Source organism: Talpa europaea (genome assembly GCF_964194135.1).
Source record: "Talpa europaea genome assembly, chromosome: 13".
NCBI lineage: Eukaryota > Metazoa > Chordata > Mammalia > Eulipotyphla > Talpidae > Talpa > Talpa europaea.
Window position 1 is genome coordinate 79,363,530 of NC_140080.1, and position 247,920 is coordinate 79,611,449.

Sequence of the window (247,920 nt, forward strand, 5' to 3'; positions counted from 1 at the left end):
CACCTCGCCCGCTGCGCAGAGGGCGGGAGCTGGCCGGAGCAGGGGCGGGAGGGGGGCCCACGCTGCTGAGAATCCAGATGTGATCCTGAAGGTCCTAGCTGATCGACCGGCCCCTCAATCCTGTCCTTCGAAGGATTGTATATATACCTCTCGACCACGTAGAAACCATGTAGGGGTCTCTAGCTATTTCTGTGGATGGCAGCCGGAGCATGTTAGCTTAAGAAAAATGTCGTGTGTGGTGCTCTAGTCATCTTGTGGTGGACATGTCGCTATTACCGATTTGCACCAAATATTTCTCATTGAGTTTCTTGTTTTGGTGCCTGACTGAACCCAACCAACGACAGCCCAAATCTTCCCGTCTTTACGAGAGGAAAGGAAAAAGGAATCGAAGGTGAAAAAAAAAAAAAAAGCCAAATCCTGTTTACGGTGAAAAGGATGATTTTTTTTTTCACCCAGGTTGGGAGGCGGGAGGGGGGGTGTCTCGTTTTGTCCTTGGTTTTGTTTTCTCCTTAGCTTTTGTTTTTCTCATGTTTACAGTGCACGGAGCATGGAGGGGGCATCTGGGAGAGGGAAGGCCTGGAGAAGGAGCAGGCAGGGGTCTTAGACGGGCCTCTGAGGGGCTCAGTCAAGGTTAGGAAGAGTTTGGGTAGGTGAAGGGGGGCGTTCTGGTTTGAAAGGGGGGCTTCCCAGTTCCAGGGCTCATTTCCTTGTTTCCAGCCATTCCTCCCACCCCAATTCCACAAGGAACCAGGGAGAGGTCAGTCTTCGGTTAGAGTTGCCCCCTTGTTCCTTAAAGCCAGGATGCCCCTGGTCATGCCAACTTCTTCCTCTCAGCTCTGCTCATGCCCTGTCACTAAGAGGCAATTTGGCCACTGCCTCCTTATGCAAAAAATTAGCCGGATGATAAAGACACAATAGTATAAGTAGTAGACATTTAGTCTTGGCCACGGCGTTCTCAGTTATTACACAGGGGCTGACGTGAAGTCATGGGCCTTGAGAATGACCTTGACCTTCCTTTAGGATGTCTTGGATCCTGATGGAGTTGCTCAGAGATGACCCTGGCCCTGAGACCACCTTGGCTGGGTTTGGAGGCTCTGCGTCCCTTGCCTCTTGCTCTTTGATATTCGTGGGCAAGTCCCTTTCTTTCTCTGTGCCTCAGTTTCCTTCCCCTTAGAGTGGGGAGAAATGACAGTGCATCCCCATTTCCACTTGCTCTACCTCACCTAGACGTCGTGAGGATAAATACTATCTGCCTGATGCATCCTATGCTCTCTCCTGGGAAGATCCTTGGGGTTTAGGGATAGGGGCTGGCAGGAGAGACAGATGTGGAAGTTCCCAGTGGTATCACATTGTGTCTTTCTTCACCACCCCACATGTTCCTGAACCTTAAAGGGAACAGAGAGATGGGAGGACAGATGTATGGAGATGAGAAAAATCCACCAAATTCCAGCCCCAACCCAACTTCCTTTACCCACATGTGAAAACAGCAGCTCAACTGGAATTCTGGTCTCTTCCTTTGCTCCCCACTCCTGTGCCTCATTTGCACTGCCCTCAAAGCCTATGATCCCAGGCCCCCCGCCTCCATCTCAAGGCTCTTATAATAATAACAGAAGACTAAGGGGCATAGGATTCTTATCACCTATCTGAAAAAATTCCATAAGGTTAAGGAAAGCTGAGTTTGCATTGCTGCTACAAAAGGATAAAACCAAGAGCAGCAGGTAAAATGCGTGGGGAAGCAGATTTGAGCTGAGGTGGGGTCTTCTGACACAACCAGGGCTGTGAGGAGTGGGTGGGGCTGCTCTGGGCTTCTAGTGGGAGAACCACTGGAGGCTTCTATGCAGACGAAGGCCTCTGTCAGGACCAGCACCCTCGTGCTCTGTAACAGTGACTGAGAGCACGCTGCTGCAGGTGTTGGGAGAGGCCACAGCAAAAGCAACCCTCGAGGAGCTTCCCGTCTAGCTAAGGAACCCCAGGGAACAGAGTGGGATTTAAGCTCCTGGCAATGGGCACTGCTTTGTTCAATTCACTGATGCCAGGCTATGAACAGCATCGCCAGGGCCAAAGGCATCTCTTGCCAGTGGTGAAAATACATCTGAGCCTGGAGCTTCCTCGTAGCCTGGAGAGAAGCTGGGCATTTTCCCACCTCCCCCTGCTTTGCCCTGCAGGTAGCCAAGGTGGCTCAGGGAGGGTCACTCCCTCTTTGTCTCTAGTTTTTCTTCTCTATGAGGTTGTCTTAAAGGCTAGCAGGTAGAAGGGGGTCAGCAGGGAGGGCAGGCTGGAACAAGATCCGGTGTCTGGGGTGCTAGTCTTAGGTCTTCATGGAACGCGTGGGCCATGCTAGAACTCAGGTTCTGGGAGACCTGGTCTCTGGGCCTCAACACAAGGAGGTTGGGTTGGATGCTTGCTCAATTTCCCCCAACACCCACACTCTTTGATCCTCCCCAACATCAATATATCTTTCAAGTGGGTAGAGCTGTGTGCCCACTGAGCTGTTGAAAACGACCTTTTGTGGCACCAGCTTCTGTTTCAGGGGATGCAGTGGCTGCACACCCCTCCTCCTCCCAATTCTCTGCAGACTCCCTGGGTGCCCAGGCTTACAGACTGGGGCAGAGGGTCACCAGAGGCCACGGGATAGCCACCGACATTGGGGGTGGATCCTGAAGACCCCCCCCCCTCTGGAACCCTGTACTCCGCAGGTGGGCACAGGAGGTGAGCTGGACTAGGGCTCCTCTCAGCTCCTGACTTCCCCTGCAGGGCAGGCCCCTGGGTGAGAAGAGAGGGGAGGGGGGTCTCTGCTTCTGATCCCCTAAGGACCCCTCCCCACATTGGTCCAGGGCCTGGGAAGAGCAGAGAATAGGCAGGGTCTGGCCTCAGCATCTCACACCCACCATCTCCAGGAGGGGGGACCTGTTAGTTCTCCTTCTGCTCTACTCAAGGGACTCAGACCCTGTCTTGACTGAGACGCATGAGTGCCTTCTGGGGCGACAGCTGCCCCAGGATCCAAGTCGGGCCTCCTCCTAGCCGCTGCGCAGCCCTCACCGCCACGGGGCCCACCGAGGACGCCCATCCAGGAAACCCACGCCAGGACCCGCGTGGCGGGCAGAGGGCCCGGCGGGCGCGGGCCCCTCCCTCAGGCCCTGTCGCTCTTGCCCACCGCCTGTGGCAGGCCTCAAGAAATCAAGCTCCTCTCCCGCAAAGGCTCCCGGCCTCCGTGCAAGTATTCTTAACTCTTTACGCCTAATGAACAAGCACAGTTTTTTCAATGGTGAAGAAAAAGCACCAGATTTTTTTTTTTTTCCTGAAGAAATCCCCCAAGCCCGCCTGCCGGCGGGACAAACACTCCCCGCGTGGGGCTGTAGCAACGTCTGTCAGGTCCCCCCTCGTGTTTCATCTCCTGCGCGCGCGTAGAGCAAATGCTAGAGCGATTTCAGCTGATAGAAAAACAAAAATGAAAAAAAAAAAACACAAAAAACAAAAAACATGGCACGTTGCTAGTTTACAGGGTTTTGTGAGTTTAAATGCCTTATATTTAACAATCATAATTTATGACTAACTTGTAGATATTGTGGGTTCTTATTTAATTATTTTTATAGTTGTTTTGCATTTTTAATTATAATTTATTTATTTAGAAAGGATACTAATTTTTTTTATTACTCCTATTACCTCATTTTGGCGTTGTTTCTGGGAGTGGAATGCTTTGCATGCATTGGTACGATGACAAACAACTACGAATACAAAAAAAAATTTTAAATAAAATTCCGCGAACTTTATTTCGTCCAAACTATCAGGGTGTGTGATTGCAAGCTGTCCTACTGTGGTGCTGGCCTCTTTGGATACATTCCATACGAAATGCAAACCTTTGATTCTGTATGCTGTGATCTAGTGAAAAACTCCAATATAGTGACTGTATTTAGCACATATATAAATATAATTTGCACTCGTCAGCTGACTGGGGTAATCCTTTCACTTGCTACCCTGGCTTCCCCCAGCTCCTCATCATCAACCTGTTTTCCCTTCTTCCTGAGCCCTCCCCACAACCTTAGCCCACCTCCCTCCATCCTGAGGAAGCTCTGGGGGCACTAGAGGCCACTCTCTCCACCTGGGGCCCAACAGAATTGGGTCCTTTGCACATGACTGGCAGGAGCATCCAAGAGCCTAAAAGCCTGACTCGGCAGAGGCAGCTGGGACTGCTGTCAGGAAGCACAGGTTTTCGGGCCAGGCCTGCTGCAACTCCCATGAGACCTTGAGCAAGTCACCGGGTCTCCCCTAGTCTCCATTTTCTGGGTGAGGTTGAGAGAGATGAACTGGAGGATCTTCAGGGTCCCTCAGACTCAGAATGCAACAGATTTGGTGGAAGACCACCTGCTGTGCTAGCTCTCCTTGTGCGAGAAGTAAAGGCTGGACGGAAGGAAGGGGAGGAGAGGAAGAGAGAGAAAGCTGAGAATTCATCTGATGGGCTTGTGGGCAGGAGATATCCAGAGGGGCCTTTAACCCTTTGTGCGCAGCATCCTGCAGGTGGCAGGGAGGCAAGCCAGGTAGTGCACCCCTGGACACGGAGCGTGCTCTTTCACCAAGTCTCACGGGTATTTGAGAGTGAGCTGAAATCTGTAGCCTGTTCACTATGAGGATGGGGTAGCAGAACACAAACCCCAAGATGCAGTTTTTGGGATGGGCGCCCCTGTTCTTCCACCTTGACAACAGATTGGGACACAGGTCTTGGCCTCACGGTCTCTCATCCCCAGCATCTCATCCGTCACCCTCTGCCATTGCTCCCTGGGGGCTGTGGGCAGGACAGGGGCTGGGCTTCAGTTCCACAGCTCGAGAAGAGTGCGAGGGAGGGTCTGGGGCGGCAGCGGTGTCGAGGACTGGGAGCCATGAGTCCAGATGCCTTGAGCCAAAAAGGAGATAGAGGAGGTCCCCGAGGAGCCCCTGAGCATGCCGGGCCCCTGGTCAGAAGTGCCTGTGCTCTCTGCATGTCCCTCCTTCCTGCCTTTCCTTCCTTTCCAGCTCACCCTTCCCTCCTGCCTCTTGACATCACTGCCTTTGCCTGGTGGAGAAGTCCACCCTCCACATGAGGCCCCCTGGGATGGTGCTGATGGGGGAGGAAGCAGAGGCCCAATTCACTACACTGCCTGGCCAGGCTGGGTCGTGCATGGTCCCCACGCTGTGCAGGATCCCTAAGCCCCAACTTTGCTCTGGCTGGACAATGGGTCCTCTTCCCTGGGCTTTCCTGCCTGCTGCCTGCCCAGCTTCCCCTTCTGCCTCTGACCTGGAGTCTTGCTCTTCTACTTTCCTTGCAGATGGCCTGTGGAGTTGACCCCCGGGACACACGGCCACCACACTGGCAGACACTGCCCCTTGGCAGGGCTCCTGGACAGACATGCCTTATGCTGCTCTGCAGGGTCAGAGGGGGGAGGGGCCCTTTGCCCTTGCTGGCCTGTGCCCCCACCCCTCCTCACCCCAGCCTTCCTCTTCCCCAGCCCCACCCCTGGCCTTGGCTGTGGCTCATTTCTCAGCTATGGAGCCAGCTGCACAGGTCCTTCAGGGGGTAATTTGGTTGCCCCTGGTAAGTGAAAGGATTATCCTCAGTGTTGATTGTCCTTTTTTGTAATCCTCCTGCTGTTCTGTTCTGTTGTGCTGTGCAACATTTTGCTACATAGACTATTTTATAGCAGAAAGCTAGAAGAATATTTATTATGAATATTAAAGCAATAGTGCATCAATGAAAAGGCGGAGACATTAGGAATTGTGTAAATGCTTAGATTCACTTTTGGTGGATTTTTTGTACTTTATTTATAACTAATAAAAATGAACTGCATTGCTAACTACACCTCACTTGTGCAGGGTGCTTATTTCGATGCATACCCAAGACATGTCCAGAGAAACTCTGGCTTTGTCTGAGATGTGGGGTAACGTCAATTATCTTACCCACGTTCTTTATCCTCTCCCCATCTTTCACCTGTTTGTTTCCCTTCCCCCCACCCCTTCTCCAGTTCCTTGCCCCTTTGCTCCCCAACTCTTCTTCCAGCACCTCCTCCCTCTCTTCTGTTATTTTTTCGTTATCTAGCTCTCTCTTCTCTTATTTATTATTCTTTCTTATTTCTTTGTCTCTCAAAGTATCTGTTCAGTGCTGAGGATTAGCCATCTAAGTAAACTGTTTCCTAAACTTCAGTTTATGGCTCTTAAAGGGCAAAGTCCTCAGTTTTGACCCATTTTCCAATGTAACCTGTTGTGATTTGAACTGGAGGACTCCTCAGTTTCTCTGTAGGAGAGAAGGAATTTGATTTCCACAGCTGGTATGGATTTCTTGCCTAGAATCTGTTCTCAGGTTGTGGGTCAGTGAACTGAAAAATTGCTCTCTCCCATAAACTGCAAATAGAGCCCATGTTAATGAAATTTTAAAAAATAGTAATAAGCTTAATTACTAGAGCAGTTTCAGGTTTATAGAGAAGTAAACAGCAAGTACTGAAAATTCCTATTACTCTGGTATCACTACCCAGTTTCCCCTATTATTCCCATCTTGTCTTAGTGTGGTGCCTTTGTTATAATCATGAGCCAATATTGATGTATTATTATTAGCTAAAGTCCATAGTTTACATTAGGTTCATGAATATTTAAAGCCCCAGCTCTTAATGAAGTGAAATGACCTGAAATGCTAGGTGTAGCTTTCCACATATTTCTATTCATGTTTCTGGGACCAGGAACCAGGGGTCCTCATCCTTGCCCCGCCACTAGCCAGCATGTGGCTGTGGGGTGGACGCTTCCTTTGCTGATTTTGCCAACTGTAAAAATATGGATGTTAGGACTAGACCCCTCTCAGTTCTTAGATTCCAGAGGTCTTTGTTTACAGACCCTGCCTCCTGCTGTTATCCTTGTCTATTTAGTTGCTGCTTATACTTACAATGGAGGTGATTCTGGAGGAGAGGCCTGGGCTATTTTTGGGGTGGGGAGAAGGGTCTGGAGGAATAATTCTCTGCCTCCTTAACAACAGGCAACCTTCCTAATCGCCACCTGCCTCCCCACCTTTCTATTGCAGTGCCCAGAAGTAGAGGGATTTCTCAGCAAACATCTGGTTCACATTGTTTCAGGCTTGTGACTTCCTGGAACCATGACGATCCTTCAGGAGCCTAAGGAGGAACAGAGTTTGTTTGTGTTTGTCGGGGTTCTCGGGAAACAGAACCAATAAGGCATGTGCAAGTGTGTATACACACACACGTACATATACTTTCATACCGGCACACACACACACACAGAGCAGTAGATCCTCAAATCACCTCCTTCCATGATAATATCGAGAAAAGAACTCCCAGCTGATATTGAAGGAAACTAAGTTATCCAAGGACCTGCATAATTTACACATTTCCTCACTAAAGTTACAGTTTCTGAGAACCTATTAAGATTAAATGAGGACTCAAATATACATTTGTAGACATAGACGTATTGTGATATTGTGAAGAAAATTAGTCCACCTAATTATGGAAACTGAAGAGTCCCCCAGCCTTGTGTCTGCGAGCTAGAGACCAGGGAAGCCAGTGCTGAAGTTCCAGTCCAACTGTGGAGGCCTGACAACCAGGGTAGAAGACCAAGGTCCAGCTCAAGTGGGGGGAGGTGGGGCAGGAAGGGCATAAATTCTCCCTCCTCTGCTTCCTGTTCTATTTTGGCGCTGTAGGCATTCAATGGGGCCCGCCCACATCAGGGAGGGCCATCTACTAAGTCCATAGATTCGAATGCTGCTCTCATCAGGACATGCCCTCACAGATACACCCTGAAACAATTTTTAGTCAGCACACCCTGTGGCCTGATACATGAGGTTAGCCATCTACTCTTCTCACCTCTCCTCCAGGCCCTCAGGTGCCCCCCAGGGGAGTCATCCTCTTTGCAGCCTCAGTCCCACAACCTGGTCCCACATCCTGCAATAGGACACCACGCTGCTTCATCCTTCAGGAGCATCCATTTGTTTTCTCTGCATGCCACAAGTAAGTGAAATCATAGGGTGTTTGTCTTTGTCTGGCTTATTTCACTAAATATAATACCCTCTAGGTCTACGCATGTTGCAAAGGGCAGTATCCCACCCTATTTTTTTTAGCTGTATAATCTTCTCTCTCTCTCTCTCTCTCTCTCTCTGTCTCTCTCTCTCTATCATCTACCACATCTTTTTTTTTTTTTTACTCCATTTATCAGTTGATGGGCAATTAGGTTGTTTCCAATTCTTAACCATTGTAATTATTGCAACAGTAAACAAGGGGACCTCCCATTTCTTGCTTTCTCCCAGCACTCTCCAGTGCTCAGAGTCTTCTCTTCCTGGGAAATAGAGACAGGCGTCTTGGCTTGCCAGCGCATTTTCCTTTTCCCGCTCTCGGTTGCCCTCAGTGACTTGCCCTCCTCAGCAGGTGTAACCACAGCAAATAACACTCTTCTCCACACTTCCTTACACAAGCCTTCTGTCTTGAAACTTTCCCCAGATCCCTCCAAACAACCAGAGCAACCTTTCTTTCGTGTGTTTTAGAGGGGCATGGCCTTATTGCACTTTGTTGTATTGTACTTTGCAGACAATGCATTTCATTACATGTTAAAGGCTGCTGGCAACCCTGCCTGGAGCAATCCTATCAACACCATTTTTTCTAACACCTGTGTGCTCTGTTCGTGTTTCCATGTCACATTTAATTAAGCTATATACATTGTTTTATCAGACAAATTGCTGCTATTGTATTCTTAATAAACTACATCATAGTGTAAACATTACTTTAATATGCCCTGGAAAACCCCAAAACCCTTGTGATTCCCTTTTCTGTAACATGGCTTTATTGCTCTGTGACTCACATTATTGAAATAGCGATGATCTGGATCCAAACCCTCAATCTCGCCAGATGTGCCTGGTGCTGAGTTTCCATCTAGCATTTCACCCAGGGGCTTCCTGTGTCACCTGGTAGCCACACACCTTTGGGTAAGTTACCTAATCGCCTGACTTCAGTTACTGAGTCTATAAAATGGGGATAATAATAGAACCTACCTCATGGGTCTTTGTGAGGATTAAATGAGTTAATATGTGTAAAATACATGTATCTAGATAGCTTTAAAAACAAAATCCTGACTTCCATGGTCTTTCTCTTTGGCTCTCTCCTCCTTTATCGTCTGTCCAGCAGGAGGGCTGGTGACTTGAGGCTTTAAGAGCAAGATTCTTGGAGTCACACTCTGTCATAGTCTTTTAGACTTTAGAAGAAAAGCCACATTGAGCTCTCTAGACTAGAAGTAGAGACCCATCTTTGCCCCAGCTCATAAGCAATGCCTCTCCCACACCATTCAGGTACCCCTTCCCAAACACCCCCCCCTTTAAATTTTAGGGTTAAAACTCTTTTTTCCACTTAAATAGTCATTAACTCTCCAGGCCCATCTGTCCAAAACCTCCTGCTTTTCCTTGTAGACTCTGTCTGTAGGTAAAGTCTATAGACAGAGCATGTCCAAGGCTGTGGTTCTCCACCTGCTCCTAATAGCCCCCTCATTTAGCCCGCCCTGAGAGCACTCGGTTGATGCCTGGAGCCATCTTTGCCAAGGGGCTAGGACTAAGGGGCCTATTCTGGAAGGACACATAACACAAGGGGTCCTCAGGAAGTGAAGCACCCACAGTTCTCCTGACCCCATCTAGTTGAACCCCATGTAATCACAATTCAGATGGGGTATATCTGAACTATACTGAATTCATGTTTATGGAAATCTTGAAAGAAAAGGACTGTTCAGCTATAGAGCTGAACAAGCAAGTTGGAAAGGCTTTTGTTTAATTTACCTAAGAGCAAAAGTGTTTGTGAAACATCTATGCAACTGCTTGTATGTAAATAGCTTATGCTAAGTGCAAATGAATCTTATCTATTCTTTGATGTAGACCCCAGGGGTTATTTATTTGCAAATACTTTGCTAGAAGTAATTGGAAAGCAATACAATTCAGTTTCTCTCAAAGCAGACTTATCTCTAAATTAGGTGAGGAGAGATCAAGTTGATCTAAAACAATGTCACTCAAGAAACTAGCCTTATCAAGAACGCTTGGTTCCAGAAGGGCTTGGGGAGGGAAAGATCTGCTCCAGCAAGGACTTCTGGAAGTGGAAGGGAGGAACTGTGATATTCTACCACCACTTGGGGTGACTGGGTGGTGGGGAGACTTCAGGCAGGATGGTCCAAGCAGAGGCCTAACTGAGAGAACAGAGTGCCTGACACTGTAATGTGCTGGACATGGAGCTGTGGGCAACTTGCCCACCATGGACGAGGTCCACATCCTTGGAATCTGGGGAGCCAGGTGAGTGGTGGGAGGTGCCTGTGGTGACAAAGTGCCCCTGAGTGGACAAAGGTCCAACAGTTTTCTATGGGGCTTTCACAGCAAAAGTTTCCTCAGACCTTGGCAAGTCCTCTGTGAAGAAAGCAGAGAAGGCAGGGCAAGGGAAGGAAGGAAAATAGAGTAATATCATAGGGCATGTCCTCCAGCCAGGTCTGCCCTATTCTAATAGCCAACATTTATGGGTGGCAGTGCAACGTGATGGTAACAGGAGGCTCTTGCTGTACCCATTTGGCTGGATCAATAAGACTCCTCAAGAAGATCACCCATCACTTGCCAGAGCCTATGGCAAAAAACCCACATTGACCACTGAGCTGAACATCCCCCTCCAGGTTTTCTGGTGGAGAGGCTAAGAGGGGGCTGTGGAGGGGAGGGCTGGCCATTCAGAAAGTGGGTGGGCTGAGAGTACCCCTTTCCTTTTGGCTGCCTTTATCCCAAGGCTAGTGATTACAACTTCAACAGGCCTATTTGGAGAGGAAGATGTGCCCTCCTCATTGAAGATACAATATTCTGCTCCATCCAGAAAAATCATAGGGATGAGGGTCGGTTGGTGGCCACTAATGGCAGAGATGTGGCCTGAATGCCCCGAGTTTGTCCAAGTAAAAATGGCAGATGACCAGATCCAGAAGAAGAGAGAGTGAGGGGTGAAGGGACTGAGAAATGATCCACACAAGGGCTCCTGAGGAGAGGGCCCAAACACTAGCTGGTCCAGAAAGAAAGACAGCCACCTGGGCAGCACCCTCCGGGAGGAAGCAGTCTTCCCCCAGCACCTCCTCCCTGCCCCAGGAGTCAGAGCAGAGTCAGCAGGGGCAGAGAGGAGGTGTCCCATGGCGACAAGCATTGGAAAGGGGCGAGAGGGGCCAAGCGAGCCTGTGGCTATCGCACCGTTACAGGGAAACGGAAGCGCCCAGGGGCTAGGCAGTGAGGCTATAAATGGACCTCATGCACACATACACACACACCGTGTACACTCACACATGTGCACACATGTGCTCTTACACATGCACACCTCTCCCTCATTCTGGTTCCCACTGTAATAGGACAGAGCTGGGGGATGGGAGGAGACTCAATTTTAAGTTTGACATTTGGGTCTTTGTGTAGGAGGTGGACATTTACATTGTAGAATTGAAGTGGACATTGCGACTTAAAGTGGCTGGACATTTTATTCCCTGAGAGTCTAGATGAACTGTGAGATTGACCAAATACATTTTTTTTTTATCCAGAGATGGGGAAGAATTGGTTCCACAGAAAGAGATACAAATCAAGCTCTTTAATGATTACGCCCTGCCCCACCCCCTGAGTCTTGCTTGTTCAACATGATGGACTCAGTCACCCTTTGGAACCAGAACCGAAAACTGTACGCCTTATTTCATTTAGTTCTCACAATAACTGCAAGGTAGGTATTATTATTCTTCCTGTTTGACAGATGAGGAAACTGAGGCCTAGAGAGATGAAGGATGGTGCCCAAGATGTCCCAGTGGGTCAGAGGTAGCACTGGCACTCAGTCTAAAAACTGAAGTGTCTTTAAGTGGTTGCTTTTTCGGGGGCCCAGAAAGCTGGTTCTCGACCCTGGCTTAGGGTCAGGTTGGCCAGTGACTTAGTTGGCCTTTCTGTTCGTGGGAGGGTGATGCCTGTAACTTGGAGCAGTTGTGGGAGTCAGAATTGCAAAGCGCAGGCTGCCCATGGACCCTGTGCTTAGAACCCCTGCCTCCCTCCCAGGGCCTCCAGGAGTCCTGGAACTTGCCTCAGCATCATGAAATCTCACTGAGAGCATACCTGTGTGGGGCAGAGGGCACAGATGACGAGGCAGGGGCAGAGACAGTGGTACTGAGGAGTCATCCTACAGGAAGACTTGGGTCTTGCACCCTCTTGCAGGAAAGTCAGAAGTTTGGTGCTGAGTTACTGCGTTCTGCTGTGATTGTTCAGAGGGGTGTGTTGTGTGTGTGTGTGTGTTCATGTAAGCATCCCCTTTGAGGATGGAAGCCTCTTTTCTTTTTTAAAAAAGATTTATTTATTTATTTATGCATACAAGAGCTAGAGTACAGGCCAGAGATGTGGGGTGGGGGGGGGGGTTGAAAGGATTCACCAGAGACAGAGTGGGGAACAGAACAGGCAGATTGACCAAAGCACACTGCTGAGGGGAGCAGCGGGTGAGCCAGGAGAGGTCTGCTGCGCCATGTGGGTTTCTTCCTGGCCGGCCAGGGATCGAACTTGTGCTGCAGAGGCTGCGGACAGCTTCATAGTGCGGTGCTTAAACACTTGCGCCACCAGGGAGGCCCTCCATCTTTATTTTCTTTCCATCCCCATTCAGTTCTCAGTCCCCCTCGCCCAAGGAGAGCCACAGGCCATATGCAGTGCCAGTCCTCACGCTCCTCAGCCCCTCCCACCCTGAGCGCAGCAGCCAGGTTGACCCAGGCACCAGGCACCATCATCTTCTGCTCAGGTTTCCAGGTCTCAGCTGTGTTGTCGCAGGCTGGGGCTCCCAGTGGGCACTTGGCAACGCCTTCTCTGTAAAGTGTTGAAGAGAATCGTGTACCTTTTCACAGGCTTGTAAATCCCCTGGCTGAAACACTTCCTCCTGATGTATTGCTAAACAGAAATACCACTGGCTTTGTCAAAGCTGGGAAAAGGATGTATTTCTTAGTGAGCAGCTGTCACCATGAGTTCTTTGTGGGGTGTGGCTGGTAATAATCTAATTAGCCCAGCTTTTGGGGGGGAAATGTGTTAATTAGTTTTTGCTTAAAATACACCATCTTGATGGCCTCCTCTTCCCCACTTCTCTCCCCTGGGTGAAGCCCCAATTTCTCATCCACACTCGGCGGCAAGTCTCAGCCTGGTCACCGCTGTTATTGGAAAAGAAAATGCAAAAAGTGATTTTTGTGCAGTCACAGATTATGATACATGTTGACGGGTTCCTGCAAGTTGAGAAGGTGGGGCAGAGTAGGACTCACAGTGGCCTCCAAAGACCCATGGAGTTCTGGTCCACAGTACCGCACGCCATCCTCTGGGCCCCACTTCCAGCTCAGGGGGCTGGGAGAAGGACCCCTGAAAGCGCAGGTGGAGGGCAGCCAGGACCGGGCTGGGTGGGAGGTGGGAGGGCTCCTCCAGGCCCTCAGACGGAAGGGAAGAGGTCTCTCCAGGTGAGCCCGTCCCCCCGCTTCTTGTCCAGCCACCTGCCACAGCTGAAGATGGTGGCCACGCCGGTGCTGGTGTTGGTGACTTCCACCTTGTCCACCAGCCAGCCCGAGCAGTAGCCGCTGCTGTCATGCTCCACCCGCACCTTGCGCAGCTCGCCCAGCTCCAGCGTCTCCAGGAAGAAGCGGTCCGAGCTGCCCCGCTCAAAGAGGTTGCGCATTTTCTGCTTCAGCTCCCGCTTGCCCGTGTCTCCGTTGGCTCCAAAGATAGTCACGAAGACGTTGGCGTCGGTACCTGCTCCCGGCTCATAGCCCGTCGTCACGATGATCTCGTACTTGACTGGCACCAGGCTCTGGATCTTGCTGGCAAAAGTCTCTGTCGTCTTAGTGACCTCGAAGACCTTGAAGTACTTCCTCTTCCTTTTGAGGGGGATGAGGGAGTCGCAGTTGAAGAAGTACCTGGGGGAGGGAATAGAGGTGGCTCAGGGGACACCAGCCAAGGCTCATGCCCTCCCTGGGGCACCTGGTCAGGCATGAATTAGTCCTTCCCCAGGTGACAGGATATCAGGGCTGGAAAAGTCTGTGTTCAAATGTGAGGGTGGGGTCTTGCTTATCTTAAACTTCACAGTGAGTGGCATCTCCATCCTTCTAGTTGCTCCTTGATTGTCCTTTTATTCCTCCTCCCACCCCATATCCAATCCACCAGCAAATCCTATCGACCTTATCTTTGAAATAAATCCAGAATCAGGCCGCTTGAAAAATATGCAGTAATTTGCTAACTGCTCTGCCATCTCTCTGGTTCAAGGCCATGTGCTCTTCTATTTGGAATATATCAGCCTCCTAACAGGTATCCCTGCTTCTTGTTACCTATGATCAATTGTCTGCACAGCAGCCAAGTGTTCCTGCAGGGATGTAAGTCCAGGAATGTCATTCCTCTGCTCAGAACCCTCCAATGACTTCCCAGCGTAAGTGAAAGACACCTCCTTACAAAGACCTGTAAGACCCTACCTGATCTGACCCTCCTCCCAGGGTTTACCCTCTGCTCTTCTTACTTATGGGAACTTAGTTCACTTAGGGGAACACCAGTCATGATTGACTGTCTTCTTCCTCAAAGGGACTGATAAATGATTTACCTGGAGTTGTCACCTTCAGAGGCAGCTGCAGGATCCAGAGTAACAGTCCCAGATAGAGTCAAGTGGAAGCATGACTATAAAATATGTGCTCCCATAGTTGACATGTGAGAATCTCAACTCTCACCTGGCTCAGTTGAACTGTGTGTGTGTGTGTATACAAACGTGTATGTGTATGTGTGCACATCCTGTGCACACACTCATCAGCTTACAAACTGTGGACTACGAGGAGTAAGGGAAAGTCCTCTACTGAAGAAGTCACTACCTGAAGAAGCAAGTTCAGGACCAAAAAGTCCCTTCCTACTCCCCCTACCCAATCCCTAGTTTAGCCTCTGGGCAATGGCAGTGAGTCCAGTAATTACCAAGGAAGACAAGGTGTGGGAACACTGCATCTGGCATAAAGGGGCCTGGGGTTCTCCCACTTGTGTGATCTTGGGCAAGCATAGCCTCTGCGGGGGGCCTTGGTTTTCTCACTGGCAATGCTGGAAGTTTGGATTGCATACCTGCATACCTGCATAGCTGCTATTCCTTCCCGCTCCCCATTGCTGAAATGATGGCAGCTTTGGAGATCTGGCACTGGCTAATGACTTAAGGAAGGTAGGTCCAAAAGGCTGTGCCCAGTGGCGCAACATCAAGCTCAATGTTAGACAAAAACCCAGAACAACAAAGAGAACTTACTTTCCAGCGTGCCTCCTAATGACAGAGCTTTGCAATTCTGACTCCCACAACTGCTCCAAGTTACAGGCATCACCCTCCCACGAACAGAAAGGCCAACTAAGTCACTGGCCAACCTGACCCTAAGCCAGGGTCGAGAACCAGCTTTCTAGGCCCCCGAAAAAGCAACCTCTTAAAGACACTTCAGTTTTTAGCACTCTCTTCTTCCAATCTGTCACTTGAAAAATCTGGATAGTTGTGAACATACAACACTCTCTTCAAGGGGGATATACTTGCATCCTTTGTTTTAAAGTCTTATAAAATGTATTCCTTCATGCAACTGCCCACTCATAGACATAATTCTATAGAAACGCACAAGCCATGTGATCGGGGCATGTTTCGTAAATGCACACATTCTCTTTTCTGTTTGCTTGTTCCGACTGCTCTTTTCCTACCTTCTTGAACGTCAGCATCCCACCTTCACCTCATGTAACCCATGCAACAGCTTTGAGCGGGTCTTGCCAAAATTCCCTCCATTTCCCCCAGCCTTGCACATCCCCACAAAGATGTGGACATATGTGGGATGTCAGTGTTCCCTTTACAAAATGGCATCATAAAATATGAGTTTTCCCATATCTTGCTTTTCTCACACAACAATACTTCCTGGGAGTTGCTCCAAATCATTTGGTATCTATTTAATTCATTATTTTTAGTGGTTGAAAAATACTCCCCAGTGCAGCTATAAGGAAATGTTTTCTAATAGACATAATCACAAGAGCACCAAGCTTTTAGACCTGGGGGCTTTGTGAAGTCAGCTTCAGGGGTGGAAGGCCACTGTTCCCGGTGCAAATGGGGAAAGAGTCACCAGCAGAGCAAAGGCAAAAGCAGAGAATGGTGAACAAAAAGAAATGATACCAAATGCACGAATAGGATCACACTCTGAACAGCATGTGCCAGGGAGAGGGCATCCCCAAGGTTCCTGGTAGCCCACTCTGATGGGGTAGCGGGATTTTTACTTTCTTGGACATGCTTTTTTGCATCACTTGAATTTTTATAGTGATTATGTATAATAGGATATTGAGATAAAATAATAAGCTCCTTTTGTTTTTTAAAAAGAAATACAGGCCTGCCTGTGTGTCCTTCCACCGAAATCCTGAGGATACCGGTGCTATTGCAGAAGAGGGGTCAGAACCAGGACATGTTGGAAGACAAAATTTAAGATTCCTGTATTTATAAGACACTGAGATTGTGTTTGTTTGCATTTCATGGCGATGCAAACATTATGGATGATGTGGTGGTAGGGAAGGAACTGTGGGTGGCCTGTAGCATGCTGTGGTTTCTAGAACCATGGCGTGTTCATAACCACAATGATGAAACACACCTGCACCTCCTCCCTTCCAGATGGAGGTGAGACATCTGGGGAGAGACAGGTTCTCATCCATCAGAAGCCACAGGCATGAGGCAGGCTAGACCTCCTACATCCTTCCCCACAACTAGACCCTAGAAGCATCTGGCTCTCCCCCTCAAAGGAGACGATGGATAGAGTGGTGATGGGCTGCTGCCCACGGCCGCACAGCGGAGATGGAAACAGCCGTGGCATCTGGGGTCTGCATTCTCTGCACCCCCCTTCCATTTGGGAACAGTGCCCACTGTGCCTGCTCTCCTTCTTCTCCAGGCTTTCTAGTGAAAGGCCATCCTTGGAGGGTGTAGGAAAAGAAATGTTTCCTTGGACTGGAGGAGAAATTCTACAACTCAGCCCAGAATGACTATTCATGGGCTGTTCATTGGCCAGGAGACAGCACGTCCCCTTCCTCCTGAGACCCGAAGTTGCTGGGTGGTGTTGAGAACTTTAGTTTTCTCTCTTATAACAGACATTGTCTTTTTTTTTTTTAAAGATTTTATTATTTTTGCATAGAAGAACTGGGGTGCAGGCCAGAGGTACAGAGGGAGAGAGGATTCACCAGAGACAGAGTAGGAAACAGAACAGGCGGATTTACTGAAATACACTGCTGAGGGGAGCAGCAGGTGAAACAGGGGGGTCTGCTGCAACATGTGTGCTCCCTGACTGGGGATTGAGCTCAGGCCATTATTGCACTAGGCCTTCATTGTGGTAGCACTGAGACGTAAACCCTGGCCCACCAGGGAGGCCCCCAACATTGTGGGTTTAAAGCTAACCTCAAGGGGTGACTATTTCATTATCGTATTGTAAGATTTTGCTATGTTTATTTTGGGGGCGTGCACAGGAGCCATGGCTGGGAGGCAGGACCGGCTTGAAGAGGGGCTTTTTGCTGATCTGGGCTTATGGGTGGAGTCAGTAACCCTCTGTGTTCCAGCTTCCTTGTCCTCATCAGCCATGCTGGGAGCAGCCACACGTGGCAACTCCTACAGTATTTATTGCAGCCTGCTCTATTTTTCCTCTGAAAGAGTCACAAGTAACACGGCAGCCCAAGCGAAGCTGCTCTAGACTGAATGAATCACGTGCTGCCCAACCCCTGCATTGACACCGTAACCCTCAGTGGGATGGTATTTGGAGATGGGACCTTTGGGAGGTGCATATGATACTGGAATTGTCAGGCCTAGTCTCCCAGCCAGGAACAGATCCCAGGCTGCAGGGCAGCGCTGAGCCCCAGCCACTAGACCCCCACGGGTGGGTGTCTCACGAAGCTGCAGCAGGAACTTCGCAGACTCTCAGGCAAGCAAGCGAGAAGAGGCAGGTTTGTTTAGAGAAAGAAAAAGTTTACTGAGGAGAAAAGGAACAGAAATAAAGTGGGACTCCCAGGCCAGGGAACCAGGCCAGGGAGGGGCAAGGAAGCCCAAGTGGAGTCGTGTCTCAGGGAATATAGACCTTCTTTCCCTCATTATTCTAAAGCTCCTCCAGTCTCTCTGTGATTGGGTAGTTCTCGGCTGGCTCACTTCATCTGCTACAGAGCAGGGGATCTTCACATTCCTTATCTAACAGGTTTGTCTTTCCCCATTTGTTGCGTCTTCCCCCTTGTTTGATAGATTTGTCTTTGTGACCCGGTCTCCCAAATGAGCACCCCTGCATTTTAGGGAAGAGAAAGTCAAACATCAGCTATTGAAGAAAAACAGGCTGGCGCCCACCGGTCTCAGGGCTGACCCCTTCTCATCTCCCCCTTGCATAAACAAGTCTGCTGCCCTAATTAAACCACTCTCCGATTCCCAAACTCCACCATCCTTTATCACCTGAAGGAAACCAAGGCCAGCGTTAACACATTCCTCTTGCTGCTCTTATCTCTGAAGCCTTCCTTAATTCTCCTGAGGTCCCCACCTGCACTGTCCTTGCGGCTGCCTGATTCTCCCTAACTTGCCCTCGGATTCACTTAGGTTGGGGGGGGGGGGTCGTGAGGGTGGGGCCCGCACCATGTGATGAGCGCCCTTATAAGGAGAGGAAGAGATGCCAGTGCTCCCTCTCTCTGTCTGCCACATGAGGACACAGCAAACCATGAAAATGACCCTCAGCAGATCCCAACCAAGCGGGCACCCCGTTCTCGGACTTTCAGTCTCCAAGACAGTGCTTTGGAGGCCCCCACCCTGAACCATGTCTGTGGTATTTTGTTCTGGCAGCCTCAGATGACATGGAAGGACGTTCAAAAGTCAGAACCAGTTGCTGTCCAAGTCTCAAAGGGGAACCTTGGATGGAGGGAGCCAATTCTAGGGAGCCTGCACCTTGCAGGTTGCGCATACGCATACACAGACTTTGCTTGTAGAAGTTTGGGCTCCTGAGGTCTGGAGCCTGCAGCCTGGAGACCCTTCTGGGTTTGGCAGGCCTGTGCCTGGCTGTCACTTCTAGCTGGTCTGCACATGGTGAAAGGCATTGCCCTGGGAGGGGGCACGAGGAGATGGTGAGGTCTGGCAGATGTTGGGGGGCATGCCCCAGCAGGAGCTGCGCACCTGGGCTCTCACTCACTCCTCCAGCAGACACCTCTACCACCCCAGGCAAGCATTGCAGTCACCTCCCTCTTCCCCTCTGGTTCTTTCTCCAGGACTTTCCTGCCTTTCAGAGCCCCAGGCATTTTCTGGCTTCCAACTTGGTTACCAGGCGGTTTTAATTAGAAAAAAAAAAAAGGAATGGCTGTGGACTGTTACCCAGGTAACTAAAACCCTTAATCCTCCAGAACTGCCCGAGCCTCCAGAAGGCCCTGGTGAGGGAAATGCAAAGCTCTTTATCTGGGAACCTGGGAGGCAGATGGGCCTGGGATTACTCTAGCTGGTCTCTGCTCCCTACCCTGCCCACGTGGGCAGCAGGCCTTCACCACCACCATGGAAGCAGCAGACTTGAAAGCTGCCCTTCTTTGTCATTAGTCAGTGATGGGAGGGCATGGAAAGTCCCCTCCGTCTGACACTTCATCCAAGGAAGCGTCCCTGGATTAAAAGTCTGGAGCACCCAGGGTCACCGATAGTTCAGGTATCTCCAAACCAGTACAGTTGCTTCTTCCCATCTCACCTCATAAGCTCCTGAGTGAAGTGGCCCAGGCCTCTAAGGGTACACGGTCCTATGCCCTGCTGTCTTCCCCTCGGCCCGGACTCAGCCCTGCCCCATTGAGGGAGTGGTACTGTCCAGGGAGGGGGCCCAGTACCTACACGTTGCCATACTCCATCTCGGTGATGGTGATGGTCTTGACGTGCCAGACCAGTTCTCTCTTGGGAATAAACCGATCCTCTCTTGCGAGGTGGCCCACACAGAGGGAAGCAATGTCCCCCAGGAAGACACTGTCGAACTCAAACGTGTCTGTGGCCCCCCTGCAGGAAACAAAGGTGTGGCTGATGAGAGCTGTCACGCTGACCACGGAAGGAAGAAAGCATTTATTGAGTGCCTACTGCATTCCAGACGCTGGTCTAGGGAGGTAGGGATAGGATGGCAAGCAAGACCTTAAGTCAGTTGTCCATTCCTTGAGGGATCCGTCCTAGTTTTATAACAAGACTATCCCAACCAGTAAGTGACCTGCCACTGTATGGTCCCAGCACCAAAGAACAAGCCAGTGTCTTCGGGCCGATGGAATGGGGAGGAGGGTGAAGCCCTGGTGTTGGGCTGAGGAGCAGGATTTAGAGAAGAGTGGGGGGGTGGCACGGAGGAAGAGGAGAGTCCCCTCATGTGGATCTGACTTGGCAAAGCCATGGGTGAGAACGGTGGGGTGGGGAGGTGCAGACATTTCTGGGCTTGGATGGAGTGTGTGTTCAGTGGTCATGGCAAAGGAGGAGGGGGTGGGGCAGTCTGTCCCCGCCAGGCTGAGCTCAGACTTTATCCTGATGTTGAGGGATGGAGGTTAAGAGGAGTTGTGGGTTACGGGAGGAGGTGACTTTAAGCTGCTCTGGAGAGGCTGGGGAATGAAGTCGGTCTCTGAGCAGGTCACAGGCAGCTGTGATGTGAAGGGGGAGGTGAGATTCTCTGGGGTGTTTTCAGCAATTGATGGGGGGGAGAGGTGACTTTATAAGCAGCTCCAATTGTGATTTTCTATAAAGTATCTCAGGTTCTCTCTGCCTCCCCTCCTAACCAGACTTAGTCGGGTGTTGGCGTGATTCCTCTGCAGTTTTAGGGGTGACCGTCTAGCTTCTCAATTAGACTGCACCCTTCTCTTCACAGACCTGGGTTAATGTCGGCAGTGATTTTGGTGCTGCCATATAGTGGCCTCTCTTTAATTAATTTGTCAGTTAATTAATTGTTGCTATAGCTTTCTACTAACATTTTTAAATTGAAACAAATTTGACATACAACATTGTGTAAATTTAAGCTGTACAACATTAATTTGAAATATTTATATATTGCAATAAGATTGTCATTTTAGCAATAATTAGCACCTCTATCATGTTCTGTAATTCTTTACAGTGGTCAGAATCATTCAATTCTAACCCCTTGTGGGGGGGCTGTCTTTGAAAGGCGGTCCCCGCTCCCCCTTCGGAAACCTGCTTCATTCTCAAGAGCATGCACAGGGGTGGACACACAGTAGGTACTCTGTAAGCACTTGCTGACTGGGCCCATTGGTGGACTCGGTGCCACCCAGGATGGGTCTTGGGGTGGGGTCCCTTTCTAACTCGTCGTGCCCACCCCCCAACACCCCCCCCCCGTGGGCACCCTTGTCGTACTTCCTGAAGGCCCGCTCTCTAGAGGAATTTTCCACGAGAAACTCTTTGGATCGGTTCTTCCTGCCCTCCAGGATGAGCCAGACGTTCTCCCTGGTTTCGCCTCCATTGCCGGTTTCTATGACAATCTCATAGGCTGTGTAGAGAAGATGGGGGAGGGTCAGAGTGGAAGAAGCACCCCCTCTCCCTCAGGCAGGAGCACGGAGTCCTAGCTCACCAGGTCTTTGCCCTTACCACAGCCCGGGAGTTAAAGTCAGCACAACGGAAAAGCTATAAGTAGAATTTTCCCCACGGGACTAGCCCCACTGGAGAAGGGGCTCAGCAGCCACCATGCAAGTCATCAGCATGGGGGTTGTGGGGGAGGGACCAGCAAAGCTACTGTGAGCTCAGGGGCCTGGATGCAGGTCCGTGCAGGACAGGAGTGTGGAGAGCAGACCAGCCTTGATATGGTGCCCGTGCTCTGGGCAGCATCTGCAGAGCAAGCTGGCTGCGCCATCCAGGATGTACAGAGGGAAGCCAATACATCACATGAGCCTCTGCTGTATAAACAAGTGTTTGTCTTGAAGCCAGAGCTGCGGGGCATGAGATGCTGTGAAGTGTCAGAGGATGCTGGGCTTCTTGGGACATCTGGAAATTAGGTTCCAGATCACCTTCCCATCTCATGCTATCAGGACCCTCTTCACTGGGGGTGCTCCTACCACATGGTTTGGAGGGGGCTGAGCTTTTGGGCCTGGATGGTCAGACTCTCCCCCCAGAGAGGCTCTCCCCTTAAGCTAGAAGGCCGTGAGCTTGGGCCTAGCAGCGGCCATCTTCCTATGATGCAGAGAAACAGAGCTGAGAGGAGAAGGGGACAGAGACACATGGACGACTTGGACCCTGTGAAGACAGCCAAGTCTAAGCCAACTCCACCTGAGGCTCCAAGTTCTGGGAACCAGTACATTCCATTTTTGCTGGAACCAGCTCAGAGTTGGGGTTCATGCAAACTTGTGGTTCAACCAAGATCCTGATGATTTCTGAAATGCTCTGTTTAACCTCACCAGGACTTCCAAAGAATAGACGCTTCACGAACATGAATATAAAGATGGGTTTGCAAACAGAGCTGCCTGGTGAAGCAGTGAGTTCTCTGTCCCTGGGGAGACGGCCCTCGGGCTGGATGTGTTTGGGCCGGAAATGTAACTGATAAGGCTGAGTTTGCAGCCCTTAAAGGCTTCAAGGGGGTGGACGAATAGGAAGGCAGAGGGCTATAAAGAGGGAGACATTTGTCCCACCAGAGGATGTTCCAGCGAGACAGATCTTTTTTGTCCCCCCAGGTATGTGTGCACATGTGTGTGTGCATGTGCACACATGAGTGTGTGAGGCTGCTGTCTAGGACTTGCTCTGGCCCAATTACAACAAGAATCTCTGGGGTGGGACCCAGACATCAGCATCATTTGAAGATTGCTGATTTTTTTTTCTTTTCAGCTTTGGCTGCACGTTGGAATCATCTGCAGAGGCAGATGCTTGCAGAGGGTAGGGAGCAGCTTTTGGAACTGCTAACGAGAATTGGAGGTGAAGGCAGGGAACAGGAGGCTAAGTGAGGTGGGGAAGTCAACTTGTCTGGAGTGCCAGCTAGACCCAATAAAGACAAGACATCTTGTGCCAGGGCAGGCACACTCAAAGACTAATCAGAGGCAGAGCTTGATGTGAAGAGAGGATTTTTCAGCTTTAGCTCTTAAAGCAACACTAGCTGTAGTAAGAGATAAACCTTCACATCTCAGTTGCTTAGCCCAGCAAAATATATTTCTTATACATGAAATAAACAGTGTAGTGTACGGGTGTCAGGCAGGGGGTTCTCCCCTACCCCCCATTATCTGGCACCCCACCTCTTTTCATCTGGGCTCTACTAGCTTGGATATGCCACTTCACCCTTCTGGCTTTTTCTTGCCCTATCCATGTGCCAGAGTTGTGAATTTGTACCCCAACCAGCTCTTAGGGTGGGATTTAGTGGGATGGCAAAGATCTAATGAAAATCCTGGTTCTCTCATACATGAAGCAAGTATGAGAGTGTTTGTTCTCACAAGCTGAGTGCTCAGAGGTGGCCCTGGGGTCACAGAAGGTAAGCGCCATATGCGTAAGTTCTCTGCTTTATCATTGCTGTGTACACAGAAGTCAGAATAAGCATGTGGAAGGTGCTCAGTAAGTATTTGCCTAATGATAGTTGAGGGCTGGGATGTTTGGTTTAAGCTGTGTCCATGGGCATCCCCAGAGGGAGCCTCCATCTGAGGACACAGGTGTGACTGTCTATCCCCGGTAGGCTGTCTGTTTCCCTGTGGGCAGCCTAGAGGGCACTGCTCTGCCCTCTGAAGTCTCCTAATAAAGGCAGATCCATTCTTGCAGTCCCTGGGCTCTGCCCTCATGCTTCCCCTCTCTAACCTGGACACATCCTTCTAGGGAACTAGTGCAAGTGCCACCTCCCCTCCGCGATCTCCCTGCCAATACAAATCCCTCAGGTTTTAGCACTTGTTTGCAGAAAATCTGTGACAGAGACTCAGTGATCATGCACCAAGCCTCATACACCTCTCCTCCCCTGGATTATGTGAGTGGCTATTGCATCAGGGGCTTAGGCTCCGCCTTTTAATGAGATTGTGAAGATCTATGGAAAAGGATTACATCTCCTACCATCACTGAACACTAACTAATTGAGCAACTGTTGAGTCCAAAAACCTGCAGAGCTACCTACAAACATGGGTGATTCTGTCCCTGACCTCTGGTTGCCTGTAGTAGCGTAGGGAGTCTAATCCATGTGCAAAGGACCATGGATATGACTAAACTAGAGGTCACTACGCAGTGTGCATTACTCACAGCATCTCAGAGAAAACTGAGCACCCAGTAACTTCTAAGTAAATGCAATGACAAAGGCTGGGAGTTCATTCTCTGAATTAGGGCAGGAGTACAGAAAACTTGACAAATGAATGCTTAGCTCTTTTTTTGAACGCTTTCAGAGATATCAGTGCGCATTACCTCCCGAAGCAACTAGTTTCATTGTTGGGTGGTTTGGATGGCGTGGCAGAGATGGCTGGGTGGTGTTCCATCACAGATCCATGCTTCCCTTCAATGGTGTACAGTGTCTGCCCTGAAGAGCTGTCAAGGCAGGGACTACATTTCCCAGGTACTCTTGCATCTAAGTAGAGTCACATGACATGTTCTCACCAATAGAAAATGATATGCTTTAGCCAGTAGGGAGTGGGCCTACTCTGTGCTCTTTTTTCTTCTGCAAGAAATGTGGAAGACTCATATTGAAAATGGCAGAGACACAGATAAAAAGCTTGGGTGCCTGAACCACAGCGTGAGACCTCCTGCCTGACACCCACACTGCACTCTTTATTATATGAGTGAGTAATAAATGTTGTTGTGTTAAGCCTTTGAGATTTGGGGGTTCATCTCCTATTGCTGCCTGTGTTACCTTAAGAGCTCAGGTTGGACAGTCCTTTCTTTACTCAGGGCTTTGCCTTTGATAAGTCTTCAAATTTATTAGAACATGACTTTGGCATCTGTATTAAAGAAATACCTCCCTTGTCCCTAATGACCATCCCCCTTAGGGATCAATTACTCTTTTCCTTTAAATACCCTTAAGGAAGGAACTGAAGAGAAAGTGGCTGATGGAGATGTTGGCTCTCCTTGTACATTCTGTTTCCAGGAAGGCATGATTTGGCAGCTGTTGCCACAGGCATCCATTGGATGGAGCCCATGATGTAAAAGCAAAAAAGGGAGAGCTTTGCACCACATTGCTCAGCCCAGCTCAGCCCTCAGGTAAGCTTGTCCCCAGTGGATTTTGCTGTTACCCAGTTAGTTCCTGTGATTCATGCCAAGATCTGGTACATGTATCTTGGCTATTCCAGATTCACCAAGCAGTCTTTATGGTGCTTTCTGATGCACCTCCCCAATGTTGGGCACCTGATTCCCCTTCAACTCTAACAGTCTCCAACATCATTCCTCACCTTCCTCCCGAGCTAACTCTCATTTAACTCTGAAGATTCAGCCAAAGGGATCGGGGTTGGGGGAAGTAATTATAATAAATTAAAAATTAAAATCAACAGGCAACTATAAACCAGAGACACTCTATGGGGTGGGGGGAGAGGCGAATAGGATCAAAACAGGGGTGTGAAGAGCACAAGGGACTATGGTGATGGTGCCTGGGTGAATGGGTGGTGGGACTCTCATGGGGACTACACCTGAGAGGAGAAAGCATACATTGTGCAAAAATGAAGAATGATGTAAAATATATATAAAATAAAATTTTAAAAAAGCTATTAAGTCAGACTAGGGAAAAAAAAAAAAAAGATTCAGCCAAGGCATCACAGCTGGGCTGGGCCCACCGTCTCCCCACGTACTGGTCTCTTCCAGCTCATCCTGGATCTTGTTGTTGGCACAGGCAAAGTCACGGACTGTCTGCCTGTCTCCCTCACTCTTGGAGAGCCAGCAGTCACACTGGAAGCGAAAGGTCTCATCGCGTGAGTTATCCTTCACGTCGACATAGCTCAGGTGCCAGCCGGGAAACATGCCTGTGGGTAAAACATTGTGGGGACTGTGACTTAAACTAACTCTCCCACCCTTTTCAGACTTCCACTCCCCCCAGGCCAGGGGCTGTGTGGCCCTGGACAAGTTAGCTGTACTCTGGATCTTGGGCTCCTGGGTGATAAAATAAAGGGTTATAACAAATGATCTCTGGTGGCTCATTCATCCCAGAGGATAGAATTCATTTTGCAAAATCCTGAACTTGGGAATTCGTGTATGTTTATTAAGCCAGGTACAAGCCCTGAGAAATTGTACTATAACTATACAGGGATGTTTCACCTGGGAGAGGGCTCATGGTCAGAATCACAGTGGGGTCTTGAACTCAAGAAATCAACCTTTTGGAATACACAAAGCTGAAGCTTGAATCCTATTACTTCCTGACACCGGTGTTCACCGAGGTCACACCCATTATCCTTCCAGTTTTGGCATCAACTCCTCCAGGAAACCTCCCTAAATCACCTGCCAGTTCTCTGGTGGGTATCCTTCTACTTGACCCATAGCGTCCAGCACCTTCCTTGACCACATCCTGACAACGTTGTCATCCTTGTTTACATGTATCTCCTTCACCAGACTGTGAGCTTTTCAGGGCAGGGTCTTAATGTTGTTTCCCCAATGCTCACATAGCAGTGACCCATAGTGTTGCTAAATGAATTCTAGATGAGTACCTTGTGATTTTGAAGACCTTGGCATGCCTACTATCACAGAAGGAATCAGAAGTTGCTATTGCTTTAGGGTATATGCTAAACTTGACAACTCATGGCCTAATATTGGGGGTACAGCTACTTCTGTTGAATTGGCAGGGCTTCCTTCAGTAGTGTTCCTCCCAAATCACAGGGAGCAATTATGAATCGCTGTGCATTTCCTGAGACATGTTCTTGACACCATGCACTGGTTCAAGTACTTGCCTCCCTTAAAGTCCTCAAGAACCCTGAAAGCCAAAAGGGCCCCGGGGCAAATCCAGAGGTCTGACAGGTTATGGTGATAATCTGCTGTTCATATGACCTCAGACAAACCCACAAGGAACTGATGTGATGCTCTACTCTCACATTCTGTCCTCTCATTCTACCTGGAGTGATGGGGGGCAGTCCCACTGTCCCCACCAAAAGCCTTCTTGTCATTGGTTTCAAGGGTCTTATAAGCATGAAGAGACACACAAAGGTAGACACACACTCCCACCACCCAGACTGCAGGGGGTAGATGTTCAGGCTCATCAGCAGGGCACACACACTGGCAGTCCTAATTATTAAAAAGTACTTCATATTGTCTTGAAATAACATCTTGATTAAAGTGGAAAACTGAATGCTAAACAATTATTTTCAATTTAAAAACACTTCTGTTGAGTTAAACAGTAGTGAGTTATTTGATCAATATTTTTTTTTCCTCAACACATAGTTCTACTTTTCTGCATGAGAGCTAGTTGCACCTGTAAGTTTGTAAAATGGCTGCTTTCTGGGATAGTTCCTGATAGTATTGTGAAACTGATTAAACTGCTTAATAAGCCTCAGTGTGTTCAATCTGGAAATGATGCACAAAAGACCTATTGAAGCAACACTTGAAGGCTTCTAGAATGGAACTTAGAAAGGTAGAGACAAGTAAAGAGAAAGAGAGGACTATCCAGGGAATGGCATTCTTCGTCACCCCCACCATGGTGTCTGTGTGTATGTGTGTGTGTGTGTGTGTGTGTGTGTGTGTGTGAGAGAGAGAGAGAGAGAGAGAGAGAGAGAGAGAGAGAGAGAGAGAGATTAAGATTGATTCTACTATTCAGGTCTTACATCAATGTTATAACGGAATCCCAGGAGTGGTACCCAAGCATCACAGTGTTTACAGCAGTCCAAGTGATTCCAGTGTGTAGCTGAGGCTGAGAACTTGGACCTGCATTGTCATCACCCAGAAGGCTTGTGAAAATACAGATTACTGTCCCCTTTCCCCCTCTAGAGGTTCTGATTCAGTAGGTTTGCAGTAAAGTCTAAGAATTTCCATCTCTACATAGTTCCCGGGAGACGGAGCTGCTGGTGGTGTCAGAACCACACCAAGAGACTCTAACTTAATGCATTAGGACCAGAGCCCTTTCTGACTCTGGGACCATGATCTCTCTGACATCATGGCAGTAATGATCGTTGGGAATCCATGGGAATGTTTAGTGTGTGGGTGTGTGTGTGAGCGTGTGCATGAGTGTTCGTGGAAGGCGATGACATCAGCTGGAAAAGTGGGTCATTGTGAGATCATTTCTGTGGCTAGAATGAGTCACCCTGCTCTACACCCTGGGCAGCTTTTCACTCCTGAGTTATACTCTTGCGCTCCAGGCAGGGTGGTGAGAGAGGAAAGCAGTGAGCTGAGGAGAAGGGTGGATTCTGAGATGGCTTCTACTTCATCCACAGATAACCAGTGCCCAGGGGTGTGGGTGAAGACAACCAAGACAGAGCCTGCTGCCTGGGTTGCCCTGGTGCTCGGTGGCAGGTTGTCTTCTCTCCCGCTACCCCTCTTCCCCATCTCTGAAATCCTGGCATGGCCTCACCCCATCCACATGCTCTTTTCAAATTAGATTCTGCAAAGAAATGCCTTCTGTGGTAAATGGAGGCTAACCCTAGTCGTCTGAGATGAAAGAAGCTTCATCTTCAGCGTGGCACTCACTGTTTACTCAGTTGCCTTGTTTTGGAAAAGCTGGATGTGATTGACAGGGATCCTACCACAAATTTCCACAGTAGAGTCTATCAAACTGGAAACAGGCACTTCTGGGTAGGCTGATATCATGGTTTTTGCTGAGAAGACAACAAAGAAGCAAAGTAAGTCAGAAGGAAAAAGATAAATATCAGATGGTTTCACTTATATATGGAATAGAGAGAAACAGAACAAAGGGCCAGAAAGAAGACAAGACTTGCAGGCTGACTGTAGATCTGAGCCACAAAAGAAGGGTGGAGGAGGGAGGGGGATCAAAGCAGGGAAGAAAGAGCATAAGGGTCAGTGGCGCTGGATCACGGGTGCTAAGGTGGTGGGAGAATTATAGGGACTACACCTGAGGGGAGAAACCAGACACTGTACAAAAACAAGCAATGATGTGAGAAAATAAATAAATTAAATTAAAAAGAAATAAAAAGAGATATGGAGCCATCACAGAGCCCCAGCTATAAAAGAACACAGAATCTAGCTATTATCTTTTCCAAAACACTTTCTCATGAGCGTCACCCATGCTAGGATACCCAGGGCAACACTCTGGAATTTAGAAGACACGACTTCCATCCTTAGCACTCCCACCAAATGGAACACATTGTATTAGCTGCATGTCTGTTTCCTCACTTGAACCATGTTAGAAGGTTAAAACAGATGATTTCTGAGCTCTTTTATATTTCTAAAAATTTATATTATCCAAAGAAAACATTTTAATTTATTTTGTCATTAAAAAATGTCTTCATCTCACTAGAATTTTTCATTTCAGAAGAAGCAAGAAGAATTAGAAAATAAACACTTTGTGTAATAACTTGTTCACTAATACAAAAGCTATGTGGGTAATTAGAATTAAGGGGAGTAATTCATCATTTATCTTGATTTTCCTCTCTGAACTATATTTCATGGTAGTCAAATAGCCTGAGGGACAATTTTCTTACAGAAGAAGTCTAGCTAGTAAATGGATAAGAAATGACAGAACTAGAAAATCACCATTTGTAACTCTAATTGATCATCACTGGATGAAGTGATTAGATGAGGAGTTATGGGGGGAACTTCTTAATGAAATAATTGGCCCCTGGATGATAGTCTGTGAATTCGCTATTCAATGTCATCATCAGAAAGAGTGGAATTGCTGTGATGCAAGATGAAGTACACAGGCCCTATTTTAAAGTAGTTCTGCTACTACATAGAAGGAATTCTCACCAATATTTTAGAGTTGACTTCCAGATTGTAGAAAATATGGGAATAAAGAAACAATGACATCTTGAGGAAGTAAACAGATAGGTCCAAAATGTGGAAAATCTATAGATCTTTGGACTCAGTTCCTTCAACAGTCAAAGTTTGAAAAAATAAGGGAAATATGTACTATTCTCCATTAAAGGAGACTAAAAAGATCTAACAACTCAATGTGGTGTGTGAATCTTTTCGATTCAAGAAAATCAAAATATGCAAAAAATTTTTATGTTGTTGGGGAAATTTGCATATGAAGCAGAAATTGGATGACACACAGAAATCATTGTTAACTTCGATGATTTCATTGTGCTTTCATAAGAAAATGCCTATTTTTAAAAAAGAAGCATACAGACATGTTTGAGATGAAATGAGTTTTAATATTTGATTTTATCTCTTCCAGCATCCAAAAGAAATTTAAGAAAAAAAGGGATGAAGTAGGTATGACAAATCATAATTGTTGATTCTATGTGATGAGCATATGGAAGTTCATTCTACCATTCCCTTCACTTTTGTGCATATTAAGAATTCTTATAAAAAAGAACTATTGGATAAACAAAAAAATATGGAAAGGTAGCTTCAGGAAATGAGAAGATTAGTATACTATTATGTTAACTAAACATTTGTAACCTGACTTACATGGTATTTGTTCAGGGATCAGAGTCTTCTTGTGGAAGACTCTGAAAGGAAATATATTTGTCCTAATAAATTTCTATGTAAGGAAGTATACTGAATGTTTAAACTGAGAAAAATGAGAAAAAAAATGGCATAGAGAGACCTTAAGGACATGTTTAGCCCTCTTATCTTGTATTAACATTTAAATTATCAACTTAAATTAACATTTAAGTTACTATATAGAGGAATTTGCTTATAGCACCTAGACTTCCCTATCCCTATCCTGACCCTAGAAATCCAAAACTCTGGGCTCAATGAGAACACAGTCATCTTTCTTTCTCTGCTGGACCTCAAGAACTACTGCTTTCAGATCCAAAGTCTGGTTAGACAGAAGACTGTTTACAACGGGAAGTGAATCACACCAATGACTTAGTATTTTTGTAATTCCAAAAACCATTATGAGACCAAAAGATGAGCTCAGTCAGCTTTAGGCTAATCAAGGAAAGAACTCTTTGAAGAGACCTCAACCATGTAGCGGTAACGAGCCGTATAGTAGAGCTATATGACGCGCATAGAGCTGTCCACGGTGCTGAACCACCCCCCTTTTCTTTCAGGTTTTTTTTTTTTTTTTTTTGAAAACCATGAAATAAAGAATTGACTGCTAGGTTTTTACATAGAAGAAAAATGCATCAGGAAAACAGAGAAAGTCTAGATATATGCACAATCAAGTATATATATGTGCACAAGAAGTGTCTGGAAGAAGAGGCAACTATTATTGGAGGACTTAGTTACGACTTTGAGGTTCATACCAGGCCTCAATTTTTGGAAGTCCTAAGGCACAAGGAATAATGTAAATTCCAGAGACATATGGGTTTCTCATGACTGAAGCATGAAAATACAGAGGTGGGTCTAAGAGTCTGAAACACAGATGTAAATAAATTCTAATGAAATACAGTAAATTAAGTGCCTACCATATAATACAATCAGTGTGACAGGCATTAAGGAAAGAGCAATGAACAAGGTAATGGTGTTTGCACAACTGATAGTCAAGGAGACAAATAATAGCATGCAGTTACAAATAGGATGGCTGTTCTTGGAAGGGGTTCAAGTTGGGTAAGGCAATAGAAAGAATTTTCAGGAGGTAAGTACATAAGAGAGTTTGTTAATCATAAACAGGAAGATATAATCATGGTGGGGTGCTTGGTGGGAGTTAAGTCACAAGGTAGAGGTCCCAGTGACTGGAATTAAATGACAAGTCCAGAATGGGATCAGAAGCTTATATGTGATGACCTTTATCTCTAAATTACTCGCCTTTTTTTCCTGCTTAGAGGAATAGTCCCGGTTACCATGAAATTGTCTGCAGGACTATATAGACATCTCTAAAAGTTAAAAGCAATGAGTTTGTCAGCCAGATCATCACTTGACACAACCTTGAGAATTATTTCTCTGGACTCCCTGTCCTCACTGTACTTTAAGCTGTTGCAGTTAACCCACTGACATTGGGCTCTCTGATGGGTTTGCATCAGAGAGCAACGCAATGGCTTGGAATATTTTTCCCAACCAGCAACAAGTCCTCAGGCATATTCTCCACTGCTGAGAGATGAGTGATTTTTGGATCTCAGAAAGTCTTTACTATACCCTAGAAAGGCCTTCCCCACTGTGTTAATTTCTTAGGGCCACTATGTAACAAATGACCACAAACTTGGTTTTTAAGACAAAAGAAATTTCCCTCTCTCTCATCCCTGGAGACAAGTCTGACAGGGTCAGCAGAGCCATGATTCCTCTGAAGTTCCAGGGAAGAATCTCCCTGGCTCTCTCTCTAGCTCTGGGGGACTCCCAGCAATCCTTGGCATTCTTTAGCTTATAGTGGCCATCCCTAGCTACAATCTCTGTCTCTTTCCTTCATGGTCTTCTTTTCTGTGTGTTTCTCTGTAACCTCTTATCTTACAAGGACCTAAGTCACTGAATTTGGGGCAAACCCTAAATCCAGGATAATTTTATCTTGAATCTTTAATGACTATAACTGCAAATATCCTATTTATGAGGCTCTGAGCAGAAAAGAATTTGAGGGAACCCTATTACATGCACTAAACTTACAATTAGAAACAAAAATAGGGCCTCCCAGGTGGCACAGGGTTAAGCACCAAACTATGAAGCAATCCACAGCCTCTGCAGCATGAGTTAGATCCCCGGCCAGCCAGGGAGAAACCCACATGGTAGGCAGACCTGTCCTGTCTCGCCTGCTGCTCCCCTCAGCAGTGTGTTTTGGTCATTCTGCCTGTTCTGTTCCCCACTCTGTCTCTAGTGGATCCTCTCACCACCCCCCCCGCATTTCTGGCATGTACCCCAGCTCTTGTATGCATAAATAAACAAATCTTTAAAAAAAAGAAACAAAAATAACAAAATTTGATAAGGGTTGGTGATGTATGTGTTACATCTTAAGACCTTTCAAACACCTAGAGGGGAAAAAAGCTCTCTCCATAGAAATCTAAAAAAGGATGGCATTCTACAATCACTTGTTTAGGATCCAGAAGCTGTTACCACCTGATATTTGATATCAATTTATTCATTCATTCACACAATTATTAGATACTTACTAAGTGCAAGAGAATATGAAGATGAATCAAGCATCTCAACCTCTTTACCCTTGAGGCCCAAAGTCTGCTTATTGTCATTGACAAGACAATTACAATTCAGCATAGTATGAACAAAAAAAGTTTGGGAGGACAGAGCAGAGAGCAGCTAACTTTATTTGCTGCCATCAGGGAGCTTCATTATCATGCTCAGTGAAATAAGCCAGAAAGAAAAAGAAAAATACTGGATGGTCTCACTCATAGCAGTAATTTAGGATCAGGAAAAAGACTAATTATAATAAAGTGAAAATCAAAATCAACAAGCAACTATAAACCAGAGACATACTACAGGGGGGGAGAAGAGAGTAAGATCAAAACAAGGGTGGTGAGAATTTTATGGGGACTATAACCAAGATGAAAATGCATACATTGTACAAAAATGAGAAATGATGTAAAAAATTTAAAAAAAAGAATGTAACAGTTAATCTGGATTTTGATGGATGCTTAAGAATTCAGTAGGGGGAGGGAAGTTTGGATGCAGAGTCATCTTCTCCTTTATGAATGATTGTTAGCTTGGTCCAAAAGATGTAAGATACTTCATGCCAGGTGGAATTTAAATAAGGATTGTGGTTTTAGGGAGCTAGGAAAGAGAAGAGAGTGAAGAGAAAGCCATTTAAATGGAAAAATGTCATCATTGCTACAAATTCGGATGTGCCACACCATCGATTCCACATTACAAAACAGATTAAAAAGTAGGGAGGGTGAAAAGACATCCCTGACCTTTTCAGGCAGAGAGTGATATGGGGGGAGTATTTAGGATGCAATAAAGAACATTTTTATCTGATGAACATGACATAAAAGACATAATGACTTAAGTACAGAAGGCTGTTCATCTCCTCCTTTCTCTCTGTTAAAGTGATTTAAATGTTTGATTGTATAACAAAGTTTCTCATCAAGGGATTCTGGGAATTTACTAGGGATAAATAAACACGTAAAACATTTTCATTGCTTTGTTATTTCAAAACAACTGTAGTCTCTTGTTTCCTTTATTAAATTTATTTCCAGGAAACTATGGAGGAGGGAACCAATGCACCATATCTTAGGATTTCATGGCCAGAGAACAATCCTCAGCATTACAGAGTTCCCCAGACAGTGCTCATCTCCCCAAATATCTTCCATTTCAGAAGTAAAAACCCATGGACACAATTTCTGCTTCTCCTCTTTTCCTTCTCTCCCTTCTTTTCATTCCCTTCCATTACTCAACCACGAATGTTGGAATTTTCAGAAATCTGCTTAGTTTATCCTTGTTTTTCTCAATCTGCACTTCCTCCACAAAAACCTCATATTCACTCTCATGACCTCAATGCTGTTTCTGCTCTAGCAACTCCAAGGTCAGTATCTCCCAACTAGTCTTCTTCTTGAACTTCAGAACCCACTGTCACTGGACATCAGATCAAACCATCAAATTGAACATCAAATTAAACCATCAAATTAAACATCAAGATGAAGAAATTCTTCCAGCATCCTCATCATTTTTGTTTAAGTCTCCATTTCAATCACACCTTTAACAAGTCCTCTGCCTTAAACATTTAGCAAGTCACTCTCCTCTTCCTCCATTCCCCACTGTTGCCACGACTGTGCGAGACATCAGCATCTCCCACCATTTTTTAACCCATTTTTTTTTTAGTTTGTTTTCTTCTCTGTCTAACCTACTCCTCACAGATACCAGGATATCTTCCCTACATACCAAAATTCCTGAGGTTCTTTGATTAGGATACAGTCCCAGGCTTTGATCTAGCTTGTAGTAACTTTTTTAAAAAGTTTTATTTATTTATGCATACAAGAACTAGGGCAGAGGTGTGGGGGGTGAGAGGATTCACCAGAGATAGTGGGGAGCAGAACAGGCAGATCTACTGAAATACACTGCTGAGGGGAGCAGCAAGCGAGACCAGGAGAGGTCTGTTGTGCCATGTGGGTAGCTCCCTGGCTGGCCGGGGGATCGAACTCATATTGCAGTGGCTGCGGACAGCTTCATAGGTTGCGTCTTAACCCCTTGCACCACCAGGGAGGCCCCTAGCTTGTAATATCTTGCATCACCTTATTCTTATCTACTACCTGAATTGTATTACTGTATTGTATATGTAGAAGTTGCTAGGAAGTAGGTTTTAAAATTTCTCATCACAAGAAAGAAAATCCCAACTATGTGAGGTGATGAATGTTGACTGGACTGATTGTAACGATCACTTGGCAATGTAGACGAGTATTGAATCATTATGCCACATGCTCGAACCAGATATAATGTTAAATGTCAATTATGTCTCAATTGAAAAAGGCTTCTTCTCTCTTAGGGTTTCTATATTTGCTATTTTCTCTACTTAAAAGTGTTCCTTCAATTTTGGCAAACATCAAGCTTCACTTAATGTATATTCTTACTGGCGCTTCAGGTTTTAATTTAATTATTACTTCTTCAGGGAGGTCTTCTGTGAATCTTAGTGCTATCAACTTGTGGACTCCCTTTTAAAGAGACTTCAGTATTGAAATCAGTTGCTTGTTTAATAAACATACTTTTTTTGCTAGCAGGTCATTTTCAAGATGGAGGAGGACAGGAATCTTGTTCTTGTTCACTGTTCTAACCCCAGCCCTGAGGACAAGGCCAGACCATAGTGTCCACAGATGCAGCTGAATCTCATATTTGCTCATTCTGTATTATAAATTCACCTTTTGCTAAAATGTATTTATAGCCCTAAAATGAGCACTTATGCTTGATCACCATCACATAGGGACATATGTGGGTGGAGGAAAACTGGAGGGACTTGATGCACGTGTTGTCAGCTGAAGTGGAAGCAAATGACACTCTGCCTTCTTGCTTCGGCTCTCACATTATGGTCTACTGAGTGCCAGGATTTTCACTTTTTTTGTGCTTTTTGGTGGTGACTTCACTATTTGAAATACTCACAAGCTGTCTGGTGTTCCTAAGTGCAAGAAGGCTGTGATGTGCCTTATGGTGAGAACAGATGTGTTATGTAACTTTCCTTCATGCATGAGTTATGGTGCTGTTGGTCACGAGTTCACTGCTAACAAATCAATGATTGATATTAAATGAGGTGTCTTTAAACAAGAACATACACAAGGCAGGGTTATATATGTCATCAGTATGTGTGTTATCAGTAGAGAGCTCTGAGCAGTGGGCTATGCAGAGGTGGTTTCAAAGGCAGATATGAGGGGTGAGTGAGAATAACAGGAACTAAGAAAGCAGTAAGTTTCCGTGTGGTGAAATTTAGTATTTAACAAATCTCTATCTACATAAAGTAGAAAATAAAGGTCCAAAGCCAGACAAAATGGCTAAAGTGATTGAAAACAACTAAACATTGACCTAAGAAATCTTGAGCACACAAACTTCATCACAGTTGCAGACATGACAGTGTACCTTAGCTACTTTGAAGTTAAAAATACATCTCTCACTTGGCCTATATCCTATTCCATCATTTATATTTATAAGTGAATTTGACTAATTTTAGGCTTGTTACTGCAAGTAAACAAGCATATTCCACATAGAAAATCTATGGGAAGTAAGTTTGGTGATATAATTACCTTTTTGTATCTTAATTTTTATACCTGAATAAGAAGATCCTAACATCCCAGAAAATTAAGAAGCATCTCCCTGGGGAGAAAGCAGGAGGAACTGAGTTTCATCTCTAAACTTTGTCCAGGGTCATTGGCTCTGCTGATAGAACACCAAATGGTGCTAACTGACCACTGTCAGTTGCCTACTACCTGGGGCATAAGGGAGCATGTGCCAGGGAGCGTGACGGCACAAGCTTGGGCAGAGTGCTAAGCCTGCCTTTCCCACCTCCCTGATCTTGAGCCAGTACTACCTTTATTGTCGTGCCAGACCCTCAGCTTGCAGAGATGGCCAAGGCTCAGCATGTCAGAGAAGTTGAATGTGTCCGTGTTGTTGCGTTCAAACTTGTTCCAGTTGGCCGAATGCTTCAGGGCCAGGGTCCCGCTGTCCCCATTCTCCCCAAAGATGATGATGAACACATTGGCATCGGTGCCTGCTCCTGGGGGTGCAAAAGATGAGGCTCTGGGTGCTGGCGTCTCTAACACACGATTCTCTTGCTTTTCCCTCGATCATGGGAACCTCAGAGAAGCCAGCAGAGAGGACAAAGTCAGAGTTGATGAGGCCATCCTTAGGCCCAAGCTGAAGCTGACACAGAAGATGGTTGCTAAGCACATGGCTGAGGGGAGCAACCCAAGGGCCTCTGAGATGCATGTCCCTGGATGGATGCAGGATGGTGGGCAGCAGCAGGAACACAGAAAGCCTCTGAGTCAAGCTCCTATACTGCTTTTGAAAGTGCTGACCATACCTAATGAGTTTGTCCCCCACTTTCCAGAGGGAGAAGGGATGGAGCCAATTCAGTCACTGGAAAAAAACTTTATCCAAACGAAATGGGAAAAGTCCAAGTAGATGGAAAATCATCAATATCTTTAAGAAATAAGGTGAAAAGAACAAATAATGAAATATTGAAAGGGGCAAAGCAAAGAAGACTCAGAAAGGGAAGAGTGTTGGGCTTTGCCCCAGCAGGATAGAGATCTTTGGACGGCAACTAGGAAACAGGATGAATATAATGGACACTGATGGAGATAAAAGAAAGGTTTTAATATAGCGTTACCCAAGGTTGGGCAGGTCAGAGGACCTCCTCTTAGTCCCCCAACATTAGAAAGCCCCATACAAGTCTACTTATTTGGAGAAATTAAAAAAGCTGGAAAGTAGAGACGACAACAAGGAATCTGACCTGGAACTGCTGGCCCAGGCTACTCAGGCTGAGGACTGACAAAAGGGCCAGGGTCCCTTGGTTCAAAGTCTCATTAGGACTTTTTCCACAAAAGTGGATAAATGGTATTGGGTAGAAAACAGAAGTTTCTAGGCCTTCCAAGGAAACATGCCTAGGGCTTGAGGCAGAATTTGAGCAGGGGGAGGAGTGGGCAGTGGGGGTGGGGGCTGGAGAGGACCCCCAACTTACCCAGGATGTCACTCGTCTTCACTGAGACGGTGTAGGAAGTCCACTCCATCATCTCCTCTCCATCGATGACGGCACACATCTCACACACCAGGGTCTTCTTGCCTTTGCGCAGGGACAGCCAGTCTCCGTAGTAGAACATGGTCAGGTCTCCGGTGTTCATGTTCTTTAGGAGGATCTGGATGGGGGCAGCCAGAGCGGGCACGCCCTCCCTCACCTCCACCAGCACCCCCGCCTGCTCATGCAGCCCCCTTGGCTGAACCCCAAGGACACACTTTCCCAGACCTGGGATGAATTCTGACTTAGACAGGAGGTGGGTGGAAAGGGCCTGTCCAGGAAAAAGACCCCACCCTCTGTGCCGGGCACAGGCTCTGAACCCCCAAGTACGACTGCCCTAATTTGGAGATTCCAAACTTGGCAATCCATAGAAGCATATTTCTGAGAGGTGCCTATCATTGTATACAAGCAATGTTTGAATGACAGAAAACCAGAGCAACCAAAGCACTCTCAGCCACAAGCTCCTGGAGGCAAATCTGGAGTTTGCCAGCCTGTCCTTGACCTGGGCAGAAAATATGGTAATGGCTGAACAGGGGAGTAGGAGGTGTCTGAGGGGACTCCAGACAGATGCCTCTGGTAGACTGAGGAGCAGAGGATGGTCTCAGAGGGCAGCAGAGGCTCAACATGAAAAAAGAGGCCGCCGTCTAACTGTGTGATCACAAGGGCCCCGCAAGTCCCTTGCCATCTTCCATGGGTCCCACCGTTTAGAGCCTCTCGGGATCCCATTTCTTGCTGTTCCCCTCTTAATCCTCCCTAGCTCACTTCCTCCATGAAGCCCACAACAAGCCTCTGTCCACGCTACACTGACAGCCCATGAGACTCTTTGGAGTTGATTCAGTTTTGACTGAACACAAATAATTAGAACTAAATTCTCTGGTAAATTCATGCCAAGGGCCTACTGGACTCTACAGTCCAGGTTCATGTAATTTCCCTGTAGGGTGCCATCTGCCTGCTGACAGGACCCACCAGCACCCCACAAGAGCAGGATGAAGAAGTGGGCAGCGGGTGGAAAGGAAAGTGAAGGCCCAGATACTTTACCCTCTCCAGGAACCACTCGGGCCGGGAGCCCAAGCCATCAATTCGGATGCGCATCTTGGTGAAGGGAGCAATGTCCAGGATCTCCATGATGAAGGTGTCGTCCTGCTCCCGCTCAAATCTAGGGGTAGGGAGAAGAAGCAGGAAGAAGGGGAACTGACCTTGGTGAGGTGGCTAGGCCATACCAGAGACCAGATTCGGGTTATGTGGAGAAGTCTTTAGGTGGCCCCTTTCTCAGCTTTCAGTGACTTCCCATTAGCTTGTCTCTTGCACCCCAGATAGATTTCCAAAAGAACAGCTTGGCTGGTAGAAATGATCCCGAATCAACAGTGACTAGTTCTGGGTCGTAAGTCCTGCTCATCGCTAAGAACTGCTGCATCTCCGCTGTGGGCACGGTTTCCTCCTCTGTGCTCTAGGGAGAATGATGCTGGCCCCGCAGTCTCACAAAACTTTCATATGGACCAACTGGGATGGGACATCAACCTAAAATGTAAAAAGGGCTCCATACTGCCAAGTTTTCAGAGAGCTTCTATGAATGACAGGGCCTCTGTGAATGGAGGGGCAGTGCGTGCACTGCACAACTCTAGCAGTGCGTGCACTGCACTTCTCTCTACTCAGTCTACACACTGGGTACAGTGTACAAATGAAATTAGGCAAAATGTGTGAGCCCTGAGCTTGCAGCCAGAGAAATTTAGGTATTTTGACTCTCCTCACAAAATAAATCTTTATTCACAAGACATAATCCTTTACCCTAACAAGTTTCTTCAAAGCACTTACAGTATGGTTGTGTTTATAATATAACCTTCAAGCAACATTTTTGGAATTAATTTTTTTTTATTTTATTTTTTAAGGTTTATTTTATCTATACAAGAACCGGGGTACAGGCCAGATGTGCAGGAGGGTGAGAGGATTCACCAGAGACAGAGCAGGGAACAGAACAGGCAGACTGACAAAATACACTGCCAAGGGGAGAAGCGGGTGAGACAGGAGAGGTCCGCCGTGCCTTGTGGGACCTTTGCCGGCTGGCCGGGATCGAACTGGTGCTGCAGAGGCTGCAGACAGCTTCACAGCACGGCGCTCAACCGTCTGCACCACCAGGGGAGGCCCAGAATTTAGATACTACCAGAAAGGAAGTATCTATTTCTCCCACCAGCAATTAAACCATCAGTAAAGCAAGGGGGAAGGTAGGCATAGGACAGTTAGAAAATCCAGATATCTCAACTGGGGTGGAAATTAAGCTCAGAATAGAGGAGATGATTGTAAGAGATTGAAAATGTGACAATAGGGCCTCCCCTGGTGGTGCAGTGGTTGAGTGCTGGGTTGTGAAGCTGCCCGCAGCCTCTGCAGCGCTGGTTCGATCCCCGGCCACCGGGTGAGGGTCCCACATGGCTCCCAGACCTCTCCTGCCTCTTGCTGCTCCCCTGAGCAGTGTATTCTGTCAGTCTGCCTGCTCTGTTTCCCGTTCTGGCTCTGGTGAATTCTCTCACCCTCCCGCACTTCTGACTGTACCCAGTGCTTGTAAAAATAAATAAATAAATGTTTAAAAAAAAGTGACAATAGCTAGACTATACATGACAGTAGAGCTCCAAGCCACTCCCTCTGCAGCGACCATCCCAGAAAATCAGACCACAGTCTCGCCAGCAAAAGGCCATGAAAGTCAGGACATGGTGGGTGACCACCAGCTTCCCAGTTTTGCCCCTGCCCCTAAGGCAGAACCAACCAAGGAAATCAATGCATACCCTAATCCAATCACGGAAGAAGCCCGAATCTTGTTGCTCACCTCCGGCTCCACCATGCTAAAATGTTTCACTATGAAACTTACCCATGATCCTGGCAGCCTTTGATCTCTGCCAAACCAAGTGATGGTGGCTGAAGCCCTTGCTACAGAGCAAGCTCTAAAGAAATAGCCTCTGCTGTCCTTTGGTCTCTTTATTTCCTAGTAGCTGAGTTCAAATCCAGCTCTCCTACATATTCACTGTGTGACCTTGGGCAGATTACCTCAACTCTGTGTGTCAGCTACCTTATTTGTCAAGTGCATAAGCCAATTACACAGGTTTAATTGCTGGGGTGTTATAAGTTAATATATATTAAAAAGCACTTAGGGCATGTGCTCGATAAATGTTAGCCATTATTCTCGTCATTAATCCTAGTCACTCAGGGGAGAATGCCAGGAGGAAATGGGAGTTGCATAATGAGAGAAGCATTTAGAGAAGAAGGCAAGCAAAACTGATTTCATCAGCTGTCACATGCCCCTTCCAACCCAAGGATGAACTCATAGGATGGACAGAGCTCCTGTTCTCATGAACTGTGGTGTCCATGGGAAGAATCCTCTGCTTGGCCCCCAGGAGTTTCAGCGCCCCCACACCCCCATCCTCACTATCATCACCATCTTCCTCATCACCATATTTACCACCATCTCATCATCATCCTCACCATCATCTCCACCATCATCCCCACCATCACCCTCACTGTCATCTTACCATCCTGACCATCCTCCTTACTGTCCTCAGCATCCACACCATCCTGAAGGACTTACTGAGAGGGCACTAAGTGCTTGGCCAGACTAGGAGCCATGAGGACTCAGAAAGGAAGTCAGCCTGGATACTACTTTCCAGCCTAGGGGAGGTGGCAGAGTGAGTCAGAGGCAAGTGGCTGTAGGTAGATTTTAGAAATCCCAGGCCTGGACTTTGAGTCTCTCCCCTCTTATCCTTAAGATACTAGGGGTCAGGGATGGTTTGGGGACAACAGCTGAACATGGAAAACCAGCCATACCCAGGGCTAAGTTGGGCATCCAGCAAAAACGACAGATGATAAGTCCCACAGGGGGCACCTCTGTTGGCACGAGTAGTGACTATTTTCAGAGGCAGGAGAACCTGGGGACTGTCTAGGTACAGTTCCCATGGACACCCCTTACTGGCTTTGGGACCTTGAACAGGTAGACTTCACCATGCTGGGCTTCAGTGTTCTCATCTGTAAAATGGAGGTGATAATAATGACTCTCACAGAGTTCTGGGTGTGTCAATACCTGCAAAGGACTTAAGCCCGATCATGAATGTGTTCATGCTGTTGCTGTGGGTCCCTCTGGTGTTAAGCTCCATGAGAACTGTAACTAAGACAGTACCTGACATATTCTTTAATATTTAAAAAATTCTTTTAGGCTTTTACTTTGCAAACTTTTACATTTAAAAAAAGTTTCAAAAATAGAATTTCTGTGTACTTTTCACCCAGCCCTCCCAATATTAACATCCTACGTTGTCATAGTGCATGACGTGATGCTATGGACCAATCTACAGACCTCACGACAGACATTTTTGCGTGACAGGTGGAAGGAAGGAGAGAAACACAGAGACCACTCAGAGCAGGAAGGAAGAATGGAAGGGAGAAAGGACAAAGAAGGTAGGGTTATGGGCTGAGGAGATCCAGGAAGACTTCCTGGAAGAGGAAGATTTGAGCTTACCTTTGAAAGAGAAAGGTATGGGACAGACGACAGTGAATGAAGGGCATTCTGGAAGGAAGGAATCAAATGGACAAAGGTGTGGTGGCTGGAACATCCCAAAGTATGAGGAGAATGTGAGGGAAGCAGCCTGGTTGAAGGCAGGGTGGGACCAGAGTGTGGAGGATTGAATGGAATAGGGGTGAGGCCAGAGGCTGCCTCTGGATACCTGTCCTTCTTCTTGTCCAGCTGTACTTCCTCTGTGCTGCCATTGATGCCGTAGAGTGTCATAAAGATGTTGGAGTCGGTGCCACCCCCAACCACATCACCGGTCCACACTGTCATTTCGTAGAGCACCTGCGTGAGAAGGGGCCTGAGCCTTGGTGCCCACCAATCCTGTGCACTTGCCTCACCTCACTAGGCGCCCACTAGGGCAAGAAGATATGCTCTCCAAGACAAGGCTCTGAACAGAACCCTCCCCCTAATCATCTGCAAACATCTGAAAGGCAAGTCAGGCCTTTGCCCTCTCTGTGCCTGGCTATGTCCAGTTCAGAGCTAGAGAGGATTGTTTCTCATGGCGAACCCGAGTGCAATAGAAACATGATTAAAAACCCCAGCAGTAGGTGATTGTCAATCAAACTCCAACTGATGTCCATGCATTCTAGCTGGGCATGGTGGCAGGATGGTGAATTTTGGGACCATTCAAAGCATCATTTGGATCCTAGATCTGCCACCTGCTAGCTGTTGAACCTGGACAGACCCCCAAGCTCACCACCTCTGCCTGCTCTGCTGCGTAGTAGGGGTCAACGACTCTGCAGAGTTGTGAGAGGCACAGATGATTTGCCTTCCAGCAGCCGGCACACACTCTCAGCCCATGAGCAAGGCATGCGGGGTGGGTGGGGGGGTGACGTGAAATTTAAGGGAACTCCGCCTCTATTCATTTATGAAGCAGGATCATTGTCTATTCTGTGTGATATTCTACGTGATTGTGCCTTCCTCATGCCTGAGCTTTGCTCCAAAGATGTCTTCCCTTTGTCTGTGGGATGAGTGGGATGGAGCAGCCCGCTCTCCCCAGGATGGTGGCAAGGCCTTGGTTTTTCCTCTGAAAGGGGCCCCTTCATCTGGGCTCGGGGGTGTCCTCTGTCCTGGCTTCCTCCAAGCACTCTCATCAGGTGCCTGGCAAGTAGGTCTCAAAAGTTCAGGCAAGGCTGGCACACATGGCAGGGAAATGCCAGCTGCCATCTCCTTCATACAACCTTGGCCTTTCCCTGTTCCATGGCTCCATGTTGCATTTTCACCTGTGTAGGTGCTGGGTCCCCACAACACAGAAGCCTTCAAATTCAGAGCCCAAGTGATTCAGAGCAGTGGCCAGCCCCTGCCAGCGTGGCTGCCAGGCCCCAGTGCTTTCAGGCTGGCCCCAAGGAAAAGTCCAGGTCATGTTTGCTGAGAGAATGCATGGAGAACCTCTTGCTTTTCCAGAGAAATCCTCTTAGGCCACCTAACAAGGGCATGCGTGACAGGCAGCAGGAGCTATTAGGAACAAGGCTGACACTTCTTTGCTCTTACCCAGACAGGCCCACAAATCAGAATGATCAAAATGAACGCTTTGGTGGTCCTGCGGAGACTGGCCCCTCAGGGCTGGTCCCTCCAGATACCTATGTCCTTTGTGTCCATCTTTCCTTTACACAGACACATCTCCTTTTATGTAATAGGTGTGTTTCCAGAAAGAGACATGGAAAGAGTTTTGTAATTCTGGTCTGAGCGCAGACGTCCTGGGGAGATGGTTAGTCCAAGGAAACCTGTGGTTCTTTGTCAAGTGGCAAACCTGTGTTCCTTTGTAACATGAATAATGGGGTGTGGGCCTGGCTTTCCAGAGCCTAAAGAGCTCAGAGATGCAGCTGTACTGAGTTGAAGGGCAAGGGGTGGAGGGGGTGGGACACCTGGGAATTGGGTGAGGACAGGGTCCCTGGGTGGTTTCTGTGCTCAATCATCTGGCTGTGACCAAGTTGTCTGGTTTTGGGGGAGGGTGTCTATGCTGTAGAAGGGCCTGCTCCAACACTGCCAAGCAGCGGGGGGCGGACAGGTGTCCCCTGTTGTCTATCATGAACCCAAAGCCCAGACCTTCTCTGTTTCTGTCTACGGTCCAGCAGGGTGCACTCAGGTTCAGGATGGTTTCTTCTTATCTTTATGGGATGGCTTCGGACCTAAATCTAGTAGCCCAGTGGTTTTGGATTCAGGAACAGAGAAGGGCTAGAGTCTTCTGTGGACCCCAAAACTTGTCAGGAAGAAAGAGAAACCCATAGGATCAAATGAGCTGAAGTCCTCTGGGCCACCTCTGGTCATGGGTCCTGGGGTCCTTGCACCAACACTGACCTATGAGGCCACACAACTCGTTCCAGATCATTTGGTCAGTTAGAGGTGAAACCAGGACACAGAGCCCTGCCTTCTAGTCCTTTCCAGGAGGGTCTTATTCAGACAGTACTCACTGTACTGTGAGAGTCAGAGGCTCGCTGTCTCCCAAATGCCATCTGCCCCCTGTCCTGCTGGTGCTGGTGGAGAGTCCCTTGGAGAATAGCAACTGCTTGTCTACAGCAGTTACCTTGCAAAGCTCCTCATGCTCTCATTAGTTCTCACTGAGTTCTTACAAGGAACAAAATGGGAAGCGTTATTTCCCTGTACTCTCTGAGAAGACCAAGGCCCAGAGAGACCAGATCACTCACCCAAGGTCACACAGTAGCAGACTGGAAGATGCCTGAGTCACCAGGGTCTTAGCAAAGTGAGTCTGGCTGCCACAGCAAGCTGCAGACCTGTACCCCCCCAGGATGAAGCTCCCAATTCCGGGTCCCTCCTGCTCCCACACCCCCACCTGCACTGCCTGTGCCCTACCTACCTTCACCCCGATGTTCACCACATTCACCCTGATGTTCACCATGTTCACCTCCTACCTACCTTCACCCCGATGTTCACCACCATGGCATCCAGGAGGTCGAAGACACGGGAGGTGACGCCATCGCCCCGGTCCTTGGCCAGCCAGCAGTTGCAGCGCAGTGTGTACTTGGTACCCTGAGTGGGCACCGCCAAACACAGCTCCTCCACCAGCCAGCAGCTCTCAGGGGAGGCCCCATCATGGCCCAGCTGGGAGGAGGCACACCAGAGCCATAGGGATCTTGGCACCCCTGAGAAGGAAGCCCTCCCTGCCCACTGAACCTCTTTCTGCAGCCACCTCCCTCAGGAGGGCTCTGTGCTCTCGACTCCCATGTGCTTTGCACTCACTGACCCAAGTCCCTTTTGTGAAGGGAAAGAGATTTTGAGATATAATTAAGGCCTCTGCTCAGGAGATTTTGAGTTAATCAAGAGTATTGTGGGTGGGCCGGAGCTAGTCAGGTAAGCCATTCAAGGAGGGTCTAAATGTCAAAGAGGGAAGAAGTCAGGAGAGCTCTGAAGCAGAAGATGTCTTCTCTTATTGGCCTGGAAGAAACAAATCTGGAGAGGGAGGCCTGGGAACTGAAGACCGCAGTCCTACAACTTCAAGGAAACAGATTCCACAACCACCAGCAAGCCTGGAAGAGGACCCCCAGCCTCAGATGAGATTCCAGTCACTGCAACAACTTGGTTTCAGCCAGGAAGACCTTGGGGCAAGGACCCAGCTAACTCACATCTGGACTTCTGAGTCATGAAACTGTGAGAACACATTTGTGTGGCCTTAAGTTACTAAGTTAATGGTAATTTGCTGCACAGCAATAGAAAACTAATACACAGGGCATCCCCATTGGCAGGATGGAAAAACCAGACCTACAGGGCCCAGTGACGCTTCCAAGGTCACTTAGCTAGTTGATGGCAGAGTCCAGGAGGTCTTCCCCTGATACCTGCTCTGATGTGGGACTACCTCCTTCCCTCCCTTCCCCTCCCTGGGTGTGGTCACCATCCCAGACCCCAGGGCTACCAGCACCTCTATTTTCTTGATGACGCCCACATCCAAGCCTGCAACATAGAACTCCTCCACGGAGCCGCTGTTGAAGCCCTTCTTTCCTCGGGGGTAGTCCAGCCAGATGCGGTTACTGCGCTCATCATCCTCCCCAATGAGTAAGATGAAGGCCCGGCTGTCGGTGGCTGCATCCTTGTGCTTCCCGGTGGTGACTGACACGTAGTAGGGGATGACTGCAAGAGGTCATGGGGCCCCCACCTCGTAACCAGTCTGGTGGACCAGGACAGGCATGTCCTTGGACATGACCTCTGGAGGGCGCAGCTCTCAGTTTCCAGCCTCCCAGACAAGATGCAACAGAGCTTTCCAGAATGGAGGGTTCTCTATGGTGAAGTCTGCTCTCCAAGGAGTGAGGGAGTTGGTAACTCCCAAGTGAAGGCCAAAGAGAGCAACCTTGTCTCATCTAAAAGTCCTACCGACCAATTATCTTATTTGCCCCTGGCACTCCCATGTGAAGTATGGTAAGAACAATAATCTCTCTCCAAGTACAGGGGTTAAATACCTGAAAAACGTATCATAGCTAGCAAAAGCAAGGTCACATAGAAAGTAGGAATTTGGGGAAGAACAATAAAATATTATATATATAGATACATATGTAGTATGGCAAATGAAAATTCTAGAAGGGACTCATTTCCAAAAGATAACAATTAGTCGGCATAAAAACTTACTCAGGTAGTGTGACATAGTTCTAGTTGCTCACCCAGTATCCACTCTCCATATAGGTGTGGTTGTGATATGCAAGCAGATACTATTAGGTGGATTTCTGGGGAAATGTCTTTGAAAAGGTCTGACTCAACTGGGAGGGATATCCTTTTGCTCCTTATCTACCCATTCATTCTGCTTGGGATGTGATTGCAATGGCTGGAGCTCCAGCAGTCATCTTGTAACCATGGGCAACTTTTAGAAGCTACGCAAAAGGTTTGCCAAAGAGACCAGGTTGAAAGAGTCTAGGTACCTGACTTTACTGGAGTTGTTGTATCAGTCTCAGATGCCTACTATTGAATTTTTTGGCAGGGAAAAAGAAATTCCTAATTTGTTTAAGCCACTTTCTCCAGGTCTCTGTCACTCGGCTAATTGATACAGATTGGAAACCCTTCTAGTTTATCTTCTTCAATAGCCTGGGAGACACTGTCTTGGTGTAGTGGGTTTTGACTTATGCAATCTATATCTCTTTGAAAAGTTTCCAAACAGACCTTCCTGGCTGGAATTACCTACATTATTTTCTGCACTTGCCCATGAACTTCTTTCATCTTTATAAGGAGAGGCCCACTGGCCTTTCCACAATTGATCATAGCTCTTAATTAAGAAGAGACACTTTATTATGATTCCTGTCACTTATTCACACAGTAAGAAGGTAGAATATTAAAAAAATTGACTCTGCCAAATCCTACAGACCTACCACATGGTCCCCACGACAGAAATATAGTGGCTGTCTAATATTTAAAAGAACTGAACAGAAAAGCAGTGCATTTAAATTTCCAATAAACAAATATAGAACTGTCTTATCTCAAAAATTTGGTAGGACAAATGAATTGTCAAGAGATGACAATATTGCTTTCTGAAGAAGGGGAAAACTGAAGCCAAAAGAACGACTTGTCCAAGGCCATCCGTTTGATTGTCAGAACCATAAATGGAACTTAAATCCAGAAAAAACAGCTTGGGTCTTCTTCCTCCCACCCCACCAGTGTGAAGCTCAAGTGACATGCAAGGGATTCCCATTGTTGCTATTGGTTACCCTCTGATGAGAACAGCCCCAGAAACCCTGAGAACCTGGATGAGGGCAGATTTTGTGAGGCTACCTCCCTGGTGGTGGATCAGAGAATTAAAGACATCATCTTCCTAATTTCTCAAAGCCTTTGCTTCCCCATCTGTAAAGAGAGCTAATCACTGTCCTCTCACCTCACAGGGGTGTTGGAATGAAAACAGGCCATAGGTATGAGAACTGTGTGTAAATGGAGTCAGTTAACAGCAGGGCTCATGCATGGCCTAAGAACAGTCTTAACAATTTCCATGTGCCTGCTTCCCTTTTAAGTGGCCCTCTGCCTGGCTCACCTGTGCCCTCCTGAACGTAGTCGGCCATGGGCCCCGTCACTGTGGCAATGTCGATGTCGGCCATCTTAGAGCTCAGGGTGATCTCCCAGAAGTCAGCAGGGCTGCTGCAGTTGCTGCTCCGGTCCCCAGTGTACTCCTGTCCAGAAGAACACAGCCCAGGCCCATTATGGCTCTGGCATCTTCTACCCAGCGGGGCCACCCCCAAGCATAAGGACAATGACGGAGCCAAGCACTCAGCCACATACCTTCTCATAAAAAAGCCTCTCAATCCGCCCATCCTCCTTCTTCAGGGACAGCCAGCGCCCACACAGGAATAGGAACTCATCCTCGTTGGTGTCGTTCCAGATCTCCACCTTCTCCACATACCAGTCTGCACACCACTTGGTGTTGTCATGGCGGAGCTTGATCTTGTAGATGACGCCCAGGTCAGCAGCCTCGATGATGAAGGTATCAGCCTAGGGTGTCCAGATGTGACAACTTAGGTGGGGGAAAGCATCCCCCACTCCAACTCCACCCATCTGATACCTACCTCAATGTTGGGTGAACAGACTTTCCTAGACAGGGACCCTGAAGGCCCCAATCCCTAACACAGAGCGTTTGGTATTTAAGACCACACATCTACATTCACCCCACTTTAGAGTCTGGTTCCTCTGTGGATAAGCCCTGTGGGTGTGTGGAAGACAGCCTCTGAGGAGCTGGGTGGGGGTTGGGACAGAAGGGGGTGCTCAGTCTGGTGCTGGCAACTGGACATCATTAGTCTTGTTGTGTGTTGGCCTAAGTTCAGGAGGGAGGCTGGGGATAAAAGGGATGGAAGACGTGGAATGGTTCTGAGTAATCGGAGGGTGCTTTCAATTCCAGGTGAAGCTGGGAGGCAGTGCAGGAGTCAGTCAGCTGGTCTGCAGGAGAGGAGAGGCCCTGGCGAGGCAAGGCTGAGGGACCACATCTGGGATGGGGCCTCAAGGAGGGTTTTGTATGGGGTGGGACATTAAGACCCTTCTCTGTCCCTAAGTCTACCTTCAATGAAACGACATACACTCAGCCACTTGCATTCTTTTGGGCTTACTCACTCAGAAGTGGCGTTCTGGACCTTGAGGAAACAGGGTCAAAACTCAGGTTGAAGGTGGCAGGCAGGAGCCTGGACCAACATGAATTTGGTCTGTAAATTACTAGGATAATTACCCAATTTCTGTCCTCAGTATTAAGTTTGGGGACAGAGAGTGGGTGGTATCCCCCCACCATCATATCTTAAAGCCCCTTTAGCCTCTTTTTCCTCCTCCCTCCCTCTTTTTTTTAAGATTTTATTTATACATACAAGAACTAGAGTACAGGCCAGAGGTGTGGGGGGTGAGAGGGTTCACCAGAGACAGAGTGGGGAACAGAACAAGCAGACTGACTGAAATGTGCTGCTGAGGGGAGCAGCGGGCGAGGCAGGAGAGGTCTGCTGCGCCATGTGGGTAGCTCCCTGCCCAGAGATTGAACTCGTGCTGCAGTGGCTATGGCGGCTTCCTAGGTTGTCTTAACCCCTTGCACCACCAGGGAGGCCCTCCTCCCTCCCTCTTAACCTTAAAAATCTCAGTTTGGTTATCAATGTCCATTGGTTTACAATTCTTTTGCTCTGTGACTCTATCCTCTTTGTTTTTTTATTTTATTAATATGTGTGAAATTGTCCAATATTTGCCATTATCTTTCTGACTTACTTTGCCTTTTGCTCTAGTCCTTCTTATAAAAGCACAGTGTGTCAGAGCTGGAAGGGCTGTAGACACTGTCCAGTCATGTGGTTTTCAGCCTTTTTGCAGCCACAGAGCCTTTTGTTTGTTAGAGGGCTTGTGTGTTGTCGCCACAGATGGGCCATGCTAAGGTGAATCCACATGGTGGGTGGGCTCCCTCACAGTGTGGCTCTCGGGGGCCCCAGTGTCACCCAGATCTCTGCACAGCTCAATTCAGTGATTTACTTCAGACCCTCCCTTTTCCAGATGGGGAAACTGAAGCCAGAAAAATTCTAAGAGGTTGATGGCAGAACCAGGCCCCCAGACTTCCAGTTTAAACCTCTGAGGATGCAGCCTGGTCACTCTGGGAGGCTTGCCTCCAGGCTCACGAAGCTCCCTTGGTGAGCTGGGTTTTCTGCAGATCACCCACTCTCTCAAATAGCAGGCAACTTAGGGCACAAACAGTCCCCTTGCTCAAGCTCTGCCCTCTGTCAAGCCCCACCCATAGGCAGGACCCAGAACCCCTGCACAGGCTGAAAGAGAGGGGCAGCCTTCTGCAGCGGGGACCACAAGGGACAATGCCCCTGGGCAGGTGCATGAAGACCAGAAAGTTGCCAGATAGTCTCAGGGACCAAGAAGAGCTGGCCCCCAGATAACTGGACCTGGCAGGAGAAGAGAAGCAGGAGACTCAGCGCCCCTCCTACCATTCCTTTCTCGAACTTGTTGGTGCGGTTCTCTGACTTGCCGAGGTACCGCTCCCCGGTGTCCCCCAGGTCTCCGTAGATGGTGATGTAGACCCTGGCGTCCGTCCCTGCCCCAGGAACATTTCCGGTGAAGATTTGCACTGAGTACAGCACAACTGGGCAGGCAGTTGGACAGACAGGCAGATACACAAAGGGAAGAGAGGGAGGGCACAGCTTTAGGCTTGGGGAAGCTGAAGCTGAAGGTCTATTAAGCTTCTCATTTGAGGAGAACAAATGTTCTTCCTTTGATTTGCTCCAACAGCTACGTTTAACCACACGTCTGCAGTGGGAAATGGACGCTCTGATCTGGACACAGCTGGGCTCAAGAAACCCAGAGGATGGAGATATCTCTCAGCGCCCCTCAAACCATCTCCCCATCCAGCTTCTACAGCTTCTACAGCACCCAGGGGAAAGACTCAGGACACTCTGTCACTAGATCCAGCTGCCATGATGCCCTGGCCTTTCCACCCAAGAGTGATCTGCAACAATGCCAGATCTTTCTATGGAAAAATAATTGAGTATTTTTGAAAGAGTAGCTTCACCTCAGTGTCCATATCCTTATTTTCACTCATTCTTCAAGCCACTGCCGCCCAGGGCTGCAGGAAAAAACCCACGGCGTTGTCTCCCATGGCAAGGGAAAGATAGGAAGTATTGGTGTTACAGTTATTGAAAATTACTAAGGAGAGTGAAAATGAATGCTGTCTTGTTTTTGCTTTGCTGCTGTGGACTCGTGGAGGAAGCATAAAGTGTCTCTTTTCCCAGCCCCCACCCCACAGGGAAGGGGGAGTCTTGCAATTTTATGGAGGCTAAAAATTCTCTCCACACTCTTCTGTCCTAAGAGTTTTGGAGTTTCAGGCCAAAGATGAAGGCTAAGAATTCTTTGTTTCCTCTCCACATTCCTTTTTCCTAAGAGCTTTGGCATTTCAGGGCAAGGAGGAAGGAACATCACTGGATTAGCCCCAAGAAGAGGGATGGAGGTCATGGATTTGAGGTCAAGGGCAGCTGTGGTGCCCTTACCTGTGGGAGGAAGGTTAGTTTCCCCCAGCCTGGGAGCAGGTGTGAGTTGGGGTCTGCTCTGGTCGGAGGAACCCCTCCTCACACAATGACCCAACAGGGGGATATCTGTGGGTTCATCTGGGGACTCAAAGCAGGAGGTTAAAGAGAGGGTCTGGTGACAAAGCCAGGGCCTGCAGAGAAGAGTTTCTTAACACTGAGTCGCTGTGTGGTGGGGGCACAGATGGACGAAGGGCAGGCCCCTCAGTGAGCCTCACGACTCCTATGAAACCCCAGAAAAGGGGACTCCCACTCTCTTCAGTGACTGGTATGGAATTTTCTACCAACCCTTGCCAGTGGGCTCAGAACTAAATTAATTAGTTTAATTAATAAACTAATAAGATTTAGAAAAGTAAAGTGATATAGCTGCTCTGCCCATGGGTATGGAGCACTCGCACCTACAAGAAAGCGCCTCTCGACATCCCCTTGGATTGCACAGCACACTAGTCTCCTGCAGCCTTCTGCCTCTCTAGATGTTCCTCCTTGAGTAGCTTCATGGATTCCTAATTTTCTGCCAGCCCCTCAGATGTCAATGCTCCAGCCATGTCCCTCATCTCTCATGCTGCCTGTCTGGGGGTTGCCTTTGCAAGTTCCCTGCCGCTGTATCACCAACCCAGCTTCCTCCTGCACTCTAGGCCTGAGCTCCACTTATCAAATGGACATGTCTACATTGGGCCAAAGGTCACAAACTCACATCCAAACCTGATCTGCACCCATGTTTTCCAGAGGTCCTCCTCACGCATCTGCCCTGTCTCTGCAGCCCCAACACACACTTGGCCCACTCTGCTCGGTACCCCTATCACGCTGCGAAAATCGCCCTCAGAGGCTGCATTTCTCAAGGACAGGAAAATGCACTAGTCACGCTTGCCCCCCATCGCCACCTCTCTCAGCCAGGCAAGGGTTCAGCCAGCATTTCATGAGTTACGGTAAAACACACAATCTTCTCTGTTATTCGAGAGTCAACATTGCCCAGGCCTGCTTGGCTGACCCTGACATGACGTGACACCAGGAATCTTGTAAAAGTTTTGTCACAACAATCCGCTGGCACACTCTTTTCCACCCCTTTCCTGGCTGGGTATTCAGTCCTGCTGCACACTAAGACCTTTCCTAGGAGGCCTTGCCCCAGAATGGGGTGCCAGGTGACCAGGGGCTAGAGTGAAATGGCTGTCCTGCTCCCCCTCTGTACCCCCATTGCTCTCAAAGGAAAGCAATACTCTCTTTGGGAATTTGGAAAACTGGCTCAGCCGCTGGGTGCTGAGCAGTGCGGTTGTGCAGTCAAACCCGGCTATTTCTGGATCCTCCTCCCTCCCATCCCACCCTGGCCACACAGCTCTCAGAGGAAAGATGTTTCCCTAGAAACATTGCCAAGCGCAGAGTGGGTTTGCGGCATGTTATTAATACAGAACAGCCCAAGTGTGCCCCTGGGACCTTTCCAGGGGGTCCTCTGGGATCCAAGTGGAAAAGGGAATTATCCCCCCAGGTTTAATAGCAAAGAAAATTCAGAGAAAGAAATATGTGTAGGAAAAGTCATCACATTGTGGCAACACTTGCTTTTTTCTCCCAGCCAGTGGCGAATCAGAGCAAGGGGCTGTTACACAGGGAGCTGTTTTACTCCCCCCAGGCTCCACAGGGGGCCAGGACTCAGATTTTACTCCAGTTGTTTTTTGTTTTTGTTTTTCAAAAAGGCCATGCAATAAATATAAGCTCTCAGAACCTCTCTGATCCATGTTGACTGCCCCAGCAGAACCATGGAAAGACCCGTGGTACTCTTCGGTACATCATCAGTGGCAGAAAGTCTGTTTTTTTCTAAGTGGAGTAGATCTCCGGCATAGCCATAGCTCATTCAGAGCTGACTCTCTGGTGAATAACATGGGTCAAGTGCACCATGGCCTCACTGGCCTAAACAGAGGGGTGATTTCGCCCACGTGGGCCGGGAAGGATGCATGTGGGTGTGCGAGTGTGTGTGTGTGTGTGTGTGCGTGTGCTCATACACTCACATGTGCACATACACCCTGTGGAAAGAGAGAGGGCTGAAGACTGAGACTTGAGCAATAAAAACCACTTGGCATAAGAAAGGAAAGCAATACTCACTGAGCTAGTGACAGAGGTAGGAAGAGAACCAGAAAATGGTGACTCGAAAGCAAAGGAAGATGTGCAAGAAGCATGTGGTGAGGCTGATGCAAAGTCTGCAAAGAAAACCTGGTCAGTGAGGAATGGGTGAAGGTCACTGGCATGGAAAGAAAAGAAGCCTATGAGCGGGGACATCCCATCCGGTTGGGGGTGCATTCACATCCTCAGCTGCATCTAGTCCTTGGCCACAAATACACGGCAGCTTCAGTGAGGCACTAATTCAGGATGCTTCTGGATGCTTTCGTAGCAGGGCCAGCTAGAGCCAGCAAAAGCAGACAGGACCCTGCTTCACAGGTTAGTAGCCAAATAAATGAAGAGAAGGGAAAGAAGCAGCTCAATGCAGACACTGGAGAACACATATTTGGATGTCCCATCAGGCTGTGAGAAAGACCTCAAGAGGGAGAGAGCAAGACCTTGAAGAATGCTTTTGCCATTTATGAGCTGTGTGGACTTCGGGAGGTCATGCACCTCTGAGTCTCAGCTGCCCCCTCTATGGAATGGAATAGAGATAATAGCAGACGTGCCTCCTGGAGCAAAGGCTTTGCGGGTCACAGGGCAGGCACCCTGTGGGGAAAGCTGCCCGCAGTGACAAGGCTGATCACACCACACTTACTATCCAGAGGTTCCTCCACTTCCTTGTAGACTTGCCTCAAGGACCCATCTTTCATGTATTTCTCAGTGAAGATGTCATAAGGGACCAGTTCTCGAATGGTCTTCTTATCATCTTCGGAGGTGGCAAACCATCGATCGCAAGGGAATGTCAAGGTCTCTGTGCCCTGGGGTAAGGAAGAAAGTGGAAAAATATCCCTAATGTGGAGATTGTCAATTTCAGTGGTTCCTCAGCATCCACTACTTCTGTGGACAAGAACAAGGGTCATGGAGTCCCATAGATCATGCAAAAACCACTTCTACGGCCTCATCAGGGTTTGGCTCTTAAAGGCCAAGTTCTCAGGGCCACTTAAAATCCCAAAGTTTCAAACTCAGGGGGCAAGGGTGGGGCTCTATATATTTTCATTGCTCCCACACCATGACAGAGAATTATCACCAGGCTTGTTTTTTAATTAACTATTTCTTTCTTCATCTGAGTATTCTTTTTTGACATCACATTATATAAGTTTAAGGTTTTATAATGCCATCCTAGGTTTAGGATTTTGTGGTTTCAGAATTCTGTCCACATTGGGGGGGGGGGATTTCCTTCTGTAAGTTGACCTGGCACTGCAGGAAGGGCACCTTGGGTCACTGCTGAGAGTATGACCTTGGGGACAGAGGGCAGATTCGAGGCTGCCCAGACCCTCCTCCTTGATGCCAAGACCAGGTTTCAAAAGATTCTGCCTTGAACCTGAGCTACAATATTTCCTACATGTTGAATGAACTGGGTTAATTTTCCTCAGGTAACTGTATCTCAACTTCATGAGGCTTCAAGCTCTTAATGGAAATCTGTCTCAGTCTCTTCCAGAAAGGAGCACAGGGAACAGCAGCTCAGACCAGTCCCAAACTCACATCTTTGTCTGGGAGGAGCCTGCGGATGTCCACATGGGAGCAGTGCCAGCCAGGATTTATGCCTGTGTTATTATGGCCAATCCGAATTTTTTCAATGATCTCACCCACGTCTTCTAACTTCAGAAAGGAGAAAATGAATAAGACATCAGCTGACAGGTTCCAGAAAGCACAACCTCAGCAACATCCTGTCTCCCCAGGACATCTTCCCTTGAGTCCCTATAAACTTCCAGGAGTCACTTTCTCCAGTCAAGCCAGCCACCCCTCTCCACCATGTTTCCCTCATGCTCCCCTTACCATCTAGACTAGGTTCTAGAATTTAGTTCAGTCAACTTCTGGGAGGTTGTCCCTTCTCTTGCTCTTTCTTCCATTACTACTGTTGTAACAGTTCATCACCTGCCTGAGAACTGACTTGGTTGTCAGAAGATGGTCTCTGGCTCTGCCTGTGCCTTGTCTTGCTAGGATGACGTACTCCTCGGCCCCTCAGAGCCTCCCCTCTCCTCATCCACTCCTCTTCTATGCATCCTCAAATTCCAATCTAGTAACTTGACATACTCTATTCTTGCCCCAGGGCCTTTGCACTTGCCCTCCCTCTCTTTTCCTCTTTCAATCTCATCTTTCAGGTCTCAACTGCAGGATCACTTCTTCAGGCAAGCCCCCTGACCAGCTCAGAAAGTCAAATCTCCTCATGACAGCCTGACAGCATCCTCTGCCTCAGCCCCAGCATGTCTCAGAGTTTGTTTCTTTGGCACCCTCTCCTCCACCATTGGAAGTGACAAGGGGAGAAACTACCTGTTTTTACTCACTGTTGTATCCCCAAAACTTAGAACACATCCTAAGTTCCAGACCTAGGTACTCATTAAATATCGGTTGGAAGGACGAAAGACTGAACATTTCTTCATCTTCAAAATGGTGTGATGACGTTACCCAGGCTCTGACATACAGGGCTGAACTTTAACTACATGGCGTGTATGAAATCCCACTGACCAGAAGAGCTGAAAGGTGTGTCTCATAGTGAACCCCCAAACTGAAAGAGTGATAATCTCCTCTCATTCCTGCTCAGAGCCCATGAGCCACAGTACTCAGCTCGGCTCCTGCCCCCAACCCCAGTCCTTTCTCTCCCATATCCTACCTCCTCCCTAAGAGCATCTGGTCAATAACAGAAGATATAGATGGGGACATGGGGGCAAAGGGAGAAGATGGCAAAGACAGCAGGGAAATGTGGTCAGATGCAGCTGGCCGGGCACATGAATTCCATGGAATTCATGCCTTGGGGTTTGGTTCCTAAGCTGGGGGCACAGGGGGTGTGGGTAGACTTGGATTCCCTGCCCCTCTGTGGAGTTGGCTGTCAGGCCCCCTCCATCAAGCTCTCAGTGCTGCAGGAGGCGGCACAGTCAGCTGGGCGTGGAAGGGGCACTTCAAGAGTGAGTGGGATCTGAATGATGGAATCATTCATCATGTGTGAGGCTTCCTTAACCACAGATGGAAGAGCATGAACTGCAACTGCCTCCATCCAGAGGCTCCCTCCCTCCCTGCACAACCATCCAAGGGGAGGCCCATCTGCACAGCTGGAGGAACCTCCCCAGTCCCAGCCCACCCTCTCCCTTCCCAATCCTAGCCTTGGCTCTGCCACCCATGAGTTACATGACCTGAGGGGAGCCATACTCCAGGCCTCAACTGCCTCATCTATAAAATGGGGTGGGGGTGGGGATAATGTCTTGCTATGGGCAGCTATGGACAGGGTCAGCCCTTGAGGTCACTTCTAGGTCTAAAATCACAGACCTGGTTCTCCTTGTCAATTATTCTCTAGTCCCGAGTGACCGGCAGAGCACCACAGCGTGGAGACGGAATGAACAGGGATCAGCACACCCCAGCGCGTGGGGCCTGCTCATCCACACTTCCTGGAGAAGTGGCGTCCTGTGAGCCCTCCAGAAGCTTTCTGAATCATTAAGCAGAGACCATCAGACCACCAGTGGCTTCAGACTGATGTTAGTGTCAAGGGCATTTTTTTTAAAGATTTATTTATTTATGCATGTAAGTACTGGGGTATAGGCCAGAGGTACAGGGGGTGAGAGGATTCACCAGAGACATAGTAGGGAACAGAACAGGTGGATCTACTGAAATACACTGCTGAGGGGAGCAGCGGAGGTTCTCAGGTGAGACAGGAGAGGTCTGCTGTGCCATGTGGGTCAGCTCCCTGGCCTGGGATCAAACTCGTGTTGCAGTGGCTGCGATATCATGATAGTGCTGTGTCTTTAACCCCTGCGCCACCAGGGAGGCCCCTCACAGGCATTTTTATGAGACCTTATGCTTTCCCAAGAATGGAGAAAAATGTGAGTGCCCTGGGTGGAACCTGGGGCTCATGGGTTCTCCTCTTGAGGACATGAACCCCTGCACAAGCATGCAGTAGTGACTAGCCTGCCTTTCCCTCTGTCAGAGGCTTCTTTTTCTCCTCTCCAGCCCACCCCTGAGGCTCCAGATGTGTGGGCCTCAGCCTCGCTGGTGCTTAAGTAGCCTCCTCCGGCTGCTCAGTACAGCTGCTGTGCCAGGGAGGCCATCTCAACCGGGACCCTCAGAGAGCCAGGAGGACTTTAAGGGACCACTGGCCATGGATGGTGGGCCTCAGCAGTGGACCTGGAGGATGTCAGAATAAGAAACGACCCTAGAGTTCTCTGGAGAGGTGAAAGAGTTAAGCAGAGAAGGCTCTGGAACTGAACTGCTTGGCTCCAAAGCTTGGCCCCACTATTCATTAAAAATGACATCCCGAGCAAGTCACTCACTTTCCTGTGTCATGTCAGCTGTCAGAATCATACCAGCCAGCCCCTCGAGTGGTGGTGTGGGCCGAATGAGCCGACACACCTCAAGTGCACGACACGTGCCCAGCAACCCTCAGCTATGACTGCTGTTCCCAGCGAGGAGGACGAGGAGGACGAGGAGGACGAGGCCGCTCTGAGCGAGAGCAGCTGAGCCAGAACCAGGAAGGGTTATGGACTCGTAAACCAGCTCCATCTCCTCCCTGAAGATCAGTGAGCAAAGAGGAGTGGAAAGACAGGGGTACAAAGTCTTTGCAATTGTTTCCAAGCTCTCATAGTCCCCCAAGATCAGAAAAGAAAAAAATATTTTAAAAGTGGCAAATTATAGCTGCCAATTAGTGGGGACTTCACGGACAAAACGAGTCGGAAGTCACGCTGATGTGGAGTGACAGCCAGGCCACTGACGGCACACAGCCTAGCTGGCTCACGCCCCACGATGTCTTGGGTGGATGAGACGTGGCTTTGCGTGGATCAGTGAATCACCCTGGAATTTCCTTTGTGAAAAGACTACACCAAGGCGGCAGACCTTCCCAGAGGTGCTGGCAGCTGCCAGAGAAGGCGGAGGGAGCATGGAGTCACCTCCTGGCCACGCACGTACATATATACACACACCCGCACACACGTGCTGCCCCTAGAAGAAGGAAAACCCTCTGGATGTGGATTTTCACTAGAAAATACAGGACACATCTCCAAAGGCTCCAGCCAGACCAGCCCCCCGAGGCCCCCACCACTTGTCAGCCAGCCCCAAGGCATAAGTCCTCCCCAAGGTATGTCACTTTCCTCCTACTCTTCCTACCAAAATTCAAACTTCAAGCAGTGCTTACATCCACCTTGGGGCCTTGGCTGCACTGTTCGCTTCACTAGGAAAGCTTGTACCCACTTTCAGGCCCACCTCTTCTTTCAGAGCCACCATTTCTGGGGGCCTTCACCCTCTCCAACACCCACAGATGCTCAGTCAGCCCCGCCCAGCATCACCCGGGGCTAGTCTCCTGCAGTGGTTCAGAGCACAGCCCCTATCCCAGCCATGTGATTTTAGTTCAACTACTAAGCCCTCTGTGCCTCAGTCTCCCTACATATATAACAGGGACAGTTACGGCAGAGTCATTGTGAGGGTAAAGTGAGCTGTACCAGAACCTTCTCACCCAGAGATCAGTTGTTATGATGATCGCTTTGTGAGCCCCAGCTGGACTGCAAGCCTCCTGCAGGAAGAGTCAGCTTCATCCCCTTCCTTTGTCCCTCCCACCCAACCTAGCACACAGCAGGGAGCACAGAGGAGGCACTGAACTGCAGGATACAGGATGCCATGGTCTATGGCCTACACCCCTAGTAAACAACATAGCCCCATACCAGAGCAGCTGGGGAGCCAAGGAACATTCAGACGTTCCTCTGCCTCCGGCTGTTTGGCTGTGGCTTGGCAGATGAGTGGGAGACCCAGCAGCGTGATGAGCCGTCACACGCCAAGCTCTCCCTGCTGCCTGTTGTTGCTGGTGGGACTAGACTGGCCCCAGTGAACCTGGGATCATGCCTCCCATTTCCTCTGTCCACTCACTGTCACCTTTGATTCTGACATAGCCCTGGGAGGACAGGGTGAGGTTCACCGTCCTTCTGGTGCCTTGGGTGTCCTGAGGTCCAGAAAGGTTGGAAGAACTGCCCGTCAAGGTCACAGGTGGCATGTGTCTGCTTCTGGACACAAGATGCCCCTGCTACATTTTCTGCTCCAGCCTACCCCTTAGTCTGGCTCCCCAGCACTTTCCTGAGCCCAGGTACCTCCATAATGAAACGGGAGGAGGACTTTCTCTCAAAGAACACCTTCTGTTCCCTCTTGTTGGTGCACAGGTACTTCTCCTGGGTGCACACAGCATCACAGCCATAGATGACGATGAAGATGTTGGCGTCTGTCCCAGCAGCAAAGACATCGCTGGTGTAGAGGGTGATCTCATAAGGGACAACTGGAGGCGATGAACAGAGAGTAAAGTCAGAGGGGACAGGAGAACAGAAAACATCTAGACAAGTTCAAGTTCTTCACCAGCACGCTGTGCTGGAATGCTTTACCAGGGAGATACTGCCCTAGAGGCTGGGTGGTCACATGGTTGCTTAGCAACCAGGGAGGAGTAGAGCAGGGGGCTAGTGTCCCCTCATGTCCAGCATAGGAAGCCCCTGCTGCCTTAGACCCAGTATCCATGCTTCTCACATGGCAGAGCTAGTACTGCTGATGGGCTGAGAGCACAGGCTCCTCCCGACCACCTGGGCAAGACAGTCACGAGCCTCGGTTTCCGCATCTGTAAAGTGTCCTCAATGTGGCCCTGAGCTGTAGATGTTATAGACAGAAGCCTTGTATTTCAGGGTGCAAATGGCTAGTAAGTCCTCAGGGGTGAGAATCCTTTCTCTACTCCCCTACCCCTTGCTCCAGTCCCTCACTGCCTGGCCATTCCCAGGTCATCCTTGTCACATCTGGCCCCTGAATGGGTTGGACGCTGAGGGGGGCCTTCTAGGCCTCTTCTGCCAGATTTCCTCACTTTACAGAGGCTTGCTTCTGGGGAGGGGAGAGGATAAAAGGAGGGAGCACCAGTGTTTCCCCTGCTCCCCCAGGGACCATCTGTCTTTAGAGGAGAGGCTGGCCCTCGTGCTGTGGGCAAGCAGCTTCCCGGGGGGCAGCGCCCAGCCTGAGTGGAGGCCAGCACGATGCCAGGTATAGTCTGAGGACCCTTTGCTTCAGAAACTCTGTGGGGCTTGTTAAAAACACAGATTCCCAAGCGTTCCTCGGATTCTCTGCAGGGTGATTTTCGTGATCTAACTATTTAATTCAGACTTTACACTAAAATTCGAAGCCAATAATCTAAGAGTCTCAACCATAGTTGAGACCCATCAGCAGGTTATGAGATGAATTTAGTAGGTTGTCACCAGTATTTTAAAATATAAATGGAATGGAATAGAATCAAATAGAAAATATCACGATATGTCTCAAACACACAGTGAGAGTAAAGAATTCTTGTGACATTTTTATTTGTATATCAAGGTGTATTGTTATTCTGGGTTAGAATAATAAGAAAGATTGAACACCCAGAGAAATAGTTCAGTGGAAATCTGCCCTGTGGTCTTAGCCCTTGAATGGGCCGCATGCAAGGTCACCTTCTCTCGGGTGTCCCAGCCTTCCCAGAGGAGGGCCTTGCTTTTCTTTCTTATGCTCACTTGCTGCAGAACTGAACAGGGAGACTTGCAGTGGTAATAGCCCTCATTGACGCTTGCTGTCTGCCAGACTGCACACTGAGCATTCCAGTCCTTATCTCCTCCCCACAGAGGCAATGTTATTATACTCCATTTTACGAGTGAGCAAACCAAGACTTAGAGAGGTGAAACCAGCGGCGGAGCTTGAACTTGAAGCCAGGTTTGTTTGACCCCAAGTATTACATGGTCAGCCCCTAGAGGGGCTGCTGTTATGAAATGGAGGTTGATACTGCTGCTGACCCACAGGTCAGAGGCCTTTGGAGGTGGCCGCTGGTCCCTCAATGGCCTGAACTGGGAGGGCCACCAACAATGGGTTCAGGGAAAGCACAGCCTGACCCTGTCAGGTCCCCAGGCAGTAATGGAGGTGCCGTGTTTGCAGGTTGCTGTCCTTCCTCTAAGCCCTTTTGCCTAAGGCCTGGGATGCCTTGGGCTTTCCTGAGATTAGCTGGCAGTGGGAAAGCCCTAGAAATGTCCACACAGGAGCAGCCACCCGCACCCCTCATTGCTCTAGGCCTGGCTCAGATCTGCTCCTGATTTCTAGTTCTGCCTCTGCCATTGAGTAGCTGTGTGTCCTTGGGCAAATGACTATACGTCTCTGGACCTTGGTTTCCTTGTTTTTAAAGTGAAGGCATTTAACTAGATCTGTGGTATTCGGTTTAACTGTGGAATTCTTACAATGCACTTGTGGCGAATGTTCAGGGAAAAAACAGGATCCTGCCTCCCTCTCTCCTCCTCTTGGCAAATGTGAGTGCAAGACAAAGGGCAGATGGGCAAGCTTTAATATCAGGCTGAAAGTGAATATATTCAAAGTGAGATCATACAATTTTTTTTTTTTTTTCTGTGCAGAGACAGGCCTATCCTGGGGCCTGAGGGAGGAGGCATCAGTCAGGCCAGAGTCCCGTCCTAGGCTGCATGTGGCTCCTGGGGTAGGTGACTCTGGAGCTTTGCTTTGTAACTGCAGGGACTTGACCAGTGGAAATGTCACTTTACTTTGGCTTTGGACCAGGAGATATTTTGATGATCTGGTCATTTTCAGTTTAATAATTTTAGGCAAAAAAGAAAAAAATACTCATCGGTGATTCATTCTGTTTTAAGTAGGAGATGTTGGGAGCGGGGGGAATCTTTTGGTTTAGCTAATTACTTAGTTAGAAAAAAATTGTCTCTGGGTTTGGTTCAGATTTGGAAATATTCAGCCAGATTTTTATACTTTGCTTAATTTTTAGACCTAGGCTATACCTAAATGATTCCAAGATTAATGAACACTTTCTGATGATGAAAGTGGAAAGAGTCAAAACACCACCAACCTGCTCCCTGCGCCCCTTCCCTTTAGTTAGCAAAAGGAATTGCATTTATCTTCTTCTCAAGTTTTTCCCCAATCAAGATAAAATCTCACAATGGTGAGTTCTTTGGTGTGTTAATGGCTGGAATGAGGACTGGTAATGGAATTGGTATGATCTCTCACAGTTAGACCTTTATTTTTCTTTCTTTTAGGGCCTTACAACCCTTCTGCATTTTTCTCTGCCTTGCAGACAGAAAACTCAGCTGGAGAGCTTAAGCTCCAGGCCTGCTTTCACCAGCCAATTAGGAGTGGAGTTTGGAGTAAGTCCCAGATTTCCTTTCCCCGGGTTCAGGGCTCTCCACACAGCCCACACAGGGCCTGCAGAATTTGGGAAATGTGCAGGAGAGCCTAATATCCAAGGTGGGCAGGCTCAGAGAGGACCCTGGAGGAGGGCAGGGGACCGGGTGGCGGGAGCAGGGCCAGCCTTGCCGTGCTTGGTTCCTACATGGCGTGTACAGCCTCGTCTGAAGCTCCGCGTGGAAGAGGTCCCTGGTGATGGTCCCATCGTCTTCATTTTTGGCCAGCCAGCGGCCACAGGGGAACGTCATACACTTTCCAAGAGATGGGGCATCCACCTCCACCCAGTCTACAAACCAGCCTGGAGCCTTGCCTGGAGGAAGGAGACACAAAGCCAATCAAGACATGGTGTAGGCGGCTTCCTTGGCAACTTTAGGGACGTGAAACATCCTTCCCTACTCAACCACAGCGGCCTGTAGCTCCACCATGAACATGCCATTGCTTTTGCTCAGAGCATTAAGTGATTTCTCCTAAAATGTGCACCCAGCTGAGGCTTGATAACACTGCAGCCAGACTGGCAAGACTGAAGGAGCATGGGGAAGGAAAAATGATCCTCCCTGGGAAAAATGAGGTTTAAAGAAGGAAATGGAAGTCAGGATCTAGGAGAAGGGATTCCTTCCCTCGTCTTGGTAGACATGGTTTGAAGACCAAGAAATTGAACCCTGTTTTATGGAAAGAGAACAAACTTGAACAAGTCCTGTGGCTGTAGTGTCAGTGGCTCTAAGAAGGATTGACTAGACCAGTGTCCCTCATGGAGGGGGGTCCCCAGGTCTGCAGCCTCAGCATCACTTAAGAGAAATATAAATTTTCAGGCCCCACCCCAGACCTACTGAATCAAAAGCTATGGGGGGTGGGGCCCAGAAGTCTGTGTTTTAATAAGCTCCCATGTGACCCTGATGCACCCTCAGGTTTGAGAACCACTGAGCTACATCAAGGATTCTCAAATCTGGCTGCACATTAAAATTCCTAAGAGTTGGGGATGGGGAAAGGCTTTAAAAATGGCCAATGTCCAGGTCCCACTCAGAACGGTCTCTGTAACTAGAACTCCCTGGGGGGTGAAGGGCCTGAGGAAGAATTGTGATGGAAGGCAGATGACATCCAAATTTCTGACACCCAAGGGGCCCTCTGCATGGTCCTTTCTTAGTAGGAACAGAGCAGGGCAGGGAGCAGGTGGGAACCAGACCTGTGTTGTCATGCCCGATCCTGACTTTCCACAGATCTCCCAGGTCCAGGGCCTCCACTGTGAAGATTTCAATGCTATCCCTTTCAAACTTGTCACTGTTGGTCTTGGAGGATTTCAGGAGGGTCATTCCTGCCAACCAAATGACCCCCACATGATTGGCTGGGCTTAAGATCTTTTAAACCTGGTCTTTCAGCCCCTTTTATCCCATCTCAAGGCGACCACATTTCTGAGCTTTCATCAAGTTTAGATCATGCAACTGTAATCCACTGAACACCTTTGCACATTTGGCATTTGGGGAGGCATGTCCTTTTATTAAACTTTGCATATCCCTCTGAGGAGTGTTCATATCTAAAGGAAAGGAGACATGCCAAGAGGCTAAATGCTGAACCAGGACAAGAAGAAGGTTGTGGGGCCTGAGTCAACATATTCCCTCCCCCCACAGCCCTCACATTTCCCATTTGGGGAAGGAGCCAGTGACAGAGTCACCACCCCATGTTCCCTGGAGAAACAAGGGCTCCCTCTGTCAGGCCTCTCTGGATGGTAGGAGGAGGGATGGCATTAAATGCTCCCCACCTGACATCTCGCGTTGTTTCTCCTGGGACTCTGGCTGTGATGTCAGTCTGAAATTTGCAAGTCACCCTCCCTCAGCAAGAACTATGCTGCTTCCAAGCCCCCCTCACCCCTGTAAGACTGTTTTCTTGTGGATGCAGCCTCTTCAAATAACCAGCTGTGTGTTGACTCTTGATTTGAGCCCTTAATTGAGACCAGGTTGTGGGGTACCCTATTAACTGTTGATTTTATTTAACATTTTGAAAGTTGCACTGATCCTCTCAGTCTCCTTGTGGAGGGATGTGGTGACCCTAGACTCTACATTGTTTTCTTACCAGTGTCATCTTTCGTGCCAAAGAGCGTGATGAAGACATTGGCATCCGTGCCTGCATTCTTCTTGTCCCCAGTCTTTATGGTCACTGAGAATGTGGTCAATTTGTCTGTCAGAAAAGAAACGCGGAGGGTAAGTGTTAGCTTGCTCCCTCCTATGAAGGGCACCCTCATTGGATTACTTGGGGTGTCTGTGAGGGTCAGAGGCTCATCAGCTGGGATCCCTGGCCTGAGTCTGGGTTGGGAAGAGTTTCAAGGAACGGAGCACAAGTTTCAAGAATGCGAAGACAAGCGTCATAGAACTCCTTTGTCCTGATAATAAGTGTATGGAGAAACTATCATGTTCCTGAAGGAGAGGAGACAAGATCAAGTCTGAACAGCTGCAACTATCCCATCCCATCCCATCTCATCCCATCCCACCCTTCCATCCCATCCCATCCCATCCCACCCATCCCATCCCATCCCATCCCATCCCATCCCATCCCATCCCATCCCATCCCATCCCAGACAATAAATAGGTCTATGCAAAGTCTCATACTTTGTACCCAACCTTTTCTAGATATGTGGGGAATGTCCCCTCCCACTCTTGTTATGGGGAGATAAGAGGTGAGTACAGATACATAGGTCAGTACAGCCCAAGGAGAAAATGCCCAGAGTCCACAGGAGGAGGAAATATGGAGACCTCAGACGGGGGAGAAGCAGAAGACAGGGATGCTGGGGGAATATATCAGCTCCAATTTCGGAGACCTTTCTGCTCCAGGGCAAGGCTGTCAAGGGGGTTGTTGTTTGCACCTCCCTCCTCATCCTCTGAGGGCAGCACATAGGACTCATCCACAGGCAGCAGCTCCCGGGACAGCTGGCCGTCATCCTCCTCCACGGCCAGCCAGCGCTGGCACGGGAAGTAGTACCTGCGGACAGGTGTCATGAAGGAGCAGTCGTGGCTGAGGAGTCAGAGCCCCGGCACTCCCCTTGCCTCCCCCAGCCCCATCTGAGCATTGTCCTCCCATCCTACTGAGAAAAGAGGCTTCTTTCTGGAACAGTCTATTAGCCAGAGCTACTTTAGCAGAGAGCAGGTCTTCAATACATAAGTGCAGAACTGACCAATTTTAATAAAATGACCCAATGCTTCTGGGAGATACAAATAATGTGGCCAAGGAAGTGGCATAGCAGACAGCTGGGGCCATCTAGGAGGGAGGTCCAAGTGAGGGATGGACTTATGCTGAAACATTATTCATTGATAATCTGAACGGATGGAAGGAAAGGAGGGACGAGGCGTGAGAGAGGCAGCAGAGTGGGGTAATGAAGGGCTTGCCTCTGGAGCCAGACTCGGCTTGAATCCTGGCTCTGCTGCTTACAGTTATGTGACTTTGAACATATCTTTACCTTTTTGTATTAGAGTTGCCAGAATTAGCCAATAGAAGACTTCCTGTTAAACTTGAATTTTAGATAAGCAATGAGTAATGTTTTAGTATCAGTACATGTTATTCAATATCTGGGATATACTTATGCTAAAACATTATTCATTGATAATCTGAAATTCAAAATGAATGGGCCATTTTGTAATTTCTTCTGGCAGCCCTACTCTGTGCTTCAGGATGCTATTCTGTAAAATGAAGACAGTATTGCCTATTTCATAGGTTGCTGTGAGGATTATTCTTGTTGAACATTTTATTTATTTATTTTTAAAGAAGATTTATTTATTTATTTATACAAGCACTGGGTACAGTCAGAAGCACGGGAGGGTGAGAGAATTCACCAGAGCCAGAGTGGGGAACAAAACAGGCAGAAGGACCAAAGTACACTGCTGAGGGGAGCAGCGGGCATGGCAGAAGAGGTCTGCGCGCCATGTGGGACCCTAGCTGGCAGCCGGGGATTGAACAGGCACTGCAGAGGCTTTGGGCAGCCTCGCAGCCCAGTGCTCAACCGCTGCGCCACTGGGGAGGCCCTGTTGAATATTTTAAAGTGTATAAAAATGCCCAACTCTAAGTATCTCCTGGAAGAATCCATTATACTATTATTATAGTTACTATTATTATTACTGTGTTTGTTTCCCTTCTCCTCGGTCCAAGGCTAGGATCTCTGGGGCCTGGGGCAGGACTGTTCCCACAGTCCCTAAGTTTCCAGAATAACTCAGTGTCCAGACTGCAACCTAACCCTAAGTTGGGGCCATTTTACCCCATTTGCACCTCTTCTTCACCCCTGTTCAGATGCATAAGATGCATTCAGGAAGTGATTAAAGTCTGGGGAGCAGGGAGCAGTGTGTGCTGAGGGTTTCCTTTCTGTCTGAACCCCACATTCTCTTCCAGTACTTATTGACTTCAAGTGCCAACATGTTTGAGGAGCAGAACCAGAGAGCGTGTGCCCTCAGTCCATGAACTCGAAGAGGTGCAGAGGGGAGCAGTTTTATATTGATGGACATGTACTTAAAGGGTAGGAGGAGCTCAGTGTAGAGCTATAGAAACTAAATTGCAATTAAATTAGTGTTTAAGTGAAAAATTTATATTGTTCTACTTCTCAGTCTTTAAATGTATGAATGGGAAAGTTAAATTTTTATTCAACCAAATAACTTATGAATAATAGACTTTAGCTCTAAATTATGGCCAATTAAGGGAGAGAGACAGAAATAAAGAAAGAAGCAGAGGCGGAGACAATGAAAGTGTGGGAAGTTGGAGGGGAACAAGGACACAGCGAGACGCACAGAGAGTCAGGGAGACTTATTCAGGGAGAGAGAGGGAAAAATCAGAAAGATAGAAAGGGGAAGGCACCAGCCCTCCCACACCCAGGAGCGCGCCTGCGTCAGGCTTGCTGTCAGGGACCATCTCCGTTGTCCTGGGTCACTGCACCGCTGTGTTAAAGCCTCAGCAGCCACAGCTGCAGCATCGTCACCCAGCTCTCCTCTAGATTTCAGTTCCTTGGTGGGGGGGGGGGGGAGGAGGGGAGATCTGAGTGTTGAGTGTTTAGCCTCTGACCAAAGGACCAGCAAGCACCCACGGAAGGTTGTGGGGGGACCCAATGATCCCTGTCCCTTCCTCCCACAGAACTAAGTCCTGCACAACCAGATCTGGGCACTGGGGAGGGTGTAAGCAAGGATTTTAAGGAACAAAGAGGTATGTAGTTCTGACCAGATATGCCAACCACTCCTCTTAGAAAGGGCTATGGAAAGAAGAAGGAAGGGCTTGGGTGAGTAGAAGGTCTAAACTGGGTATCTAAATTATAAGTTTGGGACTACTTATGGTGCAAGTTTCAACTGAAAGTAAAAATCAAATGAACAGATTGCAAAATTGAATGTTGTAAAACATGTATGATTTTATGTGGACTTTCCCATTTTGTGCTGACAGTAAAGACTGTGCCACATCAAGTATAAGTCAACTGGTGATACTGGTAGAGTGTCTGGCAGCAAGAGTATAGGTGTAGAATTCAGGAACCTTGGGTTTGTGACAAGCTATGTGACCCCAAGAGTTTCATTCCCAAGATAACATCATCTGTAAGGACTTTTCTTTCTCAATATTCCATGAGCCCCAAGAACCCTGGAAGAGCAAGGAGCTCCAGAAAACATCTTGTTAAATGAAACTTAAGGGGAAAACCTGAACAAATTTTTTGTCCAAACTTCATTGTTGAAAGTTCACTCAACGTGCTTGCAACAGGTAATGGAATCCAATCTTTCAGTGCTTAAGGATCTAATGAGACCCCCAACTATTGATCAGAATAGGAACCTTTGTCTTGGAGACAAAAATGGAGGTGGAGAAAGCATACTCCTGAACTAAAGGATAAGCCTCCTGAAGACAGATCACCTAGGTAGGTGCATTATTTCCAGCTGAGGTTAATCGAGACGCTATAGGCTTTAAGAGAAACATTTACCATGTCCTGAATTACCCAGAGGAATGAAGATTGGGGCATCATCCAGGATTCAGGGTTATCTTCAGAAATAATCTTTTTGATCAAAGAAAACTAGCAACACGGCAGCACATCTAGTGACAGAGCACCTGGTTTTTGTCATACGTGAGCCCGTCCTCCTCCCTGGTGCCCCAGGCTCCTGTCCCATTCATTAACTCAGGGCAAAAAGGTTTGGTTTGTCCTGTTTACTCCAGAATATGCAGCCAGGTAGATTCTCCATATGCATGTAATTAAATTTGTTCTCTTTCTTCTACCGATGTGTCTGATGTTAATTTTATCAGTCAACCAGCCTGAGAAGCCGGAGGGGTAGGAGGAGATGTCCTCTCTGCCCCAAACACCACTCAGCGAGGGAAGAGGGGGAGACAAGGGAAGAGAAGAGTGGAGGAAGGAAGGAAAAAGAAAGAGGAAGAAGAGAGATGAGTCATGAGACAATTCCATTTACAAGAGGAATGCAAAAATGAAATAGCTGGGCATGAACTTAACAAGCATGTGCAGCAGCTCTGTGAAAGATTATCAAGCACGCCTTAGATGGCCAAGGGGACATTTGGAGAACAAGGCAGAAGACAAGATCAGGTCAGAACAGCCCCATCCCACCCCATCCCATCCCATTGCATCCCATCCCGTTGCATCCCATCCCTTCCCATTCTGGACAAAATGTCTATGCAAAGCCTTATACTTCATACCCAGCCTTTTGCTAGACATGTGGGGATACATCCCCCTCCCACTCTCGCCGTGGGGAAACAAGAGGTCAGTACAGCCAGAGGAGAAAATGGCCCTAATTGTTCCAGGGCTGTGGCCTCAGCTTCCTAGGCTGCTGTTCCTTCCTCTGTCAAGGACACTACCCCTTCCCAACCAAGCAGGGTCAGCACACTATGGCCTGTGGGCTAAATCTGATCTGCTACCTCTTTATGTGCACCCCATAAGCTAAGCATGGATTTCACATTTTTAAACGGTTGAAAAAATTCTAAAGAGCAATCAAAAATTATGTGAGATTCAAGTTTCAGTTTTTGTAAAGTGTTGCTGCAATGCAGCCACATCCATTCATTTAGGTGTAGCTGTGGCTGCTTTCCTGCTGCAAAAGTAGAGTAATTGTGACTGAGATTGAAAGGCCCCCTGAAACCTAAACTATTTACTCTGGTCTTTACAGAAAAGGTTTGTCTATCCCTGGTCTGGCACATTAAAACAATGTGCTGAAAATTGCTTTATTCATGGCAAGTCTTATGCAGGCAATTAAGTGTGGGCATGAAGTTAGGGCAAGTGAAGGTCTGCCAGGGAGAGAAATGCCGATCACTCTGAATTGATGTGCCTCAAAGCTGGATCAGACATCCAAATGTAACCTGTTAGGGTGAGTAGGCCCAGGGTTTGCCCGATGAGAAGAAGGAAGGGAGGGAGGCAGTGCCCCCAGGGCCAGCTACAAGGGCCACCTCACCTTCACCCTTGGTCATCACAACTACACCCCTGGGTCCAACCCTCTTTCCAGGACTCTCTCAGAGCAGGCATGATCCCTCCCTCCCCTGCACCCCAACTCACGTGATCTCATTGTTCACATCAGTGATGTCTATTCTGTCCAGGAACCAGCCCGGTTTGCTGCCTGAATTGTCATGGCGAACCCGAATCTTGGTTAGGGCCCCCAGGTCAATGGCGTAGATGGTAAAGGTATCTGTCTGGGGAAAACCAGGGTAGCACTCAGAGGAGTGGCATCTCTCTCAACCTCACCACCAGCGTCACCCTCCTGGGACCTGGGGCAGCCAGCCAGAGGCCAGGGTGGAAGCCACAGCTGGCTGTCTGGTGTTGGTTTGCACTACTGGTTTTTAACCTGGCCCTGCCAGAGGTTATTCACCCTCTCACTATGTCCCTGCCGGTAGAGAGAGGGGAAGAGGAGTAGCCAGGCTGGCTGGATGCTCACATTTGTGTTGCATGTTGTGTATATGCACACACCCACTGCCTGGGTGTGTGCTGCGCTGGATGCCATGAGAACATGTGTGCATAATCTCCTTCAATCACAAGTTGTAAGCACCTGCTACAAGCCAAAGTGCAAATGCACAGTGATTTACAGAATCCAATGTGTAAATCTAAAGTGATTTACAGGAACAGACTTGGACTTGCACCACTGGGTAGAAGACAGACTTATATCCTGCAAGTGTTGGCTGTGCACGGAGGAAGCTGGCAGCAGCAGGAACCAAGACACAACTGGGTCTTCTTGACCACCATATTTTTTAACTCTTTATATTAAAATAGATTTTCAAATTTACAGAAAACTAACAGAAATTGTGCATTGAAGCTGTGTGTGCCTTTCACCTAGATCCTCCTCTCATTTGCAACATTCGCTTTCCATCTCTCGTTTTTTTCCTGAATTATTCGAAAGTCAGTGGCGGATATCAAGTCCTTTCACCCCTAAATTCTTCAGCGTAATTTCCTAAGAACAGGTCATTCAGAGTACAACATATTCAGAGTACAATTACCACAGTCAGGAGATGACATTGACACAATATTATTATCTACTATCCAGTCCATATTCAAATTTTATCAATTGTACCAGTTATAGCCTACGGTAAATTCTCTTCCCACTTGGGATCACGGTGGCTCTAATTTTTATTGGAAATACGAAAGCACCAAAATAGACACCAGAGCTCTGGACTGACCACAGAGCATCCAGAAGACTCACTGTCCTTGAAATGAGCTCCACATCTTTGCTGATGCAGCCCAGGCTCTCAGAATACCTCTCGCGTGCACCATACTCACTGTCAAGACCCAGTTTCTGCTCTCCATCCCCCCACGCTTCCCCCAAAGCCCCATCTGACTGCTACCTCGCCTCCCTTATACTCCGCCACAGAGCACTGGCACTGACAGAGTAGGTGCTTCTGTTATACCTGGTTGGGAAGAAAAGAAAACCACAGGACACACAGCAGATGCTGTGCCGGGCGGGGCTGCCTTGGGAATCACCAGAAAGCTCCACAGCTCCCTTGGGGTACCAACCACCCGCCCAAGGCCAGAGAGCCCACACTCTACCTGCCCCTGCTCAAACTTGTTGGACTTGTCTGACTTCTTCAGGGGCCGCTCGCCCGTGTCTCCATGCTCCTCGCCATAGATGGTCAGGTAGACATTGGCATCGGTGCCAGCCTTAGGCACATTCCCTGTGATCACCTGGACCTCGTAGGTGTTGGCTAGGGCCAAGGAAAGATACAACTTTGAGGACACCTGGGCCTCAGCCTCTCAGGTCCAGCCAGATTGTGGGAGCAGGAGGAACCTGCAGCTACATCTGGGCCTATGTCACCTGGTAGCAGACCTGCCCCTCCTGCCCACCCAAGACTCCCTTCACAAGAAGGCCAGGAGACAGAGTCATGGCAATATTCGCCTTCAGCCACCCTCCTAACTATGTTCCCCACAGCTCCTAATAGTGAACATAGCAGGCTCCCACAAGGTGGTCCACCCCTCAGACAGCTTCAGAACCCCAGCAATCCTAATCCTAAACCCAGAGGGAGGGCATTTCCTCCATGGGAAAATTCCAGAGAGCTGTTTGGGAACACAGTGGGTACCCACCTATGGGGTCTCTGTGATAGACCCCCCTCTCCTTCCCTGGGCCCCCCTCAGGGGATGTGACCCCTCCCCAGGCTTACGCTCTGGTCCTGGCCGCCCTGACGGCACCAGTTCCACCACCAGTTCATTGTCCTCCTTGCCCCGGGCCAGCCAGCGGTGGGCCTCGAACTTGTATTCCTCGATAACCTCCTGCATCCCCGGCCCAAACTCATCCTCTGACTCCTCCTCCTCCGTCTCTTCCTCCTCCTCTTCAGAAGAGGACTCCTCCGAGGAGGACTCCTCCTCTGACTCTCCTTCGTCCTCCTCGTCGCTGCCTTTCTTTTTTTTCTTCTTTTTCTTCCTCTGCAGCTTGGCCTTCAGCCGCTCCTTCTTGAGTAGCTGCCGCAGCTTGTCCTTTTCCTTCTTCCTCCGGGCCTCCTCCTCGGGCGTGAGGTCCACCTCCTTTACCACCAGGTGCCGCAGCCACAGCGTGTCCACGTACCAGCTGGGCCCGAAGCCCTCGCCCGTGTGTCCCAGCCGGATCTTGAAGATCTCACCCACATCTGCTGCCTCCAGCTGCGCAAAGTGCAGGGCAGTGGCTGGGGGACCCTCACGACCTCCCGCCTCCCCTGCAGAGCTGGGGACCCTGCACAGTGGCCGGACCGAGCGGCTGGGAGCCTCCACACTCAGAAGCTTCCAGCAGCTCTTTCAGGCCTACCATTCCAGCCTGGTTTCCCTGCTGACCTTCAGGACCTCTTGCTGGGCTCACCATCTACCCAGACACTATTTCCCAAATGCTATGGTCAGGTTGGGTCCCGTTCCTCTCTGCCCCCCCACCCCCACCCAACACAACACCTGTGCACTCACACACATACACACTCATGCACACTCACACAAAGTAATCATCACATCATACTCATTTCCTATTATTCCTGTTTCCACATCTTGGCTCATGCAGGTCCTTCACCTGGAAAGTCTTCTTCCTCTACTCTGGCTCTACCTAAAACCCATTCATTCTGATTCCTAAGCCTTTTAACTACTTGGTTTTTTTTGTTTGTGTTTTTCTGTGATCCCTTCCCAAAATTGTTTTTCAGTATTAATCTGAAAAACTTTTAGATAAGTAAAAAATAATCAGGTTGTTTTTCAAAAACAAAAACCTCACCTGTATCCCCATTGGGCCCTGCTCACTTCTCCCAGTAGACAGCCTCGCCCTTCTCAAGAGCTCATAGGGGTTCAGAACTTGGCTGCCACCCTGGCCTGCCCTAGATGCCTGCTTTGTTCACACGAGCTGGTGTCTGCTCACCCAAGTGAGAATTCGGTGAAGGCAGAGCCCTTGTTTGTTACTTCTCTCCCCACTGGCCTAGCACACAGCTGGCCTAGAAGGTATTGACAGATTTAGTTCCACAGGTCCTTGGCCTTCAATCTAATATTCTGTTCTAAAGCGCACAGTGAGGTGAGGTGGGACCCTGAAGAGCTCAGGGGAGGGCTCAAGCAGGCTCCCTGCCAGTCAGGCCACTCCTCAAAGCCAGGTCCCAACAGTTCACCTACTTGAACGTGTAGAACTGAGGTTAAGACTGTCTCATGAGTTGTTCAATGCCCCACAATTGCAGTCCAGACCTAAGCAGGAAGTTGGGTCTTCTGATTCACTGTGCATGAAACTGCAATGCAGCTAAACCCACATTTGTGAAAAAAATAATAGCCAGGATGGAACCCAGGACCCCTAGGAAAGAGGAATTTATTCTTCCAGCTGTGTAGACATGGACTTGGGACCTGGTCAGTGCTTCTTCTGCACATTAGTTCTCTTTTTTGAGTTTTCCAGGTCATAGCATCCCTGCAATCGCTCGCCACCTCTGTCTGTGCAGCTGCGGGTGTACCCCACATCCAGCTGCACAGTCAGTCAGCATCCAGAAGATTCCCTGCTGTGTCCCATCTCTGCAGTAATTTTCCCAAGTATTTTCCTGACACGGTTAAAAAAAAAAAAAAAGAAAAGTATTTTCTTGATATTGTCTATTTTGACCCTTCTAGGGACTGTGAAACAAGTCAGGTAGTGATTGTGAAGCTTAGTTTGAATTGATGAAGAAGCTGAGGCTCAGAGAGGGAAAATGTCAGTGCTTCTGCCTCCTCAGTCAAGTACTGAGGGGCTGGACTCAATGAGGACATTCTGGCACTAATGTTTACATCATAAACCTGTAACCCAGGCCCACCTCAGCCAGGAACTTCTCTTCTGGGCACTGGGTTAGCTCTTTGCTTAGCAGCTGTGGCACACAGACAGGCACAGAATACCCGGTATGAATATCCTCCCTGTACACACATGTCTGCAGACACACACGTACACATGTATACATAGTCGTACATGCACATATACACCAGTATGCCATATAAAACATGTGGTCCTAAGGGGCACTCTCCAACAAACAACATGCTCACATTCTCATCTTTTCTTCTTCTCTACTTAAAGGGGAACTCAGAACACAGCAAACCACCCAATATCCTACTTAGAAGATATAACCCTGTCCTCAGGCCAAGAGAGCTATAGAATCAAGAGGCCACAGGGCTGGGAGTGGATGTGGTAGCTAAGGGCCTAGTGCTGCATTTCGCTAAGTTAGAACCATCTTTAGTGTCAGAGTTGGCAGCACGTTAGTATCACTGGTAGAACTCTTAGAAGCACAAGCAGAAAACATAATTCACCAAAGAGGCTAATTGAACTAATCCTGGTGTGAACTAGGCAAAACCCTTTTCTCAAGTTACCCAGGGATGAGAAACAATGATTTAGCCCAATCCCTTCATTTTCACTTGTCTGATGTGCCCTCTGCTGGCACCCCCGCTGCCTTATCCCCACACACCTGGAACGTGTCCTTGGAAGCTCGATCAAAGACTTTTGAGCGGCTGGAGAGGAAGAGCACTTCTGTCTTGCCCTCGTCACCATAGATCTGCACGTAGACTTTGGAAGTGGTGCCTGCACCGCCCACATCACCTGTCCAAATCTCAATTTCATAATGGACCACTGGGTGAGCACATGGAGGAGAAATGGGATATTTATAATTATTTTATAATTATTATCATTAAAAAGAAAGAATAATAACAACAATGGTAGAAACAAAACAAACATCTCCCATGTGTCTGGAGCTTCCTAGACATAACCTCATCAATATCATGGGTATGCCCGATCATTCCCATTTTGCAGGTAGACAAACTGAGGATCAGAGGAATTGAGCACGTGGTTGAAATGACAAACCCAAGCAATCAGACTCCGAAGCCTGACCATCCACTGAGACACATGTATCAGGAACCAGGAGTGAGAAGTCACTCCAACTGGCACTCCCTGCTGCGAGCATAACCTGGGAGACACTATGGGGGCAGAAAGAAGCAAAGGCTGTGTTTGCTTCTTTTCCTTATTTTCAGTAAAGTCCAAGGGGTTGAAATTATACTCTTCACTTAAACTTTCAAATGACATCCACAGATACATCTATACAGACAGTTCCCATGTTTTGAAGTAATATTTAATCACTAAGCTGTTAGAGGGTGGAGATGTGTTACATGTAAGCGCCTCTAGAGGGCACTTCCCAATGGAGAGAAAAAGGTCTTTAGAAGAGCTACAGGACCATATTTTTTCAAAGTGATATTTACAAGACTTGTCCTCTCAGCAATGCTTATAAGACAATATCATGATTTTGTTTTTCAAGTAAATACTATTACTGTCAACAAGACGGAGGACTATGGCAATGTGGGAAACTGAGGACTGAAAATAAGAGGACTCAGTTTCTAAGTCCCCGGAGAAGCTGAACCAGAAATACCAGGCTCAATTGGGAGTGAAGGTGGCCTAGCTCATAGATTATAAGAAGACTCAGTAAAAACTGGCATTTTAAATAGGGAGAAGCCCCAACTTCATTCCCTCCCTTGGTTCTCAGAGTAATAGGCAATGAGAATTATACAAAATTAGGATGGATAAAAATGAGCATTCAGAAAACAAGAACCAGTTATTATAAATGTAATAGCTTAAATAAATATTCAACAGTAAGGGTAAAGTCAAGGACAGTTCTCAAGAACAAAAAGGAAATTTCCCAAGAATAAAATTACAAATGACAGAGAAAAAGTAAGAAAATCAAAGGAGGTGGAATAGCTAAGAGTTCGGTTCTAAAGGAAATAGAGTTGGAAATTGTCAAAGAAATAATACAAGAAAATACTCCAGAATTAACAAATACTTCTAGGTTGAAGGAGCCCCTGAGTTCCTAGAGCAATTACTCAAGCTAAAATCACAAAAGGCAGTGAGACCATCTTGAAATTTCAGAAGGTCAGTGATAAACATAATTTTCTATAAGCTTCTGGAGAGGAAAAAAAACCCAAAGGTGGATAGTACAAAGGCACCTAACTTATCAGCTGCAACACTGGAAACCAGAAGATGGTAGAATAATTCCTTCTAATCTCTAAGGGGAAATGGGTTCTAACTCAGAATTCTGTTACATCAAGCCAAACTATTGATCATTTTTGAGAAAAGAGGGGCCTCCCTGGTGGCGCAAGGGGTTAAGCACCACACTATGAAGCAAACCTCAGCTTCTGCAACAAGAGTTCGATCCCCGGCTGGCCAGGGAGCAACCCACATGGTATAGCAGACCTCTTCTGCCTCGTCCGCTGCTCCCCTCAGCAGTGTGTTTCAGTCAGTCTGCTTGTTCTGTTTCCCACTCTGTCTCTGGTGAATCCTCTCACCCCCCACATCTCTGGCCTGTATACCAGCTCTTGTATGCATAAATAAATAAATCTTTAAAAAAAAAGACTAAAGGCATTTGCAGACATATTAAGTCTCAGCATATCTTTTTCCATGCACCTTTTCTTAAGAAGTTACTCATGGAGAAGGTACTCTACTAAATTGAGGGAATCTACCAAAAAAGAAAACATGAAATGAGGGAAATGGATGTTCCAACCTAGAAGAGTGGAGTTTCCAAAAGATGGGAAAAAGAAAAGGACAACTTCATGGAACCCAGAGCAGAAGAGCAGAGGTTCTTAAAGGCATCCCTTATGGTGGAGCATGTGGGAGAAAGAGGTTGAGAAGAAACCATAATTCTTTTTGGGTTTGAAAATAGGAAGAGAATTTTAGTTCTACTGGAGACATGGAAATTGGATGGTGTTATAGGTATGTCACCACTACTACCCCCCAAATTGGTATATTGAAGTCTCAACCCTAGCGTCCCAGGATGTGACTATTATCTCTGGAAACAGTGTGTCTAAAGAGATGATTACATTAATTAAGGTCATTAGAGTAGGCCCCAATCTAATATTACTGGTGTCCTAATAAGAAGAGGAGATTAGGACATAGACATGCACACACAGAGACCATACGAAGACACAGCAAGGAGGTAGTCTTCTACAAACAAAGAATTAATCCTCCTACAAAATCCAACCTGCTGATACCCTGATTTTGAAAATCATGCTCTGGAACTGTAAGCAAATAATTTTTTTGTTATTTAAATTAGCTAGTATATAGTATTTAATTATAGCAGTCCTAGCAGATAGGTGAGTAGAGAGGAGAGTATATAGCTATAAAGAGGTATATGAAAAACTATACAAATTAAAAACTGAGGCTATTATTAACTACAGAAAAAAACAAAAAGTTGCACAAAAATATGAAAGCCACAGGTGTTTCAGTAGTGAATACAATTTACGTAGTCATAATGTAGAAATTGAATGTTGATATAATCTTACTGAAAACTGCAAGGCGGTAAAGATGTTTGTGTGCATGCATGTGTATGTGTGTTAGAAGGACTAAATTCTACTCTTCTACATTACAAGGTCAATAGTTAACATCTATGACTTATAAAACTAAAAATATGGATGTAATTTTTAAAGGAAAAAAGCTAAAGTAACGAAAAAGTTGTTACCTCTGAAAAAGGAGGGTGGTGCTTTTGTTTTTCTGCCTTTTTCTTCTTATTTAGCACCTACGTTACACTGATGGAAATCAAGTTTTAATTTATAAAAAGGGGAAAGACTTGGGTGTTCACCCTGACAGGTACCATTACAAAGCAGGTGGATGTGACACAGACTCCAAGGAACTTACAGGTTATCTGGGGAGAGAAAATACACACACGAAGAGACACACAAGGTTCTGGAAGAGGAAGAGGCAAGTTGGCACTCGGGCTTTCTCTGGGGAAGTGAGTCTTGGCAGTTGCTTTCAAGGCAGATGTAGAAATGCAGGGGTGAGGAAGGAACATTCTCTGCCCAGTTTTAGTCCCTTGGCTTCCTAGCCTCCTAGATACCCACTTGTTTCTCTGCACCTGCCATCACTGATGCTTCTCACATCATGCAATGGGCGGCCAGATCTTTGAGATATGTCCATCCTATCCAAAAAGGTTCCCCATCCCCACACCACTGCTAACCCCTAACCCTGTTTCATTTTCTTCCTAGCTCTTACTTGGCATTTTTGTTTCTATTTACCGCTTTTCTTTGCCTGGTAGAATGTAAAGGCCATGAGGACAAGGATTAGGTCTGTTCTGTTCATGGCAGCTTCCACAGAGCCCAGGGCAGTGCAGGCACAGAAATATTTAATATGTGTTTATTGAATAAATGAATGAGTAAACAGCTTCTATCTCTTCTACCAGTCTTCCCAGGGGAAGACACCACTATGTTTCAAACTCCTCTTGCAGACTGGGCTGAGAATGTACATTTATTAATAAAACCATCTGATGATGTTATCCCAGGAAAAAAATGTTCCTTCCATCAAATCCTCAGTTTCCCCATCTGTAAAATGGGATCTTTTATTCTCCCAGAACCATGGTACCAGAGGCAAATGGAAGCCCCCTTTACCTCCCCATAGCTCCTCCCCCTTAGAGACAGACCCAGATTATCACTCCTCCTTCCCCCTAGCCCCATCCCTCAGGGGAAACAAAGCTAAAGGCCCCACCACATCTGCTTCCATACATTTCTGGATCTCCACCACCTCGCTGGGATAGAGCTCCACCTCCAGGCGCCTGTCTGCCTTGTTCTTGTCCAGCCAGCGGTTGGCCGGGAAAGTGTACTGCTTGCCTTGGCGGGGCACGCGGATCTGGACGCTGCCCAGGAACCAGCTGGCACGCATGCCAATGCTGTCATGCCCGATTAACAGCCGGTTGATCTGGAAGGAAACCCAGGGTGCAGGTGAGCAAGAAGCTGGCGCATAGAAACCTCCAGGCTTCCCTCCATAACTTTTCTGAAACTAGCACAAACTGCTGTCCTCCTGCTGGGTCTCCAGTTCCCAGGAAAGGTGGGTGTCCCAGTCCTGTTCCTGTCCATCATCAACCAGCTGAGGGATACCACCTCTCCTGCCTGCTGCCTCCAGGGGAATTGTGAGAAGCAGGTGGGATGCATTTAAGTGGCAACTGTGACTGCTCCAGGGGGTATTTAACCATGTTAGGAAGTGGCTGTGCAGGAAAGCTAACGTTCCAAATATCAGTGACTGCTTCTGCTAGCACGCTCGTGACTTGGTTTGGCTTGAAGCAGGACACAATTGCACACGTCTGCACTTCTTTGACGTACCCATCCTACAGGTAACAGACAGCGGGACAGCCCCTCAGGGCTTTGTGGGTTTTGTGCCTCGTTCCTCCTCTACTCTGGGGCCTGAAGAACGTTTTTTTCTTTCTAGAGTCCACTTGCTTTGCTATTTTAGCATCTCTGCCCCCAGGCAACCTAGATGATCTCACAGAGGATAGTGTCATCGTCCTATATACTTGACTTTTCAGTGTCTGAATGACTATAATGTTCTGTTGTTGTTTGTGGTGGTGGTGGTGGTGGTGGTGGTGGTGGTGGTGGTGGTGTGTGTGTGTGTGTCTGTGTGTGTGTGTGTTTTGGAATGCTACAAACAGGGCAATTGTAACCTCAGATGGAATTATCAAATAGCCTTCAAGATCCCGTCTAGCCCCTAGGTTCTCTTTGTGATGGCTTGGAAGGGTCACACCAGCCATGAGCCCTGTGCCAGAAGGCCAGATTTAGAAACTTGCCCACAGGAAGTCTGCTGCCGTGCTTGTGAGTACTAAGTGCCTCTTTGCAGCTGGTAATGGAAACTGCGTCATAGCTGAGTGCTCGGAGCCCCAGCCCCCTGGAATCTCCGGGAGAAAACCAGCAATGTTCACACGGCCTGAGAGCCTCTCTGGTGTGTGCCACGGGACTCTGGAGAGCTGGTTATCTTCCTGGAGACAGGTCTATGACAGTCCTGGGAGGATGAGCTGAGAGTGAAGGGACTTCTGAAGTCTGGGTCATATCAGAAGTCATATCAGAAGTCATATCAGAAGACACATTCTGATATGACTAGAAGCTCCTTAAAGGGCTGTTTCAACTGCACAATGCCAAGACAGACATAGAGCAATCGCTCAGTCAATATTAGGTTGTGTTTATTGAGCACTTACTGCATGCATTTGTGTGTTACTAACATAATTAATGCTAATAACAATCCCACTAGGATGCCCTGCTATTATGACTGAGAAAATCAAGACAAACAGAAGTAAGTTATGCACAGTGGGTAGGTGGAAATGTTGGGCCTCAAGCCCAGGCAGTCAGCAGACAGAGTCCCAGCCCAAGCTTTCAGCCTCTTGGTCACACTGCTTGTTGAGGGGTTTTCAGAATCACAGAAAGGCCCCAAACACCACCCCCTCCTCTCGGATGTCTCTTTAATCCATAAGGATCTGAATCCTTTGTAAAGGGAACAGTATTTCACTCTACAACTGCCAGTTTGGTTTAAAATGTACACACATTTTGATCAAGGAAAACTGTAATTTAAGCTCATTACTATCAGGGTAGAATGACTGACATGAGATCATCCCCTGAGTGCATTTGACAGTGCTCCTAGAATAGGGAGAGGCTCACAAGAGCAGAAGGGCCCAGAAGGCGAGGCTGCGGACAGCCAGTGCCAACTGCTCAGTTTTCACCAGCCACATCCTGTGGGCCTGGGCCTGCTCAGGCATCTGTAGAAATGTTCCCAACACTCAAGCACAAGGCTAGAGAGCCACGCTGCTCCAAGTCAAGGTCTCAACCCACCCAAGCAGGGCCAGCTGGCCCCTCACGGAGGGAGACTCCAGGGATATGCCTTCTGGGGCCGGGTTTCTATGTGTCCCAGGAGGGTGCCCTGCCCCTAACTTCCTGGGCACAGCTCTGATGCTGCACACTTGACTTTGGAATTAGAGAGCAATTGCAGCTCCTCTATGCATTTCTTCGTGTTCTTTCTCTTCCCCTTCTTCCATGTCTGGGACTGAGCTACATCGGTCCTGGCTCTTCAGATACAGGAAATGCTGGGACTTCAGTCAATAAAGTAATATTTCAACCCAGAGAGTCTCTGGAAGAGACTTCAGTCACTCTAGGTTGGAACCAGGAAGTAATGTAACCTAAAAGGAGCTATTTTTCCCTTCAAGATGGGTTCACCAATGTGTGTGTGTGTGTGTGTGTGTGTGTGTGTTTGGTGGGTGTGGTGGGTTGGGTGTGAACCTATGTGTGCATCTACCAGGGAGCTGGGCGAGATATCTCACCACCTTGGGAAAGAGACTTACAGTTCCAATGTTCAGAGTCTCGAGGGTGAACTCGTCCACCCGGCCACGTTCAAAATAGTCTTTCAGGTTGTTATCAGAGACAAGAAGAACTTGCTTGATGGTGTCAGATTTCTCCCCATAGAGCTTAATGTAGACTCTGGAATCTGTGCTGGCCCCAGGGACATCCCCAGTCTTCAGGCTGATGTGGTAGCGAAAGTCTGACCAGTATAGGCAGGAAGAAAGGAGAGAGAGGCAGGGTGAGCTCAGGGCAAGAGTGAGAGGCCGGAGCTGGAGGGGGTCTGCAGCCAGGGCTGGGACGCTGGCCTGGGCCTCAGGAGCCTGAGCTCCTGCTTTCTGCTAGGAGCCCTGAAGTTGGGACAGATCTGCCTGTATCTCTGTGCCGTCCCTTTACCTACAACAGTAGAATCCTTATACTTGTTTGGCTTCCCACAGGCTGTGAAGGGGCTGGTGCAATACTGTGACTTGTAAGATAAACACATTTGGTCATTGAAATGCCCAAATTGTATTTTCACATGCATTAGGTCATCACCCAGGGTTCCTAACACACAGCCCCAAAACCTTTGCAGTTGCCTTAATATTGAAAGTAACAAAGATATTTTTTTGGTGATGTGAATGAGATAGTTTTTAGAAGCATGTAAGGATAGAGCTAGTTGTCACGAGAACCCACCCTAGGATTAGAAAGTTGGAAATTTTAGTCCCACCCCGACCCTCAAACTCCAGGGAGGGGGAAGGGACTGGAAACTGAATGAATCACCAATGGTCAATGAGTTCATCAAATGTGCCTGTTAACAAACCTTAAAAACCCAGACAGGTAAGGACCAGAAGCTTCTGGTTGGGGACTATGTGGAGACATAGTCTGGGTGGGGGTGTTGGGGGAGGGGGGCTGGCAGCTCTGTGTCCTTTCTTTTGCCCTATGGGTCTCTTCTATCTGATGGTAAATCTTTTTGTAGTAAATCAGCAATCTAGTGAGTAAACAAGTTTCTTGAGCTCTGTGAGCCACTTTAGCAAATCAATCCAACTGGAAGAGGGGTGATATGGGAAGCTCGTCTGTAGCCAGTGGGTCAGAAACTCAGGTAAGAGCCTGGACTTATGACTTCCTTTGGAGGTGGAGGATGGGCTTGGGAAATGAAGCCCTTTGCCGGTGGAATCTGATGCTATCTTCAGGAATATAGTGTCAGAATTGAATTGAATCTCAGATACACTGCTGGAGTTTGAGAACTGCTTACTGGTGTGGGCAAGCCTTCAGGGACACACACATGGTAATTGGGTTCAAGATCCTATTCATCTGGGAATAAAAAAGCTTATGAACAATACTGAAATGTAAGAAACTTAATGAACCTAATGCACCTCATCCAATTTCGCATCTGATGGACAAGGAAACTGAAGCAAAGGGAGCATCAAGCTTGGCAGAAGGTGTTTAGATCATTACACACCTGCTGTGTTCACTAATCATTCTGATTTAGGTTTTGTAGGTGAGGAATCTGATCTTTACACAAGTTTGGGTGATGATGACAACAGTTAAGAAATAGCTAGTCAGAGGCCTCCCTGGTGGCACAGCGGTTCAGCGCTGGGTTGCGAAGCTGCCCGCAGCCTCTGCAGCGCCAGTTCGATCCCTGGCTGCTCCCCGGCCACTGGAGGAGGGTCCCACATGGCGAGCAGACCTCCCCTGGCGCCCACTGCTCCCCTCAGCAGTGTACTTCGGTCCTTCTGCCTACTCTGCTCCCCGCTCTGGCTCTGGTGAATTCTCTCACCCTCCTGCACTTCTGACTGTACCCAGTGCTCATATAAATAAATAAACAAACAAACAAATAAATAAATAAATAAATCTTAAAAAAAAAAAAAGAAATAGCTAGTCAGGAGTAAAATCCTAATATGGATCTAAAGTCCCTTTTCTCATCAATTCCAAAGAACACCTGCACCCTTATGTTTATAGCAGCACTATTTACAATAGCTAAGCTTTGGAAACAGCCCAAATGCCCAAAAATAGATGACTGGATCAAGAAGATGTGGTACATATATACCATGGAATATTACTCAGCATTCAAAAAAGATAAACACATGCAATTTGCAGCAACATGGATGGCGCTGGAAGGGATCATGCTCAGCGAAATAAGCCAGAAAGAAAAAGAAAAATACCGGATGGTCTCACTCATAGCAGGAATCTAGAAAACTTAAATAAGGGACCAGGAAAATGAATAACTATGAGAAAGTGAAAATCAAAATCAACAAAAAACTATGAACCAGAGACACTTTTGGGGGGGGGTGAGGGGCGGGAGGGGAGGGATTGGGGTCTGAATGTGGGGGTTGCAATTGTATGGGGATTATAAAAATAAAACTTATGATTTAAAAAAATAAATAAATATATTTATTTTCTGAAAAAAAAAAAATAAATTCCCTTTTCTTAACTGGGTGATGGGCACCTGTCACCAAGGGCAAACCACACCCAGTGGTTAGGACACTTACTCTTCAGTGTTGCGTTGCTATCACTGGGCAGCAGCTCTCGCACCAACTGCCCATCATCCTTATCTTTGTCCAGCCACCTGGTGGGCAAACAAGGGGAAGTGAGCTCTTCTCGGTGGGCAGGCAGACAAGCAACCTCCATGCATTTTATGCTGAGTCACCAGGGAGACCAGCACTCTGAACAAAGGCCCCCAATCCAAACTGGGGAAGGTGCTTGGCCCCGAGAGGGTGACATTTGGCTGAGATAGAAGGATGACAAGGACTTAACAAGAAGAAGAGGCGCATTCTAGAGCGACAACTTAGGCCGGGATGAGTTGATGAAGGCCAGTGTGGATGGAATGTTAAAATTAGAGAGGGCTGGCAGGTGAGGCTGCAGAGGTAGAAGGGTCATATGATATGGGAACTTGGCAATCATGTAAGAAGTTTATTCTCCAAAGTCATGAACACCTGTGTCATTGTCATTATCGACAACAACCACCTCTTTTTTCCAAGATCCTACCATGCAAGTGTGCAGTGTTAAGGACCCTGCAGTGAGGAAAAGGCAGAAAAGATACACTAAGGCAAATGAAACAAAGCCCAACCCTCCATGAGCCCACCATCTGGCTAGGAAGACAGGATAGATTGACAAAGCACTGAAAACCAAGACAAGGATGGATGTTGGACCAAAGTAAGGGCAACCAGAATTTTGTGAATGTTCGTAGCAAAGGGGCTTTGAACTGAGTCTAAGTGAGTTTTTTCAACCAAGAGAAGCTGTGACTCATGAGTCTACGGGAGTAGCCATGGCCCCAGCATGGTGCTGGCTGGCCCCAAGGGGAAAGACATTGGATTGATTGCCTGAAAATCACCTTTCCCTCTGGTCTTGGAGAGCCAGCCAGAGAAATTGCACAAGTGTACAAGCATGAGTTACAAAGGCCCCGGCACTGACCCTGATCTGTGATACAGGGCAAAGGCAGCAGAACAGACTCCCTTAGTGTTCTCCAGGGCAGTGGAGAACCCCAGATTCTTTCCTCTTGAGTAGATTGTCTATGTCTCCCCATTCATTGTCTTGGTGCATGTCTTTGAAGCCTACCCTCTTCATACTGCTGAGAGGGGGGCAATTCAAGGGCCACAGGACCTATCAATGAAACCCAAGGGCACCTCGTTTTATTTCCTCTTCTCTACACCCCCCTATATGCAGTCAGGTCTCCCTAAATGCTATCCTCTCTTCCAACACATTGCTTCACTCCTTGAGACTACTGCAGGCAACACCAGAGTGGTCCCCATCCCTTCTCGGGACACTCCTGCTCCAAGTACATGATATTATATTCCCAGAGTCCTTGCTGTCCACTGGCTCCTAGCCCCACTGAAATGCTAGCCAACAACTAACTTGTCACATTTCCCACAGGCTTTGGTGCTATGGATCTAGAGCACCAGAGAATGTTTGTTCTTTGAAGACATGAAGATGCAATTGTGGAATTATTGGCATTGATGACAGGGAAAGGGAAAGGTTTTTGGGAGAAGGAGACTGCTGGCTACAGCCCCTCACATCAACTCATTAGGAGCCTTCTCCCCCGCCAAGATCACTCCGACACCTCCCACAGACATGGAGACAGTGGGATGACCGTGGTCATGCAGACCCAGAGAAGTGAAGGAGGGGCGACTAGCTCTCACTGTGGGGAAACTCCATCTGCTCTCCCTTCACGCTTTCCACCTCTCACCCATTCCCAGGCCCTCCCCAGCAGTCAAAGAAAACCATGACTTGTCATTTCAGTTTTCACCTAAATACTGCAGAGTATTAATAGATGCTTCCAAATATAACTGTTTTCTTTCAGCTTCAAGCACTGCAGCCCGGTTTTAGAGTGAGATGTTGCTAAATGGATAAGCAAGTCTGCTGGTGATTTTGTTACTCTTTCCCTGCACTCACAAGGATGTGAGAAGATGCACATGTGTGTACACATGCACATACACACACACACACACACACACACTCAAACACCACTCCCTGACTTCCTGATCTTGGCAAAGAAAGTCTGATAAATACACAATCTAAAAGCCAAGGAATGCTTGGGCTATCCAAAGCTGGGAGAGAGGCCTGGAGCAGACCCTGTTCAGAGCTCCTTCACAGGGAGTATGACCCTGTCAACACCTTGATCTTGGACTTCTGGCCTCTGTAACTGAGAGACAATAATTCCATTGCTTTGTCCATGCAGTTACAGCAGCTCTCATAAACTAGCACATACTGTCATGGACTCCACGAAACCTCCTACCCAGCTCCCCTTGTCTGTATCTGTCCTCTACCTAAAAGCCAAAGAGAACCTTCTAAAATGAAAGAGTCCCACTGAGCTCTGCCTGGCTCGGTGGCTGTCCACCTCCCACCTCCCCTGGTGGCCCTCTCCTTTGTCCATCTGCTTTGGTCTGGCTGGAGTCCTAGAACCCTCAAGCTCATCCCCCTATACTTTCCTTTCCACCCCACAAGAAGCCTGCCTAAGTGTCCCCTCTGCAGACAAACCTTACTCACTAGCTCTGTCTCACACCCACTGCATCCCGGTATGGTCACTGCCATCAGCCAAGCACCACTGAGAGCATCCTTCCTCTCTCAGTTTGTAATTGTGGCCTTGTTCATTCACATGCTTATTGTTTAGTTCCCCTCTAGACTACAAACTTCTTGGGGACAGGAAACAAGTATACAGTAAGTGCTTAATAAATATCCTTTGAAACGGTGGGAAGAAAGCAATGAAAACTGTTTTACCCAGCATGCCCTCCAGGAAGCCTGTAAGTCCAAAAGGGGACAAGAGTCAGTGATTGACTAGAGAAGAGACCAGAACTCTCTCACCCCATCCTTTTCCAGGCCTAGGTCCAGTCCCATCTCTTCCTGGGAGCTTTCCTAGAAGGCTTCTATTAGTGACACTCATTTGGAACTTTTGCATCAGGACTTACGTTTTGTAATACTAGCAGTGCCTACATTTAGAAGACTGTAGAGACTTCTGTCACAGAAGAAGTATTTCACAATTATTGTCCCCCAGGATTGTCCCAGTGGCCATTCATGATGGGAAAACTACTCAAAAAGTGATTCAGCTACAGCAAGCGTGTGTGTGCATGTGTGTGCATGAATGTGTCAGTGTGCATGGGTAGAGAGAGGAAAGCGTGCACTGCTGGGTTGTTGGACAGCCTACCCCGTCCCTCCAAGGAGGGCTATCCTCACTGCAACCACCATCGAGACGCTGGGTCATCCCAGCGGATGAGCAGGTCCCCACACAAAGCTCAAGCTAATCCTACTGCACCTCCCAGACATTACCACAGGTGATTGTGACGGTCAGCTCAGCAGCTTGGAAATGGGGTTAAGACTCAGCACTATGCAGCTATCAGCAGCCACTGCTGTACAAGTTCTATCTCTGAGTAGGAGCTAACCCACAAGGCATAGCAGACCTCTCCTGTCTCGGCCGCTGCTCTCCTACCCTGTATTTCAGTCAATCTGCCTGTTCTGTTCCCCACTCTGTCTCTGGTGAATCCTCTTACTGCCCCCCCCCCTACATCTCTGGCTTGTACCCCAGCTCTTGTATGCATAAATAAATAAACCTTTAAAAAAAAGAGCTCAGAAGTACTGATAGTGCTCCTCGTTATGTAAACAATTGACAAAGTGATGAAATTTGAGAAAAAAATTAAAATATCTCTATGAGGAACCTCTAAAAGTCACTGGGAGCCCAAATTGGCTATGAGAGAAACCCAAATGCTGGCAGAGAGAGAGAGAGAGAGAGAGAGAGAGAGAGAGAGAGAGAGAGAGAGACTGATCTCACTAGGAAGCTGGGGACAGGGAATGAAAACAAAGTAAGATACCTTGAAAACTAATTCACAGGGCAGTAGATGTGGTTGGGAGTCTATCCAAATTTTAAAAAACGATAACAAAGCCCATTTGATTCAAAACTTTGGTCAGCATGAGACTACCTTCCTGAGGTAACTCTCAGTTAAATTGTCTTATTTTATCATTAAAAAGCACTGACACTTTGGAACACATATAGTCACAGCAGCGCCACACTGGGATGCAGCACCTGTGGTGTGACCTGGGGGACCACCTTTTTCTAGCACCAATTATCCCCCTGAGGCACTATTTTTCTCCCTGGTCCTGCTTGAAGAGCTGGGCCCAGGACCTAAGCTGGAGAAGATAAAAGCTGGCACAGGTGGGACTGTGCACCTGGGACACTCACCTGAGACACGGGAACTCCACATTGTCACTCTCCGGCTGCCCCTCTTCTCTCACCAGCACCCGCTCCAGGAACCAGCCGCTGCCCCCGCCCTTGCCATCGTGCCTGATCCGCACCCGCCGTACCTTCCGCATGGTCACTGACTCGATGGTGAACTCATCGGCCTTGGGAGGGAAAGGCAGCAAGGCCAGGGACAGCGACCCAGGCCCGGAAATCAGGAGAGCTGGAGCTGACAGGTAGGGGCTCCCTGTCTTTCACAGGTGGGCCCTGGGCTTCGGCTAACAGGTCATAGCCCTCCCCGATTCCTCCCACAGGAATATCTTTCACGGCAAGTTCCCAACAGTTGAGATCTGTATTTTTGGGGCTGAACAATAGCATCTCCTGTGATCTGGTCCTGAAAGATCCCACTGAAGCAAATATCAGTCATGAATTTATTATGAATTAATTTCTTGGTTAATCTTGGTTTCCTTGCAGGCTTCCGCTGGTGGCACAGCGGTTGAGTGCTGGGCTGTGAAGCTGCCTGCAGCCTCTGCAGCGCCGGTTCAATCCCCGGCCACCGGCGAGGGTCTCACATGGTGCGTAGACCTCTCCCGCCGCACCCGCTGCTCCCCTCAGCAGTGTACGTCATTGGTCTGCCTGTTCTGCTCCCCGCTCCGGCTCTGGTGAATTCTCTCACCCTCCCGTGCTTCTGACTGTACCCAGTGCTTGTATAAATAAATAAATCTTTTTTAAAAAAAAAACTTGGTTTCCTTGCCATACAAGGACAACAGCCCTGTTCAAGGAGGGGAAATGATTAGAATTGGTTGGGACTGTTGGTCGTGCTCGTTTCACAGTTTTGCCTGCTACGGAGGCCCCCGAACTGCAGTAGAGGGGAGGAGAGGTAGCACAGGGTTGCAACTCACATTGCCTTTTTCAAACAGATCCGTGTTATTCCTGCAGTTGTAGAGCAGCCGCTCTCCTGTGTCCCCTACATCACCAAAAAGGCAGAGATAGACGTTGGCGTCGGTCCCCGCACCTTCGAGTTCCCCTGTGCACACTGTCACGCGGTACCGGGCCACTGGCAGGAAGAGCAGGACACCAATGTCAGCCCCCAGGCCCCAAAGTGGCCCTGCCGCTCTCCACCTCTGGAGCTTTGTTTCTCCTCTCCCCCAGCCCTCCTCTGGGTTTTCACCTTGCTTCCGCCCCCTATTGTCCAAGTCCTACTGGCGGCACAGCAGTCAGAACACCTCATCTGCAAACCCCTTGTCCCAGACACCCCAGAGGATCCCAGTTCAGACCAACTAACAGAATCCCCTGGGAAACTTTTATAAGCAATCAGCTTCCTCAGCCTCACTGAAGACACCCCAAACCTTAATTCCCAGAGGCAGAGTTCCTAAAACTGCATGGTCTGAAAGCTCCCCCAGACCACTCAGCTGGAACCAGCAGTGGGAGGACCACAGGTCTAATTCAAACACTTCGGAACTTGATTCCATCTAACCCTGTGGACAGTTTTGCCTTAGGTTGTTCTCGAATTCATTTGCATCTGGCATTCCCAGCGAAGATGATTTTTCTTTGTGAGCCAGAACTGAGCCTCTCCTTCACTCAGAACTTTCCAGAGCTAAGGACATTCCAAGAAGAGCCTAGAAAAGGCAGCTGCAGTGGGAAGGGCAGGGGCTCCTTCCCCTTTGGAAAATGTACTGAGGAAGAGATGGACCCGGATCTCTGCACATCACAGCCTTATTTCTCAGTTACAATAAGCTGGCATGTGACACAGGGGACATCCACTCATTACTCGCTCATTGCCCCACATCTGTTTACTGCAGCCTCAAGGCGCAGGTGCTAGATACCATAGTAGGAGCAGGGACCCGCCAGTGAACAAGATGGACAGACTCTTGCTCTTATGATGTTTGCTTTAGAGTTGAGAGTGAAAGGATGGAGAGGAGAGATAGGCTGAATACACAAATTACAACTAGAACGATCTGAGTTCTATCGTAACAGAGCTCCTATCATGGAGTGAGGCATGAGTTTGATGGATGTGGGCAGGAATGCAGGGACAAGGCAAAGATGATTTAGAGGTACAGAAAAACTCACTGCAAGGTGGTAATGTTATGGCAGGAGCCAACCACCTGGGGCTCTAAGGGCGCATGCCTGGGGAATGTGAAGTCCCTGAGTGGGAAGCAGCAGCATGTGATGAGGAGCAGAGAGAAGGCCAGTCTGGCTGGAGTGGAGGGCGCGGGAAGGGGATGAGATGAAGCGCAGAGATGGATGGGGACCAGATGCGTGGTGTGTGATAGGTCAAGGTGAGAAGGGTGATTGTCTTTGTTTGCCTTATTTTTTGCTTCTTACCACAATGGGAAGACTTAGAAGGCTTTCAGCAAGGAAGTAACTTGCTCTGATTTGTTTCAAAGAGCACCCTGGCTGCCATGAGGAGAATTAATTATAGAGGAAGAAGGAGCGAATCAGAAAGGCAGGTCAGCAAAGTAATCACAGAAGAGGGCAGGGTGCTAGGGCAGGGGTGCAGTGGAGACGGACAGGAGTCAGCTGACGTTTTGTGGTAGATTCTCGGTGCTAGAGGCGTTATCCAAAAGAGGAGTGACGAGGTAAAGTCCATTCACTAGGGTTTGGAATGTGGAAGCACCAAAGGGGAGAACACTGAACACCAGCCTCCATCTGAACCTCGATGACAATCGGTTTTGTGTTTTGGCTGTAACTATTAGGCAATTTCCAGGAGGAAACTGATGAGAGAATTTAGAAATCCCTTTTCCTGGGAAATGCCAGTCCCCTCTGTTCAAAAACTCTAAGGTCCATTTGGCTGGAAGTTTTCAGGGGTCCTGATCCTCGTCATGAGGCCCTCCCAACCCATCCATCACAGAGGGCCCAAGCTCCTTCCCGGCAAGAAGTCTGTGGACAATTAACAATAATTCTATTGTTGGCTCTCAGCAGTGAATCACTTTTAACAGATGGGTAAGTAACAGAACCTCTTGTACTTTAATTTAAAAATTCCAGCTCAGCTCAGACTGATTAACAAGGAACTCTGGTGGTCGGCACTGGAGTCCAGTGGCCTCCTGCCCACTCATCGGGGTGGGTCATAGCTTCTGCTGGGCATGCAGGGGAGATCATTGATTTTACTGTCTCCCATGGCTCCCGAGAGAAAGGCAAGGTTGAAATATATTTGTGGGCTGGAGTGTGTTTTGTCTGTGTCTCCTAGTCTGTGTTCACCAGAACAATCACCCCAAAAGCCCCTCAGGTCTCAGACTTTTCATAAGTTGCTTACTCACTGGCTTTTATGTCTTAAGTAAACTATGCGCACATACTTCAAACTTAGAAAACTGGTTTTAGGTTGGTATCTACTCATTGACTCATTTTGCAAATTAGTCCAAGACCCTCCACTTAAGGGATTTCCAGGAAGCCCTGCATGTTATTCTCTGGTACCAGCTGGGGGAGGGGGCATTGCCACCAGCTCTGGTTACTGTTACAAAGGCGCTTCCTTACCAGAATAACAGAGCCTGGAGAAGTGAGTGAAGACATGGTTGTGTTCCCAGCACAAGAGAATTTTTTGTGGGTCAGAAAGAGTAGTTGGTGGAACTGGGAGAACATTTTTGCACACAACACTAATGATAAAGGACTGATCACAAAAATCTACAAAGAGCTGATGAGACTCAACAACAACAAAGAAAATAATCCAGTCAAAAAATGGGCAGAAGAGCTAAAAAGAAACTTCTCTGAAGAGGAAATGCAAACGGCCAACAGGCATATGAAAAAATGTTCAACATCACTTGTCATCAGGGAAATGCAAATCAAAGCTACCATGAGATACCATCTTACACCAGTGAGAATGGCACATATTAAAAAAACTAGCAACAACAAATGTTGGCGAGGGTGTGGAGAAAAAGGAACTCTCCCGCACTGCTGGTGGGAGTGCAAACTGGTCCCCTATGGAGAGACCATTGGAGAGCTGTGTGGAGATTTCTGGACCTACTAAACATAGAGCTTCCACATGATCCAGCAATTCCACTCCTAGGTATTTACCCAAAGGACACAGAAACATCAATTCCAAAGAACACCTGCACCCCTATGTTTATAGCAGCACTGTTTACAATAGCTAAGCTTTGGAAACAGCCCAAATGCCCAAAAATAGATGACTGGATCAAGAAGATGTGGTACATATACACCATGGAATATTACTCAGCATTCAAAAAAGATAAACACATGCCATTTGCAGCAACATGGATGGCGCTGGAAGGGATCATGCTCAGCGAAATAAGCCAAAAAGAAAAAGAAAAATACCAGATGGTCTCACTCATAGCAGGAATCTAGAAAACTTAAATAAGGGACCAGGAAAATGAATAACTATGAGAAAGTGAAAATCAAAATCAACAAAAAACTATGAAACAGAGACACTTTTGGGGGGGGTGGGGGTGGGAGGGGAGGGATTGGGATCAGAATGGGGGGGTTGCAATTGTATGGGGAATATAAAAATAAAATTTATTATTAAAAAAAAAAAGAGTAGTTGGTGGAAAGAACCCCAAGATGGTATGGACTCCAAAGTACTGTGAAGGACCCTCAGAAAGCATCTAATCACCTTTGTGCCAGGACAGACCACTCTTTGGAACACAGTAGTCTGCTGTCTTAGAACAATGGCAGTACCTGGGGTCTAGAGAGTGACCAGGTCACTTTCTACCACTGTCAGCAAAAGGGGTAAGTGGCCAGCAGGCAACAGAAGATGAAACTAAGCTAGGCCAGAGACAGTGCAGGGAGGTGGTGTGGTCCTCACTTCTGAAAGTGCTGAGGCTGTCAGGAGAACACCCCCACCCCACAGGCCCCACAGTTTTCCAAAAGGGAAAACGGGCCTTTGAGGTGGGGAGTCCAACATCAGTCAAAGTAAGGAAAAAGTGGAGGTAAAGGACATTCTAAAAATAATGGCAGATTTCCCTCTGGAAGAACCTTTCTAAACTGACAATATACAGGTTACTTTAAAGAGTTAATCAAGCATTAAAAGTTTCACCCATAAGGCTAGGGGAGAAGAATGAACATAGACAACAACATGATTTTTGAGGCTGGAGCACAGCAAGAGTGACTAAGACCTTAGCAACGTGGCCCCGCCACACAGCACAGCCATCACCTAGAATTGTGTTAGACCAAGGAATTCCTGGGCCCCACCCAGGCCTACTAGACTGAAAATTTGGCAGGTGGGGCCCAGAAATCTTTTTTAACAAGTCCTCCAGGTGATGGTGTGCCCTCAACTTTGAGGACCCCTGACTTAGCAGACCAGAGAGAAAAGTTCAGAGCTGTCAGTGGCAAAATTCCAAAAGCAACTCCCCCCCCCCAAAGGCTCAAGAATAACAGCACCAGTAGCTTGAGAAATAGGGAGTAAGGAGTTAAAATGAGAATCGCTTAGACAGCACATACACTAAAATTGGAACAACACGGAGATTAGCATGGCCCCGCCAAGGATGACATGCAAATCGTGAAGTGTTTCATTTAAAATAAAAGTCATGAGCAGTGGTGAGAAGCCCAGACCCCCCCCTAACTGCTCACATCTGCAAGCTCAATTCTGACACACAAGGGGGCAGATGAGACAAGAGCAGGTAGATCCCGCCTTGCTGGCTATGTATCTGTGCAGTCTCAACTCAACGGGGAATCGTGTGCTACCTGTCATATTTACAGGGCGATGATCATCTTATTTCCAAAGGATATATTCCTGAGTGTGAAAAGGCAGGGTGGAGTCACTGAGCCAGCTGGAGACCTTGTTCTTATTCTCACTCTCTCTAATTGTGTTATCGGGGCAAGAATTACCTTAATTTTCTTATTTGCATCGAGCTATTTTAAGGGTTTTTGAACATAAATATTTGATAGTCACATATTTTAATTAAAAATGAAGATGAACCATAAAATAGAAGATACATTTTGCTAACTGCAGTATTGCCTAATTAGACTAACAGACTGGGTAATCCCTTTTTAAATAGATACTTGATATTCGGGCTTTCTATGCTTTTTGTGTATTTAACTCTGTTCAAATCATTTCAATAAATATACACAGAACTTCTACTGGACGTGCAAATGCCTGTGAAGTGACACTATCCAAATATTTACAAGGGCTACTGGAACCACAGTTGAACATGATTTTCTATGTATTCTTAATTTTTATAATTTTATAGTATTGCTGTATTTAAAAAATAAATATACAAGTCAACAAATAGGTTAATTATCTTAAGTGCCAATTCAGATCAGTTGCTGGCAGTGCTATGTTGAGGTCTGTGATGCTCATCTCAGCCTCAATAGGAGAGAAGGTGGTGATAGCTCAGTAATATCTGCCAAGATAAAGGACAGGACATCTGCTAAGTATTTGCCAAACCTCCGCTACTATAAGCTAAAGGCAAAATGATATTTACCTTTACTTCTCTGAATGCAGGGCTGGGTTCCAGATTAAAAGTTTAGTCCCTCTTCCAGCCTCAAATAGAAACAGAGGGCTCATCGGGGAGCAACCAAGTGTGACTGCAAGAACCCAGACCCAGCTTTTCTTCTGGGGGAGCATCTCAGGCATAATTTGAAAATGTTTCCTTTAACCTTGGGGGCTCTGGAGAACTATTGTCCAGTGGAGGGTCTTCTCATCCCCTAAGAGCCAACCTGAAGACCCTTAAGTCCCCTCTCCCTCCCCCCCACACATATCACCATGGTCTTCTAGCATAATGCCCTAGAAATGGCTCCTTGAATCTGGGATCTTCTCAATCCACCTGGCACTCAGAGGGGGCTCTGACAATACACAGTGGACAGGACTGTCAACTCGTGGGCCTCCCCCAGGATCATGAGCTGCTCAGGACTTACTTCCCATGATCCTCCGCACGGTCGGGCCTTCTGCGGTCATCTCCCGCACAATCTCATTGTCGTCTTCATTGGCATCCAGCCAGCGATTACAGTTGAAATTGTACTTGTCCTTGGTCAGAGTATTCATCAGGGTCATCTGGAATGAAGTCCTGGGGTGAGCAAGTGGGTGTCCCAGAGATATTCATAGGTGCCCTGGGAATGCCATTCTGCTATCTCTTCTCAGAAAAGCCCAGGCCATCCCCTAGAGATGACCTTGTAGAAGGTAGAGTGCCGGGTTAATAGTCATCTCTCAGTTCCCAAGAGATCCACATTTGCCTAATAGCCAGGTGACTGGGATAGAAGCAGTCTCCTGAACAAATAAGTATGTTCTTAGTCAACCTGAAGTCCTATCCCCATCAGGAATTCCCTGTACCCCATGTTCAAATTCACATCTCAAGGTCACTCTGCCCCACCTCTACTCCCTGTAGACATAAAGCAACCTAGCATGGCAGACTCATTAGAAAGGAGCGCTCTGGTGCCTCTCCCATTCACCTCCATGTGCCAAGATGGTGCAACTTACCCTTTCTAAATGCCATCCAGAACCAGGACTCCTTTTATCATGCCATGCCCGGATCTTATAAAACCTTCCGAGATCTGGGAGCTCAATCTATGGGGAGAAATATCAAGGTCTAAGTGAGCACAGCCAAGGGGGATGTGTTTGTCTTCATAGCGGATCCCTGCCAGCAGGCCCTGCTTTTCAGCTGCTTCTTGAGCAGAGAGGATGGGTTTGCTTCCAGCCATCCTCGGGGATGCCACCCTCGCATGCTCCTGGTTGCTAGTAGCATGTGAAGGCGACAGCCATGGGGAGCTAGGGTGAAACTGAACAAAAATAACTGACCCACAGGAGGATCCAGGTTAAAGAAAATCTTCCAAGCAATACACTTCCTGTAACAATATCCACACGGCAGCCCTGTGAATTAGCACAGGCCCACAGCCCCCAGGATTCTGCCAGGCACTGAGACAGATAAAAAAGATCAATACAGCAGTCATGCCCTTCCCTAGGGGCTGGAAGTCTAGCCGGAAAGACAAATATCTAAAGCGCAATGAACTGAGTGTTATAATGGAAGCACCAACGGGAGAGCAGCAAATCACCAATGATTCTTTCCTAAAGGTCACAGCAGCTTTCTGTTGGCAAAATAAGCCTTGCTCTAGCTATGCACATACTGGAAATTCAAAACCTCGTTTCTTGTTCTAAAATGTATACTTTCCCTTCAATTTGCTCCTCGCTTTATAATTCAGTCCAGATTGGGCAAATGGACTAACTCTGCCGGGGCTCTCTGCTCTACAATGATTTCCCTCCAAGCTGCTTGATTCTTGGATGCCCAAGACCATTCCAGACTTGCTTCTTACCCCAGGCTTAGTTCTGGACTGTTTGACTCAGACCTACACTCCACCCACTCAATACACAATTTCTAGCTGGAACTCTGCCCTCCTCGCAGTTACAGATTCTCCATGGTAGCTTTGTGTCCTCCCATCTGATCCAAACCTGGCTTAGAAAACCAGAGCCCCATGAAATATGCCTTTTGTACTACTTCCTCCTGCCTCCTCCTGCCCCATCACGCTTGTCTCCTACCCTAAGCTTCTCAATCACGCCCGGTTTGAACCACTTGTTGTTGGGATTCAAGAGAATCTCATCCGTCCGCCCCTTCTGTCCATAAATCTGGATGAAGATGGGAGAGTTGGTACCGGCTTTCTTCAAGTCAGTCGTCCAGACCCACAGCGACCAAGGGAATTCTACAAAGATAGATCAAGTTGCATCGTGAACTTCAAAAAGTAAAGAGTTGTTTGTGTTACTGATGGGGAAGAGAAACAAAAAGTATCAGGACCTTAGGGCAGGTTATACACAAGTGTGTCCCACTCTCAGAAATCCATGATAACAAGTGTCAAATGTAGGAAGTCAAGGATTCCTTGCTATCTGAAGGAGAGTATCTGAATATTCCTTTTAATGGGCGAAAGTCTACCAGTGTGCTTTTAACTAATGGGAAGAGGGAGTTGACACCACCCACCCTGTGTCCAGTAAAATCCGAGTGCGCTGCTTTATACTATTCAGCTTAACAACTAGCCCACCATGGCAGTTTATTCAAACCTGGAGCCTCAGCCTCGCTGCCAGGTATGTGACTGTGTGGTCTGTACCTTGGAGAACTAAGCTCCCTGAGGGGCAGGGGTTGAGAGCTTCCCTGCCTTTCCAGAGGAGAATTGAGACACAGAAGTGAATGTGTCTTCCCCTTGAAGCTCGTGCCTAGTGGTCTGACATCCTGGCCTTTGTTCGCTCTGCTTCAAGACCACCAAGCTTTGTGCCCCCGACACCTACTTTTCAGCCTCTTCTTCCTGAGAGACACCATCTCATAGAGCTGCCTCTCGATCAGTCCATCCGCCTTCTTCTCATCCAGCCAGTTGCTGCAGGGGAAGGTCTGCTGGATGCCAGTGAAGGGGCACAGAACCACCACCTGGGGGAGCAAATCACGGTCTCCTGCAGCAAGACCCCTGTGGGATCCTCCTCAAAATGTTCAGCAGCCTCCTCAGCCTCCCATTAAGCACTATCTACATCAGGACCGCTAGGAAACGATGCTGCTCTTCCTTCGCCTTGTTAAATCCTCGATCAAGAAATGTCTCCTCCAAGAAGTCTTCCCCATCAAGATGACATAAAGCCAGCCAACTTACTAGCCCAAATCTCAAACCTCTATGTGCAACATTCTCTTTGAACAGCACACATCTTTACGCATTTTATAAAATTTCAGTCTGAATCAAATAAACTACAATATTAAATTAATAAGCTTTATTTATCTTGCAGGCAAAAGGTCAATCACATGAAAGGGAATTAATAACTGGAATTTAATATGAAACTGAACTGCCTTTTCTGGACTGGCACTCATTCAGCCTTCTCTCCTACTCCCCTCCATCTTGACCCACATTCTGAGCCCCCAGGTTTACAACATGGAAGTCAAATTAGCCAGTCATCTTACGGAAGTTCAAAGGAATACTCCTGGAACACTACAAAATCTTCTATCAGCAAAGAAATTCTCACCACTTAGATTGCTAGCTTCTCAACCTTAGCTTCTATTGAACTTGAAACTTATTTGACCACCCATGGTCAAGTTTTTTGCCTAACCTCTCTCTTACTGGGTCTCTGTTTGTTGTCAGGTGTTCCTGGCTAATACAACTGACAACTCTCTTAAGTTGAATTATTACTTTTAAATGTGCCCACTTATTGCTGAGAATTCACCTAATACTCGCTATCTGTCCATCATGGCTGTAAGAAGCCTTAACTTATAAGCACTGAGGGAAAGAAGAAAAAGATGGGGGGGGGTGGAGAACATAGGCACAGAACAGCCCCAGTTTTGGAACACCAGCAAAACAAGCCAGAAGCGCATATTTCCATCCAAAATGCCCATTGAATGGGATTGTCCATGTACCTTATAACTGGACCAAAAGAAGTAGGATTCAGATTATAGATTGCGTTTGCATGTTAAGGATGGGATCGGTGGTATCAGGGGAGGATCCCCGTGGGCATCCCTTACCTTCTCACAGTACCAGCCTCTGTTGACCCCCACATTGCCATGCCCGATGGAGACCCGACTCAGGGGGCTAAGGAGGACAGCCAGCTCGATGTGGAAGATGTCCGTGCGGCCTCGGTCAAACACGCCGCCCTCCAGGAAGATTTTCCCACTGTTCTTATTCCCTCTGGCCCCATACATGACTATGTAGATTTTGGATTTGGTTCCAGCCCCACGGAGATCCCCAGTGAAGATGGTGACAATATATGAGATCGCTGGTGTGGAAGGAAGAGGGGAGAGGGAAGTTCCATGTGAGCTTCATTACATTTTCCTGCCCATCCTCTATCACCTCCTTCTCGCTCAGTCCCCCAGGTCCCCTCCCACAGGGGTCACACAGCACCCTCTCAACAACACTGTCTTTTTCAGACTGTGTGTGTCAATGTATCCAAGCTTAGAAATAAACTGTAGGTATTACTACAGGAAGCAGCCAGATTGTAGGATTATAGGAAACTAACAGTGAAGGAGGAACTTGGGTTGGCTAAGAATAGTACTTTTTATTAATGTTAATTACCATGTACATATTATTAATAGCTGCCGGATGAATTCTATTAAGTCTAATTTAATTATAATAGTCAACCCTGTTCATTTATCTTCATGTTTATCTCATTCATTTAGCCTGCTCTTTGCTAATAACTTAAAAACACAACTTTAATGGAGGAAGGGACTAATAAACTCCTTCAACCGATGTGATGGAATGATGGGAGAATGAGGGAGAGGGAGGACTTTGTGAGTTGGGCTGTTTGGGGTTTTGGCAAGTCAGAGGCAATATGAGGACATGGCATTCTGGGGAAGAAGCAGCAAGTAGAGATTGCATGCTGAGATGGGACAGAGTAAGGATTAAAGGGGATCAGTGGGCCGGTGCCTAGCAGAAGGCCTGGCAGACAGTAAGCACTCCCCAATAGGAGTCAAGAGCAAATCAATGTCATCATCAATGTCCACATGTATCAGCGGCTCATGTTCTGATTTCATCCTTGCTCTGGGCAGTTAGTGTTTGCTCAGGGGAATCTCTCCCCATCTCCTATGACATCATCAGCATCTCAGGCTCCAGCCCAGAAGAATAAACATTTTCCAGAGCAGGAGCTATTATCTGACTCCCACAGGACCACAGACCGCCAGGCCCACACATGAAAACACTGACTCTCAGGCAGAAAGGGGAATGAATATTAGCCGATTGAGCCTCCTCCTCCTTCAGTCCTACCTGTGGTCTCAGCACCACCCACTAAGATATCCCTTTGGATTTTGCCATCATCTTCATCCAAGGCCAGCCAGCGATTCAGAGGAAAGTCATATTTTCTTTTGTTTCCAATATCTTCGATGATAATCTGGGGAGAAGAGAGGAAAGGAATGCTAAGCATCGTGGAAGACATAGCTGGTGGCCAATCCAGTCCCTCTGGCACTGAGTATTCCCTAAGAACACATTCTCACCTTCTTAGTGGTCCATGAAAACTACTCACAGGGACACACCTACTGCCAGGAAAGCCTTGCAAAACACTGAGAGTCACACAGGGAACACTGGCAATTACCTCTTACTAAGTTACTAAGCCAGTGTTCCCTGCTCTGCTACAGCTCCTTTTAAAAATCAAATGCAATATACTTGGGGGTGTGTGCTGTGAGGGACACAGGAATAGGAAGCCCGCGCTTATAGATGGCAACATCTCCTTCCTCACCTGCTGAAGGTTGGGATCTGACATTTTGGGTCAAAAGCAGAATCCACACAAAGGAATAATGAATAATACATGAATAATACATTTTTGAAATAAATTCTAATAAAAAACTATAAAAATCTTAAATAATTCATGATATAGGCAAGTCACCACATAATAGTTGCTTTGATAAACAAAATCTTACAAAATCAGTAAAAATAAATCAGCCACATAAGATAAAGCAAATATGCAAAAAAAAAAAAAAAGAGAGAGAGAGAAAAGCTGCAAACCCCAAATCAGACACATGGGGTCCAGGATTTGCCAGTCACTGACAACGAGCTTAGTGGAAGAGGCACCTATGAAGCCTCCCTTGAGAGACACGTGAGTTAGGTTGGCAAGACTGTGACAAGAGCATCTTCTAAAACTCACCCAGAAGAGGAGGAGACTTCCCAAATTGTGCCAGGAAGATCCAATGGAAAACTCAAAGATAAGCAAGTTGTCAATAACTAGAATTTATCTTTCACTCATAACATTACGTGGGCAGAAGCATCTGGTGATAGACAAGGAAGAAATGGAAGGAGAAAGAAGGGAGGGAGAGAGGAAGGGTCATTTTGAAGAATCAAAAGAAAAGCAGAACTCCAGAAAGGACCTAACACAGGATGCAGGAAAAGAATTCAGGAAACTGGTATGCCCAATCAAATGTAAGGTTTAGTCTTCATGAAATAGGTATAAACGCCTTTAGGTATAAAAGAGGCTGCAACGAAAATGCAATAAAATGCTATTGCATTGAATAAGGAAATGTATCAGGAAAAGTAAAACTATAGCCCAGGTGACCAAGAAGGAACCTGCCCTCACAAGCAGCAGCTGTCAAAGGGCCTTTTAAGGCCACACACAGACCCTGGTGCACTTTGCAGCTCCTTCTACTAAACCTTGTGTATTTCTTGACAGAGACTGTCTTCCTTCCCAGGATGACGTTCTGGACTTCATGATACTGCTTAGGGTCCCATGCTGGCTAAGGTCATAAAATGCACCAGCCTTCTCTCCCTAGTCCTGAAGACGCACCTGCCTGTATATTGACTATTTGGGCTCTGGACTCTGGCCTATTTCTTTTCCAAGCCAAGGAGCATGTAACCTCCTTGGACCCTGCTCAGCACTAAGCTGGTTACTCTTTAGGCCAGGCAAGCCCCTACCTTTCCCAAGAAATTTTGGCCCTACTTCACTGTTCAGTGCCCAGTTCCGTGCTAAGAGCAGGGGAAGTGTTCTAAAGGGATTGGAGGCTAGTTACAGAGGAGAGTGTGGGGGACACTCTAGGATGTGCAGGGCCCTTTCTCAATCACTTCTTCTTAACCTGCTTCTACTATGAAGCCTGGAAAGCTAGCCACATGATGTCACCAGTTCGAGTAGTCAAATGACATGTTTCTGGCCAAAGAAATGTAAGCAGGAGTCACAAGAAGGGTTTTTGCTTATTCAGAATAAGGTAAGATTTCTCAGAAAAAGTCTTCTCCCCCTTTGGTCTACTCTTCACTTCCTGCCTGGAACACAGAGAAGATGCCTAGGGCTTCGGCAGCCATCATGTGATCATGAGGCAACAAATTGGAGGATGAGCACCATATACTAATGATAACAGCACAGCAAGGAAGCAGCTACCCCAGTCCTAGCTGGGGCATCTGGATTTTGTGTGAGATAAGACAAAAAAGGCCCTAATTATTTAACAATACATTTCAATTTTCTTATACCTGCAGCCAAACACATCCCTAACTGATACAAGAAAGTAAATGAAGTTAAGCAGCAACAAAACCTCAACTACCAGCCTCATTTTCTATAATCAATGGGAATAAACCTAAGGTTTTTCTGTTTTAATCATAAGACCTTTTCTGAAATATTTTTCAGAAATATGTTACACATTAATCTTTTCCTTTCATTCTATAATGAGCTGAAATATACTGATGATCTCACGATGAAGGGAAATATATACAAAAGGCTGGCAGACCAATTTCCAAGTGACCTCAGACTTCTATGAATTTTTAATATTCTTCTGGCTTTTTATATCTTTGCTGACTCCCCAGTATAGCTCTCAGTAACACAACTTAATATGATGCCTCTCTGCTATTGGTTTTAAATTGCAGGTAGCAAGTTTGCTAGAAGTAATGGGAAGTAAGCACTAGACTCCGTGAGCAGCTGAGAGGCACAGCAAGATGGATGGATGCTCTTCATGAACTTTGAACAAGATATGTTTTAGCCCCTCAGAAGCCTTTTTTGCTTTAGTCTTGATCCTTAGCTTTGTTCTGGGTAAGTGAACTTACAAGGTACAAAGATTCATAAATATGGGGTACAAAGCAACAGCCCACAATGAGCCACATGAAAGCTTCTGATTAGAATCAAATGAGCACTATTGATGTAAGCCGGCAGGGCTATCCACATGCAGGGGAGGGAGAGGTTCTGGTAGACCAGGGTCAGGGACAGCTTCACGGTAGGGGCTTGATCCTCAGGCCCTGGCTAGGTGCAGACGAGAGAGCTGGACTTTCTAGCAAGGTGGAGGCTCCTAGGGGGCAGCGTGGCTGACTTTGCTTAGGCAAAATAGAAGCAAACAGACCTACAGAGGGAAGTTAGGGCTGCAATGTAACCCGCTGATGAGCCAGAATTCCCCCTTGTCCATCACAGGACACCCAGACAAGAAGCTGAACCCACCTTGGACAGGAACCAGCCTGCAGAGCCCCCCTTGTTGTTATGGCCAATATTGATCTTCATCAGCTGCCCCAAATCGGGAGCATCCAACATGAACTTGTCTTCAGCTCCCTTTTCAAAGTTGTCCTTTTCATTCTCCAGCCTGCGCTCCCCTGTAAGCACAGACACACAAGAAAATAACAAGAGACCAGAGGAACAGAGAGGCAGCTTCAATCCTTAATGATTCCCCCACTGGAGAATGGCCTTGGGGAGGCTGTTTGTGGGTCATGGGAGACGGGGTAGGCAGGAACACACTACATGTCTACTCAGATGGGCTGTGAACCACAATCTGCTCTAGGAAATAAAGTCCATTAAAAGCCAACACTGGGCCTCCCCGGTGGCGCAGCAGTTGAGCACTGGGCTGCGAAGCTGTCCTCAGCCTCTGCAACACTGGTTCGATCCCTGGCCGCCGGTGAGGGTCCCACATGGAGTGACAGACCTTTCCTGCTGCACCCGCTGCTCCCCTCAGCAGTGTATTTCATTAGTCTGCCTGTTCTGTTCCCCGCTCTGGCTCTGGTGAATTCTCTCACCCTCCCGCGCTTCTGACTGTACCCAGTGCTTGTATAAATAAATAAATAAATCTTTTAAAAAATAAAAAAAAATAAAAGCCAACACTTAGATTACAAGAGCAAAATAGTGGTTACCAGAGTGAAGGGAGGACAGGGGTCAAATGTCTGGTGGTGGGTGGAGACTAGACGGGGTGGCGATCATAATACAGTCTACGCAGCAGTCAGGTTGCAGTACTGTACACATGAAGCCTACATAACAGTACTTCAATAAAAGTTAAAAACCAGAAAGAAAGAAAGTTTATTACTTTTTAAAAAGTCACTAGGGTAAGTCCTCCCTGGTGGTGCAAGGGGTTAAGTTTCAGCACTGTGAAGTTGTCGCAGCCACTGCAGCATGAGTTCAATCCCCGGCCAGCCAGGGAGCTACCCACATGGCACAGCAGACCTCTCCTGTCTCACCTGCTGCTCCCCTCAGCAGTATATTTCAGTCAATCCATGTGTTCTCTCCCCACTCTGTTTCTGGTGAATCCTCTCACCCCTGGCCTCTCTGGCCTACAGCCCAGATCTTGTTTGCATAAATAAATAAAATAAATCTTTAAAAAAAAAAGTCAACTAGGGTAGCTTCACCCTGAGACCTACGGGATCCTTAAATCTCTTCAGCCCCAAGTGAAGGCAGAGAGGGGCCTTGTGTGTGATTTCTTCCCAGGACCCATAATGGGCTTCTCATTTCTGCCTTAACCTGGAGTCACATCCTAATAAACTGATTTACAGCCCCATCCTCACACTGCCTGGTTTGTACCAGTTTCTTGTCCTGAACCGGGTGCACAGTTGAGGCAATGGCTGAGGTTTGGACCTTGACAGCCAGCAGACTTCCTTAGGCTTCCTGCTTTTCTGGAAAACACCACCAATAATAACTATCAGACACTGCTAGGTGTTTAATACCAATTTTTTTCATACTTATTCCTTGTCATAATTCAAATGAGAGGTGTTCTTAACTTGCAGATGATGTAACTGAGACTTAGGAAAGTTAAATGACTTGCCAATGGTCACAAAGGCAACAAGCACATCCTTAGGACTCATTCTAACCTGTTCTACTTTGCAAGTTTCCATTGTAACATTCCCAAGTCTATAGGTCATACGAACCCTTATAACCCCACCCAAGCACTGACTTTTCACTTATGCCGTCCAGTTTTTCTTCTCTAAAACTTCATTTGTTACATCTTTCTAAATTTTAAATTGTGAGAATTGAAACATATAAAAAATAATATAAGTGATATATAATATAAGGCATCTGAGTGGGTCTCCACCACCCAGATTTGTGAGGTATAACAGATGCTAACATTTTGTCTAGTTTGCTTAGAACTTTGTTTTTTTTTTAAAGGAAATAAAATACAAAATATCAGTCTAAAGTCTCATTATCCATTCCTCCTTCCACACTCCCTTCCCCAAATGAACTCTACTCTTAATTGGTAGGTATAGATTCTGTGAATTTTGGTGGCACATGTTTATGTCCATAAAGGAAATATCCTATTTTTGCATACTTTAGAATTTTACATCAAGAGCAGCACAGAACCCCTCTGTCTCCCCACCTGTACAATAGGGGTGACCGAGCACCGCACAATATAAGGGTGAACACAGCTGACACACAGCAGTGGATACTGCTGTCAACATCATCACATACCCGCGGGCAACTTTTCTTGGGTTGCTATGTTTTGAGATTACCCTTTTTTTGCCAGTAACTCTAATTCATTAGTTCAACTGCTGTCTCTTCCTCACTGAAAGAAGAAAGCATAATCATGTGTGCAATTTCCCACCAACAGACATTTAAGTTGTTTCTGGTTTGACAATGGTAATAGCACTGAATGGACTTTTTGTGCCTATCTTCTGCAGACACCTACATTTTTGCTGACACCTGCAGATTTGCTGGGTCCAGGGATACATGCTCCTTTCATTTATTACAAAACTGTCCTTCAAAGAGATGTGCTGCATCAGTTACCACCAGCAGTGTGGTCAGAGGGTTCCATTCCCCACAATTATGATTAACATTATATATCTTAAAAAAATTTTACTGTGTGTACAATGGTATCTCATTGCTGCAGACCAGCACAGCAGTAGACGATGAGGCCGCCTCAGGGTTGAGAGAAGCGTGCAGGGTGGTCAGGGCGTCGGCGAAAGAAATGACAAACAGACACACTTCAAGAGAGTGAAAATCTGAGTGTAATTTTCTTTGAGTTGGTGACCAGTATATATATGTTTTTCTAAAGGCATAGGAATGGCGAACATCAGTGAAGAAATCAGCTTGCTTATAGGTTTAGCTTATCATTGACAGGGCAGTGATTTACATCTGGACCCAGGCGCATTCCTAAGTAGTTAGGCTATTAATTTTTCTTTTTGTTTTATGTGATTACTTTTTTGTTTAAACTACTCACTACCACTAAATTACTATTAATTAGCACGGGTGAGTTTTACTTTTCACAATGTAATATTTTTATCATTACGATTAATACTAACAAGGCTAAGCATACAACAGAGAAATTATTAAGCTAACAGTTCTATTAATACACAGAGTTTAGTAACGTTTCATTTGAATTAGCCTAGTTATTAGATTTTGTATGTTTTTTTTTTAATCAGCAAACCAATGACCTTTTTAGACAGAGAAAGAGAAAAGATTTTAGAAAGAGAAAAGATTTTAGATAGACAGTTGTATTAGAATAAAGTTTGTGGGCCTTGAGAAGGCGAGATAAGGTTTCCTGTGGTCAGCATTCCTTTAGTGGCTCCTTGGGGTGGTTATCTTTCAACAGGCTTCCGTCTTATCTATGTCTTCAGGGGGTTTTGCTGTTCTCCCCCTGCTTCAGGGAGTTTTGCTGTTCTCCCCCTGCGTGCTGGTTCCTTGCCCAGCCGGACCTAGGGACCAGGCGAAAGCCATTAGCCCTAAGGGTCACTGCAGGGGGAGGTGCAGCATCTCATGATTTTAATTCATATTCCCTTGACTGTTTGAAGATATCATATATATGTAGGTGTGCATATATATTTATATAGAGAGAGAATTCATTCTATAGATTTCAGACTTGCTCTTCAGTAATTTTTCTGTTCATATACTCTTTTCATACAGAGATAGATTTTATGTTGCCTTTCCTTTGCCTCTGTGTCTAATCATACAGACCTTTTTCTTGCTGTAGCGGATTTTATCAACACTTCAGTGGATTTTATCAACATTTTCTCTTGCTGTTTGTGCTTTTAGTGAATTGTTCAACAAACTCCACCCTAGCTGGAAGGGATTATGTGAAGAAATGAGCCAGAAGGAGAAAGATAAATACTGGATGGTGTCACTTATTTGTGGAATATAGAGAAGCCAAACAAAGGGTTAAAGACAAACTATAAAATCAATCCTTGAAAACTGACCATAGATCTGGGCATGAAAGAGGCACAGGGAGGGGGGAAGAGAAGAGAGCACAATGACTATGGTAAGGACTATGGGTGCTTTGGTGATGGAACCACACCTAAGTTATGAACACAGCTAGAACAGTTTCTTTTCTATTACTGATATGTACCTAGCACCTTTTATTTTATCTTATTTATTTCCAACCCATCTGTACCAGATACTTTTTTTGGGCAAAATGTAAATTTATTGGAATTATCCTACAAGTGTTACCCTGACTTGAGTCTTATTTCTTTTTTTATATATATATATTGTAAAATTTTATTTTATATATTTTTATATCATTTTTCAATTTTGCACAATGTATGCATTTTCATCTTGGTTATAGACCCCATACAATTCCCACCCCCCACCCCTTATTTTGACCCTAATCCTTCCTCCCCCTCTCCTGCCATAGTCTGTCTCTGGTTTGTAATTGCTTGTTGATTTTGATTTTTACTTTATTATAATTAGTCTTTTTCCTGGTCCCTTATTTAAGTTTTCTAGATACCTGCTATGAGTGAGACCATCCGATATTTTTCTTTTTCTTTCTGCTTATTTCGCTGAGCATGATCCCTGCCAGCTCCATACATATTGCTGCAAATTGCATGAATTTATCTTTTTTGACTGCTGAATAATATTCCATTGTGTATATGTACCACATCTTCTTGATCCAGTCATCTATTTTTGGGCATTTGGGTTGTTTCCAAAGCTTAGCTATTGTAAATAGTGCTGCTATAAACATAGGGGTGCAGGTGCCCTTTGGAATTAATGTTTCTGTGTCCTCTGGGTAAATATCTAAGAGAGGAATTGCTGGATCATAGGGAAGCTCCATCGTTAGCAGATTGAGGAACCTCCAGACAGCTTTCCGTAGTGGTTGGATCATTTTGCACTCCCACCAGCAGTGCAGGAGAGTTCCTTTTTCTCCACATCCTCGCTAACATTTGTTATTGCTAGCTTTTTAATATGTGCCATTCTCACTGGTGTAAGAGTGTACCAGATATTTAAACTGGATTTTTTTTCATTTAATATGAAAATGTTATCCAGTCAAAATATTGACAAATATGTAAAACAATGGCATTTCATTAAAAAAATAAAAGAAAGAAACTCCATTCTAAATTAAGATTTTAAAAGAGACTCTCATAGTTTTTTCCAAAATTTTAGTCTTGCTTTTTCACATTTACATCTTTAGCCCATAGGGAAGTTATTGTTATATATGGTGAAAGGTAAAAAGGTATAATTTTATCTTTGCTCATGTGGTTAGACAGTTGTTTGAACATTAGTAATAGAATATTTATTCCACCGTTTCCCTCTGATTTGTAATGCTACTTTTCTAGAGTGTTTCTAAACTCTTTAGTCTGTTGCATTGATGTATTTGTTTATCTTTCTATCAATGTCACAGTTTCAGTTTTTGAAGATCTGCAATGTCCTACTATCTGGCAGGATAAATAAGCCCATATTATGATTATCATTAATACTATTTTCATTGTTCAAAATTATCTTGCAGTGCTTAACTATTTAAGGCCATGAATTTTAACAACAACTCAAGCTATGAAATATTGCCTTTTGGCAATTTGACTGAAATGGTGTTGCATTTATAAGATAACTGGAAATTTTTTATTTCATAATGAATTTGAGTCTTTTCTCATTTATGAGCATGTTTATCCATTTATTTAGGTATTCTAGTATACACATGAATTAAAAATTTCATTTTTCAGAAAGCTGTTTGGCCAGAATTATTCTTAGGCACCTTATAGTTGCTATCATAAATCATTCAGTACATGTTTTTAAACTAAATATTTGCTAGGTATCTTTATAATTTTGTGTACTGATCTTTCATCCATTACATTTACTAAACTTTCTAATAACTTGTAAGTTCTCCTAGATTTTGTTGATGGCACCTATTTTTCTGAAAATTCAAGTTTTTTCCAATGGAGAAAGAGGCCATAATGACTTTCATCTAATTTTATTGACCTGTGATCAAAGAATTGACTCTTTGTTGTTGATTCATTTGAGTTTGCTAAGTCTTGCTTTGTGGTTTAGTATGTGGCCATTATATGCTTGAAAATAATGTGTCTTCTCTACTAGTTGGACACAGAAATCTACATATTTCCACTAGATCAAGCTTATTAACTGTGTATTTAAAGTCTTTTGCATTCATGCTAGATTTTTATCCATTTTATTTGCCAACTACTGTATTAAAATCTTCCACTATAATTATGTATCTGTTAAGTTTCTCCAAGAACTTTGTTTTCTTCTTATATTTTGGAACTATGTTGTTAAATTTATACAAGTTCAGAATTACTATCAATATAGCTCCCAGATTAATTGTTCCTTTTGTCATTGTCTAATATATTTTTATTCCTAATAAAGTGAGTACCTTAAAATCAATTTCATAGGTATTAATATAGCTAGACCAGTTCCTTTCCTATTACTCACATGTACCTGGTACCTTATATCTTATTTATTCTCAACCCATTTGTATCACATATTTAAGCTGTATTTTTTGAATTAAATATGAAAATATCTACCTTTTAACTGATGAGTATAGTTCTATTTATTGTTATTATTTATACATTAATTTCTGTTTAATTGTTAGACTTGCTTTTTCTTTATCTCTCTTTCCTCATTTCCTGCCTCCTATTGGACTGAGTCTTGATTCCCTTTTATTCCCTCTACTGTATAACTAGAAGATATACATTTCTGTATTTATTGGAGCTATGTATTTCTATTTTGGTGATTACTTTTAAAACTTTAATATGCATGCTTGACTTTTAAAATCTAAAGTTAATATCTCCACTCTCTCAGGTTTGGGGGAATGGACAAGAACCAAGAAGCTATGTTCTAACTCTCATTATCTATTTTCCTTCTCAAAGGAGGCTATTGTTTCTTAGTGTTTTAGGTCCACATTTTCTCATGCCTTGACAATAGTCATCATTAGCATTGTTTTTTATTGTAAAAACTTACTTAAACTTGATCCATAATTATTAGATTTGGTGCTTTGTGTTTTTTGTCTTTTGCTCATCTTTATTTCTTGTATCCCATTCCTGTTTTCTCAGTAATTTCCTTTTTATTTTTTTTAATGTATGTCCTTCATTGATTGTTTAAGTTTAGGTCTATGTGTAGTGAACCTTACTTCTCTTTGTTTACATAGAAATTCATTATTTTTCCTCACTCGAAAATGGTAATCTAGGTGAGGATAGAGATCTAGGTTGCTATATATTCATGCTTAGAGCATTAAAGATATTACTCCATGAACTTATAACCTCTATTGGCTGCTAACAGGAATTTGCTATCCTTTCAATTGTTTTTATAGGTTATCTACCAAATATGATTACTTTTAAGATATTTCTCTTTGCCTTTGCTTTCACCATAATATATCCAAATATGGATTTGTTTTTATTGATCCTGTTTAATGACTTTGTTATTTTAATCTGAAGATTCATATCTTTGTTCAATTTTGAAAAATTTCAGCTATTATCTCTTCAAATATTTCCTCTGACCTATCCTATATATATTCAATGCTTCTGAAGTTCCTATCAGGATTTAGCTCTCCTCCAGGTTTCTTGACTTATTGCTTACATTTTCTAACTGTTTATCTCTCTGCTGCATCTGAATATTTTGGTCATGCTCATCTTAAACTCACTATTTCTCTATTCAACAGTTTCTAATTTTATTGTCTATGTGTTTATATTTACATGTCCTTTACTCCTATATTTTTAGGTTGTCTTGTTATTTTCTTCAATTTCTGCCAATTGTTGACTTCATGTCTTTAGTCACTTTAAATGGGCTTAAGTTATAGACTTTCTCAGATGATGCTATTACTTGAAATTCTGGAGGATTTAGTTTTCTTGCTTGTTGTATCTATTGATGTTTAGTCATATCAGATTATGTCTGTGAGTATCTTGTAGCTTTGGAAAGTGAACTCATCTTTAGTACTTTATCTGTGGGTATCTCAAGCATTCTTTCAAATGCTCCTGCCAAGTACACAAGGGTGGGGTTGTCATGGAATCCATTTCCTTTACTTAAGGGAAGGGATTTTCCAAATCACATTTGCAGTGCAAAATCATCTTCAGCGCACATGTATATAAAAAGGTAAGGTATCAATTTTTCAGCAACCATTTTTTCTAATCTAAAGCTCATATAGATTATGACTTCATAATCTAAAACTCATGAGCTAAGTTTATTGTACTGATGAGCAAGTTTTTCTGGTCTATTTTTCCACTGAAGATGTTCCTATGAAATTTCAGGGCTCCTAACTTTCTGTGCAGCTCTAATTTTGAATATCTTGCTTCACGTAGGGTCAAGGTCTGATTTTCTGACCTCAAATGGGTATGAAAACCAATCCTGTAGATTTTTGAACATGAAAGCACCCTCCTTCAAGAGTCCTGGCATCACTTCATAGCCAGTTCTTCAGTTTTGAGTTCTCTTCATTTCTGGCACCTAGAGATTTCTCTTTTTTCCGTATAAGCTCAGCAATGCATTTTGAATTCTTTCATATATTGTATCCAAAATGCACATGTCTCTGTAGCTTTTCTGACTCCTATGTAATTCCATTAAATTGGCAGGAGCAGAAGAGAACCACCTGTCTCTGTTCTGTTGGCCTGAATGACCTCTCAACACCTGCAGCTGTCTTTACCCTCAGTTCCTGTCCCACCTATGAGGCCAAATCTAATTCTGTCCCCTGGCCTCATTCTGCTCTGCCACAAACCCTTGCCCTGAATTAGGCCATGCCCTGCCATATCCCAAAATATAATTCAAGGTGGGCATAGAGCTTAGGGATATAAAGAGAGGCAAATGAGATAAATGAGAATGAATTCCCTAGAGGTATGGAACTTAGGTCTGTTCATAGGTTAGGACACAGGACAATTTTGAATCAACCACCAAACCAAGCACACCTTATTCTGAAAACACATCACACACACAAATTTTACCGTATGGTCACCTCATTGCCCAAAGGGGTCATGACAAACCCTATCACAAGAAGAGGAGAGAGGCTCAAAGGAGCCTCTAGGAGAATTGAACCACCGTCCTCTGCCAGGAAGTTGGGAAAGAGTCCACCTAAAAAGCAGTTCCGGGCATGGCTCATGAAGAAATGATTTTAAACCAATTACCTGTGTCTCCATACTCTCCAAAGATATTGATGACAACGTCAGCATCAGTCCCTGCACCAATGACGTCACCAGTGTACACCTTGACTTCATACTTGTTACCTGGTAACAAAGACAGAAAAATATTCTGTCATTAGGATCCCGAGGAGAGAATAATACAGGTCCCAAAGCAGCTATGGCACCATCCACCCTCCCTCCATTAATGCATGAATTGTCACCATCACTGTCAATAACAAGAAAAGAAAAAGTCACATGACACTGGCTCTACATTATACACCTTAACCTTATACAATACTGTATGTCAATTATATCTCAATAAAACTGAGGGGAAAAAAACAAAAGTCAAATGTTCATGGCTAATCTGAATGCTGGGTATAAATCAGAAGTAGAGGAGACTTCTGTTTTCATCTACTAACATGTTGTCCTGGAAATCAGGAATCAGCCCAAATCCAAGGTGCCACCTTGAACCAACCCACGAGCCTTTCTCTCCTGGATATTGAAATGCCCCCCTGCATCTACTCTGTCTTCTTTAATGTATTCTCCACACTTCATCACTGTGTAAAAATTCATGGGGGAAAATGCATTCTGCAGATGGAAATCAAATTTATATGTAAATTGTCAAGGCCATGAGCAATGCAAAGGCCACAGCACCAGTAGTAGCCAGCAAAGGCATGCATCAGGGTTACTTCATTTAAAGACCTGTGTCTGCTTCCTGCATCCTCCCTCCAATCATTGGAAGCCATTCTCTCTTACCCCCAAGTACCTCAACCTTGGCCACAGCCTCAAAGGGTCATGCAGCTCAATGTAAAGTAGACAACAGATGAGCCCTGCCCAGGTCCTCCAGCTGCAGCCTGTCTTAGGGTGGAGATCAAATGGCAGGGGCTGCTGCTGGTGTGGGAAGGGAGGTGCTTCAAGATTTCCTTTGGGTGCCAGAAAGTCCAAGGTTAAGACAACTGTGCCTTCCACTCATCCTTCCTACAGTGACTTTCTATTATGTGTGATCTGCATCTTTGTCCAAATGTCTTGTAGCCAATATGTAGAACTGATGCAAATTAAACTTGTATCCCAGGATACCTGCCTGGGAGGTGTGCGGCAAGATGGCAGCAGAGTGAAGGCACCAGGCTCGCCTCCTCCACATGCTCACCACTACACTAAACCTAAACAAAGACAACCCGGAATGACCTGCAGATGACTATTGTATGCTTTAAGAGCAAGGACATGGCAGAAAGGACAAGGACAAACTGTAGTTAAAGTGTGCTGCAGGATAGCAGGGCGGTACAACCCACGAGAGGGAGGCATGGCTGGAGACAGACATTCCTGATGTTGTCAACTCCAGGGTGTAGGCCCTCATTAGGGAACTAAAACCTGGGGACTGCACTGGAGAAGGGAGTGCGCGGAGTTGGCATGAAAGACAGGGGGCATATCACAAAAGGACGTTAAGAGTAAGGATGCAGAGTGGTGCGTGTCCACTTGAGCCTGCGGCTCCCAGACAAGAACAGTTGGAGCCTGAAGTGGCCAGAAGAACCAGATGGAAGGCCTGTGTCTCCATACAGATGAGCTGCTATTTGTAGCCATAGCCGTACACTGTGGGGAATATGGGGTACCTGCCGTACCCACACCCAGAGCCAAGGAAAAGATAACCATGAATGCTCTCATTAACCACTCTGAAGCCCCTGGATCTTAACAGCAGCAGCAAGCACCCCAGGTTAAGGCTCAGAACTCAAAAGGCAAAGACAACAATTGCCAGCTCTCAGATTCTGTCCCCTCTTGCTCCACCATGAAGACCCTTCTGAGACAGGACACAGCATCAGGGCCTTCCCAGACCAGACACAGCCAACCCCTGAACCAGTAGCTTGAAAGTTGGGCCACATTTGGGCTGTCTGGGGAGCTTCTTAGCAAGGCAGAGTTCCAGGCTCCCCTCACAGACATCCTGAGTCACGTGGATGTAAAGGCCCTGGAAGGCCCTGGAAGGCCCTGGCCACTTCCAGTCCAATTGACCCTCCTCTCCCTGGCTGGTAGTGCTTCTGAAAACTGGTTCATTTTAATTCATTTCTTTTCTCAGGTCTAGTCCAAGGCTCACTTCTCACAGAAGCAAGACCCCTCAGCAAGGTGGCAAGATACCCAGGCTGTCTGGTTGCTGATGCCAGTGTGGGGCGGGGGTGAAGAAGGTTCTGCATGCAGAACCTGCTGAGCATTAGTGAGTCAAAAGGGCAACAGGACTCCAGTGACGCAGGAGAGAGGATGGCGGGGCGGGAAACATTTATGCAAGGAGTAGCAGTCATCCTGAATTGTTCCAGAAGGCAGAATCTGAACTAGCTGGTTGAATTATAAAGAGGGCTATTTAGATCATCAAAAGAAACATTTCCTAGTAGCTAGCACCTTCCAATAAAGGACTGGGGTGCTCTGGGGGGAAGTGAGTATCCCATCCCTGGAGACACCTAAGCAGTCACTCTGCCATGCACATGGGTGGAGAGTCACCTGCAGGGGCTATAGAGAAAGTACCAGAGGTGAGAAAAAGTAAGACCCCTGGAGCAATTCTCCACCTGCCATTCCATGATTTTGACCAGGAAAGGCAGACATGCAACTATGAGGGAAGCCAAGAGATCAAGAGAGCATCTCAGAAGATGGGGTGGTCCCCAAGTTTTGTGCAGGTGAGACGTGGAAGCAGGAGCACACACGGGACTTTGAGAACACACAGAATCCTTGTCCTGGGAAAGTCCAGTCACCCTCAAGCAGAGCCTCATGGCTGAAGTGAGACAATGTGGGAGACAAGCCAAGGCATCAAGACACCAGAGGAAGCTGAAGTGAGAAGGAGCTTCCAGGCCTTCCTGGCTGAGGCAGACAAGGGGCCCAAGCCCAGGGATCAAGAAGCCAGGTGAGCAGAGTGCAGGAAGTCGATTCTGGAACAAGACTGTCCTCTAACCTCTGCAGAAGTTTCTATAGCAGGAGTGGAGAGCAGGACCCCTGTGTGGAAAGGGGTGGAGAGCAGGGCCCCTGTGTCAGATGACCTTCAAGCATACCAAGGAGGGGACTGAGTGCAGAGAACTGGGCAGGCACACTGCACAAAGTCTGCCTTAAGTGGCCCTGTAGATGGACGATGAGGCTCATTATATGACTGTTCTACCTCTTTCCCCCACATTTCCTCTTCAACCAGAACCTTGTACTAGATGATTTGCCATTTTCCAAACAAGGCCTAGGGCCCAGTGCCAAACCTAAATTGTGATTAAGTGCATATTCTGGTGAAAGAGCAGGCTGAATAAAAGCAGGGCTTCATTCACTGTGGTTGGCAAACTGTTGGGATGGTGCATCACGTCTTGTGTCCAAACGGTCAGAGGAAGGCCCCCCAATTTCCTGTGATCAGAATTTCAATGAATTCAAGTTTGCAATTCCAGTTTTTATATGATGAACTCACCCTGCAGATCTGGGGTGCAGTGAGGATGGAGATGCCACATATGAAACGAGGCTGTCCCCCTTGAAATGAGAACCAGCCAGAGGAAAGGCCAAGGTTCAGTAAATCCCCTGCGCCACAGGCCAGAGGGAGAAGATGGAGGGAGAAAGATGGTGAGAAGAAAGGGGTGAAAAAGGATGTCAGGGCTTGGAAGGAGCCAAGAGGTCATTTTCCTCCTAGGGCAAAATACAGGTTTCTCCTGCTTTGGGAAAGCAGGGCTTTGTTACTACGAGACTTTTTGGAAGCCAAAATGTTGTGCAGCAAAAGAGCGATTGCCATTCATTTATAAGAAGAAATGTTTGAGCAGACCCAAAAAACATCTACCAGATGATACCAAATAATGCATCCACCCTCAAATAACACTCACATACGGTAAACACAGGAACAAATGATTAATACACAGTCTAGATAAAGTTGCCCCTGGGAAGAAGCATGGCAAGGCCAGACTTGATGCACCACACCAACAGTTTGCCAACCACCTGACTTCCTGATCCCCGGGCTTGGGCCCCTTGTCTGCCTCAGCCAGAAAGGCCTGGAAGCTCCTTCTCACTTTAGCCCCCTCATGTCTCCCAGGCACTCTGCCTTCAGTTCATCGCAGAGAGCAACCAAGGCAGTTGTGGGAAGAGAGGACAGGCTGGAGTTCAACACCCTCCTCAGCAAGACTGGGAGAACTGCTGCTCCACCCTCTCTAGAGCTAGCCTGGGCTGTGCCCATTGGCATATTATCTGTTATAAAGTTTCCCCTAGAACTTATTTCTCTCTTGTCTTTCTTCAGAGCTGCCATTAGCCCATAAGGTACCTTTGTGCAATTCAGAAAAAGGTGTCCTTCCCTCAAGACACTTTACTGCCATCTGTTGGATAATTGTCATCATAAATACACAAATGCACCAACTCTGTTGTGAAAGGTGCTGCCTCACATAGTCACACTGTGCAGTGCACCACCTGCCCATCTGAACTCATCAACCCACCGTCTAGGTAGTGGCCGCTAAGGGTCAGTGTGAGCTAGGTAGGTAGTGAGCTAGGTAGTGGCCACTAAGGGTCAGTGTGAGCTCAGAGGCCAAACTAATTTTCGCACTGATCTGAACCAACTGCTGTGGGGATATAGATCAGGGACTAAACTAACCACACGGTGCCTTCCAAAGCCAAACAGAATTGAGTTAGAGTCTTGTGTGAGTAAGTGAATTGCAACCTAAAAACAGACCCCTCCCCCCGACCTCGAGGCCACAGCACAGGGTTGTCTGCGTTCTTCTTGCCCCGCCCAGGGGACACAAAAGCCATGCTGTGCCCCTTTTTCTCTCTGCAGGCCAAGAGGCACAAGGCTGCTCCCTCCAAACAGGAAATCTGTCCCCTGCAGGCCAGCTGGAAGTTGCCTGCGTGGGTTTCCAGAAAAGGCAGGCACTGGCAGGCCCAAGCTGCCTCCTGCGCCTGGTGCGCCAGCCGCCCCCACAGCCGCCCCTGCTCTGTCTGGAACAGTCAGTGCACGGCAGTGACAGGACACATCTCCAGCAAGCCGCCCTGGGCGGTGGGGGAGGCACAGCTAGGAGGGGCCAGGAGCCCCGAAGGACCGCCCTGTGCAGGGCTGAGACATTAGTCAAGACCCAGATGCCAGGAGCCCAGAGAATGCCCCTCGCTCAGCCTCCTTCCCGCTTCCCCAGGAAGGGACCATCCCACACCCAACGTGATGTGAGCCTTCGAGAAGCTCACGTGGTCCAGGCTTTCTTAGGAAGCAGAGTCATGAATGAGCGGCTGATGAACTGACGCAGAGTCTCTTTCCTCCATCCCCAGCTCTGGTGGAATTAGAACGTGCTTTATTTATTTTGGCAGGTGAGGATGGGGAGGGGGTGACAGGAGGATGACTGGACTTGATTTTACCCCACCCCCAACCGAATCTGCGATGGTTCACACACTGACACCCATCACTTCCGCTCGCTGAGAGCCAAGCCGCGTGGAAGTGAGAAATCACAGGCGCTGCGTGGGAGGAGATGAAAATGGTGAGGAGAGACAATCAGTGGGGCTGCCCTGGGGGTGGGGGGGATGTTCTCCTCCAACCTGCACAGCTGTGGGGAAGGGGTAGTCGGCAGAATCCAGTGGATAGCAATGCGGGGTGCAGGGGCTGGTCACGAACACTGACCCACGAAAGCCCTGCCGTCCATGAACTTCAGTTCTCCCTCCACCCCCCATGTTGTCCCCAAAAGATTTCCTCTTCCTTCTCCTCTGGACCAGAGACCTAAATCTCTCATCCAGATTCACCCAGTTCTTCACATAGCACTGGAACTTCTCTGCTTTCTCAACCTCACTGCCCTTATCAGACATAACTTATCTAAGTAGTAAGAGTCTCTAATGCTTACTGAGGACCTACTATGTGCAGTCCGCACCTATTATCTTACTTAATCCTCACAGAGACAGATCCTATGGCTACCAGGGCCACCATTTACTGATGAGGCAGGAGGTTAGAAAATTAACCAAGTGTCCATAGTTAGAAAGGGACTGAAGACATCCAGACAGGAAGGTTCTCTCTTAGTGGCAATTTCCCACTGCCAGGTCTACATTAGATGTTCCGCCCCTCACTCCCAAGCCTGAAGCTCTCCTTCCAAAACCCCTGGGGTCCACTGTACTCCCACACAGGCCATGGGTCTGACCTCAGATGAGCCTGGTCACACTTTAAAACATCATTCAGTCATTAATAGTTGCTCCTGGGCAGTGATCAAGAAAAAACACTACCCTTCATGACCCCCAAATAAATGTACAGCTAATATATTTTCCTGAGAAATTGCTCAACATAGGCCTGATATCAAGTATTGAGACAGCGTGGGGTAGACAAGCTTTCCCTCCTTTCAACTCAACATGTTCAGCCTCCCCCTCTATCCAATTCATTGTGAAGCCCACAGAGATATTCCCACAGCCCCTCAGCCACCCTCCCCATTCCTGCCTGCCACACCAGATCCTCCCAGCTGCCTTGGCTCCATTTTTCCCTTTCCATCCCAGAATCTTCTCCACTGCTTAAGTTTTTCCTCCCATAGCACTGGGACACTGGCAATTTTCATGACCCTGGAGGAACCAGAATATCACGCAGCCTGCCAACAAGGTGGGTGAGTAAGAAATGTCCAAAATCTTACCCTCCTGCAAAGCCCTTGAACCAACAAATCAATCCCTGTACATAAAAATTAGTTTAAGCTAGGAAATAGTTGCATTCACAGAGTACCTACAAAGATATCTATTACAGCATTGCCAGCAATAACAAAAAATTGAGAACAATCTAAAAATAACCACAATGGAGGATTGTAGGTATGATATGTACCTATTTGTGGAATACTATGCAGCTATTTAAAATAATGGTTTGGATTAGTTGATTCTGTAACATAATAGTAAGTGAAAAAATATGCTTTCAAAGTTGAATATAATACCATTTAAAATCAGTATGTAGTGTCAAAAACATGCACAAAAAAGAACAGGACAGGAATTCATTGAAATGTTATAAGAGGTGTATCTGAGACTACCTTACCCAATGATTAACTTCAAGTCTCTGGGTTTATTCTTGGCTCTAGGATTTATATGAAAATCACTTAACTTCTCTATGCCTCTGTTTCCTTCACCTGTAAAATGGGGATAAAAATATACCTGCCTCATGAGGTTAATGTGAAGACTAATAGATGACAGAGAGTAGGTAGCTAGGCAGGTAGGTGGATGGATGGATAGATGGATGGATGGATGGATGGATGGGTAGAGATGGATTGATCAATATAAAGTACTAATAGGAAAAGGTGTGCACACTCCTATGTTCACAGCAATACTATTCACAATAGCCAAGTCATGGAATCAACCTAAATGCCCATTGACAGACAACTGGATAAAGAAATTATGGAATATGTACTCAATGGAGTACTACTCAGCTACTTAAAAAGATGAAATAGCACCTTTTGGGACAAAATGGAAGGAGCTTAGGGTGATTATGCTAAGTGAAATAAATCAGAATGTGAAAGATAGTTACCAAATGATTTCACTCATTTGTGGAATACAAATAACCAAAGAAAATAAACTGACAAAACACAACAAAAATAATCCTTAGACTCTGTGAAAACTATAATGGCTACCAGAGAGGACAGTGGCACATGGAGGAAGGGATAGGAGAGGATCCATGACGAGATATTGACTCTGGGGATCTGGTGGGGGCTGAGTGATGCATGCACATATATGACGTGTGAAGTTGTACTCACAAAATCACATGGTTATATAAATGAGTGATAAATCATTAGACAATGATAAAAAGAGAGAAAAAAAATGTGGACCAGAATGACCTCTGACATTGAGTAAGTGCCAAAAAAAAATGAGCTACTTTTTGGGGTAATAGGATAATGGAAGATGTTGTATTATTACTGTTGTTGTTGTTACTACTACTATTACTGCTTGTTTTTTGTTTTTTTTTAAAGTACTGCAATTATTTACTAATCAGACTCTCTCCCCTCTAGACTCTGAGCTCCTCAGGAAGAAGACTGTCCTGTCCGCACTGACCCTAAGCACAGGGCCTGGTGCAGAGTAGGTCCCCAGCCAGGACCGCTGACTCATGGAGGCACACACGGCTTCCAGGCCCTCGGTCTGCCCGTGGTGAGCTGTGTGACCAAGAGCAGTTCACGTACTTCCATGAGCTTCCGTTTTCTCCTCTATAAAATGGAGGAGGGGTAAATAAGGTCCCTTTTTGTCCTGAAATCCTCTGATACTCCTCACTGGGGCCTCATTCAAAGCAGTTCTCTGCTTCCCACTCTTTCCGGAGATGATTTTCTGCAGCGAGGTGGGAGCAGATGGGGTGGGCGGGAGCTGCTGTGAGGTTCAGAGGAAGGGAGCGCTGCGGGGCCAGCCCGCTCTCTCCATCCTGGAGCCGCAGAGGCTGTGAGTCCCTGAGCCCGACCATCTCCACCAGGCTCAAGGGCACCATGGTTCCCAGGCAGCACGCACAGAAACAGAATTCAGAAGGCCCTGGATAATGCTGGAGCTGGGTGTGGGGGAAATGTCAAGGAGAGGGAAAAGGGTTGGGAAGAGCTACTGGGAAGGTCCCTGCAGGTTCAAAGTCATGATCCTATTTCCAGTTGTCTAGATGGATTTGCCAAATTCTATAAGGGATCCTGGCACTGAGCGCTTCCAAAGTCCTTTTTGATTCGGAGAGTCCAGAGTCTCAAGCCTGTGTATCTCAGAATCAGAACAAACCTGGATGTGGGGGAAGAAGAGGAGGAAACATCTAGAGAGTAACAGCAGCAACAACCAGACCTGCCTTCTTCACTGAGAGCATACTCTGTGCCCAGCTCTGCCCTTCAGGCTTCATGATTATTTTCCCCCATTAATCAGCTCCACCGTTTTACAAAGTGGGGATTAAAGTTATCCTCATTTTACAGATGAGGGGTAGAGTCACAGAGCTTAAGACAGCTGCTCATTTGCATAGCTGCTGAAGTGGCAGAGCCAGGTTTTGACCACAGAGAATGGGGTTGGGGGTTCCAGAGACCAAGCTCATGGTGGGGAGACAGACACAATGCAGAAGGCTGGAAAGAGCAGGAGGGGCATGAACTGGAGAACAAGTTCCACAGCAGAAGGAGGCAAGAGCCAGTTTCCTCTCATGGCCATGGTGGGGGGGCAGCTCCAGGCCTATCCAGGTCCTTTGGTGATGAAAGTACACCATCCACTAACCCTGAAAAGATCCCAGAAAACCACTAGTGCACCCACTTTACAGCTGAAAAAACTGAGGATGGGAGAGGAACTGAACTGGGCCAGGACTCATCACTATGGTTGGCAAAGTCAGAATTGGAACTCAGGGTATATAGCCCCAAGCACTTGCTGATCCAGGGAGCTATATATATTAGGTTAATGTTTTAGTCCATGGAATCAGCCAATAGGATTCAGAATAAGTCAGGACCGCTGACTTATTGGCACAGTGCTCATGATGGGTGTTTTTAGCATCCATCACCCCAGCCTTGGGCTTTCAAGGTACATTTGCTTTTGTACCGTGCCACTCCCTGGTAGGCCTGCCACCCACTGCAGGGCGACACAATTTGCACATGTCCTTAGTGTGTTCATTGCGATGCCTTTCTTGTCCTGTCCCTTTCGCAAATTGAAGCACTGTGCACGCTGCCCTGGCACTGGGCACCTTGCCCAGTGTGGTCTTGCCAAGACCCGGTGCACATCTGGAGCTGGATGATAATGAAAATACACCCCAGGTACCTGATAAAATGATCCAGAGGGGAAGCAGTGACAACGTTGGACAAATACAATCCCATCATTACCTGCCCCCAGCCTCTGGGCAGCTTTAGACCCCAGCACTGGCTGTTCCATTTAGTGTAACAAGAAAGGAAAGTCAATTCAAACTGGGAATTTGGATGAAAATGTGGTCCACCCCATCCTTCCACCCACCAGCTCCCAGTCCACCTGCCCGAGCCTGGCATCTGCTGGGGGCTCACTTCGAATAACCAGTTCCTCGGTCTCTTTGGAGCATCACACAAAACTGAGTGCAGCCATATTTATTATTAATCCACCAAAGGAAAAAAAAAAAGCAATCCTTAGAGGAAGGCTTGTCCCTAACAAAGCCCAGGGAACATGTCCCACCTGGGGCCAGGGAAGGGGGCAGAGACCACCTGAAACAGGGCCCTCTCTGGCACCAGTGAGGCCTGGGTCTGAAACATGGATGAGCTCTTGTGCCTGGGTTGTGATGGCTCTGGGGTATGAACAGCCCCAGGCCAGCTGGAACTCAGTTCTCTGCTTCAGGGGCCACTCTCATTGCCAAGTTGGCAGAGCTTTCCGGAAGCGATGTGATGGGCTCAGAATGAATTTAAGCCACGTGATCATCTCAATGCTTTTCATGGTGAGAGGGTCTGTGGTTGGCACTGGGATAGGGACAATTACTTAGCCAGATGGCAGGAAATGACATCATATCAGCATTGAGAAGGCCAGGCAGGGTCTGTCCTAAACAGTTCTTGCCCATACCTCCCGATCAGGTGGCAATTTCTAGGTGCAAGTTCCTTCAGGACCTAACATTGGGTCACCTTGAATCTATGTAAAGACACCATACCATCTTGTCCCACCTTGTCTAAGTGGGATGTCCCCACCCCACAATCCTTCAATACTGCCTCTTACTTGACCCCCAACCCCAGAGATGTGCCCTGAGCCTCCTTGGGTACCTTGTCACTCTCAGCCTTTGCAACTCTGCTGAGGGCTTAGCAATTGTACCTGCTTGCTGTGCCCCATGATGTCACACCAAAATTGACAACACCCAAGTAGGCGGGCAGGAGACACCTGGAGCCAGGCAAGAGAGAAACAGGAGGCACTTTGCTCGCAGAGTATCTGAGAAAGCAAGCCCTGCAAGGGACCTCAGAGACCACCCTGTCCAACCTCCTGGTAAGATGAGGAAGCAGCCCGGGTGGGACGGGCCACCTGCCTAAGGTTGTCCCCGAGGGCTGGGACTAGGAGATAGCTCTCTGGCCTCCAGCAGAGCCCTTTCTACCTATCACTTCTCCTGGTCTTCATGAGGGGGTGTGTCTACACACAGCACCCCACCCCCATACACACAGAGCCTGTTTCTTACTGATCTTCACCCAAGCCCCTAAATCCCAACAACCACATCTACAGGTGGGAGTGGAAGAGCTGTCACAGGTGGGTAGACCCCAGCATCACCCCCAGAGAAACCTGAGCTTGGCTGGAAAGAACAACTAGACACTTAGGAAGTAGTCAGAGCCCAAAAAGGCCAATAGTAGTCCCTGAAATGTGTTTCTCAGGCAGTGATCCATCTCAAACCCCCATCAGCCACGGTGGCTCATTCTGCTGTGATTAGGCCAGACTGTGTCTGAATCTTAAGAAGCAGATTAAAAACCCCTTCTCTGCTTGTGAGAGTCTCCTCACTGCAGCTGGGGGAGGGGTTAGGCCTACTGAGAATCCCTGCACCAGAGGGGATGCTGCCAATTTCACTTTCTCTAGTTTTCAGGAGAAGGGGATGCAGAGGTGGGGAGAGGTCATGCTATTTGGAAAGGCTGGGGCTTTGTTCTAAACCCAGCAGGGTTTGGTGACATGAAGAAAATGGAAGGAGAAGACAGAAATATTGGGTGAGGGGGAGGCGCTGGTCCTGACATGTCCTCTGCCCCAGCATATGTTTTAGTAAGAGACAGCTTTATTATCTCTCACCAACTTGCAACAGAAACCACCCCGGCAAGCAGGCTCTGGGGAGAGCAACACGAGGGGGTCCTTGTTGGCTTGATGGGCTGGAGCCAGAGCCCCAGAAACTGCTGTTAGCAGTCTGGCTTCCGCTCCATGATCTGGGAGCAGGTGGGGAGAGGGTGTCTCATCTTCAGTCCTATTTCCCGTGGGTCCCTTGAAACCTCCTCTTGGTGTATGAGTGCTGGAGAGAACAGCTTTCAGAGCCACCGCCTGCCAGACACTGGAGCCAACACAGTCTGAGCAAACAGGTTGAGAAATGGGAGCTGCTAGCCTGAGACCAGGAAGCAAGGGGAGTGAGAGGGGTGGTCTGTTCACGCTTACCTTGACTGTCCCTGCAGGTGCAAAAGTGGAGATAACAATAGGCCCTCCCTCCTAGGATGCTGTGGATCTTAATAGGATGCTAATTATAAAGAGAAGGCACAGGTGACAGAAGCATTGTGTCTGAGGTTACAGAGCTAGCAGGTGGTATTGTTGGCATCTGGGCCTGGGATTTCATGAACCGAGATGTGGAGCTCTGAACCATGATGCCCTACCCCCTCCTGGTGGGTACCTTAACCTCAGCGATTTGTATCCTCTTCCAGGCTGAGAGCTCTTAGAGGGCATGGACCATGTCCTACCCCAGACCCAGCATCTGAGAGCAGCTCAGGAGGGCCACACCAATGGCAGCTGCTAATGGTGATGCTTCAGTTCAAGGCATGGGAAATAAATAAATAAATAAATCTTTAAAAAAAAAAAACTACTATGACCTACCACCTCACACACATTAAGTCAGAAATATCAAGTATTGGTGAGTACATAGAGAAACTGGAATCTTTGTGCCTTGCTGGGGATATGTAAAATGAAACAACTGCTTTTGGAGGACAGTATGGCAGTTCCTTGAAAAATTAAACATAGAATTACCAGAGGATCCAGTAACTCTGCTCTTGGGTATGTACCCAAAAGAGTGGAAAGCAGGGCTTTGAATGGATATTTGCACACCATTGTTCACAGTAGCATTAACCATAATAGTGAGAAGGTGGGAACAACCCAAATTTTCATCAACAGATGAATGGATAAATAAAATGATACAGACATACAATCCAGCCTAAAGAATTAAAATTCTGACATCTGCTACAACATGGATGAACCTTGAAGTCATGATACTAAGTGAAATCAGTCAGGCACAAAACGGCAAACACTGGATGATTCCACTTACTCGAGGTTCTTAAAGTAGCCAAATTTGAAGACACAGAAGTAGAGGACAGCAGGGACTTCAGGGAACAGGAATAGGAGTTATTATTTAATAGGTAGAGAGTTTTGCTTGGGAAAGATGAAAAACTTCTGATCATGGATGGGGGTGATGGTATATGTGAATTTACTTAATGCCCCTGAATTACTCATCCAGAAATGGTTAAGATGATAAAATTTGTTATGTATATTTTACCACAATAATAAAAGAAAGCAGGGGGATGGAGTCAGGGAGGCCCCCATACTTGACTCTGATCAGCCCCCATGTGGAACAGAGGGTTCTAGCCTAGGAGGTTATGTTCTTGAGGGTAAACGACAAACCAGAGCTACTCGGGAAGGCAGACTGGAGAAGAGAGACTAAGAGAGGGCTATGACCCTGAGCAGAGAGAAGTGTGTCTGCAGAGAGCTGCAGGACTCATGTAAAATCACGCATGTGCCGTGGGGTGCGGGGGGGGGGGGAAGGGGCAGACTGGGACACATAAGCAGACATCTTGGGGAGATCTATAGGGTTTAATTTGGGGGAGATATACAGGATTTAATTTCAGGAAGACCTTTCTGACAATTTAGGAGTGGAATGGGTGGCCCTGGGAGTGGGGAACTGGCCACCATTCCAGAAAGGCTGGATTCAAACCAAAGCACTGAAGAAGCAACCACATGGCTACAGTGGAAGGGCTTCCTGTGACCCAAGGAAATTGGCCCAACCACCACCTTAGCCCCTAGCCACAATCCTATACACACTCTGGTCTCTGAGGTGCAAGCTAACTGCCCTTGATCTTGCCCTGCCAAAGAGGCAGGCAGAAAGCACATTCCAGAAGAACGGGGAGACTCATATTCTAGTCCCATCAGCCAATGGCTATTTGATCTCAGATGAGTCACCACTTCCCTGGACTTCAGTGTTTGCCTGTGTAACTAATACCTGCCTGCTCTCCCTCACCTTCCCGCCCCAGAGGTAGGGTGAGGATGAAATGCAGCAAGGACTGGTAAAGAAAAAAACCCAGACATCTTACCACCCGTCCTCCCCTCCCTTCTGATCTCTGCTTTCTGGTGCATTTCCCAGGGTGCTGGGGTGGGGGGGCAGAGCAGGCTTATATAATGCTGTGTGATTATTTTAATATGTGCTAATACAGGATATGCTCAGGGCTTTGTTGTCCCTCCATCATGCCCCTTGCACACCCCATCTCCTTGAGCCCCCACAGCACCCAAGCTTGCTATTGGGACAGCCGCGAGGATGAGATGGGGTCCCACTGAGCCCATGCCACCAGGAAGACCTTAGAGGAGATGACAAAATTGCCTAGAACCAGACAGAGATCTGGTGAGTCCTGCCTAGGCAGGCAAAGCAGCCTTGGCACTGACCTCTGGGCATGTCCATGGGGTTGAAGCTGGCCAGAAGGTCTCGGCACCACTGGCGATCACCTTCCACCTTGCTCAGCCAGTTGTTGCAGTTGAAGTAGTATCGGAGATGAGGCCGCTTCATGTCGGTCACGATCACACTGTCCAGGTACCAGCTGGCGTTCAAGCCCGTGTTGTCATGTTCAATCCTGGGGCAGAAGCAGATGCCCAGACCATCACTGACAGAATAGACGATGCCCCTTCCACACTGGAATGCCCAAGTGTTTATGCCAAGAGGGTCAATGATTTATTGTTGCTGCTGTTGTTAGAGGTACCTCTCAAACCTTAGTTTTCTCATCTATGAAATAGGGATACTTTGCAAGGTGGGTGTGCCCATGAATGAATGTGATTTGTGGCTTTGCCTGCAAGGAAATATTACCTTCCATAGAAAATCTAGGATCAGGGTCTCCCTGGTGGTGCAGCAGGTTGAGCACAGCACTGTGAGGCTGTCCAAAGCCTCTGCAGGGCGGGTTCGATTCTCGGCTGGCCGGGGAGATTCCCACATGGCCCAGCAGACCTCTCCTGCCTTGCCCGCTGCTCCCCTCAGCAGTACTTTCAGTCTGTCTGCCTGTTCTTCTCCCTGCTCTGTCTCTGGTGAATCCTCTCACCCTCCCGCACCTCTGGCCTGTACCCCAGCTATTGTATAAATTAAAAATAAATAAATAAATCTTTTTTTTAAAAAAAGAATATTCATTTATTGTTTTAAAAAAAAGAAAAAAAAAGAAAAAGAAAAAAAGAAAATCTAGGTTTACCAAGGCTCACAAGGGGACCATCTTGAGCTTCCCCGGTCTCACTGACTCCCAGACCTCCCAAACATTCTCCTTAGTTCCACCACCCAGAGGCTCCCTCCCCCATGCCCACCTAGACTGGTAGTGTCCTATGGAAATGTCACATGAGCTGTATGTATAAGCTACACATGTCATTGTAGATTTTAGAGAAGTTACATTTTAAAAGAAGCAAAGGACCTGGCAAAATTAATTTTTTAACAGTGTACTCCATTTGATCTATTTGTCATTTCAACATATATCCATGTAAAAATTTGTTAACAAGATATTTCAGTCTTTTACTTAGACCATGTGTTCGGAACTCTTGCATATCCTCATCCATTAGCATACCCCAATAGGGATCAGCCTCGCTACAAGTGCCCGTGGCTGTGTGGGGTTACTGCATTTGGGCAGCATAAATCCAGACCCTTCAAATTCTGCCCCCAAATCTTCTCCCCTTTCCTATGGTTCCCTCATCCTTGATAGTCCCAGTTTCTTCTCTAAGATCAGTTTCTTTTTCAGAACTTGACAGCCTCAGACAGCCTCACCTTGCACCTAGCATCTCATCCCATTGCAGTGAGGCCTTAAATGGACAACCACAGTACCAGACAAGCACATAGTCCCAGCAGATGTGGGGCACAGATACAGGCAAGGATCAAGCCTGTGCCTGCATGGAAGAGGTACCTTGGCTGGTTGGCTGCCATTCTTTACACACGAGCCCACTTCCTGACTCTCCCCAGCAAAAGCCTGTAACCCTAACACCCCACGCTACCAGTGCTAGCACCTCATAGGCCTCCTGTTTCCCCAGAACAGAGAGAGTTCATAATCCTGCATCTCCTCGCAGGGGAAGAAAGTCAGGGCTGAGCTAAGGCTGTGTTTGACTCACGTCAAGGCCTTCATCTGGATACAATCAGATACTCTTGACATTCTGACAAATGGGCATAAACTTGAATGCAGGTGGGTAGCAGGAGAAAAAGGAGCACTTGAAGCTTCTTCCTCAGCTACCGGCTGATCTGTTATCCCTACCCAGTCATTCTTCGCCCTCCCCCAGAGAGAGCAAATGCATCCTACCAGGTCCCCTGGCATCTGCTGTGTGCCAGTTACTTCTATAAACTCATACTCATTGGTCCTCACTAACCTAGGAGCTTGGCACCATTATTACATATGGGGAAACTGAGACTCAGAAAGGGAAACTGTCCCACAGTGAATAAATGGCTGAACAGAAATTTGAACCAAGACAATCTCAAAGTCTACCAACTACTGTGCCAGTGTCAGTCAGAGTATTTTTCCCACATTTGTGAAAATTTTTCCCAAACTGTCTTAACCCAAAGAAGTAAATCTCTAATGGACAAATTTAGGGCACTGACTCAGGGTGGGAGGAAAAGATATGGGTTTTGGTAACCTCTCCGGTGACACCACGGGCGTGATCATCACTTAGAAGGTATAGATGAAGTCAGTTCCTCACCTACTTGCCTTAATGCCCTCCCCCACCATAGCCCAAGCAGAGGCCAGATTATCACCTGATTTTGTAGATGAGGCCCACATTGTTGGTTCTCACCCGGAACACGTCCACGTTGGCCTTCTCAAAGGCAGACTCGCTCCTGCAAAGAAGGTGTGCGCCCAGTTAACACAGATCAGCATTTGGCGCACAGGCCCAGGAGGAGAGCCAAGGGCTGGCAGCCTCCTTCTTCCTCCATCGTCCCACTGGGAAGTGCCACGAGCAACCAACCCCATTTTGAGATTCCTTTCTGATGTGGTTTGGGAGAAGGAGGGCCAGGACCGTCAGTATTCACCCGTGTCTCACACCCACGTGATGCCTACATGTGTCTCTATGGAAGGAAATAGTCACCCCATTTCACACACAAGGAAACTGCTGGTTGGTAGTAGAATTGGGACCAGAATCTGACTTGCCAAAGACCTGACCCAGTGCCCCATGGTTGCTCCGGGTTGGGACCATGGAGGAAGAAATCATGCCCAGTGCTTTCGGGCCTACAGGCCTCCTGGCCTCTCCTCCTCTCCTGCTGTTCTTGCTGGGAAAAATGGCAATGGCAGCCCCAAGCAGGTAGAGGTCTTGGGTGCTGGAGTGCGGTCCTGCCATTCCAGTAAGAAGGAAGCACTCAGCCCAAGCCAACAATCGAGGGAGAGGGTGGTGAGGGAGCCCACGTCTGGCATCCTGCAGACCGTGCGAGCAGCAAGTACAGCTGAGGCATTATGCAGTGTGGCAAGTCCCCACCCGAGAGTGTCCTACATTCAATCAGCTTGGACATGGCAGAACAGGAGCATCCTCGCAGAGTCCTCCGGAGTAGAAGCTGGAATCCCCCGTGGACATCTGCTGTCCTCTGTGCAGCTGGACCCTTCCGTGGGAGCCCAGGCCGCCGGCTGCTCTTCCTGATGCTACAGAGAAGCCCGGGAGGGGCTGAGGGCCGTCGCCCTCCCTCCGTGTGCCTGGCCATGCGCTTAGCACCAGCACACGCATGGGGAAGGAAAAGCTTGGAGGACATTCCTATCTATTGGCCATCAGGCTGCCCCAAAGTAAAGAGCAGGCGAGAGGTCTTCTCCTCAACGGGTTCAGACTCTCAGCAGCAGAAAGTGTCCAAGTTTCTAGAGAGTCACTTTGTCAAATGGCCAGTCCTGGGAGCAAGTTTCCTTAAGATGGGCACATCAGAAGACAGGGCTGGGGGGCCTCCTAAAGGGGTGCAGAGCTCAGGAAAGTGGGTGAAAGTGCATGCCTGGCACTTTATAGGGGGAGGAGGCCCTGAAGGTGCAATCAGGGCACAGAGGTGAGGAGGAGAGGGTGGGAGAAACTCCTGGGTGTTGTAGAGTGAAAGGGCCCCCTCCAGGCTGGCTGCATATACCTGAGGCTCAGGGGGTGCAGCCCCCCAAGGTAGCCAGGGGTGAGACAACGCATGGTACACAGTCACTGTACCATTGGCTTGATAAAGATGGCTAATATTTCATTTTAAACAATATGGAAATATTGAACGTTTCCACATTTAAAAAAATTCAGTCTCATGAGAAAGAACAAGGGGAGGCTCTGCTGTGGCTCATCCAGACAATAGAATATTATTCTGCAGTAAAAGCAAGTGAGCCCTCGAGCCAGGAAAGGACATGGGGAAACTTAATGCATATTGAGAAGTGCAAGGAGCCAATCAGCAAGGGCCATTATATGACTCCAACTCTGTGACATTCTGGAAAAGGTCAGTGGTGACCAGGGCTTAGTGCGGGGAGGGGTGAATGGTAACAGCACAGAGCACTTTCAGGACAAGCAACTCCTCTGTATGAGACTGTGGTGGTGGACACACGCCATTATCCATCTGTCAAAACCCATAGGGGATATCCAGCCAAGAGTGAACCCTGATGTAAACTATGGATTTTAGTTAATAATAAGCTATCAGGGGCCTCCCCGGTGGCGCAGCGGTTGAGCGCTGGGTTGCGAAGCTTCCCGCAGCCTCTGCAGCACCAGTTCGATCCCCGGCTGCTCCCCGGCCACAGGAGGAGGGTCCCACATGGCACGCAGACCTCTCCTGCCGCCCGCTGCTCCCCTTAGCAGTGTACTTCGGTCCTTCTGCTTGCTCTGCTCCCCGTTCTGGCTCTGGTGAATTCTCTCACCCTCCGGCACTTCTGACTATACCCAGTGCTTGTATAAATAAATAAATAAATAAATAAATAAATAAATAAATAAATAAATAAATAAATCTTTTAAAAAATAATAAGCTATCAATATTGGTTCGACAATTGGAGCAAATGTATTAGACTAATACAAGTTGTTAATAATGGGGAATGGGTAGAGGAGAATATCATCTTTGGGTTCTAAAAGAAGAGCAAGGAAAAGGGAGAAGTAAATCTTCCTTCCTGGAAAGGATGAAAAGCAACACACCTCTTGCTCTGTTTCAGAGTCAAAGCTGTAGGAATGACTTGTAAACATCAGTTCTGTGCATCAGAGTGCATGCACAGGAAACAAAGAGAGGAATAAGAGCTGCTTTCTGTTTCAATAGCTGAGAAAAGGAAATTGATTTTTAGAGTAAATACACAATGGTCTCTACAGCAAATGAATAACCCAGGAAACAGCTACCCTGGAAAGCTATCAATGGAATATTACACGACCATTAAAAATCTTGTTATAAAAGAATAATGAAACAGAAGCATGTTTATGATGTAGGTTTAAGAGTAAAAGTAGGTTACCAAAAGAGTAAAAGCAGGTTAAAAATAGAACATAAAACAGAACAAACAAATGAAACAGGATAAAAACTTCATTGAAAAGAGAAAAAGAATGGAGTATATGTCCTGTCTTATTTTTTGGTTTTCTGAAGGGAACGCATCTTGTTTTGTAATTAAGATAAAAGCACAATCCCCTGTCTCAGTGGCACCCCCGTTCCATCCAGCCGGTAGCTGCCTACAGCAAATTCATTGGAATTAATTTGAGGATTGCATGAAATTGGGATAATACCAATGCAGGTGAGCAGGGGAAGAGGAGGGTGATTTGATAGCAGAGGACAGAAGGTCTCTGGTCAAAAGACGTATTGGAAATGCAGACTTCACACTCCCCTGCAGAGATCACAGCTTCACTGAGGCTCCTGGTCAATCCCTAAGAAAGGCTACTGCAGTGCCCAACCCCCTGCCCAGGCCCGCCTTCAGCAGGGACCCCACCCAGGAGAGCCCTTCCAGGCTGCAGATTTAGCCACCACCCAGGTCCAGAGCCAGCTGGCTAAAGAGACAAACATTCTCCGACACTCTCAGAAGGTGCATTCTCAACAGGAGAAGCGGGTTCCAGGAGATACATGAGATCCCATCCTTTTGCCATATTCTGAACATATGACCCAATGTTGGGGGTGGTTCTGGGTCAGGGAGAAAAGAACCCAGAGAGTGGGGGGCTTCCTTGGGGAGCCACAGCTGTGGCAGCCTGAACTATTCGTGAATGGTATACACGAAAGTACTTTGCAGTATGTAGTGTGTCCGTGTGTATATGTGAATCAAAAAAAAAAAAAAATAACACTAATCTGGATGCAGATAACCCATGGGTTTGCATTTGGGGTGACACAGTGTGGAAGGATGGAAGAGCAAGGAAGGATGAGACGAGATTTGGAGACCTGTGGGCATTCTGGCCTGGGTGGTGGGGGAGAGGGCCGGCTGAGCTAACTGCTTCGAAATCTCTCTGAACACTGTAACCTCCACTGCCACATGTATTATTCTGACAACCTGGGGTTCCTTGGAAAGCTACACTCCCCTCCCAGACTAAGGTCTTAAATGAGGAGGATTTTATAGACATGTTCTGGGTTCTTGTAGCGGCCAAGTTCTGGTTTCCTCCTTCTCCACTTATCTGCCCTCCACCGTGAGATGACTGACTCTCGACCTTTTCGTAAGTAGATCCTCCACTGATCAGCTTTCAGGAGAGGCCTTCTACACTCTGGTCCTCCCCTGCCTCTGCAGCCTTCTCCTCTCTGCCCCCCAGGCTGTCCTGACCTCCCAGCCAGCAGGTCCCTTCCCAGCCCATAGGCCTGAGCAGCCTCTTGCTGCCTCTGTGATTTTCAAGCTTTCCCCTTGGGCTAAGCTAACCCTTTTTATAGCCCTCTCTTCTCTGAGCCTTGTTTCACACAAGGCCCAAATTACCTGTCCATCCCAGTAAAGTCTTGCCCTAGCCACCTGCATACCAAACTTACTACTTACAAACAACTGGGATGGAAGCCAGAGGCAGGAAGCCAGCCTCTCCTCACCCTCCTGCTCCACCTAGCAAGCCCTACCTGTCACCTCTCCAGCCTCTCCAGGATGTCAGCTGATGCTGCAAGCCTTCCCCCCACCCCAAAGCCCAGCCCCACCATGGGCTCGCACACAGAGCTCCCCACCAGTCAGACTAGGGTCCTAGCTAACCTGTACCCTTGTGGAGTATGACACAGTTATGGGAGAAACCCCCGCCCCGCCAGCTGATCCTCATAGTTGATGGGGTGTGGCTTCACACATGGGGGGCGGGCCTGGGGCTGCTGGTGGCCACATGTGGGTCCCCACCCTGCAGCTCCCTTGTGCCTTGGGCTCTCTATCAGGCTGCAACCTCTCCTTCCCATTGAGAAGGAAACTGGATCTCACACGCCCCGGGGCCAGGCCCAGTGACAAACCTTCACACCCGTAATAAGAGGGCCTCTGGGGCCTTCCTGTGAGGATGTTTTGGCAAATGAAGAGGGTGAAGGGGAATCGTGTGAAGATACCAGGTGTGTGCAATAGGAAAGCGTGAGAAAAGGGTGAAAGGATATGATGCTGCTTCTGCTTTAGAAAGTCAGACTGGGGACTCCAGAAACCAGCTTGGCCATCACCCCTGGGTCTACTGGCTTCTCCCTAAAGGGGTGGTTCTGGGGAGCACTCATGGCAAAAAGGATGGGCATTTCATGTATGCGCGTTACCGTGCCCACATCACGGGAGCAAAAGACATCTGCAAGTGGTCACTCCGCAGCGCAAGCAGTGCGAGAAGGCGGGTACCCTGTTCTGCGGAAATGGACAAAACAGGGTGTTATGCTGCCTGGATGCCACAGCTCAAATTCTAGGTGTACCCCTTATCCAGGCCCAGCAGGGGTGCTAAGCACAAAGTTTGGGGGGTGCTCCTAGCCTGTGGACCCCACCCGTCTATAACCTCCCCTGCCACCTCTGGAAGTGTTCAGCCCCCAAGCCTCAGAGGTCACAACCTGCTGCCCCAGGAGGCTGTCAAGGGGGTCCCCCATGTCCCTTCTGGGGCCACAGGGCCATGAGCTGGAAGAAAATATCTCAATAAAAACCTGGGGGTTAAGCACCAACTTTCCTATCCCAAAGCTTCAGGACTCAGAGCTCCCTGCCCGTCCTTTCCAGGCCTCGTGTTCCTCTTGTAGTAGTTGGAAGACACAGATGCAGTGGTTTTCAAGTTTTTCTTGGCTGAGAAACTCTTGACCTCAAATAGTCAAATCTAACTCAGAAAATTCAGTGGGTGAGACCACTGTTAAGTTGAGCTGTTCGGGGGGAAGGAATGGTAGAGGCTCAGGGGGCCCAGAACCAGTGGATCAGCCCCCAGATTCATGCAGTGTAGACTGAAGACCAGCTGCCTGGTCCACCCTCCAGCCTCCAGACAACTCGGGGATTCTGAGGTCCGCGGAACTGTTCTCCTGTTCTGCTGTGTAACTCTGTGTGCACGGAGTCGAGGAGAGTCACAAAGAGAGCGCCCCAGTCTCAACAGGTTATAATGAAATGGGGGCACAGGTGTACATACACACACACACTCACACTCACAGATACACAAGCACACACACAGGAATGCATTTGACTGACGCACAGGTGATTTTCAGCAGGAAGGTATAAGATAGTGCTGGTCCCTGGCTGGGATGATGGGGCACAGCATTTTCCACTCCTGGCTCCCTCACATGCATCATATTGTTTCTCCACCCCAATGCCTGACTTCAGCAAAAAGGGAATTACCACTTTCTGATGGTCCATGAGGAAGCCAAGGCCTGGGAGGCAAGATCGCCCACATCACATGGCACCTAAAGTGTAAAGCTGGACCTAGCCCAGGTTTCCTGGTCCTGCACACACTGGGGAAATGTGAGTGGCATTACTAGCCACAAAAATCAAGACAGGAACTTAGGGAAGTTGGTTGATACTCACTGGAGAGGGCCATGTCTGTCATTAGCAAGGCCCCTTACTATTTAATAGACGTGTGGTCACATATGCCTTCTCCCCTGGGTTCCAGAATTGTATCAGCCTGACTAATAGCCCCTGATCCATCAAGGCCAAACGGGTACTCACTTGCTGGTAAGATGGAGCTTGGGAGAGAGTCCGTTCTCTCCGAAAATGGTGATGAAGACATTGGCATCTGTCCCTGCACCACGCACATCCCCCGTGGCTGTGACCACCTCGTACACTGGAGGAGGAGAGGAAAAGACACTGCAGACTCAGAAGGAAACCTGGAGTCCTGCATGGGCATGGAGAAGTCAGAGCAGGATCCTGCAGCCCTCCAGGGGCTGTCCAGCCCCAGAGGACTCTGTGAACCCCTGTGACAACTGACCAGGCCCTGAGCCAACATGAGACTCCCCACAAGTCCTGCCATAAGACCAATATCTCCCACTAAACTGCATCCTCATTTTACAGGTGAGGGAGCTAAAGGCAGGGGGACAGTCCTGGACACACACTGGAGCAGAGCAGCTGAAGTTGAAAAGACAACGATGACAGCACTAAGTGTGAGCAAGAATGTACGGCTACTCCTGTGCACTGCCAATGAGAGTGCAAATTAGAACCAGCACAGTTAGCCAAACATACGCCAACAATTCTGCTTCCAGTTATACATCCAAGATAAATGAGTACATACAAGATTTGTAGCAGCTTTATTCAAAATAGCTACAAGCTGGCAATAACCCAAATGTCCATCAGCAATCGAATGGTTGAATAAAAGCTGATGCATTTATAAAATGCAATAGTACAGATTGAAAAAGACAAACTAGATAATGTGTCACAACATGGGTAAATGTCTCAGATGTGCTGTTGAAAGAGAAGCTACACATACACCAAAGCCGATTCTACCATAACTGGCTATGTGATTACAACCAAATTTGTTACGGGGCCCCAATTTTCTTATCTCCCTTAATCTCCCTATCGCCATGATGATGTAGGAATAATTTCGTCCTTGAAGGATTATGACCATGATTAAATCAAACAAAATAAGGTTTTATTTTATTTGACTCAGTGTTTCCACATGCCGTATGACTCCATTTATACAAGTTCAAGAACAGAAAATCCTGATCTGTGGTACTAAAATCAGGAGAGCTATTACCTCTGGGAAGGAGAGTGGAGGAGTTTTCTAGAGGCTGGAAATGTGTCCTGACCTGAATGGTTACTCAGCACACACGTGTGAAGTATTACCACAGTGAACCTGTGTGAGTTCTCTCTCTCTCTCTCTCCATACATACATGTACTGTATATACACACATATATGTAATATCACTTCTATTTAAAAATTTTAATTAAAAAACTCAATTAAGATGATTGAAGAATAATCTTGTGGGAAACACAAAATTCTCTTTGATCCCAGATGGGAGGGCCCCAATAATGAAGTTCCATGGCCAGCACAAAGACCTGTCAACCACAACATAAGGGTGTTTCTAGCACAGAACAAGGCAAATGGGAGTTGATCATGAAAGAACACCCAGCTTAGTGACTGAAGCCATCACTGACATGAATGTGGATTATGGAACTAAGCTCACCTGAATTTAGATGCCGATTGTACCATTACTGGCTATGTGATTTCAACCAAACTTGTTATGGGGCCCCAATTTTCTTATCTCCCTTAATTTCCCTATTTCCATGATAAGGTAGGGATAATTTCTTCCTTGAAGGATTATGACCATGATTAAATGAAATAAAATAAAGTTTTCTTTTATTTGACTCAGTGTTTGACTCAGTGTTTGACTCAGTGTTTCCACATTTTTGACTCAGTGGACTATTGACTCAGTGTTTTCACATCTAGGAATTTATCTTATAGACATTCTTCCACAGTTGCATGAAAGCTATGCATTCTATACGTGGTCAACTGTCATCATTACAGCCATCAACACAACCTTCACCACACCAGCATCATCTCTACTGTCATCATCACCATCATCACCATCACCGTCACCACAGCACCATCCCCATGCTCTGCAAGGTCCAACTGCTTTCCCCACAAGGGAGCATCTCCTTGCAAAGCCCCAGGCCCCCATCTCCATCAGCCACAGTGGGTAGTGGCCCTTCAACCCCCACAGGAACTGTGATGAGATCAGGCCTCCTCCCTCCCAACTCAAGGGGGTGGGACTGTGGGTAAGATACAGGCAACTCAGCCCCGTGGAGACCAGGCTGAGAAATGGCCCAGCCTAGAGAGTGAGAGCACTGCAGTTCTAGGCTATTCTGTGCCACCAAGACTTTGTGACTATGGCTAAGTTGCGTTGTTTCTCTGTACAGCGGGGTGCAGCGCCTCATGCCTGGCCTGTTTACTCCAAGAGGTTGGAGCACAGATGCAGTAGGATAACTTGAGAAAGGGATTGGAGCATAAAACTCCTCCCTCAAAAAAGGGGCAACTTGGGGCCTCCCTGGTGGCACAGGGGTTGGTTAAAGACAGCACTATCAAGCTATTGCCAGCCCCTGCAACAAGAGTTCGATCCCCGGCAGGCGAGGGAGCAATCCACATGGTGCAGCAGACCTCTCATGCCTCGCCTGCGTTCCCCTCAGCAGTGTATTTCAGTAGATCCACCTGTTCTGTTCCCTACTCTGTCCTTGGTGAATCCTCTCAACCCAGCACTTCTGGCTTATATGTATGCATAAGTTCTTGTATGCATAAGTAAATAAATCTTTAAAAAAGGCAGGGGAGGGGGGCAAGTCCCTGCACACTCAACCCCTCCCCGTGCCACAGGCGGGGACACACACCTCTGGCCTTGTAGTACTCATGTTCCAGTTCCTCCTCGTCATCTTCCGAGGTGTAGTTCAGCAGCTCCTCCTCATACAGGGCTAGGAAATCAATGTCTTTCTTTCTCCTCTTTTTCTTCTGGGGCATCATTTTGCCGGAACCCCTTTCCCAACACTCACTGGCTCACAAAGTCACCTCTTAACACCTCCCTGGACCTGCGATCTCTTTCCCAGAGCGCCCAGGTCTAGCTAAGCCAGAGCCCACACTTAAGAGCTCGATGCCCACAGTCTCCCCCGGCCTGTCTGGCCCCTGAGCAGAACCTCGGGGCCCTAGCCCTGCCCTCCAGTCCCTGGGGCCCCTCTCTGCCACCTCCTTGCTGTCCACCTCCTCCTGCTCCTGGGGTTTCTCCTCAGGCCTCATCACTTATTCATGGGGACTGAAGCAGGCTGTCCTCCTCCCCCGCAACCCCCTCTCCTCCCTTCCTGGGGAGTCAGGTGACATGCAGCCCTTGGCATCTATTTCCCATCTGGCCTCACAGCAGGGGGAGGGGGCCTTGAGATCCCTCCAGGTTACCCTGGGAGGGTACTTGAGGGCCTCCCACCATGGAGAACCCCCTAACTTGATAACCCTGAGGCCGTGAAAGAACCCCTCAGCTTGAGGCCTTTCTGAGGCAGGCAGGGCCCTGACTTGCCAAGCTCCTGGTTCAGAGGCCTCCGTTGTCCATTATTCAACAGTCTGATCATCTTACAGAGGAGGCCAGGTTCTCACTGGGTCCTTCTCATTTTCTCTGTTTCCAGCTCCTCGAGATTGCTGGCTCCTGGAAGTGGCCATTAGGCAGGGGGACCTGCATGATGAGCACTCAGACAACCCACAAAGTGTTTCCTGAGTCATAAGTTGGATTCGTTGCTGAACCAGGGCCAAGGACGCCGGGGATCCCTCAGCGTCCTAGGTGAGCCGTCAATGCCCACACAGCGGGAAAGATCAGCCAGCACCTACTCTAATCTTCTTTTTTTTTTTTTTAATTATTTTTTTTATAGAGGCATGTTTATTTGTTTATTTGTTTGTTTGTTTGTTTTGTTTGCACATGCACTGGGTACAGCCAGAAGCACAGGAGGGTGAGAGAATTCACCAGAGCCAGAGCGGGGAGCAGAGCAGGCAGAAGGACCGAAGTACACTGCTGAGGGGAGCAGCGGGCGGCAGGAGAGGTCTGCGCGCCATGTGGGACCCTCCTCTGGTGGCCGGGGAGCAGCCGGGGATCGAACTGGCGCCGCAGAGGCTGCGGGCAGGTTCGCAACCCAGCGCTCAACCGCTGCGCCACCGGGGAGGCCCCAGCCAGCACCTACTCTAACTAGCTCCCTCCATCTGCCCAAAGTGCTGTTGGCACCTTTGGTGAGAGAGCAAATCCCTGAGAGCCCACCCATGACACCAACTCCCCTTGGCCCTCACTTCCCCCACCACAGCCCCACATGGGGGATTCTGAGTCAGACCAGGGGACCAGCGCCCAAAGGCCCCCCTCCATCCTCCATCATCAAGGGAGCTTCCCTCAGGACTGCCTGGCTCCTCTCCCTTGTTTGTTTTACTCATTAAAAGTCTATTAAGACACTTAATTAGGACTTTATTAAGATTTCTTACAACTGGAGGTGGAAAATGTCTATGTAAATCCTGAAATGCTAGAAAAACTCTCCTTCCCCTGTCCTGGGAGGGCAAGGCTGGCAGAACTGGGCCTGATGCACCAAGCTCCTGGCCACATGGCCTGACAAGTCCTGGTTCCATGTCCCACCACCTCCCCTTCCTAGTTCTGAGTCTCTTCCCTACTAAGATGCTCTGTCAAGGTCAATGTTTCCTAGAGTGTGATGCCAGGAACACCTGGATTTAGACTTTCTGGAAGAACTCATCAAAATTAAAATTTCTGCCCCAATCCCAACCCCACACTTACTACTGAATCAAAATTTGTAAATATTGAAACTGAGGAGTGTATATTTTCAACAACTTTCCCCTGGAGGGGGGTTACGTGTACTAAACTTTGAGAGCCATAGTGACCTAGACCCTCCCAGGCGACCACTAACTTGAGCAGCTCACCTGGGCTAAGGAGACGATTCGCTAGCTCCCACCCCCGGGGTTGCAGAGCCCCAGTTGCACACTGAATCATGGAGGATTTTTAAATGCTGGTGCCAGGTCCCACCCCCAGAGATGCTAATTACTCCTCCTGGAGAGCAGCCTGGACTTTGGGAGTGCCCCAAGCTCCCAGGTGATGCTAATGTAGTCATACTGAGGACCACTGCTCTGCCCAGCTAAGGAGGTATGCTAACCTCAGCCTTCTAGAAGCATCCTATGTGCTTTTGTGCTCTGATCCAAAGAAGTGACTCCAAGGGAGAAAGGTTGCTCAGGAATGGCTGGAGGCACCTCTCCCTGCAGCCAGCCAGAAGCAGCTTTGTCCCCGCCCGGCTCTTTAGACCACCCAGGTCCCCACTCCCCCAGGAGAAGACTTCTCTGACCCTAAACATATTCACTCAGGAAAGATCAATATCACCTCTTCCCCTCTTTCTTCTTGGGGACTGCCCTAGAGCCAGCGCAGTCTGGAAGGGGAATAGAGTGAGGCTTAATTGTGGGTGACGCGCGCCCCCTGCTGGCAGCATGTGGTTTGACCTCTGCGGTGAACGACACGTGGGTCCTTTAGGAAGACACCTTGCAGGTGTCTGCGCAATGACGGGACAAAAGCCGTTTTGCATAAGGATCCATTCAGAGAAAATAAATGAAGTGTTCATTTTGCATGATGGACCAGTCAGATAAATAATAATAAAATGTTTGTTTTAATGTTTTTTTAATTGGAATCAAAATATTTTAGAGGATGTCATGGAATTAGAACTTGACAACAGAGAGAGCAGGGTCTGAGACAACACCACATAGACAGGGACAGGAGCAACAAGAACCCTCAGACTGCTCGTGGCTGTGTGAGCTGCTGCAGCCACTTTGGAAAAGACCTTCTTATAAACGCTTTTGTATAAAGCTGACCAGACACTCTCAATTCAACCCGAAATTCCACTCCTGGGCATTTACCTAAGAGCAATGAAATCTATGTCCACACAAGAGCTGTATGTGACTGTTCATTCAAGCTGTATTCAAAATAGTCAAAAACTAGAAATAACTCAGACACCCATCAACTGGCCCATGTTTGTTCAGCCCTAAGAAAGAATGAAGTAGTGGCACAACTACGAGGTAGAAGACTCTGGAAAACATGATGCTAAGTGAAGGAAAGCAGTCAGAAAAAGCTGCATAGTGTCTGATAACCTTCTGTGGCATTCTAGAAGATGTAAAACCAGATCAAGGGCAGTCCTGACCACTGTCCTGACCTCCGACCCAAGGTTAGTGTGAGGCCCCTGAACCTGGCTGGCTGGGAATGTGGAAAAGGGTGCTTGGGCAGACTTGCAGACTCGCCTCTCACCCCAGGCAAGTCCTGTATCTGAGGAGAGGTAGAAGGAGGCCCCATGTCCCCAAATCTAGGCTTAGTGTGACTCCCTGAACTGTGCAGGGTGCTTAGCTAGTGATAAACTGGCTTCTCATCAATGAGGCATGTTCACCCATTGTCCGCTGTAAGCACATGCGTGTGTACACACGCAAGATGAACCCCTGTGTCCTCCCCCTGCTGCTGAACCGATTTTCCTAATGCCACTCTCCAGCTCTAAAATACTCACTTGTACCTCAGTGCAACCTAATTTCATTAACCAGAATTCTGGATTGCAAACATCAGACACTAACACTGACCAATTTAAATAGAAAATATATTTTAAAGTTAATGGAGAGAAGGGAGGCCTCATAATTTCTCAGAGGGCTAAGAACCACATTTAGGGCCTGCACCTTAGAAAGGAGGCGTGGTATTGTGCGGGGTGAGGACCCCACTGCCACCAGTCCTGGACCAGCATGGACTCTGCTACTTTCTGCCATTCAGAGAGCAGAGCTTGTGCCTCTGGTTGGATAAGCCTAAGTCATGTAGCCATCCCTGCTTGAAAGGAGGCTGGCAAGTGAGTGTGGAGCATTTTCACCTCTTCTATTGGGAACTGTACTGCCCCCAGACTTTAGAAGGGCCTTCAGAGACTGGGATGCCAAAAAAATAATGAATGTCAGGCCTTCCTGGTGGTGCAGCAGGTTGAGCACAGCACTGTGAAGCTGTCCACAGCCTCTGCAGTGTGGGTTCGATTCCTGGGAGATTGACACATGGCACAGCAGACCTCTCCTGTCGTGCCTGCTGCTTCCCTCAACAGTACTTTCAGTCTGTCTGCCTGTTCTGCTCCCTGCTCTGTCTCTGGTGAATCCTCTCACCCTCCCGCGCCTCTGGCCTGCTCTTGTATAAATAAAAAATAAATCTAAAAGAAATAAGTTTTTTAAAAAAAAAAAAAAGTATGACCAATGTCCATGAACACAGGACAATTCCAGCTCCAGCAGCTGACCTTGGTGGTCTCCTGTATTTTGACCAAGCCTCCCCCTGGGGAACCGATGCTGTGGTTAAACAGCAGGCATCTCTGCTTTCTAAGCAATCCTGCTGCTTTCCCTTGGCAAGCCTTGGTTCCTTCTGAGTACAGAACTAGATTGTCTGTTTCTGTATCAGTCAGCTGTACAACAGACAGCCACAGCAATCTCCGTGGTATCAGCATCCTTGTAGCTCTGCCCCAGGATTGGCTGAACTTGACTTTGGCAGGTCTGTTCCATGTGGGTTTATTCACGGCCTTGGTGGAAGGGCAAGGAGGAGATGACCTTGACCAGCTGACCCACTTGAGGCCGTGACTCACCCCACATCTGCTAACATCCAAGCAAAGCAACATACACATGGCTGAGCTCAGAGTCCAGGGTTGTAATGCCACATAGCAAAGGGTGTGGACACAGTTGGAGCCAATAATGGGGAGCAATAATTCAGTGGATCCCAACTCCTTCTCTCTTCCAAGTACGTCCTTTCTATCCCCAGTGCCTAGTAGAATGTGACCCTCAAGAAATGTTAAATGATTGATTACATTGTAAGTGTGTGCAACGGGTGGGGGAGTAGACAGCTCATGGAAGAGAATCTGGGGCTCTGATTGCCTCTCCCCACCTACCATGTGCCCTGATTTCTCACTCAAGGGAGTTGGCAGCTTGTCGAACAGCTCAAAACAAGCCATCTCCTGTTTTGGGCCTGGGGGCGGGAGGATGCAGTGCAGAGTTGTGAGGTTGGTGGTTTTCTTCTTTCACTGAAATGTAGGCAGACTGTCCCTGACCACCCTGGAGCACTAGAAAGTCACACCTCAGCTGCTTCTGGCCCCTCTGCTCAGAGCAGCCAGTGGGATTTTTCTTAAAAATAAATGAAACCATGTCACTTGCCAGTATCAACGCTCTAATGGTTTCCCATGCCCTTAGAGTAAAATCCTGAGCCCTCCCCAAGGCCCCCAAGCTCTCTCCTCCTCCCTCTTTCTGTTCCCTTCCTTGCCCTGTTTCCCCCCAATCCTACACCCTGGCCCTAAAGGGTCTCATTGTCTCCGTGGAGAGCCTGTCACACACCCCATTGTCAAGGGGTTATTGTCAAAATCTGAGGGTTATTTTCCCCGTAGACCACATCTTGGGAGTCAGACCCTCTTAATTCTCCCTCCCCACTGTCACTGCCTCAGTCCCCACCTTCCTCTTCTCACTGGGACCAAGCCCCCCAGCTGGATGTTCAGCAAAGGCCTCCCAATTTGCCTACTGAGAAAGAATGATCCCGGACACTCTCTTCCCTCTGATTCTGTTCCTTTGCCTACTTATTCTGCTGAGGGGGCTCTCACTTCTGTTCTTTTGTTCCTCCCCGGTCCCAGGATTCTCCTAACTGGCCCCAGAAATCCCACACTCCACACTGCAGCCAATGGGAGCTTTGGCAATGTAAATCTGATTGCACCCTCTTCCCCCTTCAAGGGCTACCTGATGCTCTTAGAGTCAAAACCATTGCGATGGCCCACCTTGCCCCACAGGGTCTTGACTCTGTGCCTCCCACTGTGTTCCTCTCCCCTCCCTGAGAACACCCTCCCCCAGGGTTCCAATTTCCTCCCCATGGAGGACCCTCTGCCTGGAACTGTCTCCCCCACAACTCCACCCCAGCTTGCACCCAGTTAGCCCTTCCCCTCCCCTCTTAATCATGGCTCGGCAGGGGGGCACCCCTTGGGGATCATCTCACCTGACCCAACCTCTTGCATGCTCCCTTGTAACCCAGAGTCCAGGCTCAAGAAATACCTATTGAATGAGTGAATGAATGAATGGACAAATCGTGTGCCTCTGGTAAGTGTTTATTAAACAAATAAACTACATTCAAGTTCTGTCCGCTCCCCTGCTCATTAATACATTCATTCAAAAATCTCTCTTGAATTCCTACCTTCCTGACCCTCAGCTCTTTTTCTTACTATGATAAACCAGAATGCAGTGCCCAGGCCTCAGGACTGCCCCTTAAGCCCCTCATTGCCTGCTGTGTGTTTGCTGTTTTACAGTTATCAGAAGGAAACATTAAGCAGCTTGTGGCTGGCACCAAAATTCTAAGGTGGAAGGTGAGCCTGGGGGATCCCAACTGGAAAATGCTCCAGACAGAAAATGGCAGAATGTGTCCTGCACCCAATGGAAGCTGAGAGCTGAGAACAGAGAGGCAAAGGATGGAGAGGAAGAAGAGGAACTGGAGAGAGACCAGGAGCAGGCAAGGCTGGGCCAAGTGGCAGGGTCACCAGTGGGACCTGCTAGCTGGAGACCCCTGACATAGCACATGACGTTGATTTCAGGAGACTGTTTCCCATCTCTTCCCACACACTCACAGGTTCTATGACCAAGGAGATCAATAGCTGAGCAGTCAGAAAACAACAAACAGAAACGTGCTCAAATGCAGGCATCTGAAGGCAAAGGGACCCTAAAGATGCCAGGCTCTGGGAGTTTGTAGATTCGGGCAGGAAGACTTTGGACAAGATGCTAAATTAGGGGACCCAAGCGATCTCCTTACATCTCGAGAGGTGGGCGGGCTCCAATCTGTGGATTGCACATGAATTTTTTAAAATGCTTTATATATTACTATTTTAAACACACCCAAGGAGACTGACATTGAAAGAACATTTTTCAGTAAGAGGGTAATTAGTGCTCAAATGCCTTTAATGCGACTGAGACCTTGACAGAGCTGCTTTGCTTCAAGAGAGGCAAGTCTGTAGCTAAGGGGACTGTTTGCAACTCTGAGAACATCTCAAGCCTCACCTGCTCCAGGCAGCCCTCCAGCATGCTCACACCCTCCTCCTCCTAAGCACCCCCACCATCGGTCTCTGTCCCCTGGTCTTGGGTACTGTCGATGCTGGATGTGGCCTCTGAGCACTTCCTGTGAGTCCACTACTCCCTGCTCAGACTGCCCCTCCTGCCAAGAACAGGTGTCCTGATTCTGTGTACCCTCCAAGCTACACAAACTTGTACCCCTGGGCCCATGAGCTCCAGGCAAGACCTCCAGCCTCTCCTTGGACTGTGCTGCCTCAGCGCCATCCCCAAACACTCAGCCACCGTCAGACTCTCAGCTAAATGAACATTTGACTGGTTTTATTGGATGTAAATTGAGGGCCTTTCAAATACAGTGACAGATACAAAGTACCCTGATTACATTCTGAGGCATAAGTCACAGTCATCACTTCAGAATCACTCAAGGACAGCCACGCGCAAGCTGGAATTAAGCTACCCGAGTCTGCGAACTCCAGCTCCGGAACACAATTTGCATGAAAATGAGCAGAGCCAGCCCCCTCCCAGCACTCTGCAGGGCTGGAGCTTCCCTCCGGGCACACTCTGTGGAGGGAGGGAGTCAGGGAGGAGAGAGGTTGTGCAGCCATCTCCAGCTCCACTCACAGTGAGCTTTTCCACGTCCGGAAAAAGACATTCGGGTCTCCCTTTCCTGCTCCAGTGGGCAAGGCTCAGGGAGCCCAGGGCCGCACGGCCCAGTCTTGGGAAGGGAGGACAAAGGAACTGGGGGCCGCAGAGCAGAGGCGGCCACGGGGTCTTCGCACAAGGCTGCCACTATGGGAGGAGTTGGCACCCCTGACCCCTGAAGCAGACTCCTCGGCTGCCTTCCGCCTGCACACAGTCCCCAGGCAGGACTTTCTGGAAACTGACCTTCGCCAGGTTGTGGCCCAAAGCAGACACGGGCAAGCAGGCCAATTATTCCTACTGTCCCTCTGCGGACCTGCAGCGTCTGTCCTGGCTTCATCTGAGGAGCGAGGTGGCAGGCAAGGAGCTAGCTCCAAACCCACCACCCAATAGCCCATGGTAAGCTCACTGAGATAAAGTGTAAGCTTAGAAAAAAAGCACAGACAAATATTTCACAGTTCCAACAACACGGCTTGGAAGCTTTATGGCTTTCTGAAAGGAGGTTAGTTACATCTGGAAATGGAATCTGCAGGCCACCAAGCCCTAAATGTGTGTGCAGAGTGTGGGACCCCCCCAAGGAGGACCAGTCCCCCCCCCCCCATCCAACAACTTCGGATGGAGGGACTTGCTGGGAAGTCAGCCACAGAGGGCTCCAAGAGTCCTGCTGAAAAGGGGCTGGGCGGGCTGGCAAGAACTCCTCCAGCCTCCTTCCACATGGCTGTAGCACCTGGGGGCCCCATCACCTAAAGCCAACTCCCTCCACAATCCCACTTTGCAGAACTGTGGCCTTGGGTGACTATCTGTCAAGTATGACCACCGCCTCTCCCGCCCTAGCTGGCACTGCCACCAATGCTGCTGGGTCTGGGCTCCTGCAGCAGGCCCCCATGGAAGTGAGCACCAGTAGGCCCCTCCACACAGATGCTGGGCAGGTTGGGGATGAGGCCAGAGGAAAAGCTGGGCCTGGACCTGACTCCAGATTTAGCCCAACAACCCCAGAGAAAAGAAAGCAGAAGGGCTTTGGGGGCCACCTCCCCCACCCACTGGGGGAGCTGGGGCACCCACACCAGAACTCAACCCCCAATCCTGTGGGGCCTGGGGCCCACCACTGTCACCTTTCTGGGCCTTTGTCAAGTAGGATATTACTCTCAGTTTCCTCACAGGGTCCCTTGAGACCCACTGAGAACACAGATGGCGAAGGTATTTGCAGGGGGTGGGGGGGGGGGCGGGGGGGGGGGATCATTCTTAAATTCAAAAATAATCCCTGGCTTGAGTTACTTCACAGTCACTGCCTGCCATCCCTCCTATCCTGCTCCCCCCACCCCACTCGCACTAACATAACCACCTCACAGTGCAGAGGGCAGAAAAGGCACCACCGCCTACCATGCAGCAAGTTCCCTTTGAGGCAGAAGACAGAGGGCCACACCCCCTCCTCTGGACCCTTATTCTTGCAGGAGGGGTAGCAGGACACAGCAATGTTTAACCAACCATTGATCCTGCAAACATCAGAATATGAACCATTTACCTACCTGCACTTCCAGGGAACTGAGGGCTGGTCGTGTGGGCCAAGATGTCTAAGAATCGCTCTAAGAGTTTGGGGCTGGAAATCATTCTACAGGGTGTGAGCTGTTCCCCAGCATCTTTCAAGCAGCAGAGGGAGAGTTGCTGGTGCCTTTTTGTGCCTTTGCATGGGTGTGGCCCCCTCAGGGTGAAATTGTCTGAATTGCTTCAGGATCGGGGACTTGGTGGATTAGCTGCCACTTCTTACTGTATCTAGCACCGGTCACCAATCTCTTAGTTTGCTTTATTATTAGAAACCAAAATCAAGTCTGCTAAAATTGAACTTAAAATTAAAATGAATGCCGTGAGGGGTTTGCTGTTACCAAATGTTTGGTCTTTGATACAGAACTTTAGAGCATCTATTTCAAAAGGGCTCGAAATTAATTTCCCTTCATCTGAGTCGTCAGCTACCTGAGGACGAGGGGCGCTTGCTGGGGACAGGCTCCTGAAAAGTGAGGTGTGCTTTTACCTCGTTTCAATAAAAAGTCACACTTCCTCCCTTAACAACTCTCCACCACAATCTGGGTTTTGGTAGCCTGTGGCCGCATGCTGAATTCTGGGATACAGAATATTCTGAATACAAGATTCTGAGCTGCCCTGGGCCCCAGGCTGCCTGGGAGGGTTGGGGGGGTGGGTATCTGCAGAGGGAAGGGACAAGGACTCATCTCCAGGTGGAGGGAAAGGAGATTGAAGCAAGAATCAGGTACTGACAAGTTGGTTTCAACTCCAGCAAAATTAAAGGGAAAGAAGTACATGAAGCAACGGGATGTGACCCTTGCCTGGTCACAGCACCCTTTCCAGGGAGGTTTCCTCATCACCTCCTGTGTTTTGATTCCCATGGGGAAAGGGAGGAACAGAATGTTGGACCCAGACTTTCACCCCTAGTGGGCCAGGAGCACCCGTGCTGGAGAACACAGCACAGCACCCTGATCTGACCCCAGCACCAGTGACAAGGTGACCCTCAGCAGGACAGGACAGGGCTGGTCCCCACTCCAGAAACACCAGCCCCTGAGCTCTCATCACAAAATGTATCCTAATCTGGGGCACAGACGAATTCTTCACGCAGGCACACCTGCGCCTCCTAACCGAGGGAGAAGAAATCTATGTAACTTCACTTTCAAAATATTTCATGACGTTTATTTAAAGGTTTCAAATATCCAGAAAAAGAATATCTCTTGGTGCTTTTAAGAAGGCTCAGGCCTGAATCAGATTCTCCCCATCCGCAACCAGGAAAAAATACAGCACAAAACCAAGCTAGTTCAAAGATCATGTAGAACAGCCACCTTCACATGCAGTCCCCGGACCTGCATCAGCCTGGCTCAGGAACTGTGGTTCCTGCTAAGCTCACCAAATCTGCCTGGGGGTGGGCCCAGAACTTCTCACCAAGGGCCACTGATGCAGGTTCGGGTTTGAGAACTGCTGGTGCAGAATAGGGGTCTCAACATTGGCTGCAAATTAAACTATTGCCGAGTTTGAGAACTCTCAGACTGGATCAGAAACTCTGGGGGCAGGATCCAGGCCCTGGCATTTCTTTCTTTCTTTTTTTTTTTTTTCTTTTTTCAAAGATGCATTTATTTATTTATTTATTTATTTATTTATTTATTTATTTATTTATTTATTGTGGGACCCTCACCGATGGCTGGGGATCAAAGTGGCGCTGCAGAAGCTGCGGGCAGCCTCACAACCCAGCGCTCAACCACTGTGCCACCAGGGGAGGCCTGGCATTTCTTAAAGCTCCCAGGGTGAGCACCCGCTTCTTTAGGGCAAACAGTCTCAACCACAACGCAAAATAATGACTTAAGGACACACAGGCCTATCCCCAGGCCAACTGAATCAAACCCCGTGAAAAGGTGAAGATCTGGCAAGGGGCTTATTTTCAAAAGATCCCTGGGTGATTCCAATATGCTCGCAAGGGCTGAGAATTCCAGAGGAAATCAAACTTTGAACCCAAATCTAAGAAAAGGTTGGCGAGACAGTCTCTGATTGCTGAGTCATACAGTACCCGCTCACACGCTCTCCCCTCTCCTCTCCCTCCCTTCCTTCCGCTGCCTTTCCTTTCTTCTTTGAATGAAAAGAAGATTCAGAAGCAAATATCCAAAGGCATAAAAGGTAGGCAGGGCTGGGCCTCTGGGTCACCAGCTGGCCAGCTGCCAGCAGAGCAAGACCAAGTCTGCCTTGCCCCTCGGCAGAGGCACCAGGTCGCCGGAAGTCAGGGACCACACACACGGTGCAGAACAGAGCTTCAAGGCAAAACCAAACGTCACAATATTATTATAGGGACACCGCAAACATTTACTGTCAGCGAGAACAGCTTTCACTTCAGCGATTCTATATGGATAAGCCAATCACAGAAAGACAGAAACTATGACTCCACTTAGGTGAGGTGCTAGGGCAGTCAACCCACAGAGATAGAAAGCAAAAGGGTGGTCACTGGGTCTGGAAGAGGGGGTGAGGGGTGTGGCCCCTTCCTGGGATAGAGTTTTTGTTTTGCAAGATGAAAAGTTCTGGGGATCAGTTGCACAGCAATATGCACTTAACACTACTGCAATGGGCTCTTAAAAATAGTCCCCTCAGCAGTGCTTTCGGTCCGTCTGCCTGTTCTGCTCCCCGCTCTGTCTCTAGTGAATCCTCTCACCCTCCTGCACCTCTGGCCTGTCCCAGCTCTTATATAAATAAATAAATCTTTTTTAAAAAATGGTTAAAGTAGTAAATTTTATGTTGTGTGTATTTTACCACAGTAGGGAGAGAAAAGGTCTTGGATAGTGTTGAGGCCAGAACATATTTTGTAGATGTTACAGATTCCTGAGCAGTTAAGTTTTGTGCTAGGCTAATAGCAGGCTGTATTTTATATTTATGATCATATTTATAGAAGACGCAGAGGCTGCGTTGTGTGCCAGATTCTGGTTTTTACTCTTTGTCACTTAATACTCCAGACTGAATTTCAAGCCAGACTTCACCACTCACCTGGCAGCAGCCCCTGACCACGGGGAGAGCCCAGAGGTGCTTGAGGGCCCCCTGGGGATGTCACCCATGTTGATTCCCTGGCACCACATCCCTGCCCCAGGTTCTGAGCCAATAGGCTGGGTTTTAACAAGCACCCAGGGGATTCTGATTCTACCCTTTGAAGAAAGCCCTGCTTTCTCAGGAAGCCTGGTAGGAGGTAATCAATGCCCTCCAGGGGACAGAAGACACCTGGACTTTGGCATACCCCTCCCCCCCCTTCCCTCACCTACAGCCACACTGGCCCCGCCCACCTGGGGTGCCCTGGCTGTAGGGAGAGAGGCCACAGCGGGTACTGAACTCAGCAGCACCACCTCACAGCCCAAGCTCCTAGTCCCCACTCTCATCCGCATCTGGAACAGACATTTTGCAGAGCTCAGCTTATCTGTTTTCCAGCCGATAAATAAAGCACTTTCCACTTGGTTTTGAGGCTGGATTATAAATCCCTGGTACACTGTGACCCAGCCTGCACCTCGGCAGAGGGACACAAGGGCCTGACAAATCTGCAAGGTTGTGAGGGAAGGGAGAGAAAGGAAAGGAAGAAAAAAAAAAAACATCTTCCCTTCTTTTGTTTGAACTAAACAAAAGAGAAAGGTTTGTTAGTGGACCAGATGCAGATGAGCAAGATTTTAATAAAGGGAAGCAAGAGATGGGGCGATGGAGCCAGCAAGCCACCCAACACAGACATTTCAGGTTCCTGGGCCCCAAACTTCCCAAGGAAAGGTAAGGAGTTTGCTTAGCTCAGTGCTTTATGCACAGAAGGTACTAGGCCAAAAAAAAAAAAAAAAAAAAAAAAATCAACACAGGACTCTTATGCTGACAATACAGGGTGTTTCTCAGTTTATTAATGGGGTCTCCCGAACTGCTGGTGTCCACTACGTTACCAGAGACCTCCTTGCTACAGTAAACTTGGCTGCCTGTGCTGGGGCCACAGAGATGAACCAGATACAGTGCCTCCCCTCCGGGAAAAGACACGGAGACGCCCATGCATCCTACTATGAGGTTGTCCTTCTGCATCAGAGAGAGCTGGGGAGAAACTCAGAGGAGAGAGTGCCCGGCCCAGGTTCACAGAGGGAAGGCCTCGGCCTATAACCCGACATCACCTGCAAAAGTGGCTGGGGAAAGGGGAAAGGAGGGGAGACAGCGTTGCTGACAGCTTGTGCAAAGGCACAAGGCCCGGAGTGTGGGCCTGGGGAGCAGGGAGGTGGCAGGAAGGTCTCTGGGAGGTGAGTAAGCCAGTTTAGGACATGGCCCGCAGAGCTGGGTGAGGAATCTGGAATACACAGTACAGCCAGACAGAGGGCTCCCCCAAAGGTGTTTCTAGAAGGTTGTTCTATGGAAGGAGAAAGATGAGGGTTGCAGGGAGGAAATGAATTCAAGGGATATTCATGAGCTGTGACTGGCAAGGTTTGGTGAACAAATACACACAGAAGGGAAAGGAGAAGGAAGAGCCGGGGTGACCGGGTCTGGGACTCAGTGGCCAGGGGTGCGGTACCAGCAGCTCCTGGACTGCTGGGGAAGGAGGCAGGGGGAACCTGCACTCCTGGGGGTCTAGTTTGTGCCTGGCACTGATCCCACTTAACCTTCATTGCAGCTGCTGAGGCTGGTGTCCTGGCTTCACTCCTCAAGTGATGAACGAGCGTCCCCAGGGGTTTCGGCAGCTCGCAGAGGTCACCCAGTTAGTAAGTGTCAGGAGACAGCTTCGAGTCCAGATTGAGGACATGTTGAGGTGAGAGGTGCCGCATAGGCAGATGTTCCAGAGCCACCAAAAACCTGCTTCTGAAGCGCCAAGGAGAAGTGGCTTTCAGGTCAGGGGGTCAAGATGCCAGGACAGACAGGAGAGACTTGAAACTGCGGACAGATGGCATTTCTGCAGAAATGCTCCTAGTAAAAGAACCCTGAGAACGCTTCGCAGAATCAACCAGGGGGCATGAGCAGGAGCATTCAGACAAACAGGAAGGAAGTGGGGGGGGGGGAGTTACCAGAAAACACAGAAAGGGACTCAAAAAGGCAGTGGGCCCACCCTGTCGCATGCCATGCGGCTGTCAACGATGAGGCCTGAGACCATCCACCGCTTTGGCAATTGTGATTATTCTCCGCCAACCCTGGGAACTCAGAACCCACTCCCTGCATGCCCTCATGCGCCCCTCCAGCTTCCCAGAGCTGGGTCATGCCAGCACTCAGCACAACTCCTACGTGCACTGGGAGACTCTGGGTTCGGCCTCCAGACACCCCCACCAATCCACAAGCTCTAGGAGGCCAGGGCTGCCTTTGCTTTGTCACCAGCTCCCTGGCACCTGGGACAATGCCCAGCACAAAATGAGCACTCAATATATATTTTTGTTGAATGCCTGAAGCCAGTTCTGTGTTCTTCCTCAGTTGTCAGAAAGCCCTGCTCTGTCTCCTCCCCAGGCTCAGCAAAGTCAAGGTGACCAGCTCCTCGCCAGGCACTTAGCAGCAGCGTTGCAGCAGCAGCAGCACGGCTGAAACCGGCTCAGAGCCCATGGCTGACCTTCAGCCACCTTCCTTTCTGCTTGACTAAGCACCGAGTCATGTATTTATTGCTGCAGCCTTACAACCCCAGAGCAGTGGGATTTAGCACAAAGGAAGATACATAGTTGTGTTTCTTGTGGGGAATTGATTCCCCTTAAATAAGAATTTAACTGGTCACCTGTACCACACAATGGGGCAGTGATAGGACTGCGAGGGAGATGGTGGGGGCTTCTTGAGCTAAAGCCTGGATCTTTCTGAGTTTCTGGAAGTGTTTTCCCTCCCAACACTGACTGCAGGAGAAAGGTCGGCCTGGAAGTCAGGAAACTAGAGGCCATGTGGCCATGGACAAGTCCCTCAACAAGTTCTCACTTAACATGGACCTTTCTGGGCATCTCTCCTACCTGCAGAATGTGGTGATGGCCTCGGCTCCTCTCCCGTGCCAGACAGCATACATTCTGTGGGTGGGTTGGTGCTGGCGCTAGAGGTGGGCTGGGGTGGGTGGGACCAGGATGGGGTGGGAGGCACCTACCTCCTAATACCATGACAGCCTCTAGGACTTGGGATGGCTCCAGAGTGTTGTCCTTGGAGCAGGAGCCAGGACTGCCCTGCAGTGCCTTCTCTGCCGGGACCCCTCTTCTTCCCACCCTTTTGCTGCTGGCTGGGAGGTGGCTGGGACTGAGGCTCAGAGCACAGCCACTAGATTCTACAGACCTGGGTCAGTTTCCTCCACTGGGGGCCTATCACTGAATGGCTCTCAGCCTAGTCTCCTCACCTGATAACGGGAGCCCTCCTACTTAAGAGGATCTCATGGTGATTAGAGGAAAAAATGCAAAGATCGTGCTTGGTATAGGGCCTGACACCGAATGAGAGCACAGCAAATCTTAGCTATTACACTATATAAATACTACTTATGGCCTAGATCCACACATCATGAATACCTCCAAGAAAATAGATTATAGAGACTATAGAGATCTTTTCTAAGCCTCTAGTTAGAGAGATGAAGAAACTGAGACTCCAAGGAAGAGGGGGGATTTGTCCTAAGGCCCCAAGCAGAAATAGGATCTGGAGTCAGAAGCCCCAATTGATGGGATGGATCCTTATCTGCATCTCTAGCTCCTCCAAGGGGCAGACATCCCTGGGCTGTGAGAGCCATTGTGTCCAACTCACCAGTTTCCAGCCCCCGACTCTGCCCCATCTGGAACATAAACATTACCCAAAGGACTTCTACAGCAGGAACTTGGTGGAGCCCCAGACCTGACTTGACCCAAGTCACTTTCCCTGTTCTTGATCTGTTTCCTTAAGTGGGATAAAGTGGTATTTAAGAGTCTTCCAATTCCACAGTTAATCACGTTTAAACAAGGGGCTGGGAACCTCAATTAGCAGGAATCTGTCCCAGGCCTTCCTTCCTTGGGAGAAATAGGCAGAGCCCAAGAAAGCACAACCATCCACTGCCCTGGGGTAGTTTTCCCGATTTACCAAGCATTTGGGCCTCCTCTGCTGATTGGCTACTTTCCTGTTCTCCAGACTGGCTTGAGCTTTTCCCAGCTGGGCATTCAGAAGGAAGGTGAAGGGTCAGCATCTAGGACAGTGTTACACACAGAAGACAGGCTCCATAAACACCCGCCAACTCGAAATACAGATAAAGACGTTCTGCTCAGGGAGGATCCCTTATTGGGAGCCTGGAGGCTGGGCACACCTGAGCTCTCCCCTGTCCCTCCTGGATGGACCTACAGCTCTGTATGTAAGATGAGGCCCCGGGTGGAAGGTGCTGTCCCTGCTGTGTGCTCAGTTCTTCTTCCTCCCCTGAGCTTCAGCAGGCAGCCTGGAGTCTGTGTGTGGTCTGCCCTCCACTCTGAGAAGCAGAGGCACTGACTCCATTTGCCATCTTGGCCTCCCAAGGAAGAGGCTTGTGGGAATGAATAAGGGATGGAGAGAGAGAAGGAGGAAGAGAAGTGAGGAGGAAGGGGGATAAAGTCCCTCTGACACTAAGGTCCCATGGTCCCACAGAGCCAAGTACAAGGCAATTCCCCAAAGGCCTCTACCAGGCACAGCCTCATTCATGGTGGAAACACCTGAGGGAGAGCAGAGGGAATGAACTTCAGAGGTGAAATGACTTCTGAGCCCCTTTTAGCCTGGGCACGCTACTTTCCCAAAGTGTAAGCCCCATGGGTGCATGTATGAAGTCACACCTTTACAGTTCAAACCCTGGTGATGCTGGTGTCGCCGGAGACCATCCCCTAAGCTCACCAGTGACAAGTCAGCACTTTCAGCCTGGAGCCTCGCGGTTCTGACTCAGCAACATGAGCGAGCAGGATTCTGCAGTATTTAGGAACAGAAAGAGGAATGGCTCTTATATAAATAACTCCTGGTTAAAACAGAGCTGGAAATAAGGAATCAGAAAGGAAGCAAATTGCTAAGCACTTATTGAGTCGATAACATTGGCTTGAAAACCTTAGTGCAAATGGCTGGTCTGGTTTATTTCCTTCTTGTCAAAAGATCAAACGCAGGATTGAACCTGGAGGCACCAAGACTGTGTGAGTCTGAGGATGTGTTTGAAGGGCCGAGGCTCTCGGGAAAGATCCTAACATGCTGGCCTTGCATCAGATGTCACCATGTCACTTAATGGACTCGGTTGGTCGGGTGACTTCCGTTGATAAGTCCCTGAGCCACTCTGAACACCTGGCTGCTGGCTTGGCCTCTCAGTTCCGAGATTCTAGATAGCAACTCCTGGCTGAGGCCTTGGATTAAAACTCAGGAACCTGAAAGTCTGCATTAAGCCTTGACCATGCGCACATGCCCCTTCTCCTGCCTCTCCTCCACCTGGGACTCCCTTAGCTGCCAAAAGCCCGCTGAGGTTTGTGCTCTCTCAGAAGCTAACATTAAGTGGAAATGTGCTTTATTCACTTGCAATGCCCAGGGTCCCCCATCTGGAGGCCTGGCCTGCAACAGGTTACCTGTGGGCAGAGCAGAGCTGTCCTGGCCCCCATCCCTGCCTCCCGGCCCACAGGATCCTCACAAGACTGAACTACCGAGGGAGTGACTGCCTGAAGGCCAGGCCTGGGCACCGCCCGGCGCCAGATGCAGAGGAGCAGCGAGGTTCGGTTGCCGGGTGGCCGCGCAGGGCCTCCGCCCTCAGCAGCAGTTGCAGGTGCCGGTGTGCACGCGGAGGATGCCCCGGCTGTGCAGGTGCAGGAAGTTGAAGATCTCGGAGGGCATGGCGTGGAAGCCCGGGCGGGGCTTGACATTGTCGTAGTAGTGGTGGGTGATGTAGAGCCCCGAGGGGTTCATGGGGAAGGCCCAGAAGCCGAACAGGTGCACCTCCTCGCAGAGCTCCAGCGCGGCCGTGACCAGGATGAGGCCGGTGCTGATGCGCTTGGCGCGCACCCCCAGGCTGAGCCAGTAGCGCGACACGTTGACCAGGTACTGCGGGTGGAAGTAGTAGACGGCCTGCGGCGACTGGAAGTCGTCCAGCACGTACTTGACGCGGATGGACACGTCGGTGTTGCGCGTGTTGTAGAAGGCGGGCAGCAGCACCGACGCGTTCTCGTACACCTGCAGCACGCGGTAGAAGGGCCGCCGCCACTTCTCCAGCTTGTGGAACCTGCGCAGGGCGCAGCGAGTCAGACAGCCAGCTCCCCGTCCAGCGCCCTGGGGCCCCTCGCGGCCCCCACAGGGCCACCCCTGCCCCTTCATCTCGGTCGCCCCCGCAGATAAATGTGCAGTCCTCCTGGGGACAGCTGTGTTTTTGTAAGTGGGTGCAGGAAAGGACAATGTGGACCCCAAATGGCAAACATGTAGTGTGTGGCTGCAGGGGGAGGGCAATGAGCAATCCAATTGGGTGAGGGCGCCCCCTGGTGGACGCAGAGGGGCAGTGGCCCGAGGGGGAGCTTTCCCGAGGGCCCTTGGTCCTGCACCTGTACTGTCTTCTCCAGTCCCCAATAAGGTCACTAGAAGTAGCTCTGTCTCCCAGCCCCTCCTCCCTGTAGCCCCTCCCTCACTTTCCTTTACATGAAACTGCTCTGGGTTGGCTCATCTCACACCTGTCTGAACGCTCCTCGCCTTGCAGATGCTGTGTGTGCGCCTGGGCAGCTGAACTGAGCCCCACTCCCGACCCCCACCCCATTGGCCTTCATCTGCCTGCAGGTGGGCAGTTTAACACATTAAACCCACTCCCTCCCTCAAGTCTCCCCAACAGACTCCAGGAGGGGAGTTGAGGGCAGGTGAGATCCTTGCGTGAGGCTTTGCCCCAGTACTGCCTGGACACCAGCCTGCCCGGTCACATCCTGGAGAGCCCTCTGACCCACCCCTTGGTGAAGACACTGGAAGGAGTATAATGCAGGTCACATACATAATTTTAAGCATTCTAGTAAGCACATTTAAATAAATAGAAAGAAGTAGATGAAAATCATTTTTATCTTTTACTTAAAGCCAGTAGACTCAAAATACTATCATGTCACATGCAATCAGTATAAAAAATTAATGTTCCTTTTTTAATATTAAATCTTTGAAATGAGGTATATGTTTGATGCTTACAGAATGCAAGGAATGCAAATGGCACACTCAGCCTGGACTAGCCACATTTCCAGTACCCACAGCACACAACACTAATGGCACCCACATTGGGCAGCACAGGTCAAGAAAGAGGGTTACTGACCTCTCTGTGATGATGCTGGGGTTCACAGTGACCACATCAGTCTTCACCCCCACGTCCATGGTGTACTTCTCTGAAATGGGGGGTAGGTTGCACCTGCAGAGGAGACCAGGCAGTACAACCACATGTGCTCAGTTATTCCAGATGGAGCTGGGGCACAGGCGCAGGGAAGCAAGGGACAGTGGTCATCTATACGGGCCAAGGAAGCCAGAGGTGGCCAGGTGATAAGATAGTGAGCCTCCCATCAGGCTCTGGGACAGCCACAGGCATAACCCCAGATTCAGAGACAGAGAAAGATACTAGAAGATGCTCTGCTGTGGGCTTTGAAGGGACCCTGAGTTAAGGAATGCAAATGGCCTCTAGGATCTGGAAAAGGCAAGGAAACAGATTCTCCCCCTAGGACCCCCAGCTGCAGCTCTGTGACCCATCCATTTTAGTGTAGTTCAATGCATTTTGGGCTTCTGACCTCCAAAACTAAAAAATAATAAGTTCGTGCTGTGGCAATCTAGTAGGTCATGCTAATCTGCTACGGTGGCATTAGAAAAGCAACACAGCCTTTAAACGAGCAAAAGCTTGTTTATGTCCTCAAGACAGGGAGGCTAAGAGGAGGCAGGGGAAGGAACTACATCTGCCTGCAATGGCTTTGAGAGCATTTGGTGCCCAGAATAGTGATTGGTTGACAGATATTTGCTTAATTGCTTTACTTCCTACTTACGTATCTGGTACAAACATTCTGTGTCGGCAACAAATATTACAAAAGAAATGAGTAAATTGTAATTTATAAAAAAAGATGTTAACCGGGTCAATGTTGAGGTTGCAAGCAATGTGACACAAGCACCACCTGTGCAAAGGCCCTGTGGTGGGAAGAAGCATAGAGCATCAGGGAGTGATTGAATCCTGGTGACTGAAGCACAGAGCAAGGTATGAGCTGAAGGCAGGGAGGAAGCAAGGAGCTACACCATGCGGTGCCTGTGCTCCACAGTCTCAGGCAACTGAGGCAAGAAACTGTTCTTTTGGATTCACCAGATCACTTTAGCAGAAACACACGAAGTGCTTCACAAATGTCACCTGCTTTAACTCTAGTGGCCTGAAGAGGGAGATATTTTGTATTACTTTTCCCCATTCTGCAGATGAGAAGAGGAAGGTCCTGAGTAGCATGCCCAACATTACAGAGCTTAGTAAGTGGCAGAACCAAGATTCAAAGTCAGTTAGCCTGGCTGAAAGCCCTAGCTCCTGCTCCTTCACCTGCCCTGCCTGAGGTGAGCAGAGGGCTGAGAATATGCTGGCACGACAAGTTAGCCGTCCTTGCTCTGCCAATCCACTGGCAACTGCCAAGACTGACCCCAGGGGACCAGTGACCCAGGCACAGCCAGCTTCTGTGGTTCTGTGGTTAGGCAGGCATCTGTGGTTCTGGGTCTGGCTCCACGATGTGCTCCACCTGGCCTCAGCCTCACTCCCAGGGTGCCATCTGCCTGTTCCTCCCGAACGATCCTTCCCACTATTCTTGCTGGCAGATATGGAACAGGACCCTCCCTAGTAATATGCACACTGGGGGGTGGGGGGTTGAAATAGTCTTGGCCCATCTCCTGATGAGTTTAATGGGGGAAATTTCAAGAAGTCATGTGCAGGCCCCCTGAAACTTCCACTCATGCTGGGTCAGTTTCCACCAACTCGCTCTAGAAGAAGCAGCCAGACACCCTTCCAAGGGTCACCCAGGCCAGCCTGGGCATGAAGGGCAAGTTCAACCCATCCCCACCAGGTCTGAGTGGCCCAGTGAGATAGCAGATCCACCATCACACGACCCCACTGCACTCGCAACCCGGGACTCTTTGCTTCATGCTTTTCTTTTCAACCCATCTTCCTCACTCAAGCAAAGACACAGAAGGGAGCAGCACATAAGGAAGAAGAAATCGAAGGAACCGTTTCTAGCTTGGTTAAGGCCAGGGTGCAGCTGATATCGGTGTTAGCCACAACTGCCCTGGTTCCCAGCAGTGCTTCAGGAGGCTAGAACCCCGTCAGGGAGGCGGCTGCCCAGAGAACCTCGCCGACAGATCTGCAGGCCCCTCGAGTCCCCAGCATCCTCAGATCCGTGCTGCCGCTTGCTCCCACTCTGCAGATGTGGACACTGAGGACCTGAGAGGTTCAACCACTTGCCCACAGGGCAGGGCTAGAGAGGAAGGGGTATCGCAGAGCAGCAGGGTCCTTGGGATGGGAGTGGGGATTAATTCATCAAACAAAAGGCAACCCTAGCGCACTGAAGGGGGGCCTCTGAGGGACGCACGGAGCAGGCGGGCAGCACGTGCAGATCCAGGTGATTCTTTTTACCTGAAGACAAAGTCAGCACTGTTGATCTCCCTCCCGCAGCGGCTGTTCTTAAGGATGCCTCCGTTACCCACCACGGCACACTTCTTAAACTGGGACCGGTAGTACGGCATGTCCTGGGGGAGACAGGGAAACAGCTGTCAGGGCCATGCCCGCCTTCCCCTGGGTGCCCTGTGCCCATGTCCACCTCTACCAGCTCGCGGCCCCACGCCAGGCTTGGAGGGAGTGTAGGGGCAGTGGAGTGGGCACTCCACTTTGCAGTTGAGAGGAAAGCTCAAGAAGCATGTTCTCAGATCCATGGGCCACTAAAAATGAGCTGGAATGGGACTCCTCTCCATTCAGTCTTTCTCATAAGCCGTAAGATGCCTCCAGTTTCCAGAGAGAAGAGAGAGCAGAGCTAACAGCAGCCCTGGACGGAAGCTTTGGTGTTCCCAATGTCCGGAAGCTTTATGACTTGGGTATACATACATTTTCCCATGGCTCATGCAGCTGTTCTGGGAGATGATGGCAGCAGAGATGGTACAGGGGACCCTGGCTGGGGACAAGGGCACCAAATCCGGTCCTCACCCCTTTCAGCTCAGAGTGAGTTGCAGACTCTCCCTCTGCTCTGCAGGGAAGATACAGATCTGGGGCAGGAAGGTCATGCCATCCAGGCCAGATGCCAGGATTTGGCAGGGGCAGGGATCAAGGGGTGGGCAAGAGAGGCCACATTAAAGGGGAGCAATGAGAAGCTGGGACACCTGGGGTCTCTGCAAAGAAGGAAGCTTGAGCCAGGGGAGCCCAGGCCTTACCCTGAGTGATGATGGCCTGATAAAATGCTGCCAGTGGCCAGCGCTTTGACTTGTCACACCTCGGGTGGCAGGGTTGTCTTAGTCTGGGCACTGGCTGCCCACAAAGGCTCCCTGGGTGAACTTTCCAGGGACACAGGCAAGTTGGCAGGAAAGGCAAACACTCGCCCAAGAGGGAGGAGACGTGCTCCTCCTCTGGGCCACAATCCCCTCCTGGGCAACCTGATACCAGGCGGAGCTGGGCGACCACGTGATGCAAGGCGGGTGCACAGACCTGGGGTCAAGGGTGGGTGACACATCCCTCTTTGCCCAGGAGCAGGGACAGTGCCCAGAATGTGGACTCTCACTCATAAGCACACAGGCCTGGACACCCTCATCAAAGGACACAAATTTCATCCTGACTTTGCCCCTTAATGAAGTGTGGGGACACTGGACAAGTTTCTTACACTCTCTGACACTCAGTTTTGTAAAATTTGCTACAAATTAAAATTTTGTAGTTTGTAAAATCAAGAGTATAATGTGCATTTCATGCGATTCAATGAGATGATGCAAAGCAGATCCTCTTGACACTCCCGACCCTTGTCACGGGGGCCGACCTGGGCACTGGAAGATGCTTAGCGTCTTCCTGGCCTCACCTCATGAGATGTCAAGAGCACCCCCCCCAACCCCGCAGTATGTCTGCAGACACTGTGAAATGTCCCCAGTGTCCTTGATGAGACCTGCCGGTGTGCATGCAAAGCCCAGTGCGCCACTAGGCCCAGAGGTCCCCAGGGGAGCCGGTTGCTGTTACTTCCCATCTCCCACACCACCAGCTGGCCTGCATGAGTGGTCTAGTCAGCCCCCAGGCTGACTGCTAACTGCCAGACGGTGTCATGGGGAATCACACAGAACGGGATTGTCAGGAATTAGGCTAATCTGAAGGAGACGCTGCATAAACTGTCCTTGTCATAGTCCATTTTCCCTGGAGGGACAGGCCTAGGGAGCCAGTGGGGGGAGGTAAGGGTCTCACAGCCAGAGGGGAAGATGCTATTTGACAGCTGAGGGGGTGAGTGAGGGAAGCAAACTTGCTCTGGAGAGAGCATCAAAGGTTCTTATTTTTCATGTCCGTGTTTCCCAAACTTCTGTAAGTCAAAAACTTCCTGCGATGCTTTCTGAAAATATAAATTCCTGGGCTCCATCCCAGGCCCACAGAGTAAGAATCTCCAAGGTGGGGGTAGGAGACCAAGAAGTTGTATTTTTTCATAAATCCAAAGAAATATTCACCTTTATGGTAGGTTGGGACCTACTTCTAGAACACATGCTTGCACTGGGGGAAGGGCGTGAGGGGAGCAAACTGTAAGCCGCAGGCTACCTCTGACCCACCACCTATTTCTGGATGGCCCTCCAGTTAAGAAAGGATTTTATAATTTTAAGTGGTTAAAGAAAAAAAAAAAAAGAATACATGTGGCATGTAAAAAATTACATAAAATTCAAATGTCAGGGTCTACTAGGGCTGAAGTGGTATATGAACACGGCCCCACTTGTGTGTTAGCTCCTGTCTGGCTGTTTTTGTGCTAGAATGAGAGTGGTGAGGGATTGGGACAGGCACCATTCGGCCTGCAAAGCCTGAAATATTTGCTATCTGGCCCTTTGCTGAGAACAGCTAGCAACCCTTGCTCTAACCCCCTGGACCTCAGCAGTGCACAGCCCAGTCCTCTTTGGACCCGGATGTCATAACCGAGCTGGTGTCACCCACTGCGGTGCCTACATGAGATGCAAGTTCACCTGCTGCCTCGGGTTCCAGGCTTTGCAAGCCCCCCCTTGAGAAGATGGCTCACACCCCATCATCCTCGCTGTGATGTGATGGGCCTCTGACACCTGTCCACCTGCAGCTCTTCCCCAGTGTTCCCCCATCCCTATCCCAGCGATCGATTGTACCAACACACCCTGAATTGACAGAAGGCAGGTTTTGTTTTACTAGTATTTCCCCCAAATCAGGGCAGGCAAGGCCCTCAGATTTCATCCAGAAAGACCTGAGCGCGCCTCCTCACTGCATTTCTACAAACTGGACCCGCTGAGTCTGCTCTGGGCTCGGCGCTCCCCAGGAGGCGGTTACGAACATGTCCATCCAGAGAAGCTTCCTCCTTTTCAGACAGTAACCATCGGATCAGCTGAAAATGCAGGCTCCGGGCCCCCCTCTGAAGCCTGATGCAGCAAGAGTCCAGGGTTCTCCCCTCGTGGACCACTCATTCTGTGGTTTGCCCATGATGGGGGGTGGGGCCCATGCAGGCCTTGAATGAACAGCTTACCCCGGCCTTCTTTATGTGAAAGAAAAAAAAAAAAAAACTGTATCTTAAGTCTCTGATACTTTAAATTTTCTATTTTAAGCAGCTAAACCTATTTCTAGTCTAAACGTCAGGGTTACAAATAAGGAGACTGAGACTTTGAAAGACACAGTGACCACCCAGGTCATCCAGTACACAAGCAGTCTCAGCGCCTTGCTTTGTCTTGGCTTGTGAGCTCTTGTGCACACATCTGTGCAGATGTTTTGGGGGCACAAACGCTTGGCCACGCTCCCTCATACCTTCAGGATATTCTCTGCAGAGCAATCCTGTAACATTTTACAACCACTTTTTTGCCTAAAGTCACACAAACCATAGCCAGGCGGCATTCATTGTGCCCAGGTAGGACAGAGAACGGCCAGCTAGGACCAGGACGGCTGGGCACTGAGGGCAGAGTGAATGATGGGCATGGCCACATCACCCTGAGTTGGCCTCACTGCCCCCACCCCCACTCGAAGCAGCACCTTCGGGAACATGCGGAAGATCTCCTGGTTGATGTGGTAGATGCCGCTGGTGTCCACCTCATACTTGAGCTTCGTCCCCAGGGGAGTGTTCTTCTGGGTGGTGAAGAGAAAGGAGGGGGCGTTGCAGCACCTGGACAGAGTAGACCTGTGGGCAGGAGACAGACAGGTGCAGGTGAGCAGAGGCCTGCACCGTCCTCTCCCACCAGCCCTCCCACCTGCAGAGGCTGCTCAGGGGCTGCTCAGGCTGCCCCTCCCTCTTTAATCACTCCCCCCAGTGCCCAGGGTCTTCCCGCCTCCCCAGGCCCTGGCTTTTCAGGACTAGGCCAGGTTTCGCCACCAGCTGCCCTAGCCCCAGTGACCACACTAGCCTCCGAAGGCCTGGTGTCCAGACTGGGTGTCGTCCACTTCATGACCAGCCAATCCCCTCCTGCCTGAACGAAAGCCCCTGGCGGCAGGAGCCCCGCCTGGCTGGCTCCTGCATGATGTTGGCCAGCAAGTTGGCTAGCTGCGAGTAAGTCCTGCCTCCTTCGGGCTTCCCTCAAGGTCTGCTAAGTGTTCCATCCACAGCTTTGGGAGAACTCGCTCTTGGTCCAGAAAGCCCAGGAGGCTTGGGGCCTCCCTGGTGGTGCAAGGGGTTAAGCGTCAGCACTGTGAAGCTATCCACGGCCACTGCAGCAAAAGTTCGATCCCCAGCCAGGGAGGTGACCCACATGGCACAGCAGACCTCTCCTGACTAGCTGTATTTCAATAGATCTGCCTGCTCTGCTCCCCACTTTGTCTCTGGTGAATCCTCTCACCCCTCCCCCTCACACTTCTGGCCTGTACCCCAGTTCTTGTATGCATAAATAAATAAATCTTTAAAAAGGAAAGAAAGAGAAAAAGGAGGGGAGGGGAGGGGAGGGGAGGGGAGGGAAGGGAAGGGAAGGAGTTTGTGGAATGAACTTTCTAGAAAGTTCACTCCCGAGGTCGGGATAGAGACTTGGGTCATTAACCTGTGTCAGACCCGGATTCTGGTTCCTGCTCTGCCCACCAACTCTGGGGCTCCCCTAGTTCTCTTCCTCTCTCCGGCCTCAGTTTCCTGATCTGCACGATGCAGTCTTGACTCTTCTAGCGCTGACCTCTGTAATTCTGTGATTCCAGTTTGCCAAAGCCAGGAAGGTTATGCAAATTATTTTTATGACTTTATCTCTTGCAGGAACTTGGCTGAGGAGTTCAGCTGATAGCTGGACATAGGGAGAAGTCTTTCCTGTGAAGGTTAGTCTTCAGAACATGACTGAGGCTTCTCAGAGGAAAGAGTCAAGACCTCGCCAGGCAAGGACCGTGGGTCAGCATTATAAACCAGCGTCTGGTCCATTTAGCTTTGCTGGTCCAGAAACTCAGTCCTCAGTCCACCAGAGAATACCCATTGAGAGTGTTCAACTCATACTAGCCAAACTCACAAGTGACTGATACATAAACCCGAATGCCAATGTGCCTATTTGTGGGTGGCAGGGTTGGGAGAGACCTCAGTTACAGGATTCCTTTCCGAATACTCAAGTCTGTCTTCCCCATCACACCCTATTTCACTTTACAATGTTCTTGTGACTCCAAATCTCATCCTTGTTCAATGGGCTTGTAATGAGAACAAAGGGGGATGATCAATCAGGGGACCTTGAAAATATTTTCTTTCAAAGCATGGCAAGACCTGATGTCACTTCCCTTTCCCACACCTGAAACCACTCCTTTCAACCCCCCAAAAGGTCTCAGAGACTCCCCCCCTGGATAGTGCTGTCTGATCCCTGTTAACACCTCCCACACTTACCTCGGTGTTTTTCTTGCCACACATCTTCCTGTTACTTTATTATGTCCTTAGATATAAGAACACTGCCAAAGTTCTAATGAGCCTTCTCCCCAGCGCTCAGGCAGACAACATGCTACTGTATCTCCATGACCTCATCTAAGCTGAGTGTTAATCAGCACAGTGTGCTCTAGCCCCGCCTGCCTCACAGGGCCTCTGCTTGGGCAGAGCTCAGGGGTTGCACTTGCAGAACAGACCTTGAACCTGTTCTCGCCTCTTTCTGCATTTTATTCAAGTTCACATTCTGCTTTTATGATAGAAGGGTCTCTGCAAACTATTGCTGGGTGGGTCTTAGTTGCATTTCTGTAGTCATTAAGAGGCTGCTGGCACTTACTCTTGGGGGAGGGGGGCAGGCGGTCATCACTTTAAACATCCACATTTCTAAAAATGTGCCACTGAAAACTACACTTGGGTCTTGCAGGATAGGAAGACCTGAATAAGGGCCACACATGCAGAGGGCAGAGAGGGCAGAGGATAGCTACTTGAACTGGTTGGCTTCAGAGATGTTCATCGCCCATTTGCACATCTGCAGGCTCCTCCATCTGTCAAACAGCTCCGACTGCTTCACCCTTTGGAAAGAGAAGAGAGCAGAGGACCATGCTAGCCAGCACCATCATTCCCAGACACGTCACCTTCCTGTTCCTCCACATACCAAACCCTAGCCCTTTTATTAGCAGTATTTTCTTTTTTTCTGTATTCTTGATGCTCTGGCACCTGGGACCTTGCTAATTCCTAGAAAGAGAAAATGACTCTCTTGTAGCACACCTTTCATATGCAAACCAATCAATCCAGACTCTCTGCCCTCGACCACCTCCTTTAAGGACAATTCCACACACCTGATCATCCCAGGGTCAGGTATCAGACAACAAGGGGGCAGTCCCTATGACCCAGGGTCTGCTGAAATGATGCAAATCAGCCAACCCTATACCTGTCTCTCCTGCCTTAACCATTCCTCCCACCATCAGGGCCCTAACACCTGCTTCCCCACATTCCCTGTGCTTCCTGACACCCCTGTGCATCCCCATGTGGCCCTGCATGATGTGCCTCAGCTCCTGTTGCTAGGGGTCTGCAAATATGAGAACGTCTTACTTTTGATGATCATTTCTGTGTCTGTGTCTAACCATACCTGATTAAGACAAATCCTGGGCACATTCCCTCATGAGGGAAACTCCAAGGACCGGTACAGCTTTCCCAGGAACACCTGCCTATAGAGGGCATTCGTCTGCTTTCCTAACAGAATGTCTATGAGCCACCCCCACTGTGCTCAGCACACAGTAGGACTCACTCTAGTGGGCATGACTTCTCTTTCTCCTTTCTTAAGGGCAGAGCACAATTTCAAAATGACTGAAAGGAAGAGATGGGAAACTTGAAACGTATTCCTTTTGTCTGAACAGCCACCTGTAAGGCTTTGTGCCAGGTGGAGTTTAAACAGCTCAGCTTGTGCTCTGCTAAAGTGCTCTCTGGAGAGGAACTGTCTAAATCATGCAGGATTCTCCCTTTGACTCAAAACAACAAAAAGAATTAGATTTTAAGTTACACATTTACATTTGCATATTTCTAATTTTGTATATCCACATTCATCTCAATATTGTATCCCCAGCCTGGGGGACAATATTTACTCAGTTGCCAGTAACGAATAAATGAACCAAAGACACAAATGCCCACAAACACAGTGCAATATACACATCAACCTCAGTTAGTCACTCACTTCCCTTCTTTTCATCACCTTGTCTCTTTCAGACAGTGCCCGACCCCAAGGACACAAGCCATACCCCCAAGTCCTCTCTCCCACATGCAAGCACGCACATGTCAGCAACCCTCTTACTTTTCCCCCCCGCTCCTGATGACTTCTTTCCCATGCACCTTCTCCAGGTCCTTTCTGCTTTCCCTTAAGCTTTGGTTTTGAGGGTGATTCTATTGTTCTGCAGAAATGCTTAGAATTCTCTAGGATCTCAGCCTCCCTAAAATTCTCAGCCACTCACTCTTTCATTCTGGACAGATGACCTGAAGTACAACTTGGTGCCTGATGTTAATAGTTGTGTGTTACAAAGTTAAAAAAGTGTTAAGAGAGTAAATCTCACATTAAGTATCCACACAACAATTTTTTAATGAAACAGAGTAGTAAGTGAGAGGAAGGAAAATGAAGTAAGGTAAAGGGATCAGAAAGTGACTGTTTCAAATGAGTTGATGGGGAAGGTTTCCCTGCAGAGGAGAAATTTATGCAAAAACCTGAAATGACACAGGAGTGAGCCACACAGACATCTGGGGAAAGAGTGTTTCAGGCAGAAAAAAGAGTAAGTACAAAGGCCCTGGGGCAGGAAGCTGCTTAACATTTTTAAAGAGCTAGAGGGAGCCCCTCCTTTCATCCTGACCCCTCATTTCTAGTTTTCCCAAACCTCCCACAGCCCTCTGACCTCGCAGGCTCATGTGACATTGGAGGAGAGGTGCCATGACACAGTGCACCCTGGCTCACCCACTGCTTCCCTTCCCTGCTCCCTATCCCCACTACCCACAGAACTCTAGTGCCAGACACACAGCCCTGGCAGCACAAATGGCTGGGGTCTCAAGGTCAAGTGTTACCAGAGTCTGGGCCCCACTGAAAGCCTTGTCACACTCTGGACCAAGGTCAGGGCTTGAATCCTGGCTCCATCCACAACTTGCAATGTGACCTCAGACAAGTCATGTCATCTCTTGGAGGCTCAGCTGCTTTAGGAAGACTGATGGAACTTAACAACCTGTGCCCTGCCAATCTCAAAGATTATCAAGAAAATCAAAAAGAGACAATATGTATAAAATATTTTACAAATTGCTTTACAAATGCAGAGATCATCTTCATTTTAAAGATGAAAACCTAGTCCCAGACACATGTCCTTTTTCTCCCAAGATACCACTAACATTCCAGAAGAGGAATAAAAACACATAAGCCTACCAGGAGAATAAGGGGGGAAGTGTCTGTTGATATAAAAAGGAATTTAACAGTGTGTGGAAGGAGGAGGGATGGCACAACCCAGGGATAGGACCCATCTGCATGGAAAACTTTAAAGGAAGATGGAGGGTAGAGAAGGGGCATGGTTAAAAATGGGTATCAATTGTGAGTCCATATCCAAGACCACCAATCCCATCCCCAAGCAGCCATATTTAATGTCCAAAGAGGACGGAGGATGAAATTAGATCGCCAGTTCCTGCCTTAAAAAAAAAAAAAAAAAATGTCATTCCAAGTGCAAAGACATGGGCCTTCTAGCAGCAAAAAGACCAGCAGGGTCTTGAACAACTACCCTCAAAGAAGGCCTATTCTCAGAACAAAACTCCTCTCAGCTTTCCACTGTATCAAATATAAATATGGAAAATCAGGATCACCTGGTCAACCTAGAGAAAAAAGACCAAGATAACCACAAAGAAAACTACTGGAGGCACAAAGTAGAATTTAAAAATTGTCTACTTACTGTGCCCAGAGATATTCAAGAAGTTATGGAATTCCTTAAAATAAGAACAGATTGCTCAGAGAACCAAGAAAGAGTGTGGTGGGGGCCACAGTGGAGGGGGAAGGGGGAAGTAAAGTCAGGGAAGATAAGTCAAGGAATTTCCTCAGAAAGTAGAAGCAAAAGGCAAAGAGATGTAGAAGATGAGACTGTGCTGAAGGAGCTATCCAGGAGGTCTAGCGTGCAACGCTTAGAGGAACTAGAAAGAGGAATTGGAATAAAACAGAGGAAGGAAATATAAAGAAGTTCAAAAGAAAAGTCTAGAGTTTGGACAAAAGCCCCAAATTAAGATATGCCTCTGGGTATGCGTAGCCTAAGGTACCAGGACCTTTCAGAACTGGCATGATGTGAAAAGACTCCAGAGAGAGAAACCAGGTCACCCCCAAAGGAGCGACTAAAATCATGTTCATATAGCCGAGGATGCCGCAGGATGCTGAGAAGCTCTCCAGCAATCTGAAGGGAAATGATTTTCACCTAAAATACAAAAGTAGCAATCAAATCTAAGGGAAGAATTAAGCCAGTCAGACACAGAGAGGGACTCAAAACCTTACCTCCCACCTACCATTTCTTAGGAATTTATTTAAGATGGGTGGAAGCAAATGAAGGAATAAACCAAGAAAGAAATAATTAGTCCTAAGCAAAGAGGAACCCAATCTCTGGAGGCAGAAACAGGGGATGGGCCAGTGAGGTGGCCTAGACAGAAGAAATTTTAAGCCGATAGGTAAAGACTGGCCCCAAGCCCTGTTTGAACAGGTGGACTAAATCATGGACTGGCGAGCTCTGTCCAAACAATTTGGCCCACAACGTTGACCATAAGGTGCCAGGGAGGCAAAATGTGTTAGGTCCTGACTAATGATTATCCCACAATTTCCTGGGGGGGGAAGGCCACAAGCCCACATTCGCACTTGGACTGTAACCCATCTGCATGTGTCCAGGCATAGCCCAGTACAGAGCATGCCAGGAACAAGCTGCTCTCCTCCCCACCTGAAGAAATTACTCTGTAAATGTCTCCTCCTAACTGACTTAGAGGAGCCAGGCTAAAATCTCCATTCCAGCCCTGGTTCCCACATGCATGAATCTCTCATAAAGCCTTGCCTGGATCAACAACACTTAGTGTTTTCGAATGAATTCTTTCCCTAGAGGGCAAAGGACTCACTCTTTTGGGTGAGGGGCTGCAACGCCAGAAAAACAGCAAAGGGGTCACCAAGAAAGCAGGAAAATAGGGAATTAGGACAAAGAGTTCAATGGGGGAAAGATGTCTAGAAGCTCCTGAAAAACAGGAAAAATTAATGCAGCAAAAAAGAGGATCACTATTTTCTGATCTTCAAATTTTAGAGTCAACCTATACAGAGAAAACTCCAAAGAGCCTTCAGATGGTTACAAATACAACATACGTGTTATCAGTCTTCACATTTAAAAGTAAACTCATAGAATACTGAAGCCAGACATCAGAACTAAAAGTTGGGGCAATTCTAAGAGTAGCTTCATCTTACAAAATAAAGGATCAAGAGATATTGTCAATATTTGGAAGAACAAGAAATAAGCCACTCAGGCGATCTATAAATAGGACTAAACATAGCAACAACCCTCCCCAAGAGAAAGGGGAGGAGCTGGGTGTGGTGTAAAGAGCCCAACCCCCACCCATCCTGCAAGACACCAGGGCACACTACAAAAGTGGTAAGTAGAGAAATAACAGCGCTGGGGGACTGCTGAGAGGGATGGGGTAATTGTCAGAAGAAACAGCTAAGAGTCAAAAGGAGCAGGGCATGAAGCAAGAGACAGGCCCTTTTTATTATTGTGGAAAAAAAAAATCTAAAAACCCTATTTAAATATGGTCAGGAGGCTGGGAGAGAGTGCCTGCACGTGGGTCACCAAAACACTAAGACCTCAACATGCCTTGCATCTCCCAAAGGGAGTGATATTGCTTCCCCACCCCAGGGAAAGGAAATTCTGCAGAGGTTAGACAGGGGGTGTGGGCTTTTAATGGGAACCAGCACTTGAGCCTCACCAGTCTCACTCACTGTCCAGTTTGCCTTTCTCATTGTTTCTGAATAAACCCTCAGGTCTCACCCACATCCTGCTTCCACTCATCCTATTAACAAGTGTACCCCGAGCCTATACAGGGTCAGACTCAGGACTCAGAGATGCCTGGGCACAAAGGGGCTACCAGTAGGGAGACCTGGTCTCAGTGCTGGACTCAGTGTGGGCTTCTCCACCCCGAAAAGATGGGGAAGAGACAGCACATGAAGCCCTTGGGCAGGAGTCGCAGGCTCACCCCTCAGCTGGATATGAACACAGGCAACACCTGGTTTGAAGGAAGACACTCTGCGATGACTAAAACGAAGCAGAATCATTTTTACAAGTATCAGGGACAATGCACTTTCGTCTCAAATCATCACAGTGTAACCCCTCATGTATCTGACACTGTCAGGGAATGAGGCATTTTCCATGTGGGAATTTTCCGCTGACTGATCTTTCCCATTGATTTGAGCAATTTTGGATCAGCATCATTGTCGGATGAATCACGCACCTCCGATCTCCTCAGCCAGAATGCCAGCTGACATCCGTGTGCCTGAGGGGCTCGGAGCACATCCGTCCAGCCCCCAAGATTCGCAGATGGAGATTTAACCTTTTCCCAATGACTCAGGGTCTCTGCAAGTGCTGCTCATGTTTGGGCTGTGGCACAGCAAGGCCCGTGCGTGCCCGGGTGGCATCAGAACCACTCGGTCAGAAACCGACTTCTGGGCACTCTGATTCCAGCCCCGAGGGTCTGTGACTCTCACCTGAGGACTCAGGGAGGAGCCACTGAGCTCACTCTCCCCAGTGCCCCTAGGCTGGCACGGTGACACCCCATGAACAGCCCTACCTTTCCTCTCCCAGTGCCACCAGTGTCCAGACACCCAAGGCTTGTGGGGCACAGGGAGGGCGACTGCCATGGAAGAGACGGGGCCAACCAGATCCAGAGGTCAGAGAAGATGGCCGCCTAGCTCAGAGGCCCCCAAGAGGGCGCCCAAGGGCAGAGAAGAGAACCAGAGCCAGACACAGAGAGCAGCAGATGCCACAAAAGGAGCCCATGACGAGCCAAGGGAAGGACACAGGTCATGCGGGAACATCACATACACATGCTTAGCTGGAAAGCAAGGACCCGGGCAACTTCTAAGCTGGCCCCTAAGCAGAAGCTGTGACAGGGACTATGGGCTGGTCTGTGTCTCCCTCCAAGCTCGTGTGTCAAAGTCCTAATCCCACCATATCTCAGAATGTGATTGTGTTTGGAGATCAGCTCGTTCAAGAGGCAGTTAACTTAAAATGACAACGAGAGGGTGAGCGCTAGTCCAATGTGACTGATACCCATGTAAGAGGAAATTAGGACACAGAGGAAGAAAGTGACTCTTGGAGTCCAAGGACAGAAGCCTCAGAGGAAAACAGCCCTGTCAACACCTCCAGCTCACCGAGTCTCCACAATTGTGAGAAAATAAAGTTCTGTTGCTTAAGCAAACCCGGTCTGTGGTACTTTGTTATGGCAGCCCCAGCAGACTAATAAGGCACTAATCCTGGCATGTGGAGGGGGGAATAAACAGCCGGGGATCCATTTATGGAGTTTCTCAGACCTCCCTGTCAAGACCTTGAAGTAATGATGAAGAAACCATCTGTGCTTTATCATTTGAAAAATTAATTATTTACTCTTTGAAAACTCAAAGGTATGCTCTCAGCGAGAGTGTGTTTGCTTTCCACTGTGAAACATTTAAGGACCTAGGATCTTTGAAATCTGAGAAAAGGTAAAGGCTCTGTGCTTATGAGCTTATGAATTCGAACTTGATTGCTGACTGAAGTCTGGACGGCCATTTATGTCACTAAATCACAACACCGTTCACATCACACCACCACCACCTGCTTAAAATCTCCCCACAGCACCCATCACCCTCTGATAAAGATAACATCTAAATCCTGCCCTGCAGGCCCGTGAGCTCCAGCCCCTGCCTGCTCCTCTGGCAGCATGGCTTCCACCTCCCCCCTCATGCTGGCATGCAAGCTGCCCTGACCCTTCAGAGCCTGAGACACAGCAGGCTCCCTCCTGGCACAGGGCCTTTGCACAAGCTGTTTCTTGGATCTGGAATCCTGTTGGCTCAGTTAACTCTATCACCTTCCACAGCGTGTGCTCATCCAGGAACTGAGTGGGGTTGATAAGAAGGTGAGCTTCCTCCCGTGTTTACCTCTAGAGAGGGTACAGAGGCCCCCTGGTTCGTAAGGCACTGTAAACAGCACAGCTAATCTAGATGACATGGGTCTAAACCTTGGAACTCTCCCGCAGCTACCAAATTCATGGAGTCTGAATGACAGTCCAGAAAAGTTGTTGCTGCTGGTTCCAGAAAATAAATGAAGGGGAGAGAGGAAGGGAGGAAGACACATGAAAACTTACTGAGCGCTTATATGTGTGCCACTATGGAAGCAGCCAGGCCATCTCCAGCAACCCTTCAAGAAGAGGCAATATTGTCCCCATTTTATACATAAAGAAAGGGTCAGAGAGGTTAAATAATTTGTATAAAGATGCAGAGCTGGGAAAGTCCAGAGTCAGACCTGGATCCCAGGTCTGCCTGAAGCCAAGATCCATGCTCTTTCTAGAATCCACTACCTGGAAGTTATGTCAAACATCTAAAGAAGACATAGACACAGCTCCTGTCTGGGCCATTGACAGCAGCTGGGCTCATGTCAGAGGGCCTGGACCCCACGAGAGCACCCACACTTTCTGAACAAACCAGATTTCTTCCATATCTACATATAAGTTTTCAAATATAAATATACATATATATATCCCATCATGATTAACACCGCACAAATTCCCCTGAACAGGTCTGCTGAAGTCATGGGGATCCTATGCGGGGATGCTGGGGCACACCCACACTGAAGTGCTCAGCAGCGAATGAGTTGCTCCTTCTGTAGGTCGTGAAAGAGCTACATGTGATGCAGTGATGACTTGCAGGTATGGGGGGTGCACAGTTCTTTGGCCAAAGACTAGCTTCTGACAGGGGCTCATGGCACACCTTCTGGAAAGATGCACAGGACGCCACACTGCCTCTGAGAAAGGGAGTCAGGGCTGTGAGCAGGGCAATGTTCCCTGCACATCTTTTGGCACCACTTGAATGTTGTCTCATTTAAATAATAAAAAAGAAATATTTTAATGAATGTAAAATGTTTCAAACACAATAGCAAGCGGCCACTCTCAGCCCTGCAGCGTGAGTACTGGATTTCAGGTGAGACGCTCATGTATCCTCTTCAGTTTCTATGCAGAACAGCCCAGTGATGGTAATCGCAGAGACCAGTAACTGATCTGGGGACTGAAATGCCCGAGTCACCAGGGGTGACCTTGCAAACTTGGCCTTTATTCATACAACATGCACAATCATCACTGTCTTCATTGCCCCAGGGTGCTCCCCAAATGTCAGGGAGGCCATAAAAGTAAACCTAGTTCTTGCTCCATCTGGATCCACCATCTTTCCAGTCTCCTTCCACCTGTACCCCGACTGCCCCATCCCCACATGCACCAGGCTGCCCACCCCAGCCACACTTACATGGACAGCACCTTCACTTCCAAGATTTCGTGTCTCAGCTCCAGGCATCTTGTGGAGTTATATTCTAAAGGGCCCTCGTAAAATTCAAAGTACCTGGAAACCAATAGGAACAGAAGTTACTATGCAGAGAAGCCTGCCAGACTTTGGGGGCCTGCTGGAGCTCTTGCAGGGAAAAGTGGGGTGGTCGTCAAGCCTGGTCAAATAAATAGTGCAAACCTGCCCCACTCCAGCAGATGACCTGGTGGGGGCCTCCAGGACCACCAGAGCCCTCCAACTTAATCATTGGGTGGTTGGTTACTCGCAGCACCCCACTACTGTGAGAGTTTGAGCCCACTTCAGCACATGAATTCAGAATTAAGATGCAGGTTTGGCTCCAAGTCCATGTTTGTGAAGGTGAGGGGAGAAGGAGCCAGCTCTGAGCACAGCCTCACTCTGGCTCCTCCTTGGGACCAGCCACTGAAATAGGCAGCACCAAGGTCAGGGTGGTGAGCCTCGGGCCATCAGCGGGCCCTATTCTTTTCGGCCTTTTACTCCTTTCTCCTCTTCTTGGAAAAGATTCACACACTGGCAGACACAGACACAGCTGAGATCTGCTTTTTCTACCACATGCATTTCCTTTTTTTTTTTAGCATCCTCATGCTTCCATTGTGACTGAGTAAGACTGACATTTCTTTCTCCCCAGTTAGCAGTTGAGAAAACTGAGGCTAAACACTAGGAACTCCAGGTCACACTGTCAGTGTAGGGCAGGGCAGGGCTTGGTCTAGGTCCCACTGCACAGGTGCCCAAGCCCTTGCCACACCAGCTGGCTCCAGGCAGCCCAATGTCCATCCGTGGCTCCATGCAGGATAACAATACTAATTGCAGCCAGTGCTTGCTGAGCCCTCACCACCAGCTAAATCAGGGCCAAGAACCTGACATGAATGTGGGCACTGAGTCTTCATAACCAGGCTGCAAGGTAGATGGCATCATAAGCATTTGGAACAGGCCTTGGGAGTAAGCTCACTTGTCCAGAGGCACACAGATGGTGGGTGGTGGGGTTGGCCATGAACCTCCATGTTGTTGTTCTTGTTCACTCAGCTTGTGTCCCCTGGAAAGGGTTCTGTGGCCTCCCACAACCACTTCAAGGCCTCTCCGTGCTATAACTCCATTACCCACCCCCCAACTGAGGGCTGGGTATATGGTCCTCACCAAGATAAAACAGTACAGGCACACCTCAGGATGCATTGGGTTTGGCTGCAGGCCACCACAACAAAGCAAATATCACAAAAAAACACATCACACAACTATGTTGGTCTCTAGCGCATAGGTTGTATTTACACTATACTGTACTCTAGTGAGTGTGCAATAGTACTATGTCTAAAAAACTGTGTATACCTTAATTACATGTGACCCAGAGACACAAAGTGGAAGTTGGAAGAAAAAAGATGCCAAAAGACTTGTTCAACAGAGGGTTGTCACAAAGCTTCAATTTGTATTTAATGTATATGATGCACATAATGCAATATTTATGGGGCACAATAAAGCAAATGCAATAAAATGAGGTGTACCTGTGGCTCACATAGGGCTCAACCATGGAGGCAGGAGGGGGCCTCCCCAGGCAGAGGCCAGGCACAACCTCTCCTCCTGGCCTCTCTGGAGGTTGTTCAGAAGAGGCTGGGGCAGATTAAGCTGCAGGAGTCAGAGCCCATAATAGCATCAACACCAGAGAATCGAGAAGCCTGCAGGTCAAGTCATCCTGAACTTGGGGTCAGTGTCCTCATGACAACTTACCTGGAGAATCAGAAGTGGGATTGGCACCCCAGGGTCCTTTAAGACACGACCATGGATTTACAATAAAGTCATTCCTCCAGCACTTGCCAGAAACCTTCTCTTATGGTAGTGATTCCCTGTGTATTCCCACATGCCTGACTTATATGCACAAACTTAAGTATATGCTGTTTCAGAATTACTAAGACGTTTTCTCAATAATAGGTTTCTTTTAAAAATATTTCATTTTAAATAACTGTTAAATATAATATTACATTTAATACTTTTACATTTGTTATATTTATAGTGATTACTAAGTTTAATATGATTTAGTAGCTAATTTCAAACTATCGTAATTATATATTTAAGAACTTTAATATTTTAAAATACTAAAACAAATTGACTCCTATTCACAAATAAATGGCTTCTTTGTTCTCGGGTCATAAAAGAATTTAAGCAGAATTAATGAGAACAAGGCACAGAGGATCCCCAAAGTGTCACATTCACTTTTTCCTCTCTGTCTTCTTTGTATTTGGTACTCCTTTCTCTGTCTTTCTCACCTGGCAAACTCATATTGATCCTTCAGTATCCGGTAAAATGCCCCTACTCTGTAAAGTCTTCTCTGACCCCCACACCTAGGGTCCCTCTGATACAAAGAAACATTATATCTTTAATTAAAATAAGTTACACTGCATTATATAATACAGTATCTTGAACATAAGGACTTGGTTATCTCTGTACTACAGAGGTAAGAAAGCTAAAAACTATATTTCCCAGACTCCCTTGCAGCTAGGGTTCCTAGTGGTTGAACTACTCAGTAGCATTTGCTACTTGGATTCAGAGCTATGTTCTAGTTGAAGAATGACAAGGTTCAAGGCGTTGTTTTGCTGGTGCACAATGTGGCACAGCTCTTGGAAACTGCAGTGATGGCAGCACTTCTGTGATTATATCAGAGGCAGCAGATTTCACAGTGGCTTTATTTCACAATGCAATTTGGGGAGGCATTCCTGGAAACTCAGCTGAGGGTCTTTCTTCAGCTTGTCAGCAATGTTGTTAGCTGTACTCTTAATAAATCCCTTTCTGCTTTAACTAAGTGGTTATCTGCAACCAAGAACAAGGGGCCAGCCTGAGGCCACCAAAAAAAAAAACAAAAACAAAAACCTGACCTTGGCTCTAATTGACATCACTTTCCACTCACACAATAGTAAGTGAGGTCTGGTGTCTTATCACAAAGATCATCATTTGCAACCAGAACCAGTGGCACTAAGTTCTTTGGAACCACTGGGTCACCTGAAGCCATGTTCTCAGGCTGCTGCTAAGAAAAGCTCCAGATTCAAATGATGCAGAAGTTAATTAGGAGGAGACTTATCCTAGAGTTCTCATGAAGTTAGGGGGACTGGCAGACACCTCTTGGATATGCCTCTAAACCAGCTGTGTGACTCAGGGTAAATCACTTCCCCTCTCTGGACCTCTTCTTTTTCTCCTACTTAAAATAATCTGTGTGAACTAGGTAATAGCTAAAGGACCACCCAGCACTAAAATACAACCTCACATTTCCCCCACTGCTTCCCACTCACCGACCAAGCCAGAAAAATAGTATGTATCAATGACCCACAATAAACGAGAGGAAGAAACTTTCCAAGAAAGTTAAAACCAAGCAGCACCTCCCCTTCCACCAGCCTCTCCACTGCCTCCACAAGTGCTGGAGGAATGACTTTATTGTAAATCCTTGGTCATGTCTTAAAGGTGTCACACCTCCCTTCAACCACCTTCCTCTAAGACTCTCTTTTTCCTGCATCCCCACTGATATACCAAAGCGGGCAGCACTGTGACTCTAAATGGTCTTGGGTCATGTGTCTGCTGGCTGTTGTTAAGTGGAGAGACTTTAGGAACTAGGTTCACATCCTTTCTCTACCCCACCAGCTAGCTACCTTAGGCTAGTCACTAACCTGAGCCTTAGTTTCTTTATCTGTAAAACTAATTAAAAATGCAGCACATGTGCAACAGGCCGAGTTAAGATATTGATGAGAATTTCAGGAAAGGCACTGGCACAGTGCCTGGCACACAGATGTTTCCAAGAAATATTCACTCTTTTTCTCCCCTTTCTCCAGCTGTCAAAGGGCAAGAGCTGTCAGTGGATGCCCAGCTTACAGCCCCTCAGCTGGCTTATGGCAGAGCTGGGTCAGGGATGAATAACTCAAGAGGTGCCTCTACCATCTGGGCTGGCTGGCATCCTCCTTCTCCTGCTATTACTACACCTCTCTCCTCACCCTGCAGATCAAGCCCACAAGGAGTTCCTGGACATGGGGCTGCACTTGAATACCCATCTCTGTGGCAGACTCTATTAACTATGTGTTGCAGAAGACATCTGGGGCCTGTTCCCTCCCAGGGTAGCCAATTTCTAGAGATAGTGCAGGACTCATGGCCTGTGAACACACTCTTCCTGTGCAAAACAATCAATCCACAGCTCATACTCTACCTCTGCCACCACCACCTCGCCTCACACTCAAGACCAATATCCTCAGCTCTAATCACCCCAGGGCCTGGTACCAGGCAACTAGGACAGCCTCTGTACCTCTGAGCCCACTGACATCATTCACACTAGCCAATCCCGAGCCTCTGTACTCTGCCTTACCTGTTCCTGCCTGCTTTTTCCATACTCCCCTGCCTCCCAGCTGACCCTAGTGGCCCCACACAGTGGAGTGTACCTCCTGTTTCTAGGGATCTGAGTACACAGAGCTCTTCCTTCACGACAATTATCTCACCACACTGATGACAAGCAAGCGCAGGTACCCCAGCAGCCCTCCACGTGGTACCTCTGTGAAGTTATCAAAACTGTCAACATTTGGGTAAAAAGCCTCAGTTTTCCCATCTGGAAAATGTCCCTTGCTTCCTTCCTTTTGAGGGCTGTGCTGCTTCATCTTAGTCTCTATAGATACCTGAGTGGAGGAAGTAAGGTGGCTAGAAGCACTGTCACACCAGGCAACCCTGGACTCTGCTTCCCCACATCCTGAAGGAAGCTATGGAGACCCTGCTATCCAGACCATTACACGACATCACACACGCAGTGTAAATTCTTTTGTGTGATGACAAGTGAAGATGTTCAATGACAAAACCAAGTGGACAATGCAAGCCACAAAACTGACACCCCAAAAGAATTATATTCATATGTGGATGCAAGGGGAAAGAACTGTAATGAAATATTAATACCTGATTCCTGTGCAATGGGATTATGAGTGATTTTAAAAAAGCTTTTCTATATTTTCTAGAATGGGATTATGATTCTTTTATTATTGGAAATCACTAATATAAGCCTTTTCATTCTAAGTCATGGGTCTCCCTCTACCGACTTAAGTTTCCCCTTCACCGGACAGAAGACTGAATGAATAGTGTCTCTAAACTTCCAAACTCCACCACCCTCTCAAGGCAGAAAGACGATCTCCACCCAGCCTAAAAGGGAGGGGGTGGTGGCATCACATTCGGGCTCCTCACAGGAATAAATAGTCCCAGTCAGCCAGATCAGGAGCCGGCGCATCTCAGATGCCACTCAGCTTCCGGCAGCCAAGTCAGATGCCGGCGCCAGCATCTGTCCTGCCCGTTGTCTGTGTGTCCTCGGGGAATGTGGGGGCAGGGCTGGGCAGCCCTGGCTGCCTGATGAGCAGGTGAAGGCCTCCACTAAGTGAGAAGACAAATGTAGAGGTGACCGCGATGGCCTGAACATTAATTTCCCTCCTCCCAGCAGACTTGGGCTCCAGCTGTGCAGGAGGCTGAGGTGGCCTCATTTAAGCCTGCCCCGGGGCTGGTGTGCAGAGTCTGGCACTGTCATTCCTGCCAGTCTTTTCCCATCAGCCTGCCCCACAGAGGGCTTGACTGTTAGCCTGGTCTCCTTTTCCGAGCGTCTTCAGGACCATGGAATCTTCCTTGGGGAACCAAGGTACTTTGAACCCCGGGCAACCCCTGGCTGGTAGAAGCTGAGGCCCATGCATTCAGCTTTCTATCTAATGCTGCTCTTCCTCCCCAGGCACTGGTGGTGTTCAAGAGAACAGAAGCCCAGTGAAGATCCCTCCGTACTGCAGGAGCATGGCAGTTAGGCCTCCACCAGCCCCCAGTAGCAGGGAAGCTGCCCCAACTCAGCAAGCTGAAGCCCTGTGCTCCTGTCAAGGCTGGTACCGAGACTTCGAGAACCACAGAGTAGTTTATTCTGCACTGGGTGGGTATGACACCTCTGTGCAAATTAGGAAAAACGCCTTTTTCTCCAAGTGAATTAAGCCACATGCCAGGCACATGACTTGTCTCCAGTGAGAGTGAGCAGGATTTCAGCCCCAGCTGACCCCACAGCAAAGTATCTTTGTACAGTGCCCACCCTGCAAAACTGTATGTGGCAACCTGATATTAGACTCTCTAATTGTGTCTCATTAGTCCTCCCAACAGCTCAGGGAGGCAGGCATTGCTTTCCCATTTTATTCCTGAGACTCAGATTGCAAGAGGGAAAGCAACTTGCCCAAAGTCATTCAACTAGTAAATGGTGCTGTAGAAAAGGTACCTTGGGCTTCCAAGGGCCCAGAGCCCATGTTCTTAGTCACTTCAGTGACTTCCTGTCCCTGACTCTGACAAGCATGGTCATCCCGGGGCTTACTCCATGAGCGGCTCGCCCCTCCCCAGCTGCCAGCCCTTCAGGGAGCTTGGTGCTATTTCTAGAGCCAGAACAGCTGTCGTCTCGAGATAGCACACCACCGTTCAGAGCAAAGGCACAGAAATCAGAGCCTGAAAGCTGCAGCTGAGGACTCAAAGCATTGGCGTGTCTTTCCAAATAGGTATAGAGAGAGGCAAGAAGGTCTCGGTTGTTAACAACTACAGTTCACAAGGGCCCGTGCTGGGGGCTGGAGAGGCCTGGCTGGGGCCCCTGGCTAGACAAGGCCCTCTCTGGGTGACGGGTTCCTCATTGGTGGCTCCCCAGAGCTGCTTTGAGATTTCAGAACTGAAAGCTGAAAAGCTTGAGGTCCCAAGGGCCACCGTTGATAGCCTTGAGGTTAAGCCCCTCCGGGAGTGAGCCTTGCCAGAGGGCCATTCCTGGCAGGGCATAAAGGCTGGAGGCAGAGGCAAAACTAATGCAGGAACCTACTCCTCCATCCCCCCACCCTCACCACCAGCGAGCAGAGCTGCAGGCCCAGATCCAGGGCTGGACCTTCCTGGCAAAAGCATATTTGCAGCCACCTTATTTTCTGGGCCAGATCAGGGAACCCTGAAAAGCTTCCCTTTGAAAAATTATGCACGACAGCCTGGAACCTCCAAGTCTGAGGTAGCCCTGGTCTGCCAGGTGGTCAGTCTTCCACATGCACGTGGTTCCCCAGCCCCTGGTGGGTTTCATCATCTCCCCTCACTTCCTGCCTACCACCCCTACCCTGCCCGGGCACCCAAACCTTGCTGCAACCTTGTGGCCTCTTCCTGCCTCATCTCCCACTCAGTCTCGCCACTTCACGTCCTTTGCAGCCCACCCTCCTCTCCATCCCAGAGCCGGTGACAGGACCCGTCTTCTTGTCTCCCCTGGATTAGTCTCTCTGTTAGAAATCTTCTTCCAGGGATCTACCTAGTTTCTAGCTACTTATGGCTCAGAGGTCAGCCTGGGGGTCAGCTTTCTTCAAACTTCCCTGCCCTCCCTCCTCAGAGTCACAGTGTCTGGTGGCTGCCTCTAGGCTCACTACACTGGGTTATGCGCGGCTCCTCCATGCCAGTCTGCAAACGCTCAATGGATGATGTACTGAAGATTTATGATCCACTACTGTGTGCCAGGTATCTTTAGGCCAAGATACAGTGATGACCATGCCAGATAAAATCCTCACCCTCGTGGCACTTCTACAAGCAGAGACAGACAAGATATTAATTCAACAGAGTGCCAAGTGGCCATGAGCTGTACCAAAGCAAAGGAGAAAGGATTGGAGGGGTTGTGGAGGGGTGGCTGGGGGTCAAGGAAGCCTCTCTGAACAGAGGACATGATGAGAGGGGTGGAGTCCTGTGCAGATGGGCAGGAAGAGCCTTCCAGAAAGGGCACAGTGAGTTAATGCAATGCTCTGAGGATAGAAAGAGCTGGCAAGCTGCCAGGACAGCAACCATGTGGCAGCACAGAGAGGGTGTGGGAAGTGAGAGGGAGAGGTCAGAGAGGTGGGCAGTACCAGGGCATGTTGGCCTTGGGTGCTTCCCAAAAAGTCAGACTACTGAAGCTGGGGAATAACATGATCTGATTGTAAAAATTCCCTCTGGTTGCTGTAAGGAGAACAGATTGTAAAGAGAGAGAGAGAGAGAGAGAGAGAGAGAGAGAGAGAGAGAGAGAGAGAGAGAGAGAAGGGGTGGTGGGGGTACAGGAGAAAAGAGGGGACTAGGGAGACAGGGGATTATTGCAGCATGAGAAGATGGTGGATGGCACCAAGTGGGAACAAAGCAGGAGGGTAGAGACCCAGAAATAGGGTTAGGGATAGAACTATAGCAGGATATGTTAATGGCTAAGATTCAGGGAAAAAGGGAAATCAACAGTAACTCCTAGGACTTCAGTTTGGACAACCAGGGTCACAGAGCCATGTCAGGAGGTGAGCAGGTTTGGCTGTGACACCAAGGTGCTGTAGGTGTTTAGACATCAGGGAGGAGACAGCGGGGAAGCCAGCGGGTACACACACCTGCAGCCCAGTGCAGAGCTCAGGGCTAGACACACAGTCTGAGTCAACACAAAGGACTCAGTGAGAGCTTCAGGAGAGAAATCAGACAGTGGACAGAAGAGGCCGGAGAACATGCCTGACTGTCAGTTCCAACAGTCAGGGGGTGGTAAGAGAGAGAGCTGGTCCAAGAAGGACCAGGAGGGAAACCCCAAAAGCCCAAACACAGGAGCCAAGCACACAGTGTTTCCAGGGGAAATGGGTCGGCTCTGTCCACTGTTAATGGCGGTCAAGGAAGAGGCGGACAGAGAAGACCCACTGATCTAGCAACTCGGGGATCATCTATGAGGCTGACAAGAGCAGAACGGGGACTGAGGAGATGGACGTTCCCTGGTGCGGGTGAGACAGGAAGGGGACATGCTGGAGACGGTGACCATGGACGTCTCAGCTGTGGAGCCACAAAGTGCAGGGAACCAAAAGTTTTTTGGTCCCCCAAAAAATACATACGCTAAAATCTACCCCCAATGTGATGCTGGGAGGTGGGGTCTTTAGGAGGCAACAGATCATGAGTTTCATGCCCTGATAATGGAGACCCCAGAGGGCTCCCTCTCACTTACTCCACCACATGAGGGCACAAACTGGAAGCAGGTTCTCATCACCAATGCTGGCATCCCCATCTTGCTCTGCTAACCCCCAGGGCTGTGAGAGCTAAATCTCTGTTGCCTATTTTTTTTTAAGATTTATTTTATTTATTGATGCATACAAGAACTGGGGGGTAGGCCAGAGGTGTGGGAGTGAGAGGATTCACCAGAGACAAAGTGGGGAACAGAACAAGCAGACTGACTGAAATACACTGCTGAGGGGAGCAGCGGGCAAGACAGGAGAGGTCTGCCGTGCCATGTGGGTAGCTCCCTGGCCCGGGATTGCACTCATGCCATGGTGGCTGGCGATAGCTTGGCAGTGCTGAGACTTTAATCCCTGCACCACCAGGGAGGCCCCAATCTCTGTTGCTTATAAGCCATGCAGTCTGTGGTATTTTGTTATACAGCAGCTTGAATGGATTAAGATAGTGAGTGTGTGAAGATTTGGTCCTCGGTAAGGTGGGAAAATGGGGTTTCTCCAAAGTGTGGAGGAACAAGCTGGAGGAAGCAGGGCAGGACGAGAGCTCTATGAGGCTCCAAAAGGCAAACCTAGAGCCTCTGTTGAGCGCGAAGAAAGCTCACACCCCACGTGAGGAAGTCTGTCCTCTGAAGAGGCCCTTGGGGTACGAACAGCTTCCAGGCAAGGCTCTTTGAGTCCCACTGCCCACTGGCCAGCAGCGTCTTCAAGGTCATTGATGAAGGAGGGGTGGGCCACACATGACCACATGGAGTGGAAAATTTAGGCTGTCCCAGGGCACCCTATTTTCTAAGCCCCCTAAGTTAATTGTCAGGTGGCTGCTTGGTCCTTCCAGCCCCAGCCTCATCCCAGCCCCCTTTTCTTTCCATTTTTTTCCTTCCAGGAGGCTGAGCTGGGGTAGAGAGGGGATGAGCCCTGACAGAGACCCACAATCATGTGTTCTAGAAACCAGGCTCTAGAAAGAGCGCCCCTACATGGCCATGAGTTGGGAGTGAAACTGTGGCCAGGTTCTAACGGGGAGTTCCATTCTGGGGACCCCACCAGTGGCTGAGCAAGGCAAGAGTTTCACAGATGAGGAAAGGGAGGTACAGAAAGGTTGGTGCAAACTGTCATTCACCCCAGAGAATCAGCTCAGCCTCAATGATGGGTCACAAAGCTGGGGAGGGGGCGGTGTCAGGAAAGCTCATGGAATGACCTCGCCTGAGGAATCCCTGGTGCTGACAGCCGCACCTCACAGACAGCCTCCTCTGCCTGCCGTCAGAGGCATGGGAGGCGAGGGGGAAGCTGAGCCATCTTTGTTTTGTTTTGTCAGCACCCAGTCCAGAACATTCTGCCAAACCTGACTTCAAATTCTTCCCAGCTGGTTGGAGCCCAAGAGCTGCGTCCTCCTCCACCCACCCTTTTTGGATCCTTTTCCATGGAAGTGAAAATTGACCAGGGAGAATAATGCTCAGCCAGCCTGCACCCACCACTCAGGTGTCAGCGCACTGCTGCGCGCCCTCAGCAACTGTCACCACACCTGGAAGCCCACCTTGAAAGCTCCTTCCCTGAGCTCAGCAGGGAGGTAGCCACTCCCCCAAGGGCTCCTCTTAGGAATGCAGAATCCCCGGGAGCAGGTGGGAGGAGGCTTTTTTCAGAGAGAACAATCTGGGAGACCACTAAGCACAGGGGCTGGGGGAGAGGGAGGACCTTAAAATCCTCTTGCAGCACTGATAACATGGAGAGGGATGATGCACATAGTCACCTATTTAAATCAGCATGGCCACGAGTTACAGGAGCTGAGGCAGGAATAGAAGGTCTGAGAAGATGAGAATGAACACCAAGGACACCCGGACAACCCTGGATGATCCATCCACAGCCCAGGAAGCAGTATCCCTGTCCAGCACAGTCTCTAGCACGGGGATTCCAGAGTCATGCTGTATGGGTGTCCTCTACCTCCCATCTCCTGCGAGGAGTGACTCAGTTTCCTTAAAAGTTCCCCATTCTTAAAATAGGGACAAGACTCTATTGGCTGCAAAGGTTCAAGGGTGAGGATTAAAGGCAGTGTTATGGCCGGCGCCCAGCACAGTGCCTGGCACACGGTGGCCTCCTATAGCCCAGGGCCACGGCATTGCCTGGCGAGACCCAAGCCAGGTCTTGCTCCTCCACGGAAATGCTTTTGACTTTGATGCTGAGCTCCCGGCACGCTTGCCATCTGTACCACACAATTTATTACCTAATTATAGATGTCTTGAAACAATTAGGGAACAATTCAATACAGCATAATAAAGTTCCAAATTGAATTCAGTCAAGTTCCTTCCAGCTCTTAAGTATGATGGTTCCAAACCCCAGCCCGTGCAGTGCATGAGAGACACTCACGCAGACCACAAGCCAGAGAGGAGGGCTCTGCTCCAGGCCCAGACACCTGCTGGCTCCCTCTTCTGAGGGGTGGGGAATCTCTGGTCAGGGCATGTGTTATCTGGGACTCACCCATTCGCTTGTGGCCGGTGCTACCCTTCTGCTTGGGAATTCCCTAGTGCTCTAATCAGGAAACCCAGCAGCAGGAGAAGGAGGCTATCTTGGGGGCAACAGTCCTCTTGGGGGCCAGGAGCCTGGGTCAGCTCTGTTCTAGATCTCAAGGAGAGGGGTTCCTTAAGTTGTACCCAAACACCAGGAAGGCCAAGGCTGTGCAGAGTCAGGAGAAGAGGCCAAAGAGACCACCCAACCGGGCCGCCTACGGACTGTGTCTGAAACTACAGGGTCTGCAGATCCCAAAGTTGCATCTGTAGGGATTCTGCCCAATTCTTCAGAACCTAAGTCTCCTTGGGATTTGGAGGATACCGGAGCAAACACAAAGGGTTGGTGTGTACTTGCTCGCTAGTTATCTCTGTCGTCTGTGCGGACACATCTTTCAAAAGGTAAGGTTAAAGGCACAATCAGGGAAGGCTTCAAGGAGGAGGTGGAGTAACAGGTAGATATGGTGGGAGGACAAGGACTTGGATATGGAGCAGGATCCAGTTGGCAGAAACCAAGTGAATTCTTTTGTGCTGTGACTATGGGCCTGGCTGAGTCTGCCAGTGCCTAGGGGACTCCTGCCTCACTGTCCTCAGTTCCCCTGTGGCTGGGGGTCCTTTCGCTGGGGCATCCAGAGGCAATGACAAGGCTGTCCACCCTGCAGCACCAAGGTCACCATGGATGCAGCTGCCTCTCCCTGGCCTCCTGGCAGTCACCGGGCAGGCAGGCAGTTGGGCCAAGCACTGGGTTGGTCACAGAACACGAGGGCTCTCCTTCCTCTCGCCTTCCCTCTGACCCTTCCTGGGATTTCCAAGTGTTTGGGATTTCTCAGACGAGTAATTCCAGAAGTATATCACGTGTCTTCACCGTGTTCCCTGTGCTAGTAACAGATTATCTGCCTTCAGTGACTCCTCTGCATTTTCCACATCTCCTCCCCAGTCTCCTTTGCCCACCCTGCTACCCAGAACCCTCAAACTACCCCACTACCGAGGTTGCTCAAGAGAAAATCTCTGATCATCCCAATCTGGGAATGAGCTGTTGATTCCCAAGTATTTCCCCTTTCTGGGGTTAATTTTCAAATACAGTGTGGAGAGAAGACAAGGTTGAAGGCAAAGGAATAAATCTCTAAAGGAGAAATCAGGGACATTGACACTTGCTTTCTTACCAAAGGCCTGTACTATGACCCTGCTCCATTCATTCTTTTATTCAATGAACATTTTTTTGTTTGTTTGTTTGTTTGTTTGTTTGTTTATTTATACAAGCACTGGGTACAGTCAGAAGCGCGGGAGGGTGAGAGAATTCACCAGAGCCAGAGCGGGGAGCAGAGCAGGCAGAAGGACCCAAGTACACTGCTGAGGGGAGCAGCGGGCGGCAGGAGAGGTCTGCATGCCATGTGGGACCCTCCTCCGGTGGCGGCCGGGGAGCAGGCGCTGCAGAGGCTGAGGGCAGCTTCGCAACCCAGCATTTGTCGAGCACCTGCTGCGTGCCAGGTGTCCTGCTGGGTGCAGAGAATGCAAAGATGGAGAAGCACCATCATTGCTATCTTAGTGGGGGAGACAGAAACATCAGCACCTCATTTCAACACGAGCCTGTCTTCCAAGACCTTCCCACCTGTTCAAAGTACCCACTTAGCCGATCAAAAATATTCTTATCTGCTCATTAAAGCAGTTCCCCTAAGGACACTTAATGGACAACACTTTTAGACCTAGACTTGGAATTAATAAAGCTATACGTCAGTATATATTTTAAAACTCACACACTTTCCATTCTGGCTTGGATTTCCCCCAATGAGAAGCTCTGCCCACGGTTTTTATGAGCACTACTGGCCTGAATTTCCTCTGCGGTGCTCTTTGAGTTTTCCAGACCAGTTATTTGGAGCTGCTCCTTCTCCTGTGGCTCCTAGTAGAGCATACAATTTATGAGTCATTTGCTTTTTTCTGCCCCTCGTTACCCTCCGGTTATATAGGGTGCCTCCTGATTTCCCTTCCAACCCAGTTAATAATAAATGGTAGCAGGCTGTCCCGCACGTCTATATACCACACGACTATAGATAGCAAAATATGCCATGCACTGAATTATTCAATAGCTGGATAATACCACGAAGTTCGTCACAGATGCCAGGCACCGAGAGTTGTTAATTGGGATAATGCACTTTCCCTCTGCAGAGCACTTTCCCCGGTGTCCTCGTGAGGTCCTCCCCCAAGCCCGCAACCCTGCTGCCAGGAGCCATCCTACCCATTTTAAAGAGGCCAGAAGCTGCTCCTGCAACCAAATAAAAAACCTGCACCATTCCATTCACTTACACCAGGTATTATTTCCATGTATAGACTCCAGTTATACCTACTGTGGTTTCTCACCCAGGTAGGTACATTTGGGGTCAATCAGGAATTGGGATTTGATATTGGAATGGTCCCCCCAAATTTTGGGATGTGTGGTCATCACATTTATTCTGTGACTAAGGGAGTTCTCGGTCAAATGGCAGCTCTCCAGGAGGAAATCAATTCAAATTGGTGGCAACGTTGAGTAAAGGGCACCTTAATTCCCAACACATGCTGACAGAGGCCAGCATGTCCCTGGTCCTGAGGCAGCCCACTATTAGGGAAAGAAAAGCGAGCAGAGTCACTGGGAGAGAGTCAGTAAAGGGGGAGGGGCAGGAGGTGGAACAGGAAAGAAAGGGGAGGGGGGAGGCAGGGACTAGGGATGGAGGACAGTGGGCCAAGGAAGGGTAGCAGGGAGGAGGCACAAAGAGAACAGGTGGGGCGAGAGGCAAAGAAATTAGAGACAAAACCTCTCAGCATGGGGCCTCCCTGGTGGGTGGCGGTGGGTGGCACAGCAGTTGAGCGCTGGAAGCTGCCTGCAGTCTTGGCCACCAGAGGAGGGTCCCACATGGAGCGCAGACCTCTCCTGCCGCCCGCTGCTCCCCTCAGCAGTGTAATTCGGTCCTTCTGGCTGCTCTGCTCCCCGCTCTGGTTCTGCTGAATTCTCTCACCCTCCCGTGCTTCTGACTGTACCCAGTGCTTGCATAAATAAATAAATGAATGAATGAATGAATGAATGAATGAATGAATAAATAAAAATAAATCTTAAAAAAAAATAAATAAACAAAAACCTCTCGGCATGGAAGACAGACGCAACCAGCGGAGGGAAAGGCTAAAAGCAGATGCATGATGGTTTCACCACTGCCCAGGGGCATCTGCCAGAAATGGTCCCCCAGCAGCCTGTCCCTCCTTTCTCAGTTGATTCACATTTTCTAGCCAAAACTTGTAGGTGAGTTGTTTAAGAAGTCCTCCACGGTAGGGGCAGATACTGCCGAGTCACCCAGGCCATCCCCATCTGGGTGCTGAGAAGGCAACAGAAGGCTCAACACTGGAGGCTCAACATCTAAAGGGCAACCCTGGGAGGCACCCCGGAGGCGGAGCAGCTGGCCAGGGCCCCCAGCACACATACATGGGAAGGACCGGGGTCCGAAAAGGCCAGAATAAGACCCTGACCCCAGACCAAATTAGCAGCTGCCCCAGCACCCTGTCTGTGGACAGCACTGGTTTCTGACAATGGAGCTACATCTTTACTTTTCTATGTTTTGAATAAAACATATATGGCGGCAACCCCTGAAAAACACACCACTTCTCCTCTGCGGGAATTTAATATTTTGGTGTCAAAATTAGCAGCAACAAACACTCAGGCCTCTTTCCCATTGTAACAGTTCTCAGAGTTGGCCCATACTTAGAAATGCAAAAATGAAGGTATGAAACAACACGCTCATCCCCTGGAAGCTCTTAGTGAACTGGTCCCGGCCTCACCCAATTCCAAGCAAAGAAGACATCTTGCCTTGTCAGAAAAAAATCGCCTACAGTGCCCCCCTGTAATATGTGGGCCCTACTGAGAATATTCCGTTTTCATTCATCCAGTGAACATTTACTATGCTCCTACTGAATACACAGTGTCCTTAACGGCTGACTTGAGCTCCAAACACTCAGCAGATCAAGAAGAAATAACCATGTAATGGTGTGAATGTCAACCCCCAGTGCCATCGTGGGTGGAAGTGGTCCCCAGCCAAGGTCCTCCTCACCTGTGGGCAGGGCAGTGACTGCCTGCACAGTGGGATTTCAGGGGGCAGGGAGCCCCTGCCTGACAGCAGCCCCCTGTTGCCCCCCACTCACACACCCACAGAGTTTGAGGCTGACACCTGAAGTCCTCGCATCAGCGACAGAGCTTGAGACCCAGACTCCCTCCCTAAACCACCACCCTTTTGCCCCAGAAAGGCACCGGTGAATCCCTCCTTTGCTGTGGTTGGGTGCTATCCCTCACCCCTCAATCCCCTCAGAGGCAACAAGGCAGGACCACAAAATACAATGAGCTTGGAGCCAAGTCTGCTTCTTCCCTGGGGGTCACTTTGGGGGTGGGCCATGAGGCAGGGGCTGTAGGGTCAACCCCCAGCGGCTCCCCCCTCCCTGGTCATTCGCTGGGGTCTGTACCTGGAGCTGGAGTCACTGCCGCTCTGCACTGCTGGGTCGTCCGTGACATTAAAGAGCCCCGTCCAATTGGCCAACTGGTCACCACTCTGCCAACCAAACTGGAGGCCTCTGGCAAGAGAACGAGGCAGTTGGTACTCACGCTCATACACTGGGTTAAGCCCGTCTACCAGAGCCACATCCGTCACTCTGCTGAGTGACACATGCCTCGACTGTGCACTTAGTGCAGAAGAGGGTGGCTTCCAACCAGGAGGAGGGTGATAATGGGCATGGCGCTTTGCAGTGTTCTCTGCACGTCCACGTCCACACCCATCCCATTTCATCTTTCCTGGCCGGGACAGGTCACACATTGTACAGACAGGGGCACTGAGACTTAGCAAGATCAAGGTCCCAGAGCTTTCCAGCCTCCTAGCGGCTGCACTCGCAGTCCCTGCTCCTGGAAAGGACACCACAAGTTTCATTCGGCATGTGGCCATCCTCCCAGGCCAGACGCACTACAAAGCTCTTAGTGCAATCTTGTTTCCAAGACATGAGGATACTCCTCCTGGCTTAAGATGACAGACTCAACTCACATGGTCATCCTGCTCCCTCCCCAAACCTGGCTGGATTGACAGCAAAGGGGAAATTGAAGGCGCAGGTAACAGAAAAGGCAATGTTTTGAAGATAAAAAGCAGGTGGGCCACTGCCTTAGGCCAGACTGGGACCCTGACTGTCTATAAGAAGCAAATCTACTTTCCATGCCCAGCACAGGAAGGCTCAGAAATTGGTGCTCACGGGGGCCACTGAAGGTTGGAGTGCAAAATGGAGCTGAAAGTAGGAAGATTGATTTAAGTTTATATAAGGAGCAGTTAGACAGCACCCCCCACACACACACCCACACACTAGAAGGCCCCTTCCTTAATCCAGGCAGTCCGGCACTCGCTTGCCTGCCCACCCCACAGATGTCAGGAGGTGTGTTCTCTGGAGCTGAGCCAGAGCTCTGCACTGTTTTCCTCATATAGGTGTCCCCCCGCTATCTGAACATAGAATGTTCCCATTTAGTATAATTTGGAGGGTTATTTCTGGGGTCTTGGAAGGCTGTTACCATTAATTAATATGGAAAATTTTTGAGCATTCTCAAAATAACCAAAAAGAAAGTTCTACTTCTAATATCAGGGAAAACCTGCACAAAGAGACACTAAATTGAAAACAGCCAAAAGTGGCACCTGGCTTCAGGATGCTGGCCCCACCACCCTGCCCCACAGGTTGGCTCGGGATGGGTTTCTCGGGGAGAACTTGACCAAATGTCAAGAGAAAAAGCTATGGAGGAAAGGGCTGGTGCCACCCAATTACCCCATATGGATTTCTCAACTTGCCACCACTGACATTTGGAACTGGACAATTCTTTGATGTGAGAAAGTGCTGTGTATCGTGGGATGTTGGACAGCGTCCCTGGTCTCCACCCTCTGTGCCCACCTCAGCCCTCACCTTCCACCCCCTGTTATAATAATCAAAAATGTCTCCAGATATTGTCAAGTGCCCCCGGGGCAAAGCTGTTCTGAGTGAGAATCACTGTGGTAAGACACTGCCCACTGCACAGAGCTCCAAAGACCTTCTAGAGAACTGCTTGTCTTTAAATATGAACAGGCCATCAAAGAACTGGCACATGAGGCGAGCTTCAGCCTGAGAGAAGAGACTAAAAGAAACAAAAATAAAACTCTTATAAAACACTTCAAAATAAAGCCTTTTAAGAGATGGCCTCTGTGCTGAGGGAATGGACAGTGATGTGTGCAGGAGCTGCGTCTGGTCCACCCACGTGAGCCACTGATAAGCCAGGTGACCTCAGCCAAGTCTCCGGACATGTGTTCCCGGCTTCAAGGAAGGATGTCTCAGATGTCTCCAAAGTCCTGACTAGAAGTATCTCAAAGCTGAGCCGTCTCCTATGCTCACCTCCTGGGAAGTCGAGGTGGCCCCATGAGCTGCTGAGCCTGGTTTCCAGCCAGACTCCAAGCAGAGGATGCCCCTTGGGGCCTGAAAATAGCAGAATGTGCATATATGGGTGCTCAACCTGGCTCTGCCGAGTGACTGCTGTGTTCTTCTCATGCCCGCCGTTCTCCATGGCAGAGGGGAGCTCAGCCTTCATAATGAATGAACAGAAAAGCAGGAAATGGGCCATAGGGACCCACCCTGAGGAAAGGAATAGGGGCAGCTCCCAGGACAGAGCCTGAAGCCTCAGCAACAGGACCATCTCAGTCTCTACCTGCACATACATTTATATATGTATTGATGTATAAAATATACAACTGCATGTGTATTTATATCTCCATATTATTTATAATATAAATATCACATATTCATATTTCTATAAAATTGTGTTATAAACATAAATCTAGCATTAATTTTAAATAATACAGCTATAATATAAATTTATTTGTTTATCTACTTATTTATTTGAAGGGATTAAATTTCCTGTCCAAGAGATCAGCAAGAGAGAATTTGGATTTGTTTTATTCAGAAGGAAAATACTTATTGCGCGCCTACTACAAATCAGGCCCCGGGTCTGCAATCCTCCTCCATTCCCACAAGTGCCGAATGTGGAAAGTCTCATTATCGCCACTTAAAGATGATGAAGCCTGCAGCTCAGAGAAACTCTTGGCAACGTGCCCAAGGTCATATGTCTACAAGTGGCCAAGCTAAGATCTAAACCCAGGCCCTCTGACTCTAAGAAACTGCACTAAAAGCATTTACCAGGCTGTCTGCAGGCCAATAAAGCAATGTTTCTGCTTGGGAGTTTGCAAATTAGCTGGTGTGCAAGCATATTCAAGCAATTCCCAGCTCAGCTAGCAGCTGTCTCTCCCCACCCAGCCCACCCACGGTGAGACCCCTGGTGTCCCTTCCCAGGAGAGATTCCCCCACATGGTTGGGGAAGTGAGAGACTACTGCGCAGACATTCATGACAATATATTTAAGGAGGAATTCTGATGACATGAAAAGGTGTGTGTAACAAATTAAATGAAAAATGCAGAAGGAAAGCAGCAGTGATTTTTTTGTTGTTCCATTTTATACCATAAAGCTAGCTCTCTTTGAAAGATAGGATTAAAGTGTATTCCTTCTCTAGCAATACCTTTGGATCTATCGCAACAAAAAGAAAGAAAAAACCTGTAGTTGTAAAATGTATTTTATAACTTAAACACCGTTTCTGAGATAGGTATAGGAATTGTCCATTATTAGTCAATTAGATAGCAATGGTAAGAAGATGTTTGAAGACGTGAAGGAGGCTAACAAAGGAAAAAGGATATTTTATTCACTCATTTATTCAGCAAACATTTACTGTGCATCAACTATGTGCCAGAAACTGCTAGGTACTGGGGCAAGAAGCCAAGGAGAGTAAGCTCTTGTTTTCAAAGTGCTTACCTGGAGTTAAGGTGATCAAACTAACCCACATAAAAACAACAGCAAGCAAGACAGGGCAAAACCAAGGGCAAAAAAACCAAGGGCTGTTTATGTTTCATTTATTTTAAAAAGAAAGAAGATTTGAAATAAATATGGCAGAAGGTTCACAAAGTTCAGTATCATTAATTCTCAATCATGACTATATGGGTGCTTGTTATATTATTCTCTATATTTTCCTGTACTCAGTTTCTTATTAATAAAAGATGTTACAATGATTTTTTAAAATCAAGTGTTGGACTATGCTAAACTGGGGTCACTGTCAAAGCCTGGGAGGAGGGAAGGGCAGGCACTTCCTGTGCTCCCTTAGCCTTGCAGAATCTTAGCACCCAGCAGGGGAAGCTGACATGAGAGCTGTCTTAAATCTAGAGAAATGTGACACATAAAGAACTCTTTACGCCGAGCTATTCACGGCTGGATTCAGATAGAGGCCTTGAGCACTGAAAAGTTTGGGGTGCATCTCACTCTTGTGTTTATTCAAAAGTTACATACCTGTTAAAATTAAAATAGCTTTCGTCAGATTTTTGGATTATCTGTGATAGATTTCTTGAGGTTCAGCTTTTCTCTGTTTTTGTGGTGGCTGTTAACCACAGCCCTGCTTAGCTGGGTGACCCACAGTCCTGCGTGTTAACCCCCTGCTCTCACAGCAATAAATCCTGCGGCCAGCCGAGGGTGGCGAATACAGCCCAGGCTTCCCAGAATCAACTTCTGGGGGAATTTCAGAGCAAAAACCAAAATCTGACCCCAGAGAAGCAATTTTAAAACAGACAGAATTGCCCATTTGCGAGGTATTACCTCCATTAGTACTAGCTTCCAAAAATTATGAAGGGTATAAAATATATACCAGTAACTTAAAAAATACATGTTCCAGGCACGGTGATAAGTTTAAATGTCATTAACAGTCCTCCCAAGACCTGGGTGCCAAGTGTTGTCCCCATTTCAGAGCTGATGAACTTTAAGTTCAAGGAAGTCAGATTCATAACCTGCCCAGGTAGTGGACGAAGCAGAGAAAGCATTCAAGCGCATGCCTGACCCAGAGATCTTTGCTGTTTCCTCCTCCCCTTTTGCCCTACACTCTTCATGCTTTTTCGACCAAAAAAAAAAAAAAAAAATTCCAGTATTTTTAGTATTATGAGAGCTGCTGTCTTTGCTGTGGATCACTCACTCATGAAATCGATATTAAAAACCTTAGATTGTAATTTTAAAAAGAAGGTCCTCCTAAATCATCTCTGAATCTTCTCCCATTTTGATTGAAGACCCAAAATCATAGATTTCTCTTTTTTTAATGATTTACTTATTTATGCATATAGGAGCTGGGATACAGGCCAGAGTTGTGGGGGGTGAAAGGATTCACCAGAGACAGTGGGGAACAGAACAGGCAGACTGACTGAAATACACTGCTGAGGAGAGCAGCGGGTGAGTCAGGAGAGGTCTGCTGCCCCATGTGGGTAGCTCCCTGGCCAGCCGGGGGATTGAACTCGTACTGCAGAGGCTGCAGATAGTTTCATAGGTTGCGTCTCAACCCCTTGCGCCACCAGAGAGGCCCCCCAAATCACATATTTCTAACATGGGACTTCTGGCACTGGAGAAATTAGTGGAGACAATTTGTGTGGGTTGGGGGTTTAGGGAGCATCCGTGACTCTCCATCTGCCTCGTGTGGGTAATGACACACCCTGCCGTTGCACATGGCGGGCCCAGGCCAAGCAACAGGAAATGTCCACTCAGATTTCTGATTACCAGGGAGGTGGAGCCAAAAGAGGGTGGATCTGTGGGGCACAGGGTACTGTAGACACTCGGGTTCCCCAGCGCCAGAGCCTAGGACCCCAAGCACTGAGTATTCAATCCACTGGGGTCCAGAGTGCAGCCCCAATCACCTAACAGCTGAGCATGGGCATCAGGATGAAGTGACAACCTCAACCATCCTCATAAGCATCTCCGGGGAAGGTTGTGCTTCCAGCTGTGGGTCCTCAGTCTGGAGGGGAGACTGAGCCACTGTCATTTCTACATTCTTCAGGTCAGCAGAAGACAGGGAGATGGCTCCTATTTCTGCCATCAAAATAAGCATCTAAGGGCCTCCCCTGTGGCACAGCGGTTGAGCGTTGGGTTGCGAAGCTGCCCGCAGTCTCTGCAGCGCCGGTTCAATCCCCGGCTACTCCCCAGCCACTGGAGGAGGGTCCCACATGGCGCGCAGACCTCTCCTGCCGCCCGCTGCTCCCCTCAGCAGTGTACTTCGGTCCTTCTGCCTGCTCTGCTCCCCGCTCTGGCTCTGGTGAATTCTCTCACCCTCCTGTGCTTCTGACTGTACCCAGTGCTTGTATAAATAATTAAATAAATCTTTAAAAAAAAAAAAAGAGTTGTCATTTAAAAAATAAATAAATAAATAAGCATCTAAGAGATGTGTGTTGAGGATCGTTGGAAACCAAAGAGACATAAATGAAAATAATGCCACCCTTTTTCCTAATCTATCAAGTTGGCAAGATCCTTGAACTATTAATCCCCAGAACTGACCACTGGGGTCCATCACTTGGCTGGAAGAGACTTTGGAAATGTGTATACGTCTCTGTCCTTTCTAAAAACTTGTAACAGGGTGGTCCCCAGGAAAGGGGGAGGTTCCCTGCCCCACCCAAGGGAGGGTGGAGCTGAGCAGGAAGAGGAGAAGTTGCAGAAGAGACTGAGGAAGGAAGCAGGATGGAGCCAGGAGACCTGGAGGAGGCGCATGGAGCCTAGAGACACGTAAAAAAACTGTGCTTGTCTTTTGGTCGTGGACTGGGTGACACAGATGTGGGTGAGACCCATGGGGAGGTGACAATGGCAACTTTTATCTTGATGTTGATTTTGCTCTTTTCTTTTCGGGCTTGTTTGGTTGTTTCTGACCCTTTTCTGTGGGTCCCCACTGGAAGATGCTTTAGACTTGTGGCAGGCTTTGGGGCCTTGCTCTGGGCCATTCCCATATGGATGGACTTTTACCCACGAGGGGACGGGTAACTTTGGGTGCTTCATTTAGAAACTAGACTCTTGGCCTTACCTGTATTGTTTCCTAGTTTTATTAAAGTTCCTTCCCATTAAAGTCTCATGTTTTGTGTTGATGCGGCGGATGGCAGAACCCATTTAGAATAGGCAGGTTTGCGGGGTTTGGGCTGCCCCTCTCCCTGCCCTGTAACAAACTCTACAATGAACATGTACCATTTTTATAATCACACACTAAAGAAGAAGCAATGAAAACTCAAATCATTACATGACTAGTAATAATAATGAAATAATAATCCCAATCAACTCTTTACCAAAGTTTCTCAGCAAAGGTTGTTGGACTTTCTCCCATAAAAGGGTAGAGGAAAAAGCTTTTTGGTAACTTCTCTCATGTCACGAAAAAAGGAGGGATGGTGGTGATGAGAGCTGATAGTGACACTATCAGATGAGGACAGATGAGGAAACCAAGGCAGAGCCATTTTTTTTTTGTTTGTTTGTTTGTTTTTTTCACGAAGAGACTGAAGAGGTGGAGCTGGCCCAGACATGTCCTCATCTTTCTCCTGGGTAACTGCTGCCACCCAGGTCCCTGGGGAGCTAGTGATCTGCTGAGTGGGTGTCCCTGCCCAAGGGCTTCGGCCGCACCCCATCAGGAGAGCCCAGGCCCATGTAGAGGATGGGACCCCAGGGATCAACAGCCAGAAGGGGCTGCACAGGTGAGTCTTGACCTGAGTCTTGACCAAGAACAAAGTCAAATCTACCTCATTCTCAAGTCAGCTCAGCCTCAACTCAGGGGGCTGCCAAGACGGAGGGTCCATTTCCTGCTTGGTGGAGCCAGTTGGCCAGCACAGGACACTCTCAATCTTTGACCTCAACCTCTAAAGTCAGGGGTGTTTCCATATGCCCTTCCTTTCCCTTAACAAGCCATCATCCTTACTCTCTTTGGACCCTTTGGATTGCAACAAACCTGGCGAAAGCATCCAAGCAAATACAACTAGACATTAATACTTTACATTTCCACAAAGTGCTTTGCTTTCACCAGGGAGCAAAGTCCTGCCTGGTAGGGGGGTGGCGGGGCGAGGAGACAGAGGGTGAGTAAAGCAATGACAGCGGGAACTGGGGAGCATGTGTCCTGCCTGCCGGGGCAGGCATCCTGCAGCCACCGTTGCCATGTGGGAAGAGAGGCCCTGCATTCCCACTTTATACATTTTCCCAAGAGATCCTGGAAATCCAGACTTTTATTTTTAATTCCTCAATATTTAAATGCTGCTAATTAAATCTGAAACACCACACGGACCAAATCTGTCATTCTACAGGCCAGATGCAGCTGGGGAAGTGTGCGCGCCCCTGACTTAGGTCATCTTGCTGGATCCTGACCCCAGGCCTGTGAGGGAGACAGAGCACATCAGCCACCACAGCTGAGGAAACAGGCACCCTGGGGCGTTACCAGCTGGTGCAGAGCTAAGCCTGGAGCCAGGAGTGCAGTCCTCTCGCCACCGACCTCTGGACCCCACCCGGGAGTGAGCTGCGGACAGTATTACAAGGGTTTTCTCATGGGGGTAGGGGCTGGATCCATGACCTTCAGCATTTTCACATCACAAGCAGTAGACACGTTCACCATCACACAGGCACCCCTTAAGGCAGGCAGGTGAAAGCAGTTCAGAGCCCTGCCTGCAGCCCCCTGCACCCCCACAAGGCATAGATAGGAATGCAAGGGGTGGAGCTGCTGTCATTCCACGGATGACCTTGAGTCTTCTCCATTTGAAAATTCAATAAATAAGAGCAGAAAATCATTCACAAAACATCAGCCCTTCACTTTCTGAGGAAGGGTAATCCATTGACTTATTCATTTGCATTTTCCCGTCCCCATTCCAACAACATCAGCTTGGCTTTTTGATCTTCTTACTTTAGAGCCCTGTGGGTTGTGGTGGCTGGAAGTCTCCCAGCCCACTGAAGAAGTTATGCTGGTGCCCTGGGAGAAATGGGGTGGGGGGGGATCTTCAGTTACCTAGAGGGGTGAGTGTGAGGTCACTGCTGAGCAGCAGGTTCCTCAAGGCCAGGAAGCCGCTAGCAGTTTGGGGTTCCTCCTCCATGTCCCCCTCTAAATGGACAGGAGGGCTCAGAAAGACCTGTGCTTGGGCACCTTGGGAGAGGGGGCCCAGGGTTCCAGAAAACTCCAGAAAGCAGTGAGCACCTGGCTAAGCCCGGGGGGGGGGGGGACCAGGAAGTCCCCTCAACTTTTGTTCTAAACCAACCTCTAGGACCTTCACATGACCCTGGGGAGGTAGAGAGATTCTATCAATGGTGATAGAATAAGTTTCCCACCAGCTAGTGAATAAAATAGAGCCTTTTTTTATTATGAGGAAATGAGCCATTTCTTTCACACCAAATTTGTGAAATAAAGTGTAGAACAAGGATCTTTCCTTTATCCATTCATGCTATTTTTATTTTTTTATTTTATCATCTATACGTCTATATGGCAAATATTTATTTTATGATATTATTCTGTATGTCTCATACACCCACGCCAGGTTGGGTACTAGGGTGCTACAATGAACAAACCACGAAAGGCTGCAATGAATGACACTGAATTTCAACCAGAAGGAGACAGTTATAACCACAATAAACTAACAGGCAACACAGTAGGAAGCATAAGAAGTGCTTCAGGAAAACAGTGAGGGAGGAAATGGAGTTTGGATGAGCAAAGTGTGCTTTTCCACATGGGGTGGTCCTCTCTCGGAGACGGTAACTGAGCAGAACATGAAGCAGGTGATAAGAGAGCAGGTGGACCCTGGGAAGAATGTTCCAGAAAAGGACTAGCACACGCAATGGCTTTGAGACTTAAGTGTGAGGTGTCTCCTGGGGCTGGCAAGGTGGTGTGAGTAGTTGAGACCTTATGAGCCAGCGGCAGGTGGTAGGTAATGAGGCATAAGCTCAAAGACGCAACCCCACCTTTCTGGAGCCCCTCAGAAATCATCTAGGAGGGAGACAGGCCAGATGTCATGGCAATGAGAGCAGAGGTGAGGCAAGCCCCTCCCAGGGGCACTAGATTGCCTCCCCCAACTCCCATAGCCCTTTGCCTCCCCAGGTCCACACAAGAAGGGGGACAGGGGTGATCAAGAAATGTCTTTCAGAGAAAGTGTCAGATGCTTCTCCTTCAATTCAAAGTGGAATTGCCTGCCAGCTGGGAAGGCTTTTCAGTGGGAATAACGGGCATAATCACCAGGTTCCATGTCCTCCCTTGCCTGCCTCGCTCCTGACTCACTGGTGACTCACATTACTTCCCTGAGAAACACCAGATGGTAACATTCTCCCCTGAAGACTGGCAGGGGAAAGGGAAGTGGGTTCATTCCCCAAGGCTCGCCTGCAGGGCTTTTCATTTGGGGCTGCAGGTTGGGAGCATTGTGAGGGAAGAGAAACGGGATCACTCCCAGGCTGGCCCCCAAGCCCTCCCTGCCCCTAGAGGGGAAAGGAGGAGACTGGCAGCGAGTGGCAGGCCCTGCAGTGGACAGGGACCTGTGGGAGGCAGGGGCTGGTCTCCAGAGAGCCCCACAAGCTTGAGACCAGGGTCCCGGTAACAGATGGAGCCTCCCGGATTCTAACCCCATCCTTGGTTCTGCAGAAGCCTCTGCTAAAGGAGCAGCTGCAGAAGAGCCCTGGGGGTCCGGGAAGTCGTTCCAAGTGCTGACAGTGCCAGGCAGGGCAGGCGAGGGGCACACAGCAGGGAGCACCCATGGCGGGGGTGGGAGTGGGGGTTGGGGGGGGTAGTGCTGGGGGAAGGTGGGGCCCAGAGAGAAAAACCAGACAAGCTCCAGGCACGGCTCTGGGACCACCTCACCACCCCGGCTCAGCACTGCAGATGAGGTCAGGCTCTCTCCCCCAGGCAACCTCCAAAAGTCCCTGCTCCCTGGCCTGCTTCCAGAACCATTGCCTGCCCAACCTCCCTCAGGACAGACACGAATGGACACCTTAGGCCATCGAATAATGCCATGCTCCTCCCAACTACTCCTGCTAAATACTTGGCATGTTTATTTCAAGAAGGGACTGCCGGCAGGAGGAGCTGGGGTGGGCACAGCACAATGAGCAAAGAGGGGAACCCCTCCTTCTTGGGAGGGCAGTGGAGTGATGGGAGCACAATGGAGTAATGTGGTGACAGGGACACGAGTCCAAACACTCATTCCCATCGTCCTTGACCACTCTCTGTCAAGAGCGGCCACTCATTCTGTTTCCTCCACCTTATTACACACCCCAGAGGCTGTGTGTTCAGACACCCCAAGGTGCACCCTTCCTTCCTCTAGACCCAGCCGAGCTGAACTTCTCCAGCCATTTCTCACTGCCCCTGTTTGCTCCAGCTAGTTCCTGTGGGATGAATTGTGTTCCCTCCCGCCCCATAAATTCATATGTTGAAGTCCTAACCCTCAGTGTCCGTGAAGGTGACCTCATTTGGAAATAGGGTTGTTGGAGATATAATTAGTTAAATTAAGATGAGGTTGTCAAAGGTTCAGAAATAGAAGTAAAACCAATGTTTCACCAAAGTAGTAATTAGTGAAGGTGTGTTGTGCACACACCAAAAAGACTGTGCAAACTGAAACAGGGACCAAGGTTCAGGGGTACACTGAGGCTCAGGGGTACACTGTTACAGAGCAGTTTCTGTGGAGGAGGTGGCGACTGCTTATTCTTCGCAGAGATTGGTTATAATATTAGGATTTTCTGAAATATTAGGAGTTTGGTTAGTGCTCACCTCTTATCATTTTTTGGGAAACAGTTTTATGTTTTGCTTTTGGTTTCCAGAGGCATCAGCAAGACTGGACCCAGGTCAAATTAGCCTTGCAAAACAAGCTAAATGAAAGTTTGAATGACTAAACTTTGGGAATTTTCTGTTCTGGGAATTTTCAAGTCTGGTCTCTGTTTTTTATTTAACAAAGTCATGATGAAGCAGGGTGAGTCCCTACTCCAATGTCACTGGTGCCCTTATACAAAGCGGAGGGGGGTAGGGAAAAGCAAACATTGTTGAAAAGTGAATGATGATGTAAAAAACGCATAAATAAAAAGGAAAATAAATAAACAAGAAGCGGAGATTAAGACACAGACTCCCGCACTGGGTGAAGGCCACGTGCAGATGAAGACAGAGCTCTACAAGTCAAGGAGTGCCAAGGATTACCAGCAAACCAGCAGAGCTAGCAGAGAGGACTGGAGTAGATTCTCCCTCAAAGCCTTCAGACCAACCCTGCTGGCCCCTCGATCTTGAACTTCCAACTTCCAGAACCATCTAAGCCCCAGACCTGGTAGTACTTTGTCACACAGCCTTGGCTGACTGACAGACCTGGGTTGCCTCTCTTACCCTCTCAGGTGAAATCTTACTCTTTAACCTTGCTCAGTAGCCCCACACTTGACTCTGTGGAGCACTGGGGCACCCTCAAAGCCTCTGCAGAGTCCGATGGGGAGATGGCAGAGAGTGGATTTGAGGAAGAGGGAGCTGGGTGAGCAGGATTGGAGCACCCACCATATTCCAAATGAATACCCTCCTTTCTAGGTTAAAACCCAAGATTCCATACAGGCCAGAGTGGTCTAGGCCAGAGTGGTCTCTGTCTTAAAATTCCAGCCTACTGGGCCCTTGTGCCTTAAAGAACTTACCAGTTTTTCATGTGTGCTTGGTCCCTTTCCCCTAAGAGCTCCTGAGAGTAAACCTGTTTCATGTATGTTGTAACCAGCAACCAGAGCCCTGCCATCCAACAGAAGTAACCAGGACTCACATATGTAATTTAGAATGTCCTGGTAGCCCCATTATTAAAAAATTAAAATGCACATAGTGAAGCTGCATAGATTTTAATGCACACAGACACAAAAATGAGTGCATATAAAACCGGTGAAATCTGAGTAAGGTTGATGGGTTGTATCAACATTAATTTCCTGGTTGTGACATTGTACTATTTTTTTCCAGCTGTTACCACTGCACAACTAAGAGAAGGGTGATTATACAAGTTCTCCCTGTATTATTTCTTACAAATGTATGTGAATCTGCATTCTCAAAAACAATTTCAGAAGTCAAAAGAAATAGGTGAAAGTAATTTTATCACATTTTTATTTAACCTACTATATCCCAAATTTTATCATCTCAACATGTAAAAATTAATAAGATGGGTTGCATTCTCTTTTTCATATTACAACTTGAGAGCTAATGTGTATTGTAAACTTGTAGACAGCACAAGTCAATCTAGACAAGTCAAGGCCCAGTGCTCAGTAGTCCTGTGTGGCTAGTGGCTACTGCACTGGACACTACAGGTCTAGTACATAAAGGTCACTCAATTTATGCTTGCTGGGTGAGCAACAAACATGAACGAATGTGTGGATGAATGAATGAGCCAAGATGGGCCTGGGAGTGAATGGTACCTCCACCAGCCAAAGGGCACTGGCAGGGAGGCCTTAGAATGGGACATCAGCTCTGCAGGTGTCAGTGGTAGGACAGGGACCCAGAGGAGTGAACTTGTATCAGAAGAAGGACATCTATCCAGCCTGACATGGAAGAAAGAGAAAGCATCTGGGAATTCTCGCCTCCTTCAAGCCTTCTTTTGGGAGAGGAGTGTTGGTTTATTCTGGGGAATAGCAAGGGAGATTCTGGGAAGTCCTGACACTTGGATTGATCTTCTGGGGAAGAACAGAGAGCTGGGGTGAAATTCCCTTGCTCAGAGACTCAGCACATGCCACGCAAATCGGTGGTCTCAGGCTGGAATGCACGGACGCATTTTATCTTCCCAGTAACCCAGCACCTTCTGTGCCTGCCACTCCTCCCTCACTTCCATCCCCTCCCCCACTGTCTAGGGTCTCTGCAGGACCTGGGGGTTCTCTCAAAGGGGACTGATGTGCTGATTAATATTCCATGGTGTATATACCACATCTTCTTGATCCAGTCATCTATTTTTGGGCATTTGGGTTGTTTCCATAGCTTAGCTATTGTAAACAGTGCTGCTATAAACATAGGGGCTCTAGAAAACTTAAATAAGGGATCAGGAAAATGAATAACTATAAGAAAGTGAAAATCAAAATCAACAAAAAACTATGAACCAGAGACACTTTTTGTGGGGTGGGGACCGGGAGGGGAGGGATTGGGGTCAGAATGGGGCATGTGCAGTTGTATGGGGGAATATAAAAATAAAATTTATTATTTAAAAAAAAAAAACATAGGGGTGCAGGTGCCCTTTGGAGTTAATAAAGGGTATTCTAATAAAGTAAAAATCAAAATCAACAAGCAACTATAAACCAGAGACACACTACGGCGGGGGGGTGGGGGCGAGGAGGGAGTAGGATCAAAACAAGGGGGATGGGAAATATGGGGACTATAACTAATATGAAAATGCATACATTGTGCAAAAATGAAAAATGATGCAAAAAATGTATAAAATAAAAAATTTTTAAATATATATATATAAAAAGGAGGGGGTTACTGATGTGACCTCGTCTGAGGCATTCTCTGGAAGGCAGGCCCTGTGAACCACACCATCAGGACTGGCCACCCACTCACATTGCCTAAGACCAGCTGAGGCCAGACAGGCGACTCTCAGCACCACCATCCCTCATCGCTGTCTCCTCTGAGATCAGCAAGATTTATCATGTATGCCAGACAATTACAAGTGTGTTTATACACATTATATAAATATGTATATACATTTACATAAACACATATATTGTATATCCACACAATCACAAGTTTATTTAGACACCTTTTTTTACACATTATTCATGTTTGTCACTTTAAGTGTTCTGTAAGTTCCTTAAGGACATGCATCATACCTAACGATTTTTTAGTAATATCCCCCAGTACAAAGCTGAATGGGCATCTACTGGGTGCCTGTCAATTGTTAGGGGCAAGTTTAGTGAGCATCCATTCATTCAACAGTTTATGGCAGGTGCTGTCCTAGGTCCTGGGTATTCAGGGATGCAGGGTCTTACAAACTGTGTGATCTTCTGCAAGTTGCTCAGCCTCTCCGAGTATTAAATGAGGATGACTATAGCTGTTTAACAGGACCATTGTGAGGATCAAAGGAAATAATCTTCATTTAGGACTATCTGCTTAGGTCAGAGTCTACTTCATGAACCCTTAATGGATGCTAATAATTAATATCTGATAATAATTAATATCTAATATTATCTAATGATTCCTTCACCTGTGTGTGGAAGGGGGGTAGGCCCCTATATATGGGGTTAAGAGCTAAATTAGAGAATTAAGTGCATGAGAGATTATAGATGAGAAGAAAATGGTCCCGTATAAATCAAAGACATAAAATCCTCTCAGAGGTAAATATTTTCCCTGGAAAATACAATGTCAAAGAGAAAAGGACTAGAGAGAGAGAGAGACAGGCAAAGCAGGGCAGCACTGTCCCTGAGGGACAATTGGGGAAGGGACAGGACACTAACATCCATGACTTGGAGGTGGCCCTCACTCTCAGACTCACATAAGGACAGCTGAGAAAGACCCTCTCATGCCTCCCCTGGCCCCGGCCTGCAGCAGGTGTTCAGTAGAAACTGCTCTGAGCAGCAAAACTGTGCTTGTTCTGCAGTCTTGTACGCACCCCAGATGGCCACCAGCCCAACAACTTCCTCCTCTCTGGGGCACCCTCCACCCCACCCCATTCCTACTAGGCACCGTCCCACTCCAGAGACACCCCCATTAGACCCTCCAGTCCCCATGGCCCCCATCTCCTGGGGCTGTGCCTGTTTTCCCAGACAGAAAGACGTACCCTGGTGGGGGCAGAGATGGCTCAGCAATGAGCGCCTTCGGGCACAGCACAAAGTCAGGCTGTACTTTTCCTTGACCCAGTTTCATATCCTCAGGTCTCAGGCCTGCACCAACACATGCAGGCAGCCCAGATCTGTACCCTTGAGGTTCAGGAGAGAACAAGGCTGGAGGGAAGAGAGGGTAGAGGAGAGTCCTTGCAAGACAGGACAGCAGGACAAAATAGGTCCAGCCTCAGGGCCTGTCTGTGGCACAGCCACACAGCATCACGCTGTGCAAAATGTGCTGGGTCCAGCCAGCACCAGGGCTATGGATGCAGAACAGGGGGGAACACTGTGGGCTGAGAACAGAAGGATAAGGAGGATTTGGACGGGCTCAGAGACAGGCAGGACGGTGATGGGGGGGGGGGGGCGGGTACACAGCATGGGGAAAGGCAGAGTCAGCCAAACAATGTGTGCAAAACACCCTTGACTGGCAAAGTCATGCTCTTGTTTAAGAGTGGGACTTCCAGCACAGACTGATCACAGGGAAGAAGAAAGGGGTTTTGCTTGGGGAGGGTGTAGGGCATAGAGACATTCAAAGACTTCCATTTTTGGTAAAATGGCAGATTGAAAAACCCTCTGTGACAGGTGCCTCTTCAGGAGTGAAGAATTTCTTCCCAACTTGCTGGGGGTGCGAGAGCTGACCCCTCTGGACCAATGTGTGCTGTGAGGAAAGTCACCTTGGCTCAGAGACAACCCCCACCCAGTGACTGGCCCGGCCTCCAGGCCCACTGGGAGACCTTAGCTCGGGGCAACTCCCCAGGGTCCCATTGGGGCTGGCCAAAGCCTTCCCTGGGACTGCACCACAGCTCATTTCCTCCCTCTGCCCAATCTCACCCCTTCTTTAGGTGTTGACCCAAGAAAACTTCTTGATAAACACCCTCCACTCTGACGTCTGGCTCAGAATCTGCTTTCCAGAGAACCCAATCTGCAGCATCTATACAAAACACTAAAATGATGATTAAAACTATGTCTAAAATGCCTTCTCAAATGGATGAATAATCTAGCCAAGGAAGAAGTAGAAGAATTCTAAAGCCAGCAGATGCCCTGGCGCTTCAGCTAGTCCCACCATTCCTGCTCCCCTGACAATGGTCTTGAGGGCTACCCAAGGTGGAGGGTCTCATTAGAAACCTCCTCCTAAAGCCAGGAAAACTCAAAAATCCCAAAGGTAAGATACATAAAAAACATAAACTAGGATGGTGTAAATAAGTCAGTATATCCCAATAAATGTAGATACGCTAAACTTTCCAAGTAAAACACAAAGATTGTTGGTCTAGATATAACAACTGTCATTATATGCTGGTCACGTAAACAGGGAATGAAAGACATGGACATGTTCAAAAAAAGGATAGAGACAGGACAAGATATACTAACCAAAGGAGGGCTGTCTCACTCCATCCATGTTGTATCCGCTATATCCATGTTAGACAAAATGGACTTTAAGGCTCAAAGTATTATTACTAAAATTAAAGTCACTACATTTTAATAAAAGTTTCAGTTCACTGGGAAGATGATACAACTAAGCTGTTTGCATATAATATACCTACTATCACTTCACTATACACAAGGTAAAGAGTGACAAGAAGAAACTGATAAACCCATTATCACAGAGGAAGATTTCAACACACCTCTTTCAGAAATTGATAGATCAAACCAAGCAAAATGAATCAGTAGGATACAGAAGATCGAAGAATACAAGCTGCTTGGCTGAACAAGTGCCCAATAATTAGACAATAGCATTTTTTAAATACACACAAAATACTTAGAAAAATCAACCACATACAAGACCACAAAGCAAATCACAACTAATCTGAAGGATTCAGCACCATAAATAAACATGATGTTCTTATCACATTGCATTTGAGTTAAAAATTCAAAAAGATAAGTAAAATAGAGTACTTAGGAATGTTTTAACATTTGTAAATTTATATATGAAAAAATAAATCATGATAGAAATTAGAAAATATCAGGAATTAAAGACAGTAAAGATATTTATGATAATTATTAGTTATCTGTGACCTTAAACAATTATCTAACCTCACTGTGCCTCAGTTTCCTCATCTTTAAAATGAGAATAGTAATAGAATCTATTACTTGTTAGGATTCAGTATATTAAAGCACTTGGGCTAGGAACTGTCACATAATACGTGCAATACACTTTTCAGCTGTTATTCATCATCATCATCATCATCCCAAAACATAAGGTATACAACCAGAGATGTATTTAGAGAAAATTTTATAACCTTAAAAGTTTACATTAGAGAATAATAAAAACTAGAAACTAAAGAACTAGAAAAAAATACTAGAATAAAACCAAAGTATAAAAATGAACAAATAGGGCCTCCCTGGTGGTGCAAGGTATTAAGCCCAGCCTCTGCAGCTTGAGTTCAACCCCCGGCTGGCCAGGGAGAAACCCACATGGCGCAGAAGACCTCTCCTGGCTCAGCTGCTGCTCCCCTCAGCAGTGTATTTCAGTCAGTCTGCCTGTTCTGTTCCCTGCTCTGTCTCTGGTGAATCCTCTCAGCCTCCCGTGTGTCTGGCCTGTACCCCAGCTTTTGTATGCATAATAAATAAATCTTTATAAAAATGAACAAAATAGAAAACAAAGACACAAGGGAAAAAGCAGTAAAACCCAAAGCCGACCATTTGAAGGACAATTATTTAAAAAACAGAAAAAAACAAAAAAAACAAAACAAGTAAACAATATTAGGAATTTTTTAAAGAAGATGTTGTTAAGGAGCAACCCCGATATAAAACGGGTTGCCTGACTGTGGGTCCTCAACCGTGGGCTTGAAGGGGACTTATTAATGCTAAAGTGCAGACATACACAAAAGGCTGATAAAAGGTTTATTTACAAGGGAAGGGGAAATAGGAAATGAATAACTCAGGGAGAAAAGAGGGAGATAAGTTCGTAAATGCGTCCTACCCCTTCTGCTGACCTGGAATCCCAATGACCTGCTGAGCTGAGGGAAAAACCTAACACGCTGTGTGGCCAAGGGAGCCACCCCACACACACACCCCCACATCTCGGGTTAAATATTCAAACGCGGAGAACCTAGTTGCTTAACTCTGCCCTCAGGTCCTCACAACCCTCCCTTTGGGGATCATGGGATTTGTAGTTCCCAGTGTCTTGATGGAGTTGGGGGTAGAGTCCACAAAGCCTGTATAGAGTTTGCTCAGGACATCCTGCCCCCTAACAATGTGACAGGGACATAATAGAGAATGCTATGAAGTCTGCGCATTTGAAATTTCTGGAGAGATTTCTAGAAAAAAACAATTTACCAAAACTGACTGAAGAAGTAGGAAACATAAATAGTCTTTTAACATTTAGTTAAAGAAATACTTAAAGTCTTCTCACAAGGAAAACATTGGGTGCTTATGATTGTGCTGGTGAATCCAACCAAACTTTTCCATTTCTAAAAAGCACATGTCAATATCTATCATTCCAGAACATGATATATAGCATCCTAAATAAATATATTAATCAACAAAGTCTGTAAAAAAAAAAAAATAATAACCTATGAACAACCTGGGTTTATTCCCAAAATTATAAGTTTAACTTCGCAGTGTACCAAATCAAAGGATTAAAGGAGAAAAACTACATTACACATTTAGAAAAGCATCTGATAAAATTAATTTCCAAACATAACAAAACAAAAATCCTTAGTACACTCCAGAAGGGAATTTTTTTTCTCATTAGAGGATATTTCTATTAGGATATCTACAGGCTTTCTTTTGGGGTGGGGAGAGGCAATGAAAATATACTAAAAATGATGATGGTAATGGATAAAAAACTGTATGACTATATTAAAAGTCAAATGTAAATTTTTTTTTATTTTTTTTATTTTTTCAATTAATAAATTTTATTTTTATATTCCCCATACAATTGCAATCCCCCCATTCTGACCCCAATCCCTCCCCTCCCGCCCCCCACCCCCCAAAAAGTGTCTCTGGTTCATATTTTTGTTGATTTTGATTTTCACTTTCTTATAGTTATTCATTTTCCTGGTCCCTTATTTAAGTTTTCTAGATTCCTGCTATGAGTGAGACCATCCGGTATTTTTCTTTTTCTTTTTGGCTTATTTCACTGAGCATGATCCCTTCCAGCGCCATCCATGTTGCTGCAAATTGCATGTGTTTATCTTTTTTGAATGCTGAGTAATATTCCATGGTATATATGTACCACATCTTCTTGATCCAGTCATCTATTTTTGGGCATTTGGGCTGTTTCCAAAGCTTAGCTATTGTAAACAGTGCTGCTATAAACATAGGGGTGCAGGTGTTCTTTGGAATTGATGTTTCTGTGTTCTTTGGGTAAATACCTAGGAGTGGAATTGCTGGATCCTGTGGAAGCTCTATGTTTAGTAGGTCCAGAAATCTCCACACAGCTCTCCATAGTGGTTGGACCAGTTTGCACTCCCACCAACAGTGCAGAAGAGTTCCTTTTTCTCCACAACCTCGCCAACATTTGTTGTTGCTAGTTTTTTTAATATGTGCCATTCTCACTGGTGTAAGATGGTATCTCATGGTAGTTTTGATTTGCATTTCCCTGATTGCAAGTGATGTTGAACATTTTTTCATATGCCTGTTGGCCATTCGCATTTCCTCTTCAGAGAAGTTTCTTTTTAGCTCCTCTGTCCATTTTTTGACTGGATTATTTTCTTTGTTGTTGTTGAGTCTCATCAGCTCTTTGCAGATTTTTGTGATCAGTCCTTTATCATTAGTGTTGTGTGCAAAAATTTCCTCCCAGTTGGTGGGGTTTCTCTTTGTTTTGGTTATTGTCTCTTTTGCTGTGCAGAAGCTCTTTAATTTGATGTAGTCCCAGCTGTTTATCTTTGCCTTCGCTATCACTGCTTTGGGTGATGTGTCTGTAAAGATGTCTTTGATATACAAATCACGTAGTGTTTCGCCTATATTTCCTTTTATGTATTTTATGGTTTCAGGTCTTATGTCTAGTTCTTTAATCCATTTTGAGTTGATTTTTGTATATGGTGTGAGGTAGTGGTCAAGCTTCATTCTTTTGCATGTAGCGACCCAGTTTTCCCAGCACCATTTATTGAACAAACTTTCTTTGCTCCAATGCATAGTCTTTGCTCCTTTGTCAAAGATTAGTTGACCATAAATCTGTGGGTTTATTTCTGGATTTTCTATTCGATTCCATTGGTCTGTATGTCTGTTCTTGTTCCAATACCATGCAGTTTTGATGATTATGGCTTTGTAGTAGAGTTTGAAGTCTGGGAGTGTGATGCCTCCATTCCCTTCTTTTTTTTTATAGATGAACTTTATGAATTTATGAGTGGATGGATTTTATGGGTTATTATATTTCAATAAAACTTTTTTTAGGGCCTCCCCGGTGGTGCAGTGGTTGAGTGCTGGGTTGCGAAGCTGCCCGCGGCCTCTGCAGTGCCGGTTCTATCCCCGGCTGCTCCCCGGCCACCGGAGGAGGGTCCCACATGGCGCGCAGACCTCTCCTGCCACCCGCTGCTCCCCTCAGCCGTGTACTTCGTCATTCTGTCTGCTCTGCTCCCTGCTCTGGCTCTGGTGAATTCGCTCACCCTCATGCGCTTCTGACTGTACCCAGTGCTTGTATAAATCAATCAATCAATCAATCTTGTATAAATAAATAAATGAATAAATAATCTTAAAAAAAATAAGAAGAACCAATGTTTTAAAAAAAAACAAAAAAAAAAACTTTTTTTAGTTAAGAGAAAAAAGTCAGAATTAAAGTCAGGATATTCACAATGACATATTTATTGAACATTATAATGAAGGTCCTAGCCTGTACACCAAGACAAGAAAAATAAATTAGGGCATAAGGCAAGAAAGATAAATTAAGGTACAAAGGTTAAAATGAAATAAAGAAAAACATCCATAGAAATTCCAGAACACTTTACAGGGAAGTCATTATCACTACATGCATTATAAAGGTTCTTGATTATAAGACCAATATATTTTAAAAATCAAATTTATGTCTATATGCGGGCTACAAATGGTTAGAAGAATATAATTTTTAAGATAATTTTACAATAGCAGTAAAAACTATGTAGCTAGAAATAAACCTACAAAAGTGTTCAAATTCTTTATGGAGAATGATAAAGCTCCATTAAAAGACATTAAAAGAGCACATTCAAGGCCAGTGCCTATTTGGTCTTCCTCTGAGATTAAGTTTAAAAGGCAGGTTGGGGCCAGATTATTAAAAATGTACAATGTCCCGTCTATCTTTACAATCATTGCCCTTCCCTGACCCTCTGGTAAAGTGTAAATACTGGAAGTCCTTAACACTGCAGGGATGTGAACTTATGTGAAGATTTTAGCAGTAACAAAGCAGGCTGGGGTCAGTGGAGGGTAAACGGAAGAGGGGACAATATTCACATGCCTCATTCTAGAAATTCGTTCTTTTAAGTCTGTCCCCTCCACTCCCTCCAAAACAGTCCTTGCCTCTAGAGCCAAACCCTCCTCGAGCCCGCTACAGTCTGTCACACGCTTATCCTTTAACACCTCAGCACCTCCTGCTCCTCATTCCCCTCCACCCTCTGCAGTCTCATTTCCAGAACCAGCCCGCCTCTCTTACCCCCTTAGATGTGGGCACTCCACTCTCAAGGTTCTCCTTTGTGCCCTGCTTATCACCATCTCCCACTCTGCTCTCACCAGGGTGATTTCATCCAAACCCATCACACAGACCAAGGTTTTTTAACTAATGCTTTAATCAAATCAGTGGTTTGTCCCCAGAATTTTTACACTTCTTTTTTTTTTTGTTTAATCATGGCAAAGTAGACATTAAAATTTACCATTTTAACCATTTTCAAGTGTGCAGCTTGTTGCCACTGGGTACGTTCATGTTGTTGTGCATCCACTACCACCTTACCACCCTGATGCTCCACACCCATGCAACATGAACTTCCTTTTCCCTTTTCGCCCCCGGCCTCCTCCCCAGCCCCTGGTCACCTTCATGACTCTGTTTGTCTCTGCATCTGACTGCCCTGAGGCTTCATCTACAAGGAGCTGCATACTCTGGGCCTGGCTTATCTCACACAGCATAATGCCTTCCAGGTGTATCCATGCCGGGCATGTGTCAGAATTTCCTTCCTTTTCAAGGCTGAATTTATGTCTTAAAGGAAGAGGAAAAGAATTTTTTTTTTGTGAGGTAAAATAGAAAATACTGAAGTGCATTTCTTATAATACAGCTATGATTTCTTTCTCAAAATGTTTGCTATAGATGGGTGCATGAGTGAGTGTACACCCTGGGTAAAACTTATTCTTTCCTGTGGAACACCATTATAAAACCTTGAAAAACACTGATTTTGATGGTTGGTGACTCCAGGATCTGCATTGCTAGCCTGGCTGACTCTTCTCCAGCCACAGTTCCGGGGTTCATTTCCAGGGAGGTGCTGGAGAAGCCCCACAAGGCATCGCCTTTTGGTGTCCAAACAGATCTAGACTCCAGTGTGTTAACCTCTCGCCTCGAGAAATGCTCACTTGTTTCCTATTAGTTCTTCACGATCCCACTCCACCTGCGTCACTCTGTCCCGAGCTATAACTGAGCTGCAACGCTGAGTTCGCCAGAATTACTCCATTATCCCTGCGCTTTTACATTTTTGCTCAGGCTGGGCTTCACTTCCTTTCCTTTCACCCCTTCCAGACCTATCGGTCATTCCCTTTTTCCTAGACTCCCTTCAAATGCCTCCATGTGCCTTGAAGCCATCCTGACTCACTATGGCACCGCCCCATCCAGGGGGTCCCCTGGCCACACCTCCAGTGTCCAGCGTGCGGGATGTATCTTTCCGTCTTCCCAACAGACCTCGCACTTCCCGGGACCCAGGACTGTGTCCATCTTGCATTGTCCACTTAGTGTGGTGTCCAGCCTATAGTAAATCTTTGGTGAGTATTTTGTTCAATCGAGGACAAAGGGAAGCCAAGACTACGAAGGGCAACTTCACAGCTTTGCGTCTTGCTTTTTCCTCCTAATCCGCACAGTGTGTACTTTCTCCAGTAGAGAAAGCCATCTGCACTGTCCCACATTTCCCCCTCCTGGCCATATTTGCAAAACGGCTTCCCAGAGTTGTGATTGCTTTTCATGCCACTTCCTGGTAATACCCACTGTACAGTCCAGGGAGAGGCCGTGGGCCCCAAAACTGAATACACGTCAACTGACATCCCCCACTTTCTTCTAGTAAGTCCCTAATTCGCACTGGAATGGCCTGCTACCTTTGCACTCCTGAGCCCTTTGTAGCAAACAATGGCGATGTTGCTGAATCCATCAAACCAGCTCAGCACAGAAACAAAGCAGGGCAGCCTTCGGGAGACCCTCACCAACAGTAGATCTGCTCCTGCACCGGCTTCTCCTCACTCTGACCAGGATGTATGAGCAGACTTGCTAACCCTTCCCTACAAGGTCAGGACAACCTTCCTTCCTGCTGGCTTTTTTCACGTCACTACTCAACTCTAGGGCCACATGTGGCTTCCAATGGCCAAATGAACTAAGTTTAAACTGTCCTTACCATGCAAAAAATGCTCCACTGGGGTCACTGACCCAACATAACATCTGTCCCCTGTTTCCCTACCTCCCCCCAACACCAGCAGGACCAATTTTTTCACTCTGTCTCTTCCAATTATTATCTCTGCATCTGTGCCTACACATCCACACCTGAGCACACATGCACACCGCTTTCAATCATCCCTTCATTATCCAATATTTACTAAGAACTTACTATGTGCCAAGCACCATAGTTGGATCTCAGGGTGCAGCTGGGAACAAAACAAAGCATTCCTACTTCATGGAGCTTTTTCTCTAGAGCAGGATTGTCCTCCTCAACATTATTGACATTTTGGACTGGACAGTTCTTCATTGTGGGAGGCAGACTACACATTGCACCATCTTTTTTAGCAAGAGCTCACTCAGGTTCCTCTGCCTCTTCCAGGCAGTCTTCCCTAACTACTGCAGTGCAGGGGTTCCTTCCCCCTCACTCATTCCTGAGTATCTCATTTGTGGCCATTCTGTTTCCCAGAATAAATCTCCCGAACACCAGGACCACATCATCACCTATTTACAGACCCCACTGCGTTCCGTAAGGAGCAAGCAACCAGTTTTGCTTGGTTGGTTGGATTAACCAAGTCACTGGAGTGAGGCCTGCAAGGTGGCATCTGAGATTTAGAGGGACAGGGTCTCCGTAGGAGGGCAGCTAGGAAGCAATGGGTATGCCTGCCGAACTCTGGGCAGCAAGCTCATCCACCCAAGACCAGAGTGGACTTGCCAGAGAAAGCAGTTAGTAGCTCAACTGGCATTCACTGTGGGTACTGATATTCTCGACTATTGACAAGGCAGCTCCTGGCAGTTGCAGCTCTGGGAAGGTGCCACCAGGGTCTAGGAACCCAGAGCCAACCTGCGAGGAACAAGTGCAGCCAGCAGAGGCTAGAGCAGGCCATTTAGGGCACAGCTGTCCTTGCGCAGGGCCAGCCCCAGGTTGGGATGGGCGGCAGTAAGAACAGAGAAGAGAAAAGCCCAATGGGTTCCAGCAAGCCAAGAGCCTCTGGAATCTTTTAAAGCCACCAGCCCCATGCAAACCTCATCACCGGCCTTCAAGTGGGGCAGAACACTCTGGGAAGGTCAGTGGCAGGGGCTGGCTGGAAACAAATGTTCCCCCCTAAGGGGTCTGACCAGTCCCCATGGAGGGGGAGGGAGAGGAGACAGGCATCAATCTTCACCAGGGGGCTGCAAATGACTGATCTGGAACCCAAAGGAAAGAGAACAACTGCTTTATTATTTGGAAGTTTAGAGAAGATAGGCTGTTTATATATCTCGAGAGGCTTTTTTTTTTTTTTATCAGCCTGGGGGAGGGGCAGTGACAGTAGGAAGACACTGGCAGCAAAGACCTCCTGCAGAAAAGAGAGGGGGTTTGCTTTCCAAAAGAGGCTCTCCAAATTCTGAAACCAAAGCAGAGTAGCCTGAAGCGATTTTGCTCAGCCAGCACGGCAAAAGGAAAGATGGCATTTCGTTGTGTCTTCTGCACACACAGGGGTTGAGGCCGTGACCCCCAAGTTTCGGAGTGACGCCTCCTACTGCTCTTTCTCTTAGAAGAGTTGGCCCGTGAACAGGCGGGGTGGGAGCAGAGGCCCACCAGGGGAGGGTTAACTTCTGCAGCAGCTCTGACCTTCTGCGCAAAGGATGAGCAAGAATCGTGCTTGAGAAGGGGGTCAAGTTAGCAGTTTCACAGATCCAGAGGCTACTGGCTTATAAAAATTCCCGATCCTTGAGTCCTTGTCCGAGTTAGCGATCACCCCACCCAATGCTATGCACCTGCGTGGGGGGAGGGGCAGGAATACACTCCCCTCCCCCCAACGAAAACATCCCCACAAAAGTTCTGGACTAGAGCGGTCATGCTGCCGGGTTTTGATTCCTGCACCCCCGACCCCCAGCCTCCCCTCCAACCGGACAGCTATGGCTCTGCAGATTTGGGGGACACCGATCTGACCCCTGCGGCCGCTCTGGACATTCAAATGGATTTATCACCAGTTTGGTCTCGCGAAATTCCAACCTGTCCCCCATTTTTCACAGCCCAACAAAGTTGTCGGGCCTCTCGGACCCGCGCTGGGCGGGCGCTCTTATCCCGGGGGGAGACACCAGCTCCCCGGCGCCTCGACCCGAGCCTAGCGCGGCGGCGGAGCTACGGGCAGACCCCTCGGTCGCTCACCCCGGGGCCGCCCTGGCGGACGCTGCGGTCGCCACCCGAGGGCTTGCCCGCGGGCTCCGTGCATCCGCACCCTCGCTCGGACTTCCTCACCTCTTTATGTAGTTCCTGCCGTACAAGATCTGTTGCAGCAAGGTCACCAAGGCGAACGCGCAAATGAAGATGAAGAGCAAAGTTCGGTTTCCCAACAAATCCCGGTTAGCCGAGGGGTCCGCGTAGCGCATCCTGGCGGCCACTCGCGCGCGGCGGGGCGCGCCGGGCTCCGGGCGCCCAGGGGCCCCGAAAATCACGCGTGGGGCAGCGGAGCCCCGGGGGGCGCGCGGCAGGCCAGGTGCCTCTGGGCGCCGCCAGGCAGGTGGGGGACTCTACAGGGCAAAGTTTCAGGCTGGCGCGGCGGGCGCAGGGGGTATCCAAACGCCGCCAGCGCCGAGGCGGCGAGCAGGGCAGGAGGAGCTGCAGGAAGCTCGGCCGCGGCCCCCGGCCTTCCTCCCGCTGCCTTTACCCCCGGGCGCCCGTGCCCGGCAGCCAGCGATTTCCCTGCGGAGGGGCGAAGCCAGGTGCGGCGAGCCCGGGGCGGCCCCCTCCTGCCGGGGTGGCGGCCAATGGGGAGCGGAGCCGGGGCGCCGTCCTCCTGCGAGTCGGGGAGCGCCGCGCACCGCCCCCTCCGGTCCGGCGCCCGGCCGCGGGAGCCCGGCGCGGGGCTCTGCCCGAGCGGGCCACGTCCGGCGCTCCGGCCCGCAGCGAGGGCGCACGGAGGTTGGCCTTCGGCTCCGCAGAGGGAGGTGGGGGACTGAACACCCGGGCAATCAGGCTAATGACAGGCGGCTGGGGAGGGGGAGGGGTAGAACGGAAAACGCCGGGTGTGAATCGTGGAATTAAAATTAAAAAAGGGGGGGGGGGTGTTAAGGGGAAGCCGGGGACGCAGAGCTAGGCTTGCTGGAGGGGAGCATTTGCATGCGGCGCGCCGGGCACTGAGTCACCGCCGTGGTCGCGTCCTCGCGCTCTCCCGGAGGTTTCTCCGGAGAAAGCAGAGCAAGGTCAGCCGGGCAGCGCTTCAAGGACGGCGCGCGCGGCTCCTGCATGCTGATGGCCTGCGGGGCTGCCCGCCCGCGCCCTGGGTGTCCAGCTCCCGCGGGGAGGAAATTCGGGGGCTTTCTGCCCTTGCCGCAGGTCTTCCCCTCCCCAACTGCAGCTCGCCGCTGCTCATCAAAGACCTTGTTGTCACCCAGACACTGGGACCTTGTCCCATCGCTGGAACCACTCATAAATCAGGTCAGGCAGCCGGCCACCTTCGGATACGACGGTCTCCAAAAGCTTTAGTAAGTCACCGTGCCTAGAAATGTTTGTTTCAAGAGTGCAAGCTAGGGGAAATAAACAGATATATAATGCCAAAGTCGTGCGTTTTCAGAGATCCTGACCCCTAAACGCTCTCTCGCCTTTTTTCTCCTATCACCCTCTTCCCCATGTACCAAGCCACCGCCCTGTCATCCCAACCTCTCAGTCCCCCAGTGCTCTCTGCCCTCGCCATGGAGCCCTGACTGATGAGGTCTAGGAAGCCGTTTCTCACCGCCCTCCAGCCACTGGGGAGGTTCTAGAGCCAGGTCAGGATTTCAACTTGACAGGAACTCAAACGGCAGGAAGAAGAAAAACTTTGATGGGGAAGTGTCCAGACTGCAATACTCTGACCTTGATATTTGGTAGCCTCCTCTTTGAGCTTGAAAGACCACAGATCCCAAGGTTAAATCTCACAGGTGGGGCTGTACCAATAACTTGGAAGTCCTGTTAACTCTCATGGTGGAAGGGGCTCTGTGCTATCTGCAAAGAGTTATGTTTCAAATAAATAGTATACAGGAGGTTGCAAGTCTTCTTTTTTTTTTTTAACCAATTAAAGAAATGACACATAAACAATAGGGCAGCCAATTATTATAATAATCCCTATATTCGTTTCACATCTTCCACATCAAAAAGTACTTGCTCTTGCTTGCAGTATTACTCAGAGTCTCCTAGCCTTTAGCTAACCCATTTTACAGTGGAAAACGCCAAGGCTCTAGTTGCCCGGAGTAACTCACCCGGTAAGAAGTCTTTGGAGTCAGAACCCGGGTCTCTCTCCCACACATCCGGCAGGGCTGGCCACTTGGGAGTGGGGCCAGTGTGATTGTCCCTCACCCCCACCTGTGTCTTAACATGCCCCTCTTGCTGTCGTCCCATTCTTAATGTTTGAAGAAGCAAGCCCCACACTTCACGTTGAACTGGGCACACAAATTAGGTAGTGTGTCCTGCCCACAGGCCCACGTTGACAAGCACTAACATTTCACCTAGTTGGCCCTCACAGAGTTCCTGAGTGTCATCATCCCACTCCAGGCAAGGTGATCTCTTATTTCCTTTCTTTTCCTGCTTATTTTCTACCCCCATCAGGTACCCACTCTGACAGTGAGCTGACTTTGAATAGATACTTCTTTGGCAAAATAAAACAAATCTCTTTTAAAGTAGTGAATCAAAATTATTCTAAAAATGTGCATGCAGCTTGCGGAATTTTCACAAGTTGGACACAAAAACATTATTAGCCCTCAGCACGCTGTTCCTCCCTATTCTGTTATCATGGACTCCAGCGGAGCCGCTGTGGACTTCTAATACCGAAGATCAGTGCTTCCTGGTCTCATGTTTTATACAAATGACTCCATACTTCATATATTCTTTTGTGTCTGCCTTCCTTCACTCACCATTAATTGTGAGATCCATTCATGCTGATGTGCTTAGAATTCTTAGACAGAATTCTAAGATGCCCCCAAGATTCTATATCCTCTCCTGTGCAAGCACCTTCTGCCAGTTATTTAACTGAGGTTTAATGTAGGTGCTGCTGTTAACGGGGTTTGCAGAACTAAGCCCCAAATCCGCTGCTTTAAGATAGGGAGGTTATCCTCAGTGGGTCTGATCAACTGAACCTTGAAAAGGGACCGGGCTTTCCTTGATGAGAGAGATCTGAAGTGTGAGAAGGACTGGCACCTGGCAAATTCTACATTGTTGGCTTTGAAGACCAAGGGGGCCATGGCCTCCAAATGCTGAGATTGGCTTCTGGCTGACAGGCAGCAAGGAAATAGGAGACCTCCGTCCTTCAGCCCCAAAAAAGACCTTGAATTCTGTCCATACCCTAAATGAACTTGGAAGAAGATCCAGAGCTCCAGCTGCTGACACCTTCTTAGCAGAGAACACAAGACTGTGTCCAGATGGAAAACTAGCAACTGTGAGCTGGTGAGTGCGAGCTGTTTTCAGCAGCTGAGTATGAGTTAACTTGTCTCACAGAGATGAAAAACTAACACCTAGCAAGTGTTATAGTTTAGACAGTTGATCATTTATAGGTACAGTTGCAGTTTATACCATCTGTGTAGTGTGCCTTGTTAGACTGTAACACAACTTATTGATCCATTCTACTCTTGATGGACATCTGGGGGTGGGGGTGCTGCCATGAGCCTTCGGGCTGTGTCTTTTTTTTTTTGAGATTTATTTTTATTTTATCTATTTTTATATTTTATTTGTTTTTATTTTTAAGATTTATTTATTTTATGAAATACGCCTGAGGGGAGCAGCAGGTGAGACAGGAGAGGTCTGCTGTGCCATGTGGGTTAGGTCCCTGACTGGGAATGGAACTCATGCCGCAATGGCTGGCGATAGCTTGATAGCACCAATACTTTATCCCCAACACCAGAGACCCCCAGACTGTACCTTTTAGTGAACATGAGCATGCTGCTGGGTGTTGGCCTTTCAGAGTGAAGCTGCTGGGTCATACAGTATATATATATATACGCATGTTCAGCTTTAGTGACTACTGCCAAACCATTTTCCAGAGGGGTAAGTTATTTTTTATAGTTATTTTATTCACATTTGCTATAACCTAATAAGAAGAGTCCCCATTGGAGCTGACACAAAGATAACTGATTCATAGCAAGAAACCCATCAGGCCAAGAGCCAAATAAGTTAGGGAAAGCCACACCTGTACCCCCGAGGTGCCAGCTCTTCTGGTCAGGTCAGTAGCAGGGACAGGGACTGGGGCTGACATTTGCCCCTTTGAAACTCCATGACCGGACTCTGGGTGGGGGGGTGTGTGGATTGCTTGACACTGCAAGTGACCACGGCTTGTTGGCGCCCCTCCGCTGACACTACTGCTCTTCTAATCCTAACGCCTTTTCAACCTGACTGTCTTCACAGCAAGTCCAACATGCACACAGACACAGCATCGGGGTGGACTCAGACTGAGGAGCTCAGCAGGTGGAGTTCCGAAGGCCCTGCTGGCGCTCTTCTCATGGAGCTTGCTTCCATTTTAAGCTGAATTGGTATTCTGATTGTAGAATTGCAGCAAACACTCAGAAGGCCTTGCAAACAAAAGAGTAAACACATGGGTAACTGATCACTCTGCCAGATTCAGTGAACACCATTTTTATATCCTAATTGCCAGGAATGGGGACAGCTGCATCATTGTTTAAAACACACACTCACGCACAATTAAGCCAGGAACGAATGTCAACACTGGCACAATCTGCTAAATTACTGATAACTGATGGGCATTACTCATGCTGCGAGCATTGTCTCCAATAGAAAATGGAAAGATTCCTTTTAAAAAAGACCTCAGAGGCTTCTACGGGCTTAAGAAAGCCGGGGTGTGTATCATACAGCACAACTGCAACCTGCCAGATTATGTAAGTGACATTCCTCCCATGTGTTCAAGGAGTTTGTGATAAGTACATGCTGTTCTTGTGCCTCTTTAGATCTGTGTTAACAAGGCAGGCTTGCAGAGGCTGATTCCTGGTTTGGGGACACTCTGTGATCAGTGTGTCTTGCAGCCAGGTGAGCAGAAATGCCCAGTGATAACCCTGGAATCCAAAGAGCTGAGGTTTAAACGGTCAGCTGTAAACACTGGCCATCAGCAGCCTTGTTTTCAATAAATTACTATTATAGATTAGAACCATGATTTAAATCCCTTGTTCAGTTCCCTTATGAAGTATGACTTGTATTCTAAATAACTTATTGAATAATCTTGAACCTGGCTATGATGGTCTTCAGATCTGCAACCTGAGAAACATCTTGCTCCTGTCTTAGCACTGCCTCCCAGGTATTCCTCTCCTGCATCTCCCTCAAGTTATCCAGTTTTTACCAAAGGGTAGAGACATTGTCATCACCATCATCATCATCATCTTGTCAGCATCATGCTGTGCAAGAAGATGCAGTTCCACCTCTGACCTGTCACGCTTTTACAGTGTGGCCAGAAACAGCTACACTCTCTATAATAAAAAGACACAGACCACAGGGCCTCCCCGGTGGCGCAGCGGTTGAGTGCTGGGTTGCAAAGCTGTCTGCAGCCTGGGCAGCACCGGTTCGATCCCCAGCTGCTCCCCGGCCACCGGAGGAGGGTCCCACATGGCGCGCAGACCTCTCCTGCCACCCGCTGCTCCCCTCAGCAGTGTACTTCAGTCCTTCTGCCTGCTCTGCTCCCCACTCTGGCTCTGGTGAATTCACCCTCCCGTGCTTCTGACTGTACCCAGTGCTTGAATGAATGAATGAATGAATAAATAAATCTTTAAAAAAAAAGAAGAAGAAAATCTCATGGTGAGAAAATAATTCCTGAAGATACCCCACCTGCACACTGGAACCCTATTGCTAACAAAACTCCCTGTTTCCTTGATTGTATGACATGTATTGTTGTCATTTAACATTTCTGAAGTCAGGATAAATCTTACAGTGTTGATGGGCAGCATTTTCTTCTCTCTTGGTGTGATACAAATCAACAATATTTCTTAGTTAATAACATCCTAGGGGCCTCCGCTGGTGGCACAGCGGTTGAGCGCTGGGCTGTGAGGCTGCCCGCAGCCTCTGCAGCACCGGTTCGATCCCAGGCCGCCGGCGAGGGTCCCACATGGTGCAGCAGACCTCTCCTGCCGCACCCGCTGCTCCCCTCAGCAGTGTATTTCGGTCCATCTGCCTGTTCTGTTCTCCTCTCTGGCTCTGGTGAATTCTCTCACCCTCCCGCGCTTCTGACTGTACCCAGTGCTTGTATAAATAAATAAATAAATCTTTAAAAAACAAAGTCAAAAAAAAAAAAAAAAGACACAGACCACATTTCCATGACTTGGTGACCAAAGTGGACCTGGAATGTCCTTTCGCACCTTAAAGGGCCAGCCCTGGGCAGAAGCACTGGGATCAGCTTCTCCCCTTTGAGGAAGAGCAGTGACACATTCAACTCAGAGAATACGTCTCATTTCCAATCCAGACACACGCTTTGTGGTCTGTACTTGACACCGCAAGTGACCACAGCCGTCGGCGCCCCTCTGCTGACACTGCCCTTCTAATCCTAACGCCTTTTCAACCTGGCTGTCTTCACAGCGAGTCCAACACGCGCACAGACACAGCATCGGGGCGGACTCAGACCGAGGAGCTCAGCAGGTAGAGCTGAGCTATTATTTAGATTTTCAAGAGAATTCCCTATAAATATAGAGGCTTAAAACTATCTAGCATTCCTGAGGAACCTGAGGAAAAGGATGAGTATTTCACTATGGTCATCTACTTCTAAAGCACCAGGAGAGGTTTCCCATTCTAAGACCATGGTTGCAGTCAAGCACCTATCATTTAACCGCACTTCTATCTTCTAGAAGCTCCAGGCATTCTGGAGGTGTGACGGGAGTGTCTGTCTACTCTGTGTTAGATGTTCCCAGGGAAATGGGAATCGGTAATTCATAGTCTGTGCCCTTAAAGGAGTTTGCAGTCAGGGCCTCCCCTGGTGGCGCAGGCGGTTGAGCACCTCACTGTGAAGGCGTCCCCAGCCTCCAGCCAGCCGGCGAGGGTCCCACATGGCGAGACAGACCTCTCCTGTCTCGCCCGCTGCTCCCCTCAGTAGTGCATTTCGTCAGTCTGCCTGTTCTGTTCCCCGCTCTGTCTCTGGTGAATCCTCTCACCCTCCCGCACATCTGGCCTGTGCCCTGGTTCTTGTATAAAATAAATAAATATTTTTTTTTAAAAAAAGGAGTTTGCAGCCAGTGAGGAAGACACAGATAATGCCCTCTAGTAGGATAAGTATGCTTTTAACCCAAATTGGGAGGTGGCAGGGGTGGGAGGGCATGGGGAGGAAGGTTGAAGGGCAAGGAGGGTTTCCAGAGGAGGCTGTGTTTGACCTAACTGGGACAGGGAGCTCATCCAGGTAAAGGAGTGGGGCCAGGGCTGCTGGGCACAGGAGAAATGTGGGCAAAGGCTGGCAGCAGGAGACGTGGCAGAGTTGGCTCAGCTTGGCTGGAGAGATGAGGCTGGGTGGGTGGGCAGGAGCCAAGTCTCCATGGGATTTTATCCACAGAGCCATTGCAAGGATTGAAGTAGAGGAGTGATATGATCAGATTTGCATTTTAGATAAATCAATATGCGGGTTGGAGGAGAATATTTGAGGGAGAAATGCCAGCAAAGGCATGGATATAACAGCTTATCTTTCTCCTCACTGACAGCATCAGACCCCTCCCTGCTGCCACAGCCCCTACACATACACCCCATGGGCAGGCAGCCCCACCCCGATCTCTCACTGTACCAACTTGAGGACAAACTCTCTGCCTCCTTCCAGGGGAGCAGGCAAGAAGCAGAGGCATAGGACTATTGCTTCATGAAAGCTGTCAAGTATTAAGTGCTTCATTATTCATTTGATATTTATGGAAATTGGTTAAACAGGAACAGGGCTAGCCCAGCTCACTCTGGGACATCAGGGTGCTTGTCTCTGGAACACCCTTTTTGCCACTTTCTTGGGTTCCCTCTGCTCCACAGGTTCCTGGCACAAAAACATTGTCTCCCCCCTACCCCTTTTAGAACTCTGCTCTAGGAAAAGATTCTGAGCTTTCATTTATATACTACGGTTCCTGATGGAGAGAATTTTAACCGGAGCCTCATCTGTGCTACAATAATGCACATTCAAACAACACTCGGAGCACTGTCAAGAGATCTCCCGGTGACCTTCACCTCCACCGCATCCTCACATGTGTTCAGTGCAACCTAGTGGGGAGAGAGCTTTCTGCAGGAACTAGTAACTGATTTTATAATAGGAATTCGTGAAAATAGGGTTCATTTTAAAGAATGTTTCTTGTCATTCAATGTTGTTAATACTTATATATGAAAACAAGATGGGTGTATTCTGCCTGAACACCCTGAAAACAGAACATTGGCCACGAGTGCAGCCACCACCATGACAGGTCAGCCTTGCAACGTTGTGGGTTTGCCTTGTAGACACTGCTGTACACCAGGAGCCAGCAAACTTTTTCTGGGAGGCCAGGTAGTAAATACTGTAGGTTTTGTTGGCTACAGTTTCTGGTGCATGCAATGCTGCTGTTACAGTGCGAAAATATAAATACAGAAACGAATGGGTGTGACCAGAATTGGCTGTAGTTTGCCAACCCCTGAGCCACACCATGTGACATATGCAGCCCCATGCAAACAGTCCGACCCCACTGATCTAAAGAGTCACCGTAGAAGGCATGTTCCTCGGTCCAGGCATTTTGTATACAAAGGTCTGGTAAATTGCAACATGTTCATCTGGTATTCACCATCAACATGTTAGAGCAGATTCATTTATCTTTCAAGTGCAGCTTAGACATCACAGGATGACATTTCCATGCATAATTTACCCTTGAACTTTGACTGAGTCATAAATACATCACCCTGATCACTAGGGATGGCTAAGCGTTTGGTGAGACTCCATATCACTTCTGGAGACAACGATTTCTTATGTCTTTTTGGTAAGTATGTCAGTTAGGATCTCCTGCCAAAGTAGCAGAAACCCTGGAGAAATGTGTTATCCCACATATCAGAAAAACCACAAGTGGGGTGGGGCCCACAATTGCCTGACCAGTGCTTGTAGAACCCAGGTTCTTCCATCCTCTGCTCTTTCATCCAGAGCACAGCCTTCTTCCTAAGAGCGAACATCCTCATGGTCATATGATGGTTTATTGCCAACAGTAATTGAGCCAAAAGGGAAGAGAGGAGGAAGGTGAGAGGAAGCGGGGGAGAGGGAAATGGAGAGGCCTCTTCAATTTGGGCTCAATAGAAATCACCAGGCGCTGATTGCTTCATGGCCGGGTCCCTGAGCCCATCACAGACGAAGCCCATCACAACTATATATTATAGTTGACTGAGTTAACGAAGATTCCTCCCTAGGAGTCGGAGTCAATTCCAGAAACCACATTGCTGCCACACAGATGGATATGCAATGGATGTTGGGGCGTCACCCTCATATCCTCCACCATCAAAAGCAGCATTTTTTCTATACTTATGTTTCCCCTTTACTCCTTTTAATGGAAGAGTTTCTGTCATCAAGTAGTGTTGGTTGATACAGAGAAACTGGAGAGTTGGGTGCTCTTTCCCTCCATCCCAGAAATAGGGATTTCAGAACCATGTACAGCATCATCCGCGGCCCTGTCTCCTGCCTTGCCCCTCAAACATAGGTGTGCACACACACCCTGGTTTGCTGGTACCAGCACCATGACTGTAACCACCCAACTCGTAGTAAAGGAAGCCAGGCAGCAGGTCACCCGACTTACAAGTGTGGAAACAGATTATACTTGTCTGAACACCTTGGTGTCTGGCTAAAGGCTGTGACAAGGCTGGAGAAAATGGCTCACAGTGTCCTGGAGCACAGGAGGGGCTGCGGGAAGATGAACGACTTCAGCATGAGCACTCAGGAGGAGACATGAATTGGGTCACAGCCCTGGGAGCCAAGGAAAGACAATTTCTTTCTTCCAACTCACTCATGTCCTCATGTGTAAAATGGAAAACATAATACCTATCCCTCCAGGTAGGAGTTTGTGAAGATGCAATGTAAGAGTGTAGGAACATTTTGTAAACTGTAAAGCTCTGTGACTCTCCGGTCGGCAGCATCCTTCGCTGTGCCCTGAGATGGAGAGATTGCACAAATGTCGAGTCGCTGCAACGTGTGAAGTGATCAGAGGCCCTCGGTGGCCCCCACCTCCCCATCAACATGGAACTACTCCAAGGGCCCAGGGTATCTGCTGAGACCCTCCAGCATCCTCACAAGAGCCAAGACCAGGCTCTGCCCCTTCCCACCAAAGTTTACCAACCTTGAGTCTCACTCCCCCACTACACACCTCTGGAACTAACCTGAGGAAATGTGGACTCATGGAAAAAGTATGGTGTTAAGAGTCAGAAACCGGAATTCTGTCTCGTTCAACCACTAACCAACCATCTGAACTCAGACTCGACTACCCTGTTGGCAACCTCAGACTCTTGGCCTATAAAATTAAAGAGAACTGTGGTTTTCTAACTTTTTTCAGCAACAAAATACTGGTTTCAAAGAAAAAGTATGCCCTGTGTCCTCCATACTCCCCCAGCCGACTTCTCTGCCTCAATAGCAGGCCCTGAAGCACCATCACGGGATGCAAGGGCTTGCTGAGGCATACTCTGAAAACTATTGGAGTCAATGATCCCCCAGGTCCCCATTCATCATTAAATTTCTCAGATAAATGGTTTCATGCCAGCATGAGAAATAATATAATATAGCTCCCCAATCCGGAATTCTCATAGTTGCATAGTCTTATGAATTAATATGGAAAGATGGAATTTCAGGCACTATGAATATGAAACAGGTAATTGGAAGACTACCTGGGCCCTCTAAATCACACCACTTGGGTTATCCATTCAGCTCTTATGTAGGGCCTAATCTCTTGAAGTTAATGGCATTTTTCAGGACAATGAACGTCTTCTTGGTTTCCCAGCTGGGGGCCTGTCAAAGGGCCCATGAAGTCCAAGGAGAGCAATGAATGGACATTATGTCTTTCATGGGAGTATATGAATTCCAATTAGTTTCAACGTGCAGGGACAGAAGCCCCCATGTGACAAGACAATAAATATACACATTTTTTTCTCTCTGTTATGGAACAATCAAGGGCCAGGAGAATGACTCCATTCTTTGAAGAAGTAGGCTCCTTCTAGCTCATTACCCTGATATCTCAAGGATGTAGTTCTTATCCTCATGTTGCAAGGTGGACACCAGAGCTCCAGCCATCACATCTAAAATCTGGTTAACAAGATGGAGGACAAGATAAAGAAAGATGCACCTCTCTCCCTTTAAAGACAGTCCCCAAAGTCTCACATAATACTCTTGTTCACTTCTCATTGGCTAACTTGGGTCAGAGGCTGTTCAGTAAGGGAGGTAAGGAAAAAGTCTCCTAGCTGGGCAGGAGAAGGAAGGAAAGAGGAGGGCTTCTGTCCAGTGTTAGGTTCCATGTCAGGAGTTAGTCAGCCAGAAAGAAGGGTCACAATTCCCAGAATTTTGGCTCTGTATGCTGATCCAGACTCAGGGAATTTTATCTGGGTATATTCACATCCTTAAACACAACTTTTAATGTCACTTGAACGGCTGCAGATGAGGACTGCATAACAAATAGTGAGTATGAAGTTTAAAAATACATTTGGACTCAATAGATCTTGCTATAAAATTCCTATTTTCTTTAACCTTTTAAGAAAGTATAACATATGTGTAGACAAGTGCACAAATCATGGTGTACAGCCCTAAGAATTAGCATAAAGACATCCATGTAACGACCATTAAGAAAAACAGAGACAGGACCTACCCCTCCCCTCAGAACACAACTGGTGCTCCTCTCAACCTAAGGCGCCCCTCTAGCACACTTTCCTTTCTCCACCTTCCTTCCTAACACTGTCCTGTCCCCACCTTCTCTTCCCAGCCCTCTCAGCTACCCGGTTAGAGGTAGACCTTTCTGAGAATGTTTCACCTTCTAAACAGAGGAAACAGCATGAGCTTCAGAATCAGACTTACCAACATGTGGCTCCCATCCCTCTCTCTCGAGTTTTGTGCAGCTGAGCGGGAGAGTGACGTCTTCGACTCCTACCCAAGCATTGTCCCCAGGGCCCAACCCGCAGCTTCTTGTCCTTCCCACAGTACCCGTTGCATGCCGGGCCTTCCCTGTGCGGTAGCCTGTGACAGTCACTGCATTTTCATTTTCATTCTTTGACTTTGAAAAGGTCCACAAAACAACATTCATTATTTCCATTTCACAGATTGACACCGGAGGCCCAGCCAGGTCAAAGGGCTCGCCCGGTGTCACAACAGTGGCACAATGAAGCTGACTCTACAGCTGGGCCAGTGTGTGAGCTGGCACTGCACCTCCTGAGACCAGGGAGGGAAAGCAGACCTGCCCCCGGCCTGTGGCCATCCAGATTCACCATCACCCACACCAATGCATGTGTCAGCCTATCCAGAAATTTTGCTAAACAGACAAACAGATGCTAACTTTATGGCACCTGCTAATAAGAACAACTCCCTCCCCAAGACTGGGTTCCAGTGGTGCCCGATAATACAGCAGACACCAATGAGCAGAGAGCATGGCACATGTGGGACCCTCCAGGACCAGACAGAATGTCAGGACTAAGGCAGCTTCCACAGCTAGGCAGGGGACAAGCCTGGAGTTGGAAACAAGACCCCTCGCAGAATGAGCAGTGAGTCAAAGTCAGGACCCATCCTGCCCACGTCAGCAAATCTGGGGCAATTCATGCCCTCACCCAACAAATACACTGGACAATGACCCCATTCAGGCTGGGAGGTCATAGGCCTGTGTGGTTAGGGGCTCAGAGGAGAACTCCCCTCTTCCCAAGATGTTCAGGCATTTATTAAGAAGGGGGTCAGGTCTTTCTCTGTATTAGGAACATAAGACTGACAAGCAAATGACCCAAGGGGAGATGCTAGGGATGCCTCCTGGAGGAGAGCCTTCCCTGAGAGGTGGCTTGGCCAAGGAAGAGAAGTTTGGTGCTATGGTTTCTGGAAGCCTCTCTTGTTCATCTTCACTCCTGATCTTGTTCCACGCTGTTTACCTTCTCCACCACGCTCCGTGAAAGGGCAGCATCGACGGCACCAAGTGCCTGCTGGATGCTAGGTGCTGTTCAGCGCTTCCCTTGCACATTCATTTCATTTCCATGGTCTTATGAGGTAGGAGCTACTTTGCCCACATGCATGAGGATGCAGCATCTGAGGTGACACAGCTAAGCCAGAGGTGGAAATGGAAACTGAACCAGGCCATGGGGTTCCAGATCCCACCCTTTTGCTTCCACCAAAGTCTAACTCCCAGTGCAGGGCCCGCCCACCTCTGCGCAGGCTGTCCCCATTCCTGGACAAGGCCCTTGTCCTTGCTTGCACATGCCTCCTGCCAATTACTCCAATACCCAATCACTCTCCTGAAGTTGAAACCATAGTGGTCACCATGGTCACTGCAAGAACAGCAGGGCAGGCTTACAACGTTTTCCTTTTGGGCAAGGAAAACAGAAACTTGATTTTTCATAAGTGGACAAGTTGTGTTTCCGAGCACAGGCTGAGAAACGTGTTTCTTGTTCTCAAGGTGCTGAATGAAAACAGCCATGGAAGACAGAACCCTAGGAGGCGGGGTTAGAAGGACCACGTTGGGAGCACGGGGAGCTCTGCCTACTGCCGTTCCGGATCCAAATCCGAGTTACACCGTGACTTAGCAGAGAGCAACCAGTCAGACTCTACCAGCTCGCACCTTCTGGGTTTGTTCTTCAACCCCATAAATACTGCCCAAAGCCCACCCCCAGGGAGACTGATTCGACAGCCTTCACCCCAGTCTCCCTCCAGGTGACCCCACCTTAGACTGGCTCTTTTCTCAAAAGCTGGTGGCACGGGCTTTGGCTTCTGTGCCATCGGGCAATGGGCCCACGTTCCACAAAACACTCTCCCACCCTGTTCCTGGCAGGTCTTGCCTCTGTCCTCCCTCTCATCTGTAGGACCTGCCTTTCATTCCTCTGAGACTGCTCCAGCTCCCGCCAGGGAGCAGAGCTCCCCTCTCCCTGAATCCGGGCCCCAGCACAGCAGCGTTGAGGGCACAGTCGAGAGAAACGGTGCACGCTCAGGCGCTACCAAGCAGCAGCTCAGTCTGTCTGCTCGGCCGCCCCCATGTGTTTTCACCAGAGCCGCCAAAGCTTCCTCACAGGGGCACCTGGGGGAGATGGGAGGCTGACAAGATTATTTCAGGGACAGCGCCCCCCACCCCAGCAGCTCTTTAGTTCTTCCTCGTAACAGCTGACGGACCTCTGAACAAACAGCAGTGGCCCCTGAAGAAACCAGAACCTGTCAGCTCCATCAGCCCAGGCCCTCCAGTCACTGTGCTCGGTCTCCACGGGCACATGGGCGTCAGGAACACCATCTGGGGGAAAATGATGCGACAGGGCGTGCTACTGCCTCCCCACCTTGGGTGGGGGGAGGGTTCTTTTTTTTTTTTTTAATTGCATTACAAGGCTACCTCATTCTAGCCACTATTCCCTTTCCATCTTACATGTCCCCTGTCTCTCAGCAGGTGCCTCCACACAGCAATGTAACATGTGAAAGCCTCGCTGCTAGCCATAAGCCACCCTTCCGCCTTTCTGTGCCTTCGGGTTAATGTCTCTCCTTTTCACTGCCAGCATTTTGGAAAGCACAGTCGACATCACTGCCTCCACTGACCACCTTGTCTTCTGAATTCTGGCACTCTTTGGACTTTAAGGTGAAAATTCTGGCAGTGAAATTCTCATCGCCAAATCCATGGCTCTTTGATGGGTCCCATCTTGCCAAGTCTTTCCTACTCAATGTCGATTACCATCCCTGATCCCTGTCATTCCTCCTACTTCATATAATTGAAGTCACATCACTGTGAGTCTTTCCCCTTTTTTTTTTTTTTAATGTGTCCATATTCTTAGGGGAAAAAGTGCCTCTGCATTCCTGGCTGCCTGTGAGGGACACTCTGGTGCAGGTGGCCCTGGGCTTTGGCCCTCCTTCAAAAATGGAGGGGAAACCACAGAAGTGCTGGTTCAAATCCCTTCCAAGGCCTCTGGCTCAAAGCCTCAGTCCCCAGGTGCGTGGGGGCTGCTGGCTGAGGGCTCACACTGTCCTGGGGCCCCAGTGGCATCCACCCTCCTCCGCTCCCATCGGGGTTAAGGAAGGCTGGGGTCCGGAAACTGCTCAGCAGCTAAGGGGTTCCTACTTAGTGTGAAAAGTCTGCCTTAGAGGTTGCTATAAAAAGGAGCAAAAATAACAGATGTGCCTCTTCGTCTGTCTTTATGTTCCCTGTTTCATTTATCACACACATCTCACAATAGCTACTCATTTTCACATTTTCCTCAGTCACTTCCTCCCTCCAACGTGAATTACTTAAAATAACAATCACCATGAAGGGTCAGCCTTGTAGCCTGCAAAGCAGGCAGCTGCTCCAGGTTAAGGCCTGTGTCCACAAATGCCTCAGGGGACCACGTCCCCATCTCCAGCCCTAAAGACACTTCGCTGGTCAGAAGCACCATGAGTGGCCTTTTAGTCCACAGTCAGAGGTGATGCTGAGTGAGGGAGCCTGGGAACACACATCCCACAACAGAGGCCAACGAACATTGGGAACTTTCCTGAGGACGAGGTTAGCTAGGAGAGCAAGAGGGAGAACATCTAGCATGGAAAGAACCCTGGACACGAGGTAAGACCTCGGTTCTGGGTCATTATATGCTGTCAGCATGCTGTGTGACCATGGGCAAGGTGCTTCCCTCTCTGTTCTCAGATTCCTCACCTATAAAATAAGGGCGTGTGAAGGCCTTTGTCATGCTGGGTCCCTACCCGGAGCCTCTCCAATGTTCAGTCCTACCTCCTAAATCTCTCTCCTGTCCATCCCTTGCAAAGTAGGTTTGCAAATGTCATAGTTAGCGGTCCATTTATGTCATGCCTGGTCTAATGTAATAGACTCTGGGCTGGTCTCCTCACCGCCCATCAGTGGCTGTCTGAAAACATGCTCTTTGTCAGGTATCTGTGGGCTTGTGAATATTTTCCTCCGGAATGTGATTGATGCCTTCATTTCTTAACACTGTCATTTGCTTAGTAGAAATTTTTAATTTTGATGAAGTCAAAGCTATCCATTTTTTCCTTTTATGATTAGGAATTTTGGTGTTTTAGGAATTATTCTTCTGCCCCCAGCTTGGAAAGACATTTTTCTCTTTTTCACCCTAGAAGTTTTACAGACTGCCTTTAGTGTTTAGATTTATGATCCATCTCAAATTAATATTTGTGTATGGTGTGAGCTAGAGGTTCTATTCCATAAGGACACTGAATTGTTTCAAAACCATTTATTGAAAACAGTCTTTCCCCTATGAAGTGCATAAGAGCTTTTACTGAAAATCAAATTATTCACATGTACAAGTCTAATTCTGGAGTTGATATGCTGTTCCATTAATCTGTTTAATTATCCATATGCTAATGCTATCCATTATAACTTAATAATATGTCTTGAAACCTGACCGTATAAATCCTTCAACTTCAGTCCTCACAATTATTTTGCTTATTCTAGGGTCCTTTTGCCATTCACACACACTTTAGAATCAGCTTATCAATTTCTATGAAACTCCTGATAGGATTATTATTGGAATGTCATCTTAATATGACATCTGATTTTATTAAATCTTTCAGTGTATGGATATAGAACACTTCTCCATTTATTCACATCTTATTCAGCTCCTCTCAGCAATGTTTCATCATTTTCAGCATAGAGGCCTTCCACAATGTCATTAAATTTCATCCTAAGTATTTTATATTCTTAATTTTATTATAAATGGCATATTAAAAATAAACTATTTTTTAGAAAAGTTTTAAAGAAAAATGAAGATAATACAGAGTGCCTATATACCCCACATTCTGCTTCCCCGACTGTCAACAGCTTACATTAGAAAGGCTCATAAGCTGAACAATATTGATAAATTGTTATTCACTAGAATACAAGGTCTTTTTCTTTTCCAGAGTCCCATTCAAGATACTGCATTATATATTGTCGTCATATGTCAGCTGTGACACTTTGTCAGGCTTTCCTTGTTGAGATGACCTTGATAGCTTTGAGGAATACTGCTCAAATATTTTGTAGAATGCCCCTCAATTGGACTCATCCAATGTTTTTCAATGATTAGATTGGGGTTATGGGTTTTTGGCAAGAACACAGAGATAAAGTGTCATTGTCATCAAATCAAACTATACCAAGGTCTATCCTGTCAACAATGACTCATCACTGTTGATTTTGACCTTGACCACCTGCTGAAGTAGTGTTTGTCAAGCTTCTCCACTATATTACCTTTCCCCCTCTCTATGCTATACTCTTTGGAAAGATTCTCTATGCCCAGTCATATGGAAGAAATGGAGTTACACTTCATCTTCTCTAGTAGTGTACCCACAAATATTATGTGGATTCTGCTACACAGACCATCTGTTCTCCATTTATTTAGATATTCAATCATATCTTTTTAACGGTATGGACTCATGGATATTACATATTTTCAGTTACAGTCAAATACTACTATATTTTATTGCACAAATTGTTCCAGAGTTGGGCATTTGGGAGCTCTATCAATTTCTTGTGTTGCTTTGACATAAGTGATTTTTTGTTTTGTTTTTTACATTTTAAAGGGACAGGTTTATTAGGAAAAGGGGAAAGAAAAAGAGAAACAACTGCATAATCACAGGCAAGCAGAAGAGCTGCCAATTTTAGATTTTGCTTGCTTGGTTGGTTCTTCTTAGCATTTGCTTCCTGGCACTGCAAAAGGCTCTAGTTCCTCATATGTATGCCCTGTTCCAGCCCTAGGAAACCCAGAACCCTGGTTCTTTTCACTAGAGAATGGTTTTATTATTTTTTTACCCTAATCATATTTTTCTGCACTTTCTTGTTTTACATGTGCATGTTCCCAGAATAGTGAATACAACCTAGGAACAGGTTCAAAAATTTTATTTTCAAGATTTTGTCATAAAAAATTTCAAACATATAGAAAAGTTGAAAGAATTTTATAGAACTACACCTGATTCTATTATTAATATTTTTCTATTCTTATTTCATAACATATCTATCCCTCTATCTACCCATAGTCAAATTCACATTTTTTTTCTTATTTTTATTGAGGTAAAAATACAACATTGCATATAAATTGAGGTCATAGGCTCACACCCCTTCAGATGCATGTTACCCAGCAGAGCACCATAATCCTCTGCCAGAGACCATGGAGTCTGCCAACCCATTTGTTCCCGTCTCACCACCTCCCCCTTTGGTTGCCTCAAATTTACAGTCAGATTTCCAGGGTTTGTTTGGGTTTAGGTTATCTGTTCCTTTGTTTTGTTTCTCTATATTTCACATGAGTAAAATCTTCTGTCTTTCTTTTATGATGTATTTCTCTTAGCATAACCCCCTGCAGTTCCATCCATGGAGGATGGTTTTGAAAACCAGATCTGGCCACCAGTGGGCTCATTGCTACTAAGAAGCTGTTACTTTAAAATAGCCTCCTTTAAACCTCATTGTCACTAATATATAGAAATAAAAATAATTCTGAACAGATATTTGCTAGCTCTTCATAGGCCAGAGGCCATTTCCAGCCCTCACCCAGGCCAAGGCGCAGGTACACATCAAAGCAGAAAGCAGCTCTCCAAATGCCAGGCTCTTGGCTCCTGACTTCTAGTGGACCTGGAGTGTGGCTTGGGAATCATGAACTTTAACTCTTTGGGCATTTGAAATGTGCAGCTAAGGTTGAAAATGGCCTCTTTAAATTGTAAAGTATCTTTCTCTCCATAAATCTTGGTAAGTCATTTTTTGATGGTGCATGATTAAGTAAAATAACATTAAGTACAAGTGCTTTTAAGCTACAGTGCTACGGAGATGCTACCCATTATTATCATCAGGACCTTCAGGTTGGGGACAGCAGGGTAAATTTGACAAGGCTCAAAAACTCTCGGGCTACTCAAGATTAGCAGCTGTTCCATGCAAACTGTTCTGGGGAGCAGGGTGAGGCCTTTGTTAAAAGTGTGGATTTCACCTTGATCTCCCTCCTCCATGTTTTCTCTAAAAGCTTTACTGCTTAGGAGCCCCCCAGGTGGTGCAGCGGGTTGAGAACAGCACTGCGAAGCTCTCTGTAGCCTCTGCACCATTGGTTCGATTCCTGGCTGGCCAGGGAGATACGCACATGCCACGGCAGACCTCTCCTGTCTTGCCCGCTGCTCCCCTCAGCAGTGTTTTCTGTCAGTCTGCCTGTTTTGCTCCCCGCTCTGTCTCTGGTGAATTCTCTCACCCTTCCGCGCCTCTGGCTTGTACCCCAGTTCTTGTATGCATAAATAAAATCATTAAAAAAAAAAAAAAGCTTACCGCCTAAAAACAAAGTTGTTGCAGGTCTCTCCTGGGTATTCCTAGGTGAGCAAGTTTCATGCACAAAGCAGCATCCTTGCCGCCCAGCTTCAGTCTGAGATTGACATCAGTCTCTTTCTCCATACCTGTCTCCCCCTCAGGAAGCACAGGAAAATCCTGGTTTTGAACAGCCATTCACTCCATTTCTACCTCATATCTAAGTTCTTCCATGTAGGATTTCTTCCTTCTAGCTTATCTGACTTGTATCTTCTTTAAGTGAGGGGCTGTTCTGTTTGTGGCAAGAACTACTTTTGTTTAAATGAAACTTATTTTCAGTCTCACGCTTCAAAGATTTTCACTGAGTTCTTGATTATTTTTCTCCGAAGATACACTGAACTATCCTTTTTTTAGCTTGCATTGTTGCTGATGAGAAATAATCTGTCAGTTTAATTGTCAACCCATTAGAGACATCTATTTTCTCTTTGATTTTTAATAATTTTTGTTTATTGTTAGTGTTCTGAAATCTCACTCTGAAATGTCAAGGTATAGACTTCATTACTCTGTTTAGAATTTATTCCTTTTCTGAATGTGTGGAATGGTATCTGGAAATTCCTCACAATAGTTTTGAATATTTTTCCTTTTCTATTCTTTCTCTTCTTTTCTTCTGGGACTCCAGTGAGGATCTTTCTCACCTCTGAGTTCCTTAGACTATCAAGCCCCATCCTAACACCTGCAGAAAAGGTTTCTCCCGCTATCCAAATTGTTTTCCTTATAAATTTATGGTAGTAGCATTCCTAGACCCAAAAAATAACCTAGCAAATCAGACCAAATATTCTACTTTTAGACAGAAGGGGAAACCTAAATCAGAATCTGCCTTTTAACATCATTCCCCAGGTAATCTGCATGCACATCAAAGTTTGCAAAGCATTTATCTAGTTCATTAGTTTTCAGAGTGGTGTCTCATCTCCAGTTAAACCTGTCCACATGGTTTTCCATTTTAATTATTATATTTTCATTTCTACAATTTCTATTTGGTGCCTTTTGGTATTTAGTTGATATGCTTTATATCCCTCATTGCCTACATCTACCTTCAGAAGTATTTGACCAAATCCATCACTCACTAAAGACAAAACAGGTCAATAAAGTAGGAATAGATAGAGCTAAGACCAGGATGTCACCTCTTTCCACTCCTACTCGAGATCATTGGACCGCAGTAAAATTAAAAACTATTCTGCAAAAGCTAGTGCGGTAAGACCACAAAAGGTATACAAACTGGGAAGGAAAAAATAAAACCATCTGTTTGCAGATGACAATGTTGTTTATATTAAAAAAGCCAAAAGAATGGAACAAAACAAAAAAGAAACCAACACCCTCCCGGAACTATGTAGTGATTGTAAGAAAGTTGCAGGATACAAGGTTAATATACATACAAAGTCAACTGCTTTCTTATATGCCAGCAATAAACAACTGGATTGTGAAATAATAAAAAAAAATTAGCACCAAAAGAAAAAAATTACCTAGGCATATTCTAACAAATCATGTACGAGACTATGAGAAAAACTATAAAACTCTAATGAAAGAAATCAAAGAAGATAAATAAATGGATAGAACTCTATTTGTATGGATGAGAATACTTGATATTAAGATGTCAGTTCTTTAAAATTTGATGGGCAGATTCAACAGAATCACAATCAAAACCCCAGCAAGTTATTCTGTGACTAACAACAGTGATTCTAAGTTTATATAGAAAGGCAAAACACCCAGAATAGACAGCATGATGTTGAAGGAGAAAAAGAAGTAACTGACACTACCCAATTTAAGACCTAATAAAAATCCACAGTAATCTAAATAGTGTGGTATTTGTGGTATTGGCAAAAGAATAAACAAATAGATTAGTGGATTGAGAGCCCGATGTAGACCCCACACAAATAAAATCAATTAATCTTTGGCAAAGGAGCAAAGACAATTCAAATGGGGAAGGATAATCTTTACAACAGATGATGCTAGAATAACTGGGGGAAAAATCTAAATGGGAAGAAAAAGAATATAGACACAGCCTTACACGTTTTAACAAAAATTAACTCAAGATGTATCATAACCTAAATGTAAAACACAAAAGTATAAAACTCCCAGAAGATAACACAGGGGAAATCTAGACAACAGCGGCTTACGCAATGACTTTCTGGATACGACACCAAAAGTATAATCTGTGAATGAAAAAGCTGCTAAGCTGGACGTCACTAAAATTAAAAACCCTTCTGCCAAAAGCACCGACAACAGAATGAGAAGTCACAGGCTGGGAGAAAGTATTTTCAAAATACTTATCTGCTCAAGGTCTGGTTTCGAAAATATACAGTAAACTCCTGAAACTCAGTAAGAAGAAAACGAACAAACCAATTAAAAATGGGCAAAATATCTGATCAAACATCTCACCAAAAAAAAAAAAAATACAGATGTCATAAAAGCATATGGAATGAACATCATACATCATCAGGGAACTGCAAATTAAAAACAATGAGATACTATTTTACACATCTATTAGAACAGGCTAAAATCCAACACACTAATACCAAATGCTGACAAGGATGTGGAGTAACAGGAACTCAAATTCACTGCTGGTGGGAATGCAAAATGATACTGCTTTTCTGGAAAGCAGATTGGCAATTTCTTTTAAAACTAAACATGCACTTAGCATACTTAAATACTTATTAAATAAGGAAAGTAATCTGAAAATAAACTACACACTATGAGATTCTAACTATACCACATTCTGGAAAAGCCAAAAAAATATTGTAAAAAGATGAGTGGTTGCTGGGGATGAGAGGTGAGGCAGGAATAAACAACAGGTAGGAACATTGTATATGTATGTCCGAACCTATACAATGTGCAGTACCAAGAGTGAACACTACTGTAAACTACATATTAGATGGTTATGACGTGCTGATGTAGGCTTATCAGTTGTAATGAATGTACCACTTAGGTAGAGGATGATGACAATGAGGGAGAGACTAGGCAAATGGGCCGGGGGGCAGGGGTTGGGTAGTGCTATAGGGTAAATGTTAATCAAGGAATCACCACATGGCCCAACAGTTCCACTGTTAGGTATCTACCTAAAAAGAATGAAAACATGTGTATGCTATACTTGCATGTGAATGTTTATAGCTGTATTATTCATAAATGCTACAGTGGAAAGAACCCAAATGTCTATCAACTGGTGGATCAAGTATCATATATCCATAAATGGAATATTAGTTGGCTGTTGAAAAGGAACGAAGTATTGATATACACTATAATATAGGTAATTCTTGAAAACATGCTAAGTGAAATAAACAAAAGACCTCATAACTATATGACTGAGTTTATATAAAACGTCCACAAGAGGCAAAATAAAAGTGTATTAGTAGTTGCCTATGTGGTGGATCAGGAAATTAAGGATGGGATGATTGCTATGGAGTTTCTTTTTGGGATGAGGATAATGTTGAAAAATTGATGCGGTTATGGCTGCACAGCTCTATAACTATACTAGAAATCAACGAATTGCACATGCTGAATGAGTGAATTGTATGTTATATGCTAAGGGTTGAATTGTGTCCCCACACGTAAAGATAATGTTGGTGTCCTAAACCTAGAGTGCCACAGAATGTAGCCTTATTTGGAGAGACGGTCCTTACAGAGGCAATCCAGTTAAGATGAGATCATTAAAGTGGATCTTAATTCAGAATGATTTGTGTTATTATAAAAAGGAGAAATTTGGATGGATAGAGGGGAATGATTTGTGTTATTATAAAAAGGAGAAATTTGGATGGATAGAGGGAAGACAGTGTAAACAGACACAGGGCAAAGACTGCCATCTGCAAATCCAAGACAGGCCTGGAACAGACCCCTCAGGACCCTTAAAAGGAACCAACCTTGCTGACCCCTTGATTTCAGACTTGTAGGCCCTCCCGATCATGAAAAAACACATTCTCTTGTTTAAGTCATTCCATTTGTGGAATTTGTTTATAACAGCACTAGCAAACTAAAACAATATATGCATTGTATCTCAATAAAGATGTTACCAAAAACAGAATATGCAGTCTACAAGAAACTCAATTCATAGTTAGGTTGAAAGTTAAAACTGGACACCTAAATAGTAACAAACAAAAATCCTAGCCTTAGGGCCTCCCCGGTGGCGCAGCGGTTGAGCGCTGGGTTGCGAAGCTGCTCCGCGGCCTCTGCGGCACCGGTTCGATCCCCGGCTGCTCCCCGGCCACCGGAGGAGGGTCCCACATGGTGCGCAGACCTCTCCTGCCGCCCGCTGCTCCCCTCAGCAGTGTACTTCGGTCCTTCTGCCTGCTCTGCTCCCCGCTCTGGCTCTGGTGAATTCTCTCACCCTCCCGCGCTTCTGACTGTATCCAGTGCATGTATAAACAAAACAAACAAGCAAACCAGCAAACAAATAAATAAAGCATGCCTCTATTAAAAAAAAAAAGCTTTAAAAAAAAAAAAAAACTTTAAAAAAAAAAAAATCCTAGCCTTAGAATTTAAGATTCTAGGAGGACTGGCTGAGCATGCCAAGGAATGTGGGTCAACAGGGTAGGGAAAGGCAGCTAACCAATAAATGTAGTTACACCTACATTTAATTTCCAAGAAGAAAAGTTCATGAAGACAGAAAGATAATTGTGCTGTCAAAAAACCCTCTAGGGATTCCATACCTCTAGCCAATTAGCATGTAAACATGATACTCAAGTTCCTCCCAATTAAAAATTCCCTCAACCAGTTTATTGCTACAGCCTCGCCCTTTATCACAGGCAATTTTTGGGTTGTCCAATTGCCCACTCTATTTCTCTCCTTTGCAGTTCTCATCCCACTGAAATTGTTCTTGATGAAATTACTAGATATGGTCAGACTGAGAAAACCAAAGGAAGACAAACATTGCTGTGATCCTTACATTCTATTTGCATATTTGCACCTCCCCATTTTAATGGGCTACTACCTCTTACAATTAATGTAACTGAAAGCAATTGTCATCAATCTAATTTTTTATATAAATGTCTTATAATCAATTAAGTATCTAGATTCAATTAAACATGTTGTTTCTTAAAGTAAATTCTTTAAAAGCAACCTTATATTTATACCAGGAACTTTCACTTTCACTGACCACTGTCTTCTGGAAATACTTGTGCCTGTGATACCACTCCTCTCTTAGCTGCCTCTTCCCAATCTCCTTTTGTTCCTTTTCTGGCTCTTTTCTCACTTGTCTCCTGTGGATGGGCTCCTGCACTTAAATGGCTTTAGTACTACCCATATGTTGTTGGAGAAGCCTGTAGTTCATCTAATGGCATGTGGGCATGACTTCCAGAGGCAACAGGTTAACAGCTGTTTACAGCTGTACAGTATAACTTGATGTGTTGCACCCGACTCAGAGGAGGTGCTCATCAATATGGAGATTCTATGTGGAATTTTCCCGATCCTTACCTATATATAGCAGGCTGGGTCTCTAAGGGGTAACTTAAGTGTTCAGGTTTATTATAGTACCTACTTGCCCCATGCATTGCTCTCCCAATCCCATTCCCAGCCCTTGTCCCTGTGCAACTTTGGAGGCTAGGTCCGTGTGCTGAATCTCCCTAGCCTTTCATCTCTGCCATCTGCCTTAAAGATACACCTTGTTTTCCTCTTGGTAACTGCCTGCTGCTCGGATATTATATGATTCCACTGTCAGTATGAGTCAAATACAAAACTATGCACCATTTCTTCATTCACAAATATTTATTGAGCACTGACTATGCACCACACACCATGTTAGGCTTTGGGGTACAAGTGAAATGAGATTATCACCCCTGCCCTCACGGAGCTTACAATCTAGTAGGGAAAACAGACAATACACAGTGAACCAACACATAAACAGGCTGTGATTAGTGCCACATAGGATATAAACAGTGATGTGATAGTAACAGTTAAGGAACGCCTATTGTTAGGTAGAATGACTATGATAGACCCTGCTGAGGTGTTTGAAAGGTGGCTGAAAGCCTGGCTCCCCACTTACAAGTTATATGACCTCAGGCAAGTCACTTACCCTCTCAGAATCTGTTTCCACACTTGCAAAATGGAGACAATCGCACCACACCCAACAATGCGCTTTACTATTAATGATCATGGAAACTCTTCAGTGCCTCTCACTGCTTTACGTGACTTCTTACATACTTCCCTTAATATTCCTAGTACATTTCCAGCCATTCTGAATGTTTTCAATCCTCCACTTGAAAAACTTCCAATCAACGTTTCTACTTGCATGTTACTTCCATGGAATCAGTTGCCGGTGCACAAACACCTGTAGCACCCTGAACTCTTGCTTTTTACCACTGTATTCTAACTGCTCCATTTCACAAATCTCTATATTCTGCTAAAATACAACTTTGGTGAAGGTAGACACCTATCTAGCTCATGTTCTGAGTGTCTGACAATGCTGGGCCCCTAACGGATCTCAAATATTTGATATGTGAAACTATAAGCCAAAAAAAGAAAAAAGAAACCCAGCAGAGAGGTGAAAAGCATGAAGGGAAGCGAGAAAGTCTGATGGAGAAGGCCCTGAGAATGGCAGGAGTCAAAGGCCCATATGGCTGAACTGGCCCTCAGGTCTACCTGGTCCTCCCAGGCTGTAATAACGAGGCAAGGATGCAGGCAGCACAGCAGAGAAAAGCTTATGTACTGTCTTCTGGTTCAATCAGGAAGGTCCTTTGCTGAGAAGGGAGTGGTCTACAAGGAGTGGTCGTATCTGTGATAACTGATGAAGATGGACAAAAGAACCATGTGATGCTAGAGGACTGACAGGTGACTTAGAAAAGGGGTCTGAGCGTATGTGCAAAGCTGTCTATGCTGGGCACGAAGTACAGAGAAAAACAGAAGGAATTATGCAGTGGTAGGGAGTTCTAGAGGAAGAAAATGTTGCAGTAACCATAATTTCACACGCATGCTTGGCAGCTGGGTGGATAACCTGTAAGAGCACAGAAGAGATGCAGGTCAATGGAATTCAAGATGGCAGGGGACACAGAGTCAGGAAGTGAAGCCTTCAGCAAATCAAAAGAAGTGATCAGTTACTTGACAGGAGCAGAGGTAGCCGAGAGCATAATCTCTTGGCATGTGCAGCAGCGGGACAGATGTTTGTCAGAGGCCTGGGGACAAATTACTTAGAAATGACCAGAGGAAGGCAGCAACTCTTGAGATACATGGAACAAGAACACAGCCCACACCCGTGAGAACCGAAGGGAATGGCACAACTTCAGTCAAGGCAGTGACGAGGGAAACAAAGGTTGAGATGCAAGCAAGCATGGTTTAGGGAGCAGAAGGGCTGGGTGGATGGGCAAGTGGGACTTGAATGTGTACAGAATAGACAAGTGATGGTGAAAATAATGGACAAGGTTAAGTCTGCACTTCTTAAAAAAACTGCAAAAAAGCCACTTCCTTTCTGAAATCTCACACTTAACTCATTACTCATCAGTTTCCCCAACTAATCTCCATTCTGACTCCTGTCCCTTTAAGTAGCACCATTATCCTGGTTACCTAGGTTTGGGAAATGCCCTCAGCACTGACTCCTGTATCAGACACTAAATCTTGAAACTTCCTTTGAAATGGCTCACTATCCCTCTTCCTTATTCCTGTGGCTCTCTGAAATCAGTTCTCATAATTTTTAGATTCCCTATCAGTCTCTTAAATAGCCTAGTCAATTAGTGTCGCCTTTTATTTAACTGGAGGGATTTTGAGGTAGTCTATTTCAGATTCCCAAGTCCACTGCAAGACTTATCTAAACCAGTTTTTTCACTTGTAAAATAGGGACAATACCACTTTCTTTCAAAGGGCTGTTGTAAGGAATGAGAAATTTATGTGATTAGCCCAGTGTTGGTTAGGAGGTAAGAAGTCTTGATTTTGAAATTTTGATTTAAGCCCTTTGTAGTCTGAAATCACATCTTTCATACTATTCTATACCACACACACTTACAAGATAGCAAATATTTGCTGAATAGACTGAAGGCCAAAGTAAGAGGTATATCCTATTTTATAACACAACACTCTTAAGAGTGAAGCTCGGAGAACACAATAAATTTTAAAAGCCATTCTGAAATTAAAAAAGCGGTTTGGAAAATGACTATGGTATGTCAATCAAGGAAATACATTTTACACATGAATGCAATGTTTTTCTTTCCCCACAACCACGTTTAGAACACCATGATCCAACTGCAAACATGAAATACCACCAGGTGAAACAAGCAAAGGTTGGCCCTTCTTTTGTTTTATTCAGCCTTACCACTTTTCCACTTTGGATTGGACTGTCTTTGGCTCGGGAGATCCTACTGGCTTTGGGAAGCTCAGAAATGTCAAATTGGAGCCTACAGGAAGAGGAAAAAAGACAGCTGGCTACTAAGGGCTGGTTCTAGGCACAAATGGTTTTAAAGATTTTTCTAACAATGGAAGATGTAGTCTGACATCAGGCTATTTCACAGAGCAAGTAAATCTATGTGAAAAATCATTCGGATAGCCATATACAGGTGTTTCAGAAACAGCTTAAATACATTCCTGAGACAATCCAGGAATCTCTGCCGACTACCAGCAAATCAGTTAGCCCAGCTCACCAGGGACAGAAGGGGGTCTTTGTGCAGATGTCTGCATAGAGATCATCGGTGCCTTTTCTTGGAAAATATAAGGCAGTTCTTCTCAGACCAAATGGCTGGAATATAAATTAACAAATCACTTGGGAAATGTGGGGTGAATCAAGAACTGTAAGTGTTCATACTTGACCTAGAAACTCCACCTTAAGAATTTATCCTAAGGACTAATTTATGCACAAAGACATTCACTTTAATATTATGAGAAGCAATCTAAAACGCCCAGTGAAGAAAGGAGGTAACAAATCATGGCACGTCCATACAATGGAATGCCATGCAATTAATAAAGATTGACATAATTTTTAATGACATGGAATAACACCTGTAGATTGGGGGGGAAAAAACAAAGATATGAATTAAATTGTGAATGAATGAAGCGATGTAAAAACATGCACCAGTGGCAGAGAGACCACTAGAAATATGAAAAGAACAGGACAGTGCTTTTTCCCTCCTGGGTATTAGAATTATAGGTAATTAATACTTTTCCTTTTCTGTATTGTCTAATTTTCCCACAATAAGCATATGTTTCTGACATTAACAGGGAAAAAACACAACACTGAATCAAGCAAACTCTAAAGAAGAATGGGCATTTCTTACATAGTTTTATTTGTGTGTGCCAGGAATTGGGGTATGGTTCCTGACAGCAACAAAGGGGACTTACAAACCATTCATTTATTTGACAGGAGCATTAGACTCTTCGAAAAGGCAGAGAAATTCCTAAAAGCCTTTTCCACAAGTTTCACAGTATTGATGTGAATCAGATTGAATTAACAATAATCACCAATCCAAACGACAACTCCAAGCTCCCGCACACATGGGTCCAGGGCCACAAGAGTATGTCAGACCCAGGTTGAAATGGCACGCTGCTCTGTATGTTCCAAGATGAAAAATACAGGGGAAGTGTTCCTGTATAAGTACACACAGACAGAGACAGCTAAGTGCTGTCAACCAATTGGAGACTAGAGGGAAAAGAAAGGCATACCTGAGAATTAAACTAATGCTTCATATAAAATCAAGACAAAAGGTAACTAATGGATACTTTATTGAAGAAAAACAGACAACCTGATTACGAAATGACAAATGTCCAGGACTGGCCACAGCAGAAAGTCTGAAAGGTTTGAATTTTAAAGTCAGAATAGTCTGTTAAACCACCACTTCACCTAAAATCCAAGTTTGCCTTTCTTCAAATTAAGTCTACCCTAGGGAAACTTGGTTTTCCACGGAGTTGTGGATCAACTTATTTGTACTCAGTCTCTCGCTTAATCATGGTTTTCATTCCAGTTTTCCTGAAACACATTTTCAGATAAATGCCACATATCTAAACTTACCTCTATGTTTCATTTGGCCTTTATATTATTTTGTAACAGATGTCAAGACATCTGTCCTTCTGGGCAGAAATGGAAATGAAATACCCAAGGGGCTAACTAAGGGCAGTAGTGAATATAAACAGACCTTAGGCGTGAATCTGTATTCAGCACCAATTACATTGTCAGGAGTTACCAAAACAACAAAGCCCTTAATATTTAAGTGTGAATAAAGGTAAAAATACATTGGTTAAGTGGCTAAGCATAAGACGAGTAGCTGCAATTCCTTTCCTTAAACAAGTTCCATGAAATCACTGGTTGGCTGACGGACATCTAAGTAACAGCTAAGATGACCTCTTCTGAAGCTGTATTGAACTTAGGTAAGCAGGAATTTGAGTTAGCAACATAAATCACTAAATCAGATTCTTGGTAAAAACACTTCTAGTCATTTGTACTAAAAGAAAGGAAATGGCTTAATAATCATGCTGTTGTCATAAGGCTAAAGGCATAAAGAAAATCACTCACCTTCAAAGACACAAAGTAAGCCCCAACCTTAAGGATTATGAACTTAAAAGTGAATTTTTTAAAACGCTAGTCGCCTGTATGAGATAAATTTAAAAAGTACATGTAATTTCAATGTAAAGCACAAAAACGAACACTAAAACTGTTCATACACAATAGTGAGAAAGAAAAGTACTATAAAAGCACAGAGGTAACAGTTATAAGCTCCAAGTAAATAAACTAATTTCTATCAATATTTTCATTTACCTTATAAAACTTTGTTGGAAGAGGGGTATCTGAGAATCTAATGGGTAACAAAGTGATAACAAATATACAACATTTCTTTATTAACAAATTATATCACACAAATCAGGTTACTTTTTCTGATTACAGAGTTAACACAAATTGCATGTGTATTTAGAGCAGCAACATAAAATTTTACTAAAAAGAAACTATATAATTGGACCAAAAACTGTAACATGATTTGGAAATCTAATGGCTAAGAAGGTAAAACTGGCAACTATGGTGCAGCTACGGCAAGGTTTGTGTTCCACATCTTTAATGATAAACAGCTCTCCAAAAAGGGCAATACATTAAAGGGATGATAAGTCAAAGAATGGATGAAAAATCACATGAAATTGAATCAGTTCAAAAGGAGGGCAGAGATCAGGAAAACATGAGATGGTGTCAAAAAAAAAACAAAAACAAACAAACAAAAAAACCCCCAAAAAACAAAAACAAGCAGCAACTACTCAGGCCCATGGCAGTGCACCGATGCTAGTAGCACGGCCCTATTCTAGCTGCATCTGGCAGAGTCCTAGTACCGGCACTTCAGTTTGAAAAATCAATCAGTCAGTTTATTTTTTAAGGTGGATACATCTTAAGTAGAGCAAGCTAAACACTGGAAACATACTAACTCCTTGAACAGGAGGCCAAATGCAGCAATATGTAAAATTTGGATGAAATCTAAGGAAATAACTCAGTTTCCTGAAGGATTTAAAGTCAAACTACAGGAGAATAGGTTTCAAAGTGGGTTTTAAGTCCATCCTCCTCCACACTTTCTTACTTAACACTGTTAATTCTATTTTTTTCATGGTGTCGGGGGGAAGATTTCCTTTAAAAAAGTGGAAAGTCTGATGCTTTCCCTATCCCTTCCTACTGTTTGCTTTTCAATTTTGAAAATCCTTGTTCTGAGACTGAAATTACATTGGTGGGAAGTATGGCCAAGACCTAACACTCTGTCAGGTTACTAAGACCCAAAAAGACTTAAAGTAATTTGAGTCTTTTTCAACAAAGACTCAAATTTATTCTATAAAATAAATAAGCAAAATAGCTGTTAGGAAGAAACTGAACTTTTGTTATTTCCATCTCGCCTAAATCTGTTCTTCCACTGCCTCCAAGCTCTCGTTATTTCTGGACAGCACCAACAAAATTCTAATGAATATTCCAGCCAGAACATACCAAAAACATTCCACTTGATGGCTGCATAGAACCTTTTTGAGAAGGCAAGCCCAAGCTATAGAAATCTCTAGAGTGAGAATATACAATTACCAAAAATAACATAGTCAGGGTAGAATCTGCATAGTGTTCTTCAACACAATCACCAACACACAGCAGCCAAATCCCAGAACTTAACTCCACATTCATTAGCAAACAATGTCAAAGGATAAATGACAACCAGGGAAAAATGTTAACACGAAAGCCATTTTTCTCTGATGGGATCAGGAAGAAAAGTAGAACTGCAGGAAGAACAACCACCCAAGTTTTGGCCACTTATGAAGACTTCATTACGTCGATGAAATAGAACAAATCTCCGTGGAAAGAACTCATCAGCGAACATAACTTCTTTCCATGAATTTTTCCTTCACATCAGCTTAAGAGAAGTTGCTGTCATTTTAGAATCATTTGTTACATCTTTTTCATTAGAAAAAAGTTTACTTGAATATTTACATAATTTTATTGCTGTTTATTACAACAAAAAAAAACTGAT

General features: G+C 47.4%; 2 protein-coding genes across 7 annotated transcripts; both read right to left on the reverse strand.

Annotated features, from left to right (window-relative positions):
* Positions 1 to 13,126: 13,126 nt before the first annotated feature.
* Positions 13,127 to 138,314, reverse strand: LOXHD1 (lipoxygenase homology PLAT domains 1; the record flags this gene model as incomplete). 4 transcript variants are annotated; one of them, XM_084252105.1, is made up of 41 exons in its annotated part: positions 13,434 to 13,914; positions 19,842 to 20,000; positions 21,342 to 21,474; positions 25,709 to 25,879; positions 36,850 to 37,035; positions 37,999 to 38,173; positions 39,091 to 39,208; positions 42,750 to 42,877; positions 45,470 to 45,655; positions 46,470 to 46,678; positions 48,555 to 48,690; positions 48,800 to 49,009; positions 50,965 to 51,119; positions 54,800 to 54,962; positions 55,687 to 55,803; positions 60,264 to 60,445; positions 63,506 to 63,670; positions 64,541 to 64,669; positions 65,425 to 65,529; positions 66,167 to 66,327; positions 70,844 to 70,977; positions 72,323 to 72,477; positions 72,931 to 73,405; positions 75,673 to 75,833; positions 79,739 to 79,931; positions 82,333 to 82,529; positions 84,796 to 84,872; positions 88,974 to 89,134; positions 89,873 to 90,027; positions 95,775 to 95,910; positions 96,334 to 96,420; positions 97,387 to 97,547; positions 98,125 to 98,260; positions 99,332 to 99,582; positions 100,566 to 100,689; positions 103,699 to 103,847; positions 112,773 to 112,871; positions 126,984 to 127,168; positions 129,304 to 129,384; positions 135,539 to 135,653; positions 138,185 to 138,314. In XM_084252105.1, 41 exons carry the CDS (start codon positions 138,312 to 138,314, stop codon positions 13,434 to 13,436), a joined length of 6,831 nt encoding a protein of 2,276 aa, XP_084108231.1. The 4 variants fall into 4 exon arrangements, with proteins under 4 accessions (XP_084108234.1, XP_084108231.1, XP_084108232.1 ...); XM_084252106.1 differs by lacking the exon at positions 45,470 to 45,655; XM_084252107.1 differs by lacking the exons at positions 72,323 to 72,477; positions 72,931 to 73,405.
* A 17,898-nt stretch (positions 138,315 to 156,212) lies between these two features.
* ST8SIA5 (ST8 alpha-N-acetyl-neuraminide alpha-2,8-sialyltransferase 5) lies at positions 156,213 to 216,556 on the reverse strand (the record flags this gene model as incomplete). 3 transcript variants are annotated; one of them, XM_084252041.1, is made up of 8 exons in its annotated part: positions 156,213 to 156,681; positions 157,735 to 157,827; positions 160,057 to 160,169; positions 163,627 to 163,771; positions 165,946 to 166,032; positions 174,510 to 174,602; positions 190,486 to 190,593; positions 216,426 to 216,556. In XM_084252041.1, the coding sequence occupies 8 exons, from the start codon at positions 216,554 to 216,556 to the stop codon at positions 156,213 to 156,215; spliced, it is 1,239 nt and encodes a 412-aa protein (XP_084108167.1). The 3 variants fall into 3 exon arrangements, with proteins under 3 accessions (XP_084108167.1, XP_084108168.1, XP_084108169.1); XM_084252042.1 differs by lacking the exon at positions 190,486 to 190,593; XM_084252043.1 differs by lacking the exons at positions 174,510 to 174,602; positions 190,486 to 190,593.
* Positions 216,557 to 247,920: the final 31,364 nt, after the last annotated feature.